Source organism: Melospiza georgiana, chromosome 2 (assembly GCF_028018845.1).
Source record: "Melospiza georgiana isolate bMelGeo1 chromosome 2, bMelGeo1.pri, whole genome shotgun sequence".
Taxonomy (NCBI): Eukaryota; Metazoa; Chordata; class Aves; order Passeriformes; family Passerellidae; genus Melospiza; species Melospiza georgiana.
Genome location: NC_080431.1, coordinates 102,050,346 through 102,338,703, shown reverse-complemented (window position 1 = coordinate 102,338,703; position 288,358 = coordinate 102,050,346). Strand labels below are relative to the sequence as shown.

The following is a 288,358-nucleotide window of genomic DNA, read 5'->3' as shown; positions in this document are numbered from 1 at the left end:
TAATTTTACATATTGAATTTTCCTTCGCTCGCCATTGGTTGTTTTATCTCTTCATTTTTATTTTGTACTGAAATTCTCAAGGATGGTGATTCAGGGCTAATAGCTGAGCAAGGATGCCATCTTTCTGCCAGCATGTCACATAAGCTGTTATGGAGATATTGGGCAGCTATTCACTGCTAACTTTCTCACTCATAAAACCACACATGCAGCATCTCAGGAGCATTACCAAGGCCCTTCCTCTACCAGGGTCACTATGTGCACCATCGCAGACATCACTTCTGGCCATGGGGTGGGACTGTCTTCCAAGCAACTTCTCACACGCATCTCAGACCAGAGCAAGGAGATCCTGAGCATGTCAGCTGCAATAAATACATTTCATTCACAATCTCATGATGGAAGAGTCCACTGAATCTTCAGAAGGGAGAATGTTAGGGAAGAGGCTATGAGCTCCCAGAGCATTCATCCAGCCCAATTTAGGCTCTCCCCATCTCCAGGATAACCCCATAAAAGGAGTCAGTATGAAAACCACAGAATGGTTGAACTGTTCTTGAATTTGTTACAGGTTTTTTCATCCTCTGTTCACATGGACATTTCATAGTCCAAAATGTTCATTAACACATTGGCCAGCTGCTTTCCTAGACCTGAAAATTAAGAGATAAGTAACCAAGCAGGCAATTGTTGAGTGGGGATCCAGATAACCTTGAAAGGCCAATAGAAGTTTTAATTGACACAGAAAATTTTGGTCTAAGTATAAGAGATAGAGATGAATCCAGGAGAGGAGGCATAAAGATAGTTACATGCCAGGACAGAGACCCTGAAGGAAAAGAGTTCTCATAGCTGCAGAAAGAGAATTCTGCGCACTCCAAGCCCAAGGACAGGTCCAAAGGAGAAAACTGGAGTATGCGTATATATGGAGACCTTCTGGTTCTGATTTCTTGTGCAAGGTAACAAAGCATTACTATTTTCTAGACCACTTGCCACTTGCATCACCACACGGCCAGAACTTTGAGAAGAAATGAGTAACAATGTTTGAGGGAAACTAAGGGATCATCATTGTTCCTGACTAGTTCAGGCTTCTACATTTAAGACCTGTTTCTGAGAAAGATGCCAAAGTTTCATAGACAACATTTACAGAGACCAAGGAAACAATACCAGAATTATTCAAGTGGCAGAAAGCTTAAAAGGACAGAGGATCAACAGCAGTGTGACATATATACAGCTTCTTTAAAAGTTCATATTTTCCCATCCTTCAAGGATCCTCAGAATGTCTCAGTGAAGTACAACCAGATAATGAGACTCAGAAGAAGCAATTAATGAATTCTCAAAGGAAAATACATTTGCTTCTAGTGTTATAAAACCACCTTCTGTACAAAGACATTTAATTTAGACATGCCAAAATATTCTAAGAGTTTCCAACACTATTCTGTACCAGCATTTTCCATACCTAACGTTCTCGTGCAACTTTTATTCAGATCTGAAAGAGAAAGATTAAGTGAAGCCTTCAGGATTTATGGGAATTTATGCCTCACAAATCAATAGGATCTACATGTTACATGCAGGCCATTCCTTTGGGCTTGCATGCAGGTAGGATCTCCTGGAAAAGCTCTTTTTTCTGATTTGGGAACTTTTGGTGGAGGAAATCTGCAGGATAGATCCATTGGTCTGGAGTTTCTGTACTGCTGTAAATACAAAGGTTCCTGAGGTGGTGTTGTCTATGCATAGCCCAACTCCAGAGCACTGGCTTAGCCAACTCTAGAACTAGACTGGCTGCTGGAGATCTGCTGTAGTGTAAATCCTGTATTTCCAAGCTGCCTTGGTGTTCCTATACACAAATCAGAATCCCCATAAAGAGTCGATCCAGCCTGAGTAGACCTCAACAGCAGACATTTTCCCACACATTTACCATGCGATGCATAAACAAGTACTTCTGACATTTCCAAGACTCAGATTTCACCCCCCTGCCCAGAAGCAGAAATCAGCTTCCCACAGATCACCAACAGTCAGATCCCATGGCTGAGAATATATTGAAGGCAAGGCTGACATGACTCACTTTCCTCAGCACTCACATAAGTTTTTTGAGAAAAGTTGTTTGCCTTCTTATGCCCTCATTCCTAGGGAAGACGTCACTGTGGTAGTCCCCAGGTACTTCTGCACAAGGACAAACTACATTGAGGGAGCAATAGCCAATGCTTCCATGCAAACAACAACCCAGCAGAGCGTTCTCACTGAAATAACATAATGGAAGTAATTATACAGAGGAGCTAAGTCCAATTCCTGACCAGAAAAATGAAGTAAAACAAACTGATGATGCTCAAAATACTTAACTTTTTTCCCATTAGTCATTCCTACTGCAACAAAAATGCTATTTGTTCCCCTAAATAGTTTTTTTTCTCTATGTTGGCCAAAATATTTGTGGATGGAGCACTGTAATATCCCTGGCTAAGCCAGTAGAATGGCTTGCCAAACAATGTCTGTGGACACACACAAAAGCTGGAATAGTAAACAAAATGTTGATGCTGGCCTGTAATCAGGAGTCAGGTTTTCAAGGTCAGTGAGAGGTAAGTGATTTGTTTGTTCTCATGGGGGTAAGTATTAAGCCTCTGAGGCTTAGAAGGGAATTAAGCCCAGACAATTCATTTTCTAAGGAAGTGATGTACTCAGCAAGCTATTCGATAATCAGAGGGGGCACATTCATTTCATTGCCACCTAAAAGAGAGATGTGTTGTTTTTTGAGAGAACAGCTGCAGATAAAGATCCCTCCACACAGCAGTTTCTTCACTTTTTCTCACCTACCTTTAAATACACAGCACAAGTACCTAAGCTTGTATCTATGTCTGCTCAAAGGTCATTGGAGGCAGCCAGAGAGCTCAGCTCAGAGGCTAGATGTGATTTCTGTCTCCTGGAGATGCAGGACTTCAATGACTATAAAGGAAGTACAGGCACTACAGCTGGGAGGCTAAAGTTGATAGAACAAACACAGGTAGCAGTACAAATGTTTTTCAGGAAACTCCCTGGGACACCCAGCTGCCTTCCTACTTTGAACAGAAAACCACAGACATGGCTTTCAGCTTTGGATCCCACCTTGTGAATTAAGGACTTAAAAGACATGCACCTGTCTTCTATAATATCTGTCTTTTTTCTCCTCTCCTCCCTGTTAGTCAGCTCCTCAGTCAGCTTCAAGTTTCGCAGATCTAATGTTGATCCCTAGAGAGCTACCCTGGAAAACCTCAAGATCCCTGATACTACCGAGCCACATGTAGCTGCTCAGCTACAGGGTACTTAGGAGCAGTTCAGAAGTCACTTTTACATGAAAGCTGTGCCTCCCGGGGCTGCGCTGGCCCCACAGCCAATGGGTTATCTAAAGCCTTGGCTGCCAGAAGAAGCTGCTGAGACTGACTTTGCTGGGTTACAATCCACCTTTGCACGTAATTCAAGAGCCATTGCCATCTCCTGTCATTGTGTCTAGAACATTCTGTAGCTTTTGGAGCAGTGTAACAGGCTTCTTGTTGTTCTCAGACTGAGAGCAATGCAGACACAGGCAGCCTCCACTTATCTGGAGCAGGTGAACATGAGTACACACCCAATCTATATTCTGCACTCCTTCCCAGTGCACTTCTAGTGTCAGTTCCAAGCCTCTGTGACTAAAGCCACTGATAGCCAAGGATATAGATAACACCTTGTGAAAGAGTTCCTGTAGCAGGGAGATTGGCCAGCATGCTGTGGTTTGCCTCTGGATCTCAGTGCAGCTTTCTGTAGAATTGCTATCACCCACTGTACTGAGAACAGCCACTTACAATTGTGGAAATTCAAAGGGTCATGGAAACACCATCAGTGGGCCAGTCTGCAATAACAACTCATGGTGAGAGTAAGCTATGGCTCACAAACAAGAAGCCATTGTTAATAGCTGTCAACACAACAGGTAGCTACAAGAAATAACAGAAGAAAGGAAGAAAAGAGGAAAGATGGAGGGCAATGCTAAGAAATCAAGCCTTTACAAGACCTGACTAAGTATGTAACTGAGAGATTTTAATTGGATTCAAGGTGTTATTCAGCTCTTCTGTGATTAACCTCTCAATGAAAGGTTTATTTTTGAGGTTATGCAGAAGTTAACACTTGCACAATAATGGAAAAAAATGATCCCAAGGCACTGGACTTGTACAAACACTTTGCACGCATAGATGCCTATTCATTTTGGTGAAATCTGCTTTTCCACACCTCTCAGGCAGTTCATGACATTTCAAAAACCAATAAAGACATTCAGTGCACAAATAAAACCAATAAAAATCTATAAATTATTTTTAGAAGCCAGTTGCATCCCTAATATGCCATGTTTATCAGAGAGGAAAACAAACAAACAAGACAAAACAAAACAAACCTTGACCAATACTGTATTAAAATGCTGGAGGTTATGTAATCATTATTGGTCATAAGTAATTTGAAAATTCTTTTAACAATAACAGACAACTGAGTGGACTAAATATTAGTCCAGGGAATTACCCTGTATGAGTTCTGTGGACTAGATTCTAGTAATTAGGGGAGTAGGTATTTCAGTATGTGTGCATCCTATATGCATTTGGGAACCTTTTTAGAGTTCGTAATGTTACAAAAATGGAAGGAGAAGCAGAATAATGAAGACAGGTAGAGTGCAGTTTGATTCAGCACTCTTTCTTGGGGCTACATTGAGGCAGGAGAAGCTGATATCACACACTTTGTATGCAGCAGCACTTAAGGCAGGAGAATTGCTGAAGGGATGGGAGCTAGACAGAGCAAAAGGATTTACTGGGAGATCCAGTCCCATCCCCCACTGCCGTGGTCACAGCATTTGGCTGCACAACTCTTACCTGATCCAAGGCAGAGTCTCTCTGGGGGCAAAGCAATCAAAACCTGGCCACATCTTCTGATGTCTTTACAGTCTTCAGTCTTACCATGACATTTTCACATGTTACCTGCCGACTGCCTGAATTTAAAGCACTTCTGGCAATATTCATGTTTTCCCAGTTAAAAATAATAATGACAAATGTGAAACACTTACTTTTTTTCATATAAAAGAAACAGTACTATGCCATCTGTAGTTCCTAATAAAAATTGCTAAATGCTCTTGCCTAATTATGCCAAAATAACGACACATGAAATAAAACCACTTACTAAGGACCAGAAGAATTAAATTCAAAGAAAGATGAAAATATCAGAGTATAATGTTTTATTGTGTGTACATACTGAATACAATTACCACACAAAATTCTCATATAAATCATCATAAGCTGCTATTCTGCACGTTCCAGTGTTAAGCGTCCAGGAACAGAAATTTAAGAGTTAGCTGAATATTCAGTTTTCTTTTGCTTTTCAGACTCTGAAAACCTGAATGGTTCAAGATTCTTTTGTTAGCTTTCAAGAAAAAGCTAAACTTTGTGCCATCTGGAAGGTGAGAGAAGGTGGCACATTTCAGCAAGCCAGAGGTACGAGTCAGGGCTATTTGGGAGATCTTTTACTCCTCCAGAGCAGCCAGCTCAGGCTGCCTTGTGCCGCTGTTTCAGACAGAAGGCTCTGCTTTACCATTTACAATGCTGCCATCTATTGACCCCGTGGGCTTTTATCTCACGAACCGTGGCAATATTTTCCTTTAGCAACTTTTTGCACTTGTTTTTGCACTTGTATTTTTCTCGATGGGATTTATCTGACTAAACATACACACCTGCAATAACAGCACCATGTAAGAATTGCCTCAGGCTCCCTTGAAAATCACTGGAAGAAAAAAGCACTTCTGGGGTGGGATTCACATCTACCCCAAGTAAATAACCAACATATACCAGATGAACAGCACCCAAAATGCATTACTGTGCTTTGCCCGTGGCAACAATGATATCTGGAGAGTGACTAGCTCAGGTGTAGAGATCACTGTCAGACTGTAAGTGAGCACAGAAAGACAGCAAAAGGAATATTATCCCCTGTCCCAGTGGGGGAAGTTTCTAGAGGTGCCCCTGATATTTAATTTATCCATGTACAGTGAGGCCACAGGAGCTACAGAAGAGAGATATGAGCTACATTTAACTTTAGATAAAAGTATTGGTCTAGAAGTCTACCCTCACTTCATATTTTCTTTGGCTGTAGAATTGTTTTAAAAGATATTTTACCTCTCCCCAGCTCTGCCTCTGGTAGCCTGTCCCTCAGAAAGCCAGAGGCAAGAGAAGTCTCACATGTAGTTTCCTACACACAAATACAGCCACACACCTTCCCCCTCCCCCATATCCACCAAAAGAGGTATCTTTTCCTGTAAATTTTATGAATTGTAGGTTCACATTATACAGGAGCTAGACCCAAGAAGGACTTATTTTAATCCAAGCAAATATTTTATATAATAATTGAAAATCTGCTAGAAACAATGTAAAATATTATTTAGTCTTAGTAAAGCCCAAGTGGAGTCAATAATTGCAATATCTTGGACAATGTGCAGTTCTAAATGTGACTTATTTTGAATTACATTTAACTCACTTCAGTAACACAATCTTTGCAAAATAATGGTCTACCCACAAATTTGCACAAGTTTTGCAGAATCACACACTTGGGTGTGACAGATATATGATTCTTGAACAGTGGAACAAGAAAAATAGGTTACTGCCTACTTTCCAACTTCCAGTCATTGCCACTGTGTCCTGGAAATGACCTCCCCTTCAGATCTGAAGCCCAGAGCGCTCTCTCAGCTTATGTAAGTGTGCTGCAAATTTAAACCTTCTACACTTCTTTTTTTACAAACCTCCAGTCATTGAACTCATAGCTCCTTAAAGAATAAGTTAATGAAATTAATTGGCTAATTAATGAATCTGAGTAGCTGACAAATGTTCTCTAAGACTTGACAACTGCAAATGCTGTTTCTTATGAAGAAATTTCCGCACTCGAATAGGTAGCAACATTTTTCTTGCCAGGAAACATTTCCCAGCAAAGAGTGTCCTTATTTTTAGCCTATTGGAGCAACACTGAAAGCTACAAGGAACACAGTCATGGAAGAAAGTAGTTCAAGAGGGACGTGCTGCATTATGGGACACCATTGACAAAACTGATCAATAAAACCAAGGCTCCCCTGTGATGCTTCTGGCCCTCAGCCTGTGAGAGATGTCACACTGGAATCAATAGGAGCTATGCTTTCATCACCAAATCATTATTTTTGAGAAGGAAATTGCAGGGGTATTCACTTCATTCTAGACTCAGTTTACATTATTTTATGCTTCATGGGTGTAGAAAAAATGTATTTAGGAATCAAACTTAACGTGAGATCTTTTCTACCGTTGGGTTGTGGGAGGGACCATGAAGGGGGCTTCCTTTAAAAGCAAACCTTGCCAGGGTGCTCCTTCTCCTCTGATAAGACAGATTTTAAACTCATTAAATATCTACTTGGTCTTCCAAGGCAAACACAGCTCATACAACAGCAGATATCTTGTGAAGTGAAAGATTCAGAAGTCATCCAGGGAAAGTGAGGTGAAACACAGAGAAAGAAATTGGTTTTCAGCAGACAAGAAGTACTGACTTAACTGTTTAAAAATGTATATAATTAGAGGTTTATTTAATGTGATATTTCTGTAGATCCCATAGCATAACTTTTTCTGTGTTTCCAGACAATAACTGTGCAAGTGCAAATATGCATAAGTAAGGCAGATAGAAGGAAATAAGCCAGAAGCAGTGAACCAGGAGAATGTACATTTTATAAGTAAGGCTACCCAAAGAAGTAGTATTTCGAACTGAAATATTAAAAAACTACAAAACATTACAACGCTGATTGCATTTTTAAAATCGACATAGCACCAACATTACTAGACATTACTCTGAGTCTTTGCCTGAGACTGATAAGTTTAACAAAACCAACACATATGCCATATCTTTCTGCACATTGCCCTGATGCCTTTCTCCCATACAAAGTGCAGAAGTTCAGCAATAAAGCTTGCCTTGATTTTAATATATGTGTAACATAATCACTGTAATCAATATAATTTACTCCAACTAAAGATCTGCAAAGTCCATCACCACTTTTTCTGAGAGTGGCCCATGTCAGTGTCCTCAGGAATGAACAGGGCAAGCATAGAACAGCTCTTTCTTAGTGCACCAGGACTTCTTAAGTCAGAAGTGCGTCCTGATGACTGACTAATAGATTCTCCACTTATGATTTGTCTGATTCCTTTTTTCACCTACTGACTCTCCAAGATAACCTTGGTGTGCTGCTGTCCACATCCTTCTGCCGTCAGTGTAAAAGCAGATACCAATGTGTGAGCACAAAGCAACCCAGATCTGCCTCTAGGAATACACAGATCAGAGCAAGAAAAGCTGGAAGAGCCTCTGAGTGCACTGGGTGCCCATCAGACAAAACAGGCTGGTAATTGTATAAAGCACTTCTTTCTTGGAGAAAGGCTCTCTCTGAGTTTTTTGGCCATACACAGGGAAATCACAAAATACTTGGGATGCAGGGGCTGAATGGGACCACAATTAAAATCCACTGCAGTATCTAGACTTCTCAGTTCTGCACAGATGCCTGACTTCCATAGGAAACTATACAGTGACACAGTAGCTGGAAGAAAAAAAAATACACAGATGATGGAGAAGCCACTAGAATTTCAGAAGCAGTGACTTAGTGCTCTGAATATGCTGAAAATATATTTACATCCTACCATTTTTACTACTTTTAAAGAAGATCTTGTGAAGTACTAAATGTGATACCCTTATCAGGCAGATTAGTAACAATTATTTTTAAAACTAACTTTAGTAGATATATGGGAAATAAATGTAGAAATCTGCTATATGAGTGAAACTCAATATGAAATTTCATTTCACAATGGGCATTTTTAATTAAAACAGGTAACAAAGAGAAGTTGTCTCAATATGATTGTTGAAATTTTCAGCAGGCAAGCAGCTAGAGCAGTAAGCACACCAGGAGAGCTGAAAAACGGGAATAATCTTGTGCTGAAAGTATTAATTTAAAGCAAGGAAATTACAGAAGAGAAGTAGCCTTAGTGGAGAGAAGCCCTAGGGGAGCCCTTCTTGCTGGGATCAGGAGCATGAGCCATACTTGCATGTTACAGCCCATCCATGAGGTGCCCAGTGAAAGGCACAGACAATGGGGCGGCACAGTATGCTGAGGATCCTGGGCTGTTCAGAATGGTACAACTCAGTGGTTTATTGACCATGAAGAAACACACGCTAACATTATGGCACCAGGTAATAGCTGGCAAATTTAATACAGAGAGTGTAAAATGCTCCACAGGGGAAAATGCAGTCCCTGCTCTGCCAGCTGTGACAGGTCCCTAAGGGACTGCTCATTCACAGTCCCATGAAAATACTGGCTCAATGCTGAACAGAAAATTAGATATTAACTATGGAAAATATAATAACCAGAGGATAAAGTATGGCAGGGCCACAGCATCACCACTATAGCGCACACATATTTTGAGTAACGTGTCAGCTTGGTGAGCACTGTGTGTGTGCTCTGGAACTGGAGATGGTGACCAGGGGTCAGGTGGGACAGCAGGAACTCAGAACTTGCTAGAGAAGGGAAATGAAGCTGGTGAAGGGTCTGGAGCACAAGGCCTGTGAGGAGCAGCTGGGGGAGCTGGGGGTGTTTAGTGGGGGTGTTTAGCCTGTTTTCTCCTGTTTAGCCTGGAGAAAAGGAGGCTCAGGGGTGACCTTACCACTCACTACAAGTCCCTGAAACGAGACTATGGTGAGGTCTCTTCTTGGTCTCTCTTCCGGGATTGCAAGTGACAGGACGAGAAGAAATAATGTTAAGCTGTGCCAGCAGAGATTTAGATTGGACATTAAGACAAAGTTTTTCACAAAAGGGGGATTAGACATTGGAATATACTGCCCAGGGAGGTGGCTAAGGAAAGACTGGACGTGGCACTCAGTGCCATGGTTTAGTTTTTCGGTCATAGGTTGAACTGGATGATGTCGCAGATGTTTCCCAAACCAACTGATCGTGTAATTCTGTGGGCCGGCAGCTCCAGGGGCGGCTGTGGGGAGCGGGGCCCCGGCCGCGCCTCCCCACAGCACCACGAGATGGCGCCGCGGGCCCGGGAGCGCCGGCGGAAGCGGCGGGGGAAGCCGCGCTGGGCCCCGCCGGAACGGAGCGAGGGAGCGCTGGAGGAGACCGTGCCCGGCTCTCCGTGCCCGCCGGAGCCCCGCGCTGCCCGGGTGGGTTGCGGGGAAGGCGGTGCCCCCGCGCAGGCTGCGGCCTCCCGCCCGGGAAGGGGACCGGGCTGAGGGCCGTGGCAGCCGGGGCGAAACGGCGGCGGAAGCGGGAAAACGAAGGGCTCAGGAAGGCGATGTGGGAGCCCGGGCGCCTGGAGGGGCCAAGGCCGGGGATTGTGGCCCCAGGCGGTGGTTGTGGTACCGTACGGGCGCGGGGCTTTGGCGTTCGTGTGCAGTTTATCGGCCCGGGGCCTGAGGCGGCGATGAGCGAGCTCGGGCAGAGCGGCGCTCCGTGCGCTGGGGCAGCCGGGGCACAGGGCCGGTGCTCCTGGCAGCCCTTGGTGTAATTGTGTGCCCTGCTAGCACGGGCCGGAGCTGCTCAGCGCTGCTCCAGCCTTTCAGTCACTTACCGGAGTCTGGGCACGAGGTCTGTGAGACCAGGAAATTACTTACTTCAAAAGCCGCACTGGAGAAGTGCCATCCTGTTCCTTGTTTATGACTTAATTGACCAGATGTAGATATAAAACTTAAGCTAACTGGGCTACTGATAATTGTACAGCTTTCACAATTTATTTCTTCCCTCTGATTTTTGGCCAAAATAGCTTTTGGGTTTATGTCCTGAAGCTCAGAGAATAAAGACCCTCTTTTGGGGACCCATAGTGGATTACACTGCCTCAACTTCTGATAGGGGCAAAAGATCTGTAATACATATGCTAAAGTTTGAGGACATTATTTTGCTTTATGCTGATTTGTTTCCCTTCCATTCACAGGAGTTGCTGCTGTTGTTTTAAGGACATTGATGTGAACATCATAGTGATAGGTGGGTGTTCATAGCATTCCTGTTGGGATGAGAAGGGGATGAGAAGGGGCTGTAACTGTATCCTAAGTTCTGGACAAGTCTTGTATTTACAGCCATTGGCAAACCAGAACGCAGGATAAAGTGTTGGGAATTTTTACCCCTTCTCTGGAAGAGAAATAACTTTTGCTGCCAGCTGTCCCAGCAATCACAGGCTTGTGTTTCTTCGTGACTGTAACTAGGGCACTTTGGTATTAAAGTTAACGTCACAGCAATGCGCAGCGTTAATCTGAAGCACAGAATGTCAGACCACTTTTCAGACATTTCCCTCTTCTGGTGGTAATTCTGCATCAGAAATATAAAATGAAATAATGTTCATGGGAGGATGCACGCTATTGATGTTGTTATGTTCACATTTTTTTAGCTAGTATGTACTAAAGTGAGTTCAAAATACACAGCACAAAATTATGTTTGATCCCTTAAATGGTGAAGTTTACTGCCAGGGGATTCATTGGAAACACCTGTTACTCATGGGGGTTTTGGCTTTAAATGCCAAAACCAGTTTTGGGATAAAAAAGTAAAAGTTTCTGAACTACCACTTGCTGAAATCAGGAGAAATGTACCTGGAAAAGTAATTCCTTTATGTTAGCGTCACATTTTACTGAGTAACTCCTACTAACCATTGCCAGAAACAATCCTGAGTTAGGGCAGCTCTGGCCTGACTGAAGACAGTTTTCACAGCAGGGACAAAAGCAGCAGTGGGCAGAGGGGCTGGTCAGCTCTCTGTTGTTAGGGTCATTTCCAATTCAAATGTAGTTGGCTTTTTCATGAAAGTTTTGTAAAAATGTGTTTTGTTGAAACCTGCTGAATTTATTGAAATTCCACCTTCCTTTTATAACATACTGTGTTTTTACCATAGTATCATGCAATAGGTTAGTTAATCTTGTGTCGATGGATATTGTGAATAGTGGAACCCTCACTGGTCTGCACTGGGCTTGGGAGTTGTCCCTGTTTCCTTTATGTGGCCACACTGTATCCAACACACCACTAGTCCCACAGTGGTCCCAGAGTGGGCTTTATAAACCAAGTTATAAACCCCAGTGCATTGAATTTGAGTTTAAGGTATTACAGACATTGTCTCCATTTCTGTTGACTCCAAGGGAGTTAAATGCTGTCACTGCTTTGATGGGATTTATTTATTTTTCTAATGCTCACCTGCCTCAAGCTGGTAAGGGGGACAGATATGTTTTGATGAAAGGGAGTACATCCCTGTTTCATTATCAGTAGAGGAATATTTTAAAACTGAGACAAGAAACCAGAAAAAATGTCCATCATTAATGATCAGTATAAGCAAACAAATCTCTTTCCCATTTTAAATTGTACATTTGGTCATGAGTTTCATATATTCAGTGGCTACATATTTCATTTTTTGAAGTATAAATTATAGAAGTAGAACTATTACATTTATTTTTCTGCTGCTTGTCATGTTTCAAATTTGATGTAGTTTGTTTTGGAAGAGAAATTCAACTGAAAATAAAACAAACTCACTTTTTAATTTCGTTTCCTTGCTTGCAGCATTTTTGTGTTCTGCTTTATATTTGTAGTCTAATGTTTCATAAATAATTTATGAAAATAATTAATGTTTCTATGTTTGGCAAAACAGGTTTTTCATATTTGGTAAACTAATATAGTTGGATGGTTTTGCCAGGGTTTTTCCCCTCCTTCCCTTTCAGAAACATAGGTACATAATTTGTGTTAATAATAAAGTATTAGACTTTACCAATTACTGCTTTAAAAATTATTTACATTGAGATCAATCCTGATTTCTGTTTATTCTGAAACTGTTTAAAAGACATTTTTGTCATGTAGGAATTAGAGTGAACATGAAAATTAAACAAACCTACTTTTCTGTAGTAGAAAATGAAAGAATTGGATATCATGAGCTTAGGTTTTTAAGTATGAGAAAAAGACTTTATGGCAACCTTGACAGTATCCAGATGTATCTGGGAAAGATATATATGGGGAAGAGACAAAAAGTTTATGTGTACATCATGAGAGTGGAGATGAAAGTTCTGAAGAAGGCAGTGGTTATAAATGAGACATTTGAAATGCACAAAGAGGGATGGCACAGCAATCTTCTATCTGTGCATGAGTTTTGGGTGCTAGGTCACTGCAGTGTTTTGCAGTGATCTCAGAGCTGGGTTTCCTTCTTCCTCCAAGCAGGCAGGAGAGAATCCAGCCTGCTTTAGTTGCATTATGCCTGAACCTGCAGCCTTTGCTGGCATGAGTGTTTCCATCAACTGCAGTGGGACTGCTCCTGTGTGTAGAGCTTCTTGCAGACATGGGGTTATGGTGTTACCAGGGGTTTATGGCTTTGAGCTTAGTGTGGCCTTTGGACACATCCAAAAGGACCATCATTTGCTGTTGTAGTTGCTGCATGATTTGCATTTTGTTTGGCCATTCCATTCTCCTTTCATGCAGTACGGCTTGTCTTAAGTGACAAAAAGTTGCACTTTAATGAGTATTGTTAAATATGAGGCAGAACACAACTGTACTGTGTTCATCTGCATTTTGGAAAACCCTGGCTTTATCCTGGTATGAATCTACAGCGGTTTTAAGTGCTGTCTTGGCTATATTCCAGTGTTTCTGGGAACAGCATTTGACCATATCTTAAGAGTAGCAATAGGTAGTTTAGTGTACTCTTATTTCTGTTACCTTTCACTGGCTGTTAAATAAAGTTCAGGCTGAGGGTGAGAATGTCAGGAGAAATATGTGAATGAAGCAGCTAACCTATTAGTGTAATAAAATAATTGTCAGATAAGAGGAGACTGAGAATATTTCTCAGTGATACGTACTGGTAAATAAAGTTCAGGCTGAGGGTGAGAATGTCAGGAGAAATATGTGAATGAAGCAGCTAACCTATTAGTGTAATAAAATAATTGTCAGATAAGAGGAGACTGAGAATATTTCTCAGTGATACGTACTGGTAAACCACCCTGGATATGTTGGTGATTATACATCCTGCCTGGTGGTTATAGAGCTCTTGTTCTCCCTTTCTACCCTCACAACAATTTTTTTCTTTTATTTTTTTTTCCTATCTGGTTGCCCCTCTTCCTTATGCCTTTTCCTCACATTTAAAAATTGTGGTTGCAACTTGAACTGACCTGTGTTTTCTTCATGAGAGGCAGGATCAGATGCTGGATGGAGGGAAAAAAAAAAAGAGAGGCAAAGAGAAAGAAAAGACAGTATGTGGTTTAAAGTCCACCACAGGTTAAACAGAAACCTCACTGCATGAGTGGAATCAGGATGGGTTTAATCATTTTATGGCAATTGCTTTTTTTTATGCAAGTTCCTGTGCAGACACAGCTAAAAAGTGAAAACAATTTGTTTCCTTTAAGTTGATGGTTTTTGTTAGGCATTAATTTGGAGAATAAAGGTTTGAGGAAGCAGGAAAAAAGAGAAGAGCAAGGGGAGAAATGTTCAGTTCCAGCATTTCAGGCTGCATTTTGTAGAAGGCTCTATTTTAACTTTCTCACTGTAGGGGAGAATTTTAAGGAATGGGATTTTTATTGCTGCTAATCAAGATCTATCAGTAAGACTTCAACTTGCCCCAGCAGGGATGGGATACTTAACAGCTATAGGTCATAGTGCTCAAATATAACAAAAATCTATTCAGTGCCTGTGACCACCTTAATACATATATTTTTATGAATTAAAAAGCTACTCTTTTCTTTTCTAGTTCACCTTGATCATCACCTGAACAAACTCCACAAGAGATGGTAAGAGGTCTTCACAGGTTTCTATGGAATAGCTTAGTCACATTTTATATATAACATGCATATAAACACTTTCATTGAACTGTGAGTGCAGACATGTAAAAATTAGATGTAAAAGTCACTAAATTGCTTTGAAAATAGAATTCAGATTACAACAATGAGTGATTTGTCTACTCCTGGGAAGACTCCAGAGAAATAACAGGAGAATAACAGAGGACTCTGATCATTTGCCTTGGATTTATAGCTTTTGTTTCCTTGAGGAAATCTCTTATTTCCATTTATTCCACAGCTGAAAAAGCACAGACACAGAATTAAGTGAGACTAAAAGTGTTCCTTTCCATTTCCACCCAAATGTAAAACATTTCTGTAATTTCTTTTTTAACAGATGTATTTTTAAAATTCAAATGTAAGGAGGTTTTCAAGGGTCGCTTTCAACAAAACAACCCTCACAAAAAGTAGTTGGACAAGCACCAGCATCACAGTTCCATCTGTATGAACTGGCTTTTTGTCTTCCTTTCCCCTAAATTAACAACTGGAGCTAGTCAGCCAGACAAATCAACCAGCTTGATTCCAGAGCTTTCAGTAAAGTCATCAAGTTCCTTTTTAGAAACATTTTATAAGAACTGGAGATAATTTTTGAGCTTTAAAAGAATATATTGTCTTTTTTGCAGATATATAGAATGTAGGAGATACCTGCTTTTGTCAAGCATCATGGTCTTTCAAAACTGGATTTTAAAGTATTTTAATATTTAAGGAAAAAAATAAGCGAAATGTTTTAAAAGTAACTTGTTAATGTATCAAGTTTGATAATAGGACATTCTCATCTGTCTGCTGAAGGATGAGGAGTCAGTATGACATTCTTAAGCAAAGGGAAACAGTAAATAAAGCATTGTTCATCCTAGCTGTTAGGTAGTTGGATGATTAAGGATGAAGAAATTCCATATGGAAGGCAGATGCTTTCCTTCCACCCACTCATCCTGGGAATGCTGCATTTTGGGAGCTCCAAATGCATGGTCTTGGAGCAGTGCAGTGTTAGACCAAGAGGAGAATAGCAGTGAAGTTTCATCTCCATTAATTCTTTCTTTTCAGGAAAGATAAGTTGACTGCACTTTTAAATCACATAGCTGAGGTACACAGCCCTTCACAAACAGGGTGCAGTTTTTGATCAGGAATACCTTAAGGAATGCAAATTTGTGGAGGTTTTCTTCATGTACTCTGTTAGCTGAAGATATTTTGTTTCTGAGAGCACTTAGGAATGACCTAAAAAAGATTGAGCATTGATCTCTTATGGAATAATAGGCTAAATTTTCCAGAAAAAACGGCAGCATGAGAGTTGCAATTTTTATTCCAAACTCACTAGCATTTGCTTTATTGTCTTAGAACCAGAAAGTGAAAACAAGTGTAAGTAAACTAAGTGAACCTCTCTGGATAATGTTAAATGGAAAGTATTTTTTAGGTTTGAGTTTTCTGGTTTTGCCTTGGGATTTCTTTTCACCACAGAATCATTTTTTAAAGGGACCAAATGATGCCAGGGTAGATCAAGAAAACAGACTTAAAGGTTTTTGTCCTGTATGTCTTTAAAAGGAAAAACAAAAGGAGAAGAAACCACCTTAATAAAGGACTGTAAATGTCACATTCATCTCTGAAAACATCAGCTAGTTTTGCCATAGTTTTGAGTGTTTGCCAGAACATGGCTTAATTAAAATTTTCCTATTTAAAGTAGAGGCATTCTGTTTTACTCCAGTAAAGTATTTTCTATGGAAGTTAAGACATGAGGGAAAGGGAGAAAATATTTGCTTTTTAGTTTACTTGATCTAGGCTCTACTGTAGTTTATAGCTTTGTTTTTTTAAGATCCTCTATTCTGCTTTTTGAGGGCAGGATGAGGTGGGAGATGAAGTGACTTGTATGAAGGGAGCTTAAGGCTATAGGGACTGTGGGGCTTTGTAGTTGCTGGTGAAATCTGAACAGCATGAAACTTCTTCAAGAAAAACTAAGATTAGCTGGAAGACAGGAGAAGGTGTGTTACACTATGTTTCTTTGTAGAGAACTGTTTTTCTCTGTACTTTATCAGTGGCACTTTATTGCCTCTTTTCATGTTTTGGTTGGTGATGGATACAAAAGGGAGATTTACTGGCAGCTTGCATTTGGCTAAATACAGTCTCGTTTTTGATTGTGGCCACGGTGGAAATACGAATTATCTGAATTGCTGTTTGACCTTTTCTGAGAAACTTTGGCAGGAAGACGGAGGAAATACATTACTGGAGGAAATATGTTACTGTTAAAATGAATGCATTTGTTTAATGCAGAGGAATCTTAATCTCTTGTGTTTTCTGTCTGTGGAGTTGGAAATTAAGTATAGGATGTAATATCTACACCTTGGAATTACTCAATTCTTAAAACTCATGTGAGTGTCTAAGGAATTGTGGACTATATCCACATGGCATATTTCCTAAAAAAGACTGTTTCTTACTGTAGTAGCATGAGCACTTGGAAAATACCTTCTGGACACTACAACTTCTCTGTTTCCAGTTCTTCAGTGATAGTTGATGCCAAAGGAGTCTCTTGTAGGAGTAATGAGGTGTGGTGCAAGTGCACTGTGCTCACACACGTTGTTTTTCAAACCTCTGTGTTCTATCATAGCTAAAGGATGACTAAAGATTAAAAGGCAGCATTGTGCTTGCATTTAGTTGCTCCCCTCATTTCTCTCTCTCTTATACCTTCTTTTTGGGGGGAAGCATGATTGCTGTGGTGTGTGTTTGATTGTCTGTGTTCTTTCCCTCTCCCTGTGTGCTCTGGCCGCAGGAGGACACGGAGCCGTGGTACTCTCACAAGGTGTACGCCAGGTACTGGAGGCACTATGACTCAGCCATGCGCTGGATGCACAGGCACCAGAAAGCCTACAGGAGAGCCATGGAGTCCTTGTACTGCCTGCCATGGCATCCCTGGCATCCTGCTGCAGCCTCTCCGGGCAGCCACTACTCAGATTGGCACGGGAATGACCTCCCACATATCCAACACTATTCTTCCAGCTACAGACCAGATGTCAGAGCTCCGTGTCATGGGGGAGCTCAGCAGTACACAGGTGCCTACCAGGAGAGGGAGGATGCCGATGAGGACTCCGAAATGGAAGAGGATACTGAAATGGACTCTGAAATGGAGGAAGACTCTGAGTCTGAAGGAGAGATAGAATATGACTTGAGTAACATGGAGATCACAGAGGAGCTTCGTCAGTTTTTTGCAGAGACAGAGAGGCACCGGGAAGAGCTGCGTAAGTCCGTGCTTGTTCTGTGTTTATTGGAATTATTACCCATATAAACAGATGGGACGTGCCTAGGCTTGTCTGGCTTTTGCTGCTTGACCAAGGGGGCAGCTGTGGTGGTTTCACCCCAGAGACACCTTTGGCTGGCTGGATGCTGCAGCTGGGTGCTTGGGACAAGTCCAGGCATGCAGGAGCTCAGGTTTACCTCTGGTGGAGAAGCTTTAAGGTGAGGTGAAGGAAAGGAGTCGGGTTCTGCTGGAGGGTTTCGATCCAGAGCTTTATTCCTGGCCCACAGGCCTCTGAATCCCATAACAGCTGTAACAGAACATCCCGAACCACGTGGTTGTTGTTCCTTTTAACCCCGGGGAGAGGGAAGGGGTAGGGATCCCACCAACCAGGTATGGGGGGAAGTCTCAGAGGACAAATGACGCCTGGATGGTCCAATGTCCCCCAGGGCTGAAAGGCATCTTTTGAACTCTGTCAATCACTCTGGAATGCCAGGACTGACAGACAGCACTCAGCAGGGGGCAGGGGAGGGGGAGGGAGAGGTGTTTGGCAGACCTGGGGCAGGAACCGGGATACGGCAGACAAGCTGTGGCATCTCACTGCAATATGTGTTTTGTGGTGTTTGGTGGCCATAACATTGAGTGCTGGGTGGCTTCAACATTTACAGGTTGTGTAAGAATTCACAGAAACAGGCACTGCAAGTGAGGAAGTCAGCTGACTGAAATAGGCAGAACTGATGGGTACACTTAAGTACCACTCATTAGAAGTAAGTGTCAGAAAATGTTTGGAAGTTTTTGGTGAGAGAGAAAAAAAATTATGACTGCAAAGAGGAAAATAATATTTTTGTCCAGAAGACAGTAATTTATCTTTAGTGCTGAGGAAAAAAGCTCCAGAATGTTTATGTGAATCTAGTTAATGTGCTGTATGTCTGAGGGGGGAACCCACAGGAAGTGCTTGAATACATCACTGAACCCTAGAGTAACCCTCAATGTATTTTATAACATGGAGCAGCCATTTTGTTTGTTATTTTTTGGCTAACCTGGCAGTAAAATTTCATTACCCTTTTCTCCTCCCCCTGCATCCTCTTCATTCTGTACTATACCACAAGTTTCTCTTTGTTGAGCATCTTGATCTGGACCCAAGTCCTTTGGTAGGGAATGTAAGTCTTAAGATTTTTCTCAGGTCTTGATCCTCAGAGGTATTGGTCATCTTTGTTTCTGTGAAATCCTTAAAAGAATAAAGGATTATTCTGTACTTTATTGATACTTTACTCATATGCAGATGTTGCAGAAAAAATTATCTGTTTTAAGAAAGCAGAATAATAAAAATAACTTTTCTCACATGACTCCAGTAGAAAATGTGTAATGAATGTTTATTAGAGCTTTTTCTGCTTCTCTGAAAGAGAAAACTTTCTAAAATGTATAATAAAGGCAATGATTGAAAGGGAAATAAAAAGTATTTTAAGTTCTTTGATCAGCAGGTATCAGAGGGTGAGCTGATAACTCAGCTTAACTTTACACTTCTCATCAATGTGATGCACAGTTGATCTAGTTAGCAAAGTGAGTTAAGGAATTCTGTGGTAGTGCCTGATATGAATCCCTTTCTCATTGTGCTTTTGCAGAATCAGCATGGTGTTCTCTGTTGAAATGTTCCTTTGATGAGATACATGGTGCTTTAAGACACTGGGCTACTTCTGGGAATGCAGAACATTTTCTTTGGATTTTTTTTTACCAGTATGATTAGTGGTATTTAAAGGTATGTGAGTGATTAAAGGTGTTATCCTGAAAACTGGGAAATCAGGGCTTAGAGATGTTCTCCTGTATGACCTTGGTGTAGCTATTTAGTCTCTTCCTGACCCCTCACTGGCTGTGCTTGCTAAAAATATGATTTGTTCTTTATGATGAGCAGGTGAATTGGGAAGAAGTTTGTGACTCAGAATACAGATTTTACTTTTGTTCCTTTCACCACAGCAGTACTCAGAGCCTTTTGGAATGATTTGGTCTCTGCTCTGTGCTGTGTAGTAACCTAGTTCTGGATGAGTGCAGCTCCATGTGCTTCAGTGGCACTGCTGCAGGTCTTCATGCAAGTTCAAGCAGGCTCTGGTCTTTCACTACTGTAGCTTCCCTGATAAAGTGAGGATAGTGCTGAGTAAGCATCATAATTCCTCAGAGCAGAAAAGAGTAAACAAGTACTTGACTTACATTAAATTTAAAAGTGACATAGAAATCTAGGGTGAATGGTGCTTTCTAAATGCTAATTTTGTGAGTAATTGAAAACACAGTATTATCTTGTTTGTGGTGCATCTTTTCTTCTATGGTGAGGGAAAATGAAAATAGAAGAAATGTTTTATTCTGTTAAAGTTTCTCAAAAGAAGAAACATAAGCAGCAGGAGGAGGGGAAAATCATTGTTTCTCTAATGGTTTGGAAATGAGCTGGTATGGAGACCATGTTGAAGGCAGTAGTACTTGACTTTAAGAGGTAGTTTTATTAATTTTCCTGATTGCTGTTTATGAACAAAATTAAATTTAGAGGTTCATTAAGCTGTGATCCATAATGATGCTATATCATGTTATATCTTTCATAACGTTTAACAGTTGACATTCTGTATTGGTGCTTGAGAAGATTGAGATAATGCATCTGCAAAAGAAACCCTCAGTTACTTGAGCATTTTCTCTCTAATGGCTTTTCCTTTTAATCCCAAACTGCATGTCCTTAGGAGCAGATTTATAGAGAAACTTGGGTAGCATTAACCTCAGTAATGCCTGAAATTTACACCTCCACTTCTGAGAGAGACGTTTGTAAGGGTGAGGCAAGAGTTTCACATAGCATTGAAAGCAAATGAGATTGTTTGGGTGTGCCACGGTAGAATACCAATAGGGACCTTGACAATCAGTTAAAGTAAAAGCCGGTCGTTATGGGACATTAAGGGAAGGCTGCGTCTCATGTGTTCTTCCTCTGGCATCAGTAAGGGGCTCCGGGTGGAATTCACAGCCTCTGACCCCTGCACCTTGATATTCATTCGTCTGAGAGAAGACACACACAGCTTGCTCTTCTTCTAAAGGCAGAGTTTGCAAGAGATGGATACGCACTTACGGGCAGCTTAATGAGCTGGGAGTCACAAGGGAGCAGAGCATAAAAGGGGCAAATAGGAACGGGAATTTGGCTCTTAGGGAAGGGGATACCCATCTCTGTGAAGTACGACCTCCATTAGTTTGGTGATTTTCTACCTGTCCAAGTTAGGAAATACTACACAGCATTAATGCATCTATTTTGGACACGTGTAGTGAATCCTGATTTTTCATGTGAGATACAGCTGGTTCTCACACCTGATCCACAGATGTCTCTTAGGCATGTAGAAGGATAATCAAATAGATTAAAAGGAGTCCTACCTGATATCAGTCTCTTCACCTGATCTAGAGCCTACTGGACATAAATGATCACATAAATGACATCAGAGGATAAGATCTTGCAAATTTTAACTGTGAAAGACTTAAATAGGCCTGAGGTAGGTGGGAATGAGGTGATTCAGTCTTGGAGGTCTTTTCCAACCTTAACGATTCTGTGGCTCTGTGAAAGGCATTTGAGCCTAGATGGTGGCATACAAACCTTAATGCTAATTGCAAAGAGAAAAGCTCTACAGATATGAAAGATGTTGTGTCAGAGTAGCCAAAGAAGAAAGCTTAAGTTTTATTTCATTTCTTTGTAGCAGCCACAAACTTGAAGAACAAGCGGATTTCTAACCTCTGTAGGATTTTTGGCTTTGTTGTCTCAGTGGGCATTTGCAGTGATTGGCTGACTTGCAAAGTAAGGGCTTTGAAACTGGCAAACTTGCTGCATTATTTAACACTTCTGCAATCACGCAGTTCACAGCCAGCCTCTTTTAAACCAATCTCTTTTTTTGTCTTTGAAGTCACATCAATTTCTTACTAGTTTTTGTATTTGTATCAGGTATTGTAGTCAATTGCATGTTCCTGGAATGGTGAGAAGTAATTATGAGTAAATTTTGGCTGAGGCTGTATGAACTCAGACATACTAATACACTACCAACTTATCTCATGTTTTAGATAAATGGCATTTGGTTAAGACCTTTATAGATAGTTTTAATTCCTCTACATTTGTTTCTTGATATGCAATCATAATTATATAGTGATTCTCTTTTTTAGAGGGTTTTCTTGTCAGGCTAGTCTGTTGTTCTGGTTCTTCATTGTAGCTGGTGATCCAAACCTACTCTGCCTCTTGGGCATGTTTATGGTTGCATTTAAGTTTTCCCTCTGGCAGTTGAAAAGCATGAAGTTGTTCTGCTGGGTTACCATACCTGTCAGACCTAGGTATGGCAGCAGATTCTTCAGGCATCCTAGATGTAAAGGATAGAATGCAGTAAGTTGCCTTTTTACATTTGCAAGAATTAAAAGGGCAAAAATCAAGAAAGGAATATTCACAGCCCTAACAGTTCTGTAAATTGTCTAATTGCACGTATTTATTAGACTTTTAAATTTAGCCTTTGAAACTTGTAGTTTGTCCTTATACAATTTTTCCCTGTTTCCTTTTGCATATAACAGAAAATCACTGCTAAAATTGAGTGAGTACAGCATTGCAAGTACATTGAGAACCATTCTGTAGTAGTTAACAGGACGCAGACAGAATCCTTTATTTAAAAGCAAAGAAAAGCAAGGGAAAGTACCATCATGTCAGTTCATTACCGAAGGATAATAGTCTATCATTTGTTAATGCTCTAGCTAGTTTTTTCCATCAAAGCCTCTGTTCCTATTGCCCACACATAGCCTCCAGCTTTTCCCAAAAATAATGTCTGAACTTAAATTCTTTTTATGCTAGATGGAAAATATTTTTTTTAGAAATGAACGGAAATGGTGAATGAAGATGTTTGTTTCAAAACTGCAATCTGCAGACTTTTCCTCTCAGGTTTTTTTTTTCTCTGAAAGATGGTAGTTGCCACTGTCTCTTCTGTGAAGAGGAAGTAATGGAATTTTCCATGTTTTGTAACTTGCTTGAATTGTACCAGATCCATGAAGCTTTTGGTTTTGTTTAAAGCTTGCATGCCTCTAGGAAAATAGACTTTGATTCAGGGGTTTTGCCACCATGTTTTCCTTCTTTCCTTCATTTTTGGTAATTGCTTTTCCCTGCTTTTTATCTGCCTTTTTCATCATAAGACTGTAGCTCAAATTCTTGGAACTACAGACTCCCCACTGTTTCTTTTTCTTTCTTCTTCACTACCCTAAACTGTCCAAGCAGTATGGATGGTGAATTTATAAATATCTGCTCAACTTCCCTGCCTTTAACAGCCCTTGTTGACAAACTTTTTGACAAACCAAAAAAGGCTTGTTTGGCATGAACTTCAGCCACAGTCTGTAGAGGCTGAGATGCTGAAGTTTCTGAGAAATGCCTGTGAAATAAAAGTGCTCTCTGCAATATGTGTGGGTGCTTGAGAGATGCTTTTGAAACATGTTGTTTTGTGAACTGAAAAAGAAATGTGAAAGTTACTCTTGTACCACATCTCTGATCCTCATGACTGAACCTTTTGCTGTGTAGCAGCAGAATCTTAAGTGCACACACTGTGTCCAGCAGAGGCTGTTATTCATTACCAGAAGGCAACAATTGAGAAAATGCCCCTTACCAGAGAAACAAGGAAAAGTGCCCCAATTTTCACTGCTTTAATATTGAAAACTAATCTCTACTTGCAAAATTAGAGAGTCTGAAGAGCAAGAGTTGTGCAGAGTTTTAGATATGTTTCATGACAGACAAGGTTCTCTTTATACAAAGCATATTAATTTGTAAAATATTGTCAAGAAAATGTCCTTGGATCCTATGGTAAAGACAGAATTTGAGCTTAAGATAATGTGTATCTTTGTTCTGTGAAACCTATGGCTTGCTGCTGCTGGAAGTAATGGAAGAGAGACATTGGAAAGCTCAAGGTACTGCTGAGGAAACTGAGCTGTGTGTGCTCTGGACAGTTGCAGAGGAGTTGATACATGTACCTAGAAATTATATATAAAGTCTTTCCTATGTGTATGTGCCTCAGGCTGAGTCTGTTTGACAGTGTTGGCAACTCCTGAAAGTACACCAGAGCAAGGCCAGGCTTCTTGTTTTCTGCTAAGGAATGCTGCAGGCTTCAACTCCTAGGTGGCATCTGGGCCTTCTGTGGACCCAGCTCCCATGGGTGCAACCAGGACAGCTGGGTGGAGCTGGCACATGGAATGCCAGTTCCCTGGGACCTGGAATGCCAGTTCCCTGTCTGCCAGTGGCTGTACTGATCTTAGTTTATCTAAGCATGCTGTGGAGTGCTGCTATTTGAGTTACAGCAGGTTTATAGCTGGGAGTGTGGGAAAAGAAGCTCATGTGATTCAGTGTGACTTTAGTGTAGATGTTGCTTTAAGAGGAATGCCAAGATGTTGAACATCTCTACTTCCTCTTAAATTTGATGGATATGAAGAATGCTGTCTTAATATGAGCATACATATTAAACCTCAGAAACCTGTGTTTGAAGTTTTCATCCTTTATTTGTCTGCCTGATGTGTTCTTGTTATTGTAGTGAGACAGTACATACACTAGGGGGCTTGTTGAGAAGTTCAGCTTATTCATCTTTATAAGAGGTTTTGAGGACCTCAGCAGGAAGAAAGCAAAAGCCTCAAATGCTAGAATACTGAACAATCTGATCTAAGTGTTCTTTATAGACTTTTTGCTTAACAGTTAACTTAGATGTCATCCCTGTGACCAAAATGCATCTCATTGACAGCACCTTTGCTGAACAAACACAGAGTTTAAGCAACTCTTTCTCCCAGGAAGCTCTTATCCCTAAGTTATTCTTAACTCAGTAAGAGAAGTCTGGTAATCTTGTACTGTTGCTTCCCTGGTAAATCAGTAATGCAGTAAAATTCCTTCTGACTGGATTTGCCTTGAGCATACATGAATAAAAACAGGAGAGACAGGTCATTGCTCCTCTCAGCAGCTTTGTTCCTCACAATCTGAGATCTATTTGATACCTGGTTTTGGTAGTTAATTGGTTACAGAAGGATCCCTGGTCAGTACCTTTCTCTGATGGATCAGCCACTGGAACTTTCTCTTTACAAAGAAAATAGATGTGGTGATTCAGTTTTAGATCATGCAGAGTGTCAGCGCCTGTTTTGTGTCCATCAGGCTTCCAAGGATTGAAGGTACTGCTGTGACACGCTTGGGCTCTGCAAAGTTTTGGCAAAGAACTCACAGGTGGGCCCCCGGGCTGAGGCCACATGGGCAGCAAGGAATCTTTCCCCAGTCTTGTTCCTTTCAGAATTCTGTTATAGAAGATTGCTTCATATGGGAACAGTTTGGTGTGGGAAGATGCAGACAGTCAGACTGCTTACAGTCAGAACTGGTGCTGGTAATTTTTTGAAGGCAGGTTTGCCTGCTTGGTTATTCCATTAGCATCTGCAGCTGCTCTGAGTGGCTCCTCTAGTCTCCTCTTCATTCTTTGTCCTTGCAGGGAAGGCTGTTAAAGCAGCTGCAGCTGCTGTGGAAAAGAGCAGGTGAGACCATGCTGACAGACACAGCTTTAGGGAAAAATGGCATAAAAGCATCTCTGTGCTAATCACTCAGCTTGGGCAGTCTGTTTTCACAGTTGATGCACTTTTCCCTTTTCCCTAAAATTCCTTGATTACTGGTTCCATCTGGGTGCCACATGCAGCATTTCTGGATCTCTAAATGATCCTAGGGAAGAGCTGTGTCTCTGCTGATAAATCTGAATTCATCTGCCTTTAGTGTGACACTTTCAACCTTGTAAGTGGCCAGTGACATTGTGGATTATGAAGTATTTTCTAACACAAGCTATTTTGGTATCTACTGGGGGAGCTTTTTTTTAGAAAGAATGTTTAAAGTTTCAGGGTATCCAGCACTGGAGTAATAGTGAAAAGCAAATGCCGGAGAGCAAGGTAGAAATGGATGTAATGATGATGTCTTCTTTCTACACTCATGATGTGCAAAATCTGCTCAGAAGCTGCAGCAGAGCATGGCAGCAAAATACCTTGGGTGTGACACATTTTAGGTCTCTCTGTTATAAAGCAGATCCCCTGTACAGACAGATTTGCTTGGAAACAGGTTATTTACCCTGGCTAATTTTAGTGGGGTGTTGTTAGTGCCAAGACTTCAGAGGCACCATTTGCTTTTCAGCATCTCTCACTGTGCCTCACTTTTATCAGAAGCATCCAGATGGAGTTCACATCCTTTGTCATTAGGGAAAGGTGGGTGCTGGCATGGCAGTTCAGAGACTTCCATGTGCCTGGGTCTTTTCAAAACTCATTTCCTTGGATGCTAAAAATTAAGTGAGAGAGGCAGGCAGAGTTTGTTAGGCCACCCATCTCAGACTTGGGTGGCCTGTACAGACTTCTATCACAGCCTTGGGTGTGCCGGTTGTGACTAGATCCACAAAAGCTTTCAATGTAGGTAGAATTCAGAAACAAATATCCCAAGTCTTTGTCTTCCACATGCCTGCCAGGAAGAAAAAAGCTAGTCATTTATACCCAATGGATGATGCATCTTGAACCCTGAGCATACAAGGGAACATTGTCCTTCTTGTCTTTTCCAGTGACAGGGGTGAGCACCTGTGCCACTATGTGATGTCATCTGCTGTGAAGCTCATTCCAAAGAATCTAGAACACCTCATGCTCTAGGAATTTGTGTCCATTTCCTGTGTATTTAGACCTTTAGCACAGGGGTGATAGCACTTCCCTGTTGCTCAGAAAAATAGAGAAGGTTGGTATAGCATCATACTGAGAAACACTTGTGCTGGAACCTATGAAGTACCCAGCAATCCAGCTGTTCATCAGTGATAGAATTATTACAATTGTTGCTGACCTCCAAAGTACCCAAAGCTGTTTATGTGACTATTGAAATTTCCCACAGTATTTCAAGGACACATGTCTGAATTTGTCAGATCACTGCTCTGGTACACTGAAATCATGGAGATAAAGTTAAAAAGTGAAGGCTAAATACTGAATGGATGTTTTTACTGAAATAATTAACATGGGTGTTACACCATTGAGTGTTATCATTCACATTTAGCTGGATAAGAATCTCCTGGGTTTCATTTCATTTGTAGTTGCTGTAGTGATTGTTGCTCTAAAAGTCAGCTCTGTGTTCACAGAAGTTGTAGAAAGGAATGTAGGTCTCCAAAGAGCGTGCTGGGCCTCAGTTTTTCTGTGGTTGTTCAAATGCTGAAACAAATGCTGCTGTTCTCACTTTGTATGAGCCTTGCAGAATACCTTGATTTCTAGAAGGTCTGCAGTTTGTGATGTGGTTGCTGAACAGAGTGTTGGCAGAATCACTCTAAAATTCATCAGTTGTCATTTCCTTGGGATTTTTGGCCACTGGTAAATGTAGAAGTGTCCAGACTGTGAAGATTGCATCACGTACAACATGCTGATGGAGGAGGTGTGGAGGTGGTAGATTGCAGAGCAGCTGGCTGGCTTTGGAGAAGCATCTGCATTTTTCTGATCTCTCCATTTCTCACTAGTTGATGCTGGGGATGTGAAGACATTTGCATTCTCTGCTTTTGCATCCTTCCCTTGGCATTAGGTACTGACCTCAGTCATGAGCAGGCTGTCAGACTGGGGCTTTTAGACTGGTGGCTCTGCTTGTGTAAAGTCTTCATCAAGTCACTGAAATACTTAATGTAGGAATTATCCCCTTGAAGTGACAGAGAGGAGACAGAAAGCTCCCAAGTGCTAAGTACAACTTAACTTTCTGACAAGTGGGATGCCGGCTGTCTCTCTTAAAGAAGAGTGCTCAGGTTTGTGCTCCAGCACCAAATCCTAGAACTGCTTTTGAAGTCAAACATTCCCATTTTGTGGAAGGTACAATGGATGCACATCTGCAGGTTTCTTCTGGCATATGTCCCCAATGTTTTTTGTTGTGTTTTTAATACTGGGCATAGGAGTCACCATCATGGATTCAAGTATATTTCATTAATTTACTAGAGTGCTGAAGTGAGCAATGAGAAATTCAGAAGGTCAGAGGTAAACTTATATTTCCAAAGTTACTCTTCAACCCTTCCAAAAACTGTAATATGTTTCACCAACTCCTGTAGTTTGACCCTTTTTCCAGATATATCTTTCCAAATGCTTGGTCAGGCAGCACACATAGTTTACTAACAGCATGGAGAAAATGTGTATTTACTTCCTGAAATTAATTTTCTCTGGATTAGACCTTGTTATTTAATTCTGCATGTCTGTGGTAATACTGAATTTTGGACCTGCCAGTTCACTGAAAGGTCAATTCATAGCCTTGACTATACTTCCTCCCAGAAAATCAGCCACAAACATGGCTGCAGGTTGTTCTCCAAAATGTTTTTCAAGTGTTTTTGATAAAGATGCTCTCTCATATCGAGCAATAAACCAGACTTGAATTCAGCATTGTGGTGTGTCTGGAGTCAAGAAAGAAATTTCAGTGTGAAGTTCAGATGTGTGAGTTTGATCTAGAAGACTGACACAGGCTATTTCCTTTCTTTTTTTCCTGCAAGTACCAAACTCAGTATTATTTAGCTGTCTAGCAGCTTAGTGCATTGTGAAACATGTTCTTCCAAGAGCATGTGTTTAATTTCCATTCAGGGCACACATTAAAAACTATTGTGAAACTCATGTTTCTTCTGTGTTTTGGTTTGCTTTTAAAGTAGTGCTTTTAAATTTTAACATTTCCTTGTTCAGTCTCCTCAGACTGTGCCATAAATGTATGTGAAGACATAGTTATATATAGATTTAGGTAATCCTTCTGTTTACTCCAGCAGTGTTGTCTTTGTCTGGTGTCAGCATTGTTGCCATCAGTGACAGATTGGAGTTGTTTTGGGGGATGGGAGTGCAGAGTCAGCTGGTCTGTGTTTAATCTTATTGAAGTAGACTTGATCCTTACTAGAGGCAGCTGCCAGTGCCTGATCCTGTTCTAATTTCTTAGCAGTTGTCGTTCAGCAACTTGCTATCAGTTTGATTGTGTCAGATGGCACCAGGGCACAGACACCTTGGTGCCTCTGGTGTGCTGCAGACCCCTGACTGCACAGGGCTCTCCTCTGAGTTTTCTTGTCTTCATCAACAAATCCCTGATTGTGAATCACATTTAGTGCAACCAAATTCTAGAGCAGGCTTTCACTTGAGATTCCATTGACTCGGTGATTGTTTCATATTCATGAGGTTTAATTGTTTCAGTGCGTTTTCTGGTTGGACTAAAAATACTCCTTTTTAGGGGTTTTATTGTGGAAAGTAGTAGAAGAAAATAAAGGTGATTTGATGTTTAGCTGGGCAGTAACCAGTGTAGCCTAGTGCTAATGTAAACATGGGCATGAAGGCTTTTATTGTTTCTGTGTAGGATCCTTGGCAGTTTGTTTTGGAGACCACAGAACAATCCTTGGTTTTTAATCTTATTTCTAAAATAAAAATCGGCTTCTTTATTCTCCAGTTAGCTGTATAACTTTGTGCCAGTTGCTTAACCCAAATAACAAAATAATAAGAGATAATTAATTCTTTAAAGTATTAGATTAATTTTACAGATTATTTACAGTGAGGCATGTGGTTAATTAACTTGAGAGTGACACATACCATTAAGTACCAAACCTGAAAGTGGAGCACCTTAGTTCTAATCTTAGTTCCTTGGTTTCTATTCATTTTTATTTCAAAGGTAATTTTTCTCCATTTTCTGTCTTGGTAAGTAGTTTTGCCCTGTTTCTACAGAGCTGTCCTCTTCAAGCTGTGTAGAAAAATTGGATTACAGTGAAAGAAGGTATTGGAGTGTGTCAGATGTGCAGAATCTGCTTGCTGTCTGTTTAGACAGCCTGTTGCAACTGTGTCTGAGGCAGTGCACTCTCTTACCTGAGACTATTTCCTGCTCTTAGCAATAGGTTTCAGTTGGGCTGTGCTTCAGTAAACACCTCTTGGTGCCAAAGCCAGGCTAAGCAATTCTTCTTCCTAGACATTTGCTCCTGCTCTGGTGTTTCCAGGGCACTGAACTGTTCTAGAACTAAATATAATGTGTTGAAGTTTTGTTTGTTTGGGGGGGTTGTTTGTTTTTTGTAGGATTCTTTGTGTTGCCCCTTAGACAATTGTAGCATGAGGGACCTGGGAGCTGGAGCACGCAGCTAAGGGGGAGGAGCAGAAATTGCATAAGTTGGTTTTGTAGCTGAGGAAGGAAAAATGTCCATGGAACCATGGTTTCAAGCTGCCACAGGCTTGCCAAGGAATCACATCTGCTCTTACTTCAAAGCCTGTTAGGGAACGTTTTCCTTTTTCTTGAGAATATTGTATTGCTTGTAGATATATGTGATGAAATAGTCCATTTCTTTTAACTCATTCTTTCCTCAACTAGCAAATGGAAATTTTGTCAGTGTAGATATTTGGGGTTTTAATATCCTCAGGATTTTTGGTAGTTCTTTTTCATGATTGTCATGACTGGTAACTGAAAGCTTAACATTGCAGGCAATAACTCCCACCAAAAGTAAATTTTATTCTGAATTAGTGTTTTCCAGTCAGCTACAGCATTTGATTTTTCTGTATTGGTGAGAATGCTTGTATAGTGAGATAGGGCCTAGCTGTCCTTGAAGATCAGACTTCTCCTAAAAAAGGGAAGGTGAAAGTTATGTGGTGTCAGAGGGAATTCCTTTGTCACATCTTTTGAAGTATCTTTTAAATTTAAGAAGTTTCAAAAGAAGTCTATTTTCCCCAAGCCAGCTTACAGCTAGAACAAGGCTGTACATTCTGCTATAAAATCATCATTCTCTTTCAGTACGTTTCCACAATTTCAGTAAGTTACTTAGTGTTCCATTGTAACCTGCCAGCAAGCAGGACCATGCTGGTTTTAGCTACCAGGAATATTTTATCTTTACAGATGTGGGGGTAAGTCACAATTGTTTGTATCTTGTAGACTCCCACTGATGGAAACTTGTTCTGCAAAACTGCTCTTGATAAAGAGTAGTACTTGAGATTCCAGCCCTGTGGAAATCCAGAGCTCTGCAGAAATTAAACTCCTTGAATATCCTGTGTACAAATCCTGATTTAAATCCCTGTTTTGGTGGAATTCCTTGAGGCAAAGATTTTGATTTTTCCCATGTTACACCCAGTTCATGCAAGTATGGGTACAATAAAATGATCTGATTCTATCACATCAAAAAACTCTTATGTAGGTTTATGGTGAAGGTATTTATCTTTTCTAGGAAGATGAAGAAGCTGGCATTTTGCATGGAGAAACCTGTGTGGGCAGAACACTTAGCACAGCAGATAGGCTCGTGGGAAGTGGCATTCAAAGAGAGAACTAGGAGTTTCTAATCAGTAGAAATGGGTAGTGGTTTTAACTGTTAGTGTGGGCCGCTCAAGATCAGCTCAGGTAGCATTTAAGATGAAAAGCTCACTAAGAGCACACACAGCAGTAGCAGAAAATAATTAATCATTTCAAATAAGCAGACAACTATGTGAACACACAGTCTGAAATCATGGAAAATTAAAAACACACCAAGACTGGAGAAGGTGCAATATTTCCTTGAAAAATAATGTGCTAGCTAAGCAAGCAACTGAAAGTCAGTGGTGGCATTTAGCACTTGGGAGGAGCAAGCCCTTGGTCTCTTGCACACCTACCATTGTGTGAGGCAGCACATGGCAGCCTGCTGAGTGTGGGCACCTACAGACCTGTGGGGGGAAGAATGTCTGTTAAGAAACGTTGTCAGATGGAACTATTATCACTGGCTGCAGTGAGCTGAGTGTTGGATGTATAAATACCAAGAGCTAAAAATGGTACAAGAAACCACACAATGCTGGGTATGAATCTTTCATTTAAAATCTGACATAGATAATTACCCTGCCTACTTCTGTCTCCTTTTAATGTTGCAAAGTCTCTCCATGGAGACTTCTTCCTAAATAAGGAAATTTATTTGGGTTTTGGTTTTGAAGTTGTTTCTTTTCCTTGGTTTATTTAGCTGGGTTTTTTGTTTTTTGTTTTTCTTTTAATAAGAAGAGGATAAGTTCTGGACAGGAATTTTTTTATTATTACTGCTTAAGCTTCTCAAAGGATATTACAAAGAAAGAAATGTAAAGTGGATCAAACTTACAAAAAGTGTGAGACGTTTTCCCTTTTATAAAATAAGAGAAACAAAGCAGCTGAGTTTCTAAGGACCTAGGGGGGAAATAGTTTGTCTTAGGTCACAGTCTTGCTGAAAGTAAGAGGTCATTTGTGTGCATATGAAGGACCAAATGCAGTGAATGGCTAATACAGTAGTTAGTGTACTCTTCTGGCAGTTCCAGAGCATGGGGGTGGTTGTCTGTATTTGTTCACTTTTCTTTTCAGCTAGAATACACCTGATTAAAAGTCATTCATAACAAGTGGGAGAAGTGGTGAAGGGAGAAACAGTAATCTGAAACTTTGTTTCATAAGTCCTAGAGTTGCTAATGATGGCCCAGAAGTGTGGCATGAGTTAGGTAGATGTGCTGCTTTTGGCTGGGGTAGAATTTATTTCCTTCACATGACTGATTTGGGGCAGTGTTTTGAATCTACACTCGACACAGGGTTGATAATATAGAAATGTTTTTGTTATTGCTGAGTGGTGCTTACACACAGCCAAGGCCTTTTCTGCTTTTCCTGCTGCCATGCTGGTGAGGACCTTGGTGGTGAATGGGAGATTCAGAGGACCCACAGCTGGGACAGGTGACCCCAGCTGACCAAAGGGATGTTCCAGACCATCTGCCATCATGCTCAGTGTATAAAGTGGGGGGAAGAAGAAGGAAAGGGGGGGCATTTGGAGTGATGACGTTTGTCTTCCCAAGTCGCTGCTCTGTGTGATGGAGCCCTGCTCTCATGTACATGGCTGAACACCCTCCTGCCTCATAAAAAACCCCAGAAGAAAACCACAGGGGAGCTGCCACCAGTGCTGCCTCAGCTCTCTGCCTGCAAGAGTGAAAGGAAAGAGCAAGAGCCATGGGCAGGAGAGAGCTCTGCCTGCACAACCCCAACTTCAAAATGGCCAGAACCTGCTGGCCCCAAGGCTCCATTTCCAGATCTAGTGTCTTGAAGACACATTGCCCCTTCTGGGCACAGATAGATATGGACTACAATAACCTTTTGGGTAACCCAGGACACTGGGTGCATGACAGAGCTGGACCTTTTTGCTTTGTGGTTAAAGAGTTCTATTTACTGTGTTTGGGAAAAGATGCCCCCACTGTTTTTGGCCAGTTAATGATGACTTCCCAGCAGAGCTGAACTTGGTAGGAATAAGTTAATTTTGGAGAGAGCTTCAAGAGAGAGAAAGAGCATCTTAGAAAAGAAATGGAACTGGCCAACTGCGAAAACGACAGCAATGCTTTTCCTTTGTGCAGGAACCATCCACCACTGCAGCTGCCTGCCTTGTCAACGTTTGCAAAATACTGTTCCTTGATTGGGGGAAGCTTGCCAGTAGTTGAAGATGAATGCTGTAAAAGAAAGCATGTTTATTTTAGTCAGTGTGAAGTAGAAGGAGGAACTACTTAGAATTGTGTAAAAATTACTTGTTTTACATTTATAACTTGGCAGCCCAATGACTTGAGAATTTGAAATGTGAAACTGATCTGAGAGTGAGCTGGACACTTTGTTGCTGCAGACTGGGAATTAATATTTTGATAACCATGCTATCTGCTTTGTGGATGAGGATGTGTTGCTTGCTTCAGAGGAATTCTGGTTGTCTCCATAGGCTTGTGGTTATAGACAGTTTATAATTTTGTTTGTATTTCCATTGTCAGATTCTAGTTGTCAGCTTTTTGATGAAGAGGTAGTTGCACATTTGGCTCAAGTTGTGCTGCTTTGTATTGTTTTTAAACTAAACTCTGAGGTAATGGATAGAACCCAGACCGCTGGAAATTACAGCACTTCTACTTCCCAGCCCTTGCCCCACCAAAGAAAGTTTATAGTGTGCATCTCAACAGGACAATACTTTCTCTGTTATCTATTCCTTATGTCTATTTTTGGAAATATTGTTTTTGGAAAAGCAGTAGTTTACATGCCCATTTAGTTTCATGACTTCATTCCTTGATAGTCTATGAAAGCAAATAATGCTGCCTACTGTGAGGGTGGTGAAACACTGGAACAGGTTGCCCAGAGAAGCTGTGGTTGTCCCATCCCTGGCAGTGCTCAAGGCCAGACTGGATGGGGCTCTGAGCAACTTCATCTGGGGGACACTGTCCCTTCCTGTGGCAGGGGGGTGGAATCAGATGATCTTTAAGGTCCCTTGTAGCCCAGATAACTGATTTGAAACTGCAGTGTATTCCCTGCAGCTGCAGTGGTATTACCAGCAACAGCTGTCATGTTCTGTGCTCAAATCCAGCCTTTGGTGCAAAAAAATGTGGGTCCTTATAGCACACTTCTGTCCTGAGCCTCTGCCTGGATTCTAGACCTGATTTATGTGTCTAAAACTCTGTAATGCAATCACTGTGGGACTTTTTGAACCAGTAGCTATGGAACAGCAGAAAAAAAGCTAGAAAGTTACAGGCACTATATCTGATTAGTGTAAAGTAAAACACTCCAGACATACATCAGGTAATTCTGAGAATGGAATTTAAATTGGTATTATTATTTTGATTGTTACAATTAGGATCTACTGATTTATGAACTACTCTGTGTTGAGAAATGGAGATTGATGCACACTAAACTGTAATCCACTCATCCATCATGAAGCTTCTGCTAGAGACCCATTTAATTTCCGAACAGAAGAATTCATTATCTATCTCCAGAGAAATTTTTTTCTTAAGGATCAGCGTGTGCAGTGAGCTATCAGACAGCATTCTACAGCAAACAAGAGAGGAAGCAGCTGTCTCTAGCATGCAGTTATGAAACAGAAGAATTAAAAATTTCCCTGGGCAATACAGAAGTACAAGGAATTATCTAGTGTCCCAAGAGAGTTAACAAATATGGGTCCAATTCATTGCCTTGCTAGTTTTCCTGTGTAATCTACATTGGGAGACATTGGTTTGCCAGCACAGTCTTGTTTGGTTTTATCAGTCTAAAACTATTCAGTGTAATGTGCATGAAGTTTGTGCTTAAAAGCATGCTGTGCAGCTGTGGGCAGTGTGGTGTCCCAGGAGCTTGGTTTCAGTGGGGTGCAAGGTGTAGCCTGGGTGCTATACTGTGCTGAGCTCTCTGTAGACAATGGTAGAGTCTTTAATTCAGACCTTCTGGTTAAAATGGCCCAACACCAAATAAATCTGAGTCTTCCAAAAACACATATGGACTCTAATGTATATTTCCTTGTGAATTCTGGCAGTGCAGCCTAATGCAGGGGTGTGCCCTTAAAGCAAAATCACAGAAATGGCTTTCTGGAATAGATGGCTAATAACTCCTCAATCCCTTCTATGACCAATACAAATGGTGTTTCAAATGAAATGACAGGACAAAAGCTTTCTGTGTCTGTAGGACAAAAAGATCCCAAAATTGAAGTTTCTGATTGTGTTGTTTAAAATATCTGTTTTCTGTGAGTGCTGTTCAGGGGATAATTCCTTTAGGAAGGCTGACAGTCACTTGGCTGCTTGGTACAGTACTTTCCAGTATAAAAATAAACTGCAGATGTTTGACACACAAATGTCAGGATATTTAACTTTGAGTTAAAGTTTGCAGATGCCATGTATGTTGTGGAAGCTAAATCTCTGGGTTAGGGTGAAAGAGAGAAGAAGTACATGGCACCAAACGCTGAGAAGTATGTCTTGTGTGTGACCAATGCATCCTGACCTGTGGACACTCTGTCCTTTTTGATGTTCAAAAAATCCCAACTGCTGTCATCACTAGTGAATTGTGCCTGTTACACGTGTTTGAGGATGCTCATTTGTTATTGAGGAGTTCAGCTGTTGGGTGATTTTCTCTCTCTTGTAGAAATGCCCTCATAAGAGGGGAGTTTTGTGTAGCACTCTGATGTTTTAACTGCACAAAGCATTGTTTCTTTCATCAGAGCAGTACCCAGGAAGCAGAAGTAAATTTGGACATGCCGCAACCAAGTTCTTGCTTCCAGTCAGGCTTACCACAGCATTTTTGTTGACAGATTGGTCCGAATGTTTCACCTCTTGAATTGTTTTAAATCCTCTCTAAAAGACGTGATGCATGCTTTATGTTGGTGGTGTTTTGTTTGTTTTCAAAGCAATAGAGTAAGGCTGCCAGCTTTGAACTTTGCAAGTCTTGAGAAATGGCTGAGTTTGGACAGTTTATCTAAACACTATGCTTACAGCTGTGTTTCATTGAATGCACTTAATGGCTGACATGACAGACCCGTTTGTTCATTTTCACAGAGTAGTAACTGATTACATTTCTCTTGGCTATCATTCAGCTAAAGTTGCATTGTCCTGTGCATTGTTTCCTTTCTCAGCTGCTAAGTCATTATTTTGGAAACAACTCTCCTTTTTGTTTGATTTTTTTGGTATGGGGAGTGGTTTGGGATTTTTTGGTTGGGTTGTTTCACTTGGGAGGGAGAGGGGGGTTGTGTTTTGGGTTTTTGTTGTTTTGTTGGTTTTTTTTCAGGGCCATGTGTGTTTGGGGGAGAAATGGAGCAATGTTGATTTTTGCTTAGTAGTACTAATACAGAGGCTTCCTACACGTTTAGGATTCAGTTCCAGGATCTTCTTCATTTCTCCCCATTTATTCCAGCCTGGCTTTATAATGATATTTAATAGGAATTTCTTTAGGGAAAACGAGTGCAGCTGCAGCATAGAACATACGGATTTTTTTCCTTTTAGACCTAGCTAAAATACGAATATATAATATTTTTAAAGTTAAAATAAAGCATGATTATTTGACAGCCCAGTAATTTACATCTCTTATGGTTTATTTGTCCAGGGAGGCAGCAGCAGCTGGAGGCTGAGGACCCCTACGTGGAGGCTGATCAGGACCTGCACTGGCGGGTGGAGCGGTCAGTGGAGCCGCCCACAGAGCGGCCCGGGGAGAGGCGCATGGCAGAAATGAAGAAGCTGTATGGTGCTGAAGCTGCCAAAATCCAGGCAATGGAGGCTGCCATGCAGCTTGTCTTTGATAGGAACTGTGACAAAAAGCAGCCCAAATACTGGCCCATTATTCCCCTTAAGCTGTGAGTACCTGCACTGTGCTCTGACGTGGCAGATTAATCACACCAGAAATAAGTAAGAGATAAATCACACCAGTGCTACAGGGTCAGGTGCCTCAGGCTGGGCTGCTGAAAGAACAAACTGCAAGTTTGGTTTTGGACTTTAAGGGAGAGTCTGGCAAGGACAGTATGTATTTCTTTGGCCTTTTTTCTTTTACAGTGTCTGTCAGTGGTGTTCACATTCAACACACATACAATTGTCAAGTAGTAATAGGAGGGACAGGAATATCAAACCTGTCTAAAATTCAGTCATTTGATACTCACTTGCCTTGACCACACATGCAAGAAGCATAACAATGTCCATACCCAGTGAACTGGGAAAACTTAAAGCAATGCAGAGAAGAGAAAGACTTTACAAATTATCTGCTCTTCCTGTTTAGGAATTTGAGTGATCCCATTTTCTAGTCTTATTTAACATAGTAGTATTAGGATCTTGTTTCACACAGCATAACTTGAAGTGTTATGTCTGCTAATCTTGGATTTTTTTGAGAATCAGGAGCCCACTGGCCAAGATACAACTTATCAAATTACCATAGCCCAGACATTGGAATTCTTTTTAAAAGGTTTATAATAAAGCAGGAAGTTTTTCTTCCAGACTGATACTTGTCTGGCAGGAGTTTGACTCTAAAGCAACATTATATAGAAAAATGTTTAATGAAGGGGTGGGAGGATGGGGCAGAGGCCTGATGTGGTCCTGTCTGTTAGAGATGTGTTTAGCAGAAGAGAAACTTAAGAGGACACAGTGCTATTGGAGCCAGTGCCTACAGTGATTTTTGCCTTTCTAATAAAAAACAGCAATGGGCTTGAAGACTTGAAGCTTTAAAGAAGGCTTATTAGAGTGATAGACTGTATCTGACCGATGTTTACAGAGCTGTGGAAGCCAGGTAGCCCTGTGGGCTATATGTCAGATTTATGTGCAGGTTTCCAATGGCCGAGTGCATAGGACATGCACAAAATTTAAGCATAGGCAAGTAGATCTGTTTTCATCCATCTGCACAGAGATGTGCCTCTGTGTGTGCTCATCCATCTGCACTAGCTGGTTTGGTTCTGCTTCTGTCACTCTTTACTTTGGGCCAGTTGTGTTTGCCCCACAGAGTGAGGCACACTGGTGGTTTGTGTAAATGAGGCTGAACTGGCCCCTCAAAACCTGTGGCTCCTTAGAAAATGGCTCCTTAGAAAATGGTGCTCTGAATGCTTAAAAGGACTCTCTGCTGATAAAATATCATTGTGGATTGAAGGGCAGTAGTTTGTGACATTGCTGCATTTCCATGCCAGGGCAAAGGAATCGTCTGCTGGTTTCATAGTGACACACTCATCTGCCTTCCTGGCAACAGAGGAAGGTTACAAGTAAAATTTTAACTTCAGTTCATGCTGACTGAGTGTCCAGAGTTTCTCTGTGGCATGTGTAGTTTGTAATGCACTCAGCAGTTGCTGTGCCCTCTGCAGCAGCCAGCTGCAGCAAAACAAGTCTGCAGTGCAGTTTGGAATATCTTTGCTTTCAGTAGTAGTTACTGTTTTTTCAAAGCAGAATTTCCATGTCAGTTCCACATCTTTCACAGATGAAGTTAAACTGAACACTGAAATGAAAAAGCCTCCAGTTTCCAAGACTTACTTCTGGTGTGATTAATCTGAAAAACTTCAATGAGACAGGAGAGAGAAAAGGATTATTAACAGTTCTGCATTTGTTGTCGCTCTTGTTTTTGGTGGGTTTTGTCAAAAATTCAGTGTTTTGTTTGGGTTTCCTTCCTTTGACCAAATAAATTTTCTTCTTAACACCTTGTAAATTACTTTTATTTTTTTATATAAACAAACTTCCGTACTTAAAACTCTTCAGTTCTTAGATAGTAAAGCTTTCTTTTAGCTGCTGTATTGTTTAAGGAGGATTGAACTTAGAGCAGGAGTGGTTTCAACATATGGAGAAGCACGAGGAGTGTTGACAGGACTTTCACAGCAATGTCAGGCAATACCACACATGCATGGTGTGGTGCAAAATGAATGGGAGGGTTGCTGTATCCACTGGGGGAAAACCTTGTCACAGATTAACATGCATAAATTTCTCTGTTCCTATTTGAAATGTTTCCAGTGTGGTGATGGTGTTTTCCCTGTGCAGTTCAGTTCAGAAAAAAAAGGAAGAATGGGTGAGGTAGGACTGGGCTGTTCTTACTTTTTAATACAAGTTCCAGTTCTTGCTGTGGTTGATTCTTTATCCAACTGGTTCTGCTAGCAGAAGCAGAAATTCTGGTCTCAAAAAGTATTTGTGGAGACCTCATATAAGACAAACATTGAATTCCTTTCCTACTTCACATAAAATGTAAAATAAATCTATAAAAAGAAATATATAAAGGAAATTACCTTGCCTTTGGTTCTTTTAAGTATTTTTAAGAGAGTTTAATATGCTTTAAAATGCTATGAGGTTAGAAGGAGAGAGAACTGGATGAATTATTCCTTAGGAGCTACCTATTAACTCCTGAAATACCCTTCTGCAGATTTAAAAGTTGCTGCCAAATAATCTCATTTCAGGGTATAGGCCAGCAAAAGGGGACATCTGGCCAACTACCCCTAGATGTACCATTTTGCTGGAAATTCAGCAGAACTTGACAATTCTGTGTTGCAGTTCTTTTACTCTATCTTCCATGTCATTTTACATTTCTGATAAACACCTCACACAAAAGCATGTGATCATGGAGGAAATGCAGCAACAACTCAAAAATGGCACTTCAGTTGTCTGTAACATTCACCTTTCTTGCACACATGTATTCTGCTGCAGTCCTCAGTCATGGGAGCATGTGCACCTTTTTTTGCCCAAAGACACAATGTTCCTTGACTAGAATGCAGCTGTGGTGCTGCAGACTTGATTCCTCCTTCTCCAGAAGGTTGCACCTTTGCTTTCAGTTATGCCAGCTCTTGGTGTAGTCCTGCCCAAAGGGAATTCTTCACTTGCTGGTGGTACTGTTTCTCATGAGCTTTTCCCAGCTCCAGTACAAGGATTATTGTACCCTGAAGTCAAAAATTGTCATCCAGTCAGTCTTCATTTCAAAAGCTGGTTTCCTCATTTGTTACAAACAAATCAGCTTTATTTTCAAGAGAAGAGTTTGTGATTGGTTGTAGGTGCTTTGAAGATAGGAGAAAAATGTAATAGGTCTTTTCTACTAAAAGCCTTCTTAAGAGGAATGAGCAAAAAACCCCTTTCAGAATTGGTGTGATATAAATGTAACATGGAAATGAAGCAATGACCTGTTTCCTACTGAAAGAAAAATTGCTTACTTTTATGGTGACGTTGTCAAGGGCTCTTGTTCTTTTAGAATTTTTTCCCCATACAGCAGCTGACAGCTCAGTGTGCCTGTGTGTACAGAGAAGAGATTCAGCCCTTCTGATGAGCATCATTTTCTCAATCAACATTACAGGTAGGTATTCATCCTTTTTGACAGGGGTCTCATTAATGGCTGGCTGCAAACATCTCACATTTGGAAAAAGTGTTAATAAAAAGCAACTTAAATTTCTCTAACAGCCTTTATGAAGGATAAGCATCACATATGTAACACATAGAGATCTGGTCATTTGTGTCTTTCTCTTAGTAAAAGCTTCTCATTCATTATGTGAAATATGTTGTAAATATTGGTGTGTTCATCTCTTGTTGCACTAATAGCAGTCTAGCTCTTGATGTGGAAATTGAGAAAAGCAAGACACAGATTCAGCTGCTTGAATTTTGAGTTTTAAGTGTGATTTTTGGCATGCTGGGCTGAACATTTTGGCTGAAATTAGAGAGGGGCCAAGATAATTGCCCAAAATGTGAAATATAGTCTGTCAAAATGAAACATCCCAACTCTGTTTTCCTTCTGGTTTCTTTAAAGTGTAAGCTCCTGGAAAATGTATTATTTGATAAACAATACATTCATGCTGTGACAAAAATCTTTTTTCATGTTTGTGTGCTAATCAATCAGCTGTCCACCCTGGCTAACCTGTTGTCTCCTGTGTTCCTGCATGGATAGTCCAAAGGACACTAATTCTTATGGACTCTTTTTTAGGCAGAATAGCAGCCTGTAAGGGAGTCTCAGCTGCTTCTGAAGGGTGGTTCTGGCCTCAGGGTGTTCAAGGCTTCACACCTCTTCCTGGATTCTCACATAACTGGAATTGCTGAGCTGGCACACAGTGACAGTGCAGAGATGCTCACGGTGGGTGGGTGACAGACCCTGACATTGCCATTTGGGTGTTGTGTTGGAGCCCTGGCTGTCATGGCAGAGGAATTGCTTGGACTCAGTCCGTTCTTTGGAATTGGTTGTACAGGCATCAGCCTCAACTACTAATATTGACAGGCCAGGAATGCTCTGTCTGGCTTGGCCAAAAGTGGAGAAAGACTTGCTTCTCTTGAGCTTGCAGGGAGTAATGGAGATTCTCTGAGCATGGATTTCATTACACAGTCACAGAACAAATTTTCTCCCCTTCAGTCATTAATCCCTTTCTTCTAAGAAGGCAAGCAAACAGAATAAATGCAAACATACATAGTTTTTGAAAAGAAAATACTTTTCAGCCTAATGGTGCCAATACCACTGCTGGTTCCCTAAACTACATTGAGATCTTTTGCCTGCAAAGCCTTTTGAAAAACCAAAATACACATAACTGCTATCCCCATGACTGTTGTTTTCAGTCATCCCAAAGACATAATTTGTGGGGAGGAAGGAATGAGAAAAGAGGAAAGAATTGGTGGGGATTTCTTCTAAATAGAGTTACAAGTGGTACTCCTTAACTTTAAGAGTTTGTTTTAAATAAAAGCAACAATTTCTTGACTCAGTAAGAAGTGAGGAAAAGTCTATGAGGAGCTATTAAAAATAAATTACACCACTGTCTTTGGATGTCCGTAATCTGGACCTTACTGATAGCTGGGGAGGGCTAAAAAAATAGTGTTTTATTCATGTCCCCTAGACAGCTGCCATCAGGTGTTGGCACAGGAAGATAACAAGATTTCTGATTTGTTTATAGAGATGTTTAGAATCTTTCCACATGCTTCTACTGGAGATGAAGATTGAAATCCCAGTCCTGAGGTTCAGCTTTCAGCTATCTCATGCATTTTCTAGTTAGAGCAACCCCTCCTGTTTGGTGATTCAGCTCCACCAAAGTTTAGTGTTATTGAGGTCAAAAGGAGTCAAGTTGGAAGACACCTAGTGCTAAGCTGTTTAATGTAATCCCATTTACTTGTTATTTAGCCCGAGATTCAGTAAACTCTTTTGGTCTAGGCTTGTACAAGCAGCCAGCATGAAAAAGTCTCTGCATTGTATTTCAGCAATTTTGATACTCATATAGCTGTGTTACTCCCATCCTTTGCATTGAACAGGAAAAGATGTCAGTCATCATGTCTGGTTTCTGCTACCTCCAGCAATAACATCATCTCATACATTTCAGAAACTAATTAGGAAATTCCATTTCCTATCACCTCCACATCTGCTTGTTAAGGCTGCAAGGCCTGCTTCTCACTTGCAAAGTGTAATAAAATACCAGGAAATTTAAGTTGTCCTTGTCAGAGAGTTGCAAAAAATGTAAATGTGGTTACAGATTATGTATATTAGGCTTTTTTTAGAATTAAGATCCTATAATATCTTCTATGTGGACTGAAGGCAGGGACTTCATAGAAATAAATGTTTGAAGTATGTTTTTACTTAAACAATAACTCATCAAAGGCCATGCTTCTGGTCTGTAGCATATTCCATGAAGTGGCTGAGTAATAGCCGAAGGCTCCCCTTCTGCTGTCCTTTCCTGAAAAGTGGTGAGGTTGAGATAAAACCTCAGCCAGTTCTGCTGCAATGCACTTGAAACACAAGTTGTGTCAGTTTCTCCAAACAGAATAATTCTTACGTGACTGCAGAATATAAATCTGAAATGCATTTTAAACCAATAGCAGTCAAATGAATAATACACTGTGTAATGGGAAGGTAGTAATATTCACTACTTTTTATCAGTTTTTCTCTATATATGTTGATGAATTTAGGATTTCCAGTAATGCCAGACCACACTGCAGTAGAGACAAGAAAATATTTGTTGAGCAAAGCATGACATTTTCATTGAGATTGCTCTGCAACAGAGTTGTGTCAGCAGTGCCACAGCTGTTTTGCTGTCCTGTTTTAATGTCACTGCCCTGGGTGTTAGGGGCACACTGGAAGTCCTTCCTCCTCAGAGAAGCCCCATAACTGAGCATGCTCTTACCAGCTGTTTTTATCATTATATTCTGGCCCTGTGGTCCTTGTCACCTTTTTCTGGTGCCTGCTGGACTCAGATGTGCCAGCTGTACTGTTTTGCTCTGAAAGGATGCTGAGTGTGGGATATGTGTGATGACATGATGGTCCCATAGCAACAGGCTGTGATATCATCAGTGCCAGATGGTGAATTCTTTCAGGGACACATCAGAAAGAACAGCTGTGCTATAGAAATTCCTTATTCCAGAACTGCTCTTCTCTATCACCCCAGAAAATAGAGAAAATGGCAGAGAAAATTTTTCCTCCTTTGCTTTTTGTGTTGAGCAGATCCCTCTTCAGGTCACCTACCACTCCAGTGTGAGAGCATAAACGTATCTCCAGAGTGGAAAGTAATTTATAGAGAACTTGTTAACAAGATTAGTTATTTGCCCTTCATGCGTGTGTTTTCCTATGCAGGCCTGCTTTAGAAAGATGTCCTGTACTTTCTCTGTCAACAGCAGTTAAATCTTGTTTAAAAGCAGAAAAAGAGCTGCCTTACTGTCTCTTCCCTTCAATAGCTCTTTTAGCCTAGCTGTGTTACTTGCATTTTCAGGTCTACCAAAATGAAATCTGTTTCTCTGGTATGGTTAGAACTAAAGCTTTTTGTGGTAAATACATTGATAATAATTAGCAGCACTGGTGATTTGTGTTACTTTTTGAAACTGTCATTCCATGCACAGCCTGCAGTGCAATAGTCCCATCAGCATGACAGAATTGTTCACCTCAATCCAAGATGATAGGATGTCCTACTGGAATAAAACATACCAACTGCTTGTATTGTTGGAAATTTTTAAATACCTCCCTAAAAGCCAGTAATTAAACAATTTTGTTTTGCTAGTTAAACTTCCTTCATGACAGGCTTTTGAAGTCAGAATTTATGTAAAACCCTTAAAATGCTAAAAACATTCAGCAGATTTTCAAATACAATGCAGATTTTTTTCATTCTAGTAGGATGCCCAAAATTATTATAATAATTGTAAAGAAAATATGTCCAAAAACTGTGTTGTGTTTCTTGATTTTCCGAAGTTATTTTGATTTCCTGATTTCCAGTATTAAAATCTGAGGTGTTTTCTAATATAATTCTTAGCCGAGCAACCTCTAAAATGTTGAGTGGCTTAGCAGCTGCACTTCCAAGGCCTGAAATAACATCTGAATATATACTGAATGTGGGAAAAACACCTACACTGCCTCTCCCACCACTGCCACCCCCATGAAGCTACCTGGAATTAAATGAATATGCACTGTGATGCATTTTTCTGGCCACATCCATGACACTTTATATCTCCAAGAATCCAACTGAGCAGTTTCCTGGACTTCTCATTTCTTCAGTTCTTTTCAGCACACAAAGTCCCCTTCCTGACTGTGTCTCTCCACCCCAGCACACGCTGTTCTGCAGGCTGATGATGCTCTCTCAGCCCCTGCACTCCTGTCTGCCTCGCACAAGGAGGGCAAAACCTGTTGCCTGGACACTCAGTTGCTGGCAGAGCACATGAGAAGGACTAATGGAGGTGACCAGATTTTCTGATCAATGCCTCTGGCACCATAAATGCTGAAAGCAGAAAGTACCAAGACCCTTCCTACAGTATTGCCCCTGGCCTGTCAGTGGGTAAGGGAAGAATTTTCTCTCCTCTTTTCCTACCTAAAAGAAAATCTCCTCACTGTTGTGCAAATGGTGGGAATTGTGTCACTGCCAGTTTGTTTCTCTCCACTGCAGCCAATCACCCAAAACCTTTCTGAAGTTGCAGTGCAATGAACCACCACAATCCTGTTGAACACCAGGGAAAGGCTTTTGTAAGACTTTCCCCTAGTGGGAGAAACAATTGCTGGATACAGTGCCTGGCCTGCACAATCCATCTGTTAAATTTATGTGTCTCAACAGTACATCTCAGTCAACTGCACCTCCAAGGGCAAGGAGTAACTGTAACTTGGGAGCTCAGCCATTTGGAAGACTAACCAGGCAACTGTGATCTATTACCACCCAGCAGATGAGGATGTTGCTAAGGCAGTTTCTCAGTGTAAGAATGATTTTATCTCTTTTTTCTCTCTTTTCAGCCCTCTTGGCCAGCTGGCATCCCGTTTTTTCCCTTTCCAGCAGGCATTGGTTCAGTTTGGCGTGATCCTTCAGAGTGGGAGCAGCAGCCTATTTAGAGCTTCAAACACGTAAAGACTGACTGGCTGGAACCCCAGAGAACAACCTAGCAAGAGGCTGATGAGGGCACTTAGCCAGACCATCTCTGAAACAGTATTGTTAAAAGAACCTGATGTGCATGTTAAGTAAACATCAAATATGCAAAACCCAGTACATGTAACTTGCAGATAATAGCATAAGGTAATGGGCCCTATCTCCAAATAAATAATAGCACCCTCATAATCACAGGCAGTTTCAATATTTTCTGTTCACTTTCAATGCCCTCTGGATGGGTCAAATCTCTAACACAATAAAACTCCCCCAGGCTCCAGCAGGAGCTGGATTTAGTATTAAACCCTGGGTAAAATGAGGGAAAGAAATTTCTCTTGCACACAAACAGGCAAAAGCTCTAGAATAAATGTGATCCAGGAAGTTATTATATAAAGGCATTGATAATTTCATTTGCATATAAAATAATAACAAGAACGGAAGCTAAATTATCCCATATATACAGAAACCCTGGGTGTTCAGGATTGGCTATTCATTATTCTCTTGTCATATAAAGCAATTCAGTCTGCAGCTGCATTTCTCTTACAAATCCAATTCAATCAAGAGAACCAAAACATCATGAGCAAACCCACTGATTTATCCACCAGTAAAGTGCTGATACAGGCCTCTGTTCCTGCTGATAATAAATTTTCTGCATAGCAGTGTTGGCTCTCTCTAGGGATCTCCCATTATTCTAATGACTACAGATTTCAAACTTAACCACTGGAATTTTTCAACCTGAAAGTCTATAATGGCAGGGTTCAAAACCTGTGGGAGTCATAGGAAAGAAGGGACATGAGCCAAACCATCCAGTTGCCTCAGAGATGTGTCTAGATGAAACTGCAGATAGAGCAGCACCTGGTGCCTTAGAAAATTGCTGTAGTAGGACCTTTTTTCCCCCTTTCTGAAAGACATTGTCTCCCGTTTTGCTCATCACTTCTATTTCCCTCAGTGGGCTTGCCTGCAGAGCTTTGCCTCCCTCTCTGCACCTTTCCCTGGCTCCTGCTTGGTTTGTTGCCTTAATTGCCAGCCTGCCAGGCTCATTTACCTGTGCCTCAACCTCTGTTCTCCTGCAGAACTGCAGGAAATGCTCTGATAACCCCTGGTGGATGTTGTCTCTGGTTCCTCCTGCACACTGTCTGCCGCCAGGGCTCTGGGCAGTCACCTCCGAGCTCATCACAGCACCACCTTGTTGATACTTCATATTCATGAGCCCTTACACGCTCCTTCAAGGCCTGGGATGCACTTCTGCTTCCTTTCCAAGGTGATTTCAAACAGTGTCACTTCTAACAGCCCAACGGGTGTTTGAAGTAATGTTGTCTTTTGGGAATAATTCCACAAGCAGCAATTTCTGTAGCTTCTGTAACAGCCTTGGGTCATTTTGTCTGCCAGGTTCTTGTGATGCTTGGTTTGCCTGTGGCCCTTTCATCTTTTAACACAAAGAAGCTATTTCCTTGGAATATTGGATGGCAGAATTAATGTTCTAGGCTATTTGGCAGTTACAAAACACTCATGTTCAGCCTGAACTTTATTAAAAGAAGTACAAAAAGTAAGAATCCAAATTCACCTATGACAGTATAATGTGTTTACTATAGCTTTAATAAAAAGTTTTATTACATTCCTCACTTGGAATATTATTTTTCTATTTGCTGAACATAATATCCAGGAGAACAAGAATCAAATAACAAGAGTTTTTAAAAAGTGTTCTTTATTTTAAAAACACAGGCACTCCTATCTATCTTATGTATGCTATAAATAAAGGATAAAATTATTATCAATGTAAGATACTTTACACTTTCATTTACTTTTTTATCTCTCCTAATTGAAGAATGGATACCTATAGGTGACTAGTGTGTTCTGCTTTTATGTTTAATCATATACTTGTGCATCTGCAAAAAATTAGCTGTCTGTACTGAAAGTAGGAGGAAAATGCTCTTGTTTAGAATAGATATTTGGATTTTTTTAGGAAAAAATCACCAGGCTTAGTCTAGGGAATGAGAAGTTACATTAATCTTCCAAACTCAACATTTAATATCAAAATGTCATCTTGTTACTTTTCAAGTTCCTCAGTTTCATTTATCATGTTGGGCTTTCTGGGACGCTCTCGCTCATCTGACCAGAGTGGCTTGAGCTTTTTATTCCTGAGTGTCACATTTCTGGCAGGTCTAATGTGTTTGGCTTCCTGTGAAGTCAGAAGGAGGTCAGAAGCATTTCCATGATGTTAGCAGATCTGAAGCCACACCTTCCTCCCAGAACCACATCTCACAGAGCTGATGGAGGATGTTGTGCTTAGAGCTGCTTCTGTTACCTCCCAGTGAAAAACCTGCAGGGCTGTGCCAGCTCCTGTAGCTCCCCCAGCCCAGGACACCCATCCTCTGCAGCCTGTTGGCACTGTGGGCACAGCAGGGGTGTTACACTATTGCTGGCTAATGGAGTCTTTCCCATCTTTCCTCCAACACATCACAGTTTTGCCACAAACCACAGCTCTGGGTAAAGCCACTTGCCAGAACTGGACTGTGCAAAGCAGGAAGAGCAGTACAGAAGCAATAAAAGATACTGTGTGTGGGGAGGGAAAATCCCAACACAAAACCCAAACCAGCATTTTGGAATGTGTGTTGGTAAAAAAACTAAAGCTGAGTGGCCCTTTAGGAGAGAATTTAACTCAGCTTTGTGATATGGTTTAAGGCACCATTCACTTTTACAGAGCCGCATTAAAACCTTCTGTAATCAGTTACGAGCTTGTACCTATTGGCAGAAGTAAAAAATGAGAACTAAAGTGAAATCAGCTGGCTGTTTCTCAGTCTCTACTGCCCAACCAAAGCAAGAAAGGTGTTAAAATGACTCCTGCAATTTTCCTCTCCAGCTTTTTGAGTTTGATTTTTCAGTTTGCAAAAAAGGCACCTGAGAATGTTCTTAAATGCTCTCTGTGCCTGCCATCAAAGGAGTTTTCTACTTTGGAAAGAGAAAGAGAGAGAGCCTTGTCTCAAAACTTACTTTGCCAGGAATTCTGTCCTGATTAGGCTGCCTTGGAGCGCTTTCTTGGGAAGTTGCCATGCTGAAGTTGTTGGATGGCAGCCATGTGTTCAACACTCTCAAAATAAAGTCTTTTCCCTTAATTTGCAGTGCAATAGAAAACTGAGGTTAAACCTATTGATGCCACTGGAGGGTGGGGCTAACATACATATGTATGCAATTATTTTCAGAATATTGCAATGAGTGCATATATGCTCACACAGAGGTTGCTCTGAAGTTGAATACTAATGTTCCTTGGGTATGTATTTTGCCTCCCTCTCATTTCTTCATTTGCAAATTATTCCACATTCAAATCTCCCCAGTGGTACTCATGAAAATGTTGGATAATCCATACATTTGAGTCAGCTCCCCCTAAAGACCCTAGGCTGGCCTCTCCCAGCCCACATGATCATACCTCACAATAGGAACTCAGCAAAGCACTTCAGTAAGTGTTTATATCCAAGACTTCTAGACTGAACTCATCATCTCTGATCAATCTCAAGTGAATTTTTCAGCCCAAATGTTTTAGAATGAGGTATGTGGAAGAATGCCTTCATAGGATTATTGTATGGTGATTCACATAGCAGGAGGTAAGACTCTCTCTCACTAGGACAAAGGGTTGTCAGCATTTCTACATTTCACAGATCCATTCAGGAGGATGAAATGAGGCGGGCTGCACATTAAAGGAAAGGTTGTATCCACTTGTGGTTTATTCTGTATAACACTCATCTGTTTTCAGATTGTTGGTGCACTCATTCACTCTCAAGCTTTCTGCTCCATATTATGCTTTACTGAAACCACTCGTGCTCTCTCAGACCACATTTCATTTCCTACATGGTTCCCTACCAGGTGTGGGCTATATATGTGGCATGCAGACAGAGAAAGGCACAGACACAATTGTGTGTATCCAGAATAAAAACAGCTTATACCGTGATACATGGTGCCTCCCCAGACCTGGATCTCTCAGGGACACTCACAGAATATCCTTGCACATAATTGAAAAATTCTGTGCTTATGTAGGGCTAAGGAAAAACAGAGATCCTAATCAATATATTAATCCTTTGTTTCCAATGATATCTCCTAATTTTTTTGTGCCTCTAAACTCACAAAGCAACACTGTTAATTCCACAATGAGTTCCACAAGGGATGTATGAAATAGAGATGAGTCTATCTTTCAACACTGAAGATGTATTTAGTACTCCATAATTAACACAAAAATGGTAATCACTAATTTTCAGATAAAATTAACTGTGGTGCATTGGGAAAAAATATGCATTTTGTTGAATATATAATTATATATTTTTCAAAGCAATCACTGCTTATATTTCCATATTGAGAAACAGTTGTTAGAAATGTGACCTACTTGGTAATAAGAAGCAGTTTTCATTTTGAATACTATTTATTTCTTATACCATCATACCTGAATGTTAAATTCTGGGAGGGGTACCTACATGTTGGCTAAACTGCATCAAATTACTTCTCAGTTTTTATCTTTCCCTTTCTCTTTTTTCCCCTGGACTAAACAGTGCCAATGATCTGAACCATTTTGTTCAGCATTTTGCAGTGACAGCTCTCTGCAGTGAGCACCAAAAAGTAGTTTTGGTAGCAGCAGTTGGAGTCTACAGTGGATCAGCTTCACATAACAGGTACAAAAGACAGAGGAGAGCATGAGTCATTCCCCTTGGTCCACCTCGAGCTGCTGAGAGGTGACCACACAGGTCACCTCTCCTTTACACACAGATATAAAGTGCACAAAGTGTACAAAGGGATCCAGCTGTCACCTTATTTCTCTTTTAACATCCACGGCCTCTGTGAACAGAAGATCACATGGGAGAGAAAAATCACAGTGTGCCTCAACTGCACATGGAATCACAGAAGCTCAGTACAGAGAGGATGGCTGAACCCCCCTTGAGAAAGGCCTCAGAGAACACTCACTGCAACTAAAACCAGTTTTTATCACTTCTGATTTCCCTAAAGCTAAAATACATTTGTGTTAACATTCAGAAGGAGGCTGTTTTACGGGTCCCTGATTTTATTAGGTTTTGGAAATTTGCAGGATTTTTGCAAAAGCAAAGTAGCACCCCATACACTCACTCTAATCCTCTGGAAAGTGGCCATGACTGCTGCCCACTGACACTGCCTGTGTAGTAGTCAGAGGAAGGAATATCATGATTAACCATTAGCTTCACTCTTAGCAGAGGGAGCCATGGATAGAGCCTCACATACAGCTGATGTGGGAGCTGAGAACCCACAGAAACACACAACCCATTAGCACACATTTTTATTAAACCACTATCTTTAATGCACCAGAATGTTTAGTCAAAGCTGAAACATTAAGTGGAAACACACTGCCTTTGATTCAGTTTTTAATTGGGAAGGTTTCCTACCTAGGGCAATCTGTCTAGTTAGACAGCCTGAGGAAAGAGTGGGAGTGGGAAACAGAGACAAACAGGTAGGAGCAGCTATCACACCATTCCATCCACAAAAAAGGGATTTGTTTCAGAGTTAGGATGTTGTGCAGTGGAGAAGTGGAGAAACAGATGGAGTCTGGTAAACTAAAACCACAAAAAAAAAATTCTGTGCAATAAGCCTTCCCTTAATCTAGAAATCTGTTTCACCACTAATTGCTGGAAATGGCCACATACAGTAAAATATGATATTTCATACTGATGACATGACTAGTTACAACTAGTGAGACCCCCACATTCCATCTTGGCTCTTCTTGGCTAATCTTGAGACTGAAGTTAAATCTCCTTCTGAACACCAAATGGCCTCCTTAAAACATCTCCAGAGAGGAGCTTACTGCTCCAGAATCAGTTAGGAGGCAATCCAAGCATATTGCTACAGGGGATGAAGGTGTCTCTTGAAACACCTGGTATCGTGATGTTAGTATTAGGGTAACTGTGCACATAGAAGATTGTTTGCAGATTGTCACCTAAACTATGGAAAAGGTTTTAAGCACCCAACATAGACAATGACATTAATCAATACAGAATTCTAACCTTCTCTTTCTCTTTTATGGATCAAATCTGCAACAGTTATTTTATAATCCCTTGATAAGAGATTGTTTGGATCAGTCTGGCTTCCAGCATCATTTACAGCAGGCCTGTATCCCTTCCTTACAGCTGCCAGCTAAGCATCCAAGGGACCATTCAAACAGGGAGACTTGCTGAAATGCTGCAGCCTTGGTCCTCTACATTGTGTGCTAGATACAACAGCAAGAGCATGGACCAGAATCCAGTCCTAAGCCTTTCCCAAACAGGGAAATACCTGTTTCTACATTCATCTTGGTTTTGAAATTAAATCCATTAGTTTCTATTCCTAACAGAAATTTCAAGTATTCCTGTCTCCTGGACCTCAATTGAATACTACAATGTAGTTTTGCTTAAGGAACCAAAACTTCTGTCAACTTCTCTCTCCACTTTTCAGAGACTTGGTACCTCTGTGAGTGGAAATCACCGAAATCACCCCTCACTGTGGAGCCATAACCAATATTTGGACAGCTGTTCTTTGCTTTACCCTTTGGAGAAAAAAATTACCAATATTTCTGAGAATGGCAGAAAGTGAGTCCCTCCTCTCCCTGCAAATGTGTTGATATGGACAACTTCTTCTGCACTCCCTCAGGAATATCTGCCTCATACTTCAGAGTAAGTGTGCTAACCCAGCCTGGACAGCACTGGCCAACTTCCCTTGAAGAACTCATCCTATGGATTTCAGTGATATAGAGTTACCCTTAAGTGCAAGTACAATCAGAACTAAGGGGCATTTTTCAGCTGATTCTATTACAAATCAAGCAGTATGCTGTGCCAACTTCAAAGAATATAAATTTTAACTAATTTTTATTTTTAAAAAAGAAACTAACTTACACCTTCACCAGCACATGGTGCTGCACACAGTGGGATGCTCTTACCATTTGCCTCTTGTTCCCTCCATATTTCAGTACTATTTAGTGCCACTCTAGTTAAGGGTCACGTGCTATTTCCATAATTAATCTAATTTTTCAAAGGTGCATAGCTCATCTACTTTAATTCCCAGTGGGGCCTGGAAGCAGCTCGCTAGTGATCAGCTTAGCTATGATTTTTTTTTTATCTTTATAAAATGGCTTACTCCATCAATCCACTTATTGCCTGTTAGAGGAGAGGCATTTACTCCCTGATCCCATGGTGCTTGCATGGTGTTGAGCTCACAGACCTTACTGGAAAAACATATATGTCCGTTAATCAATGCAAAAGCCTCAGATCATTTTGGCCCAGGAGACTGTGATTTTTTTTTTTTTTTTTTTTTTTTTTTTTTTTTTTTTTTTTTTTTTTGTTAATGGAAAAGAAACCACACATTAACATTGCAACTTTAATAATGAGTGCACACACTATTTTGGGAGCAGGGGTCTGAATTTCCGAAGTATGAACTAATTTCCCTAAAAATTAGTGTTCACACTTCTGTCACTCTTTTGCTTTTGAACATTATTAATATGTTCTTAAGCAATTGATCTCAATTTGAGTTGGAAAATATTGTTACATAATTGAATAGATTGATGTGTTAATGATCATAGGAGGAAATGAAATATTTCCTTACACTGCACATAAATAACAGAAGATTAGTGTATTATTATTGTGGCAAAGACAAAGGAAATGCATGCCAAGTACCCAGTTAATGTAAATCAGCACAATCTGATTGATATTAGTCACTGTATGCTCTTATTCTGTCTAAAGCACGGACCTTTGCAACTGAAGCAATCAAATTGCTCTAATGGTAGAAGTCCAATTCAGGAAAACAACTAAACTGAAAAAGCTGACTTTGCCACTCTTTTCCATACGCGTCTTCAGTGTGTGTGAAGGATCACTCCTGCGTGATCTTCACTGTTATTTTACCTCCAGCATCTCTAGGTATGGGGAAAGGGCTACTGGTAATCTCCTAAGGGAGAAGCCACCTATATGCCCCGGAACTACCTGGTCTGTTTCTTCCAGGGTCCCATTCACCGAATTTTCCCAAAGCCAAGACACATTCCTCGCAGTGCCTAAGGAGTGGCAGAGTCCCTGCGCGCCCCGTCCCGCGCGGCTGTGTGGCTGGAACGCGCTCAGGTGGAGCTCCCGCAGTGCTGCGTGACGCTGGGAGCGGCATGAGGCGCTTCGGAAGGGGCTGTGAAGATAAGGATCACATTGCTGAGCACGGGTACGGACAGTAATGACTGAAATGATGTTGTGTTTGGGCACACTCTGCCCTTGCTATTGTCACAGAGAAACATTAGGGGGCAGGTGCCTCTGAAGGTCAAGGGTGCCCGCAGCTCAGGTTCCCAAGGTTTCCCAGGCGAGAGGGTCAGGGGTCCTGCCCGCGGCGCGGCGGCTCGTCCCTGGCAGCCCCGAGGAGGGAGATGTCACACTGGAGGAGGACAGGGATGTCACGCAGGAGGAGGACGGGGATGTCACACTGGAGGAGGACAGGGATGTCACACTGGAGGAGGACGGGGATGTCACGCAGGAGGAGGACAGGGATGTCACACTGGAGGAGGACGGGGATGTCACACTGGAGGAGGACGGGGATGTCACGCAGGAGGAGGACGGGGACAGGGGCGGAACCGAGCGCGACCCCCGGGCGGGGCGGCGGCGGCGGCCGCGGGGGGGCGCTGTGCCCGCTGCCCCGCTCGGCCGGGCCGGGCCGGGCCCCTGGAGCGGCGCAGGCGGGGCCGCCCCGCCCCTCCCGCCCCTCAGCCCCTCCCGCCCCTCGCTCCCGCCGCAGGCGAACCCCGCCGAGCCCGCCACTGCGAGAGCTGCGGCCGCTGCCCTCCGCCAGCCCGCTCACCCGGCACAGCCCAGCCCAGCCCGGCACGGCACAGCCCGGCACGGCACAGCCCGGCACGGCACAGCGAGCCCCTGCCCTGCGCCCCCCGCACCGCCCGGACCAGGCGAGCCGGCCATGGGTAAGCGAGCGCGGCTGCGGCAGAGCCCGCGCCCCGGAGCGCAAGACAGCCGCGGCTGCGGGAGGGTGGGCGCGGGGCAGGTGCGGGGCAGCCCCGGCGGGGGCAGCGGCAGCGGAGCCGCCTGTTGAGCGCCCCGGCGGCGCGGGGAGGGGGAGCGGCCGCCCCTCCGCCCGCCTCGCTCGGCGCCGCTGCCGCAGGAACTCCGCGCAGGCAGCGGGAGCGGGGACGGGCGCAGGGACACCCTGTCCGGCGGAACAACGGGACCTTGCTCGCCAGCTGCAGAGCGCTCCCTTCCTCTGGAAGTAAATCATTGATGTGGGTGATGATGGTGATAACAATGCAGAATGCGGGATCTGTAGTTTCGGAGGCGGTTGTACGCAGCCGGCCGGAGCTCCTGCATCCCGTGCTCCATCCCTGAGAAGCCGAGGAAGAGGCGCACTCTGCGGGCAGGGGCGGCCGGAGCGTGCCCGGGGCTCTCCGCGGGTCTCGGTGCCGCCGCCCGGCGCTGGGGGCTGGCTCGGTGTCCCCCGGCTGCCCTCGGCATAGGGCGGAGCGGGGGGCGCAGCCCCTCTTCGCCAGACACCGTCCCCAAAGGAGCGGGTCAGCTTTTGCGGGGCTGTGAAGTTTGATCGGGAGGGGGAATGGCCTCGGGACGCAGGCGGGAGAGTGGAGTGGGCAGTGCTGAGCGCTCCCGTGTGCCGGGCGTGATGCAGTTGTTAGGGGTGAGCGCTGGGGAATCCTGCGGGCCATTGGGAAAACATTGGTGCTGCGCTGTTCCCTCGGCTGCGCTGGGTGGAAAGTGGCAACTTTTGTTCCCAAACTTACGGGGAGGGTAGCGCTGCGTGAGTGTGTGAACAGGAGCAGAAATGGGGCCCTAGGGAGGGAGAGATCCGTAGTGCACATGGCTCCCTCGGCAGCCAGCGCTCACCTTCAGCACTCCCATCCTTTCAGCGTGGCACTTTAGTATATGGGCTCCTTCCCGCGAGCTCTCTTTCAACCAACAATACCCCCAAATTAATTAAGCAGTAGTGAAAGCTAGGAGGTTTGGGAAAAGGAAATATAGAAAAATACAGCTCTGTCTTTGGTCTGGTTTGCCACTGGCGTATTATTGCTGAGAGGTTGCAACTGCTAAAGCAGAGCTATCAGTGCGTGCCCGAGTGTTAATATGCACATACTGATGCTGGCACTCTCTCTGGTTTTAATTAAGAAGAAAAAAATTAATTACTCAGCCAAAGCTAAAGGAAGCTGACGGAATTCCTATGGCTGCTACTTTGTTAAATTAATTCGCATCACCTAATTCCCTAATTTCTAAATGCTTATTAACTGGTTTGTTCCCCAGCTTAGTGAAGATCAGACTCCTCTAGTATTAATGTCTTTTTGCTAAGCTTTTTAGAAGTTTTCTACACCCCTTTTAGTACACAGTAAAGTACTGATTCCTGTAGCCTCAGCAGCTCTGATGGTTGAAACAAACCAACCAGCTGTATTAGCAGCATCAAAAACTTTATTTTTTATGTCCATATTCTGATACTCATTTTTTAGACTATTCTTTTCCTGTGTGAACTTTTGATATCAAATGAAACTGCAAAGTGGACAGCCTCTCCTCTTGTCTACATCTTACTATCTTCTTCCTAACTTACACTTTCACTGGCATGGATTGATGTCCAATAAATCTTGGAATAGGGAGGGAAGAAGGATAGAAACAAAGGAATGTTTTTACTGCCTTATTAAGGGAAGAGTATCGATTTCCATGTAAAATTGTTCTTAAATGTCTTTGCTGCTAAGTGTATGAAATTGGTTTTCCTTCAGTGAATTAAGCTATTAGCAGTTTGAAATCAAAACGCTGTTTTAAATCTTCGTGAGTGATTCATCTTAAGAAGAAGCCCATCTTTATTTCAGTCATAATAATCTTAAAAACCCACTAAAGTTAATCTTGCACATTGTGAGACTGCAGCAGTGTGTGAAGTATATAATTTATGTCCATATAGAAGGTGTTGTCCTGAATGTAGCAGTTGGGAAAAGGGGAGTGGAGACAAGAAAACTTTTCTTGAACATTTTGCTCATAATGATGATAGTAACAACACAAAGTCCCAAGGTCTGCCGAGTTCTTTGCTTAGAAGCATTGTTGGATGACCAAGCTGTGCCTGAGTTAATGGTGGTTTGGTCAGTCAGGAGAGGGGACTTGGAGCAGAAATTTCATATGAAGTACTTCAAAAAGAAGTCACAAAAAGAAGCCTTTGTCAGCTGGTGATCCAGTCCCCCATGAATACAACGTTTTGTTTCTGTCATTGCATAACTGTTGCCTTGGCATTAGGTGGACTGAGGCTGATGTGATTGTCTCACCAGGCCTTGTGTGGAGCCCCAGCGCTGTTGCTGAGCGTCCTGGCCTGATGGCAGGGATGTGTTGGACTGCTTCTCATTAAGGCAGTTTGAGTTGTCCTTGCTCACACAAAACTTTTGTGTGGGACTGGCTTACCCAGGCTGGCTTTTTGTTTTCCTTTTTGGAGGCTGAGAGCTCTCTGCAGCCATTATTGTTCTTTGGGCTTTTGGCTCCCTCAGCACTTCTGAAACTTGGGCTCCCTATTGCCAGCACTGGCTGGATGGAGGGTCCTCAGTAATGACCAGTGCATTGCTTTGTGCATCTCCTGTGAGAATTCCCACCCATGGGCATCTTACATTGTGGCACACACTCTCTAAAACATAGTGTTTCACTTAGAAAGTGGAGAAGGGGGCTGTTATTTTACAAAATGAACAAAAAAACTCAAAAAAGTTTTGGCTCCTGAAAGTTTGAAAAGCATGATACAACATCATTTCTTGGGAACTGTGTGTTTTCGTAATTTTACGCTTTTTCTTCTTTGTATTCTCTAAGTTGTTGCTTTTTACTTAAAAGAAAAAAAAAAAAGTGGCTGGAGCAGTGTGAGTATATATATTATATTTGGGTTGGTTGGTTTTTGGAAAAGGAATATTGAGGAGAACACTGTCTGCAAACAGAGGATGAAATTCCGCCTGTCTTTGTGTGGGTTCTAGTCCCATTTCTTTCAATCCCCTTGCAGGAACTGCTGCCTTGTGGAACCTAAAGGCCTGGGAATTCCCAGAGGTGTCACACTGGGGCCATCTCCTGTCCTTCACACCTTCCCCAGCCCGTCCAGCTCCATCAGCAGTACTTGTTTCTGTGTCCCTGCAGTTCCTCCCTGCATCCCAGAGCAGACCATCCCTTTCTTGTAGGCATTATCTTCAGGAGTTCCAGCTTAGGGGCTGTTGCCACCCAGGGAAATGGTCCTTGCTTTTACACTAAATGTGTCTGAAGTAGGTTCAAATATTCCCTGGACCAGGCTTTCTTCTTATAAACAGTTGAGGGCAAATCCTGAAAGAGACTCAGTCTACTTTCTTTCTATTCAGCTACACATTTCATTCAGTTAGGAACTGAAATCTTTAGTGTCTAACATTAATAGTAAAATCTGATTAGCTTTGGTCATTAAGGGTGGCTGGATTTCAATTGCCAAGTGGTGTAGTCCATATTTTCTTAAATCATACACCTCTTAAACATATTTAACCTTATTCTTATTAAAAGAAAAGAAACTAGTGTTCAATTTGTCTTCTCATAAAACCTGTGAAGTACAAAATTTTGTACTGCTGCCCTTCCTCTATCTCCACAGCACCTGTTTGTGCTGTTAAAAGGTACTTAATTTGCCTTCTTACTGTAATCCCTTTTGTCTGAGGAGGGGGTGGAGGAGAAAATGTTGTGTATCCTAAACAATTTGTGTTTTCACTATATTTACAGGTTCTTCCTCATCCTCTCTTTTTAAGTGTGTAGTTCTGTAATACAGGATATCCTCCATCCTGTGTGTTAATTCTGTGTCTGATAGATCTTGAATTGTTACATTTCAGAAAAACATACTGGATGATAAATTGCATCCCTGGGAGCTCTGAACTGTCAGTGCCTGATTGCCTGTCTTTTTCAGACTGTTTATGGAATTTTTAAAACCAGTTGAAGTCTCCAGGTGTCTTCTAATCATAGCATATTTTGGTTTGAGCTTTAAAGATCAAATTAATCCAACCCCTCTGCTAGTGCAGGGACATCTTTTCACTTGCTCAAAGCCCTGCCTAGCCTGATCTTGAACACTTCCAGGGAAGGAGCATCCAGGGATTGGGCATCCACAACTTGTCTGAGCAATATTTAGTAATATCTCAAGTCCTTACTCTAAAAAAAGTAAGTCCACTGTCCATTTCAGGGTAAGGTGAAAAAACCCTTGAAGCCAAACCCAGTGAAGCCCACTTCCTGGTATCTCTTTTTTTCCTCATACTGTGGTATCACGTTATATGAGTGGTGCGCGTTTTCATTAGCGAGGATTTTCTTTTCTCTGAGGTACACAGTTGTTGAAGGCAGATGCAAAATAACTCCTCTTATTGTATTTCCACTGATAGTTTTTGGTTAGAAATGTGTTGTTGTCTTTTCAGAAGTGGGAGAGCATTGTACCCAGTGACATTTCCCTGAAGCAGAGCATTTGCTGAGGGAGCTGCTGTGCGCTGCTGCCTTACCTTGTTCCCCACAATGGCTGCTCTTCCCACTGATGGATTTCTCTTCTGTTTGACCTCCCCCACGGGCACCCCAGCTGTGTGTGCCCTTTGCTTTCCCAGACATGCACACAGCTGGTCTCCATGAGTGGCTGCCCCACAGCACCTTGCCCCTGTGTGCAGCTCCTCGTGCCATTCCCACCGAGTGCTTGCACGGAGCCGTGGGAGCTGCCTTCCTCGAGCCCACCTGTGGAAAATTCCATCTCTTGGTGGCCCCACAGTGTTAATGTTGTGGAAGATGATGGAGCACATGGCATCTCACTGGGCTTCCAGTGAGGTGCGTGGTGAGACATTTGGGAGGTCATTTTCCAGGGTTTGCTTAAGCACGCTTGTGGCTGCATTGGTTTGATAGAAATCAAGATTCTTTCTGTTTCTTCTGGCTGGTTCCTTAAAATCCATTTGCGTACAGATGCCTCTGGGTTTGCATTGGTGTGAGCAAATGTAAGGAAAGGTAGTTTAGTTTCTGTGTGGAGCATCAAAGATGGTTGTATTCAAGTGGTGTGTCCCAGCTGAGCCTGCAGCTTTTCTCTGTAGAGGTGCAGAATCCTGTGCAGGGAGGATTTACTGGACCAATACCCACAGTGGTCAAAAGGCAAAACAGAGCCCATCACATCCATCTCATAAGTTGGCTTCTTCCAGGTCATGTGCAACGTAACCTGTGGCCCAAAGGAAGCAAACTTGGCTTGACAGTACCCAGAGAGGAATCCACATCTCCTGATCCTTTCCTATCATTTATTCTGCAGGCAGGTGTGAACTTGAGATAGCTCTGGTGCAGGGATAGCTGTGCCAGTCCAAATCCTGTCACCCCCCCGCCCCCGTAAGGACAGTGGGCATCAGTGGAGATGTCACCATTCAGTGTAACAAGTAGGTAGCATCCTGTGTACCACTTAATTCTCAGCTGTTTGTTGCTTTCTATTGCTGCTCTGTCTTGGTGCTTTGGCAGTCTTCCTCTCCATAATTATTTGTCTCTTGGGTTTTAGGCTCAAAAGCTTGCATGGGGAGCTGTGGCTTGGGAAACATTTACAAGCAACACAAAGAGCTATGAGAATTCAACATCTTTTGTTCTCCCTGGTTTTGGAGCTCTTTGATGAGCAGCAAATTTCAAAATGTGAATGGAGCTTATGTTTCATTAACAGAAGGATGTGCCAGCCACAGAGCTATCAATAGATACAAACCTCAGTGCCTTTCTCTGCATCACTTTTGGGCATATTTGTTTTATGCTTTGATAGTTGTTTGTATGTCACACTTGGAAATTGTAGCCTAGAATTATATGTACAGAGAAGAACTTTCAGAAATGTACTTTAATATTTGGGATTTTTTAGAATTTTTTTTCCTATGGGGAGATGTTGAAAAGGACTGTGGTTCAAAGCTAGCTGGGACTTGGGTCATGAGCAAGACTGGATTTCATGAATTGATTTGGAGTATCCAATGTAAGATACAACCTTCGTAATTTTGTTTGGTTTTTTTTTTTTTTAATGTCTGTTAAGTAAAATCTGTTAAGATTGCATAGAGCAATCATTGCATATTGCAGCCTAAAGCTCTTGTCTTTGAATACACTCCTTCATTGCCAGTGGAAATACAGGAATTGCCCTGGTGTAAACCATACATAAATCAGAGTTGGATTGCACTGAAGGCAAACAGGACAAAAGTTTTGCAGGAGTAAGGAAGCAGCTGGCTTGCCTTGCAGGTGCTGGTTTGTGGATAAACAGAAAGGACACCTTGTGTTAACAATGCAGCTGCTCAGGAGATCCAAACCCAGAGTAAATGATGGGAGTTCAGCCAGAGGAGGTTTATGTTTTGAGTAGTGTGCTGGTTATCTCAGTATTGGAAACACACCCTTGGGTTTATTGGCTGTTCTGCTGAGCTGGGGCAGTGGAGCCTGCCCTGGTGGCTAACTGGGGAGGAATCTGACTGCCCCATGCTGCCTGCAAGGCACAGCTGACTGGGACTCCCCAATGTCTGGCTTTACCCTTTAGTCTGTATTTTTCCCAGCTTACATGGTAACAGATTCATTGAGGCTTCTCGTCCTAATGCTGAGTGTGTATCAGGGGAGCTGCTGGGTGCAGGTGAGCACTGTTTGCCTGCAGTCACCTGCTGACACCCTTTGGGAGCCCACTTGGCTGCTGTTGGGTCTTAGCTATCACTTCAAGAGAGATTTCACGTGCTTTTTTAATTCTGTGAGTTTATATGTGTTTTGTGACTGGGCACAAATGTTTCATAGCATAAGACAGTGCTTTCATCAACTTAAGACTTCTTTTTAAGATTTCTTAAGTTCAAGGTTCTGCAAAATTCTGTAAGGATTTTCTGGAATGGAGTCCTTGGCACACACCATGCCAAAAAACACCATGCAAGTCTGAACTAGTGCAGAACACTGGCTGGGTCTTCAATGCTTTTTTGTAAATTCTTTACTAAAGTAGTTTTCATTTTCTTGTTCTCTATGTTTTATGTATCCTATATTTGTAGCTTTTTTTTCCTTGATTTTTTTTTTGAAGGAATAGCTTTTGCAAGGTTTTAAGTGATTGCTACTTGTGTCTAAACTTATGCTTTTGTTACCAAAACTGTGTTGACATAAATGTCGTGCACTTTCCCAAACAAAAGCGTAAAATGAGTTTTTGTATTTGTTAAGCACACAGCTGAAAATAAGTCTGCCACATGGAACTTCCCTTGTGGGAAATTAAATGCTTTTCTTGAGCTGTTTAAAAAAAAACAAGTCATGAGGAAATAGAGATGTCTAGTGGGAGTATTTTGGAGTTCTTTTGGTGCAAGCACAGGGATCTGCTCCAGCACATCTGTCAAGAACCCACAACTTGCAAGGTGTGGAAACAAGAACACTTAATGCAACATCTGCTCATGCTCTGTGACGGGCACAGGTACAAAAGCCTTGAAATCTCTGAGATATTTGTCATGCCATGTCAAGGGATGTAACAGAATCCAGTCCATACAATGGTCTGTTTCTCCAGCCAGAGAAGTTATTAGGTACTAAAGCTGATAACAGTTACATTGAGCCAAAGTTTTGCATAAGCCATAAGTGCAGAGGGGGCTTTGCTATGTGTGGCTGATGTAGCCCGTGTTAGTCATTATTTCCCTTATGCAATGTGTACCTTCACTTCATAGACATTTCCCCCATCCTGTGCTGAAATTGGTGATTTCTCATGCTTGGTAGTTGTCTGATGAAAATCCCCCAATTCAGATTATGCCTGGAGACTTTAAGAAAAAATGATGTGGAATAAAAAATATCCAGTAAAGTAATATTTGCTGGATTTAGCCTGCAATTTTTTGTCTCTCCCTTTAAATTATTTTTAAACAGTTTGAAAATACCTGTTTTTCTCCTCACGCTTTACTAGGAGAAGCATACAATAAATGCTTAATCTTTAACCTTCTCCTGAAATTCTTGGACATTTTTCATGTTATCTTGTTATTTGCCACTGATATGCTTGCAACACCAAGATTGAGAAATTACTGTAATCTACCACATACTAAATTCCTCTTATTCCTCAGTGGAAGCCTCAGAAAAGAAAAAAAAAAAAAAAAAACCCAGAATAAGGAAGGAGTAAAAAAACCACTTGAAAACGTTGATTTAAAGTAGCTGTGGCAGACTGAAGGGTAGGTATTTGAGGAGTGGGTGGAACTGAAACAAAACACAAGTGAGGCAGCAGCACGACTCAAGACTCAATTAGTTTTATCCTTAAACAGTCTGCAGATTTCATTAAAATGATTTCATTTTCCTGTAAAACTTTATTTGTGGATTTTTTGATGTTTCCTATGGCTGTCATTATCGAATCTGCTGAATGTTTTCCCATAACCATCAGATTTCCAGCTTGTCCAGTTTAGGCTCTTTCCATTATCCTCACAGAGAGGAAGTGCTGGATATCATGGTCAAACCTTGTTCCTTCCATCCCTCTAGGCTGTTTTAGTTTTGTGGGCAGGGACGTGTGTGGGTAGATAGTTCCCTGCCCCCTTATTCCTGTTGGCATTTGATCCTCCACTGAAGACTTTCCATGAAGTGACATCCAGAAGCGCTTGCTGGTTTTCACACATGGTAGGTGAGTGCAGCTGTGACTGTGACTTGTGCTTCCAGCTAAGTGATGTACCTCTCTGAGAGGCAGAAAACAGGAGAGACTTTAAAAGAAACAGCTTTAAAATAAACAGAAAGTCAAGAGCTTTCTTAAGGCAAAATTAAGTGCCTTACTGGGGGGGAGGTTGGATTTTAGATTTCTATTTCCACAGGAACAAAAAGGCATGGTACATGTGGAATATTAAGTGTTGCTGCCAAGGCTAATGGAAATGTCCCAGCTGCTGTTAAAACCTGACATATAACTGTGTTAATTACTGCACACTGAGTCTTCCGTTCCTATAAGAACATGCAAAAAAAAAGGTTCAGGAAAATGCCAGGGTAGTTACAGTCAGCGCTAGTTACTTGTCCTCCTTACAAAAATGCATTTAGTTGATAAAAACGCTTTGTTTCATGTTTGATTAGTTGATCTTAGATAGCATTGGTATTTTTTTGGCTGTAGAGATACCTGCAAAATTGGTCAGTGTGATGGCTGTAGAACAGCTATCTACTTTCTGAAGATTACCTACCCTCTTAGAAAGAACTATGTTCAAAGTGGTTAGAGAATTGGAAATGTTCCTTATTTGCCAGAGTTGTTAGGGTTTAGCTGAGGGATGAGAATGGAAACAAAACCCGAGTTTCTGTTGAGGAGAACCCGAAGAAACCCCACCAGTTACTTGGAAGTTTGGCATCCTTGTTCATTAGTTGTTCTCTGGCCTGCTAATGGGGCGCTCTGTGCAGGACTCCTGAGAAGAGACTGATGGGGATGTTCTGGTTTTGGCCAGTATTTTCTGGTCTTTCTTTGGTATTTTCTTTGCAGTAGCCGTGAGGGGCAGAGCCTGGAGATGTGTGGGTACATCTGGGTTGCCATTCTGTACCACCCACATCATTGCCAGGGGCGGAAGGAAGGGACTCCAGCTCACGGCTCACGGGAAGAACATGGGCATGGCTTTTGGGTGGTGTGGACATGTGGAGGGTGTCTGCCACTGTTTTTCACTTCGTGAGGATTTTTGCCTGTAAATCACCTCTTTATACACTTCTTTTATTAGTGTTGTTACTGGTACTGTTCCTTTTCTTATCTTGCTGCTCTTTCTAGTAACTTGTTCTTATCTCAACCCATAATCTCTTCCTTTTGTTTCCCACCAGAGTGGGGGAGGAGGGGAGAGGCTTGTTTTCTTTCTAGTGGGAGTGCTGTACTGGGGAGTGCCCTTCCTAAACCAAGACAGTGGACTTCATAAGATGACACAGAAGGGGAAAAGCAGTTCTCCAGCCAAAATGTGAGTTCCCAAAGCACTCCTTCATCTTTCCCATTGTATAAGGCAGGTTTATAAATTCAGAAAATCCCATCATGCTTGTTTAAGTTCTCGTCTAGTGTATTCCTTTTAAAAATACTTGATCCTTAAAACTCTTGTTTTTTTAGGGAAGAGACTGGTGAGATTAGTAGGAGGGAAGCATGCCTTTTTCCTTCCATATGTGTTGGTGAGCGTGACTGCTGTGCCCACTTCCCACACGGTCAGTCGTCTGTCTTCTTCTGCATGTGTGAAACATCCCTTATGTTGGCTGCTGTACCTTGTAAATAAAGTGTTTTCTATTGCCTTACTCAGAAAATATGTCATGCTTTTTGTTACATATGCTTCATTGCTCCGACACTTGAGCTTTGCATTTGCATGTGGTTCTTAGATCTCTATGCAGAGAGATTTATTCTCCCTATCCAAGTTTAAATATAGGAGAAAAATCATGGAATTGTAGGATGGTTTGGATTGGAAGGTGCCTTAACGATTATCCAGTTCTAATTCCCCTGCCGTGGGCAGAGACATCTTCCACTAGACCAGAGCTCCATCCAGCCTGGCATTGAACACTTCCAGGGATGGAGCATCCACAACTTCCTTGGGAGACCTGGTTACAGAGTCTCACCACCCACACAGTAAAGACTTTCATCCTAGTATCTAGTCTGAACCTGCCCTCTTTTCAGTTTAAAGCATTACCCTTGTCCTGTCTCTACACTCCTTGGTAAAGGGTCCCTCCATATCTTTTCTGTAGGCTCCCTACAAGATCTCTCCAGACCTTCTCTTCTCCATGCTGTACAGCCCCAGCTCTCTCAGCCTGTCTCCATAGGATCTCCAGCCCTCTGATCATCTCTGTAACCTCCTCTGGACCTGCTCCAAAGGGTCGATGTCCATCCTGCCTTGAGGACGCTGCAGCCCAGAGCTGGGTGCAGTGCTCCACCTGGGGTATCACACTGCCAGAGCAGAGGGGCAGACTTGCCTCCCTCAACCTGCTGGCTGGGCTGCTTTTGATGCAGCCCACAGTACAGCTGGCTTTCTGTGCTGCAAGTGCACACTGCTGGTTCAAAGTCAGTTTTTCATCAGATCATTCTTGGCAGAGCTGCTTTCAGTCCACTCATCACCTGGCCTGTGTGCATGGTTGAGATTGCCCTGACTCAGGTGCAGGACCTTTCTCTTGGCCTTGTTAAGCTGCCTTTATTTGCCATTTTAACACTATTGTCTTGTGTCAGGCTAAATCACTGACATAACAGCAGTATCCCAGAATTTAATTTATCCTCAGCTGTTGCTTGTGGTCCCAGAGACATTCAGTACAGCCAGAGACATTTTGTGCACTCAGGTGACTTCCACGTCACGAGTGGGCTTCTAGCAGTGACCTGTGCTCTTCTGTGGCAGACACAGATGGAACTGTGACACTTGAAGCCATCAGGCTTGGCAGCTGTTGTGTGCCCTGCTTTGTCCTGAAGGGGACAGCTGGGGAGGGCACCCTGGTGACAAGGCTGCATCTCAGACCTTCCACAGCACTTGGGCCGTACGTGCAGTGCTTCCTGCTAGCAGATACTGGCAATTAATTTAAAATCCTCCCCCTAGGTCATCGTGACTTTAAGGAGCTTTTGCACTTCCTCAGAAACTGCCTTTCTTCTTGAGTGTGACCTGCCAAGGCAGCTGTGTTTCTCTTAAGCACTGAAGTTAATGACACAAAACATGAAGCTTGAGAGGAGGAGATCAGGATTCCAGCACTTCTTAGCTGTGTACTCACTGTCAGCGTCCCTTCTGTGGGAGAGCAGAATGATCAGGAGATTTTGTGGCTGCAGGACAAAGTGTAGGCTGTGGCTTGGACATCTGTGATGCTTTCTGCAGTGGCTTTTGAGGAGGGTCCTCATATGGCCTTTCTGGGCTGCTGTGAAGGAAGACAAGCTTTCTTTTTTCTCCCGACGTCTTTTTGTTCTTTGTTCTTTTACTTGTTTGTTTTATTAATGAAGTACAAAGGAAAATACACTCTTCAGGTGTAGCAGTAACACTGTGTAAGAGGGTCCTCCTTGATTGTGTGGAGGCTGCTGACACACTTTTGGTTACATCAAGCCCTGTGGAGTAGGTGTAATCAGAGGTAATGACAGTGCCCCTGTATGTGCTGTGGCACAAGTTGCAGAGTGTGGAAATCTGGCAGTGTTCTGCCCAGCTGTGTAGCTTCTCTCCTCTCAGGGTTATGTAGTAACCTAAGCTTAACCTCTGTTCACATAATCCTAAACTGGCCATTAACTCAATCGCACATACAGACTTTTTCATTTCCAGTTTTGCTTGGGAGCACCAGCTCTTCGGTCTCTTTTCATGAAGCTGTGTGTGGGCTTACCTGCATTTGCATGGCAGGAGTTTGCTCAAAAATACCTTCCCAAATGTTACCCCCAGCAGCTGTGTCCCCTGCAGACACGTGGAAGGGGCAGGACAGCAATTGCCAGCAAGCATCAGCACCATCTCTTGTTTCCCTCATAGCTATGGTGAGCCTGGATGTGAGAGCAGGAATGTATGCACTGGAGATGATTTAAGGAAATGTGCAGCACTGCATGCTAATTTATTGGGGTCATGGTACTCACAGGATAAGTGCAGCAGCTTCCTGCCTCCCAAGTGGTTCCTGTGCTTCTGATGTGAACCTCTTTGGCTCATGCCAAGAAAAAAAAAACCTGTGTAGTAATTAAAATTAACCTGACCTGCTTTAGAGGAGCCTGGTTTGAATTAGGGCATGATTATTAACTCTAGCAGTATTTGGCTTTGCTAAATCTTTCCCTTTGCTTGCACATCGTTCATTTCCTGCCATTCCATCAGCTCAGTAACTGGGGTGTATCTGTTTATATGAGACCCCTCATCTCATCTAAAGGAGGAGGAGGAGACCAGGGCTTGGCTAAGACAAAGCACAGGCTTTGCTGGGACTCTGTCAGGGCACAGGGCCTGGTGGGTGACAGCATCTCATGCTGTCCCATGTGCAGAAAGCCAGCACTATGGGAATAGAAAATGGGGAGTGAGAAGATAACTTTGTCTGCATAACTGACCTGAAAGCTGTTCTTCTCATGAGTGTCTAAAATAGTTAACATAGTTGGGCTGCCTGGAGTTTACTGCATTAAATCCAAGTCCTCTGAGCTTTAAGGGTATTGTCTTTTATATCTGTGTGTGGGAAATTCAAAGAAAGCAAGAGTGCAACAGAGTTTTGATCTCAAACCATGGAAGCTTCATCCATTTGAAGGCTCAAAGTCCCTTGCTTGTGATTTTTATTCCCATGAGCTAGATGATGTGTCTATTTTTTCTTTATATGAAGATGACACAATTTTAATGTCTCTTCAAGGTCTCTTTGTTGGCTGGGTAATAGGTGAACAGGAATTTTCATTGAAAATGCAGTAAGGCCTTTTTGAAAAGGAGCATTTTGCATCTGGTTGTCTTTCCATCAGGTCATAACTACAGAGTGCCAGTTTCAAGGTCTCTTATTTGGTAGTTGTGCTACTTGTTTTCCAAGGCATTTTTCAGACAAGAGCCATTGGGGGCTGCTGAAATGTTTTCCCAAATTCTTCCCTGGTGTAGTGCTTGGATGCCCTGATGCTCCTGCCTTGCTCTGCTGTGCCATACAGTGGTAAGGTCCTCCATGACTGATCTCTGGTGATATAATGAATATTCTTATTTTTTCACCATTTGTTTGTTTTTACAGTGTTTAAAAAGTTGATGTTGGCAGAAAAACAAAAACCAGTAGGATTATTTTTTGATCCAAAGAAGCAGGATATTTGAATTAGAAAGGTCTTTCTCTCAAAAAACTGAAATATTTTTTTGGAAAAAAATGTTTAACGTGCACATTGCGTTATGGTGCCCTTTTTTTCCCTCTGAAAGAATTGTCTCTGCAGCGAAATGAAATTGATCCTTAGTTTGAAGGCTTGTATTGGGCATTCCTTCATCTTGGGAACAATTGGAAAGGAAAGCAAATGTGTGACTTGTACAGAGAGGCTGTGGTTTTGGCTCTCATTTTCCCTGATTCTTCCTTTGAAGTTCTAATTTGTCTTTAGAAAACATGAGAAATTAGAGGTCACTAAACATAATCTTCTGTGCTCCTACAAAATCATTAACCACTGATAATACCTAAACATGGCAGTCCCTTCTCCCTTTTTGAAGAATCACATTTTTGCAAGATCACATTAACCCCTACTAGCTGTAAGGTGTCCCATGTTCTCTAGAGAGCATCTCTTTGATGTCTCCTTGCTTTCTGTGCAAGGATCAGTGTCCTTCAGAGAGCTACAGATGCCTAGTTCTTTAACACTGCAAAATCTTTGCTCTTGGATCCTGCTCCTATCCAGCCATTGTCTGTTGTAGTCCTTGAATGCTGAAAAAAAAAAAATCACAAGACTCGCTATTATTTTGGAGGCTTTTGTTTGCTGTTTGTTTTCTGAGCATTTAGTGGCTGGTACTTACTTCAAATTTTCCTTCTTCCATGGTGATGAATGGATTTTTTTTTTTTTAATTTGATAGTAGAAAATGAAGGCTTTCATAAATGCTTCAGAACTGGGATTTGAGCTGGGCACCTGATCTTGATAAAGTTGCTGATGGTATTGCAAGAGGCAATTCAAGTGTAGCTAGCATATTTCTTCTTGGGAAACTCTTCTCACCTTTGCTCTTGCTTTGGGAAAAAAAGGCTCAATGTGTTCCACTCTACCTGCCCCTGCTTTTCGTGCTCTTCTCCTTTGTACAGGGATTACTGTTGCAGATCTGTAGGAAAGCACAAAACCTAGGCAAACACTGAGCCTCCAGAGCCTATGAAAAACCTGTGTTTTAAGGAAGCATATCTGAAAGGAAGTTGTGGAAACAAAACAGGGATCTCTTCTTTTGGTAGGTGGTACCTGTTTGCTGTCTGGAGGAGAAGTACTGTGGTATACCACAGGGACAGTACATTTTAAATTCTGAAAATACTCTGAAATGGGTTTCTTCCCCCATCTCTTCCGCCTAGTCAGACAAGACCTTGCTATTTATTTTCTTTGTTTGAGTGATGTTACATGTTTGTCTGATACTTCAGTGCATTCCCTGTTGGGTCATTAAAGAGGCTCCATCAGTTGTTACATCTTTGTTACAAATGTGTAGTTTAATACCAATAAATTTGAGAGTGTGGGAATGGGGATTTTCATAGTATGCCATTAAGGAAGTGTTTCAAGACTGATGTAAGGGTCATATTCTTTTGCTTTGCAAGCTCTGCATTTTTCAGGCAAACTTTGCCATAACAGAGCAGTTAGGAAGCAGTGGTTAGTGGGTCAGACAGGCCCAGGGGGCTGAATTGGGGTTTGCTCAGCCAAATGTTAGTGCTTTCTAATCAACGCTGAATTTTGCGTGCAACATTCTCTTCCTTCCCCAAAGCCATAACAAAAAAAAGGGTTTTCAACTGGGTCATGCACAACATCTGTCCTTTGCTAAAGCAGTCAGGGAGGTACCCCAGTGAGGGAGGAGAAGCTGCCTATAGCTGCTGTTGGAGCATCTTTTCACCACTCTGGCTTTGGAGTCTGGGATTAGCAGCTGTCAATGAAAATCTGTGTGCACTCCTCAAACCCCAATTTAGAAGGAAAAGGAGAATTTCCTTTCAGATTTTGTGCTGCATTATTACAACAATTGCAAAAGTCCAATAAAACTGTGTCATGAAAATTGGAAATGCGATTAATTTGCAGTGCTGTGAAATAATTGCATAGATTTCTTTTCGCCCTGTTCAGCTTCCTAAGGTGTTAGGCTGCTTCACACTAAGGAATTGTTTTGTCAAATCTCTCTGCTGCCACCTGTTCAGTCTCCAGTAAATGTAATTAATGTGATGGTAGGAATGACAGAGGCTTTGGCCTCTCTTGTCTAGAGGGTTTATGTATTCTCCACCACAGACTATGTGTTAATTGGGGTATCCTGATAAGTTTCAATTTGCTTTGGTACAGACCTTTTTTGACAAAAGGCTCCATGGAGGCCAATTTAACTTTTAAAAAGTTCATTGCAGTTAAAAAGCCTCAGTGAACATATAGTGCAGGCATTTTTGATTTGAAGTTTTAAAGTTCAGCTGAACTTCTTCCAATTAATGGAAGTTTATTGAATTCATCACCCAAAGCAGGCTGAGTCCGTGCTGTATTTTAAGTTAAGAATCACAATTTACTGGATACTTACCGGTGGCTGCTGCAAAGGAAAATAAGAGCAAAAACTGATAATTTTCTTTTTTAAAGTTCTGACGTAATTCACTCTTCCATGAAGAGAAATAGGAGGATTTGTTTGAAGGGACTCACAAGGATGATTGAAGTCCAGCTCCTGGCCCTTCACAAGACAGCCCCAAGTGTCACACCATGTGGGTGACAGTGTTGTCCAATCATTTCTTGAACTCTCTCAGGCTTGGAGCTGTGACCACTTCCCTGGGGAGCCTGTTCCACTGCCCAACCACCCTCTGGGTGAAGAACCTTTTTCTAATATCCTGTCTAAACTTTCCCTGACACAACTTCACGTTGTTCCCTTGGGTGCTATCACAGCTTGCCCCGTGCTTTCCTTCATGAGGAAGCTGTAGACTGCTGTTGCTTTACTATTGCAAAGAACAGGAGAGTTAACCTGCTTTTGCCTTGTTTTGGGTGAAGAGCTTAAAAAATAAAAGCAGTAATTATTTATAAGGGGTGGTTTTCTACAAAATGTTGTGGCAATGGATGGCTTGCCTCTGAAAGGTCCAAAGCCAAATAGTTTTAAAGGTAATAAAGATTGAAGTGGATAACTCCTCTCTGGAAAGCCTGGGCTAGTTGTCTTCTCATAATGTTCAGTGTTTGCCTCTCATTTCCCATTATTTGGCAAGCTGCAGAGAGGCAGTGGGTGCAAGTATAAAATACATATTGATAAAACCCAAAAAACCAAAAACCCAAATATGCTAGAACACAGAGCCAAATGCACATTTATTTAAGTAACTGATTCTCAGAGGAGAGCTGTGTTTCAGGGTGCAATCTGTTAGTGTCACATCCTGATGAGTATGAAAATTCATCCCAGTTCAGCAGTGCACTGATAGACAGGCTCCTTGCGAGCCTGAGAGGCAATGCTTGGTGTACTGGCAGCAGAACATACAGGGAGTCTGCTTGCTCAGGGTCTCTGTGTGCATGCTCCTGTTAAAAGACATGTTGGAAAACACCCGTGCACAGCAGGCAGGATTTAGCTGATTTGGGACTTTGCAGTAGTGGTTTATTGCTATTGCAAACGCTTGCTTGCTTTAATGGACAGGAAAAGTCATATTTTATGTTAGACTTAGAAGCAGAAAAAAAATGATTTGGAACAGTGTATAAAGCATGACTTGGAATAATTTTTATTTGGCTGAAACATTGCATTAAAGACCAAATGAAAGACTTCCTTACCTTCATTTTTCAGGTAAGTAATTACAGAAATATGCATTGGTATGTGATAATCCAGGAAACAACTTCTGATTATAATGAAATCTACAAAACATGATTTATGCTATGAGCGCCATCTTGGAGATGTGATTGAAGATCACCACCATGGAAATGAAGTACAGTGCAATTATTAAGCTTATGCAGAGAAATGATTTGTGAAAGCATGATTACTGGCCCCTAACAGATGTTTCAGGCTAGGAATGGGGTAATGTGCATACAAACTTTGACTTGGAATTTTGTTCTTTTTTCCAGAACCACGCAACACTTTGTTTTTCCAGCTCTGTTTTTACCACTGGTTTCTATCTAGTAACCAATTGTAATAAGAAAAAAACTTGGTCTGTGGTGGAAATTGTAGTATAATTTCAAATGTTTTGCTGTTTCATAGTTGCAAAATACATTAATAAAAACCAGGGTTTCTGACAGTCACGTATGTGTTGGGAAGTGTTGTATTGATTACAGATTACAAGGACTGCAGCAGAGCAGGCTTTTCTGAGTCGTGTCTTTCAGTCTTTTGTAAAAATGCAGAAACACCCCCAGATGTGAGTTAATTTTTCAGTAATGAAGTGCTAGGAATTACTTTTACTGCAACCTTCCTGGGTAATAATTCTTCTATAGATAACTCCCCTTGTATGGGCATCTAGTGGTATCAATTAATGCTGTAATACACTATTTCAAAACTGCATTATATTGGGAGTAAACTTTCATCTCCTTGAAATGAAAGAGATGAAAGTTTATTCTTTCTGAAATAAACTGAAATGCTGAAACTCCTTTAGATACAACCATACTTAAACCTACATGTAGCAGCTAGGTGGCAGAAACTGTGCCTTTTAAAATAAAGTGGTACTATAAATGCAGCAGTGTTGCTTTGTAGTGACTGTTCAGTTTCTTTAAAAGAAAAAATTTTGTGATACCTTTGTATTGCCAGAAATGTGTCCTTTGAGAAGACAACAGTAAGCAACTTCCTTCAGTTTTATTGCTGGTATCTTTTCTCTAAGTGTCTGAATGGTCAGAAGTACATTCTTCTGTTGCATACCTGCCATCTACGTGATTATAGAAGAAAAATAGCTGAGAGATGTCACCTTGTGCTTTCATAAGTGTGGCATTCTCAGTGTCTGCTGCATCATTTACCTGTCATACCTTGCACACCTATAAACATACAACAATTAAACGTGTGAGTGTGCCCCTGTAGAACAGGAGCCTTGAGTGTTAACTATTTAAAAGCAGGGACTGTTTCATGGGTTTGTTTATCAACGATGGCCCAATGATCTGCTGGGGTTTTCCTCTGCATAAAACTTTGGCCCAGCAGTGTGTGAAGGTGCAGTCCAGTCTGTGAGCTACCTGTGCTGTGGCAACAGCAAATACTATTTTAGCATGCACCATCTTATCAAAGTTACACAAGTTAGTTTGTTTTAAGAGTCCAGTAGACTTACTGAAGAATGACTAAGTTATTTTGTGTGACAGGTTGGGAAATAAGTGCCTTGTTACAAAATGGAGTATTTAAGAAAATGCTTGAGGATGCAGAACATCTGACCTCTCTAAATGAACACTTCATGTGCAACAGCTCTCTTAACTCTTGGCTTTTCAAAAAGCTTGATTTCTTAACAGCCAGGTTGGTTAGAATTTGCAACACATGAGCTGCAAGGTGTGGTCATGATGCTTAGCCTTCATTAAATGGGACATTAAATAGAATTGTGTAACTTTACTAGACTGAGAAGACAATATGCAAGTTTTCCTCATAGCTGAAATTGTCAAGAGCAGGATGTCCTAAAGGGCAGTGAGAGGGATTTTGGAGTATCTTACATGTATTGAACATTGAGAAACACAAGTCTTACATGGCAGTTGAATAATTTGTAGGGTTATTGTAAAGCCCTTTCAGTCACTCTTGCTTTTTGATGTCAGTTTTATACATTAACATTGTTGAGAGAGGATTATGTTTTTGAGTACAGAAAGTGTTGTCTGATTAAAATGTTCTTGAGAATCTTCCCAAGAGCTTTTCTTTATAAGAACAAGCATATTGACTTAGCAAAATGCTAAGCTGTTCATTAAGGCAATATGCTGTAGCTGCCAGACTCAAGTGATTTACATGAATTTGAAGTCATAGCTGTACCTGTTTCTTGGGTTTATGGCTTTGAGCAAGTGAGTTGAATTCTTTTAGCCCACTTCTCATTCTTTTACATATTCAAGATGCTTTATGGGCAATTATTGTCTTCAAAATGCTTCAGTGGCTAAATGGAGGGTGATGCTGAAGAAGTTTCTCTGTGGAAACACGTGACTCAGAGTTGCAGATTTTATTCATACTTGTTCTTGGCATTATCAGCTAGTATGTGTGTTTGCACTCTCCAAAAGAGTGATGTCTGAAAAGACTCATAAATCACATCCCTTTGGTTTCTTCTGTTGCAACCATGAAGTTGAAGACTGGAAGGCAAAATGGGCGGTAGCTGAAAAAGAGGCATTGCCTTGCCTTTAAGAAACCAATGGCAGATTTTTGCTGCAGTTTCATTTCCTTCCAGCATTCTCATGGCAGTGTCCTCTCTTTCTATGTGTGCTTGTCTAAATATGAAAGACTTATAGTTTTTTATCATTTTAGAGGAGACAGACAAAATGACAAAACAACCCCCAAAAACTAATCAAGAAAAAACCGCGGAGAACTCCACTGCCACCTCAGAATTTTGACTTGAAGCTCTCTTGGAGTTCTTCCACCTCTGGAGATTCATAAATATGAAGCATGTCCCAGCTGCCAACCAGCCTGTAATTGGTTTCTGTGTTCACCTGGGAAGGCTGAGCTCCATGGTCATCCAGACAGCAGAAGGATCTCAGCCTCTGCTACATGACTGAGAAGAGGTGGCAGACAGGGTTTAGGGTTTTGAAAAGAGTAGCTGCATTTCCTGGAGTTCCTATGCTTGGCTACTCTTGAATGGAGAAACTCTTGTTCTCCTTCCTGGTCTTGAGACGTGCAGTCCCTTCCTCTTTGTTAACCCATCTTTAAAGATTGAGTTTTCCCTTGTGCTCTGCTGGTAAAGTTGGTGTGCTCTGTCAGTGGCCATCCAAAGGAAGGGAGAGAGCCCACAGCTGGAGCAGGAGGAGGCACATCTGTGTGGGGCCCTGCTCCCTGCTCCACCAGTGACTGGGTGACCTGGGTTAAAGAGGAGAGGGAGCGGCTGTGAGCAGGGGTATTACACTTAGGGATGGGAAAGGCTGCACGTGGAAAAGTGGAAAGTCATGGGAAAAGAAGCACTCCTTGCACATGGGGTTAATAAAGAAAAAAATTGTCTAAACGGGAAGTGAGTTAAAATTTGTGCTTGGGACCCTGTCAGTTAAATCTTGATTTATCTCTTCACACAAATTCTGTATGTAGTTCAATACATTATTACTGCCATAGATGTCAGTGTATGCATTTTATTTTGGATACGTAATGCTAGTAATGCAATGTGGCATAAATCATCTGGAATTTAAACTCATGTTGTGCCCATTTCACAATTTAGTACTTCTTTCCACTGTTAAATTGAGTTATGGTTTAACATCTGTTGGGACAAATTGGGCTACATGGCAAATTATGAGAGGGAAAGTGTGTTACTATTACTCATTACAATTTTAAGTCTAATTTCTCCTTGTCTTTCTCCCTCCCTCATTTCATAAACTAATCTCAATCTTGGCTTTAGAGCCACTGATTTACATGTATGAGCAGTTTCTCACCTGAGCAGCCTCTTCTCTAGCATTATGGAAGAATTCCTCATGAATTTAATATGGAATTCACAGTCTGGTTTAGAAGAATTTGGGAAGCTGTGTCAATACTTTACATTTCTCAAGGACACAGGTCATCATGGTATTTTCAGGCCAGATTCTGATATCTCTTCTTCTTCAATAGTTTTCACTGCAAAAAGGTCCAAATCCAAAGGTTGAATGTAGAAATCCAATAAAAGCAGCAGAATTTTACTCTTTTTGGCTTTTACCATGTCCACTGTGAACTTGAATAATGTTTTTTCATCATGTTTGTGAGATAATCCCTTTTTTTTTTTTTTCTGCTTGATTTATTTCTAACAACTCTGAAGGCCAATGAATATGGTATTTTCTGGAATGAAGTGTGTGTTTGGAGGCTGGGGGGAGTGTCAAGCTGTTTTTTGTGCTTTTGTTTTGAACTGCTCTTCCACAGAAGACGCGGTGTCCTACAGACAGATAGAACAATGCTATATTCCGCTTTAGCCTCGAATCACAAGCAGGGGCTTTGGAATTAAAGCTGGCGAACTGCCTGGATATGTCCAGTTTTTAACAAGCACTGCTTTGTGCATTAGCACCCTACGCTTCCTCCCTCCCTCCCCCTGGTGCTGCCACTGAAGAGAGGAGGAGAAACAAAAAAAAAAAACAACAAAAAAAAAAAAACTCCAAACAGAATAAAAGCATCTGTTAGAGTGAAAATGGGGAAGAAAGAAGGGATGAAAAGGGCAGGAAAAATGTATGCCAGAACAGCTGTCAAATTTGTCAAAAGAGCTGGAGAGCTGGACATTTTAAGTTAGTCACACTGCTGAGTATCTGATTACCTATGTATAATTCCTTTTTTTTTTTTTTTTAACATTAGGAAGAGTGTAGTTGCAACGCAACTTTTTGTACAGAATACAGCTCAGTTTTCATCAGGATGTTTGAATGCTCATTTACCAGGACTTTGTAACCAGGCATGAGCATGTGAAAATTTGACACTCACATGGTTCTTTCAGGGAAGGGCACAGAGGCTGATAAAGGCTCTAGGGAGTGAGTCATATGAGGAGTGATTGAGGGGGCTGGGGGTGCTCAGCCTGGAGAAAAGGAGGCTCAGGGGAGACCTTGCTGCTCTCCACAACCCCCTGAAAGGAGGCTGTAGCCAGGGGAGGGTTGGCCTCTTCTCCCAGGTAACCAGGATGAGAGGTCATAGCCTCGGGCTGTGCCAGTGGAGGTTCAACTTGGACATCAGGAGGAATTTCTGCATGGAAAGATTTGTTAGGTGTTGGAATGGATTGCCCAGGGAGTGGTGGCGTCACCATCCCTGGAGGTGTTTAAGGAAAGACTGGACATGGCACTCAGTGCTGTGGTCTGCTTCACAAGGTGATGTTCATAGGTTGAACTCTCTGATCTCAGAGGACTTTTTCAACCTAATTCATCCTGTGATTCTGGGATTCTTTTTTTGAGTCTGCAATGGAACATATGTTGTGGTGAGGAGTACAGGTTATTATTGAATATAGTAGCTAAGTCAAGGTTTGACAGACTTTGAGATACATTTTAAAACAGCATTTTATTAAATATTACTGTTTGTGCTGCCTTTCTTCTTAATTTCCTGAAAGATAAATAAATGGAAGTGCCAAGCTCACAGGATTATTCTTCTTGAAAGAGATCTGTGAAAGTATTTATCTGATGACCTGAAAGACAGTTACCCATGAAGAAAAGTACAATCCTATGGTTGGTAAGCTTATTGACAAAATGGTAGGTGAAGAGCCCCTTCTGACCCCCTGGTACCCTGTTTAACTTTGGTCAGGCAGGGTGATTGATTGCAAATCACCATTGAGGTTCTATTTTTACTCACCTAAAAAATGTTGGTCTGGTACATTTAATGCATGTAACATTTCAGCCTACCTACAGAGAAAATTTCATATTTAAATGAGGATATGTTCCTAAAATCAATTGGCTTGCAGTAGCTGCATCCAGTACTGCACTCCAAAGAGGAAGGAATCGTGAACAAGTGTGCAAATAAGCCAACCCTTTAATGAGAGAGGGGATAACGAGGAGGTGGCCCTCTGTGCTCCCCAGCTGGGCTAAGCTCATGAGAGCTGGAGTCAGCAGACAAAGCTGAAAACTGAGAGCTGTGAAGCTGAACAGAATTCTTGCAATTCTTTTGAACTGCAGGCAAAATTGACAGTGAAAATTGTACCAGAGGAATGTATAAGCTCAAATATTTTCAGTGTAGAGAGCAAAGGGAAATCTATAGTCAAGCAAATGACCATAACAGATGGTGGGTGTTTTCTGCATTTGCATTTTATTTTTGACCCAGGAATGAGGCTCTGGAGCAAATCTCATTTATCCTTGTGCACTGTGCTTTGGTTCAAATCTCAGAGCAGTCCTGGAGTCCATGACCTGGTTTCCTTTTGGATGAAAATGGCCTGAAATTTGCCCTCCAGGAGGGCACTTGGGAAGTTGCCACCACTGAGGGTTGCTCAGTTCATGGGATCAGGTTAGAGTTGGTTTGAAGTCACCTCCTCTCCCCTGGAAGTGCATGGGCACTGAGACCTCAGCACAGTGCCTATTCCCCCTGCAGGTCTGCTGCTATTGCTTTGCAAGTTTACTTTTCTGTTGAACCTCCAGTGGCTACTTAAAACATGTTGACTAAGCTATAGATAGCTTTTTTGGTAACTTTGCATGTGGTTTTGTCATGTATACAATATGCAGGTCTATTTTCAGAAGATGCATAATCGAAGTTTTTTAATTTATTGAAAGATGGAGGATAAATAATAAATCAGTTTATAGTTGTTTTTGGTTTGAAGGAAAAGCCCATCATTTTAATGCACTCCAACACCTTCAGTATTTACCAGTTAACTAAAACAACTGTATAGCAAATCTGCCAGCACGTGTGGAGCTAGTAAGCAGAAATAGTTGCATCTGATCACTCTTGACCATCTGCATGCTGTATTTTAAACCTCCATGTGATCTGCCACATGCTGCCAGTGATCCACGCTTGTTTTGTCACAAGTCTTTGTGAGAAGGGGCACATCTGAGGGAAGCTGGAGAGCGGGGAGCCCTTCTGAGGAGCTGGGAGCTCTGGGGAGCTCACCCGTGTCCCTCTCTCTGTGGTGAGGGTGAGCTGTAGGTGCCAGGGCAGCCATGGGCTCACCTGGTGCCTTCAGCACCTCCTGAGCAATCCTGCAGGGTTGGTGAGGGCAGAGCGCTTGCACTTGGGCTGGCTGGTGCAGCCTGGCAGTGTGCTGCTTTGGCAGGCTGTGCAGGACCAGCTCTGGGAAGCACCCCCTGGCCCCTTGGGTTGACATGGGGGCTACAGTTGGGGTTTTTTCCCAAATCTGAATTACTCTCTCTAAGCAACTGGGCTAGCAAATAAATAAAATGAGCAGGAAAATGAGATTTTAAAAACAAAAAGTCATTTCAGTAGTCTCTAATTGTGGGTACTTAGCTAGAGACTGCTACTAATCTGATTTGTCTTTCTTTGAAACCTAACCAAAAGCATAAGCTTCTTGAGTATATGCTGCACATATACTGTAGGTGATAAATGTGTGTAAACCTCAGCTTAGGTTTTCAAAGTTTCAGAGGTAGTTATGTGTAGCAGCGTTTTGCTTATGAGGAAAGCTTAAGAAAGTATTTTATTTAGTTTTTGATTTGCTTTTATGGCACATCTCTTTCCACCCACCATAACTCCCCAGCTGTGCTTGAATAGCTGATCAGGGTTCAGAGTAGTATCTGTGCCAAGGAAATGGTGCATGTGAAAAAATCAGGAGGTAAAAGTTATGTCACAAGGGAGTCAAGTTATCATGACTCATTTCACTCTGGCCTTTAGATCTGATGCTTTTTTTGATTTTAATTAGCTTCTATAGTTCTCCCTTTAAACCGTGTTTTGGTTTGGCAGAGCAGATTTGATGAACAAGTAAAACAATCAAGTGATGCTGAAATGGTAGTGCTGACTAGGCTGTAGCACAGCTTCTGAGATTCTGGAGAGTTTATTCAGGTAGAAGGGCCACCAAGTTGATCAGAGGGATGGAGTTCCTCTGCTGTGAAGAAAGGCTGACAGAACTGGATTAGTTCAGCCTGTAACAAGTAGGCTTTGGGGTGACCCAACTGAGGCCTTCCAGTACCTGAAGTGAGCCTACAAGAAAGATGGAGAGAATCTTGACAAGAGCATGTAGTGGCAGGACAAGGGGGAATGGCTTCAAACTGAGAGTAGGTTTAGATTAGATATTAGAAAAAAATCTTTACCATGTGGGTGGGGAGGCACTGGAACAGGTTGCCCAGAGAAGCTGTGGATGCCCCGTCCCTGGAAGTGTTCAAGGAGCTGGAGCTCTGAGCAGCCTTGTCCAGTGGAAGGTGTCCCTGTCCACAGCAGTGGGACTGGAATTGATTTATCTTTGAGGTCCCTTCCAACCCAAACCATTCTATGATTCTATGATATTTTAGTCAAAATGGAGACACACCATGGCTTGTTGCAGCCCAGCCGTGGAAACCCTCATCTCTTGCTGGGCCTGATGGGAGCTGTGGCTCTTGTGCAGGAGGTGCAGGTCTGCATGGGGCAGGGCTGTGCGCACCAGCAGGCGCAGCCAGAGGTGGCTGTGGCTTCAGTGCTGTGGCTCATTAGGGTTGGTTCCATGGAGTGAAGCCACTGCTCCCAGTGTCCCTGCTGAACATTTTACTGCAGGGTGGAGAGTCATGTCAGGTTAGCTCTGGTTGGGGTGCTTTGTGTGCTCCTGGAGCATGTCTGGGTTTAGTTTCAAGGAAGTCAGTTTGTGTGCTCTGAGGCTACACCACCGTGTGGGACAGGAGGGATGACTGGGAGATGGATCAGAAGTGCATTTATCTCTTCATCTAAATGGTAATTGTTAGGGTTTTTTGCTCCCCAGCTGTTCAGTCTCCGTGTGTTGTTGTAAGAGGTCAGTGCTGATTTTGCCTGTTGAATTTAGCATTAGTGTTCCCTGGTTATTGAAAGGATCACTGCAGTGTCCCTAGCTTTTTGTTTGGTTTGGGCTGAAGAATATCACTTAGTTATAATTCACATGATATTGTCTGTCACTGCTAAATTGCAGTGTTGCCCTTGTCAAAACTTGGCTCCAGCTGTTCACCAGAGTGGTGTGAATGGTGTTTGAGTGTGCACATCTGGTCATTTTGGAACAGGTTTAGTACATTCTTTTCTGGTTTAGAGTTCAATTTGCAGCTGTAAAGCAGACAGACACAGCACTAAATTACTCAGTTTCAGATAAATGCTTTCTTTGTGACTGCTTTGTGAAAAAGATTTATGGCAATACTCTGAATCCTGATATGTTTCTTCCCCTTCTTCTGCCACTTGCCCAAAATCTGACATCCTACAACTTATGTGTTAGTCTTAGCATCTGCTTACCGAGTATATAATTATTACCTAAGCTGAAGATACAGATTGTGTAATTAAAGCAATAAGATGAAGTACAAATTTAAATTGCATACCTTTTGGCAGCTGTAGAAATTGAGAAAAATTTTAAAATTTAACTTTAGCCCATGAGTACCAGCAATTTCTGTGTCCTGCACTTGAGGCACATTTTTGTAATACTCTTAAAATAAAGCTAGGAAAAGGGATTTTCACTGTCTGGGAGAGTCAGAAATTGATTCACAAAAAGCAAAATTAGATTTTTTTTTTTCGTCATAGAGTTTCACTTGGATGTGTTTCAATTAGTAAGGCCATTTTTTCAGAGGGGAGCATGAGCAAAGATAATTACTGATCTGGTGTAGGTCTCAGTGATGCTGAGATTCAGCAGAGTTCTATTTTAAAGACTTAAAATAATAAACTGAAAGTATTTGTTTTCCCTTGTAAGCTTAGATCTTGGTATTTCTTTCTAAGTAACACATGATGGAGGAGAAATGGAGAGTACCTCTTGGCCACAATTGCATCTTTATCTCTGCTCAGCTTTTCACTTTGTCACTGGTAGTGTCTTGGTCTCTTGCCTCTTCTCTGAGTGAAGATGTTAAGGCTGTACCTGTGTTACCTTTTGCAGTTTCTAGGAGGATCAGTCTACTTAATTTTTCGTTAATAAGGATCAATCCATATTAATTTGATTGTAAGTCATTGTAAGAGAGACGTATCATCTATTCATTAAATTTGAGCAAAGAACTGGAACACTTACTGTTACCTGTGCTATAGGGGTGTAAACCTTCTGGGTTTTTAAGGTACAGTGTCTTTTACAGAGAGTTGTTGGACTCTGTTTCCTTCTTCAGTTCCCAGTTGACTGGCTGAGAATGCTTTTTGTCCCACCTCCTCCCAGCAATTTCTGTCTGCATCATTGCTAGAACCAGCTGCTGTGAGCTGTTACCACTTTGCTGCTTTAGCAGTTCTTGGGATAGAATGCTCAAGAAAGTGATGTTTCCAGGACCAGTCAAAACAGGTGCTAAGTGCTAGACAGAGAGACCATGGGAAGTGTGGGTGGTGATAACTTGCTGTTTGCCACCTGACCTGAATTATTGTACATTATTGCTCCTTTTTGCTTGGGATGCAGAGAAGACCTTGCTGCAATTATCTGTAGTCTTATCATAAAACCTTCTCCATTTTATTCTGCTCTGTAAAATGGCTTTGAAAAATGCCTCATCCAGTTCCAGCAAAGGGCAAGCCACTTACCTGTTTGTTGGTTGAACCATTTGGAAGATGGGTGTTGAAGTGGAAACCCGTGAAGTGGAAACAGAGATGTTTGCTTTGTACCCTCGTGAGCCACACTGATCCGGCACTTGATGGTGGAAGCTGCATATTTGAATTCCTCTCTGGACACATATTACACTGCTCTGTATTCTCTTGACAACCTTTCTACCTGTACAGACTGAAAAACAGCATGGGTGCATTGACTATGATGTCTTCAGCATTATGCACTCCTGTGTGTTCTCTTTGCCAGCTTAATTTAGCTAAGTTAGCACACTGCTAACTTTAAATCATTAAAATGCCCTTACTAAGTAAATCACTCAAAAGTGATTTACTCTTAAACTATAAGTGACTACTACATGATTTTCATTTGGTGTAGGTCAGTTTGAAGCCTCATGCTTTTTGCAGACTCCTGATAGGGAGGTGGCTCATGTGAGGTGAAGCACTTCCTGAGAAATGTCTTCTTTTTTTTTCTTCTTCTTTTTTATTTTTTTTTCTTTTTTGTTTCTTTTTTTTCCCTTTTTTCTTTTTTGAGCTGCAAGAATTCTATATCAATGTGGAAGGTCATGTTTTGTTTATTGGGAGGGAGGCAGAATGCTGTTTTTCAGATGGTTTTATGCAGCTGAGTCGGGGCTTGGACGGTTAAATTGTATTTATTTGTAACAGATTACTACTCCTGTAAAATCAGTCAGAACACAGAGGTTTTCCCTCTTCTAAGCCTTTGAAACTGCTTAGGGCACATATGTGCACTGGCACATATATATGTGCATATAAATATAGCAAATCTCTTCTACATGATCCGAGTATTTATCTGGTATTGTAATCCTTCTGTTTTACCATGAAATGCAGATTTGCTGGAATATTTTATGTGAATTGCTGTTGAACTTGCTAGGTGTCTGTTGCAGCTCATAATAAAAAAGAAATCAACTCTTCATGTCCAGTAAGTTTGGTTTTATCCTAATGCTGTCTTGAAGGCTCTTGGTTGTTTTTACAGTGCAATTAAATTTATTTTTTTCTCTGTTGTGGTAGAAGACTTTTGACAAGTGTGGTGGCTCTTAGCAAGAGGTCAGTGAGACTGAAGTCATTGACAAACCTCTCTGTTGTAGAAAAAGAAGAGCACACCCTTTGGGGTGCTTTGTTGTGATCACTGCTTGTTCAGAGATGGATTCACTGGTGCTGCTCTGTTCTGTCAGTGTGAAAACCACTAAAATGTTCAAAGCAGATTAATAATGACTTTTGCTCCTTGATCTGTCACTTCTTTGTAACTGCTTTATTGAGAGATCAGAGAGGGAAATCCAGCAGAAATCCAGTGAAATATTTAGGGGACTGGAGCATATGAGAAAGGAGTCAGAGGGAAGGAGGAAGGCTGGGCTTGAGGGGCTGGTCTGATCCCCAGATCTAAACCCCAATGGATGTGTGTGAGAAAGTGGAGGTAAATACTTTTTATATGTGCACACCACAAGGACAGGGACAATTGTCACTTGTAGCAATAAAAGCAATTTTTTTATTGCACACAAGAAGAAAAAACTGTAGTGAGAGTGGTTAAGTGTTGGAAGTCACTCAACTTATGGAAACTTTGATCTTGGATATTTTCAAAACTCAACTGGTCAAGGCCTGGCAATCAAGTCTAACTGCAAAACTGTCCCTTTTGTAAGCAAGAGATGGGATTTATTCACCTCCTGAGGCCCCTTCAAATGACTCTGGCTTAATTTGCACAGTTTGTAACACACCTTTGTGGGGGAAGAAACACCCCCATTTCTCCTGCATCCCCTCCAAGGAAGTACAGACACAACCAACTGTGGGAGAGAAATCCCTGGCACAAAAAAAGACTTTGTAGGTTTATTATCAAGTAGTTGAGAAGGTCCTTTCAGACAACTGGTTTTTCAAACTGCTGCCAAACTTCACAGAGAAACTTAATTCTGTGATTTGACACCACACTCTAGGTGAAAACGATGCAAGTCAAATTTTAAATAGATACTAAATAGATGCTAAATATCAGTAAATATATGTTCCTATAACTCTTAATAGCTTTATGTGACCTTGTAGTCATATATAACTTATCACACATAACTTCTTACAGTGTCCTGCTGTGAAGACTGCAATGAGGTCAAGTTTCAGCTCTCAGTTAATGCACATTTGGTGTCTCATCCAAACTTATCATACAGACTTAGAGCCTGTTAGTAATTTTGGTAATGACCAACACTTTCAAATACTTCATTACTGGAAGATTTAGTCTGAGTGCTTGTTGTTTAAGCATTATGTAACTAGTCAGGCCATTGTATGAGTATTCCTTCACATGATCACTGCATAATGCTGAAACTAGGCAACCATAGATGGATGATGGAAATGGCATCAGTCAACACAAGATGATTTTCCATTTTCATTTTGAAATAACAAACATCTATTTAAAGGGTTGATGAAATTTTTATCTTTTCTCTATACATTAGCTAGTCAAAGTAATTGCTTTACCTGTGACCACCTCTGCTCAAGGATCAGGTCACTATTTTAAGAAGCCAGAATAAGTAGTATAGCCAGTGTTAGGTATTGAAAAAGTATTTGTTTGAAAAACTATTTTGTTTAAGCTAAGGTTTTTTTCACATTTTCTGCCACTTGGAATAATCAGTGACTCTTGTGTTTCAATGAAACAGAAAAAGAAAACAGAAATAAACAGGATGCCTCCTACAGTGCTGATTGGTAGATGGGAGCTTTTTCTCCCTGCTCAATCACAATAAGGATCTACATCAAAGTTGTCAGTGCCACCGGTCTCTCATTAGGCACATAAGCTCCCTAATAGGGTGAGAAACCAGGGAGCCTGGTGCACCTCAATCCTCTGTGTCACCATGGAATTGCCCAGGTCCTCAGCTGCTTCCATGTGTGAATTGTGTGGTGTGACTGGTTTCATAGACACACAAGGATTTGAAATTATTATTCCTCGTTACTGGAATAAAAGATGTGTGTGTTTTTGAAGTGTTTCCACAGACACTCATTGAAGTGTTTTCTGACATCCAGAATAGCACTACTGAGTGTTTTGAACCATCGAGACTGGGTTTTCACTTCTTGTGAAGGTGTGTCTAAAATATAGCTGTTGGGTTTTAGACAACTGTCACTGAAATTTGCCACGGTTATGTGGTTAAGGTTATTGTATTACAGGTTCAGAACTGGACTTTTCCTGAATGGAAAAATTGCTTTTAAGAAACTGATGACCAAACAGAACAAATATGTATGTTGAATAGTTACATTTATGGAGTGCAGCCAATACCAATGTGTGGAAAGAATTGCATAAGTCTTAGGAGATCCTGGAAAGATCTGCTCACTATTGAACTATAAAAGATCTTCAGAAATTCCTGGTCTTTTTAAAATATTTTTTATTGCTTTCTGTGACAACATTAAGGACAGAGATGCCAAAAAATCTGTGGACAAAAGCTGTTATACATTATCCCAGAGCATTACGGTATCATTTCTTTAACTTCATAGTTAAACAAAGAAAAGTAACTTCTACAAAATTTCATTTTAAAGGATTAGCATATATGAGCATAAAACAGGAAAAAAAGAGCTTAGTTGTACTATTCTTGAGTCAATAAAAACCCTAGCATGATCGACCTTATTTTACTGACCTGATGAGAAAGAATTGTTATGTTTTCAAAATGCAGTTCCTTACAGCTAAACAACAAAATGCCAAAGGAATTACCCTCTTCTGTCATGTACCATCCAGTAAAAGGTATCTGGGTAGCTGAAATTGGTGGAGAAAGCCTTTATTCCCACGGACTCTTTGGATCAAAAAGGAAATTACAATGTTGCTGTTCCTAAAACCCTGTCAAATGCCTTGGAATGGGTCTTTGCTTCACAGTGGTAGTTCAAGTCATGAGATGGGCAGGGGTGAATTGTTGAGGCTATGAGCTTCTCCTCCTCTATTCAGACCTTTGAAAATGTCTTAAATTGCCATTCACCTTTGGTGAATGCATTTCCTTTAAGTGCTAATCTCCTGTCAGCTCTCTAATAGATACATGGCTGTTGCTGAAAGCATTTGTAACAAAACAAGGTGAATTAAATCTGGTCATCATGTCAACCATGAGAAAACACACTGTTACCTATCATCCCCTCGGCTCTCCCCATCTCCTTGCAGCCTCTGTGCAATTCCAGCACGCATTTGTGTCGCTCCTTGTGGAAAACCTCCCGGGGCTGACACTGGGGGCAGCTCTAGGGGACCTGTTCCCGTCCTTACACCTGAGCTGGGCATTTGTCTTTGTTTTTTCTTTTATTCCTCTTCCCTCAATCACCACCTCCTCATAGTTTCCTAATAACCAGTCTAAATTTCTTTTTATCATCACTTCAGGCCATCTGTACTGTTTGTCCTGAGGGAATAGGGAGGATGCTACACTCACATTCTCTCTGCAGAAACCTTTCAGACATCAAAATCTTCTGTCATGCTTCATTCTTTTCTTTATAGACTATCAATCTAGTGAGAGAGGGAGGTCTATCAGAGTTTAAAAAGTGAAGATATCTGTGAGCTCACAGGTGTGTTCAGTAACCAATATGTAGCATAAGCAGTTGGGGCAAAGCACGTGTACACTTTCCTTCTGTTGACCACTCTTACCTTGATTTACATGGCCTTTATCTGTGATGGTCAATTAGCGACCCACAATGCTCAATAACACATTGCTCAACAGAGAAGAATGACTTAGAAACAGCTGGGAGCAGTAATTTCTTGGAGTTATTTGTTTATTCTTGCCTGTCCAGTCCAAGCAGTGTCTGTAGGTGGATTGGGAAGGTGGGCTTGCTTTGCAATGCTGGGGTTTGTGTCTGTGCACCCAGCCCAGACCTGAGCAGCTCCTCATGCCCGGGTCAGTCTCCACAACACCTGCAATTAAATGCTTCTGCTGGAACCAGAGTGGGGGATTTTAATCTGGCCTTGCTTGAAGCTGCTGTTGCATTTTTATGGAGTGCAAAAGGCAAAGAGAGGTAAGCATCCCCATGCAGGATCCAGAAACAGTGCCAGAGAACCTGGCCTGAGCATTTCTGCTTTTATGGTTTCTTTAAAAAGCATATTAATGAGGTGGACAGTGCAGACTGCCTAAGAAGTTCTAGATGTTGTTGCCTGAAAATTTTCCTGCTCAGGAAATAAAAATGGCTTTTTAATGAAAGCTTCTTTTGGATTAAGCAAAAGCTTAATCCAATTCAGAGGGGAGTTTATGTTGGTGTGTATAAGCTCTGAAATAAGTCTTGGCTTGAGCTACATTTGTTAGTCCAGTGAGAAATTATAACTCTTAAATTGAAAGAATCTTGTCTGGAGGTACAGATGTAGCCTCTTGCATGTTTTCTGCATACTTTCATCAGCCAGTAGTTTTCTAAGGAGGCAGTGGGTATAAGGATGGGGACTGTGTATATGTAGGAGTTTGAGGTGATGATTTAACTGGGGAGAAAAGAGGAAAAACAGCTGGCCTCTATTAGTTTCTCCTACCAGAAATGAGATTTCACATCAGTAGATGAGGCTTTATTGTGAACTGCAAGAGGATGTAGGGATGACAGCTTAACTCCAGCCTCTTACTGAAGATTCAGTGGGATTTCTGTTTGCTGAATGCCCCAGCACTTTACATGATGCCCAGGAAATAATGTCATATCATTTACTGGCTTTTCACTTGGGGTCTTCTAAGTATAATAATAAACTTTAGAGTGAAGAGAGGAGTTAAAAGAAAACTGAAGAGATTCTGAATCTCTTAAGAGATTCTGAAAGCTGCCAGTGATGAAGCTTGCTTTGATGCCTTGTTCAAACACTGGTCAAGACATAATTGAAACCCTGATCCTGTCTCCAGTCCCTTTTCCTCTTGGTGTGGGTGAACCCACTCACCTGCCTCTGTGGCTGAAAGCCTGCTCAGTTGGGTTTGTGGTGGCCTCTACTGGTGTTCCTCTGCAAGGGAAAAAAGACACAAGCCCAGCTGTTCTAGTTTGCTCCTTTGAAAACATAATAGCCCAGAAAATCTCTCCTTGTTAAGTGAAGTTATGGAGAGGGAAGATGAGAAAAGCTCTTCTAGTGCATCTGCTGTTGTGCCCCTTTGAATCAAGACCTGCCACCAAGACTGCAGCTCACAAAGCTGAGTGTTCTTCTGCTGGCCATCACGGGTTTGTTGCCTCCAAGAGCAGATGTGGCCTGGGAGAAACTCGACTTGAGCCTCCAAGCAGCTCCTGCCAGCTTTGGTGCTGGGGTGCAGCTGCAAGCCAGCTGGGGTCAGGCAGCTGGGGGAGTCAGGGTGCTGTGCCCTGTGTGCTCCTCAGTGAGCCTTACTTGCTTTTGGATCACTCAGGCTTAACCTGTTCCTGCCACTCCAGAATAATTCCATCCCACAGGTCAAGCTACTTAGAAGCCTCCCAGCTGTTGTGAATGAAATAAAATTAATAAAATCAAGAGAGGCCTTGAGCATGTGTCAGTGAGAGGATCCTTTGAAGTGATGTGAGTACAGGGCTTATCCCTGTTCCTGCTAGGCCAGAGAAAGCATGGCAGTGGGAAGCATGGTGGGAGAACCTGGAGCTGGGACAAGAAACATCACTGAGAAGAGTTGTCCAGGTTGTGTCTCCATCCTTCTCAGCTGAAGAGCAAGGCATTGCTGTGAGCAGCAAAAGGCCTTCTTGCTTCAGGTTTAAATGACTCTTCACATGCTGGTGAACATCACACCAGGACCTGTTTGTAACCTTTTGCCAGTAAATTGTCAGAGAGGGAGAGGGGATCTATGGGTGGTTTGTCCATCAGGTGTGTTTAGTTTTTACTAGGAACTAGAAAAGTTTCCAAGCTCTGGAATGTTCTGGTCCCTCCTGGCAGTTGTAGTCCAGGAAAGGTGTAGGCTCCTTTCTTTCTTTGTTTAGTTTTTTCCCCCTTGGATGCCCAAAAGTTGACTCTCGAGCTGTTAGAGCAGGGGGTCAGAGCTTCTCAAATCTGTCTGTGAGCTGAGCTGCTATGCTTATCTAGCTCATGAGGATGGCAGTCTGGTGCAGAAAGTCAGGCTGTTGGAAAGCTGTGACCCAAAAGCACATGGTTGGTTTTGAATGCTGTGCTTTGAGTTTATCAATTTTGTCTCTTGGTCAATAGTTAAAGGTTACATATTTAGGCTTCTTATCTGAAATAAAATCCAGGCTAGAAAATTTGGGTTTGTATTTTGTTTTAGGCACCTTATAGCTCATGTTTAATGGTTGAAAAGCTGAAGCCCTGTTAAAAGCATTGAATATCATGAAACTTGAAATAAAATCATGAGATGGCAGTGTTGCTTCTAGCAGCTGATCTCTTTGGCAGTGCTTCATTTTCTAGGTCTCTGTGCAAATGCTTTTTGCTTGCTAAAAGCCTTGTATTGACAAATTACAGCCAAGGCTAAATGCATGATTATTTCCACTATCTAACCTGTTTATCACTTTTGTGTTGCTTCTGGATTTGTCAGTTGAATTTCTCACAGGCACAAATAAGTGCACTTGTTTTCCTGGCAACGCAGAGACTTGGAATATGGTTAAATATATTTAAATTAATCTGACATCTGGGGATGTGGGTAGTGAGAACAGGTTTCCATGTTACCAGCTAACTTTAGCCTTGTAGCTGAGGAGACTCTCTCTGTAGCTGTGTGGGGTGGCAGGAGGGAGCTCTGGCAGTGCTGGCTGTCAAGAGTGCCTGAAGGGACTGGCCTCTTGACTGATGTGCTTCAATTTCATCCAACCCATTTCGACCACAAGGGCATTGTTGGCCTAAGAGCAGCCAGGGAGCTTTCCCGGTCAAGTTCAAGTGATCCTTAAACTCCTTCTGGCTGCTTCTGTCCTTAGCTTTTAGCCTGAGTCTATTTAGGCATGCTTTGAAGGAGGCATTGCCAGTGGCTGTGAGGGTACCCTTGATCTGGCAGGCAGTGCCTTATCAGTTTGTGTTTAAGTATTTGAGATTTAAGTGGGTAAGACCCTGCCTCCTTGGGCTCGCCAGGTACGTCAAGACTCAGCTGACATTTGCCACCACAAGAGGTTTCTGTGAAGTCAGTGTCACATGCTGCTTGCTTACCGTGGTCTGCTGGCACTGGAATAACACTGCAGTGCTTCCACATTGAGCTTGGAAAAGGTCTCAGCTTACTTCTGCAGCCCTTTAAACAGGATCCAGTCCTTAGCACGATCCTTCTCTGTGCATCAAAGAGTAGCTATGCCCTTTAGGCACTTGGGAGTTTCTTCCCCGGGTCTTTTCTTCTCGCCCCAAAGCTTTCCTGCAGTTTGTATCCTCAAAGAGTGACGTTTTCTTTCCTTTCAGCTCAAATAATGGCTGCTCTTGCTGCACTTGAATAACATTGATGTCCTTTGAGCAGGTGGAGGCAGAATCATTTCCTGGCTAGACAGCAAACCAAACTGGCACAGGGATAAGCTTTTAAACAGCTTGCATGCTGTGTGGGCAGCCTTCTCCAGGGAATTCAAGGATGGGAATTTCAATATATGGAATCTTTGCATGGAAATCAACACAAATATGCCCTAGAGAAGAAGAATGGGCTGTGGCTGAGCACGGTGGTGGCAGCTGCTTCAGAGCTACAGCAAACTCAGGTGGCTGAGCTTGGCTGTGTGATACCCTGGTGGTGGCCTCTTGGTCTTTGCAGTGCTGCGAGACTGTGGAGGCAGTGAAACGTGGCCTAACAGTGTGAACTCAGGAGGAGCAAGTACAAAAATGGAGGGTTGAAACAGAGCAATGACATGTAAAAATATTCCTTCCTGGAAAGGGCCTTCATGCCATTTAGAAAGGAAAAGAGACGTGCCTGCATTCTTCTGCCAGGATCCCCAGTGCACGTTGGCTTGGCTTCAGTAATTTTTAGTAGAATTCAACCTCAAGCACTTCCAAATGAGTAAACAGGAGTTGAATTAACTTAAAGGACTCTTCTCTCTTTGAAAGACAGAGATAACAAAAGAAAAATTCATTATAGATCTGAATGAATTGCAGATACTTGCCCATGTCTTGTTTTGGGGCTTTTTCATGTCACTGAGACTTGTGTGCAGCTGTTCAAGGTCTGTAAGAGCTGTCCTGGTGAGGGTTAATTTTGGAAGGCTGTAATTTACAGGTAAGAAAAGATTCAGGATTTCATAGAAAATTTCAGCCATGTTCCAAGTACCCACTAACAGCTTTAATAGAGCAGTTCCAAACCCTCGGGGAGTATAAGGGGAGAGAGATGCAAAAAATGGCCAGATTTACTTTCTAACATCTGCTTTTGTCACTGGGTCAGAATACCAGGTTATTGCTCTGACACAGCTGGGCATCATTACTTATGTTTTTAAGCAACATGAAATTCCTCTTCCCGTGTTCCCACAAACATCATGCTATAGATATTTTTTCTGTATATACATATGGACATGTTTATTTCCTAGGGGATGGATGGACTCTTATAGTGCTTATTTTCCCATGCTGTTATTTCAAGACTGGTTGATGGTTGCAAAAGATAATTCCCCAAAGAGGAAGATACCAGATCTAGCTTCTTTCAAAGCTTGTCTTGGGCCCAATGCTCATTAGTTAAAGGGGAGGTTTCTTGCTGTGTATTGTGGGGTTGAGAAACCTGAAGGGGATAGCAGAATATTTTGTTGCTGTACATAAAAGAAAATAATTTTGTCCTCCAAGTTGCTCCACCTAATTTTTTCAGTTAGGTGTTTGCATCAGGCTGTGTGGATACAATCTCTACTGTAGGCTGGAATCTCCATGAAAACTTTGAGTTGTCTTACACAGAGTACCTTCAATGGCGACTTTGTTAAAACTTTGTCACCTTGTTCTCAGAAATATCAAGTGAGGAGTTCCATCTTGATTTTCTTAAGTGGATTAGCCCTGGCATAGCTGCAATGCTACTCAGTCTTCAAGGTGCCTTCAAGGTTGCAATGTCATAATGGCTTTAGCAATATTGCTCTCAAAATGTGCCTGTTAGCAATTTTCAGCATTAATGATAAACAAAATGAAGTGAATTCATGTAGAAAAACTTTACAGGTAGTTTAATCTATCACATTAGATAGCTAGCTGATACGTAACTTTTTGTGCTTTAAGTGTTGTGGAATTCTGGGTTTTTTTTTTTTAGCAAATCTCCTGTTGCAGAAACTGTTGCAGCTGGTTTACAGTCAATGTGTTTGGTTCAGTTAGTTTTGGAAACAAAATTCTAGTTCGAGGTTTAAGGAGCCAAGACACAGCAATATCAAAGTGGGATCCCCCTAATAACTTCAGGTATTTATGAGCAAACTGGGGGAGGGAGGGTGTGAAATTCTGTGCTCAGGACGAATGACTGGGAGGCTGACTTGGGTTCACCTCATGGGTTGGTGTTCTGTTGAACTTAAGTGTCAGTGCCCTCAAAGCTGAGGATGGATAACACTTGTTTCAGTGGTGAAAAGGAGCTTTGGATGGATGTTGTTTTGATGTGCAGTTTCCACAAGCAGATCAGTACAATGTCTGTCAGGCTGTTTCAGGTAACTCTTGACAGTGTCGCAGAGCGTAGATTAAACAAGGCTTACGCTGACTTTGAAAATTGTTAAAATTGTTAAAATTGCTGCTGTTCTCTTGCAGATGTTGCTGTTGCAAGGGTGCTTTGGGATTACAGCATTATGACTCAGAGGTGCCATCCTATCTCCTCCAGTGCTGTTTATCCATCTGTGCTGACAGTTTTCTCCTGACTCTGTGCAGGGAGAAAGGGAAAGAGACAAGTCTAGATTTGATGATTGGCTGTATAATTCTCATACTTCAAAGGCTATTGCGTGTTCTTGTCACCTTCTGCACTATTTATGTTGTATGTAAATCATCTGATCCATGTTGTGCTCCTAATAATTCTCAAGCTGTTTGCCCGAGTTGCTCATCACTGTCTCTGCTGCTATGGAAACAAATTGTTCCCAGTTTCCTAGGAAGAATATTTACTTTTTTCTGTGATTTGGTTACGATGCATCAAAAATTGAGAGTCCAGGCATTGTTGTCTAAAACCAGGTGCTTTTGGAAGAGTTTTTGGATGATGGGTGACACTGCCTAACATTTGGTGTTTGTTCTGTTTGGAAAATCAAGTGAAAGAGGCCGGGGAAGGGTATTCAATCATATTTGCTGCATTCTGTTAAGGGAAGCACTGCCCAAAAGTCTTGCAGCAACACGTCATTTTAGAAAATGAATGACTGCCATTGTCTTTTGCTTGTCCTTTGTACCTCCATGACAGTATGACTAGTGTGTTCCCATTGACTTTCTCTATGCCAGCATTGGGCACCACTACTTATTTCACAGAATAACAGAATATTCTGAGTTGGAAGAGACCCACAAGGATCACTGAGTCCAGCTCTTATGTAAATAGCCCAACAGGTAGCAAATCCACATCCTTGGCATTATTAGCACCGTTTTCTCACCAACGAGTTCTTCGCCTCATTGTGAACAGGAAGTGATGAATGCAAAAAACCAATCTTTTCCTAATTGTGATATCCTTTGCATGCACTAGTGGGATTTATGGTGGCACAAAGCCAACTTTTGCCTGCTCTTAGCTGGATACTGGATTGTTACTTAGTATGTTCCCAAAAGCACTAAAGTCATTAAATTGTTTATCCTTTTTTATGTACATGAACAATGCAATTTTTTATGCATGCAAACCTTTTTTATGCATAATGAAGGGTCTGGAGGAAAAGCTGTATGAAGGATGGCTAAGGTCACTTGGTCTGATCAGCCTGGGTAAGAGGAGCTTCTGAGAAGTCTACATCTTCCTCACAGGGGGATGCAGAGGGCACCAATCCCTCCTTTCTGGTGACCAGTGACAAGACCCAAGGGAATGACAGGAAGCTCTGTCAGGAGAGGTTTAGGTTGGATATTTGAAAAATGTTTTTCCTTCAGAGAGTGCCTGAGCACTGGGATGGATTCCCCCAGGAAGTGGTCACAGCAGCAAGCCTGACAGAGCACACAAATTGCTTGGACAGTGCTCTCAGGCATCAAATCAGTGTCTCAAGGTGTGATTCTTGGGGCTGTCTTGTACGGGGCTAAGAGCTGGACTGTGATGGTCTGCGTAGGTCCCTTCTAACTTAGAATATTCTGTGAAACAAGGTATTCTGATATGAGCTGCATTGCTACTCAGACAATTCTGTTGATTTTGTTTGTGCCTTTTTTTTTTTTTTGCACAGACTTTCTGGTTCTTCATAATAGTGCCATGTGTATATGGAAAGAGCTCCCTGTCTGGAAAGGTGATTTTTACCTAAATATCCCTTTCCTATCAGGCCATGATCTCAAACTACTAAAGTCTCAGATTTTGATAAAGTGTGCCCTGGTTTCACTATTGCTTTGTCCTTTTAGTCAAGGGATATTTCCTCCCATCCATTTGGTTTGGGTTTCTTGGGTTTTTTGTGTTCAGCTCCACTTATCTGAATGGCAGAGGAATCTGTCTATGATGACAGCAGTCTGCTTTCTTCGCCTCGCTCAGCAGGAGCCTTCACCCTAATTGAGCATTGTAGGTGCTAATGCAGTAAAATCTTTGCTGATTGTGACAGCTGACAGCATATGGCTGCTTCTCAGCAGAACAAGAATGCCCTCACACAGCAGAGCTGCAGGGTGGGCAGATCAGTTGCATTTTTGCATTTCACCAGCTGGAGCAAACTTGCATCAAAATGGCTGTGGATTCCCCTTCTTGGTACCTTTAGTTAATTTTCATCCTGCTGTTATTGAGTATCTGTGGCTCTGCTAACAGGGCTCTACCTGTTAGCAAAACTGTAGGAGTGTTTGATTTCCGATTTGGTGGGACTCACTGCTAGCAAACTGGAGAAAAGGGAGAGGGAACAGGGGAATTGAGGATCATTTTGATTTACTGGGCTCACAAATCAGGTCCTTGAGTGACAACTGAAATAGACAGAGGAGAATGAACTGCATCACTCCCAAATGTGTCTTCCCCTTACTTTGGACCTTTGAGAGTACATAGTTTTAAGCATATCTAAATTATTTGCTCAATTTTTCATCCTCAAATTTGGCAGGAAATGCTTCAGAAAGAAGCTCCCTTTTTTTTTTCTCTTTTTGACATTGATGGTTTTAATGTAAAAAAAAAGAGATTTCTAATGAAAAAAGAAAAATTTCAAGCAAATCATTAAATTACATACTAGCTAATGATCTGTGCCTGTCTCATACCATCCTGAAGGTAAACCTTGATATTGGACATGGAAATGAAGATGAACTCTTGCAGTCTTTGTGATTTACAGCCAATGAAACTTGACAATGGAACAGGGGAAGAGAAAGCTATCAGAAATACCCTTTTGTCTCCCAGTATAAGCCAGGGAGAGTGACCAGTGCCCTGCCAGGCAGATTTGGCTGTGTGGCATGTGCTGCCATCCTGTTCTGAGGCGGATCAGGTGCAGGGCTCAGCAGACGCTCCACAGCGCGAAGGGCTGGGGGCGAGCGGGTGAAACACTGACTGACTTGTGTTGGCAGATGGGAATTGAGGGATTCATTAGTCATGCTGTAGTCTCTTGTTTTGCAGTTTGTCACGATGAAATGAGAAAAAAGAGTTGCCTTTCGATAGCTGCAGAGGGCTTTTAAATGCTGCAGGTTGGAGGCTGCTGTGCTTGTACAATGTTTTTCTCTACAGCGTTTGATCATTGAGACAGTTGTCTTGCAGATCAGAGGAGACATACATGATGGGATTAGCATTACCAGCTCCTCTTGATTGCAGAAAGTGCTGGTTCTTATTTGGGAATAAGCAGAGAATGGTCCAAAGAGACACTATTCTAAATGCTTTTTCTGTAAGTAAGACCACCTCTTTCAGCTGCTGTATAATCATGCACTACTGTGGTTCTCATCTGATTGATTTAAGGTCTGTTCCAGTAAAAACCAGTCAACTGGAAGATAAGCAATTTATTTTTTTCCAAAGCATCTTACTAAACAGTACCTATTTGATACCCAAATGTGTATTCTACATCTGTCTTTGCTTGTTCTCTCCCCAGGAGGCTGTAATGTGCTTACTTAGGAGACACTTTGCCTTGCTGTTCTACAGTGATTCACTTTTTTGTGTGGAATTGGGTCTAGACCTGTGCTGTCTGTCAGAAAAGTATAGGATATGAGATATGTTGTCCTGGTCACATTATTTTAATTTTAGATCACAGGAGGGAGGAGGAAGACAAGCAAGTCTTTCCAACCACCTACATCTTCAGGGTTGAAGTCACAAGTGTCTAAAAGGGTGTTAGTAGAAATGATTAGCTATGAAATCATCCATGTAGGTTAATAGACGGGTAAATATACAATGAAGTGAAAAATGCCATAGAATTAATAGCTGAAGAGACATGAGCATTTGTAACCTTGCTAATGTCTGTGGCAAAATGAAGTACTCTGGAATAAATTAGAATAACAATGAGAGGAGTAAGCTTACGAAAAGTTTGAAGGATATTCTATCAGATTTGGGCAGCATTTCTCAACCAGTCACATCTCAGATGCACACTTCTGCCTGAGAAAACACAGTCAAGCCTTGTGAAACAATCCATCCAAGAGGAAACCCAATTTATGGGCCATTTTGCATTGCTTGCTTGGTACAGGAAAATGCAAAATTCCTCCACAAAGTGAGATCAGTTTAAAGGGACTCAATATTGGCAGACCCTGGGTGAGAGACTTCAAAGATCAGTTTCACCCTTTCTTTTACTGAAGTGTAAGTAAATAGAAGGGTTTTAAATAAGTGTTCCTCTGGGTAGTAAATGCCGTTTCACAGAAGTCTTTCACCAAATCTTCCTCTTAAGACATTAAATGTTGTGCTTTCCCCATGCTCTCTTTTGTCCTTGTTGCTCTGCAAGCACTGGAAATTTTTCATGTTAGCTGTTAGCAACTACTCTTTGTGTTGTGGTGCTTGTCACAAATACCCTTTTAGCTCTTACAGGAAGGGACATAACCTGCCCTGTTTTAGACAATTCAGGTAAGTATGATATTTGGAGAGAATCCCAGCCTTGAGCATTTTTCTTGAATTAAGGGAACTGGTAATTTTTTTTCCATTTCCTTGTTAGCTTTGAGTATCCAGTACAAGAAGCTGATGGGTGAGCTTTCCAGGAATGGTGCCTTTGGGGTGCCTAAATACAAACCAAGAGGCCTCATTTGCTTATCTCTTAAGGGGCTGCTTCTGCACAAACATGACCAGGGTCCTTTCAATGCTGAGGAGAATTAACCTGACAAAAACTGAAGCCCCCATCTTTGAATAGCTTCTGGATATACGTGCAGTGCGGGAGCAGCTTTTTTACACGTGTGTGGGGGGGAAGAATTGAAGCATTCGGTATATCCAAAATGTTCTAACCATACTGTCAGTGTTGCTTAGCAGCAGAGGGTTTAAAATAGCGGTATTACTCAACAGTGTGAGCCACATTTGCACATGGTAATGTTCTGTGTCCTGTATTGACTTGCTGCATTATAAAAGTGCTAAGTTAATGTAAGGAAAGTGAAGATAGCTCACCTCCTCCTCTCCTAACTTGAGGAACAAATGGCTGCACAGTGCCATGTCTTCCTTATGGTTTTAACAAGCAGATGTCCAGCACAGGGATGCCAAGGTGTTTTGGTCCCCAGGTGTGTGCATGCAGACCTCATTTGTGTGCAGAGGCCTCTCACACCCCTGCTTGCCTCTGACCCAGCACCTTGTGCTGCTGCCAGCTTGGGCTGTGTGGTTGGTGCAGCATCAGCTGGCTTGGGGGGGCCTGGCAAGGGACAACAGCAGGTGTGAACAACACTCAGTGGTCTCCCAGCATAATTTCTCAGTCCCTGCTAGTGCACATTCCCACCACTCATCTGCTTCCTTGGGTGGTTTGGTCTTCTGAAGTGATGCTGAGAGTACCTGAGGTGGAGGCATCACTCACCCGCTGTCTGTGGGAGTCCCAGCCTCCACTGGAGTAAGTCAGAGGACCTGCAAGACTGCAAGTCCTGTGCTTGCTGTCATGTCCAGAAGAGTGGAATACTCTAGTGATGAAGGCAGTAGATCATGGTGGCATAAGTAAAAAGTCTGACTCAGGTATCAAGGAGTTCAAGAGTTTTGGCCTCTACAGGATTAAACTAAGGGTGAATGGTGGTTAAGATGTATGGTAGCTACTGAAAAATACTATAGATTAATATAATAATTTCATGTAATATTATAGATTACTATAAATAATATTATATAAAGATAAACAGCTCAGTGTGGTACATGTTTTACCTGCTTTGAAGATTTTCAACTATTGCTTTAGAGCCATAGCAATACTCCCTTAGCTTTGCTAATGATTTTCTTAACAAATGTGAACTACATATTATTGTGTCAAAATAGGGCTGTATTTTAAAGCCCCGAAGTGAATTAAAATAGCAACTGGATCTGTCTTTAGTGTTTTGTATGCTGTACTATGGAAATAAAATGTTCACCAGATGCAGATATTTAAATGCTGACCTTAAAATAAGGCAAATATGTTTCTTAAGCGGATCTCTCTGTTTTTTTCAGTATTTAAAACCATGGCCTATTTCTTCAGTGAAGACTCATAAACAACCCATCTTAAATGGCACAGTTAGAACACCATTCAAATTTACAGCTATTTTATTTATGCTTTGCCTGAAGTGTGGACCATGTTATGACAGGCATTCTCTCACACACATGGTATGTACAGTGGAGAAGTATGGCCATTAAGCGTTAATCTAAGACTGGGAGTTGTGCATGTAAAATACTTCACTCAACCACTTGCAGTTTACAGGGCAATGTTTCAGAAAGAAATGTGGTAGCGCTTGTGACAAATAGCACAGTATAAATTACAATGATTCATGTTCATTTAAACTGCTGGTTTAAAGTTTCTGAGGAAGAGAGCTGAGCTCAGTCAACTGTTTTGGGTTGGGGATAGCAATGGATTTAATACTTCCAGGACTTACCTGCCATTGCTTTACCACTGTAGAGACTAAATACAGAAGAGAAAATGACAGTGAAAAATTGGGCTTTTTTTCCAATTGCTTGGAAAGATGATGATTTTCAGTTGTTAAAAGTAAACAAAACAGACATCCCATCTTAATCAGAAAAAGATGTGCCACAGGCTGATGCATTTTTTTCCCCTGGAATGGTTATGAAATACATGAAGGTCATATGAGACACCTCAGATTTCCCTGCACACATGCTTTGTACTTCAGAAAGCAGTGAGTCTCTGGAGATGTCAGTTGCTAAGAAAAATATCCTTGTGTTTCCAATCAGGCAAGCGGGGCTTGTAAAACCATCTCTGCAACCTCCTGTAGCTTTGTTTCAAAGTTCCTCCCAGTAGAGGTGCATTCGCAGGAACACAACTTGCAAATTCTTCAGGTGCACAGGAGATGGTGCAAATATTTCTGCACTACTGGCTTTCCACACTGGGGCCATATGTTACCAGCTGATGTCACATGCAGACTGAGGATGTCGCTGTCCTTTGCTCCTGGTTTGCCTGAGAGCTGGCAAAGCCATTTAGAGAGTGTGATTCAAGGGCAGTGCTTAAGGATGCACTACAAAGAGGAGAGAGCTTTTTCAGCTGGGATCCCTGTCAGTGAATTGCTCTGAACAGATTCTTGGCTGGAGGAGAGGAAAGCTAGGGGATTGGAAAGTGCTCAGTACAACTCAGTGGTGCATAGGTATTATTTACTCCTGGTTAGTCCCTGAACAAATGATTTCTCTATATAGTGTACAGGTACAAACATGTGTGCTATGACCAGCTTTGAAATGTTTATCCTGTATTTCAGAAGTAACTTGTTCTTGTGATTTCTAGTAACAGTGCTCACCTATGACCTTTTTCCTGGATGGCTTCCAAAAACAAAAAATGTATATAGTTGGAGGAAAGCAGCTGAATGAAAATTAGCTGTCCGTATACACAATATTGTGCTTTATATGGCTGACTGCCCTTACTGACACACAGAGATGAGCAGGATTTATTTTGTTTGTTGTAGATGAAAATCTTGCTAGAGCTTGAAGTTTTTCACAGGTTTGTAAAATGAGCTTTTAGTAGCCTTACAGGAGTCACCTGGGCTTCAGCAGGGCTTGGGTTTGGCCCTTTGACAGCATCATTTCTGTGTATGTGCTCAATACAAGTGTTGTCTCAAGGCTTGTGTATTGCCTTAGATTGCCAGTTTGTTTTCTCAGAGACCTAAGAGAGACCATACAGGAGGAGGGATGGGATTCCAGTTCTTTCTACCACTCGGTTGGTTTCCTTGTTCCATTTTTGTGTCTGTGCGTGCTCAGGATCATGAATGTAAACCTCAAGCCTGTTGCTATGTAAAGGAGGAAGAAAGCTCCACGTTCAAGCTGCTGCTGGCACGAGCCCAGGTTTGCCATGAGTGTCTCGCATTAGGCTCTGAGGCCAGGCCAAGCTGAGGGATACATTTCCGGGTTCCCTTTGGCTTTAGAAAGTAGTTTCACATCTGGAGACAATGCTTCCATGAAATGCTTATTCCCTTTGGGCAGAGGCAGATGTGGGCCCTGCACACAGGCCACGTCCCCACACCCGGATGTTTGTTGTGCTCTGCTCAGCTGCTCGTCTGAGCTCTGGGTGCCTGCGGGGGTGGCAGTGGCAGAGCTGGGGGAGCAGCACCCTCCTGCTCACACGGGGGGTGATGGGTGCTTCAGGGCAGCCAGGTGGGGCTCTTCTTAGTGGGGCCCGGGAAGGAACCTTTGCCTGCATCTTCTAGGCCTTCCCAGGTGGATTTTTTCTGGTCAGCCAGATAAGTGTTGTAGTGAATGGGGTGGTATTTCTCTTTGTGTTCAAGTCTTGCAGAAGCTACTGCTGAAGTGTATGCACATGCCTGACCTAAGTTCTATTCGTGTGCTTTTGCACCTTGCCAATTCAGGATCTAAATGAAAAACAGAGCTCAGCTGCATTGGTATGACTTCACTTCCCTGAAGTTTGTTGCTTTCCCATGTTTCCCAGTTGCACTCTCCTTGCCAGATGTGCAGGTAGTCATCAGCTGTGGGGAGTTCTTGCACATCATCTCCTGTTCTGGGATGAGTTAGCCTTTTGCTGTTCCTCACTTTCCTTCTTGCTTTAAAGAGAGTTATTCTTCTTAATTTTTTCCCCACAGCCAAATGAACAATGTGGTTGCATGTTTTTGTTTAAATCTTGGTCTTTGCTTCTAAACACGGACTGGCTTTACTCTGTTTTTCTACCCCGGAGCAGCAGTTGGGAGTAGCTGAAAAGGAGTTGAGCTTTAAGTGTTATAAGTGTTTCCTTAGTGTGTGCTGTTGCAATTAAGGGGCAGGCCAGAACATGGCAAGCTGTAACTTTGTGTTCTGTCTCTGGCTGCCTGGTAGATGCTTATGTTTAAAGCAGCTGTCTTGGTCTTTGTTGTTGAGGGAGAGTTTGAGATGTCCCTCAGGTGCAGCTTCTTCTCCTCCAGGGGGTGAGAGTGCTCCTGACAGTGCCTGTGTATAGACTGGTATGGTTTGGTAGGAAAAGCTCGACCTGAGGCAGAGCTGGGATCAGCACTTCACTGCTGGCTGAGGTGTGCTGTCCAGCGCCTTGTTTCTTAAGCCTGTTTTTGTTTTGATGGGTAGAAGTGTCTAGAAATCAATCCAGGAGCTGGTACTTGCAGAACTAAAGCCAGCACAAAGTCCACTTAATATTGAGTAAATATTTTTGGGGTCTGTCTGCATATTTCCTGTGGTCTTCCCTCTGCAATTTATATGTCTTGGAGCTGCCAACACTCAGTGGTGTGTATGAGCTGCAGGATGGGGGGGTGTGATGCAGTCCTAGATATCTCTGCTGCTTCCTGCCTCCTCCAGCCTAACTCTGTTGCTGTGGCAACTCGGAGCACCTACAGGCATGGAGCTGTTGTTGCCTATCCTTGCCATCATGCTTCATAATCCTCATATTTCTGTGCCTCTCCATTTATCACATGTTTTAGGACTTGGGGTTTCTTTTGACCAAGGCTAGAAACTGCTAAATTTTTTAGCAAGGTGTTTGTCTAAGACAAGATGCCATAGATTACTTTTGGTCATGCTGTATTGTGTGTTGTGATTGTGTTTGATTAAAATTCCTCAGGCTTCTTTTCTGAGTAAAGCAAAGCACGTGGTCATGCAGTGTCCCAGTCACACGGTAACAAAGGACTCCATTGCAACATTTCATTAGAAGTCTGTGTATATCACAGTTGCTCCTATTTCCAATAAGAAACCCACGAACAACCCAAGGGAAAGTCAAATGTGCTGTCCAGCTATCTGCAGCTGTCTGGAAAGTGTTTTTGCAATCCCCATCCTCTGTTTTGTAAAAATTTCTTGTGCTCTTTTCAATTATAAGACCTTTTTAGTTTTATCAACTATTAAAAAAAAATTATACAGAATCTATTTTGCTGTCACTTCCTTTAATGTAATACTTAATCTTCCACTAATTAAGGTCTTTATCATGAGCAATTACTGTCATCTTATACAAACAATTGCCAAAAGGTTATCTTCCTCTAATAAGAGCACAGGAAATTGTGCTAAGGATTACAGGCTCTATGGAGGTTTGCCAATAAATCTTCTACATAAAATATTTGTAGTGGTTGTAATTGCATACTGTACTTCATGCTAGTGCAGAATCACAGTCTTCCCTCGAGTTCATCATGCCTGAGTCTTAGGGCTTTTATGGTGCTTATGTGTTTTACATGCACTTGCTTCTGCAGCCACAAAGTAGATTTAAATTACAGAGGAAAGAAAATGGCAAATATTTTGCTTATCTCCATTATTGTGCTACAAACAGTAGTAACAGAGAAGCAGATACAGGCCAGTGGAGGGGATACTGTCATGCCTGAAGGGCTGTGGCAATCCCTGTTGCTGGGTATGCCTGAAGAGAAAGTGCAGGCCAGAACAAGGGGCATCAAGTCAGACTCATCAAAGCAGATTTGGTTTCATGGGGTCTGCAGTGAAATTGTGGTGTTTCACCCTTCATTTCAGATGAAACAAATTCATGCAGCTGTTCTTGCATTTCTTTCCTTCTGACTTGGCTTGTGGTTAATAAAAACACAAGCTAGAGAGAATGAAATTTGTGCATGTCCTCTTTTTGTGCCACTGCACCTCTGACAATAATGTGTGTCTGCTGGAGAAAAATGTATGGAAACTGTACAGGTCACTGTGGATACTTAGCCATACCCACTCCCATTTGACTCATTCTTTGGCTAATTAGATTGTTCTAGTCAGGAGTCCTGCAAAATTAAACATTGGGTGTTAGAATCCAAACAGAACTTTTTTTTGTTTGTTTAATTGTCTTTTGACTAAGGGAATGACTTCTTGTCTCTGGAATAGGATCGTTCGTTTGGTGTTGACCCCAAAAGGTGTGGTTCAGAGACATCTTTCACTAGCAAACTACTATCTCAGCTTTGCCACTTGTGCGTTCATCTATGGGAAAGGCCATTCTTAACATTTAATTGTGTGATGTGCAGTTGTGGGAGGCACCTCTAATGGCAGGACCATTCTGCAGCTGATCTGTCCAACCCTTCTGCTCCTGTAGTTCATCACCCTAGCTTTTCCTCAGCCTTCCTGCATGTTATGTTTTTCTGGTGCAGATAGGATGTCTTGGCTCTTACATGGATTAGAATCTTAAGAGGCAAACTTCATTCAGGAGTGTTGCCCATACTGTGATCTAGCCCATTTTCTTTAGTACATCCAGGGCTTTCTTCTCATTCATCTAAAACATCTCCTTGCTTATTTAAAACATAGCATTTTAAATTGCCTTAAGTAATCCAGTTCTAGTGCTTACCAAAATGCAAAATTAAAACAAAAGCTAAATTTCACGTTTATAGTCTATTTAATATAAAAATAACATATTCCAGCCTCAGTGCCGACTTCTGAGTCCGGTTCTTCAACGCCTCAGCAGGCCTCCAAATCTGCTATGCAACTTGCAAAAGGAAGCTACAGTTACTCTGAAGCCAAAACTGGCCATTATAAAACCTCTGTAAGCTGGCTGCTAGTCTCTGAGTTCATTATGAGGGAGGTCATTCCTCCTTACAGCAATGAATGTAGCTTTTGAGTACATTTTGAAAGTTTCATTTAATCACAGTGTGGATGAATTGTTTCAGTTGTGATCGCCTGATGGGAAACTAACTTTCTTCTTCCTGGGAGAAAAAATACTGTGTTGATTCTTGCAGCAGCTTTTAGAACTACAGGATGTGATTGCCTTGATTTTTTTTTTCTTTGTTTTTTAAGACTTGAAGATTTTGGTACTAACAAAGAAAATTTTTCCTTTCATTTTTAGATTACTGAGTAGTCAGTTTTCTTTTGAAATTGGTGAATACGCAGAATAAGATCTTCAACAGGCTCTTTCTGTACATCTTAAAGTTTTTTTCCCCCCAAAGTGTTTTCCAGTCCCCCATAAAAAATGTTTGATTGCAAAATGCTTCAAAGAGTGCGTCAGTTTCAAATTTGGCTGAAATGATTTAAATAGGGGAAAGAAAACAAGTTTGTTGTTGGGTTTCTTTTGTTTGTTTGTTTTTTGTGGATAATCTTTTGTGCCCTAATTGGAAGAATTTGAAGAAAACACCAGGTTCATCTTGGAGATGTATTAGGATGAAAAAAACATGTCCTCCAGCCAGAACACAAGAATTGCCAGTGAGATCCAAGGAAATGTTTTCTGTTCCCTGTGAGAGTGGTTAAACATTGGAAGACATTGTCTGGGGAGGCTGAGAACATCCTTAGAGATACTCAGTGCAGAACTGGACAAAACCATAAGGAACTTGCTGTAACTGATCCTGCTTTGGCCTGGGCATCGAACTGGAAACCACCAGAAATCCCTACAACCTAAATTATTCAGTGATATTAATCTTGTTTGTGTGTGCAATATCTATGATATTGGATGAATTTGCTGCTCTATTATACAGTTGTATTTTCTGCATGATTGCTGAGAACTGCAGAGAAATGTTGAGGGGGAGTCTTGGCAGAAGCGAGGAGTCTCCAGCAGCAGAGAGCTGGTGAGCAGCTCGGGTCAGGGGTCCATTGCAGCTGGCTGCTCCTCGTTCAGGATATTGTCCTGCAGCCATGGATGGATGGGGTGGCTGTGCCAGTCCTCCCTGGCCACCTTGTGAGGACTGTCATGTTGTAACTATCTCTGAACAAGTATGCCCTGCCTCAATTTTCATCATGCACATAAAAATGGGTTGCTGAACAGAAATGGTAAGTCTGAAGTACTGTGTAGCTTACCTTTCCCTAATAGTGACCCTTTGCCAGGACCAGTGTAGAAGAATCCTGTCTCATAGCACTAGGCCCAGAATGCTGGGAAAAACAAATAGCAGTGCTTTCTAACATGTCTTCTCCCAGCAAAACTCCAGAACTTTTTCCAAGTAAGTATGTGCTTCAAAGCATGTTGAAATGTTAAACTTTCACATGACTTACACTAAACATTTAAAGTATCAAAGATATTCAGTTTTAATCCTCTGTAATCTTTTTGATTACTCTGTGGTTGTTGGAAAAGCTATTGATTGCCTGTTGCTGGAGAGATTCAAGATGATCAAAAAGGCATGTATTATGTATTACTTCCCAACACAATAGATCAAAAAGGGAAAATTCTTTGGCATTAACTATGTTTAAATATTTCAGCAGAAAATCATTATGGTTTTCAGAAAATCTTGTATTCTCTGTTCTATGTTTCCTTCCTTGCTATTCTGAAGTAGTTCATTAATTCAGGTTATCTTAGTTTTTAACATGGATGTGTCAGTGCAGTCCTATTGCAGGTCCATAGAAATTCTGAGCTATAAACATCAAAGAAATTCTATATCAATGAGGTGTGTGGTCCAGGCTGGAAGGAGATAGGTAAGACAATTTAATTTCTGGTCACATTCTTCGTATTTGTGTCCTTAATGCTTATTTTCTAAGATGTTGGTGACAAGGAGGACTGCAGACCTTAGGAAGCACTGCATAGTGCTCATGAAAGACAAACTGTTTCATTTTCAGATAGATCTGAAGAATTTTTTTTCCTGAAAATTCAGACAAACAATATTGAGATGTATCTTCTCTGCTGTATAAAGTTGCAGAAGCTATTTAAAACTGTCATACTGCAGAGCTGAGATGAAAGTCTTTGTGGCTGTTAGCTGTAACTCAAAAAGAAATCCCTGGATTTTTTTTGTCTCTCCCACCATCCTTAGAAGTGGTAAAGTAATTCCTTTAATATTAGCTGTTCATGAAGTACTCAAGCTGCATAGTCCAACCAGTCTAATTAAGGATGACTGTTACATTCTTATTAACCAATAAGGAAAAAAAATGCATAAGAAAATTTTGGTCACACCATTTAAATAGTAAAGAAATTCTATTGTGTATAAATTATACACGACATAAAATGTCTTCATGAAAATCCAACAGCTTCAAGTAAATGTTGAAGCAGAGGAAGTGGTGCATGGATAGAGGAGAATCTGGTTTTTAATTAATTTAACCAGCTGTAGGTGATGAAGATAGAGAGTATTGATACACTTGGAAAAGGGATTGCATCTAGAATCCAAATGTAGGTCACAATCCACAAGAGGAATAAATTGCAGTTTTAGGCCCACAGAGTGATGGATAATGGAATATAAACTCTTGGTGTAGAGCACTAGAGGAAGAGACACAGCTGATCCCCAGTTACAGGAGTGATGAAGATTCAGTACTGTGTGAAAGGGTTGATTCACATGAGTAGCAAGGAGAACAGTAATTGTAGAAAAGGTGTGAGAGAGTGAGGTTTTGCCATGATCCAAGAGCAGGTCAGTCTCTGTGTAGGGGAATATTTCTACCAGCAGACAGAGTTTGGATTCATAAGGCAGTGGCATAACAAATTCCAGTGTCTGGAAGCTGGAACACAAAATGCATGCTACTGATCTAGTATTACTCTTTATTATGCTGATGATTCATCTATGAAAGAACTAAGCTATAAATGTAGTAGGTCAGTCATCTGGCCAGTTCTTTCAAGATACCAGATTAGCTGTCTTTCTCCAGAAGAAGTGTCATAGCCTTGCAGGAAAGGTAGAAGACAGTGAGATGATGGAGGACTCACTGGATGAAGTCTTGTGGGCTATAATAATCTGGAAGCTTTGTGATCTGGAATAAGTCTGTCAGGAACTGGAGTGAGGCCATCAGGTTTTTTTCAGATGGGCTGCTGAACAGCTGTCAGACACTAGCTGCCAGATAACATAAAGAATGTGTCCTGCGTTGCCAAAATGTCTAAGTGATTTTGGCAGTGGAGGGAAATGTGGGCTTGCTTCATAGTCTTTTCACCACAGGAAGGGATGATGCACATTATAATCTGTTCTAGCAGAGCATTTGTTTGGGCACCAGAGGAAACAAAAGAAAATACAGGACAAAAATCCAGATCAGTGCCCTGTGGAGAGAGTAAGACCAGGTCTTGGAGGCTTTTATGTGCAGTTAAGTTTCACTTTTAGGATGACTTTTAGAAGCAGATTCACTAAATCATTTAGTACTTTCTGCTGACAGTTCTGACTTGTTTGAAGCTGTTATACATCATTGCTTGAGAGTAGCCTCTACTGGACTCACCAAGGTTAGAGATGGGAAATTTATGTGCTTTTATGTGTCTTTAGTCCAGCAAGCCTTTCTTCTCTTCACTTAGACTGTGCCATTTTGGGGCTACTGCCCTTTCACAAGTGTCAGATGTGAATGTTGTGCTTTACATCCAAATGGATGCTAACTTCCTGCTGATTTAGGTGTCCCCTTTTCTCAAACCCAACCTCCTGGAGGCTTCACTCCCGTCATGATGCACATAGCTTGAGCTGCAAAATGTAGACCATGGAAATGTTGAGAGGGAAACTGAAATCTCTTGTGCTCCAAATCTTTTCATTTTCTTTGTGACTCTGCAATACCATTTAAGCATGTGTCCTGTGGGTTTTGGAAGGAGTACCAGACTCAGTTTAGCTTGATGGGTGTTTATGTGCACATACTACCTCCAGTTAAATCCCAATAAGAAAGTCATCTTCTGATGCAAGTTGGTCTTGTCCCCCTACCTGTCTTGTGACACCCTGGCCTGTTAGAGCACTGTATCACTAGCAGGTGATGGCTGGTGCAGTGTTTTGTCTCCTGCCTTTCAAGACAGGCTGAGGTCTCCAGGTCTTTCTCTAGAGCCTTCCATGTGCATATCAAATATGTTCAGTGATTCTTCATTACCAGCTGGCTGTTGTCACTCTTCTGAGCTTTCTAATGAGAAAGGGATAGAGATGGTAAAAACATTAAACAAACCTGGAATTCCTCAGTTTATAGAAACAGTGATGCAGTCAATGGACATAAAATGGGTAACTATAAGGAACCCTAGATTGTACAGACACCATTGAGTGCTGTCTTGCTCCTGCTTGAAGGTGCCTCATCTTGAGAGAGGCATGAGGAAGATACCAGTGCTTGTTAACAGGGATAACTGTCAGCCATTCCCAACTTCACAAGCTGATAGTGAAGATTTACATTAAAATAGTGACTGCTAAGTTAATTTAGCAGTCAACAGGAAATTAGGAACCAAGGAAGGATGATTATACTATATAAGCACAGATTATACTATATAAGCACAGCATTGTTCATATAGTATAGAGGTTTAAAATATAACTTTCCCGCTAGTACTGAGAATCTGCTGGAAGTCGGTCTTAAAACATAATCAATTGCAATGAAGCGCAGCAAAGAAGTTATGATTAATTTTTTATCATAATAATAATATTTAGATATAATTTGTGACTGTTCAGTTCTGTGAGAGTCTTAGATCTCTAGGAAAAAAATTCAGGAAAGCCACCAAGGTTCACCTGGAAGTGGGGATCAATGCACTTTCAAGTACATTTATTTGCTCAGCCAAAAATGAACATGTGCAAACATTACAGGGTTCAAGGGGAAATCAGTGAGCCAGCTGGCATCCAAAGGAAAGATCTTACTGATTATCTGTTTCCACAGAAAAGCACCTTTAGCCATTACTATACTTTGCAGGACCACTGTTATTGGGTATTTTCTTCTGTAACTGGTGTATAATCAAGAACTTCTAATAGAAATTTAAAAACAATTTTATAGTAATTCATAAGTAGTTCAGTATTATCAAAGATGAATCATTCAATTGGATGCTATCCCTCAAATGCTTTTTCTGTTGTTAAATCCTCACTTCTTTCTGTGAAGTACCTGCTTTGCTTTGCTGAAGTTTCCTCACATTTCACACAGAAGATCCTCTCCCCCACTGACTCCAGGCTGTGCCTGTGGGTCAGATCTCTCTCCTCATAAACTGGCAGTTTGCACTTCATATGTTATTGGGAAGTTGTAACAAACTTCTTTAATTTGTTATGCTTTTCTGCAAACAGTGCTGGATTGCAAACTCCTGCATGGTGCTGTGCATGATGAAGGAAGAGAGCACAGCTCAAAGTTCTTCTTTGGGCCATCATGCGCTCAGGTTATTTCTGAACAGCAGCCCCCTATCTGGGGCTGTATATGTGCCTGGTGTGGTTTTGTGCTGCTCTGTGATAAAATGAAGCAATGTGGCAAGATCTGAACAAAAACTTACCAGCTTTTACCAAAAATATATTTTTTCATACCAACTTTTCTCAGTCTTCAGCCTTAATTAATCCTTTTTCTTGATTATTCACTTGAAATGAGTGAAGTGCAGCAATTCACGAAGTCCACTTATCTACATAGAGCCATGAGGTGTATCTACATATAGGATGATGGGTTACATGTGCTTTCCCAGGAGTTTTGTGACTAGTTTTCTAGGCCTGGCAGCAGGATTGAAATACTGGCATTGTAATGCCTTGCTGAGCTGTGATGGGGCTTTTGGAGAGTATCTTGGGTATCACATGCTGGAGGGAGAGAGAGGAGTGCCCATCCTCTACTTGTAATGAGATCTAGGGAGAGTGAGAATAAACCCACTGGCAAGTCCAGGTGTGTTTACACTGCTGTACCTGCATTTGTAATAAACAGATAATTCCCTAGTCACAGGCAAAATTGTTCCTTTTCCTCATCAGATGAGTCAGTTCAGAAAGAGATAAAGTTTCTATACCACAAGGGCATTCCTGCCAGAGGACAGATTTTTGTATCGGATGCATTGAACAGGCTGAAATTGTATCTAATTAATGACTGTGTAAGCTGGCCTTGTGCTAGAAGGCCATATGTTCATTTGTGTAGACATGATGAAGACAGGCAAACAGCATCTGCAGAGATTACAGATCTGCCCCAGAGCTGCTTACTCACTGTGAGGCACTTGATGAGGAAGGCGCTGCTGATGCCAACTGCCTGAAGGAGCACTGATACTCACGGATTGTACATGATAATATGTGAATTTCCATGGCATGTTGCTGCCTGCAGTCTTTTGTCACTATGGGATGGGGTCCTCAGCATGCTGATTGGTTGGGGGTACCTCATCTGTGGAAGGGTTGTGATATAAATGTTCAGATACTCAGGGAAGCCTGTGTGTGGGCAGTAATGTGGCAGGTAGTGTACAACTGTTTGTTTTTAAAGAGAGGAGGGAAGCAGGCATGAGTGGGAATGGCTCACCTGTGTGGACGTACAGCTGAGAGCTTTTCTCCAGCCTGGTGGAGGAGTGTCTTTCATTATCAGGTCTGCTGGTCCTGAAGGTGTGTGCCATAGCCAGCAGGAATGTGTGTGTGCATGTACTTCTGTTAATTATATTTCTAGCCAATGAGGGAAGGGAAAGTGTGTTATAAAGGTGTTCAAATAGTAGTTCTATTTGTGTGTAAAATCTGTCCTGGAAATCTCTCTCAGCCTTTGACAAGACACTGAAAGTGATTTTTAGTTGTTTTCCTTTTCTGGTGGAAGACATTGATATCAATAATGTTTCAAGGAGTGACAAGGAGACTTTGGGAAGGGCCAGAGGAAAGAAAATAATTTTGCTGTGATCCATTTTGTTAAGATGAATGGTGACCATTTACCTTTCACTAGAGTTATGTTGTCTCAGTAGGGACATGATGGCTTGAATTGCATAGGCAGAGTCTGGAAAAATTCTATTGAGCTAGAGGAGAAAGGCATTTCTTTGTCCTTGAGGAGTTTTGTATTTTTCCTCTGGGATGAAGGATAAGTCAAACAGGCTACTTTTGGAAAACTAAGAAGTCACATCATTTTTCCCCTGGTATTTTTGCCATTTCAGACAGCTCTGTCTTTTCTTCTACTCTTATTCTGCCAGAGACCAGCATTCTGGGTGGATGGCTTCCAGTGCTCTTCTGCCTGTGAAGAAGAAACATTAGGCAGAGTCAGAGAAGGGATATTGTTCAGCTTTGTGGCCACATATATCCTCACTGTCTCCATACAGGAGCCCTTAAATCCTCCAAAAGTGTGGGTTTGCATTAGAAGATGGGAAGGTTTACAGCTACTTCGCAGTGATCTGGAACCACTTTTACACTTGTCTGTACACCATCAGTGGGCAAGTGGGCTTTTCTGATCAATTGCAGAAGAAATTGGAGAGATTTAAGTTGTCTCAGTATCTCTGTGGGTTTAGTTCTTAATTATCCTTTTGTGCCATTCTGCTGAAGCATGTTTGTTAATCACTCCAGAGTACTTTAGCTTCTTTCAATATATTGAATTCCACTTGGATGCTTTTAAAAGTGTTTGCACAGCATATGCCTTTCTTAGGAGTATGGGAAATATCCACAGTCTGAAACAAAAGTGCAGTGTTCCAAACTCAACATCCATGTTGTTATCCCGTAAATTAGTACGCACTGTGCTGTTACGTAAGTTTGCCTTGTGTCAGAATAATAAAAGCTGAGTGTACTAAAAGGCTGATAAGGCTGCCATGAAGAATTACATTGTTCAAAATTTTCTGTCTTAAAATAACACCTGTTGCCTTACTGACATGCTGGTAGTATAGTGTGTCTTGAGAGCTAGTAGAAAAAAAAGAAAAGGCAATGTTTCAGGCCGTTCAGGTCGGAGCTTTGGCAGCCTTGAATTTAGTATTGTCTCAGAGCCACTCTTATACAAAAGGACTTCGAGAAAGCACAGCTGTTCTGTATTTTTGGATATTAAAAATGGACAAAGTCACTTTTCAGTAATACTGCCATAGCCTCGAGGACCGAATGCAAAAAACAAGTGCTCCTTCTGTTGGCAGGTGGGAAGTTCAATCCCTTAAAAACCAAAATAAAAAATAATAAAATAGATGGTTGTGCAGATTCTGAGGGTAGCCTGCAATGAGGGTGAAGGGACAAGCACCCACAGCTGCCAGAGAAAATCACTGCTGGCAGTGTGTGCGTATAAAGTGACAGCGCACTTCCAGCGGCCCCTAAATGAGTGGCAGGGGGGAGAGGGGAAGTTCACCCCTGCCACCACAGCCACGCACAATGATCGCCTTTCTGGGTGCCGAGGTCACAGCTGCTGTCTGGAGATTACGTACAGAAGCACTCTTCTTCTCTGGAGAATGAGGTTTCCTGGAGGATTAAGCACAGGCTGAAAGCAGGAGGAGTTATTCAGGAGGGAGACAAAGCCTGCGAGCCCAGGGCTGTGACAGGCGACAGGGGCGGAAGACTGGGCAAGAACAGGACTGCCAGGAGTTGCTGCTTGGATGGGAGAGCCTCCAGTTAGGGATCCTGAGGTGGTCCAGTTGTGGGGTGAAACCCACTGAGGGTCTGGCATGACCTTGCCTGCTGCAGGACTTGGAACTGTTGCTTTCCCACTCATGGGGAGGTGGATGGAGTCTGAAGGGCTCTGCCACCTCCTGCATCTACAGTCATTTCTTGCTCTTAATCTCAAGCCTTGTTTATTATTCAGAAATTGTGACCAATGCAGTAATCTGAAACCCCATGTAAAGGTGCATATGCACTCTCCATCTGCTCAGAAAATGATGCTTTTTGCATTTTCTTCTGTCACTGATGTGTTTCACCATGCCTTCTAAACCCAGTGCCTCGGTGCTTCCTTCCTTCTTCCCTCTTCCTTCTTAGCTTTTTTTTTAATCTCATTTTTTCTCTCTTATCCTACTATTTCACCTCTTGGGTACACACATTCCCAGGCAAGTATCCAGAATATCCTTCACCCACGTATCATGTGCCAGCACCTCTGTTTTGTGTAGGAAGGTCTTCTATATTTGAAGCCAGGGCCATCTGTCTCAATGCTAAAAAAAAAAAAAAAAAACCAAAAAAAAAAAACCAGGTTTCTTGCAGTTTTCTGCAAGGGCAGTGGCCACAGTTCTTCTGCATAACTGTAAAAGGAAAAATGCAACCAATTCTATAGCAATAATGTCTAAAACTTCTATTTATCAGTTCTAAAGTTAAGTCTTATTTCACCTGCTGGATCAAATTTCCCACAGATCCCATATGCTGGCAACTTCTTTTGAGTAGCTTCAGAATCCTAGTGCTTTTTATAATCTGAAACAAATGAGCGCTGCACATAATGTAGGAAAGTAGAGGTGGAGGCAGAGGAGGCTGACAATGCATGCATTCAAACAAAGTGAAAGTGCAAGTGGGAAAAATCTGACTGTTGGTAGAGCTTGTCAGAGGGCGTTTCAGGCATATCATGTATTAGGAAATCATAGTTATTTTAAAAGCAAAAGAATGAAACTTCTCAAAAGGAGCAGATTTCCAGAAGTAGGCTAATGAGAAGTATTGGATGCCAGTGTTTAAATGTAATGTCATAGTTGCTAGTTGTCCCTGCTGTATGGATGTTTCCTAAGTGCAGTGTGAGTCTTAACCAGATCACATTTTAAACTCTATTTCCATTTGCTTCTCACTCTGTAAAATCCTCTCTAAAAAGGAGCATTGTCAAATAAATTGGTAAGAATTAAAATGCTGCTGTTGTAGCTGAAAATAGTTCTTGCTTTTGATGTTGATGCTTAGGCACAAATAAAAATAAACAGGAGATCATACAAAAACTGTTGAGAGGAGAAAGTGTGAGGTAGAAATGTAACCTGTGCTACTCACTTCTGGCCCTGGCCAGAAGTGTTAAGAGCAAAATGTTGAACAGTGCTCACTTGCAACAAGTATTACATAAATTCTTGCAAGGAGGAACTGAAGCAACTTTGATTTTATTTTTTTTTTTGAATCACCAGTCTAGTGAAGAGTACTGATGACTGCCCACATCTGGTTGGTGAATTGGATTAGAATTTAATTAGCATACAGAGTTTAGAAAATTTTTACAAAGTTTCAAAAATAATGTGAAAGGAATAAGGTATAGCTTAGCTAAAAATTCAGAGAAGAATTACTGAAATGTTCCTCTGAGCATAACTTGAAAGTTGCTTTCCTGCTCCTTAAAGATGTAGCTCATGTAGCTCACATGAATGGTAACCTATTTTATGAACATTTTCTGTTCAGCTAATTTGTTAAGTTTAAAGATATCTGTAGTATCTAATTGACCTCTGTAGCTAAGAGTCCATTTGGAAATCTAGGCACACACTGAGGAAGATCAATAAAGTTATTTTACTGTTTGTGGAAACAATTTTTGTGGCCTAGTTTATGCATCAAAAAGAATAATTCACCTGTCCTATGTTTGTGAAGTACCTCAGCAAACACAAAAGGATAGTCTATGCACTTTATGTACTTACTTTTTCAACACTGTGTTTAATGGCATGTTTCCAAGCAAAAACATACTTTCCTCTTCAATCTCATTCACTTACATATACATCAACTATTTGGTAGAGCAAAGTGGTTAAATTCAGGCTGAAATGTGGTCCAAAGGAGAAATGGAGGCAGAAACACCTTCTGTAATGCTTACTGTAGAGGAATTCTTTCCCCATGTCTCTAAATTTAGGGCTTACACTAGCACTGAGAAGCAGTATTTTTAAAATAAAATGTTGATTTGTGAAACAGAAATTACAAATATTTTAAGATGCAAATGGCTGCTTTTTTGTCTTCCTTCTCCATTGCAGTTCTGAGTATCTGCTCAGCCTTAGGAGTGCAATCTCTTTTTCTGTGTGACTGCACAGGGCTTATATACAGAGCATATCCATAACAGTGCTTCAGCTTGCAGGGGTGGGAAGTAGAGCCCACTTTGTATTGGCAGTATTTTTTTTGTGTCCTTAAAGAAAAATCTTAAACAAGATTCATAAGAAAGGATCAGCATAACACTACCAGATGATTCAAAGTGGAAAAATTACATTTCACTTATGTAGGGCATCCCACATACTTAGTTGCTATGTCTTGGCTTAGTTGGGATTCTTTTGCATATATATATATATATATATATACACGTATATATATATATACACACACACACACATACATATTATTTTTTCTCTTTGATCTATTTAGAAGAGAGATAAAATTATGTCAACATCTGCAGTGATGTTACATTGCATGCAGATAGAGCATAGGCAGAAATAAAGGAGGAGTGTGTCTTTTGGGGAGAAAGGGATTTATAGGTATCCAGGTCCTTGAGTATTCCTGGGCTTCTTGGCTTCAGTGGTACAGCTCTGTGAGGAAAGCCCCTCTGGAGCAGAACACAGGCTGTTTCTCCCTGGTTTGGGATCAGTTTGTGCAGCAAGTGTGGGACCATGCAGGATCCCAGTGGAAACTGCAGTGCTGTAGAATCATGGGTTCTGTCCAGCCAGAGCACTCCAGCTAGGATGCAGTAGGATGATATGGGGAAGCATTTACTTCTTCTCTCACTCTGCTCTACCCTGCTTGCATCACTCTCTTGATCTTGGCCATGATGTAGCTGGTGGCCCAGCTCTTCAGTATTTGGCATTTCTGCTTTCCAACCTTGACCTGAAAGGAATTTTATGTTTTATGATCCTGATCCTCTCTCCAAAGACAAACTTGAAAGCCATAGTATTTTTTCTTTAACATCTGTGTGTCTGAATAAGTTTTGGGACTCTTGCAATTGGAGCAGAAAATTCAGGCTAGCAAATTTCTACCATTTCTTGAAAGGACTGAAAATCACCTCTGCCTTGACACCTGCAGCAAGATCCCCCCCAAGTCAGGGCAGTGTTTAGAAAGTAACAAAAATAGTAATGATCCTTGAAATTGGTTTTGTTAGACTGAGTTAAAAGGACAAGAAAGGAAATGTGTGGAGCTTGTCCTGCTTCATAGCACATCAATCTCTTGTGTGAGTGCCAGTAGTTTTGGGGGTTTGGTTTTTTTCATGAGATTAATATAGAAGGCCAGAACTATTTCTGCCTACAGGAGCAGGCATAGTATATCCTGCATTCTCTGTGTCTTCCTCCTCTGACTGAATGCTGAAGCATGAAGCATATTCTGTGATGTTTCTATGCTGTGCACTTGCACAGCAGAAAACAGCAGTAGGTGGGATATTGGAAAAGTTAATAACACTTACTCAATGTGGAGGTGAGAAGGTAGTTTTGTTTCAGCAAGATAGTGACTCATGATGCCAAAATGAATGTGATGAGGCTGGTTTATTTTAGCTTAGATATCACACATACCTGTTGAGGTCTGAGATAAAGCAAGCAAACCCTCAGTAAGCATACTGTCAGAGTTCAATACCCTGTAGTGATCCAAGTTGTAAAAGCCTGCCTCATCACATGAGAGCACAGAGGGCTCTTTCTGGGGCTCTTTGAAAGGAAGAGTGGTGCCTTTGTTGGCAGGGTGCTGCCCTGTGCCAGAACACCACAGCGGATGGCAGCATGTGCTCTGCATTCATCGTTGGTCTGAATCCAGGGATTCTGAAGAATAAAGGAAATTTGAGAATATTTCCTGGACTGGGGAGTGCTATGAACAGGTCCCATTGGGTGTCAGCAACATGAAAGGCACTGCTTTACCCTGGTCTGAGTTCGTTCACTTCCTTTCTTCTTCACACCCCAAGATGCTGAAGAGAAATTCTGCAGGTGAGGCACAGTATTTCTAAATACATGGAGGCTTTTTTTTTCCCTCAGCTTTCTCTTTCCTTGGTTTAAATTCAAAGTAATGACACTGTTTTACCTGAAGTTTCTTTTGACAGACCTTCACTCCTAAGAAGCCTAAAATCTCATTGCTGAGTTTACTGGGGATATCTCTTATCACCTGAGGTGGGTTGACCCTAGCTGAACATTCAGTGCCCACCAAAACCACTGCCCTCCTCAACTGGGTAATGCAGAGAAAATGTAGCACAAGTGTCATGGGTTGAGATAAGGAAAAGTATATGTGAATGGAGCTGAGATCTGTTTTATTTCATTTTCTGTGTCATGCTGTTGTGGCATTTGCTTCAAAGGACTCATCTCAGAAGGAGTGGTTACAAAATGAAGTTCTCATTCTAGTGTGAATGAGAAAACCAGCCCTCGTTTTGGTCTTTAATTCCTCTTTTCTCCTGCCTAGACTGTTTTGTTACTCTCACCCATCTGTTAATAACCTAATGAAGGCCTCTGAAGGGTTTCTTAAGTCCCTTCTCCTTTTTTTTGACATTAGACCTTCCTGTGGTGACATGGCAGCCTTGTATAGTGTTTTGGTACCAAGTTGTGAAATGCCTCAGAGCACGGGAAAACCATGTCCAGCCTTTAAAGGCTGTGGTGCCATATAATGTGATAATGTGTAGTCCTCTCCAGCCAGATTCCATAGTGTCCCTGAACAAACACATTGAAAGTGAACCTGTGGCTACTGGAGACTATGAAAAAGCTTTCCAGGGAGTCAAGTTGGCAGAGCTGGTGCATCAGAGAAGAGTGTGAGTCACTAAGGGTCAGACCCTTGGGCTGTGGATGCTCAGTGTTGCAGAGGATCTTGTGGGGAGAAGGGAGGGTCCCTGCTGGAGGGAGGAGGATGCCCACAGTCAGACCTCAGTCGCTGCTGCGCGGTTGCCATATGGACATGGCTCTGTGCCAGTGCCAGCAGCTCTGTCACTGCCTGGGGACCGGTGAGTGACATGCCTCTCCTGCCAGGTCGTGCAGATCTGCAGGGGCTGGCGCTCTGCGGGAGGCAGCGCGGCGCTGCGTGGGCGCTTGGCACATGGCTGGGGATGGTTGAGAGCAAAGTGCTTGTGCACAGCAGACACTGTTGAGTATCTTGAGCTTTGCTGCAGAAGAAATCAAGGAGGAGAGATGGATGCTCATCCTCAGGAAAGTTTCCTGAAACAGAACAAAAGAGTCTGAACAAAGCAGACATTTCTCCTACAAGACTCCTTCTGCAGGCTGCAACCCAGGCTTTTTTCTGAAGAGCTTTTATATCCACCTCACTTGCAAGCTGCCTGCCTAGGATCTCATTGGCATTCTGCTTTTCTGCTGTAATCTCATGTTGTTAAGGAGTGTGATTTTTCTTCTTAGCTGTGCCACATATAGAAGATTACATAAATACTGTGGAAATTTTGGGAGAGGGAAAATGAAGAAGAAGAAGAAAAAGAAGAAAAACCAAACCCAAACCACAAACCCTTCCTCTAAGAAGCATTTTGACTTTGTAATCTTATGTCTTCCTCACAGAGGAAATTCTGTTTAATGTAGGAGGAAGGCAGACATGCCTCTTTACCAAGAAAACCACAAACTGGCTTCCTAATGGTCCAACTGTGTTAATGAGCAATTACAGACAAACACACTGAGCTGAGGTAGATTTATTCTCCTGGCAGCTGTTGACCAAAGATGGTTTGATGCAGCAGTGCTTTTTCCTTCTCTTCAGTGTTGAACTAATTTCCATCTCCTTCCTCTTGCCCTCTTTTCCTGGATAAATAGAAATTCACTTTCTAGATTGAAGCCATTTCATAAAGGTGATACTTCTGAGATTCAGCTCTCCCATTAAACCAAAGGATAATTCTAGGATGGACAGGATGCTTTTTTTTTGCTCCTCCTTACAGCACAATGCTTCAGTTTCTCATTTTCAAAACAGGTATTTTAAAAAATGTGCCCAGGATACAGGGGTATATTTTAGCTTTGAATACAGGACCCTTTCTGATGGATTGTCATGAATGTGTTTGAGTTCTGAAATCCTCGATGACAGGGTGTGTGTCAGTGTTGAGGGCAGCCAGGCCAGCTCTCTGGGGGGGACCCTGGGCTGCCGTTCAGTGCTAGCAGTGCACAGACACCGTGTTGCTCTTTGCAGTATCGAAAGGCTCTTTTAAAGTCTGAAACCAATCAAATAATAAGATTTTATCGGTTGTGCTCCCTTCTTTATAGAAAGAGTGAAAATTTGTTAAATATGCTTGCAACTGGTGAAGGAGAGGAGGAATAAAACTTCAAACAGTGCTGCTAAAAACAGCCTAGGCTGCTTTTGTTTGGACTTGCAAAACGCGGCAGCTTAATGCCTCCATTGTATGCAGGGGGAAATATGCTAATTCAAAGCACATTTCCCATCAGAAGCCCTTTCAGGCCTGTCATCGCTGAGATATGAAGGATGATAAAAGCGGGGAGCAGGGGAGGCCGCTGCTGTGGGAGCGCGGCTGCGGGCATTGTGCGCTCAATGCGGCTGCCGAGCCCGCTCACCCGTGAAGGCCCGGCCCGGCCGGGTTCCCATGGGCGCCGCCTGCCCCGCCAGGGCCCGGGCCTGGGGCGGCCTCAGGGTCCGCGGTGTGCGAGCACCGGCTCCAGCGCCCATCCCGCAGCCCCCTGACCCGGGGTTACTCTCTGCGTAACACGGACAGCTACTTTCTGTTCACTTTAAGTGCACTTTAAGCTGAAATAACAGGTTTTTCGTGACAAGGCCTCCATCGGTTCTTTTCCAAGTTGCTGATGCGTGCAGGGCAGTGCCGCCGAGCTCCCTCTGTAAAGGGACGCCTTCAGCTCGGGAAATGGGGGATGCTGCAACTGGCAAGAGTTTTTTCTTTTCAGTTATGCAGCAGAAGGGAGTCTGTGAAAAGCTGCTTAGTCTGTTACCATATCTATATGGTTATGTTTGAGGTTGAAATAAATGCATTCATCAGTGTTTGGTATGTCTGTTTGAGGTTGAAATAAATGCATTCATCAGTGTTCGGTATGTATTAAAGATCTTTAAATACTGACTGATATGTATAAAAGCCTAGAGTTTGGGATTTTTTCCCTTCTCTCTTAAAGTTGTGAAAAGGTCTTTAAATGATGGGGTTTGTCCCAGGACCCTGTTGGTCCAGAACTAGGGAGACGCTCAGTTTACTCAGGAATACATTTTCTGTCTTCCTTTAAACACGTGTGTGTTGTTTTATTGTAGAGAATTTGGGCTTTAGTGAAATTGACGACCTGATAATGTTGCTATGATATTTGCTTGGAAACAGTTTGAAGTGGCAGTGAAAAATCAGTTATAGCTTGTTTGGTTCTATAAACCTGCAGTGTACTAATGGCAAATTAAACTAGGAAAATGGGCTTTTGATTGTGTTTGCAATCTGGTGATGTTCTGTCTGCAGTAGAATATGTACTGCACTTGAACACACAATTAGTTTCTAAGACCATGGGTGGAAGTAAGTGCTTACAAATACTCTTAAAGCTGTGGCTGGTCAGTTTCTTCCCGGTGCTAGTAAACTTGTGAACAAGCAGTTTGGACTGGGCGATTTTGGCTAAGCATGAGAAACTATGGTCTTTTTCTGCAACTTGTGGGCAAGTCTGTGAGCTGCAATGTCCCATGTTGAGCAACATGCCTTTGGTCACATCCATCTACACTTGACATAGCAGTTTCTTTCTACATAGTGTCCTTCTTCTGTTCTTCAGCAGAAAAAACCTTAGTCAGAGCCTTAGAGCCTTGGGTGTTGTTTCTTGATAAAAGTCTTGGGCTTTTATCTTGATTTAATTTTAGGGATTTTTTTTTTTTCAATATATAAATCCCTTCTCCCTTTCCCTGGTTCCTTAGCTCCTTTCTTTTCCTCTCCAAATGGTGCAGAAAGGTGGAGCAGATAATTGCACTTCAGGAATCAGGAGTAGTGAGATATATGGAAATATATGGAAGATGTGTCTGTAGTACTACAGAAATCAAAAATGCCAAGGGCATTTTCAATAACTAATGTGAGTGTCTCCAGAGGAAGCACACAAAGCATATGTTTAGTGTTTACACCTGGGAAGCTGAGGGTGCAAGAGAAATGGTTACAAATGTGCTGAAAACCAGAGAGTAGAAATAAAACGGGATGGGGATGATGGAAGGAACAGATAAAGAAAAGGCGATGCTGGATGAATTTCACTTTGAGTCATGACAAAGTGCAGAAATTATGTCTTTCAGCTGTTTAAAACAAGTGAATGTCACGTTTGGAAAGAAGCAGAAATGGGGATGTAACTAGGCATTGCTCAAAAGAGAGTCTGGGCAGTTTTCAGGCAGCAGGAACAGGGGCCATTTCAGAGGCTGGGACCCTGCTCCTTCTGCACTGGCTGCAGTGGGGCCCGGGCCATTGTGCAAGCCCTCCTTTGTGCCAAGCCTCAAAACCTGCTGGGCCACAGAATGGCTCTTCTCATCAAACATTGAAAGGCTCCAAGCTTGAGACACTTAGAAAATTAGACAAGACAAAGTGTTGGAAATATATACTCTAGGGAATAATCCTGCCCTGGCAAGGGATTTTACTTGACAGCCTATCTGGGAACCCAGGCTGAAAGCTGTTACTTTGTCCTTAACTCACCCTATAGCACTTTTGTCTCCGAGCTCACTTTGTATGCAGGATCACCCACTGCTGAGGTTCGGCAGAAATTGAGGCGTGACATGATCCAGACGGAGCTCCAACCACACTCGTTGTTAGCAGGTTAAGTCATTCCTTGTTTACAAAGGTAGAGGGGTGGAGGTTTTTTCTTAATTGTGCCTAGCTCCCTGAGTGCACACTTAGCTTTCTGTGGGCTCAAGAAAGACCTGTAGAACACTTGAGCGGCGTTGTTTGCTGTTCACAGCGGCGCTCTCAAAGGCTTTGCAAAGTGCAAAAGAACCACTGCTTTCGACATGACTGGGATCCCAATCGCTGCAGCTGGAGAGAGGGGACTGGAAAAGCTAGACTGGAGAAGTTGCTTGGCACATATTTAGTCGATGAGTTAATTGGACACTCTCAACGTGGGACTTGTTAATGTCCTGCTGCTTTCCTAATGAGGATATCTGCTGTTGCAAAGAATACAGTGATTAATTGGGGACCGTTTCGTTAGTGTCTTAACTGAGGATTTCATGACTTGTGTCTTATGTGTGAACAGAGACCACATTTGCAATTCAACAGGCAGTCCAGCACTGCATGACAGAACTGAACTGGTCCAGGATCTTTCCAAAGTATAGTTGAATTACACTAGAATGAGAATTTTCTATCTTGGGGAAACAGCTACAGTCGTCGTGACTTACAAGGTGCTGAAACCTCAGTGAATTTCAGTACCTCATACCAATCATTATTGTGATGTTTTCTTTTATCTCAACATTTTGACTTTTGAGTTCAGTGGGCTTTTCAAAAAGTTGTTGCACAACTGCCCAACAATCCATGAGCTGCTCTAGGAGCAATGTATGGCAGAGCCTGGGGCCGGTGGTGCTGGTTTTCCAGCCTGGGATACTGAGATAAAATGGTAACAGTGCTCCCAAGGTGTGCTTAGCTGTGCTGCAAACTCCAGTCTGATCTTGGCTAACTTGGTTCCTGGCCCTGAAACCTTGAGCTGCAGGAATCTGTAGCAGTCTGTACACTGTGCATTCACTATCAAACTGAATACCTATTGCATGACTCTGTAAATTAGTGTGCATTCCCCACAGCTGTTCCAATGGTGCTCATATGGTTTACTGTTCAATAAAAATACATATATAATTGTATGCATTTTCTTCATATACATATGAATATGCAAACATGCGTGTTTTCTGCATGTGTACATAAACACACATATCTACATCTGTGGTTTATGCATGGACTCCTTTGTGACATTCTAGGAGGATTCTTCATCCTTGTCCTTCCCCATGTACCCCCAGCAGTGTGAGGTACCCTTCTATAATGAGTGCCCCTGGTTTCTTTTTGGGGAGCTGTAGGCTTTTGCACTTCTTTTTATTTCCCTGCTTTTTTCCATGCTTTGTGAAAAGACTGGACTGAAGCCAAGACTGAATAACAAAACGAGCACTGAATAGATGAGAGATTGTAGGTGGGATGCTGAAGTCTATGCGAAGAGTGGGAGGGCAATTTTGAAAATCAGAACTGGATGTAAAGTTAACAGAGAATTGTCTGAGTAAATGTGACTTTGTGGAGTAAAAGGCTAAGTTTGTGTCAAGGCTGAACTCAGTGATGTTTATTTATAGACAGAAAAAAAGAAATCAACAGGTAGCCTCCCAATGCCAGGCCTGTGTCAAGCTCTTGTGTTTTGAGATGGAACAGCTGTATTAACAGGAGTATATTGTAATGATACCTTTGCTGCCTTCTAAATTGCTGGCAGAAATAGCTCTTCTACAAGTACAAGAGGCACTTCTACTTGAGTGCTGGCAAGTGTGACATAAATATCTAGGATGCTATTTCAGTATGTCCAAGTATTCAGAAGCTCCAGTTAGTTTCCTGAGATGGCAGTAAGCTTTGACAACAGTATTGGAGGAGAGGGTTCACAGCAAAAGCTAAGTATGTTGGATTGTCTTCAAAGTGCAGAATTCAACAAAGACGAAAGGCTTGAGCATATTTTTTTTCCTGCTGGACTACAAGGCAAAGGCGTGATAGCTGAGAATTTTCCTTCAGTTGTGATGGACAGAGGGAGCAAACAAAGGTGGTTATGTGTGCCAAAGTCAAAATGTAGCCCTTAAAATTCTGGAGGAGCATTTGAAGCACTGTTGAAGGCTGCATGTACTAGTCATATATGTGAGGATCTTGCCACTGATGAACAGAAAAATTTATGGAGATTGGCCAACTCAAAGGCTTGTTTTGCTGCTTCATTGTAAAGTTAAAGCATTTGAAACTCGCCATGCAGTGCACTTATGAAAACTATGCCATAAAATTGTGGAGCTGGAGTAGAAGCTGAGGACAGCCACTGGAGCTGGAGCTCTGAACACTTGCCTAATGAAAGTTCCTCCTGGGGGAGATGCTAGGAAGTCTTTGCTTTCATTTTCTGTATTTCCATGTTCTTTCTACTGTAGTCTAAATGGGCTCTAGTTTGATACCATATTTTTTTCTGGCTTGCCAAAAGGATGGTGCTTCTCCAGGCAGCCTCACAGGAGAGGGATGCAAGAGGTGATATTGGTTCCAGCTTAGTTTCAAATGTACCCTATTTGTTTTCATTTTTTTGCCTTTCCTTGGAAGTCTTTGGGATGGTTGAGAGTCCTGTATTTTGTCTGTCAAGAGTTTTGAATTATTTTCCCCAGATTTTTCTTTTTTAAATACAAGTTTCTAAAATCCAGGAAAATGTTACCAAGGCCCTTAGATTAGATAAATAAAATCCATCACTTTTAAAAATTATTTCCTTCTGTGCTGTTGACTGCCTTTCATAAGTGGAAGTGGAGCTCCCACCTGCTTAAGAAGACATCAACTTTTTCTTTCATTTTGACTTTCATTATAGTTCTTAAGGCTTTTTTCTTTGGTAGACTTAACATCTCTACAGCTATCTTTGAGACTAGAACTTGATGAGACCTAACTATGGAAAAGCCATGCAGAACCATCTGCTCACTTTCTAAGGGACTTGTTTTTTCCTTTTGTGTTCCAACTAAATGTTAGCTGTTGGTGTATGTTCTGGGTCTGGGCTGTTTATTACCTTTGATTCTCAGCCGTGGCTGTAACTGTAGTGGTCCAGCTGGAAACAGGCAGGCTGGACAGAGAGCTGTACGTACCCCAACAAGTGAGTGACATCTCCTTTGCCTGCTGCTTGTCACCAGGCATTTAGCTTGGCAGCAGTCATTGACATCTTCATGAGGCTTTGTTAAGGGAGTCACAGCACTGGCATCTTCACGCTGTTAAGGTTTGCTTACCCTCCTGGACTTAGCTCCATTGGTTAACTCAGTGATTTTCTTTGGCTGCAGAGATAACTACTATCCATGCTTAAGCCTTTATTTTTGCTCTTTCTAACAGAAATTTGAGACTGAGACCCCTAAGTGCAGTGCAGACTCATGTCTGTGTTTTATACTGTAGTATAAGTGCAGAGATTTTCCACTGTTATTTGCTAATTTGTATTCCATTTTCCCAGTAACCTAGTATATCTGAAAGAATGAACCCCAGTTTTTAAGTTTTTGTAAGGTACTTGCAAGATCTATGACTGCTGCACAACTGAAAACTTGTCATGCTTTGATTTTATCCGCATGGAAAGTTTGCCTGCTTTTGCATAAGCATTTGGATTGGGTTTTATAAGCAAGTCTTTGGTAACTGGTTTAAAGCTGAACCTGAGCAATTACATTGCACCAAGTGGCTTCACGTGTATTTGTTCTTTCTCTTAAATATTAAAAAAAAGTATTCTACAAGTCATCTTTAAAATTAGTTGTTTGGACTATGTGTCAGTCTTGTTTGAAGGACAGTCTCTGTATTTTAACTTCTGAGTCTTGGATCTCATAGATAATCTCAAATTGCTCTTCAGCTATGTGAGAACACTCTTTATTACAGCTCTGTGAAGCCTTTGTAGAAATGGCAAGTGTGTATTCATCTCCTGAAAGCTTGTGAAGAATTTGCTGTAGCTTATGGTAGAGCTTCTCAGCCTGCAGGAATGTAAACTAGATTCAGTGACATTAAAGATAGATGTTCAAAAGAAACTGGCACATGAACAGAATAGGGATTCTAATGCATTTTTAAACTTCTGCAATTGTGCTATTTTAATTGACTGAGCAAAAAGATTAAATGTGTGGTTTGGGTTTTTTTTTAATACCTAGATAAAATAGATTTAAGTCTTTTTTTAAAACAGTTTTGCAGTAAATGTGACTTGGTCTGCAGTGCCTTCACATATTTTCCTCCACTGCTATTCATCCTGAGGTTTGGCAGTAGGCTCAGAGCTGTGCTTTAGCAGCAGAAACCCTTGCTGCTCAGCCCCTCTCCTCATTTTCACTTTTATCTTGTTCTGCAAAAACAAAATGCTGGGCTGAACTTCTCAAATGTAACTAGCTGCCTGCCCTGTTGCTGGTTATCTAAATCAGCTTGGTCTGTACAAGCAGGTTTTTACTGAATATCAGTCTTAAAAGTTTTGGGTTTTAAAGATTTTTTTCCCTTTGTGGCTTAATCTTGTGCTGTGTTGTCATAGGCATAAACTTGATGTCTCCCAGTCTCATCACATGTTATGACAAGGATGTATCTGTTTAAGGGAGGGAACATTGAATGAGACAACTTACTGGCTGAGATTAATGCTTGAAGCACAAGATCATCACCCATGTTAGCACTGGAGGAAATAGTATAGTTTGTTTTATTTGCTGTATTTATCAATGATGGTGTAAAAGTTTGAAAATCTAGAAATTACTTAGGATGATAAGTGCTTAAAACCTGTCATACATTGGAGCAATCCAGAAAATAGTAACAAGGGAGGGGAGAGAATTTTACGCTCATATATCACTTGGAGCTTTTAGAGGATTATTTACTTGGTAGTATTAATGCTTTTGAATAGTTGGGCTTGATGATTTTTGAAGTGCTCAGTTCAGGTTCTTGTGAACTTGATTCTGGTATTGTGCACGGATTTTTCATTGCCTGTTTGGGGAAGGGGTTATTCTGGGGAAACAGTTGAGGAAATAGTCTCCCAGCCTGTTAGTTTTGAGTTTCTGAAACATCACAAACTCTGAAGTCCTGAGCCTGCCTAAAATTCTGCTCACCAGTAGGAAAGTGTGCAGCTGTTTGAAGGAGTAGATCTCACTGGTAAAGAGGGGAGGGTTACAGTCATGGGCTTCCTGCAGGGACAGTCTGTAACCATAGGTTATGTCTAATGTGTTTTCTGTTTAAATAAAGGAAATTCCAGATTATGTTTGTATTTTCTGTGTGTTTATACTGATAAGTGCATTGATACTGCACCACTTCAATTAGGTTATGAACAGGCCTTTTGTAACTTAGGATAGTCTGAAGGGGGGTTTCAGCCTTTTAAAGTTTTAGACCTTTCAGTCTAAAAGCAAAGATCATTAAGAAAGAGAGATCTAGACTGTGACAGAAGTACCAACTGCACAATGAGGCGTTCCAAAAAGACAATTTTATGTCAGAAGCAATCAAGTGCTTTGACCAATTACTAAAATTTTTGTGACTTTCAGCAAGGAGACTGTATTTGGTATGGAGTTTCAGTCTTACTGATGTTAAATGGGGAAAAGCCCCACTCTTCGTAGAACCTTTTCTTTGTGTAATCCTTATACCAACAACTTTTAGTAATGGTTAAAAGAATACAGCAAACACGTCAGCCATGCTTTCACCTTTTGGCTGATTGTTTCAGGGAGTGTGTTTGCAGTGCATGGTCTTGCTGGGGAGGGATTTCAGTCTGTGTGTGGACTGCTGTCTTGGCACTGGAGAGGAAGGTGGGGGAAGTATGCCTTGCCACCTGGGTTGAGGTCTCTACTGTGCCTACTGATTTGATTACTTTCAGGAACCCAACCCCTCGTCCCACATTGGCTCCTGAGGATACTGCATGCCATCTACAAATTACTGCCATCATCCTGCTTACACAGAGGTCTGCTGCAGTGGGAGCTTCAACAGCAGACTGTTCCTGGACTCCAAGGAAGCATTTTAGGCAAATGCTGGGCATCAAGATTTATGCTGTGATACAAAACCTTAGGATATGACCAAGACCTCCTGGCAGCTGTGCTGAAGCCTGAACTCTGAGCAGTAATGCCCAAAGCAAAGTAACAGCTGTGTTGGTTGTGGTGAGAGAGGAGGGTTTGTGCACTAATTTCTTGAAAGAGATGAGAACCTTCTCTAATGGTTGGGTCTGAGGGCTTTTGTGCTTTTCACTTGACATCTAGAAATAAAAATGCACAGCAAAATTGTGGGTTGTAGTATCTTCAACTAGAAGAGACTAAATTGCATCTACAAATCTTTGGACTGCTTCCCTCTTCCCACTCTCCTGTTTGAATTTGTTATAGGGAACATGCAGGGTGTAGGTTTTGACATTCTCAGCATTTGCTGAATCTGCTGTGAGTCTTTGCAGGCTGCAGAACTGGCTGCAATGGCTGGACCACAAAGGCCATTACTCCACACTTGCTCCACCATCCTACACACACAAAGGGTGCCTTGGGGCACTTGTGCCCTGTGCCGTGCATTGCACTGTAAGGCATTGAGACAAGCAAAGTGACAGGCAAGGTTAATTAGCCCCAGTGCAGCTTTAAATGTGTCAGTTGTCCTGGGTTTTGGGAGGGGAACAATACCCCTGTGTGGTGTCGCCCTGCTCTGTGGCTCCCCAGCACAAGAGTGGGCTGGGGACACCTAAAGTGACCTCATGCAGTGCAGTGCTGGCATGTTTGAGTTTGTTGCTCCCAAGTGCAGCTTATTTGATCATGTTGCAGTCTGTCTGGATTTGGGGAGTGATCAAACGTGCTGAACAGCAACTCTGTGCTCGCTCCCAAGCATGGCTTTAGGTCTCTAGTGGCAGACCTCCTTTTAAAGCCCAAGTTGTGTTTTCTTAAACATTTTATCCTTTAGAGTGTTGCACGTGCATTTTAGCTCACTTGAACTAGCTTCCTGTCTCCTTGCTTGGATATTTTTTCTTCTTTTTTTCCCCCCCATTGTGCTCACGAGTCAAACAAAGAATTAAAATTTTCCATGTACGTACATATATATGCCCGCTTTTGCTTTTATGCTTCTCTCGCACAGTCTTTTACCGTGGGTGAGCGGATCTCTCAGCAAAGAAAGCAAACAGAGAGAGCAGACCCATCACCCCCCACACCCCTTGAAAGAGCAGAGGGCATGTGGAATAAATCAAAATGCAAAGCATAATAACAAGGTCCCATGGGAAAGGGAGCCGTGTGATTGTGTGCCGGCGTGCACTCCCCTTGGAGACGGCGGCCGGGGGGCTCACCTCACGGCGGCCGGGGGCTCCTTTCTTTCTGCCTCGCATCTCCCCTCCCGGTGTCACCGAGCCATTCACCGCCCGGAGAATTGATTAACGCTGGTTGGGAGACGGGAACGCGGGGCAGAGCGGAGGGCAGGAGGAAGGGGGCGCGATCGGGCGGTGCTGTCCCCGCGGTGTGGCACGGCGAGGCACAGGATGGCTATTTTATAGCTGGGGACCCTGGTGACGTATAGCTGAGCGAGCTGGCACAGCTCCTCGTGGACCAGTCAGCGGAGCGAAATTGAAGCTGACAAGACTTTTCTGGCATTTTGGAAAGGACTGTAATCTACTGTAGGGGAGAACAGAGCCGCTCAATCACCGCCGCTGTAAATAGGAGACGGAAGGGAGCGAGAAAGGAGGCGAAGAGAAAAAGTGCTTGCTGGGGGGGGAGGGGGGGCGGCATTTTTGGTGGATGGTATGAAGCCAGCCATGGAAACTGCAGCGGAGGAAAATGCAGAACAAAGCCAAGAGAAAAAAGGTACCCAGGGGTCTAACAATAGCCTGTTTAAATCTTTTCATTCAGGGGGCTTAAAGAGGTTCAGGCCAGTTTTGTCACTTTTTCAAATAGCTCTTAAACAATCATCACTGCGTCTTCGGGCTTTCAGCCGTCCTTTCCTGCATGGCTTGACAACAAATTAATAGAGCATCAACCTTTCTGTCTGCGTCTGTATTTGCTCTGAATCTGTCCTAACCCTACCCGAAATGATGCTTGCAAAAGAAGTCTCGTTATTGCTGCGTCTTTGACAGATTTTGGTAAATTTGGTTTACAGAGGTAGCGTGTGCCTGTGTGTTTGCATGTTGTTTTCGGAGCCGTGATCTGGTGTTTTCATCGAGACTAGCCATGTAGCGAGGCTTTGCAATGCAGTGTGGGAGACCTAGGTTATAGCAACATATAATAGATTATAATGTCACACAACCTTCGTGTAGTGAGTTCCATGCCAAATGCTACTCTTATTTTTAAAATTCCTTTTCTATGGTGTCATCTGGCAAATTTTACTTTGGTAGCTATCTGCCTGCACTATGATGAGGGAGAACAATGCAGTGAGTTTTGCAACATTAGATTTCAGGATGTGTTGATCACTGGGAATTGCTGCTTAATGGAGAGAACAATTCCATGGTAATGGTTCTGTTGTAGGGAGATGGCAGCGCTGAAAGAGAGGGGCTTCATCCATCCCAGCTTTACAGGTTGATTCTCTTTGGTCTGGAGTGCTGAACTTCAGAGCATAAATTCAACTCGCAAGGGATATTATCTTTCCGTGTTGTATAATTTGTGTCAAATAACCGTTCCTCTTCAGTGTAGCAGACTACTCTACAGATCATAGCAGTTTGTTGATTTTTTTTTACTGAATGGTACAACAGCAACAAAATTATTTAAATTTCCACTGTCTTTTTACTTGAGCCATAGTACATTTTTTAACCTGTTGTGTATCGTTTATGAGCAATCTGAGTATCTCATCTGAGTATCTCATAGGCTTAAGCAGCTGATAAACAACTAGTGCATTTCCCCAAGCAGAATTCTTTCATCGATTGTTAAGCAGTTCAGATATAAACATGATAAATCCCGGTAGTGTCCAGTAACAGATTTTGTTTTCCTGCTTTGAATCTGACTCCTGCTACACACTTCATATAAAACAAGCTTCAGTTTCAAGTAAATGAAATTTGTCAAGTGATTAGACATAGTACTACATAATCCCCTAGGGATTTCACAAAAGGAGGTCCACTGATGAGAGATTAAACTCCGAAAGCCATTAGTATATGTGGACAATAACCCACCTCACTGCAGATTTTGAGTAATTAATGTACAAAATGCCCTGAATAGATTGACTATAAAACCACCTTGAATTGATAGATCATTCTTCAAAAATTACAGCAATTCTTTCTTCTGATTGAGGAGCTTTTTTAAACCAATGGAATTCATGTTACAATGAACACTAAAGAAAGTTATCCGCATGCATTAGCAGCTGCGCAAAACAAAATGTGTTGCTGAGTGTGTTTATGATGAGTTTATGGCTTCCCTTTTGTTTTGGCAAGGATGAAAGAACAACATGTAGAACAGTAAATCTGCTTCCAAGTCAAGGAGGTTGATCTGTTGCTTTCATCAAATGCAAGCAGGGAGCCTCCTATCCCAATGTTACCACAATTTCTTATTTTTTTCTATGATAATTTTATACTTTGGATGTGTTACATAAGTATATGTATGTAACACTTGTAGGCTTTGTTCCTGCTGATTCTCTGATTCCTGAAAGTAGCATACGGTCTCTCACAGTATGCTCTGTATTTCTCTTCACTTAAATTCTCAATACGCTTCACAGCAAATTAAAATGCAGAAAGCTGAAAGTCCTACTCCTAATTTCTATAGCAAAACAAATACACCAGATCCCCTGCAAAGTTACTGCTGTGAAGTGATCATGGAGAAGACGTATTTGGTTTTGAGGGTCAGGTTTTCCAAAGTGCTAAATCTGTCGAGTCCAGTTGGGTTTTCAGATGGGCTCAGCAGGCATCACGTACCTCTCAAATGTCAGAATTTTTCAATAGGGGCTCTTTCACCAGCAGCTTCTGTGAAGGAAAATGGGCTTTTTCTCTGTGTAAAGAAACTCGCAGGAAAATGCTGCTGCTTTATTTTGGGGTACAGAACAGAAGATTTCATTTACTCTCTGGACCACATCTCTTACTTGTTATGGCTCACATGCTTACCAGTCTTGCAACATTTTCTTCCTCTTCCATCCCACCTGGACTTGGTAATGGCCATCCTTTATGAGATGCCCTAGATCAGTTATTTCAAGGCAACTGCCACAGCTTGAAGCAGCTGAAGTCCTATCACAGGGTCTTTTAACTCTTCCTTCTAGAAATTAATTGCAAAGCCTAAGCAGATAAACCACCATCTGAAGGGGTTTGGGAGATGCTGCTCTTGCTAGGACTGAGCAAGGGAAGATCATGAGCATTCTGCTTTGAGTACTCAAGTTCACAGTCAGTATGCTTTTCACTGCCAGGTTCTGGGAAAGTATCTGCATTTATCCAATAGTAAATCGTGATTTTAAGCTAAGAAGTATTTTCCCTTAGCCAGAATTTTAAACTGCCTGTTTCTGGGGTGTGTTTCCAATGCAAGGACCTCCTTGATGATGTGTTGCAATTTTGTGGAATAAATACTTGGAGGAAGTTGGGCTAGGACTATGTGCTGTCTGTGTACAGGTCTCCCAATATTGGGAGAACCCTGGAGAGCACTGCTGCTGGAGCCCTTGGCATGAGCAGTGAGGTCTGTTTTCAGTTTGAGCACCCAAAGCAATTGTATGTGAGCACTGGTGCCACACAGGTATTGGGTTGTGTTTCCCATCTCTGTGGCAAATGTGGACAGCCAGCTCTTTTGGACTGCAGTGTAGCTGAGACAATTTGCACAAGCTAATGTGCTTTATGAATAGTTACAGATTGATAAATGAAAATTGTTGAAGATTATTTAGACTTTTTAAATTTCCTAAACCGTATAGACCTAAACCATGCTATCTTTTAATAATTTTCATGAATCCCCCGCCTGATTCAGGCAGCAATACTACCCAGCTGATGGATTCAGTGTTTATCTGACATTTGTTTCTCTGCACCCAGATGAGTGGCTGCTGTCCCAGTTTTTTTAATTGGAATTGGAACAACCCTCATGTTGATGGAGATAAGAAATAAGTCAGCTTTATGCTGTGTATCAGCAGCCCTTATCAGAGGAAAACACCATGAAAGCTGAAGCAAAATGTTTAACAGATACTTTGCAGGGCTGCAGGACAGATTGGATGCATTTTATAGATGAAGGTTTACAAATTATTACAAATGACAGGGTTTATCTTGCAGGCATTAAATTAAATCAGAATGCGAGGACTGGGCAGGCAGATTTACTGAGGTGGAATAAATAAGAAAAACGAAATGCCGTTTTGCATCAGCAGTGAAGGATATAGATCCTGATACACATTAACAGAGACAAGAAGTTTCCCTTTTCATTTAACTGTGAGAAATACCACCAAGTTGCAAAATAAAATAAAAAAAAAATAAAAAGAAGAAAAAAAAGAATATAAACCCCAACTGTGGATGAGCATGGTGAATTCACCAATTACACATGGGATGGAAGAAAGCCCTGGTACTAGGGTTTAGGTTCCTTATGTGAATACATATGATGTTCAAATTGCCTATGCTCTGCTGAGGAATAATGAAGACCAGTTTGAGCAGCTGTACCAAAGGTCCCTTTTAATTGGCTCTTCCCTGCTTATGTTCTCTTGATAAAAGAAGACCTTGTGGTTAGTAATAGCTGTGAGCTCTATTATTTTTATAGTATATGAAGCCATATTTCAGCTTTTAAGCTCTAAATACACATGTATATACTAGTCCAAGATGGAAAGAAAATACTTTGCTTGTCTTACACTATTGCACACAGTTGTACAGTTGTGTTTAAATGAAGCTGTAAAGTGCAATGTGAGAAAGGAATGGATTGTCATGCAGTTTATTTCACTTTTAGTAAAGTTATTTTTACATAGTAAGCTTATGACATTTTGATGCATCACAGATGTATTTTTCATTCCAACAAATTGGAAAAAAAAAAAGTATTTTTTAAAAATATGTGTTATGACCATGAACCAAAATTTCCAGGGTACCCACCTAATGTAAGGCTCACACAGTGGTATCAGAGCTGTCAAGCCATTCAAAGGTATTTAGTATGCTGCATATTTCCCCCCATTTTAAGCAGTTGATTAGTGTTTCAGATCCACTGACAACAATAACTGCTGTAAGCATAAGTCCCTGAAGAATACGACTGTAGGAAGAGAGGTCCAGCCCTGGGAGAATCTGGGACACGCGATATTCTGGGGATAATAATTTGGCAGGCTTAGTGATTTAGGTTTTAATGAATAGGATTTGGTTTCTAAATAGGAGGGGGTTGAAAAATACTCAGAGCATGTACTCATACTGGTCTGAACAACCTCATGAAAGCAGAAAACCTAGACATATGTGCCATGGGATATGGTAACGGGGGTGGGGGAAACCCAGATGGCACTGGGTTATGTGTGCACAATGGATTTTGCAGCAGGAGCAAAGGGGGCAAAGAGGGGGGGAAGACCTCCTTCAGTTACTCTGACCCTTCCCCATTTTCTGCCCAGCCTTGCTCCTTGTCCATTGTTCATCACCAGACCATCAATGACCAAACAACACCCTTTCTTTGCTCCCGTGGACTGCTTCATCCGCTGAGACAGATGAATATTAAAACTGTGTTTCCTCTAAACCCAAAAGATAAAGGCAGCAAGCATGAGGATGTTGAGCACTGTGAGTTTGATTACAGGCATGCAGGATGATTCATCCCAATGAATATTGAACACCACAGTCTCCATCCGTGTGCCTGCGTGGTGTGACATGGAAGCATTGTCAGTTCTGTAGCTGTGCAGGACTGAGGACAACCTGATTCTGACTGGAGGCCTCGAGCTTGGCTGTGGGTGGGGGATATTGTAACCTAGACCAGGGAATACAATTAGTCCAGTTAGTTACTCAAAAAGCAAAAGGTAAAGACACCATTAAGCCTGTTTCCTTTCCCAGTTACTTAGGGTACAGAGTTAAATTCCAATGAATATGGACTGTGTGTAGTAGTTGTTAAGCCACTGAAGCCTGAGGAGCTTTTGACCTGGTATGGATTTTACATGAGTGGACCTGGGTGGGTCCCAGCAGAGTCACCCAAGATGCTCTTCAGCTTCAAAGGTCGTGTCAGGCATGTACTAAGGGCTACCAAACAGCCATTGCTGAGTGGCTCTTTCCATTGAGCCAGTGCTCAGTGGAAAAACTGAGATTCCTTATGGAGTTTGAACTGCCAGCTAATGAAAGGAGCCCTGTTACTGCAAAACCAGAAATTGCTAATTAAAGAAACCAACTGCATAGAATATTTTCGCTTACAGAAATGATGCTACAAAGTTTACATGATGTCTCTGTGTTTCAGGGTTTGATGTTTGTACAGCAGACAGGTGACTTCACCAACATTCCCCCAGGCTAAGGGAGAAAAGGAGCTGCCTGCTCTGCTGCTCTGAACAAGTGCTTTTTGTGGCCACTGCAGGAGAAATCTCAAACTGTGGGTTCAAGCTAGTAGGATAAAATCTTCTTGATGTGGAAGGTTTGGCTTAGATGCTGCTGCAGTACAAATGAATAATTCTTTTCTTTTTGGAAGTCTTTGCAGCTGGTTATTTTTAATCTTAATTAAAAAAAAATCTGAATCTGTTACCAGTGTCCAGTAAGTAGCCTCAAAAAGGCAGGGGGCAGACATTGGGGAGGCAGAGAAGGAGAAGAGGTATGATGTACTAGCGAAGAATTTTGTTTTCCGTTTTGTGTCCAATTCCATTTTTATGGCTTTCTTTGTGATCTCCCAAGCAGGATTGTTCCTCCCTGAGCAGAAGGAGATGATATCATCCTGAGAGTGTGCAGTCATTTTGGAACAGTACTTTCAACACATTTTGAATTTTGTTATGCTCATAAGATGTGAAACTTGTCTTTCCTAAGAGGAAGAATGAGCCACACAATACAGAATAATGTCTTCTGTGGAAGATTTACTGATACCTGCTTGCTGGTTTGTGTGTTAGATGCAGAGAGGAGAAAATTACCAAGCCATAAAGTATCCTTTAGAGAGCTATTGATGCTAAATTTATGTAGAAAACCTAAAAGACTCTTAGTATTGGAATTTGTTCGCTGATAAAGAAGACCAACAAATTCTTGGTTTTTATCTCTAGATCCAGCATTTGAATTCAAGGCCGAGATTTTTTTCTCTTCTTGACATATGCAAATGTGGCTGTGCCAAACTCCTCATTGCACAAGCAGCCAAACCATATGAGAGGGACTGGGTCCGGGACCTTCTGATCCTCTCATAGGCTTGAAATTTATGGCATTTCTACTTCTCCTGCCCCTTGAAATTTGTCTGTAATCTAATCTACAGTAGATGACAACCTTCAGGTTCTCCACGTGCCCAAACGCTGCTGAATTGGATTTGCTTCAGCCAGAAATAATGGTTGCTTTCTCATTTAGCCCCTGCAGAGGGGGACTCTGGTGCATTTTGAATAAAGGTCTGTCAGTGTCACCCTAAGAGCTTTGACAAGGCCACAGTGGTAGCAATGGGGACATGTAGGCTCAGAAGTGGTTTGGTGCTGTTTCCTGCCTCCTCAGGGGCACAGAAACCCAGTGCCAGTGAGTGTGCCGTGAGTGTGTGAGTGGGTGAGGTGAGTTACTGCATGTGGGTCTTGTTGCTGGGCTTCCTCTGAAAAGACAAGGAGAAGCAGGACTGCTCTTGAACCTGGAACAAATCATTTTCAACACACTTGGTCCACATTTTTGGATGTGAGCAGAGCCTAGGTGAAATAAAACCTAAAAAAAACCTTTTATTTTTTTAATGTAAGATAGTATCAGTGCAAACCTCGGTGTTTGCCCTACCTTGACATGAAGCAATAACCTTTTTCTTTGACAGCATTAGAGTATTTTTAAAAAACAGGTAATGTGATTTTCCATGACTTTACCTTCCTTTTCTGCTGGAGCAGAGCTTTTTGTCATGGACAAAGAGAGGGATAAATGAGAGTGGGTGGGGGTAAGGAATAGAGGGCCCTTCCTTATGTGTTTTAACTCAAATCCTAGGTAGATTTTCAGCTATTCAACCTTTCTTAACACCTGTGTGAGCATTTCCCTCTTGATCATCCCTCCTAATCTCTTCCCTTAGTCTGTAAGGTTATGTTGTTTCAATTCTGAAACTACCGTGTGTTTTTCTGGGCTCTTGTTTTTAAAGTTAAATGACTGAAAGTACTGAACTAAGACTTGCTGGTGACACTGACTTTTTACCACCTAAAATTGGCAGTGATCACCAGACCAGAAATGGAAATTGGCAGGTACCACTGGATGTACAGGAGTTCAAGGCCACACCGGTACCATCATGTGCCAGCATTGAGAGGCAATATTAGTCCTTTGGGGATTCAAGGTAAATAAAGGGCTGGGTGAAAGGGAAATGAAGAGTTCAGAAATGGTAGTAGCATAAACTTAATGCTTTGCAGTAGTCCTAACAATTTATGATAAAAGTTCCTCTGTTTTTCTTGTTTTATTTGTTAAGGCTGTAAGGAGTCTACTTCTTTTTGTATGAATACTTGACATAAATTTGAATTTCCTTGTTAATGCTTGAAAGACAATGTGTGGTGTGAGGGACAGCTTCCTTTTATCTGTGCTCCCAATTGCTTCAAAATTGTTTACGGATGAGATGAAATAGTTTGGGGGTTTATGTGGATGAATCTATCAGACTTATCAGCCACAAATGCAGAAATGACACTAAAGCAGTGAGAGCAAATCTGACTCACTGGTAGCCTGTGCTTCCTAGACAATATCCTGTGGTTTGGTTTGCATTTTTCCCTTGCCAGAAGCACTAAATGCATCTGTGAGAGTCTAGAGGAGGATTTCAGGTGAGGCTGTAAAAATGGTTTGGTGATTGTTCATGCCTGTCCTTTCGATGCCTGGCTTGAGACCTCAAGAAGATCCTATTTACTTTTCATGAAGCCTTATTTTAAGGGTCTGTGGGGGAATTGAGTTTTGAAGCATCTCAGAAAAGCACCTGAAATGAAGCCATGATTGATCACATTAGAAAATTCCAGTCTGACTGATGGATAGCACAGCAAGGGGTGTATATGCTCAGAGACAGCTTTTGCAGCTAGCTCAATCCAGAATTTTCCTCTCTTTATGGAGCTGAGTGACTGAAGCCTGCTTGACAGCTTGTTTGCTGGAGAGGCCTGCCTCCGCATCAGAGACTTTAATAGCAATGCAGGGAAATATTCACCAAAGCTTGCTGCCTCATCCTTCCCCTTCCCATCATATTTTCATACTCATGTGCTTTAGGATTCAAATGTTTATGTATTTCAAATGGCTTTTTTTCCCCAGAAATACTTAGGTCACAAATTTTGATGTGTCTTCAGTATCAATATTTATTTGACTATATTTTATGACAAGTTACCTGGGTGACAGGTTTGGGGCTGCTAGAAGGCATTTCCAAGCCTCACGTTTAGTACACACGGGATATTTTACACACAAAGGAAATGCTTCAGGGAGTAGTGGTAGATTATGAATGCTGCCTCCCTGAGCTGTGAAGGATGTGGAAGGAGCAGGCTAGACCCGGTTATCGGGGTCTTGGGCCCCTTCAGCTGTCCCCAGTGATGAGACACGTCCATATGTGCTGGCACAGATGAGCCAGGACACAGAGATGCACAGCCTTCTGTTACAGCAGCTGGGAGTCTGGCACCTAAAATGGTGCTAGAAACCCTTGTTTAGGCAACTGAACCCTTGTCAGTCTGCCTTGGGAATCTTTCTGAACTATCATGTAGGTAAATATGCCTGTCATGAAGGAGTTGAGGATGAAAGGGTTCTTGGTGATGATGAAAAGCCTCCCACGCCCACCAAAGCCCAGAAATGCCCGCTCAAGGGAAGATGTTTTAAATGCACTTCAAGAAATTAGAAGTCTTTTAGGCAAAAATGAAACCTCTCTGAACAGGTCTTGAGTAAAACCAGCCTGCCAGTGATGGATTAGCCACTGTGAAAATGCTGGTCTTTTCTCTATTCCCTTAGCTTGCAGGGAATATGTCACTTCAGTCCCAACACCAATTCCTGCTATAAAACACCTCCCTTCAGCACTGGCCTTCAGCTCCCCGCTGCTGGGTGGCACTGGCTGCTGTGCTGAGATAACCTCTGCTCCCTTGACAAGCCACAGGATTTCTTGGGTGTCTTTGTCTCCTCTGTCAGTGTCCAAATGGCATCACTATGAGGGCTCCTCTGTGGCAGTCCTCATGGCATTCACCTCTTCTCCCAGGGTCTCCAAGTACAACATGATCTCACTTCCCTAATTTAAGCTTGAATCCAGCTCTTGAGCAACTAGGGAAGAGTCAGTGTGGAAGATTCACTGCAATGCTGGAGCCAAGACATCCCCAGAACACCTGCAAGCCTAATGAGCCTTTCAAAATGCTAAAACATTTTTTTCCCAGAAAGCAAAGTGCCCATCTTTTTCTCTAGAAAGAGAAACTTTGCAGTGGTTGTTTAACATGAGCTTAGCTGTAGGCACAATTCCAGGTTGTGTGGGTGTTGTTTGCTTTATGGAATTTTTTTTTTTTTTGAAACCTGCTTCCCCCAGATGCTAGGAGGTGTTTCAGCTGCTCTGTGAACACATAAGGGCATGTGAAGGTGGAGTATCTCACTGAAACAGCCTTACTGCTCCTTTGCTGAAACAGGCTCAAGTTTTGGAAATGATGTGGGGATTCAGCTGGGGAAATAATAGCATGAAAGCTGTTACAGAACAAAGGACTTCTACAGTTACAGTTCAGTTCTCTCACTGCTCCTCTTGTTCCATAGTTGAGTGAATGTCTGGGAAGATCTTCGCATCTTCAGTTATCTCTTAAATTGAGAATTTACCTTCTGAATCTGAGATCTGCCAGGCTGGAATACATACACACACAAACACACAGGTTTTGGCCCTGTTTTGAGCTCTAGGGAGGGAGAGGTTGTGTTTCTTGTTTGCTTCTTTATAGCTTAGGGAGGAATCAACTGGGGAGGCGGTCAGTAGCGGTGGCTGAAATCCAGTGAGGCTAAAGTCTTGCTCTCCTGCTGGGTGCTGAAGGCTGGTGGAGGGTGAGGTGAGTTACAGCTGGCAAAAAGGTGGAGCTAAGTGTTTCAACTCCATTCTTCCAGGTAAGATATTCACCTCTGAGTAAAGTAAAAGTCGGCTTTCAAAATCATGTCAGCCAAGATACAGGTGGGTGTGGAGGATGGTTGGATCAAGGAAACTCAAGTGTCCTTACAGATTTTCACAGAGCTATGGAAGTCGCTCATGAAACCAAAGTGCTTTTGTATTTCCACACTGAGCTTGTCTAGACCTTCAGGCATTTGGATGTCTTTGGCAGTTTGCCTATTGCTTCATCTCTTTTACCTTTCTGCCTTGAGTTTTTCCAAAATTTTCTCCTAGGCTGGCACCTTTTGAAGCAGCAGTTCCAGCATTTTGACCCTCCTGAGCGTTTCTTCAAGGAGGAAAAAGTAAGGGAAGCAAGAGGAGGAGGGCCAGGGCAAGGGCAGAAAGGAAGGAGGATCTTCAGGCCTGTTGAGCAGTGAACTGAGTGTTACAACCCCAGTTTGGACCAGAAGCTGCCCTTGCTGGTGCAATGTGTTTGAACTTTGAGCTCTGCATGCCAGTGAGCATTTCCACATGCTCAGGCTGCACTGAATCCCAAGGGTTATTTTGGATAGTAAATGCTAGAACAAGTCTCCAGGAGAAATAACACCAAAGCATTTATCAATAATGCCTGATCTGTCCCTTATGTGAGAGTCTATTTTTCAAATCACCAGCTTATTTTTTTTCCTGCAGAAGTAGTTTAGAGTAAGAAATATCCCTCAAGAATTCCTACTGAAACCTGTTTGAAGTAAAGCCTTTTCCAAGGTATAAATTAGGTATTTTTCTTCTGCTATGGACTCCACTGTTTCATAGGCCAAAAGTAAAACAGAGAAGACATGAAATAAAATGTAGTCCTGCCTGACCTGACCTCTGTCCAAAAGCAATAAAGCTGGACAAGAGCAACTCTCATCCCACCATCTCATGGGGCAGCAGTGTTCTTCCTGTGCAGGTCTGACTCCTTTCTCTCACACAGCAAACAGCAAACAGCTGGGATGGGCACTTGCAATGAGGATGGATGTAGTGATTCGTGCTCTGAGGATTTTACTGCCTGAAAAAGATAACTTCAGAACACCTGTGAGCTTAATGAGGCTTGCAGAGGTTGGAATGATATAGATGGGGAGTGTGTGTATTTCACTAAATTTGAAGAAGGTAAACTAGATAAGGCATGTAAAAAACAGGTTCAGATAATTTATCTTTGCATGAAACAGGTTTGGTTCCAGCAACGGGAGTGCAATTTTTTTCTTGTAAGAAATGCTGATTTGGGAAGAAGAGATTTGGAGAAAAAAAAAAGGATTATGATTACTGCTGTCTGTTCTTAGAGTCTTCTCTGCATCATTTAACACCATTCAGAAGAAACAAATCTTGCCATGGTGAAACAGCCTTTTCTCCAATTTGAACATCATTTTTTCCTTAGTGAGAGAAAAAATATATTTTGCTGTAGATGAACGCTGATAACCTCTAAAGGCTGTTTGGTTTGTTTGAGCCCTTTTGTTTCTTTGTTTGTTTGTTTGTTTGTTTGTTTGTGGGGGTTTTTTGTTACTCATGGTAGAAGAAAAAAAAGTGCTTGATTTTAAACCTGTGCTTACTGTATTTTTGCAAACAAATTTAGGAGCCACTTATTATCATTATTCATACAGTACCACAGCAATTCTTGGTGCTTTGTGGATTTGAAGAAGGGTCTGCTAATGGTTCCTCCAGGCTGTGAGATGCTTGTTCTTAGTGTGCACCAATTCTCCTGCATTCTTTGTGTTGGTTTCCAGCACAGGAGGTGTGAGGACTTTAAGTTCTCTTCTGCATAAGAATATGGAAGCATCTAACTGATAACAGAGAATAAATACCTTCTCAGAAGAGGGGAACTAGCTGTATGACAGTGCTGAAACCAAATATCTTGTATCTGTATCAAGAACAACTGGAGAAGTTACAATGAAAGGTGATGACCTTCAGAAAGGAGCTACTTGTTCTTCAGGTAGCTTTTAAATAGTACAGGTTGGGGTGAGGTTTACTGGATGGATCAGGCTACCCCAGATCTCACAGGTTTTTACTTGAAAGAAGCATCTTGTGCTGGCCACTTGGAGGGATAACAGAGGTGCTCCTGCTGCATTTCAGGTCTGATCCTTCATGGCAGCCCTGATGGCAGTGTTCTCCAAAGGTCATGTCCCCTCACCACAGGGACTCTGCTGGCCGGGAAGGAGTTATTGATTAATACCCCTGGAAAAAGGGAATGCAGATACACTGGGGAGATATCAATCTGGCTAGACTAAAGTGCATTTACATTAAGTTTTTGGGCTCTTATGAGTCAATTTTCAGTATAAGTTAATTTCACAACTTTTTATTTGTGTAGGACAAAAAGGCAAAATTAGGAAATAATGAAAGGAAGTTTCTGTGGAAGAGCCTTAAGTGGTTTGTGGGAGGAGAAGAAAGGATTTTCTCTATTTGAGTTCATCGCTTATTTAATCTGTTTAATGTTAATCCACTGATGAGTGAACATTTATTCTAAGTAGTAACAGTAGTTTTTGCTTTGTGTCATGTTTTGTAAATCAGCAAAATTTAAGATGAACAGGAATGAGTAAGGATAGAGCTTGGACAGAGACTTCCATGTGATTTAATGCTGAGCCTTTTCAATTTAGTCCCTTATTAAAGCATGGAGATAAATTTGTCACAGGCTTTAAACTTACGCTTGTAAGGTGAAATATTTTATCTTATTGTGTTGTTACCACTGACCCTTGGCTGCAGGTGTGGGTGACAGATGTGAGGAGTTACCTTATTTCCAGGCACTGGCTTAGTCTCATGCAGAGAAGAAAGAGGTAAATTCCAATTTTGCTTCTGAAGTATTAGCCTATTCCCACATCCCTCACTGCTTCTCCTGTGGCTGCCTATCATGCAGCAGGGAGGAAAATGTACATCCTAGCATGCATAAGCCATTCAGAATGGAAATTTTCAAACATACGGTGGGTGGCAGACAGTAAAATTGACAGTTGCTTTCATTGACATAAAGTTCATTTTCTGACAAAAATCCATGGTGGTTTAGGCCTCCAAGGGTATTATTCATGCTTGCTATTGGGTAGTCTTCAGCACTGGGGAAAGCAGGAGGTAAATGTCAAGTACTGAGTTGTCCTCTTACATTTATTTGTGAATTGGAAGTGATGCTACCAACACTGGGCTCCTGTGGATGTGTAGTAATGAGCCCGATTTAGTTCTATGGCTGCATTTAAGATGTCATCTAGTGCTTTCATTTAAGGTGTTATCTAGGGCTTTTTTCCCTTGGATTTCTTGCAACCTTCCCTTTGTTAGGACAGTTCCTCCCCCCCTGATTGTGGTTCTGTGTTGGAACATGAAGTGCAATTTCTGCTGTGTATTAACTGGGCTGATGTCTGACAGGCCAGCATTTCTAAAAATGTGATACACAATTACAGGAAGTAAGTGACAAGGAGAAAATGATGCCCATTGTTTTATCTTTCATGGGAGGGGAAGAAACCAAACTTCTAAGGAAAAGAAAGTGGGAACTAACAGCTACAGTATCCTGGAGATTTAGCTCCCTGAAATGGGAAACTTTTCAAAGCTCCTTTCAGGTTTTCTTGGTTCTGTGGTTTTTTGTTCCATACTGATCTTGACTATGGGCCGGTGGTTAGAACCTGAGATGCACTGAGGCACTAGTTCAGCCTAGGAGGTGTTTGGAACGTTAGACAATAGGCTGGTTTTCTTTCCAAGAGGTGTGAATATTCTTTCTTTACAGCATGTTTAACATGCTTTGCTTTGAGGGAGGGCTTTGTGAACATCAACCTGTCTCAGCTTTTCAAGTCTGGGCTTCAAGAACTGATGTATGATGTTCCTAGAGCAAGCCCTAGGAATACTCAAGGAAGCTACCTGATCCTATTGCATTGTCTTTTGTAATTTCCAAAACACAGATTTGACCTTAATAGGATAAGGTACTGTGTGAGAACTGCTTATTTTTTCTTTTTATTTAATGACCATTTTCCATTAATTCTCTATTACCTTGCCATTCTGAGTTTAAATCTTAAAGCTGTACTTAAAGTACCAAAGGAGGTTTAGCCACACAATCACCATTTGGCATGGGAAATTGAATGGCTAAGCCCCTGCATGCATGCAGTAGGCTGTACAGTGCTGAGCAGATTGTATAATTGTTCATCATACATTAAGCAACCAATTGCCGATTTATGTACATATGTAGGTTCATCCTTTACCAATTTCCTGTGACTGATAGCTGCCAGGAGATTAAAAGAATAGCCAGTTCCTGTTTCTTTCTCTTCTCTTTATTTTTGTCCTTTAGCAAGAATATTTGTGTGTGTGTGTGTTTAATAGCATTCATTCCCTAGAGAATAATCTCAGTCTTTGTTTTAGCTGGCCTCCTTCTGAGAGTGTGTTAAATCTGTAGCCAAGATCACAGGCAGCTCTGGGCAAATCATTGGGCTGTTATTAACCTGCCTCCATGGCAACTGCTGCTCACCAGCCTGAGGACAAAAAATGTTTTTATTCTGCTGAGTTGCACAAAAGGTTCTAGTGATGCCTTGCACAAAATGGCCATTGAAAGGGAAGATGCAGTGATGTGTGTTTGCGCTGTACAGTTTCATATTTAAATAGTTTTACACTGTTTCATTGGAAGTGGATATACAGCTGAACAGTGCAGCACTTTGGCCATATGGAAAGTAAAAACTTTGAGCTGAAAATTTGAGCTGAACTTATTTTAATGCTACTTATTTTTGTCAGCTTGAGTTCACAGGCCTTCAGCCCTGCAGTTGTCATCAGAGTGTTAGCAAGTTATTTTGTGAACATGAGCTAGGCAAACATCTTCCTGGGGTTTCAGCTCTATTGTGTGAAGATATTTGCTGACTTAGAGTTGCAGAGAGAGAACATAAAGGTTTCCTGGAAAGCTTTTCAATTGTTTTCAGAAATCCTCTGCTTTGCTTCAGTGCTTCTTTGGGAAGCTTGGTAAGCGTATCTCAGTTCTTGATCAGCTTCAAATTGTAGCTAGTTTTGAACGCTTCTCTTAGCAGTACAGTTTTAGGCTTAAATGTGTTAAAATTATAAAATTGGCTGTATTGCTTGGGCTAGGCATGGCTTTAATCTGCTCATAAAGACTTTTCACAGTGGGATCTGGGGGGAGGTCTGGCAGCCCCAGCACTGAGATGAGGTTGCATCCTGCAGTTAGTTACCCTCTGGCAGGAGGCCGTGCAGCTCTGCTGTCAATTTGGGTGCAGAATGACAATGTATGGATGGATGCTGTCTCTTGGAAACATGCTGGTTTGGGATGCCTCATGTGCTTGCAAGCTGGCTGTGTGCTGTTTCCACGTGTGCCAAAGTCTCTCTGATTCCTGCTTTAGTCTTGGGGTCAAGGTGAGTAGTTCCTGCAGTTCCACATTTGGGCAGTTTTCTCTGTTTCTCTGAGGGTGTCTAAAACCAAGATACCCTTGGCTTTGTTCTGCACTGAGAAAACGAAGGCTGTCCAAATTATCTGATGCCTTTTTACTTGGACTGCAGAGGAAGACAAAGAGTATGGCCACAAAGACAATGTGTGTAGCTGCCAGTTGCTGAGAGGTGAGAGGGGGTCTGCCACTGTTACCTTGTGTTTGAGGGTCTGTGGATTAGTGGCAGATACTGTCATGTGTTTGGGTAAGGGATCCAACAAACTCCTCAGGGCAAATGTTCTGCCAATGGCCTGGAAAGCTGGCTTGGCAGTATGGGGTATTAAACATCAATTCTGGGTCTACACCAGTTTTTAGCTTTGTCAGGCTGCTCCCATTTTCTGAAACCAACAGCTTTCCTTTTGGATCCTGTCAATCTCTTGGTTTTGCTTCCAGCTGTTTCATTTTCTGTCTTTGATGGGATCCTTCACTAAAGCAGTCTGTGGGATCAGCACAATTTAAGTGATCAACCTCTCCACACTAAGCAAAGATCAGGTGTTGGGTCTCCTGCTTTAGGAGTGTGGCTCGAAAGGTGGTTTGTTTTGTGCTGTGACCACAAGTGTGTTGTCTGCTGGGTCAGAGCATGGTTACTTTTGGATAATCTTGCATGGCTAATCCTGCACCAGGTGCATGCATTTCTTGGATTAACTCTGGGAGGTTTGGACCAGATGCTACAGAGGAGAGCCAGGCTCACATGTATGGCTGCTCTTGCATGTGAGCTCTCTCAGGCAGATTCCCCAAAGCAGAGGATTGCTCTGCAAGGTTTGTTGTCTGAACTCAGCTCTGGACCTCTGTGATAAAATGAAAGCCAGAGATGATTTCCTCTGATAGCGTGCATTTGGATTTTGTTTGGCCCGTCACTGCCGAGTTGAAGTGTTTGCTCATTTGGCAGTATTTTTGTCATGAAGATAGTTCCTACTGAGTGGACTCCAGCTGTGGACTGACTATAAAACCTTCCCAGGCTTGTTTCTATACAATCAAATCTTGTCTGCAGTTAGTGAAGTAAGTAATTTTGATGGTGATAGCTGCTTAAGCCTGACTAGGGCATTTGCTAGTAACTCTCTAAAAGAAGAGTTTCTCACTTATGAAATGGGAAATCTTTCAATTATCGGATGCATATTATTCCCCAGTGCCTCACAGAAGTGCCTGCTCTGCAACTCGTTCATTAGTGGGAAAAAGAGGGGGATAAAAATAAACTTGCCTCATGTGGTGGCTGGAGACTTGCTGATCTTTGTGAGGAATTTTTTGGGTGGGAAGATGTGATGTCCTCATTTGCCAGCTGTCTCCTTGCCTTCAAATGCTCTGTCAATGCAGCGCCTTGCCATAGCAGCAGTGGCTGTCGTGCGACGCTGGCCGCTCCATTAAGCGTTGTCTTAATGGCTTGTGTTCTTTGCAGTTGCATGAAATGCACATTAATGGGGACAGCTTAATGCCATCACCCTGAAGTAATGAATTGCTATGGATTGCCATTACCATTACAGCGCAGTTAAAAGCTGCGTTTGTTTCCGATTTACATTTCCCAGCTTTGTAAGCAGATGGGTTTTCAGGCCACGCAGTTGGAACAAACCTGGCAATTCAGCTGCAACCTCCTTATTGCAGTGTTCATACAAATAGCAGCTCTGGGGGGGATATTTTGTTAACTCAGACCAGTTAAACAATGCATTTCACTTGATCATGATACTGCAAATTTTATTTAGGGATCACTGTAAATCCAGTGTATCCTATAAAAAGCTGGAAATGTACTGTCTATGTAATACAGCTTCATGCATCTGCCCTTGACAAAAATTGTTACTCTTTGGATTCCATTCAGTTGTTCTGTTGTAAAAGTATCTGTATCCCTATAATATCATAGGGATTTATATAAAAAGGTAATTTTTATATAAATCCACTGGGAGAGTGTCGTGTAGCTAAGTTTTGTGGACCTAAAAGTATTCATCTTCTAATGAAAGTGCAAAGCATCTCCTACTCTTCCAAAAGGCTTCCTTGTCTTGAGTAGTTGCCTGTCTAGCTCCCAGAGTGCTGCCAGCATAGGTGCCATTAGTAAAGCTGAAACATGGTGAGCTCTAGATGAGCAGCTGAATTGCAATGGATCACTTTAGACAGTGATTTTTTTGCTTTTTCCATTTCATAGGCTGTCTCATCGATCTCCTCTTGATCCTGTAAAGACAGGAGCACTCAGCCCACTTTCTGGGCTTTGAGTCCATACCAACAGATCTGTAGGTCACTGCTTTAGAGGGTGATGCTGTCTTGTACCACCTATAGATTTTTTGCTTAGCATGTCAATGCCTGGGCCTTTTATTCCCTCTGGCTTTTACCAAGTGGAGGACGAATATTCTTTTCCTCATAATTTGCTTTTTGCTCATGACATTTCTTTTGCTTTCTCTCTTCTGCTTAGGTTGCTTTGAATGTTGCATTAAGTGCCTAGGAGGAGTGCCATATGCTTCACTCGTGGCAACCATTCTCTGCTTCTCGGGGGTAGCGTTGTTTTGTGGCTGCGGCCACGTGGCGCTCACGGGAACCGTGTCCATCCTCGAGCAGCACTTCTCCACGACTGCCAGTGACCATGCTTTGCTGAGTGAAGTGTAAGTATGCCTCCCAGTCCCATTATTCATCATAACACCCTCATGCTAAACAAGCAGAGATGGCTTCAAACCTCAGTCTCCATCCCTGAGAATTAGGTTGCTTGCTTTTGTAATGGCCCTCAGTCATTTACTGGTGTTCACATGCAAAGAGTCAAAGGGTCCTGGTGTCTGCTTATCCTGGGACCAGCACTATGTAATCTTCAGCAATATCAGACAGTGGAATGGAGTGCACCCCCAGCTGCTTTGCAGATGGCACCCAAGCTGAGTGGTGCAGTTTGCTTACCTGAAGGGAAGGATGCCACCCAGAGGGACCTTGAAAGCCTTGAGGAGTGGGACTGTGTGAGCCTCATGCTGCTCACCAGCAGCAAGTGCAAGGTGCTGCACCTGCTCAGGGCAATGCCCAGTATCAATACATGCTGACACATGAAGGGATTGAGAGCAGCCCTGCCAAGAAGGACTTGGGGGTGGTCTTGGAGGAAAAACTGAACAGGAGTAGGAAATGCGCACTTGCAGCTCAGGAAGCCAATTATATCCTGGGCTGCATCCAAAGCAGCGTGACCAGCAGGCTGAGGGAGGTGTTCCTGCCCCTCTGCTCTGGTGAGACCCCACCTGGAGTGCTGCATCCAGCTCTGGGTGTGCTCAACACAGGAAGGACATGGACCTGTTGGAGTGACTGCAAAGGAGGCCACCAAGATGGGTATGGGGGCTGGAGCACCTCTTCTGTGGAGACAGGCTGGGAGTTGGGGCTGTTTAGCCTGGAGAAGAGAAAGCTCTGGAGAGACTTTAGAGCAACCTTCCAACACCTAAAGGGACTTACAAGAGAGCTGAAGAGTGACTTGTAGCAGGGCCTGTTGTAACAGAACAAGGGGTAACAATTTTATTTTAAAAGTAGATTTAGTTTTTGTTGATGACATACAGTTGTAAGGGATGTCAGGAATAACAAAGAAGCATGGTTCTGACCATCCCTCTCATATACCAGAAGCTGGTCTGGTATATGAGAGAAAAGAAAGAAAAAAGTAAAAAGATCTGCAAATGTAGCCTTTGGATATAACCACGGGCAAAATATTTGGGTCATTTATGTTCCCAAGGCTTCTCTGTGAGGTCAGAGGAAGGCCTGGAGTGCTGCCTCAGGTCCCATGTCCAGCAGCCAGCCCAGCCATGTGTGGCTGTGATGAGGGGCCCTGGGATGAGCAAGGTGGGCATGGTTCACACAGGAGTGCACAGGCAGCAAGCCAGACAGGTGATATTGAAGACTCTGATATCAGGGCCCCGTGCAGCACACTTAATTCTTATTTTCTTTTTAATTTCTGTTCTCACTGACTCCCTGTGTGTGCTTGCAGGCATAGACCTGCCAGTTTGCTGCACACCCTCTGAGCACTGGGGCTGGTCCCACAGCACCATTTCGGGGCTTCCCCTGTCCACAGGACCCTCTGTACCCTGACCAGCTCTGGGACTGCTCCCCATTGGGTCCCCCCTTCCAGCACTGCCCACACTCAGTCCCTGGCTGTGGCTGGCAGTGTGTCCCCAGCTCCAGGGCATGAGCCACCAGGGCCCTGCAGTTATACAAAATTAGTGACAAAATGTAAGCAGCTGTTCTTCAGCAGCTGGGTAACAAAACACCCTGTGCTTGCATCAGCCTCCATTTGAGCAAAATAGAAGAAATTGCAAAAGCAGCAGTCACAGGCAGCAAGTTTTATGTTTTGGAGAGTTGTTGACAATGTTTCTTGTCATGTCAGCACCAGCAGCTGGGGAAATGCATAATTCCTACCAAAGCAGCTCAGGGCTCACCACTGTGGAGCCAAGGGGGTGAGAAGGGAGAAGAGGTTAGAGGTTAGAAAGGGGCAAATCTGAGGCTACGGCAACATTAAAAAAAAAAGGAGTTAGTAACACACCCTTTGGAATAGACTTTTGTAACCACTTTTCCTGTTACTGATTTCTGGTAGAATGCATTGGGTCTTTCCTGGACTATTGATGATGGTGAGATGATTTCTTCTATACTCTCTCAAATCCTGAGTTAATTTTTTTGTTCTTTACAGCATAGATGTAACAGATTTATCCAGTTATTTTTAATCAGTTTGGAAAACAAAGATAACACTTCCCACATAAAATTTTAAATGAGCAATATCCTATTTTGATACAAGGGTAACATTTAACTATATAAATGGTAGTCATCAATTTTCCTTAAGCTAAAACATTCAGATGCTCTTTGGAGATCTATGCCAGCAGCTACTTGGTGGAGAATGGCAAGAATCAGAAAAAATATCTTGAGCAAAGCGTACTTATCCTCAGAAAACTGGTAGTGTGGATGTATAAATTAACCTCTTAGTTCTGTGAATAACTTCATCGAAAATAACCATCCCAACAATCAAATTCATTTTAAGAAGTTCCAGGGAAATCATGCTAATAACAAAATATGACTTTTGAAGACCTGAAATGTTGTATGGAAGATCTGGAATTCTGGTCCTCCAAAATAATTAGCTTTGTATACAGAATCTGGCTGATAATATTTAGAAATTATTATTTTCATCTACCTATTCTAGCTAAAGGAAAAGTACTGTTAGTGTCATTGCAGATGGTAGATTTTTAAGAAATCAAGAACTTTCTCAAATAACATCTGAGGAAGTGCTTATACCATGTGCCCTGAGATGATCTTCCTCTGAGTGGTTCCAGAGTACCTAAAACGGAAGCATTTCCTAAATAACTCTTCCATTAAAAAAAACCAAAACACACATTTTGAGGCACTCAACACTGCTGTGACTTAAAGCACTGAAACTACCAGCTCACTGGGAACTACTCTTTCAGGCTATAGGGCAGCCTCAGGAGAAGTCACTGCATGTTTGCTGAGCTTTATATCAAATATAAAATATTGCTGATCTCAGAAATTTTTGCAAACTTAAGTTAATTGGATTTCACAGGTGGAAATGGTGAATTTTAGGGACTGCTTCCTTTCCCTGAGCCAAAGGAATGACCACAGAGCCTGGTAGTTTAGTCAGGGGTGCAGCTCCAGGCTTTGCCACTTCAAAGCCCTGCATTGTCCCTGTGAGCCATTCCCAAGTTATGAGCAGTAAGAGGAAAAAGGAAAAGCTCCATAGTGAAAGTGTGAAATTGCAGCTTTAACGTGGTGACTAACACCAGTCAGTGCAAGGACTGCAGCACCAACAGGGGATGCTCAGGTGGCTGCAGGACTAATGCACATCAGGATTGCTCACCTGGGAAGGGGCACAGTTGTACCAGTGTTTTCCTGCAGTCTGCTTGCTTCAAATGCTGAGGAGCCTTGAACTTTGTTTCTAGGAGTTGTCTCTCATTTATTCTAATTTGAGAGGACTGACTTTGTTTTTATAGGACTGAAATCTAATTATAGTCTTTCTTTATTTTCTATTTTAGAATACAGCTAATGCAGTATGTAATTTATGGCATTGCATCGTTTTTCTTCCTATATGGCATAATCCTTTTGGCGGAAGGTTTTTATACAACAAGTGCTGTGAAGGAGCTGCATGGAGAGTTCAAAACAACAGCCTGTGGCCGCTGCATCAGTGGAATGGTGAGTGGGATCAGGAATGGGAACATCAGTCTTTGCTGCCTAAAACCTGTTGGGCTCAGTTTGATTCCTGGGTTTTGAATAACAGAATGTTGTTGCCTTCTTTGTTTAATTCCTTGTGTGTGATCAGGGTCAATCCATGTCTTGGTTCTTATCTCAACTTCCAAGGCTGCTTGGTTAAATCAAAATGCTTCAGATGGGCTGGGTGAGGGCTGCCATGGTCTCCCCTGTCATAAAGCTGAACCCACTGGTCTAAAGTAAACTGAGGAGACTGCTAATTTTAAAACACTTAATGTGAGCCAAAATGAAATTCGTGCTTTTCAACATGGAACACTTGAGTGATGCTTAAAGGCAGACTGTAAAATGGCTGTGGTTTGCAGAGCTATTTAAATATCAAACTGTAATGGCTCTGACTTCCATAGTCAATTGTACTTGAGTGTCTGGATCCTTCAACAAACAGTAATGAATGAATGAAGCTTCACAACATCTTTGCACTTGAATCAAGTATTGATTTGCAGATGGCAAAAGGCAGACAGATAGAACAGCGAGGCTTTTTCGCAAAGCCCTGAAGTTACCAGCCATATTCTCTTCAGCATACTTCTGTGTTAGAACAAAATTGTAAGCAAAGTTTAACTAAAAATAAAACTTCAGATTCTCACCCACATTGTCCCCAAGGGCACACTCTGCAAGAACAGCCATAACTATGTTTCTGAGAGAAGATTTCAAAGCTATTACTGAAAATCTGAATTCAAAGCTCGTAGTTATGGAGGAAGCTAAGCAGTATGACAGATCGCCCACGGGAAAGTGTGGGTGAAAAGAGAAGAGGCTTTTGATGTGATTGTTGCATTTTAATATACAGTCTATATCCTGAACTTAAAAAATATGTACTTTCAGCTGGTTAAATACAAAAGAGATGCATGTTTATTTTCATGAGAGCTAGCAATTTTCCACTGTGCTGTTGGGTACTTATTGAATCTTTCAAGAGCTAATAAAAATAAGGCATCTGATAATTTCCCAGTTTAGTGGCTATTTGCTCAGTTTTTTTCCCAGCAAGTATGGTCTTCACCAAGGAGCAAAATTAGATCTAAAGCAGTGTTTTCAAAATATCCAAAATAAAGTAGAAACATACACATCCATGCATCTCATCAGTACAGACAATTGCTTGTGCAGTTGAGTAGTTGCACATGACTGTCAGCTGCTTATACAAATACCAGTGTGACACATGGAAATAGGGCAGAAAAATGTGTTTTCATGTTTGTCCATATTTGTCTATACAATGAAGGAGAGAATTTACCAGCTGAGGAATGGCTTGGAGTGATAAGCTGCATTAATGTTTGGTGGTGACAGGAAAAGTGCCTGTGTGCTGCTGTATAAAACCTTAGGGCTAGAACAAGATTTGTGAGGACACAAAATGTTTAACAGACTAGTGACTGCAGCTGGGTACAGGCAACAGGCTTTTGGACATACAGTGACCTTTTGCCATTTTGATCAAGAGCTCCTCCACTTCTTCTTTCATTACATTACTGAGCAAAGTCCTGAAAGGCAGTCCCATCTTGCATATGATTGCTACAGAAGACAGACTTCCATCTTCCCTGAATTATTTGTGTTGGCTCTGGAAATGCAGAATAGCCATTTCCCACAGTTATCACATTAAATGTGAGAGTGAGTATATTTTTTTCCTGGCTATTTTAGGATTTAAAGGCTTTGTGCACTTCCTCTCATGTACACTTCCACATACACATATGCCAACTCATGTTTTATTTGTAGTGTATCTACAGAAATCCTTTCACCTTTGGTCCTTCCCAAAATCCAAAGGGAGGATTTTCAATTCTCACACAAAACATACAGGTCTGGTGTATGGTGCTATCTAATATGAAATAGGGTATTCCAGTGGAGTTGTCTATAAATTAAAGTTTACCTGGGGTTTTATGGGCCACAGTTTTGCAAGAAATTCCACCTCCCCACACACCACCTCCCTTGGCTGAACCCTAACCAGTTGTTCAGCTTTTGCTCAAATACTTGTAGGGTTATTCTGGAAAAAACCTGTGGGGATGCAAACTTCTTCCACCACTGCAGTATTAGTTCAGTCCCTTGTTCTGGGTCAGGCTGAGAATCCTCCCCCTGAGAGCCTTTCCCATCCTTGCTGTTGTCCTCTGGCACACAAATTTTAAGGTAGTAGGGCACCAGTGCTTTACTGAAAGTGAAGCCCTTCCAGCCCACTGCAGCTGAGAGAGAACAGCCACAGCTAACACTGAAAAGAAAGCCCAGGAGCTGTAACTGCGTTCCCCCACCTTCCAAGTGGGATCCAAATCCTGGTCTCACCAGGAGGAGGGAGCTGGGAACTGATGCCAGAGCTACTGTTTCACCATAACACTTTGAAGAGGAGGGAAAAGGGAAGGGAAAAGCAATCAGTGCCACATCTTTTAATCTAGCTGAAGAAAATGCATGTAATGTAGCAGGTTTTTTTAAAGAGCAAACCCAAACCAGAAAATTTTAGTGGATAAATCCATGATTTTCTAAAGTGAAGTAATTCATTTTCTGCTTGGCAGTGAGTATTAGACCAATTGAATCCTTCTGATCTGCTCTTAACAGTCATGGTATGTTTGCAAAAATAGGTATTTTCAAATGTTACATTCCAAATTGATTTCAATACATCAGGGAGTGTGGGGGAGCTCTGTGAGCATTGATTCACTGCATGGTTTTGATTTGCAAGTTGTATAGAAATGCTAGTATGTTACAGTTAATTTTAAAAAAACCCTTAAATTGATTTTTGTTGGAATTTATTGGTTTTAGCCTACAACCAGCATCCCTGCTTAGCTGAGAATCTTGAGAAATCAATGGGCTGCTCTTTCACATGAGGGCAATCTGTTTACTCAAGCAGGCTGATGAAAAAGGAAATGTCTGAATTACTTTCTCTGTAGCACTTAAACTACCAAAGTATTTGTAAGCAATGAGAATACTGATTTTGTGTGCTTGAAAATCAAATGCTTTCTCACTTGAATTCTGAAAGAATGCTTAAGATTACCTTGAAGCATTTTTAAGGAAAATTTAAATAGTCTTTTCAAAGATAAACACAAAGTGTTTGTGTTTTCTCTGCCCAGTTTGTTTTCCTCACCTATGTGCTTGGAGTGGCCTGGCTCGGGGTCTTCGGCTTCTCCGCTGTGCCTGTCTTTATGTTCTATAACATCTGGTCAACTTGTGAAGTCATCAAATCTTTCCAGAGCAATGTGACAGTTCCAGGGGACCAGATCTGCGTGGACATCAGGCAATACGGTACCACTTCAATCCTGATTGCATCCTTTATCCATCCTCCTCGGTCTGGCTGCAGTAATTTTGTCTCAGCCTTATCAGATGAATCAAATGCAAAAGCATCTTCCATCTCTGAGTGTGCTATTACTTTTCTAATTAATTCACATTACACTGATCTCTTTCCAGATGCAATCAATTTAACTGAACTGACAAGTCACTTATCTGAAATGATTTTGTAGCAGCTTCCAATACTGTAATATTAGATCAGCCCTAAAATAAACTGCTGGGACACAGTGCTGAGAAATAGATAACCAGATTGTAGGTTTTGAACCCATATGCATATATTCTGTTCTTTCAGAAAACTGTTTTACATTTAAAGATGAAGTAAATGTCTGAATGTTGCACTGACAATTACTTTCAGTTAAAAAACCAAAAACCTGCAGTTAAAAGTCTGCCATAACTAATAATGAGTTAATGCTGCTTTCTGATGACACGCAGAAATCTGAAGGAGCTGGGACAATAATTTTAAATAAGGTCAGGCTTTTCATTCCTTAAGGTGAGTTTTTCCTGAAGTTTATGATTTCAGCTTCCCTTGTGCAGAAGATCTTATGTCACCATTACCTTTGGCTTCATTCTAGCTAGCATTTTCTAGGAATGTTTCTTTATTTGGACTAAGTCATTCAAAGCTGAGAAAATGGATTCAAAGTTGAAAAAGTAAGAAAGTTTGGCTTTGCTCTCCTGTCCAGGTAAGTACAGTAGAAGAAATGACACACTAATTTTAAAAGCAAGTCTTCAAGTCAGTTAAACATCTACAGTCTATTTTAGCAGCTCACAGCAAGAGAGGCTGGGAAGACATTTTCTTCAGCAGCAAAGCCCAGGAGTGAAGGCAGATATGCTTCTCCACCTTCCTGCTTCTCCTGGTTGTTTTGCAGCTGCATTAGTGCTGGATGGGGTTGTATTGTTCCCCTGAACAGTAAAACCATTTGGGTTTCAGTGTGTGATGGGAGACAGCAGCTCCCTAACAGACAACGTGTCACTGAACTTCCTTCACATTTTTGGGTGGAAGCAATAGCTAAAAGGATGGAATTGTATGTAGCAGTTGCAGAGAAGAAGCTGACTTGGAAGAAAATCCTATAAAATCTTTTTGAAAGCCATGCCATCCTGAGATCATTTCAATGACCTGCCACATATAGAGTTGCTAATTCCAACCAGCTGAGTTGAAATGCAAAGTTTTATGGGAAAACAAACTGGGTTGCTCTTAATTCAAATAGGTTTTGCTTAAGCTTTACATTTGTTACTGGCCTAAAAGTTTATGTTATTTTAAATCTGCTAGATTCTGTTGACTTTTCAGACTTACAATCATGTAAGAAAAGTCATTGGGAGTATATGAGGTGCAGCAGACTGAACTTTCTTGTGGCAGTGTTCACATCATGTTTTTTACCTATTGGAACTAAACCAGAAAAAAATCCTGTAATTTTTCCCTCTAGCTCTGTATTCACACCCTTCCACAGTAGTTTCTTGTTCAAGTGGAACCTCATCTAGTAAGTGCTACCCTGAAAGGTGCCAAGTACCTCCGAGATGCAGATTCTCTCTTCTGTGCTGAGTGGGGGGAGTAGGCAGAGTGTGCAACTGGACCCAAAGTGCAAAAAGCCAACCCACTGCTAGGCTGCCAGATGGGAAAACCACATCTGAGAACATGCCTTAGCAGCATTCCTCAGTGTGAGGAGAAGGCACAACCTGAGGGAATTGTCTGAATTCCTGCTGCCAGCTCCAAGCTGTTCTGGTCAACGCACGGACACCCAGAATGGGAACACAACTGGCAAGTGGGTGAAAAAGATGAGAGGAATAGAAAGCCTGTGTGGATTGCTAAAATTAGTGGTTTCTTTTCTGTGGTGTTTCAGGTATTATTCCTTGGAATGCTGTACCTGGCAAAGCCTGTGGCCCAATTTTAGAGAACATCTGCAACACGAATGAGGTACAGAAATGTAACCTGTGTGCAGCTTTTGCCTACAAGTCACTTGGGCTCCATGTAATAAATAACTGATTGATGTTTTTGGAGAGAACTCATGCTAGCAGTATAAAGAGATTGCTTTAATTGTAACAATGAAGTAATTGTTACATCATCCCCAAAAAAAAGAAAATTATTTTCACACTTTTATTTTGTAAAGCTTTGCTGCCATGCTAGATGGTTTTATTATCCTTATTCTCTAGAACACTTGAAATGCATTTTATACTACGTTTTATACTATTCCTAATGAATTACTTCAATGTTTTAAATATGTTTTTTACTCTAGTTCTACATGTCTTACCACCTGTTCATTGTGGCTTGTGCTGGAGCTGGTGCCACTGTCATAGCATTGGTGGGTATATTTTTTGTTATTTTATCATTAAAAATGTTCATTTTAGGCTTAAGATACATTAAGATTAAATTTTGTATATATTAAAGGTAGTGATACTAGACATGAAGGGGGGTGAGCTGTAATCACAATTATTTGCTGCTGTGGTTTGGTCATCACAAGTCAGCAGGTCCCCAACTTTTGCTTTAGGAAGTCACCTTAACCCACCTTCCCCATACTTAGGAAAAAATGATTTGCATGTCCTTTCAAAATCCTACTTCTATCCACTATTTCTGCTTTTATTTCCACTATTTATTTTCATTTTTGTAGTTTATTTGATCAGCTGCTTATAACCTCTTGGTTTCCTTTGCCTGGAGCCAGGCAGATTGGTCCAACCCTGCAGTGCCCGTTCAGGTAGCGGTTCCTATGCCTAACGCTTCCTTTAGTGGCCAGCTTCTAACCCTGTGCCAGCCAAGGCTGCTGTAGCACTCACAACTGGCTGACAAAATGGCCTTAGGGCTTGAGCTGGGTTATCCTCCCCAGAGAAATGGCAGGTTTATTTATTTGCATCTTCACCCTGGAAGGAGCTCAGAGTAACATCTGTTGTAAAAGTATCGAGAGTTGCCCAAGTGGGCTTGAGCCGTCACCTTGTTGTATCTTACTCTCCTGTATTTTGTTCTCTTCCACCAGCTGATCTACATGATGGCTACTACATATAACTATGCTGTTTTGAAGTTTAAGAGTCGGGAAGATTGCTGCACTAAATTCTAAATTGTATAAGCCCAGTAAAAAGCTGCATTGCGTAGCTTGAAATACCACTGACACCCTAGACTAAAAGTCTAGCTTTTGGATTTTGTTACAGTAATTGTAAATAGCTTCAGTAAGCATCGTTTAGCTTATCAGATTAATGAAATGACTTCTTGTATATGAACTATGATGTGGATGAGATCTGGCTATTTTTTCATGTTGAGAGGATTCAGTTACTGTAGGGGTGTTTATAAAGCATCCTTCTGAAAAAGGGATGTTTTCATTTCAGGTCTCCACTTGATTTCTAACAGTCATCTCAAACAAATACTGGAACAGTTCAGGGTCAGATGCATTAATTTATTCTTTGCCATGAACACCAAATACAAATGCCCCTAAGCATGCAAAATATATATGGTGTGAAAGAAAGGAATAATAAAGTAGTGCCAGTCTATGCTGGCAGAGGTCAGAAGCCCAGGTATTATGAATTAATTTGCTTGTATTTCCAAGTGATTCCATGGATGATTAAATCAATTATTTTCTCTCACTCTTAAGTGCATGCCAAATGATACTCTTTCTCTAAGAAAATAAATCCTTGTCTTAGCTCTGCGTAAAACAATCACATTCTTTCTTTTGGACCCTGAACTAGTAAGAAACAGCATATAAATAGCTTCTGCTCTTGTATGGCTGCACTTTAGTAACTGATTTCTCAGTAGCCAGATCTCAAAATGTAAGTATGACTGCACAGGAAGCAAAACCATGCATAGATCACAGAGACCTTTTCACAGTGTTGGGGGGAAAAAGAAGGAGAAGTGAATCAATGTTTTCAGATGTAGATGTTTTTGCATGAAGTATGGGTAAAAGAAGTTGGCAAGAGACGAATGCACAAACTAGAAAAACAAACACATAATAATTTAAAAAAGAGAACCGTTTGCTATACACAACTCTTCACCTGAGGTTGGACAATGGAAGTTTAAAATGTAGCTATAAAAATGCAGGATTAAGACTTCTTAACCCAGACATTGCATGCTTTTGCTTAGTTTTGGATTCATGTTTTGATGTTTAATTTTTCGATGTGTTAATGTAGCCTTGTTTGAGTGAATAAAACATTCACAGTTTCAGGTTTTCTTCCAGGGGGAGGGTGGAATTCTCATCTGCTTGTTGGGGGAAAAGACCTGCCGGGCTCTGGGCTTGGATATGCATAAACACCACGACCTTAGAGAGCAGTTCTTCTGAGCACCTCGTAGTTTACAGATTCCGTATACTGCCACGTACAAAACTGTTTGTTCCTGCTTCCCCCATTCTGCATTTTAATTGACCCGTACAACTCTGTAGCTCATTTTAATACTGTTGTACTAACTTTCTCTAAATTGTGAATAACCAACTGAATTATTAGCATGCCAAATTCTAGAGTTCTTTGAAAAATAGCCTCTGTGCTTGTTTTAATAACAGAATGCTTATTAACGTAGAATAACTATTTTTTATGGTTGTTCTTTTAAAGAGCGTCTATTAATCTGACTAGCAGCTTGCTTTGCCTCTTGACATGCTCACTCGCCATCATGCTCACCCTTCTCTTCCAGATCCACTTCCTCATGATACTGTCTTCTAACTGGGCCTACTTAAAGGATGCAAGCAAAATGCAGGCCTACCAAGATATCAAAGCAAAAGAAGAGCAGGAGCTTCAGGATATCCAGTCTCGGTCAAAAGAGCAACTCAATTCTTACACATAAATGTTTGCCACAATAATTCAGCAGAAGAGTTCCGTAGCTCTGACAAATCAGCAAATAGCTGCTCTGCAGTACAGATGTGTGTCTAGCAAACGAAATTAGAGAGAAGTGTAAAAGCTTCACATTCCAGCTCCTGGAAAACTTTTTTAGGGAAATCATCCCATTGGTAATCTTCCATCCTTTCTAAAAGAGAATGGAGGGTTTATTCCAGGCATTTTAAAAGGCAACACTTTACAAAAAGTGACCAAATTATTCTTCTTTGAGACTTGGTGTTTAACATTTGACTTGTTTTGGAGCATGACGCCCTGCACAAGCCGGTGGCGGGTGCCCCGGCCGAGCAGGCAGTGATCTGTGCAGACCTCAGGCAGTGCAGGGTGTGTGAGTGAGCACTCCCAAAGGAACCCGTGCCCAGCTGGCATTCCTGAGAGAGAGGAGCTCCTGTGTTTGTGTGTGTGTGATGGCACAGCTGCAGCAGCTCCCAGGTGGTGCAGGGGGGCTGTTTGGGAGCACCCACACCTGGGCCATGGGAGCAGCTGCACTCCTGTGCCACACACTGCCACCACGAAGCATCCCTGTGCTCACCTGAGGGGCGAGCAGATCTCCCAAGTTCTAATCCTTTTATTAACTACTTAATGGAATGTAGACCCCTGGATCTGGATAATGATCCCCTTCTTTGAAAATAAATGTCAGCTTTGCCTTAATATTTATTTTCTATAAATGTTGTAGCATTTATATAGTGGCAGGAGACCATTATCCTACATTTTAAGTAAGTGAAAGTGTTACCTTATTAAAATGACACTGATCTGACAATTCCAAATGAGCGGATGGGAAAGTTTGCAGAGTTTTACACAAACAATAAAATTTGCAGCCATAAAAATAATACAGGATGTCCACCTTTCTCTATCTTGGTGCTTAGCAAATTTATAGTCAGTGCTTATGTGTTTTCCTTTTTACAAATTAATTAGCACACTAAGAAAACGTGGTGTTCAGAAAAAAAACAACAAACAAACTGGTGCCATTTTAAAGTCATTTCCCATAGAAGTCTGCCTTCTAATTAATGTTTTTTTTCAGAAGCATTCAGTGATATCTTGAGTATTAGTGATGGTATATTTGGTGTTTGTTCTATATGATATATATATATATATATATAAATGTTGGGGGGGAAAAGTAAAAATACATCATTCATTTGAAAAAATTAAATATTCAAGTCATACCCCTGCTAAGCTGACGTGTGGTTTGGTAGTTTTGACTGTTTGCTGAATATACATCAAAGGAAGCACAAATTCCTTCAAATCAGTATTAAGAGAAAAGGCATTTTTTGGGGGGTATTAACTTCAAATATAATTTCTTTTGTTGACTATTGAAGTCTAATTTGACAGTTTCAAAAAAGGGGCAAAGTTGATTGATGTAGAGCAAATATGACAAAATAGCCTAGTGTATGTTCTTACCTGTTGCATGAAGGAGACATTTCTACAGCAATGCAGGTGATGTTCTAGCCCAGTGTTTGCATAAGGGTAATAATGGAGGCAGTGTCTTAAAGCCTAATTCTTTTCTAATTCAGTGTAGCTATTACTGGGAGTTTTTGAAGTTTTGTTTAAGTAGTCTAATATTTTTATGTAAAGAGCATTAAATTTTGCTATGTATAAATTTTTGTAACCTAACAGTGAATCAATATTTTCTATCAGTGCCAAGGGCTTCCTGTAGTTACATCCAAGTGTTAAAATAAATATTTGTAGATAATAGACAACACTTGTGTATGCTTATTTGAACCCAGACCTACAGCTACTCCATGGCAGTGCATCTCTAGGCTTTATGTCTCTATCTGAGGTGAAACACGTTCTGTTCCAGAGCTCCCTGCCCTCTTGCATGGGCAGGGCAGCTCTGCAGTTGCAGCTGCAGCAGCAGCTGTGTGCAGCATGCAGTAGTGGTAGTTGTTCCAGGCCAGCATAATGCAACAAGCACTACCCCACCCCAACATCCAGAAATTCTAAGTCACTCAAACATTCTGTAAAGGCCAGAGTGGCTGCAATAGCAAATTAGCAGTATGCAAAATCAGAGTAACAACCACAGCACATTTTAGCTCCATTTCAAAAAGCAAAGTTTGTATCTGTCACGGTTTTGGTACATTGTGTTTAAACATCCAGCAAATTTAAGACAGAACTTTGGTTTTTTGCCCCTAAATTCTGTCAAACTTGGCTTCATGTTCTTGTAGTTAGGTCAAGATGAGCAGCCTCAAATGCAGTGCAAGTTGTAATATATGCTGCCACCCAAACTTACTTCATTGATAAAAACTACTGTATTTTATACTGTAAATAAAGTTTAATGATCTTGCCTATAATCTACCTACAAAATACAAAGCTTAAATAAAGATGAGTTAAATAGCATTTTTATTTTAATCTCTCCATTCTGGGCTGGTTAATACCAACGAGGTGATACATGAGAGGGGCTGCTTTTGAAAGTGGCTCCTGCCCCTGCTGTGCAGCAGAAGGGACACCTTATTTTGGGTCTGTCACACTCAGTGCTCCGAAGCTGTGTGAGCCAAGTGCCTCCACGGGACACCTCTAAATCTGGTGATGATGAGGGAATTTTTTCTGCCTTTCATCCACACTTTGAACCATTTGCAGAAGGGACTGGGGGACGGGGGTTGGCAAAACTGACCAAGTTTAGAGGAATTCAGTGCCAACACACATCTACCCAAACATACTGATCAGTTTCTGTTCCCTGCTTTGTTCTTTCTCTCACCCCACCCAAGGGCTTCCTCCTGGATTAGTAACACACCAGGACTCCCTGTTTGAAATGAATGACTGAAGTGATGAAACAGATCAAAATCAGCTTTATTAATTTATAATTACACAACCTGCAGTGTTGGTGCCTAACATTTATTAAAGGCACAAAACGACTTTAAAAATATCTTTCTCATAATAGTAATAATAAAAAATTAAAAAATCAGTAGTTATTGTTCACCAGAAGCTTTCATCCACGTCTCCATGAGAAATGTCTGCAAGACTATATTGATTATAGGAGGGAGGAAAATAAAGTGGTATGAGTAAATATAGTTTATCTTAAATCTTAATACTCATTTTAAAACAGAACTTCAGAGACTGCCTTTGCTGTTTCAGTGAACTGCTGGCAATAAAACCAACCCTAAAGCAGGAGGATTTGGGCCTTCATTAACTGAAAGGCATCACCTCAAAAAGCAGAATGAACTTCTGTAGTGCTCACCAAGTGAAAAAAACACAACTGGTGCCAATTCAGGAGCAGCAGGGTAGGGGCTGTTATGTTTAACAGCACAGACAATATTGAATCATTACTATGGTTATAGTGAACCTTTATGGGTTTTTTTTTCCTAATTGCTCCATATTTTTTGCTTATTTTCAATTCTACATCTTGGAATAAACTGAAAGATTTGGAGGAGGATTGTTTGTTTTTTCTCTTGCAAGCAACTAAAACACTCATCTGTATTTATCAATGCCTAGAGAAAACCAGAGGAAATGCCTGGGTTGTTGTGACTCAGTGCAGGCAGACAAAAATCTCTGAATGAAGCATCTTAAAAGTCCACAATGCTACTGAGGAATCAAAGCTAGGAACAGACTATGGTGAGGTGCAGCACAGACAAACCTTTACCCAGGGTGTCGTCACCCAAGAACAATCCCTCAAACTCCAGCTCTCTGTGAAAAAGTTGTGAGTGCCACAACTACTGAAACAGATCATAAAGTGCAGCTCTCAGATGTGTTACATACAGTGCTTAACTTGCATGTACAAGAATTGGAAGGATCTTCAATTTTTCTGACACAATTGCTTTTGATTAATAATTTATTTAGGTTTCTAAGGAGGCAGATGTTTCTTAACATAACTAATACTAAATCTATTAAAACTATATATTAGTTATATTATTATTATTTGTTAATATGGAGTACTTGAAGTGATTAATACATGAACCTTACCTGTCATCATTTTCAGTAGATAGAAGTCCTTCTGAGGGTGACCCTTCTCTTATTTCTTCTTTTTTTGAATCCTGGTAACCAAGAGGAAAATACACTTTCTCTAACCAGTTCTAATGTCAAAGTGATCTAATAATAGTATCTACATTTTTAAGGCTCATAACTGAAAATAAAAATACTCCAAAGGACCAGCCCTATTTCTACAAATGCTACACTGGATCTAGAATAGTAACACTTAGGAAATTTATATTGGGATCATGTCTGAACAAAAGCATCCTGCATTCCTTCACTGAAGTCATGTCCACCCATACCTCTTCCTTAACAGTCTGATTTTCCATTTTGCCAGAATAAATTCTGTTGTGTTACAGGAACACAACCTGACATGTGTAGCTTCAAACTGTATTTAAACACAGTTTAATCTAAAAATTGAGGACTTTAAAATATTGTCCTAGAACATTAAAAACCAAGCGAACAAATCCCCCACCCAGAGGACACCAGTAACCCTTACAGAACAAAGTTTTCTGTGTTTTTTCTTTGGATCATCACACTTTTCCAATACAAATCCAAACACTGTGCTCTGCAGATTGCTACATAAAGTTTGTAAGTGAAGAAAAAATTAAATGTGAAAATTGTTTTCATTCTAAGCATGCCTAGCAAGACTCTAATTTGGCCAATAATATTTTTGGGACCATGTTTTGAGAATAATCACCTTGTTTGCCAGTTCCTGCTCTCTGCTCTGCTGAATTATTCTCATGTATATTTCTAATGGATTGGAAGAAGGATCCTTTACATTATTTTCAGCAGCAGTGCTACCATGCTCAGATTTTACTCCCTCTTTGTCTTCTATTTCTTCATCTGTTTTCAATGAGTCTTGGATATGCTTTAAGACACAAAAATAAAAATAAATACTGATTAGAAAAATACATTTCTGCCTTACTACCTGCAATACTTGCAGAATTTCACGTTAAACTCAGTAAAACACACCAGTCTAAACAGTATTAAACAGGACCTAAAAATCCAGAACACTAAACACTGAGTGTTTAAGCTCAAAGGGATTTAAGCAAACTCAAGGTCTCCTTATACCCTCTGCTTCCCAGAGTACCCTGGAAGTCCTGACAGATGGACATGAACATATTGTGGTGGTGTCCCCACCTGCAGTGGCCACACCACAGAGACAGCAAATGTTCAGCTTGTTCCAACAGCATGGTGACAGTGGCCATTAAATTGTAGCTTCCAGTTACATGAGGCAGGGAAGGAAAGGCATCTGTTTCCAGTGAAAAAGTCACTTGTCATAAGGAGACATTCTAGTGAGACTGGTTAATCACACAAGTGCAAAAAATAACTTAGCCTCTACTACTTTCACTTTATGAAATAAAAATCTACTTCTAACCAAGTAACATAACAACCCTAAAATGCAAGCCACTACGAGGCTGTATCACTGTCAGAAATTCAACTACCACCTCTTCATTAAGCTTCTCCACTTCTTTTTGCTCATTTTCCAAAGCTTCCTGTTGTTCTTTCTCTTTTCTTTCTTCTCCTGCTTTCCTTTCTTCTTCTAAGTTTTGCTCAACTTCTCTGTTCTGTTCTTCAATCTGCCTTTGATCCAGCACTGCTGTGAAAAAATATGCCAACATCTGTAATTTGATTTATGTAGTTCAGTAATCATTACAAGAGCATATAAATCAGTACCAGGTTCCTGTATAATGTTAACAGCAAATGAAAACCAACTGCATATACTGTTTGTACATACACTGAACTTACTCTTGGGTATGGGCTAATGTGTTTTCCCACCTCCAAACATTTCCTAGTCTGATAAATGACTCACCAAGAGTTAAAGAGTAGAGCCAAAGTACAGGCCAGAGATTTGACAGATCTGTGCACTTCTCATTCCTTTCCTGGCTATTCTTATTAAACAAACCTTTATTATCCCAAAGTCCGTGTTACTGTATTCTTTCCCCCTCTGCAATGTGGTTGGATCCAATTCTTTATAAAGCAAAGTATTTAAAATCCCGTGGAAAATTATTGCCGGACATGCTGCTGATATGACCAATGTATTTAAAAAGCTGTGTACAAAGAACAGCATTAGATAGCAATGAGATGGGCAAACTAAGGACTGGGAATCATGAGAAGCTAGAAAGCCCTTCTCTAAAATAAAAAGATTCATAATGTTTGCATCTAGAACAATAAGAAAAGCAGCATATGCTGACTATACATGAGATATTATTCTCATCTAGCCAAAGAATTAAAACTGCTTTGTGATAATAAAGTTCACCAACAGAGTCAAGAATAAATTTTTTAAAATCCAGACAAGCAGTACATAAAATTCTTCAAAACATTAAACGTCTCATTCCTATCAAAAGCAGGAAAAATACCCTAAAGAAAATTATATATATAATTATAATATATAATATATTTATATTATTATATATAATATATAAAAATATAAATATAAAATACCCTATAATATATATAAATATATATAAATATAAAATTACCCTAAAGAAAAAATAATCATCTTACAAAGAGGCTGGATGAGGGGGTGGGATGGGTGGCAAGAATGTTTAAATTAAAAGCAAATTTAACTAAAGCCAGGATGAAAAACGTCATCCTCATACAAAAAAGCAAAGGAAAACACTCCTTTCTCCTTATTACAGAAATGGCACTTTCTGGAAAATTTTTCAACCACACCAGCCTACATACCTACGGACTCTTAAATATTTGTCTTTCTGTGTTACACATTTGACATTTTTAAAGGGTACTTTCTTTTGTGTCTGAACTCACTCAAGTCCTGCAGTGAAGTGGCTGCTGCTGGCGCAGGGGCTGTGACACAGTTTCCATCCACAATGTCCCCAGATGGATGCAAGACATCACTTTCACACTCCTCTGGTATGTCCCCCTGATCTGGAGAAGAAATGTGAACAATGGCTCCTTTATTTTGTAATTGCAAAAGTGGAGCACAGCAATGGACAGAGAGTGTGGGAATGGCTAAATTAGAACACAAAAATATCAGCACTAATTGAGCATTTTCCCTTCAACTTGATCATCTCCCTGAGAATTAAGAATTATCATAGGCTGTACTTGCTTCCTTAATTACAGAATTGTTAGTTTTGAAATTAGCTATTGGAACACATTTGTTTATAAAGCCAAAACTGTAGAAATATACAACAGAAACCCAAGATGTTTTCATTTCTTTACAAAATCAAGATACAAGTAACAGAAAAATTGTCTATCCAAGTTCAGCTCATAGTTTTTATGCATATAAAAATAATCTTTAACTATCTGGTCACACACTCTTTAATGGGGTCTTTGCCTTCTTCAGTGCACAGGATGGATGCTGCTAACTCAGATATTCTACATTATACTATCTTTTCCCTGTGCAAGGTTGGATCTGAATTCACAAAAACACAATAACTGTCTTTCCTCTTTGACCATTGCTGTGATACAGAACTGCTTTTAAATTACTGATTTGCAAATACGCAGACTGCTATTACCTCACTTGATGGGAGACAGAAAAAAAGAGCTAAAACAAGATGTGGGTATTATCTCTAAATAGCCAACCTGAAATACACAGGACTATTCTCCCAAGCACTTGGTCTAACATAGCACAGATACTCTATATATCTCTAAGTTTTGGGTAAAGCTTTAGAAAACATCAATTTTCATCCTTTATATACTAGCAATGTCTCAAGCTTTTTTCTTTTTCACATAATAATAAAACTGAAATATTTTACATGAAAAAACTCAAGTCAACCAAACTGATCAGTGTTGGAAATTTAGCTGCTAGAGACTGGAAAAATATAAAACGGTGGCTAATTCCAAGTTCTGCACTGGCTAGACAGCGTGTCCTTGGGCCTAGCTGTAGTAGGATAACAAATAGTGAAAGAGACATGAGAAAAGAGAGATGTAACCCCTAAGGAATGAGGAAGAGTTCATGGTATAGTTTAACCAATAGATTGCTTGGCTTACAGAATATTCATAAGCTTATTATTTGCTGTATAAGTGTTTGATGCTTTCTTCAATAAACTGGACCTGTGATGAACCACCTGGTGTCCTGGTCCCCTTCCTACGGCAGATCAGCCTCTTTCTCTCTGAACTCTCTGAAAAATTGTCTCTCTAAATTTCTTTAAATTAAAACTCTTTTAAAAGAACTGTAGATGAAAGCATAACAGAAAATTTCTGTCAAGCTGTCCTTCTAAGTTAGGAGAATGTTTTCAGTTTCTTACCAAAGCAAGAGGAATTCCTACCTGCTTCACCTAGGAAAATAAATTCTATATATGGGGTGTTTTGTAAGACCAAAATAATGGGCTATCACACTCAAAAGAAAATCTATTCTGTTTTGCTGCTCTCTCTTAATTATAAAGCTATCAACAACAACATTATTTCCATATGAGGCACCAATAAGCATCAGGTGTGTTTAAATTTTAAAAAATCCTTTCATAAACTTGTCCCAGTTAAATATTACTTCTAACTTCAAAATTACTGCTAACAATATAAACAAACAAAGAAACCCAAACCAGAACCATTAATAGTAAAAAACACGTCAAATTAACTACTCTGCAAAGGAGAAAAAAGGTAATTCTGTACACTTCCACTCCCTTTTTAAGGGTAGACAGCAAGAGATGCATTATTCCCTTAAGCACACCACGCAGTTGCTGCCAAAATAATCTGCTGATCTTTTCTTTCTAGAACTCACTCACAGTAGGACTAAAAGATTTCCATATTTTCTGGTATCTCCTTTAAGTCATTGTTTTTTACTGTTATCAACTTCATCCTTCACTAAATCTTTTTCTGTACTTACTTCTTAGATTTTACTTTCTTACCCACCTCTCCCTGCAATTTCTCCTGAGCCACCTCCTCCCCTTTTCAGCCAATCTGATTTCCTCCTACATGCTGAGATTGTCTCTTGATGCAGGCTCACCCAACTAAAGTACTGTTGATTGAGTAATCATCAGCATTTGTGAACTCTTACAGACTGACCACCACACATCAGCAAATGATTCATTAGCACCTTACCTGGGCACAGCATCCACTCTGCCCTAATTGCCAAGAAAATGCCAGTCTGTTTTCATTTGTAATAAAATAAAAGTGAAATATGTAATGTATTCCCAAAAGTCTCCCATACAAAATTTAACAAATAAATATAAGTCTAATTAAAATGTGAGATGAGTAGAAACCATTAGTGGCTACAGGCTTGGTTCATATTCAAATAATGCATTTAAAGCTTATAAAAGAAATAAATGAGAGAAATCAAACCAGCTGAGTAATGAGTAAAGCTTCACAGAAATGCACAGATGAGGCATTATCTTCTGTCAGTTATCACTAAACACTATCAGCATATCTGCTATTTAAACAAACATCTTTTTTGGTTGCTTGCTTTTAAAATACTGAAAACCATATTCTCAGAGGGTCAGGAGAGTGAGCAAGGGCTCCACTCCATCTTCCATATGATCTAACCACAGCCAAAAGAATAAGCCAGTCTGAAAACATTCACACCAGACAGAATCACTGGTTTCAATGAAAATACCCCAAACTCTCCCAGCAACAACCACAATCTCTTCAGCACCTATGAGTTGAGTGACACCACACAATGCCACATGTCCACCAAGCCTCAGGACTTTACAGACCTCATGAAATCTGCAAATAGGAAGGGTTACCTGGCTGTTCACATCTTCCTCATTGACAACTTCATTTACTTTAAACTCACAGTTTCATGGGAGATAAGGCTGCTAAGGTTCAACATTAGGATGTCACTCAAAACTAAGTAAGGTCTGTAACTGCTTGTATTTCTCACTCCGTATACAAACGGCTATAAAGGACATCAAGTTTGATTACCCTCTTCTTTCTACACTCCCTTACTTACATCAAAGGTTTATGAAAACTGACCCTGCAGCATACAGAGAGAAGAAAACATTTTATAGCCTGCAATCAACAGAGAGAAGAAATGCAAATAAATGGAGTACTGACCTCAGAGAAAAAAAAGGAACAAAATTCAGGTTTCAGTAACTGAACCACATGTTCCAAAACTACTCTTACGCTGATTAACTGCATAAGAGTTCCTTTGATTAACTGCAAGAGTTCCTTCTTCCCACATTTACATGCAACCTAAAGGAACTTCTATTTCACACTACTATTTAAGCCTCAGTTACTGAAGGAAGAATCAAGAGTGCATGCAATAGCTACAGAAACCTATCTTTAGACTTACAACCTGGTTCTAATTTATGCAGCAAATATAATAAAGCCTCAATTTAGTTCACATACTAATATACTTTTCTGTTTAAAAAAATTTATACACAATTTTAAAACATTCCAATCAGAACAAGGTTATGCAAGATTTCTGAACAAATTTATGTTACAAATTTCAGAACCAATTCAATTTAATGTCTGCTTATTACTATATACACTTACCTAAAGATGCAAGAATGAAGAAATTTAATACCCCATCATCTGAGACATTGGTTTTCCCTAATTCCAAAATCAATCAGAAATTTTTCTCTCCAACTAGAGTCTTAAAACTATGAAGACAGTTGTCCTATACTCTTAAGCCCTAAGGTGTTAAACAAACTGTCTGAAATGCACTAAAACTTACCTTCAAGAGTGGAAATGTGTTCTTCAAGATCCTCATACCTTAGTTTCTCTGGTTTGTGAATATCACTGAGATCTTGTTTATCTGTTTGTTGACTCTGAAGTCTGAAAAAAATAAGGAAGAATATAAATAAGCTAATAAATATAAATGCTGAACTTCTAAGCAAATAGCCATCTGAAATTCACTCACATGCTAAGCAACAGACTAAACCAAACCTAAAATCCATGAAACTTTCTGACTCAAATTTATGATATTCAATCCAGTTCTCTAACTTTTACCAAAAGTCCACTGCATTTCCCTTCAGCCTTTCCCTAATGTCTTTACATGACATAATTTTATTACATTAAAACAAAATAAAAAGAGTAAGAAAAAACGTAAAAAAGGAGAAATACAATGAATTGTGACAGTCAACTGAAATTAAGAAATTTGCCTTTTTAAGCTTTGTGTTACAGTTCAATTCCCATTTTGATTTCATCTTAACAGATGTGTTTGAAATGTATTAGGATTAGATGTCTGGCAAAACAAGAGATGCAGGGGTGAAAATCTGGGTTCTGTCAAAATGGGGTTAGTGCCCTCATTCTAAATCCCCGTTTATCTCATCACAAAGACAATGTGAAAGAACAATGTCTCCCGCGTGACCCAGCTACTAAACTCTGACCAGAACCAGAACAGCAAAAGGAGTGCTGGTCACTAATGAAATTCAGCATCAGCACTTCATAAAGGAGCTTACTTCACACCAGCTGGTGCCCTTCATCACAGCCTGTTTGTGCTTACAATTTCTAAGGAATACAGGTCTTCCATGGGGCAAAAGTGGAGAACAAACAATACAAACAATACCAAACATACCCCCAACAATGAGATTTGTTCATCAGCAAAAAGGGAATCTGGGCACAGACAAATAAATCTGCATTGCCAAAAGGATACTTCAGTGACGTCAGTGGGGAAAAACACCCTGTAAATTACACCGGACAGAGTAAATGAAATTTCAAGTTTTGGAAATCTATTTCATGTTTTGAGTCTTTCCTTCACAGAAATGGTTAAGTGCTAAATAATTCTCAGGGGTGTGAAGTTCAAGGACATGCATGACACTTTCTTCAATACTGTGTCCTGCAACACTGCTAGAATGACAGAGAACCCACTGCTTTAGCAACAACCCTCAACTGGTTTCTTCAGGCCTAAACAAACAAACAAACAAAAAATTAGGTAATAATCTGCCTTATCACTTAGTCTTCCTGTCTGTGTTTACTGGTTTCCTTCATACCACTCATATCTTGTAGCATAAATAAACAAGGAGCTCCTGTAGTTACAGAGGCAATTGTTCTTCCCCACTGACCGAGCTCTGACTTCTAACAGCTTGTCACGGATGGTCCAGCATCACATTCGCTTCTCTTGCCTTTTCAAAGAAGTTCCCATTGCCACTTAAAATCTACAGGTCATAAACTAATCCCACAATACACATCAGTGATGTGGCATTTGCCTAATAATAAGAGTAAATAACTGGAAAAGCCCACACATGCATTTCTCAAATATTTCATGTAACAGAAAACAGTCCGAGGCACATGAAATGAGAAAATATGCAACAAAAGAATGTTTTTCCTTTGAGAAAGTCTTGGGAAAGCAGCAAGTTCAAGACAATTACTGGGACCTTATACCCTTGCTTTGTCATAAGAAACCCAAGAAAGCAACAACAAACTATAGCTGCCTTCCCAGACCCAGGTCTGTCCTCTGCAACACAACTTGCTCATACTGTTCACTCTCCAAGCAGGATGGAGTCTGCAAAATCCTTCAAAGTGCAGTCCCTCAAAGGATTAGAGCACTTTCCCCTATCACCTTAACATGCAGGTTAACATTCAACCTCCACTTTTTAAGGTCTGTCAGAGAAGCACAAGAAATCTGAGGTATAACACAGAAAATGTGAATGGGCAGGGAAAGGAGACACAGTCTCAAGGGAATACTTAAAGGAAACTGACCTCACAGGCCCTAAATATCCCAACAGCTCATTTTGCAAACAAAAAACATAAAAGCTCTTCCAAAATAACCAGATAAGAGACCCTCTCTGCATTAAATGTATGTTGAGGCCTTGATAAAAGAAAATAAGAAAAGCCTACAAATGCCTGCTAGAGCTGCCCCAGCACAAGCTGTCTTTCTTCAGCCACCAAATCACGAATGATGGCTAGCAGGCTAAAGATAATTCAGCTGTCTCTTCTGTGGAAAAAAATTTTAAAAGTTAAATCCTAGAACTGCTTCTGAAGGCACATATTCACAATTCTTAGGTTTGGAGAGTGGAGGCAACATTGGCCATTTAGACCAGAAGAACTCCAGACATGGAAATAGGAGATACAGAGACGGAAGAGAAGCCATTCTAATGCAGCCTAATTTTGTCAAGTTATTCATTTACCTTTAAAAGATCTTAAAAAAAACAACAAGAAAAAGAGAAGAGTTGTGTACCCATCCCATTCCCACATGCAAAGAAGACTGGAAAATCCTACTTTGAAAACAGGCACGTGAACAAGCTCTTCCGAGAGAGAAAAGAAGTAATAAATTCAGCATTACAGCTTGTTAATGAATGAAATGAGAATGTAAAATTGCCTTGATTTAAATTCTCAAACAGGAAGCAGAAATTCAAATGCTTGAATTAGCAAAAGCTCATCAGTCAGGTCACAGATGTGAAAAATAGAGACAATGGCTTTGCTCAGAGCAAAGCGTTTCAGTTTTTTTATAACTAGGTTCCACTTGAGGCATGATATTTAAAATGGAAATCCTTATTCATCTTTAGAAAAGTTTTCACTTATAAAATCAATGTCTTGCTTGATTTGTAAAAGCAGCTACCACTGTGAGCAATTAGATAAATGTTTCTTTAAAAAGCAGGTTAAAATGTTGCTTTGTAAACAATGTTACCTGATTTTCTGGCCATGACTGGATGGCGAGGAAGGAACAGACTCAGAAGATGAAAGCAAACATCGCTTTGAAATAGGAGAAAGAACCCGGTCAACACTCTGCTGTGAAGAGGTAAAGGATGAGCTCTTGATGCTCTCTGCAGAATAAAAATTCCACAATTTGTATTAGCTAATTGTGCTACTATTTCTCAGACAAGGTTGTACAACACATGCATTATTGGTTCAATGTGCACGGACCTAGGAGGGAAAACAGTCAAATGCATGAGGTAGTTTAAAGGAAAATAAAAAACTGCATAATCCTTGCACTTGCAGATTATGCACTAGAACAGCTGTTGGATCTGCAACTGTAAGTATTTTAGAGGAGAACATACTTCCTTTCACTCTCCATTCTCCAGAGACAGGTGCTGACAACTGAGCAGCACTTAACCTCACTTAAAGGAAACACCAATCCAGCCTCACATGCATGGGATCTTCTACCTCTTTAAATTTACCCTGAATTGTTCAGACTAGTATTTCCAACAGCACCAAAAAGCTCCACAGAAGCTTCCAGAATGACTTAAGAGTTTTCTAGCAAAACCACACCTGGTGCTTCATCCATCTTTAGCAGAAAAGAATACATATACACCACTATAAAAGCACTCCTCAGAAGACTCATGAGGGAGAAGTGACATCTCAGTGGGGAAGCAATCTAAGTGGGAGCTGACAAATCCCACCAACAGCATTGAAGGTAACCTTAATATCCTCTCACCCAGCTTCAGCCTGGTTTCCTAGACTCCACACCACTCCATTTCTGTAACTCCTGAGTCAGGTAATGCACTCCTTTGTTATTCAATTATTATCCCTCTCCAGAACCAGTCAGTTTTGTGCATTAAGCAAAGAACAGATCCAATGGAAAAGAAAGAGATCTACTGTCCTGTAACTCGCTTCTGAAAAGTACTAAGACAGGACAGATTGTTCATGTTATGCACACAACTATAGTTTTAACATTTCATAATTTTTCAACAAAACTCTAGTGTTATGAAAGATTTTGCCTGTGTGCAGTGCTAAACAAATAGTCTGTGGGTATTTTATATAGAAGCTGACAGAGAGAACTTACAACATGGAAAATTGCTTTGGAAGTTGAAGTCTCAAAGATGTTTTTAGTAACATCTAAGAGTATGATACTCTACATGCAGAAACATGCAGGGACAGCCACCATCAACCAGTGTTTGTAACCTGTTTCTAACAGTGCCCACTACCAAAGAAAACTAAACTAAAATTGAAAAAGGAGAATACTCGTATCTTACTGCTGGCAACACCCATCCCAACCTTTCTCCAATCAATACTTTTTTGGATCATCCTGACAGAGAAGTTGTATTCCTGCATCTGTGCTTGCTCTCACAGAAGCAATGAATTACACAACTTACTCGTGGTATGAAAAAGTGTTTCATTTTATTTCCTTTCAATGTCAGGGGATTCTGAGGTCTTCGAAACAGTAATCAGTTGATCCCTTTTCACCTTCTTCACATCGGTCATTGTTTTCCAGATTTCCCACAGCCACCCTTCTTTCAAACTAAGCTGCCCTTGTATTTAACCTTCCTTCATGGAGCAGTTGATCATTATCTTTTTTTTGTTACTGTCTCTTTTTTTAATTGTATTAAATCCACTTTGAGCCAGGGTGACAATAATTGTGTCACTCAAGAAGCAGATGTACTGCAGATTTGAAACAACAGATTGCTTTTTTACATTTTGTTTCTACTTTGCTTGCTTTTCTAAATACTGTCCTTAAAAAAAAGACTAAGCAATTATTAGAAACTGTGACATTAATAGCAAATGAAAATTTTTCAAAACTAGATCCTTCCTCCTTACAATTGCTAAGAAGTATTTTATTAAGACGTCACAAAAAGAACAAACAAAAGGAAATCTGGACCTTTCAGACTGGAAAGCTCGATTTAAGAGAAGCTAAAGACATCTTCTGCTACACACTTTAACTACAACAGTTAAATGAAAGGTTAGAAATATAGGAGGGTTAAGAAACTACAATATGTTCAAAGTTTTACTTAATAGCAAGTTTTGAATTAAATTCTGTATATCATGAAGTTACACCTGTAGCGATATATATGGTGTAGTCTTCTCTTGAAAGCTCCCTATAGTATGTTGAGGGACTGTAAACATGCTTCTCCAGTCCTTGTTTCCAGGAAGAAGCAATACTCCAAGCAGCTGCTATGTTGTTTTCTGCAAAACCACATCTCCTGCATCTTAGCAAATAACGAGTCCATGACTAACACTGCTAAATCTTTCTGTTCCCAGAGCACAAGAGGAACAGTAAGCAAAACCCATTACTGCACCCCATTAACAATTGAGACTTACCATCTGGAATTTTCTTGTTACTGAGGTTTTTCTTTGGTTTGGAAATGGGAGTGGAGGAAAGGCGCCTGGAAGATGCTCCTCTGCGTGGTGGCGTGAAGGAAGTTTCATAGATATCGACCTGCCCAGTTCTTTTGATGTGCTCCTCGCCTCTGGGACTGCCCAGGGGGGAATGTGGGCAGCTGGGATTATGCTCTAGCAGTTCCTGCTGGGCAGTCAAAGGGTTGCTACCAAGAGGACACTGCAGAATTAAAGGAGGCTGCATCTTGCTTGGTGTTCTGCTGGCAGCTGCACTCAGCATGACTCTGTGCTGGTAACTCCTGTAGGCTTCCTCCAAGAACTCGGCCTCCTTCTCCAGCTCCTTCACCCTGGCGCGGGCCTGCGCGATGCACTCCAGGTCAGAGTCCGGGGAGGCGCCGCGCGGCCCTGGCACGGCGCTGGCCGTCCCCACATCAGGCCTGGGCAGCTGCAGGTGACAGCCAGGCCCTGGCACAGTGCTGGCCATCCCCACATTGGGCAGGAGTGGTTTCCTTGGGAATGCACCATCCACGTAAATGTCGTGGGGCACCAGCTTGTCCCCCGTCCTGTCTCCCAGGAAGTCGAGGACGGAGCGGTCGACGAGCGACGGCTTTGGGTTCCGATACACCTCATTCTCCAGAGCTAAACGGCAGCAAGAGCAATAAGTGACACTAAAGCAGGGAGGGAGACCCACAGCAAAGCAAAAATAGTAAAACATGGCATTTAAATTCCAATTTGATCAAAATTGTTCTACCACGCAATTGGCTTACATTTTGAGAATTTAATGGTTTAATTGAAATTGATTTAATGTATTTTTAATGCAGCTTCAAAGCTGCAAATTACTGCTATTCTTAAAATATATAATTCTTCCACGTAAAACCACCATTAATTTAAAAAATAACATTGTAGAGTACATAGTTATATTTAAGTAAATAAACAAGCATGAAAACATTACCACTTTTGACACGTTAGATCTTATCATGCTGGTAAAGTCTAAGGAACACAGGGCATGCAACAAGTCTTACCAGTTTCCCTTTATTTAAATAAAAAAGTAATTTTGGAGAAAAACAACACAGGACATAGAAAATGTTTTGTTTTTTTTATTAAAAGTACTCTAAAATTGTCAATTAAATTGAGTGTTTTGGGGCAGTCAGCTTCCATACACTTCCATGCTTCAACAAGTCCAAAAAACCAATCTGCTGAATCTTTCAGCAAATTTACAGCCTTGTTTTTATTCTACACAAATGGTTCTTCAATGACTTCATTAACTCTGATGTAAAATGAATGTTCCTACAGTACTTTCAGTCATTTAATTAAACTGCGTATTTGCTATTTTCATAAAACAAATTTCCAATTCCAAATGGTACCAATAAGTGTACCATAAATGTACGTGTAAGTCTAGTGAATATATGAAATGCAAAATATTGCATATACTGAGCTATGAGACATGTATGTAATGCATAATCATTGCAGAATTGAATTACATATTTTTACATTAAATACACATACTAACCCTTTTATTGATAGTACTTGATATTAACAAACTGACAGACAGGCATCTTTAAAAGAACATTTCTTCAGCAGACTGAATTGCTTTATGTAAGTGCCCGTGTTTCTAATGCTCTTAGATAAGTTAAGCATAAGTTAGGCAAAAGTTATTAGACTTGACTAAAACTGTTAAAGAGTTAGACCTAAATTTCTGAGGTACAAAATAAAATTTCTAACTGATTATTTTTATTATGAACATTCAAGAATCAAAACACATTAAAACACAAATTGCCTGCCGGAAAATGTTGTTTATGTTACCAGCAAACATTAATGGCCTTATACTGAGGAAAAACAGACAATAAAAATATGCAAATGCTCAGGGAGGAGTATTTTTCTTCCTCTGCAAGGTTTGTTTTCTGAAAGAAGGTTAAAATGAGCCTTCTTTATTAAACTGGGCTTTAAATAGATTTTGATTTTAAACTTTAAAACTTACTCCCTGGTGATGTGCTGGCTCTACACAACTGCAGTCTTTTTAAGCTTCTGGAACTTCTTTCATTTGTCCTTCATAAAGGACTGCTCTGATCTAAGATACAAACCTGCCTGTGTTTGCTTCACTTGCAGTTTCAGCTCTTCAACCTGCATATTTAACTTCCTGACAGTAGCTTCAGAGTCTAACAGCTGGGCCTTTAACTGGGCACAACGCTCAATCTATAGGAAATCAAGAGAAAAACAAAAACCATCATAATTCAAACAACAAGGATAATCTCAGCTAGCTGAATACTTGGTTTCTAAATGTTTTTCAGGTCCAGTCAGATCATATATACCTAGTATGCTACTGAAAGTCAGCACTGACAATTCGGTGACTTGGTAAGACTTGGTAATGTTGGGTTGGCTTTATTTTTGGTGTGGTGATATTTTGTTTTCTTTAGAGTTAGTTGTATATATAAAAACAAGCACTGTACAAACAACCCTAGTAACTGCATGCCAAATGGCCTGCACAGGCAGATGGGTAATTGTGAAAGAGACGACAGGAAGAAGAAAAGATTCAAATCATTTTAAAAGAATAATTTACCTCACTTTGTAGCTGTTTTTCCAACATATGCTTATGACTTTCATATTCATCCAGCATCAATTTTGTAGAATGCTCTACTCTCCTCAGCTCCACTTGGCAGGCCAGGTACTCTGCTGAGGGCTGGGACAGCTCTACCCCAAAAGGGAAACACCAGACACTGAGACAAAGAATAACAAGTGTGCACTTTGCTACATGATACCCCATGAACATAACAAGGCTTTGTCTGAATAAGTACTTGGAGACATTTTTCTTCTTCCTTTTACAAAGGACCAAAATCTTCGTTGGTGTAGTCCTTTAAGAACTAGACCCAGGCTATCCTACACTGGAAGAAAAATACATATCCTTATCTTATCTTACATAACTGCACACGCATCTCTACTCTCCTGTACTCTGAAATGCACATTAAAAATACTTTATTTACTACTGTAGTCAGGCAAGCACTTCAATAACAATGCCATGTTCTTTTACCATGATTAACCATACTCATGCAATGGTTAGAAATATTGCACTGCTTTTTTCAGAGGGTCAAAGGGATATCCTTCCAAATTACAGCTACCACTTAATTCAGGATTTCCCCCATACAAACACAAAAAAGAAAATAAACTTGTGCCAAGGACTGCTCAACCACTAGCATGGGCTTCATGCTGACTACTAGCAAACATAATACAAAGAAAGCATTTTAATGAAAATTTACTTCTAAACAAATACTTGTAGAGAAAAATAAACAAGAAAATAACTAAATAATTCACACTGACTGTCTCGAAGATGCTGGTTTTCACTCCGAGTCTCATCCAACTGTTGCCTAAGTAGTTTATTCTGCACTTGGAGCTCCACTTTTTCCTCCTTTAGCAAAGGGTAGTCTGATACCTCTTTCAGTTTTTCTGTCAACAAATTATTCTGTTTATTTACCAACAGAACCTGGGCCTTCACTGACTCCAAGTCCAGCTGCAGACAAAGAACAGTTTAGAAGCTTATGAACTGCTGTACTACTCAACAATTATTTTAATTTCACTTTTTTTTTTTTTATTTGTAACATACCTGAACTGCGCCAATTAGAATACAGGATTCTTTAAATTCATATTTACAATTACCTCAAGCTCTTTGGCACGTGATACAGCTTGCTTGAGTTCCTCCTTTTTTGAATTAACAGCAATGGCTTCTTCTTGCAAAAGCATAGCTTTCTCTGCAGGGAGGATTACAAATGCTGAATTAAAATTAGTAGAGTATTACAGTAAAAAACTGTATCAGCAGAAAACAGTTTTAAGCTGCTAAGCCCAAAATTCAATTTAATTTAAGACATAAAAAAGACTGTCATATACACGCCTTCAAAATTAACTAAATCATGCTGTATATACAAATGTATACACATGCATAAACACATTAAGAATTAAGCAAATCAAATTCATATGCCTGTGATACATCATTTCTTACACATCCCTAACTTTAAAGTCTAACCCTGTTATCTGTTCTGCTCTCTTCCACAAGCTCCAATTAAACATTTTGTGCACAATAGATGTAGAAACTGGCAACTGTGCCAGCGTCCAGTTAAAGCCTGAATGAGCCAGTAGGACTTCCAAAGGAAATGGGACACTGAAAAACCAGGAATGCTTTGCAGCCTCGGTGCAAAAGCAGCAGTTTATGATTCCCAGTGCATTCTGAACAGCAACAAGTTGCTGAAATGCCACTGTTGCTGAATGTCACCTGTTCTGATGGCTCTTCTGTCCCTTATACTGATGTTCCTGAACATCAGGACTGCTCAGGAACAGTAGTGGTTTGGTATATGACAGCTCTAGAGATAAACAGGCACTTTATCAATCTCAGACAGGTTACCTTTATTTCTTTTCTCATCTTCAGTAACTTTATTGGTTCTGGCTATGTGTTCTTCTTTTAATTCAAGCTGGTATCTAGAAACAAAAAAGATTATGTACTCCCAAAGGATATGTGTGCACACATGGCATGGGCATTTTGCGTTAACTCCATTCTTCACCAAATTAAACTATAATCCCACAATTACTTATTAACAAAATTAACTATCACAGAGCCACCAAAAGGGTTGTAAAGGGCCCTGCCAATCATCTCATTCCACCACCTCCTCAAAAAGCCAGACTACTGCCACCTGTACAGCAGGGCAGATGTGGCTCTTCCTAGCCAAGTCTTGAAAACCTTAAAGGGTTTTCAAGGGTTTTATCCACCATCTCCCTGGATGATCTGTAGCAGTGCTGCATTACTCTCCTTATAGATTTCCTCCTTATGTCCAAGCTAAGTCTCCCAAGCCACAACTTCCAGCCCCTTCCATATGAACTCAGAGGTCACATTTGGGAGTCCAACTCAAATGGACTACCCTGGCAGACTTTACCAAGTTTTCCAGTTTCTTCACGACCTTTTTGAACTGGGGAGCCCAAACCTGGGCATGGCATTCCCAGCATGGTATCCCCAGTACCTTTCAAGGGACAATAAGTTCCCTCAGTCTGCTGGCCATGCTGCTTCTAATCTTACCCATCATACTGTTTTGCCTTATTTGTCAGAGCATGCTGCTGGCTCATAATCAACCTGGCATTCACTGTAAATCATCCACCTCCTCTTCAGAAATGCAGCTCCTCAGTCAACTATTCTCTCCATTTATACAACCTCACAGGGCTATTCTGCCCCAAGCACTGAGCTTTGCCATTTTCTTTGTTAAAATTCCTAAGATTTGCACTGGCACAATTCCCAACTTTGTCAAAATCTGCCTGAACTGAAACTCTGTCACTCATTGTAGAAATGATTCCTCTTAATTAAGGGTCATGTTCAAAGCTGAGGATGCCCTGTGCCCATATGCAGAGGAAGGTGTTGGACAGTAAGGGCCCCAGAACTGGCCCCAGGGATTCTGTGCACACCACCAGTCAGCAGCCAGACTCTGAGCACTGCCCAGGTACACCACCATTCATAGCCCACTAGTTCTCCAACAGTGCCATTCCACTGAACTGGAATTTAGAGGAGCTAAGAAAGCTCAGCATTCTACATGACCAGGACATAATTATAAATGGTTTCAGATATAGACAAATCCATCCTCCTGCATTTCTGCAAAGTCGTCCAGACCACTCAGATCCTTCTCCCAAATATGGCATTTAATGTTTACTGCAAAAATGAAAAGATTGATTTGCTAGCAAGCATCACTACTTCTGTATAAGAAACAGTAGTCTTTAATACTTTTCATCAATGATTTGGGTCAAAGGGACACGGATTTTGTATTTCTAGGCACCTGCAGCATGCCTTAAAATATTTTGTATGTAGATAAAATAAGCAAAGCAGCAGTTTATCCTTAAAATGCTATGCTTCTCCTCATGTACTGAAAGGACTTTGCAACCACTATTTGTAACTAGCTGTAAGGTGAGTCAATTAGTTGCATTCACCGGTTTCTAACAAAATCATCAAATGCCAAGGGATTATTTTTACCGAAACCTACTATCAACATCTTTGCTCTTTAATTTAAAGACCTTAAAACACAGATAATACTGGCTTGCAATAAAAGTAATGATTCATCAGTTGCTTGCTTTAACAGCCTGAGACAGGTTCACAACATCCAAGAGCTCTTGTCTGCATTGAAATATCGAGGAACCCTTCAAGTGACCAAGGTACCACAAGGAAGTGCTATAGCAAAGTTAGGACATACCCACTGCAACACCCCACAAGAAGCCACCGATGACTGCCAATTCCTTAAGACCAGGTTCAGACACAGGGTAACCAATAAGAGAGAGATCTATATCACAGAATCCCTCTTCAGAACTGGGTAGGGGCAAAGGTAAGAGCCAGTCTGTCTGTACAATGGACTAGTATGCCTCTCACCCCTTTTCTAAGAAACTTGTAACATCTCTTTAATGCTGATTTCCCCTTCATGCCTCTTCTGCAATCATAAAAAGCTCACTTCTTTTAACTGTGGTGAAAGGAAGTAACTGCTTCAGATCCTCTTGTCTAAATATACAAGCTAATGTCAGATCTCTTTTCCAGATACTGACACAGAATTTAAACTACAGCAACAATATAATCAATAACCAAAAGAGAATTCTTTTCTACAGTAAACTTACTAGCAAATAGCTAAGCAGTAATGCAAAAGATTCAATCTCACTAAAACAAAAAACATAAGTGCACATTTTCAAAGTCCTTGCTTTGCTATGCTTTTCTAAATACATCCTATAGAATTTATGACTCTGTTTTCATAGGAAATATTATGTGTCCTATTAGAGACAAAAAAAATTACTTTAAGAGCTCTGTCTTCAGCTTTTGGTCGTATGTCTCCTCTATGTTCTTCACAGCAACCTCACGACGCCGAAGTGCATCTTCTATAGCTTTATTTTTCTCCTCCTGAACTTTCTGGGTGCTGAAATACCCAGAAATATACAGACAATGACCAGTTATAAAGTCAAAGCTTTAGTCTGGGATTCTGTTTCTTTTTCAAACTAACAGTTATAGACATCAAAGGGCAACATGCCTTGTTTGGAATACTGTTGCAATTTGAAATCACCATCAGACTGCCACTGCAGTTCATTAAGAACATGGTGATGTGACAAAACTAAATTGCCCTATTTAAAATTCAGTAGCAATCAATTATGCAGCTATCCCGGGTTAACCCTGGCTCAGTTTCCCACAGCAAACACACTTCAGAGGAAAGAGCTGAATAGCTGAGCATGCTATTCTATCAGCACCCTCTGCTGGGTGGATAAAAAACCCCAAGATTTTGTTAGCAGGATACTCTTTTCACTATGAAAACCAGATGATAAAGTAACAACATTAAGTAGCACTGAAAGTTTGGCCAAAAATTGATTAGTTACTTCTTTTTTATTTAACTAAAGAAAACAGATCTTGCTAAGGACAAATAATTAAAAAAAAATCAATCCCAAAACATAGGACTAATAGGCAAAATATTCATGTGTAGATCTTATGAGTGTTAGGGTTACATACTGTGTTGTTTGGGGGTTTGATTTTTTTAATTTAAGCACTTGAAGTAAACATCTGGTTCCTTGCCTGCAAAGTAATGCTGAACTGTTTTGGTTGGATGAGGCAAAATAGAAAAAACCAGAAACATCTTTTTGTATGGGGCATCCCTGCTAATAGAGACAGTATACAATACTGCTAAAAATGTAAAATTCTGGGATGTATTATCTATATCAACATCACAGAAGCAGAAACATCTTAAGGCAAGTTTTGCAGAAGCATCATTTAGCATTGTACGCATCCACACATTGTAAATATCCTTTAGCAACTTACATTTCAAATGCCTCCATCCTTTGCTTCAGTTCTGCCTCCCTGGTCCTTATGGCTTCAATATCTTTCAATAGACTTTGTCTCTGAGCATACACTTCCTTTGCTTCTATCTGCACCACAAAACATCATCCTTAGTTTTGCTTCACTGTAAAACTTCATTTACTGTCTAACACACTCAAACTTTAAAGGATCTTCTTCGGGGACTGACTGATCTTACTCCCATAAATACTATTTATATAGACATTACATGAAATAACATCTGGAATAAATCTGAAGTATCTTTTTTAAATTCCCTTTCTACTTTCACTCAGAGTAAAAATGTTTTAGATGGAGTCACTTCTGACTACCCATAAACAGTCTTCCTTTAAGAAATAGCACTGATAAAAACTTAGGTAAAAGTAAATTTTTTTTTTTTTAATTGCAGGATAAACATGTTCAAACACTTGACTTTTTTTTTAATAAACAAGTTTTGTATGTTCTTCACAAAGCTGTAGTTGAAAACCCACTGATAAAACATGACTTAAGAGCAAAACTGAGTAAACCAACAGCCTTTCAATTTTTGCAGTTTAATTTACAGGATTCATAAAAAATTGTAAAAGGGATTCTCCAAGTGCTGAACATATTAACACCAAAACCCACATATCTCCCTATTAGTAAAAATGGGGTTTTTTGCCCTTAAGCACAAAAGACATTACTTCTCTCAAAACCCCAAAAAAAAAAGTCTAAGAAGAAAACTGTGGTTTTGCCATATGGACCCTTATATCAACTTTGAAAGCCATGTGCATTTGAACAGTGCTGACAGATTTAGCTGCTGCTCCTGGTACAAAAAGTAAACCAGTTTTTCAAGCCACATTTCCTAGACCTAAAGTCATTATAGTGAAGGGTTAAATGACCTGACATCTTTAATGTAAATATACCTGAACTCTGTTAAAAGAATCCCCAGGGAATTGAAACAAAGCTCTCAGTGAGTGCAGAGGCTGACAAGAGAAATCAAATATTTATACAAAATACTTGACAGATACATTGATCTAATCATTAGTAGGTTTTTTTTTAATTACTGAATTAATTTCATGCTCACAGAAGAAGACTGATAGCATAACATAGATGTTTTCTTGTCAGCTTCAAATACATAACCATGAAATAAATTCATGGCATGGTGATAAAATATTTAATATTATAGTAATGTATATAGAGACCTGCACAACTGCTTTGTTAACCAATACCCCATGTTCTCAGGGGGAAAAAGAGACAAACAAAACCATAATGCCACCACACCAAAGCAAAAATACAGTTAGCATTTGTGGATAAATATTATTTGGATATGAAGGTCTACTGCAGATAGCAGGGAGGTGGTAAGGCAAACAGGCAACAGAAGAGCAAACAAACTATTCTTTCAAAAACTCAGAAGTAACAGCCTGAGACTGGGATAAGCAGTTGAGAACTACATACAAATTATTGTGTGCTGTAGTAACAGTTACTACCCTGGCAAAACACCAAGAGTTAACAGCCCAGAGGAGTAACTCATCAACACAAAAGTGTTCAAAAAAATGAAATGAGATGCTAGCTTACAGTAAAGATGGTGGCTATTCATAACATTCAATATATAAAACCAAACAGAAACATCATATCTGTACCATATGAGCTATTTATTCCATTTAGGTTAGAGGCTTCTGAGCAGCTAGAAGAACTTAAGAGTGTAACTAAAAGCTATGTTCAACTTTCTGTGAAAAAAAACCCCAGTGATCTGAATTCAGAAAAATTATTGAAACAGATTTAAAACTATTTATTACATTTAGATCCCAGCTTGCAGAACTGTTCCTTTTCCAGCCACCTCTACTTAGATGTTTAACCATACTCATTCTTGCAGTTGCTAAATGCATTCCCCTATTTATAAGAACAAATGTGAATTCTAAGTTTTCCCTAATCAGCCAAGTAAGATCTGAAGGTAAATCTCCCAAAGATAAAAGAACAGTCTAACCAACTCACTGAATCAGTTTGCAATAGATTAGGAAAAAAATATTTGGAACTTTACCTCTTGTTGCTTTTGAAGCCTCTCAATAGCATTCTTTTCACGAGAAATCAAGGCTTCAGACTTTGCTTGATGCGTCCTCTCTAACTCATGGCGCAGCTCAGAGATTTCTTTCTGGGTCTGCACTTTCTCCTCCATTTTAATCTTTGCTATTTCAACTTCTTTAAAATGTTGAAGCTTTTACATAAAGGAGGAAGAGAGGGTTAAATAGGGCCATCTTCAAATCAAAAAAGACAATTCCAAATTTCACCCTGAAATTCATGTTAGGAAACGATAAATTGATAATAAATAATTACCATGATAGAAAAATCTTAGCAGCACATACTATCTGCACATCTCACATGGTTTTTATGTGTTTATCCCAAAGCAGATCTTACACAAAACTATCAGCTTTAGACAAGAGCACAACAGAAGCCTATGAAGAAAAAAGCACTGCAGGAGTGATACTCTGCTTGGAACCAAGGAATGGCCACAGTCTTTTACTCCTCTTCTGATGCTGTCTTTATTCTTGTCCCTTTCCTAAAGAACCACTTCTGACTAGTGATTCAAGAAATGGCAGAAACAGACCCACACCCTGAATTGCTCAGAAGCCACAGTAATTCACCTGGACACAAAAGAAGCGCCAGAAATGCAAAAAAATGCAGAACATGCAACTTCATCTAAAGAGGATTACAAAAAGAGAAGTCCCAATTCACTGACTTCTAAGCACAATTGAAAAAAGGTAAACACCCACAAACAGGAGAGTACAAATCTTGCAACTTCACAGAACAATCATTGGGAACACGACTCCATACAGCGTGTGAAGGACAATATATGGGAGAACAAATGGGATTATAAAGAATTACAAGAAAAATTTGGAAAAAAAATCGAAAGCAAGCATACAAGACAAAAAATGTGAGGAAAAACTGAGCAAAAAAATCAAAAGAGAATGACAGAAAAATTGTGAGAAAGGATTAAAGAGTGGAAAAGGCACAGTACAAATGTCTGATCAAGCAACTCGGGTCTGTGGGCATAAATTTTGTGAAAAATTAAAGAAATAGTGAGACAATATAGCATCACTTGTATATATAGCAATTTGATTAGAAATGTCTTACAGTAATTCACATCATGTTGCCAATGAATTAATGTAAAGTTAATTGAATGTAGAAGAGATTCCCATCTCCTTTGTTACAACTGGTTTGCATAAACTGATACAAACTTAACACACCAATTAACACGTTTTACATACTACAAAAGACAGAGGCAGTTGGGGAATAAAGGCTAAATGAAGAATGATGGTAAATGGAGGTTTAACTCTCCATCTTTCTACTTGTCTGGCTAAATAAATGACGACTACACTGAGTGCCTCTAAAACTGTGTGGAAGAATTCTCATTATCAGATTATCATCTTCACATCCCAGTGATTGTGACAGAAATTAATGAAAAATATATTGAAATGAAATACAGTTGACTTACTTTTTTTCTTCCTAAATAAACAGATGATCTTGACCGAAATTTATGGAAACAGAAAAAGATTATTTAAATAAATGTATTTAAATAAATAATAAAATACAGTATATTCCCTCTGCTCCATTTTTCAGACAAGGATTATCAAAGGATTATGTGACAAAACTTTAATCTTATTTCCAAAATGATGGAAAATTCTCTAAAAGAGCTGTCTTCAGTTACAGGAAGAAAATAAGTTAGAAATTATTCATAATACTGTCACGACTTTAGTGTTTCTGTGCAATGTTTTGAAATAGAATGCAAATTCTCATCAGTATTAAAAATTAATTATCTGTCAAGCTACACAACAGCAATTCACACCTCTCAGTTGCTATGCACCATACAGAAACTCAAGCATCAAAATATTAACTGAGAAGGAAAATGAAAATTATGGTATAAACATTTCTCCATAAAACTAAATAATCAATAGCAGATAAAATTTACCAAATTAAGAAAATCAGAGTAAGTAAATGTTATGTTACAAATTAACATCAGAATACAAAGCTTAACATTCGGTGCACATTTAACAAAAAAGAGGGATGAAAAATATATATGTTATATCATCAAATTAACCACAGATATTGTATTAATTTAGCCTTCTGTGCTTGTTGTATTAGATTTTTCCAATTTGCCTTAAGTATGAAAAATTTGCAATGTGTAAAGTAAAAATTAACAAATGTCTCCCTCAAATTCATAAACCAGAGTTATACCTTTTGATGCATTTCTTCTTGAAGCTGCTTCTCTATTTCTTTTCTGTATTCATTAAGTTTTACTTCTAAAGATTCATATTTCTGATGCTGAGGATAGGAGTCTGCAAACTGTTCATCAATCAGCTGAAGCTTCTCAGCTATAAAAAAGCAACACATCCATCATAATTTAAAAGCATTCACTGCAGCTACCTTACCAAGACTGCAGGAACCTCACTCTGCAGGACATTCCTCAGCTTATTCAAGCAGCACTATCCTAGAAACACTCTGCACAAAAGCAGAGGCAGCACAGAAATGCCATTTATCTGCTTTATTTATATAGGCTGTTTAGGCACTATTTGTGGTATTACATAGTCATTCATCTTCTTTACCATGGATGGACAAGAATTTCCTTTTGTATGCATCTTGTAGCTTTTTTGTATTATATATTAATTGGGCAACCTTTAGCTTTTCTGCATTAATATATTAATAAGAGCATGCATATTATACATTCAAGAACTCCCAATCTATGCCTAACTTGCTCACAGAAAGAGGGCACACGTTTACAATTCTGTTCTCCAGAACATATTCCAACACATAACATTTCCAGTCCATTTGTCATAGGTCTTAGCTAAATGCCTAAGGAAACACAAGAGTGATTTTTAAAAAATCCTATTCTGACTTTGCCTTATTTTAAGAAATTTTAGAAATCCTATGTTCTAGTAACAGACATGACCTTTACTCATTGCAACTTTAGGTTGCATTTGAGTAAATAACAAAGTAATACCATTCATGCAATATATATAAAGCCATACCACATACCAGTATGAAAATATCTGGGGAGACCTGTTTGCACTTACCAAGAGACTCTCTGTAAGGAGGCACTGAGGTGGTCTGAGTTTCTGTGCTGTGAGTTCCCCTGTTTAGATGATGTTCAGTAAGTCCAATTAAAATCCGCATAAGGAAACCTAGCAAGATCCAACAGATTAGTAATTAGTAAATCAGATTTGTAATTAACAAAGCAATTTTCAATGTACAAGAAAACCTATTTGATTTACAGAAAGAACAACTATTTCAGTAAAAATCAATACTAGTGAACAATTATGTTTTTATTATAAACATAATCCAGTCCATCTCAGTCAGAAAAAGCTGTCCTTTGCAACTTTTCCTCCCATCCATGTCTCTTGATTTCCAGGTCAGTTGAGAGTGAAGATTATTAGTACTTAATTATGAGGCCTTTAGGCAACAGGGGGTTTTCAAAATCAAGCTCCTTTAGGTTATACAGCATAGCTAGGTTTTGTTATGCCATATAAGAATTAGTTCTTATATAATGCAATGGAAAATCAATTAAATCTGTAACTAGTTTTTGAAGTATATTCTGCAGGCTAATACAGTGTTATAAAGACAACCCAAAACCTGAGTTTTCCAAAGTTAGTATGAAAAGCCTCCAAAGAGCATTATATGTAATACCTGATTACAGATTTTTCTCATATTTCTAATGTACAAATCATGTATTTTATAAGTAAATGTCAACAGTTAATCCACAAATATGAGTTGGATAATCCTGAAATATAACATTAATCATCCTGGTGTACTGCAAGTTTCAAAATCCAACTAAATACAAATTACTGCATACCAACACACATTTAAGAAATCTGTCTTTTTATTGCTTACATCTTAATAAAAATTAAGCTAACACAATTATCTCTGTCTGCACTGCATGCAAATATTTTGTACCTTTATTTTCCTTCCGAGTTCCTGAAGTCTGTAAGAAAGAAAAAAAGTTTTAGCCAGTCTATTTTCATCACCACTGTAATTTAAGCTTATTTTCAAAATCAAAATAACTTTACCAGTGATTTGTAAAGACTGGATTCTGGATTGATCCTCATTAATTGGAGGAGATCTTGCACAGTCCACAGCTTTGGGGAAAATAAACATCAGTTGGAAAAGGTTAACAAATTTAAAATAATTTCAAGTAAGCAAATGGCACTATTTCATAGTTGTAAATGTTTTCCATTTGTTAATTATCTATTTACTTCCCGTAAAATAATTTTCAGAGGCCTGCTGCTCTACATTTACTTATCTTCACTACTTCAGACGTACAGCAGCCAGCATGTAGCTTCATCATCAGCTGAAGCTGTGAAAAGAGAGTTTTGTTCCCTCCCCTCTGTCAACATGTGCTCGCTACTTTCCTTGTCTGTTTTCTTGATTTATCATCCAAATCACATGAGCTCACTAACCCAAATAATAATTAACTACTCTCCAGGTCAAAAAACTAATTTTCAGTTCGAAACAACTTCACTCTATCACACACTTGCAGAGAAGCAAAGGCAAGGCAAGGACTGCACTTTTCAGCCACACTTTGTAGTTAGAACAGCTTGAAATGACCAGGAACCACATTTTCAGGGAATTGAATGGCCAAACACACTTTTATCAGGTTCAGTTCCCCAGTGCTCTGCCACACAGCCAGAACAGCACCACTAGCTTACTGCCAGTTTTAAGTATTCATGAAAATGACTCTGAATGACAGAATGTTTTGTGGAGATGATCAGAAGTTTTAAAAATATTTTTATTTCCTATCACAAAAAATGATCTTTTCAATTGTTAGAATATGACAACCTCCAGAGAACAAAGCTCCTAGATATCATGGAATAGGCAAAATATTGAACTTACCTTGCTCTTCTCTAATCCACTTTCTGGAAAGAAAACAGAAAGTGAATACTCGTAGCCACATCTCTCTAGATGATCTGCCACCAAACTGTTGGAAGCAGTGATCAAAAGTGAACTGTCTTCACTTGGAACCATCTGTGGCTGAAGCTCTCCACTCAGAATTGGGTGCATTAGTTCATGGATTAGCTGGTTTCGGAGGTGTGTCTAATACAGAAAAAAAACATTGTATTATCAGTTTACATGTGATTCAATGAGATTTTTAATTTTTCAAAATCCACAGGGAGCCTCATTTTACTTATCCAACCTACAAACAGAAGAGGGCAGACTAATTTTGGGAAAATCTGGAAGTGCACTATGAACACCCTGCCCTTCTTCAAAACCCTCTAATGGTGGATACAATGAACTCTGATTTTCCCTCAAAATGTACCAAACATAGAACTAAAAAGAAGTTCCCAGTCAAGAGCTCACATATTCCCACTCTTGTATCATCATTTTCAGATCCCTGCTCTCCTGTTTTCCTTCCCTTTGGCTTAAATAAAGCCTTCCTGATGTGGCCTCCATCTCAGGTGTTCTTGGAACCCTCACTGGTCCTCTTTTGAGTCTCATTCCAAGAAGCTGCTCATGCCATCACAAAAGTAGATGGCAAAATAAACAAAAAAGTTCAATGTCTTTAATATAAATTATTTTGTAGGGAAGCAAAAGAGCACTAACTAAAGAGACCTAGAGGCACTAATAATAACTAAATGGCATTTTAAAATTATTTATTTGTATTCTGTAAGTTACAATAGAGGGGGAAAAGTAACCTAAAATCAGATCTCCCTTCCATGAAAGGAAGAAAGAATTATTTTCATTATACAGTTATTCAAATTGTTTATACAAATTGTTTATACAAATTGTTTATAAGAAAAAATCATGGCACAAATAGTGTTTAAACTTTCAAAAGCAGGTATGCAACAGTGACACAGCTGAATAAAGAGGCAGTGTGTTACCAAAAATGTGACAAAATAATTACCACAACTGAACAAAGCTGGATCATCAGACAAGCCTGATATTTTAGCATGGTTTTCAAGAGAAATTAGGCTGACAACAAAATTACAGAACTACAGAATATTCTGAGTTGGAAAGGATCCCTGAATCCAACTTTCAAACTCAACTAAAAAAACTCTTTTCCATATTAATTTCTGGACTTGTTCAGTCTCAAGCAACTTTAACAGACATAATGTTGTCTCAAAAACAACCAGGAACAGCGATCTCTTCTACATCTTGTGGCAAAGTGAAGGTGGAAAGCACAGGGCTAAATCCTTATCCCTAGTACAGAAAAGGAAGGCAGAAATAACCTTCTAGACAAGTTAAAGCAAAAAATTGAACTTAAACATGAAGTAATGTGGTAGAATATTAGTTAAGTTGAGCAAGAAATGGTTCAAGCATTGCAAGCTTGGTATGGAAGTCAGTAATGCAGAAACAAACTGTCCTGAACAGCAAATTCTTAGCTATTGGATTATCAATCATATTTTTGAAATATTGATCTTGATTTTTTCCCTATACATTCTCCTGAACAAGCACACAAGGACAAAACAGCTCAAATAGTTTTAAAACAGGATTGTAGTATTTTAGAAATATTATTCATATAGCATACTTAATTATCATAGGTAATAAGCACGTCCTGTATTATTCATATAACATGCTTAATTATCATAGGTAATAAACACACCCTGTAACCTGAGAGATTCTTTCCTATTTTATATTCTAATTTATTGTTCTCTCCCGTGCCTGATTTCTTTTTTCAAGTATGGGTATTTCCAAAGACTTAAATTATGCTTTTAACCTTCCTCGGAAAAACACTCCGAGGCCAAGGCATAATGAAAGGCCATTCTGTTTAGGGAGAACCTCGCAAATGGGGGGAAAACCCCCAAACACAACACACCCCACCCCTCCCCAAATAATAATTAAGTTGTGGCAAAACAATACTTGGTGGAGAGAGCGAGACGCTTGTACTCGGCACGGCTTTTAGGGCTGTCTTAAAGCAGCACAGAGGACCACAGGCAGCACCTGCTGAAAACAAAGCACACCTTAAGTGTGTCCAGCACGCCTCGGCTCTTAAAAGTCTGATACAGCCTTTTCCGGAGCTCCTCCTGGGACAGTGTTTCCCTTTCAACCGATGCCATCGTGCCCTACAACACCGAAACAAAAAGGGCCACTACTGACTCGCAGCGAGACCCACAGCCAGCGAGACGCCGAGCGCTCTCGCCGCCTCCCCTCGGCCCGCTCGGGCTTTCCCGGGCAGCCGCCCGCTACCCACGGGAGGGCGCCGGGGCCGGGAGCGGGGCCGGGAGCGGGGCCGGGCAGGGCAGGGCCGCTCGGGCGCGGCGCGGCGGCCGCTGAGGCGTCACGGTGGCGCCGGATGGGGCGGGAGCAGCGCGGCGCTTCCGGGGCCGCGGGCGGGCGGACGGGCCGCGGCGCAGGGTAGGCGGCGGGCCCGGGCCGGACCCTGCGGGCTGGGGCTCCCTCTCCCCGTGTGCCGCTGCTCCCCTGGGGACGGCAGCCCCGCGGGGTCCGGGCCTTCCCCCGGGGGGCGGCGGGACGGGTCGGCCTTTCCGGGCACCTCTGGAGGGCCCGGGGATGGAGCCGTGGAATTGTCCCGGGGAGGAGGCGCCGCCCGCCCGCCTGCCGCCCTTCCCCTTCTGCTACCTCTGAGCAGGGCCCGGGAGGGACAGGCGAGGAGCCGGGTGCTGTGGCCTGGGATCGCTGTGACCGGGGGCTCCCGGGGGTGAATCATCGGTGAGCAGGGCAGCAGTCGGTTTAGGTACCTGGGTTCACTTCCAGGTCCCCTTCCCAAGGATATTCTCCGGCTGCCCCAGAATCTGTCAGCTTGGGAGGGAGCACGGGCATCTGGCGCAGCCTGCTCAAACAGGGCCGGTCTGGAGCACAGGGCACAGAATTGTGTCCAGACGGTTTTAGAGTAACTCCAGGCGTTCTGGACAGGCTGTTCCAGTGCTCAGTCACACGGACAGCAATAAGTTGTTCCTCGTGTCCAGGTGGAACTTCCCGGGAATCAGTTCCTGCCCCTTGTTTCTCATCCTGGTGGGTGGCTGCACCAAGAAGAGCTCGGCTCCATCCTCTTGATGTGCATACTTAAATGTTTATCTCTCTTTAGCCTCTGGTAAATATGGATGGGAGCACATTGGCTGACTTTTAGGAGCTCTTCTACATGGATTGAGAGTTTGTATATAGACCCCTCAGCATTTTTGTCTTTTCTTGTAGGGAGCATTGTTTTGAAGAATGTCTGGAAGTTTCTACTTCGTGATAGTTGGTCACCATGATAATCCCATATTTGAAATGGAATTTCTGCCTCCTGGAAAAGTAGAGTCAAAGGTGTGTTTTTTCCCCCTGTGACACTCCTGTGATTCTTTTATAATTTTACAGTGTATTAGAAGCATGACCAGCATTGTTGTTAAAAGAAGTATCTACTGTTTTCTGGGGTTTATATTAAACAGAAATTTTGTCATAGGGAGTAGAACTCAAGTTCTCAAGTCTCTTAAAATATCTTTGCCAGATTATGCTAGTTCTTCACGAAGCACAGCTTTCTTATATATTCCCTGCTGTATGTTACAGAATATATATCTTAGTTTGCTGTATGTTATAGAATATATATCTTAGTTTTGCTTTCGTAATTTCTCTTAGTGTGCAGAGGTTTTATAATAGCTGTTCATTGTTTAATGCCACTTACTTTTAAGACATTTATATTACAGTAATAAGATAAAGGAGTGACTAGAGCTTTCAAATTTTTCTTACTTTATTCTTTATGCTGTAAAATACCTAATTTTTTAATCATCTTCATTAGTCATATTTGCTTTCAATTAAGGAAAGCTAAAAACTTTTATTGATAAATAAAGACTTTGAAAATGTGATAAATGCAATACTACTCAATAAGTATTGTTTCCAGTGGGAAAAGAACAAATCTATCTGTAAGTGGAGTTACATCAAAGAAAAAATAGATTTCAGAATAAAAGTGTGTATATCTGAGGGTGTATCCAAAAATGGAAGCATATGATGTCACTGATTGTATGGCATCATCTGTATTTTGAATTAATGTCCCATAAAAGATCATAAATAAGGCTACTCAGACTAGACTTTGTGTGAGGATGTGTAAAAGCTGATTGCAGGGAAAACCTGAGAGGTGAGAGTGGCAGTAACAGCATCCTGTTACTTTGAGAAACAGTACAAAACTGCTTATTCTTCCAGTCTGATAAAAGCTTCCAGTGTGGTTTTATCCTGTATCTCTTCTCGGCAGATGTCCTCTGGTGTTCTAGATTGCCTACAAAGTACACAGGCCAAACACTGTGATCTCATGTTTATTGTAGGAAGGGATGCAGTTTACATCTGCAGGCACATATTGAATACTAGTTGCAGGAAAAAAAGACCCCAAACCAAATAAAACAATCCTGGTTTTAGGTAAACAAATAAGAAAAACAGAATCTTTAGATTATTTTATCAGCAGACCTGCCCTCTGTATTTCTGCTTTCTGCATCTGTCCCCCAGTTCTTATACATTGTAACCTATGGGTCAATTTCTGCCAAATTTGACTGAAATGTTACAGTCCAGAAAATGCTACATTTTATGTGTGCTATGTAAATATCACAAAAACAGATGTCTGGAAAGAAGAGAAAAAGACATATGAGGGCCTATATTGTGGAATAAGTTAGCAGTGGGAGTTTGCCCATCAGTAAACAAAAGAATTCATGCTTGAGTTTGTTCCTGAGACATAATACAGGCTTTACTGATTTTGTTGCTCTCAGGACTGGGTTTGTGATATCTTTTTATTACAACCTTTTTTCTCCCTTCAAACCAAATATCATGAAAACATATGCTAGTTTCATTTAATTACAGGATGGCACATGTAACAGAAAAGCAGGGTAAATGTAACATTCTGTAACTTGAACGTTGGATCTGTAGCAACTGGAGCAAATGACTGTTTGTATTTCATTCCTTGCACTGAATTCCTGCTCTGCTGTGTTCTGGAAATGCACCAGGATGATCATCGACACCTCAACCAGTTCATTGCCCATGCTGCTCTTGACCTCGTAGATGAGAACATGTGGCTTTCTAACAACATGTACTTGAAGACTGTGGACAAGTTTAATGAATGGTTTGTTTCTGCTTTTGTCACAGCTGGACATATCCTTCCCTATTCTCTTTCCTTATATTTATGTAAGAAAACCCCTTCCCCAGAAAGAGGTAAGTTAGATAAAGTGAGTTTGGAACAGATTTCTCTGGCTATTCACCATTATCGTTAGAGTCATCAGCTTCAGGAAGAACTGTATTGGGAGGCACAGCAGCTGGGAACAATTGGAAAAGTGGATTTTTACCTTTGTAGGAGCCAAAATAGCATAATGAAATGTGGTACATGGAGTAAAGAGGTATGAGAGGCTCTAAGCAAGCTTGTATGTATGATCTCTGTTCCCACCCCTTTGACTGTGCTGGAGAGGAGAAGTGACAGTGCACATGCTTGGTGTCAGTCACTCCAGGGGTGGAAATGCAGTGCTGAGGCTTGATACTGTGTACAGGTAGTCCTGGAACTGTTTATTGAGAAACATTTGTTTCACATAGCAAGTAACATTGAATGACATTTTAACTTCAGGGGTACATGGCTGAAGTGCAGGGAGATGCACTTCAGATCAGAGAGGTGATTATTTTCAAATAGGGGGATGTTAAAATATAAAGGTAATGCTTTCCAAATTTTATTGCTTCAATTACTTTTTTAAATGCTTCTTCCTATGAGTCACTGCTATTTCATGTACAGCTAAACATTTGAGGTATATGTTGAATTAGGTGTAAATGCTTATCTCAGGATAATGTCTCTTATCTTTGTAAAAGTTTCATTCTCCTTAATTACTGTACATATGAGATTTATAATGCTTCATGATGTAAGGCAAGAAGATGGAATCAAGAACTTCTTTACTGATGTATATGAGTTGTATATAAAGGTAAGAAATAATTTTTTGTGGTCTTGCTGCACTACTTGTGTGTTCTGCTGTTTGTGCTCAGGCACAGCTGTATTATCACTTTTTCTCTTGGGGGCCTATATAAGCACCTGTGCAGCCCACATCAGCCAGAGCTGGTAATGTGTGACACAAAAGCTGTATTTTCCATTAAACAGAATAGGTTTTTTGAAATTGTTATAAACTGTGCTCTTTCAGACTTCTTCACTTTAGTCCAGTGATTTTTTTTTTTTTTTTTTTTTTTTTTTTTTTTTTTTTGTAGAATAGGTTAGAATGGTTTGGGTAGGAAGGGACCTCAGAAACCATCTACAACTTCCTTGCCATGGGCAGGGACACCTTCCACTAGACCAGATTGGTTAAAGCCCCATCCAACCTGGCCTGGGCAACAGAGAACTTGTGGGGCAGCTTCTTGTGATGCATTTTGTGGTAGTATGGTGTCACTAATAATGATAATGAAAGCACTCTTCCACAGAGCCCGGTAGCTTTGCTCTCAGAACACATAGCCCTTGTTCCCAAGTCCTGGTGGTACTTCCACTGCACAGGGTCATGGCAAACAGTCATGGGAAGCATCACCATCTCAGCCTCCCACAGGCACTCAAATGATCCTCATTTCCACCAGTGTGATGGGTTTGTTCTGAGGGGCTGGTGCTATGGGATGGATCTGCACATGTATGGAGAGAATGTGAGAGCCTGGAAAGCAAGGACTGTTTAGGAGGTCTGTGCTGTTAGTGACACTAAGTAGGCTGAAAGCTAGTGGTAGATGTCACCTGAAGTGACATTTTTCAGGGCTGGGCATTGTGCTTACTGTGCTTTTCTTCTTTCCCCAGTTTGCAATGAATCCATTTTATGAACTCAATACTCCTATTCGGTCCACTGCCTTTGAAAGGAAAGTCCAGTTCCTTGGGAAGAAACACCTTTTAAGCTGAATAAATAAACCAATCTCCTGCGTGAGTGCTTTTTCCCTACTTTCCTGATTGTTTGAACTGTACTTCGTCTGGTTAGTCCCCTGCATGTTTTATACTCATCTTCTGAAGACTGACTAATTGGATGCTGAAGCAGCTTTTTCTTTTGCTGATCTAGATAAGAACAGCCAAGCTTCTCTGGTTAAAAAAAGGTGTATCTCAAGAAGTTTCCTTTTATGTGATATGAAAATAAAGTTTTAAACTATCAGAGGCTGCAGAGGTACAAAAGAAGAAACTGAGACATTATGTGTTAATGCATATGCAAAGTGTAAGCCTCTGACTCAGGGTGGGAGGAAATGAGACCTAAATGCAAAAGATGTCACTGATCACCTGGTTTAATATGAGCAAAAGGGAACTCTTGACTGTTTGGTTTAAGTGCTTAATTTTATAATAAACTTTCCTAGTTGTATTCTTTCAGTAGAGAGCTCATTCTGCAGGCTAACCAGACTAAGATTACACTCTGGTAGTAAATCAAGCTTTTATTTATTGATCTGTAATTGTATGTATATAAAGTACTCAATAAAAAATAGAAAATCAAAAAGCTGTCTCCAGTACATCAAGAAATTTTGAGGAAAACTCCTAGAGTTTAAAAGTCTCTCATTTCAAACTTTCCATGTATTTAGTGCAATACACATTTAGCTGCAGTGTTGCATTAATGAATGAAATAGACCAGAAGAGCCAGATCTGCCCTGACATTAATTCTAATTCACACATGGAAAAAACCCAAATGAAATGTTTAAACCCACTGGTTTTTTCCCATTATTTCTTCAACTGCTGAAACTTTCTTTTTGTAAATAAATTTAGAGGAGGATCTTTGCACCATGAAACTATATTTGTTGAGGTTTCAAGAAAGGCATGATTTGACCTGTCTGGCTCCTATTCCATTGTAAAATGTTTTAGGAACCATTTTGCAAAACTTGACATCATTCCAAACCAGTAATTTTTAAAAAGATCATTTGGCATATATGTACCGAATACTTTGCTTGGGTTTACAATCTTAAGTATTCTCTCTTTTTGCAGCGAATCTGTATAAGCTATCTTGTACTTTTTTTTTCAAAAAAGTCTGAAAAGTAATTTCCAAAGGAAGTGGCATGCTATTCTAAGAAGTATTTTGCATAGTCTGTATAATTAAGGGGACCACATCTGTATGTGCTGTAAGTGTATAGTCAGTCATCACTTCTGCACTTACTGCTAAGTTGTCACTGTAAAATGTTCCATGAGAAAAAAGAACATATTTACCTTAAATAAAACATGAAATGTTGTAGAATGGATGCCTGTTGAGTATACTTGAAGTGATTTAGAAGAAAACTAGATAACCACAGTAACAGTACCTGGTGAGGTGGCCAGTGAAGATGGGAATACCTGTCTTTGCAATGTTTTTGCATATAAACTGCACTGTACAGCACTTTGATAATGTCACATAATTTTATATAAATCTTTTTTTTTTCTGTATACATGGAAATAACAAACACACTTGAGGTAAAGCATTCTTGATCATGTGATAAGGAGCCACTGAGCTGCAGTTATTTTCTGCCTCCTCCCCTGTAGTATGATATCTGGAAAAATACTAACAGTTAAGATTCACTGAGGAAGTACTTTAGTTAAATAATCATATACTTAGCAGGAAGAAAAGGCTTGGCAAATATGAAGGACTTGTGCTAAAAGGCTTGGCAAATATGAAGAAGTTTCTACCACTTCTAGAAGCTACATTTTTACAATTGCATTTGTTGCTGCAGTAGGACATTAAGAAAAATGAAAGCATTTTCTTTCTTGCCTGATTTCTGAAGGCAATTAGCCAAATGGTGCCTGTTCTTATGCCTCCCCTACATCTTTCCCTCTTTCCTGGGAATATAGGAATTCTAGATGGGAAATGCAGACTCAGGTCCACCGAGGCTTTATGAAAACAGACTGTTACTGGCCACAGGAATGGAAGAATTATGTCCTAACTCATCACCTTTGTCCTAGAGTTTGTGGTTCAGGGACATTGTCTTGTGACAGAACCCTGAAGGCCTTGGTGAGGTAGCTCCAAGTTCTCTGTACATGGACAAACACTTGTTTATCTTTTACTTTGTGACTTCTCATTCAGCTGAAACACCACTAGCTGAAGTGATGGGTGAAAATTATCTTGTCGTCAGCTAAAGTCACAAATCTGCTCTAGGCCTGAAGGCTGCAGTTCCAGCATGCTTCAGTGAACAGTTTCTCAGTGAAAAGACTTTGCAAGGATTATGTTCCTACCCCCTCTCAGGAGCTTAAGAATAAGAATTCAAAATAAAGTCTGTTGCAGTACAAAAAACCAGAGATAATCTGCATTATGCAATAAAGGCAATAAAAGTTTATGAGTTAAAGGGATTAGAATTACCCTAAGTCATTCAAAAATCAAGCATAAGGAGATGAGAACATTATCACAAGCTAACATGAGGCAACCTTAGTAAAGCCAGGCTGGAAATGCAACTCAGACTCCACTTTCTACAAGGTTCTATTACTGTTTAGGTAACCTGTCAGGTGACTTAAATGAAGAAATGAGGTATGGGGCAGCTGTTAAAGCAGCTTATGTAAGCATTGATACAGTTTGTTGTGACACGAGCTGCCAGCTGTCCCAGGTGGCTGCTTCTGCCCCCTGCCATTCTGCTTTCTAACAAGCACAGCTTCCAGCAGTCCCACCAACCCACAGTCGTTCTTTTTCCTCATTTTAAAGGACACCTGGAACTTTGCATACATGTTACACAGTATGCTCTGTCAATCTACAGAGCTCCACATACTGCTAACAGGACACTGTAATATTTGAGGTGTGTTAGCTCTTGAAACAAATCAGTGAATTGAAACATAAGCCACAAATGCCTACCTTACATCCATATGGAATGAAACCTAGCTTTTACAAAGTACAGAAATTAATGTTTATTATTAAGCATTATGATTTTATACCTGTCACCTATATGTGCTTGTCAAAAGATTTTGGATTCTGTAGACACTAAGTAGTTTCCCTCTGAGACCAATTCCTGGCCCAATTCCTATACTGTCTTATTTACTAAGCATGTCCACGCCTGTTTATCTTTACTGGCCACTTTTGTGATGAGTATGCAGTTGTGATACAGCAGCTCCCAGGGCATGAGTAATACACGTCTATGGGATTATGTTTTAACTTTATTAAACCTACTTCTGAGAAGGAGGCTTGGTAACCATGATGTGAAATGGAAAGGGGACAGATGGGGAAACACAGATGCCTGCACAGAAGAAAGATGACAGTGGTTCTCATCCTTCATTTTTCCCTTTTAGCAATCTTACTTGAATGGTACCTATAGTACTCTAGTCACAGTATCTTCAGTTCCTGTTTTATTTCAACCTTAATCTCTGCTAAAATGAATGTTAAAGGAAGCTTTAAGTAGTAAGGTAGTGCTTTTACAACAATTTCACGTCACTAGATTCGTAGCCCCTAACACAAGCAATCTTAATTTCTAAAGCTTTTTGCTCTCTCATCCTAAGATTAAGAGGGATTTAGCTAAGATTTTCTTCACAGATCTTTTCATTCATTGACTAGAAATTAAACATAAGTAGCAGTTCAACCTATATTTAACTGCTCAGGGACTGAACTTTAAAAAGTTCTGTTGGTGTAGATGCAGGACTGCAATGATGAATCAGACTTAGGAATGCACAAAAGATAAAAAGATGGAAGTTTTAAGCAGGAGTAGCAGATCTGCAGACTAAAGTTGTCCTGGACAGGTCAAGCAAGAATAAATACATTCAGAAAAGTGTACTAAGAGCAACAAGGATTTGTTTTTGCAAGCTTTACTTCCAAATAATTACACCTGGTACAGATTGAGCAGATACTTTTAAGATAAAGTGCTTGCTGGTAATGTACTCTTCAAGAAATACTTTTCCATTGAAACAAAAACGTTTCTGTACAGAAAGCAGTTGTTTAATCAATAACATGGCCTGTCCTGCAGCATCAGACTTCCTCTCAGACCACGTGCACATGTGTGCCTGTTAGCAGTCAATTACAAATGGAAGCAATTGCTACTGCACTAGCAATTTTGCTACTGCAAGGACAGTGGTTACTCTGAGAGCCAATAACCATTTCTCATACAAGTATTCTACCACTTAAACTGCAGCTGAAAGCCTCAAAAACACCTGCAAGTTTTGTCTGCCTGACAGCAAAATACTGTCCAACAAATACAGTTCATAATTATGAAATTAATTCAGTAATATAAAAGATATTATCTCTTAAAGGTACAAGTCCATATCCTAAAATAGCAATTTTAATAATGATCAAATTCAGCTCAAACACTATCTATAGTTATATACCTGTATTAGGGCTGAAAGCTGTCAAATCTACTGTAAGTCAAGAGCTTCCTGAGTTCTCTACGTATTGCCATTCCTTAATATCACAGTGCAGATATTACAGGTAAACACATTCATAGCTCAGGGTAACAAACAAGAAGTTTGGAACTTCTAAGGCTGTACACAAGTTTTCCTAAAAAACTGTCACAATGTGGATCCTTTCAAGTGCTATTAAAGCTGACTGAATAAAGCATTTCTTTTTCAAAAAATGGTTATATTTCAGTTACTCAGATTTTTCACCTTATTGATCAGAAACATGCCAGAATGGACTTAAGGCAAGGACACACATTAATTTAAAAAATGATCGGTATTTTGCATTAAACCACTGGAGAAATTAGTGCAGCATCAGATTAATGTATGGGAGAAAATGGACATTAAATACGTAGGAAATTTAATTCCTACTTACAAACTTACACAAATTACAGTAACATTAGGCAATTAGAAGACCTGGATGTAATTTATATTAACTTATAATAACCAGATTAGAGATGAAGTACCACTCACAGCAAAAGGAATGTAGTGAGACTGAAGTTTAATATCTAGCATTGTTAAGAAACTGACATCTAATGAAGCAAAACTGGAATGCCAATTTCATAAAAATATACACATACAAAAGTATCTTTGTGCCTGAATTCCAGAACAGCTTCTCCAAAGTAGTGCTTCTAGAACTTTCAAGTTTTAATTATATTCAAAGTATTTATCATTTGAATAACGTTGGCAAATTATATTCTTATATTATTTTTTCCTTGATGTCTTCCTAAACAGAAAGCATCACTAATTCAATAACGGGTCACTCATGAATGGAGATTTTTCTTTTTCTCCCCCATGAAAGCAGCAAAATATTACAATTTTAATATTAGAGTGAAATCCGTTTGTTATTCTATCTACTACACCTTCCCCATTCCTTTACAGAGCAAGCTAGTCAACAGTAATTTGGCAAAAAGAAATTTAAGTCAACAACAAGATGAGCTGGGCTTCGGTTTCCGATGAAGGTTTACCGTATCTGTTTGAATAAAGTGATCTGATCTATCTTCAGAGGCTAGAACTCTTCTAACAGCTTCTTCAAAGGCTGCTGCAACATTAGTGGCATCTTTTGCACTGGTTTCAAAATAGGGATAGTTGCCATTATTCCTGCACCAGTCTTGGGCTTCCTCTGTAGATACTTGCCTTTCATCGATATCAACTTTGTTACCCAGTATCACAAATGGAAAACTTTCAGGCTCCTTCACATCTGCATAATAAATGAATTCTTTCTTCCAGTTACTTAAGTTTTGGAAGCTTTGAGAGTCATCCACGCTGAAGGTTAGCAGGCAACAGTCAGAACCTCTATAGAAAGGAGTCCGCAAGCTCCTGAAGCGTTCCTGACCTGCCGTGTCCCATATCTGCATGGTAACAAAGTGTCCATCCACCTCCAGCTCTTTATTTAGGAATTCCACACCTATGGTATGAAACAGCTGCGCGTCGAACTTGTTGGTGACGTATCTGTTCATGAGGGAACTCTTCCCAACTCCACCATCTCCCAGCAGTATTACTTTAAGGAGTGATGATTTTGTTGCCATTTTGTTACGGGAAAAGATCCTCCTGTTTTCCTAGACCTGTAAAGATTAAGGAAATCATTAGAAAGGAAAAGAGTTGTGAGCACCAAATTTTGCATACATAAATATCTAGAATGTGTTTTAAATTCCACCAACATCAAGTCTCATGAACAAGACTCCACTAAACAGGTGAACTGCAGTTATACGCCAGTAAGAGTACCCACTCAAGAATATCAAATTAAAGAGGTGTCTTTTCCACACACTGCAGTCTGCATCTAAGCAGTATGCTGCATAAATTACTGGTCTGTCACTTAGAACTATTTTAAACCCCCAAATCCTTCAAACCACTCCTCCTTTGTACTGAAGGGGTATCACATCACATTCAACAAGTGCTACAATTAATTTATGTTCACTGGAAAAGGTTAATGGAAAAAAGCAGAGAATTTTATAGAGCATGTGCCTTTAACTAGTCACATCAGTGCTGTATTTTATCACCGAAGTTACTTTTTAAACCAAAGCACTAGAAACAGTTATCTATGAAACTAATGCAAATGCTGTCATTTTATTTAGATGAGCATTCAATAGTTTATAGTTTACTCCTTGCAGAACAGCACTGATGAATGAAAAACTATTAAAACTTGCACAAAAGAAAGTCAGCTGTCACTACTCAAAATGCCACATACCAAGCCGAAGCCTACAATGACAGTTCAGTAAGGAAGTGTCAACTTCCCATAGTAAAACTGTCAGAAATTCTGGAAGTGCCAGTGAATAGTCGGGCAGCCAGCATGGGGACGGCAAATTAGTGACAAACAAAGAAAGCTTTTTAACGGTTAGACTTAAAAAGAAATTAAAAAAAAATCCTTTAGCACTAAAGTAGTTTGCTTATTAGTGCTTTGTACCCAACCTTTGCCCTCACAACTGTAGAGTCATCTAATACTGTAACATGGTGTTTTAATTGCTTGGGGGTAAAGTTTCATTTTATCAAGCCCAAACTGAAGCTTCTGTATGAGAAATGTGTTCCTAAACCTACCTGATAGTCTGGGCTTCAGCCCTACCAGGCTCCTCTGAAAATAGCATCTATTTAAAATGGAAATGGGTCATAAGTTGCCTAGTCCCTCTCTTTCTTTGAAGGAAGGAATGTGGTCTTGCTAGTTGTAATTAGCATTACTGGCATATACATCACCCACAGTGTGGCTGTAGAATTAGAACCTGATACAAGCTGGTGTGAGAGTCATATGACTCTGTGCTGCCTTACAATCAAGGCCTACAGTAGGAGCAAGAAATTTCAGGAATTTTTTTTATCAGTGACTTTCCATCTTTGAATATTTACTTGCTAGACACAATCTACAGTAAGACAAAAGGGGTAGTTTGAAGCCTCAACACACACAAAAAAGTCAAAATACAAGGAAGTGACTGCTTCCATTAAAATGTTTTTCAGAGCAAGGAATTTAATTTATTCATACTGCATAATTAACAACGTTTATAAAATCTTAATTCTGTACAGGTTTGTATGATAATAAAACTTCTAAGAAGCTACAATAAGATAGTTCACTTACCCTTCAGAGAGCTACAGAATAATGGCTAGGGCTGAGGTTATGAACACATACATTTTAGTGCATGCAAAAAGCCTCATTAGAGTCACTGGACTACTTGTGTAAGAGCTGCAGTTAAGAGACACTTAACTCTTAACTCTGAAAATGATCTAGTGTATTTATTTATATCTCCAGTTTCTACATCAATAGATAGGAGCTGCTTCTTAATAAATAATGCTTTCATGGGCACAGAGGGTACTGAATGTTCTCCTGTTCTTTCCACCAGTGCAGGGAACAAGTTATAATTTATTTTTCCAGTCCTGCAGAAATCTGAATTTCCGGGGATGACACAACGTGCACAAATAACTGGCTTAGGTGGTTCTGACTGGTGCTAAGCACTCTGCATTGTTCTTTAGCATCTGCATTTCTATCAATGGCAGTTATCATCATCAAATTGTCCACAAAGCCACATTTTAAACAAAATACACATAAGCAAGGTGTTAACAGTATCTACTGCTTTGTGCATCTAGAACCTGCAAAGTTAATTTGCACAATTTCAGCTATGTGGGCCATTCCAGTGAGGTCTAAGAGACTGATGACCATAAAATTAGTTTTACTGGGCAGACAATTACAGACCAACCACAAACTATTAAAAGTGGACCAAACTGGTCCTTTCTACAGAAAGAGTCTTCAGTGATGTTGTAAGCAATGTTGCTTTTCAGTACATTCAGTTTCCACAGCTGCCATGCTAGGCTGGAATTAAGTTTCTGTAAAGTTTTTAATCCAAAATAATGGAATATACATTGAATAATTTAAATAGATGCTGACAAGCTGTATCTGAAGCACCAAAGAAGCATGTTTGAAAGTATTAATAAGTATTTTTGTTTGAAAGCATGCAAGACTTGATACATTTACAGTTTTATTATTGTATAAGGGACTCATCTGCAGCCACAACTGATAAAGTGATTTAGAGTATCTGCTGAATCAGCTGTATTTTTCAAAACAGTAAACTGCTGCATTTCTTTTCTAGTTGTGCATTTTAAATAAGTTAAGATTTTTAAAAAACTCAATTTTTTAAATTGTTTTTTCTAAAGTTATGAAGCCTTATCACTCCAATAAATAATACAATGATAAAATACTTAAAACACTACAAGAATTAATATTATTTCTCCTATTATACAATTTATCTGTATAATGTGCATTTTGACAGTGGTTTTGGAAGGGGTGGTTAACATACAATATGATGTTTCTGAAAATTTACTATGTCAATTTTTCAGTTTAAATCATCATTCATCATCTGAAAACAAAACAAAAGCTTAATTCCTAACGTGCATCTGATTGTTTTACCCAGCGTTAGGAATCACAAAACAGTATAGAATTAGATGTAACTGTTTGTTATAGTTATTTCTTAACAATTAGTGAATGTAAAAGTAATCTCAACCTAGTAGACAAAGGGCCTTCAATCATGTCAATATTCAAAAAAAGAGCAAATAAAAAGCAGCCTCACTCTGGTTCATTTTGATAACCATTTCTGAATTGCTTCCCCTAACTAAAAAGGATTACAGTGCTTAATCACTGACTTCAATATTTCTGTTAAAAGCAGGGAACATTTTCTACTAAATGTAATTTATGATATGATCATATACCATAACACAAAACAGTAAATTAATTTTTGCCTTTAAGGATGTCCCTTTTAAACAGTAAAATGAATTGCAAGTCAAATATTTCCACTATCAGTCCAAATATTTGCTGTCACAACAAAAGACAAACAGCTAAGCAACCTCAGAAAAATCAGTTTACATTACAAAATGCAGTCCTGCAAAGGTTAACAAAATACCACTGCCTTGTCCAGTCTATCCATCTAGATTGTGTTACTTCCAGCTTAATATCTGTCTTTGAGTACAAATACCTCTCTTATAGGTACTGAGGCAGCACTCAAAGAAAAGCAAGACTCTTGGTCTGGAAAACTATTGTAGCAACATGTGAACCCAAATCTAAGAATTTGTCCTTTTTTACTATAAAAATAATTTCATAGATTAAGGAGGACCCACTCACACCAGTGTACTGAGGGCTGAAGACAAATGCTGAACCCAAGTTCTATGGAAAAGCAGTGCTGGCCAACACAGCAACTGCACTGCCTCTGTAATGTCAGCAAGCTGCAAACCCCATGTAAACTATTAAGCAAACCAAGGTAATTGGACCTATTTAGTTTATTTTTCCCATGCTGATACCAGCCTCTGCAGCACACCATTAAAAATCCAAACAAAATAACACATAGCAACTGAAATCTCCCCGTTTTTAATAGGGCACCAAACCCTGGATCTATTGTAACACCACCACTGAACTGCCTCAGCATTTTTGAAGAAACAGATGTAAGGGACACTTCTAATTTCCAGACAATTGCTTCTCCACTTGTATTTACTTTCTAACTTGGAAATAGGCAAGAAAATTTGTTTCGGTTATCACTGTCATTCAGTGGTCACTTGATGAATCACCTACTATACAAAACCAAGACTAAACCTAAAGGTTTTCTTGAGGATATGTGGTACACTGTCCTTTAACTAACACTGTTAAATATAAAATAGACTCAAGTTTGTTCCCATCATGTAAGTAATCATTTGTTTACATTGTTTACATTGTTACAACCTAATGTGCCATCAGCCAAAAAGGGCCATCTTTGACTTAAGAAAAAGACACTTAAGTTATGGACAAGCAGAATTAGCAGTCCTATAAGCATAACACTGACCATGTTTCACAACTTCCTATCCTCAAATTTACACATATAAGCACTTCCATTTCAGTTTTGAAGCTTATTCACAATTTTATTTACTAAGCCACCATATTTTGTTAAGCCACTGGTATCAGATTAGAAGTTTAAAGAGGCACACCACTGCAAGCATTTTGACTGAAAAAACACTTGCCTTTCAATGGAAATGTAAACTCCCTCCCTCATTAGTAGTTGGGTTTTTTCACAGAAACAAAGCATTTGACAATAATTGCCAGACTAGCATAGAAAACATAGTTTGTTAGTTAAAGCAGCCCATCAAAGAATGACATTAATTGCTTCTCTGTGAAAGGTCTGAAAAGAAGTCCCAAGAACTACAAGAGTAGCAGCAGAAAGGGCAGAATCCAAAACTACATAGTTTTCAACACTTACTGTTTGTGGAGGATTTACATTTCTCAGCCCTCAATCACTACAGTGGTAAAACTTGTTGCCTATAGCAGATCTGCAAGTTTCCAAAAATCTGAAAAGAAAGGACAGAATCATGTTTTCTCACTTTTCTCCCCTTAGTCAATCCTCGTTCTTTGATTTGGGAGGCAGTGGTTTATACCCTGGTCAATTAAATGGCAGAAGAATACTTTTTTAGTGCATAAGAGGCCACAAACATGTTTGACTTTGAAAGACTTTCTCAATTCAAAGGAAAACAACCAGATATGAAGCCAAGAGGCCACAGGCTTTGTACTTTCGAACGTGCTACAAGCAGAGACATTAGTCAGCCTCCAACCTGACCCTCCCCTCCACGGGCATTGACGTAAGAGCCGTGGATCAGGAACTCCCCTTTGCTGACAGCCACTTGTCAGCTGCCTCAGAGCCAGCCCTACCAAAGTCCTCATCTCCTCACCAGTCTTCCTTCCTGTATCTCTGATTTCACCACTGCACTACGAAGATAACTTGTCAGCAAATTATTAAACATCTATCCAAAAGAAAACACAGACTATCTGAAATTGCCTCTTGTTCTAAGCAGCCTTGATCTAACACCACAAAAAATCACTAGAATTTACTTGTAATTTCTTATATGAACCCAACCCAAAATGAACTGTCATTCAGCTGCTGCCACTCATTCAGATACCAAAAAAAGTTTTATTTGGGGGTTTCTTTGTAAGGTTTTGACTCCTTTGAAGCTCAGGATTCTAGTTCAAACAGTTGCCTGGCATGACCCAGGACTATGAAAGACCCAGTGGCCAAAGGAAGGAATCCTGAAGTTCACAAAACCCTTGGATCATTAAATCATTTCAGCACCTACTGCCAAAATCTCTTCATTTATTCTAACTTCTAGCTAGACACAAAGTCAATTAGCAAAATCTCTCCCAGTTTAATCTTGCATAAGCCTAACCTTCACCTCCAACCTCATTCCCCAAATTCGAGTAAAATGAGCAAACTTATTTATTCCAATTTAGTCAGCTGACATTTCTCAGCAGTTCACAGTTAAATATGTTCCATCTTAAATATTCTATTACTTTCAGCCAACTTCAAAACATCCTTCAGTGCTGCTGCTCCTGGTCCAACACTGCTAACAATGCCTGAGCTATTTGACATTCTCCTTGCAACCTACTTCTCTATTACTGCTTCCACTCTTTCAATAACTTATCCAGCAATTATTTCTGCCCAAATGTGCTCATCCTTCTCCCTTGCATTAGTTTCCCTTTTCCTTCAGGGAATCTTAGTAATAGCAGCCTCTATTGGTTCAAGGCTACCTTGTACATTCATATTCCTCCCAGTGTAGCTCTTGTGACAAAAGCCCATCCCTAAGGCATTAAGTGGGTTACACTGTACCAGGCCAACACACCTGTCTGCTCAGAAGGAAAACAAAAACAAAACACAGGGGAGAACGAACACTATTAAAAAATAAAATAAACAACAAACGCTAAGGACTTCTTACAAGCCTTTTTGCTGGGAAGTTTTTATCCATTGTGAAACATTTATGTAAAATTCCAAAACTAAGGAGCTGGAAGATCTGTTTCCCATAATTTATTACCAAATTGACACAAAATAAAACAAAGCTTGAAATCTAAATATCTTATTTGACCCTCTGCAATTCTTTTCTTACACAGATTTTCAATTTAAGGAAACTGACGGTGTTTGAGCGCTCAAAAGTAAAACAATGAAACAAGAACTGCTAGCGCAGGTGTTTTGGTTTGTTGGGGTTTTTTTTTGTTTGTTTTATTTTGGTTTTTTTTAATACCCACTGTCTCTTTTTAACTTTATGGAAAAGGCTTTACTAAGATTAAGACAGCAAAGACAGCTCCGTACAACCTGAATGGAGACAGAGAAAAGTAACTGTTCATTATAAATTTGATGCTGGTATGAAACACAGATAGAGCTGTATCATCCTTTGATTAGGTTTCCCTGAAAATAAAAGTGCTAAGAAAATTTTGGGAATGTGTGCTCTCCCTCCAGTCTGCCATTACAGCTTGTTACCTTCAAAGCTACTAAAAGTAATGGAAAAACACTTTGAATAAACAAACAAAAAAAAACCCTGAAAAAAACCCAGTCACACATAGCCACCCTTGCTCTAAAAAAAGCTAGCACTGACAACTTCAGTGTTGCACAACATGTTGAAAGTAAAGACAAATAAAACCCACATGCTTATTTAGTGTAGCTGTAAATTATTATGGACAAGAAGGAAAACAACATGTAGGGATGGGAGGCTGCATGAGGGCTATCTGCAGACAAGCATTTCAGTTCCTGAACAAAACTTAGCCAAGACGCTCCCTACTTAACTTCCCACTTAACTTTTATTAGCTTCCCACCCAAGTTAATAAAACTTAAATGCTCTCCATGGATCTAGTTACACGTAACCTTGCTATGAAGGCACTAATGGAGGTTTTTAAAACTATTTCTCTTGCACTATCCTGTTAGCCACTAAATTGCTTTGAACAAGTTACCTGTAACACGGATTTACTTATACCGAGAGCAGCCCAATAACCACGCAGACGTGGGCGATTCCCAGCCCTGGCCCATCCCTATCCCTGCCCACACCTGAGCCCGCAGAGCCACCTGCCCACACGGGGAACTCTCCCGGCCACCCCTACCCACACCTGAGCCCGCAGAGCCACCTGCCGCCACCGGGACTGTCCCGGCCACCCCTGCCCACACCGGAACTGCCCCGGCCATTCCCGCCCACACCGGGAACTGCCCCGGCCACCCGTGCACACACCTGAGCCCGCTGAGACACCTGCCGCCACCGGGAACTCCCTCAGCCGCCCCTGCCCACGCCTGAGCCCGCAGAGACACCTGCCGCCACCGGGAATCCCCCGGCCCCGCAGAGCGGCTGAGCCGAGCCACTGCTTCAAACAAGAAGTGAAACCCAAGGGCGCGCTGGGCAGGCGGCCGATCTCCACACAAGAGTCCATTGGGTCGGAAAAGACCTCTGCCATCACCGAGACCAACCTATGGCCGGACAATCCCTGCGAAGCAGCCCGCGGACTGAGTGCCACGTCCAGCCTTTCCTCAAACACCTCCAGGGACGGTGACTCCATCACCTCCCTGGGCTGCCCGCTCCAAGCCCACAGCAGCGAGGAAAAGAAGATAAAAGGAGCTTCAATACTTCTTCTGTTCCCAGTCTGAACCGCGCTGAGCACACAGGTACGAAGCCGGGTTTCAGCCTGACAGATCAGCGATGTCTCTCAGACGGGAGGAAGCGCTCCGGGGTCGGTGACCGGCCACAGGCCAGCTGGAGCCGCTTCCCAAAGGAGCCGCCGCCTGCCCCGGAGTCACGGGATGCCGGATCACGCCACATTCCCCGCCACCCGCACCGGCTCTGGGGAGCGCCCGGGGCCCCCTCCCACCGCGGGCCCGGCCGGGGCTGCCCTCCCGCTCCCGCCAGGGAACACCGCGGAGCGCCCCTGGGATCCCGGGCAGCGGCGGGGAACGCGCCAACAAGGGAAAGGAAAATAACGCAACCTGACTCGGCTCCAGGCCGCGGGAAGGAAACTGCCGCCGCTCCCGAGCGCGCTGGGGAGGCCGATCCCTGCCCGCGGGAAGGGAATTGCCGCCGCTCCTCCCGCCGGTCCCGGTCCCCGGCTGCGCCACCGCCACCGGGCGCTGCGGAAGGAACGAACATGGCGGCCAGGCCGGGGGCGGGACCGGCACCACGTGAGCAGGGCCCGCCCACCGGGCAGGGCCACGCCCCGACGGGAACGGGGGGAGTCGCTCCGGCCGGAGCTGCGGGATGGTGCGGGAACGGGGACAGCGGGAACAACGGGAACAACGGGACAGCCGGCAGCGGGAAAAACTGTGCCCACAGCCCAACCGGGGCCGGAAAGGCTCATTGAAGCCATCTCCCACCGATCACTACCGTGCGCCGTCTGAGAGCGTTCCTGTGGAAATGATAACTTGTACTTGCTCTAGAATGCCCTGCACTGTTAAGCCCGAAAATGCCTTTATAAAGTATCTGCCGGTCAGAGTTATTTATTAAAGGCAGTAGTCTCACTGTGCTCCACACTAAGGGCCCCAGGTGTGCAAACTCGCAATTGTAAGGCAGCTTCATTTTACAAGTAGAAACATTTAAGGTATCAGTGAAGGAATTCATCAAAATACAAAGCACACTATTTCAAAAAAGTAGCCAGACACTCTTTTTCCTGTAATAATTCAGAATAACACCAACTTGACTGTTGAAACAAGATCACAGTGAGAAAAGCTAAAGGAGACAGTGATAAGTCTTTTCTGTGCTCTTACTATCTCCTCACGAGGGCAAAGTATAATTAATACGAAAAAAACATTAAAGAGGTTCCCACACCATCAGGAGGAATAGGTGATGACAGGCATAAGTGCACCCATTTGCTCAAGCAGTCATCACATGCTTCTGATCATAAGGCAGATGCAACCAGACTGGAATTGCCACTTGTAGAGTTGTCTTGTTTTGGATCAGACAGCAACACGGCCCAAGGAATGGAAAACAAGATCTCAGTAACATCAAAAGGAGATGTCTCCTACTGACAGAACAGGATTATTAAAAGGCAGGCCATGCTAGAGGCAAATCTTATGATACCAGACCCACTTTTATCTAACAAAGCTGGACTTCAAAAATTTTTAAGTGCTTTTTTCCCCTGCAATCTACTTTCATCCAATTCTAGAGTAAAAGACAAGCAAGTGCTAAAGGAGTAGGAAAGCGGACTTTAAATTATGGTAATTCTAAAGTATATAAGCTCTGATCAGTTATAAATCTTATTATTTACACAGAAGAAAAAGCTGCATTTAGAAATTGAGGAAATAATTATTTTATTATGTTTTGGGGAGAAGCTACCATGTTTTTGTTTTGAAACAATACTAGATTTTGTTTTTAAACACTTTGGATACATACAAATTTAGAATTGCAGGATAGTTTGGCTTGGAAGTGACCTTTAAATGTCATCTAGTCCAATCACCCTGCAATGAGCAGGGACATCTTCAACTAGATCAGATTGCTCAGAGTCCTGCCACCATCAATTTGGGTAACCTGTTACAGGATTTCATCATCCTTGCTGTAAAAAAATGAATTCCTAGCCTGAATATAGTCTGTCTGTCCAGTCTGGATCTATGCTCCTTTCTCATCCTACTGGAACAGGCCCTGCTAAAAAGTCTGTCCCCGTCCTGGAAGGTTTCAATGTGGTCTTTACAGTCTTCTCTTCTCCAGGCTGAACCCCCCCTAGCTGTCTCATCCTTTCCCCATAGAAGAGGTGCTCCAGCCCTCTGATCATCTTGGTGGCCTCCTCTGGACCTGCTCCAACAGGTCCATGTCCTTCCCATGCTGGAGACCCCAGAGCTGGATGCAGGACTGCAGGTGGAATCTCATGAACACAAAGTAGAGAAGCAGAATCGCTTCCCTCAACCTGCTGTTCATGCTGCTTTTGATTCTTTTTGGGCTGCAAGTTCACATTGCTCATGTCCAGCCTCTGATCACCAGCACCCAACCCCAAGTCCTTCTCCTCAGGGCTGTTGTCAATCCATTCAACTCCCAGCCTGTATGGACATCAGGGGTTGCCCTGAGCCCTGTACAGCATCTTGTACTTGGCCTCACTGACCCTCATGAGGATCACTTTCAGCTTGTCCAGATAGCTCATTTTTTCAAGTTCTATTTGGAAACAAAATTCTTGAACTTCTCAGATAGGATGTATTTTTATTTCCTTTACATGGGAATGTATAAGAAAATAGAAAAGAACCATGGTGTAACCATGGCTACTATGCTCATGATTTTATAGGCACAAAGGAGCATTGTAGGGTCACTCTCATGGTTAATACACATGCATGAGTGCTTGAGGATCAGGAACTGAAGGCCCTTTCCCTTGTGTCCACTCTGTTACATACCATGTATGTAACAAACACAGCAATTGCTACAAAACAACACAAATTGTAGAACAAATAATGCTTCTGATAGGGCTGGTCACATGAAGCACACCTGCCAGTCCTGAGGTCAGACAGAAGAACATGCCCAGTTAGGATGCAGTTTGAAACAAGTGCACCAAAGTCATTCCTGTTCAAATTCTGACAGCACGTCCCCAGACTTGCCCAGTTCCCACTGGAGTTTTGGCAGATCATTGTCACCAGACCTGCCTTGCTCTTGTTTGCCAGACAGTGACCCTTACAACTGAAGCCATTGTCCCTGCACGCCTTGTCACCCACCATCCTCCCCTGGCTCGCCTCCCCCTGTGCAGCAACCCAGCCTTGCTGCTCCCTCACATGCACCTTCATCTGAAAGCTGACTCTGCACTTTAGGGATTTTGTTCACAGAGGTGCATTCATGTTGTTATGCCATGTCAGAGAGGACAGCACAAAAAACTTCCAATGGCAAATAAAGGGCAACTTTCTGTGAGTGGGAGGAAGTTCTGTATCAGCAAAGCTCTCTTATAATAAGAGCTTGTGAAGAATACTTTTTACTATCTGTAGCTGGCAAGGAGACTATGTCCCATCCTGGCAAGTGATGACATGGCCTCACTAAAACATTACTTTGTCACTTCTTGGCTGAATTACAACAGTACAAAATAAGGGGATATGAAGTCATTTATGGCTCTCTTAATACCAGAATGCAGCAAGCCAGCTCCCAAGCAATCCAAGAAATTATCAAAGTGCTCTTGTTTCTTTCCTTATCTTCCAGGCAGTCAGTGAATTGGACCATTACACCCTGAAGATTCCCTGAAGGACTGTAATATTTGCTCCTTAACCACAGCCTGTTACCAGGCTTGGCACAAAAAAAGAGCTGGTTTTTGTTTAAAGAGCTGCAGTTCTTTGCTTTAGTAGCAAAAGTAGATAGCACAGCATTTGGAATGAAATACACTTTAAATGAAAAATAAACAGCAAAAATTTCCTTTTAGTTTTGAAAAGAAGAAAGAGTTATAAACAACAAATGGCAGCTGAGTACCTCCCTAAAAAGTGAACAGTAAGAGGGATATGACAGAGATAGAAAAGGCACTCAACAGAACAGATGGAAGTGGATCTGGCAGGGGATCTCCAGGAACCAGAAGGAGTTTTGTTACTGGTGTTAAAGGAGTGCCGTTGACTACAATTAATAGAGCATTTCAGATATAGAATAGTGCCTTTGTTTTTACACTGAAAATTGTGTGAAATTCATTGTTAATTCAGCTCTCATCTTCTTAAGATATGTATCACAAGTTCTGCAGCTACAGGCTGCTTGATCTTTGAGAGTAATTTATGTTTAAGACTTTATTGCTTCTGTTAAATCACAGGATTCAAGGAGCTGAATTTACAGCATTTCTGGAAAATCCCCGGGAGACAAATACAGACTTTAGCCTTGTTCAGTATGTATTTGTCCTATGTTTGTGGAGAGCACCTCTACAGACATATTCCTTGTAGGAATAGCAGCACAGACATGCTAAACATTATACCCAAATTAATGGTCCCTGCTTAAAAAAGTCCAGAGAGCTTTTTCTCACCCGGAATGAACTGGAATAAAAAAAGACTTCAACAATATAAAAGCATCTCATTTTTCAAGGCTTTTCTTTTGTTTCTGGACTCTACTTCCTGTACTCTAGTGATCTACACCCTCCTGCTGTTGTACACACTATGTAGTTGCAAGTTGGCTTTTTAAATACATTTTGGGACAAAGCATGTAATATAGCATATAATCTTAGCCAGCCAAATATTTTAAGCCTGCACAGCTACACATTTAGTGATGGGCAGTTCAAAAGAAAATGATGTTACATATTATGTCACAAATGTAGTCAGTGTTACAGATACAAATTTTACCCTTGAAATATATTCAGTCAGAAAGACCCCCCCATGCCTTGTAATATTTCCCTTTGCCAAGATAAAACTTGGATGAGCTGTACATTACTGGAATGGCTTCAAAACCAACTGCAGGCAGAAATTATTTATAAGTTGTTCAGAGCTAAAATAAAGTCTTTTGCTACATGGTGTTCTGACACAGCACAATGCTGGCAAAAAGCTCTCCTCAACAGGACCATGACCTTCAAAATGACTGCACACAATCCTGTGCTTGCTGTGATCCACTAACACGGGAGTGTTTGCTCTCCTGTAGTTTCACTGAAAGCTAACAATAACACTTTACACAAAAGTACTGCCACTAAAGCAGGACTGCTCATCAGCATCAATTCCAGCACACAAGTAAGGGCTGGGAAGGAAGGCCACATAGTAACTCCTTGGTTACACAGCTGAACACTGGGGGTCTGGCCTAAAGCTTTAATGTGCATTTTACATCAGTGCAATTCTCCAAAACCGCATGTTTTTACATGTTAAACATCTAACTAATGCTGCTGAAAGTAATGCTGCTTTCTCTTCACAGAAGAGAAAGATTTTTCATCTTTTTTTTCAGTAGAATACTTTAGGTGTCTCTTTGCAACATCAGGTTACACATAAATTTCCCCATATACAGATAAAGGCCTGTCTTTCAGTCCTGGCTGGCATTCAGTTCACCAATACCTATTTTCTAATGTCATGCCTCCAGCTCCTTTCTCTGAGAGGTCATGCAGCTCAGCCCAGAGGAGCTGGCCAGCCTCAGCTGTGTCACAGTCAGATGGGTACAGAACTGTCCTCAATTCCTCCACCAAATACTCACCAGGTTTCTCTGCTCTGCTGATACATTTTAACCTTGAAGTGCTAAATGCTGTTGTGCATTTGTAAAAGATACAAGTCACTTCTATAGTGAGATTTATTTTTTTTTAATAAATACTTCTAGTGAACAATGAGTGAGAACCCTGTTGACTCTGGAACAAAAATATGTATAAAAACTTCTGCTACTGGATTTCCTTCTATTCATTGTTTGTGGGTAATGTGTGATATACAGAAACATCAATTTTCTTAGTTCAGGACAGATGTCCCAGTTCCAGAGAGGATATCCACTCTTATTAATTTTTTTTTATTAAATAAACATACATCCAATAGTATATTTACATCATTTTCTGAAATAATTGTCTGATCCTGCACTAATTTATTTGCAGTAGCAGGACACACCATCTTACATTGTAAATCCAGCCTGCATACTGATAGACTGTCACAAGTCCTGTTTTCCTTCTAATAGCTAAAAACACTAAAGCAGAATCTCATTCTTGCTTTCATTTGCTAGCTGCTTTTTACCCCCTTTAATGCTCTACTTTTAGTTTCTTTTTTCCCTGTTAGAAATCACCTCTCAAATCAACTAAATGATCTAACACTTGCTTGCAAAAAGTTATTTAATTAAGGAGTGAATCCATGCTGAACATTCTGCAATGCACATAAGTATGTGAACTGCAGCTTTAGAAACAGTAAATTATTGACTGCAAATGAAACTTATGTTCTGTGAAAGAACTCCTCCTGAAGTTAAAAAAAAATTCCAAGTATCCCTTCTCTTCAGGAAAAACTCAGCACTTGGAATAATTTTAATGGATTTACTAGAAAACATTCCACTCACATACAGTGTAATAATTTTTTCCTTTTACCCTTTATTTTTTTACATATTTACATTACTTAAAAACATGTGGGATCCATTCAAGCCATCTTTAAAAATACATTAGCAGATTTTTAAAACTGATCTTGCTGTTTTTAATTTTTAAAATTACAGAGTTTCAACAGAGGTAAGTTGTCATACACATTTCCAAGCCCTTTATTATAGAAGGACAGCATTACAAACAAATCCATCTGCTGTGGTACCATTGTTCTCCACATCCATTACAAATAACATAAGTCAACATTTGTTCATCTGGATTTGTGTTTCTCACCCAAGCTGGAAGGAAGAGAGTTCCTCTGGCAATCATGGTGACAGTGCAATCAAATTTTTCACAGCGTCTGCACTTTATTTTGTTTGTCTGTGTGCCATTAATCACCTGTGGAAGCTGATGTTCCTGAACAGATGATTTTGTGTACAGAGCCCTGAGCTGTTTCAGTTCATCACTGGCCATTTCCATCACTGTCATCTCAGCAAAAGCCTTTGGGCTCAAAGTTCCTGAAAAAAGGTTATGCTTTAAGTGGCAGCTTTTAGGGTTCTTAAGGTTAGAGATTTTACTTCTGATGCAATTTTTATACTTTTTATCATTTTTAGCATGAAGAGCAAAAATATGTTCTTCAATTTCTTTAGCTAACTCTAGCCATTTAACAGTTTCTTCTTCATCCTTGGCAGAACCAATCAAAGCTTTGTAAAGAAGATCCACACATTTACACCTCAGAGCTCTCATCAGGTCCTGCTGCAGACTGGCTTCGCTAACAACAGATTTAGAATTTTCATGAACACTGTACTGTTCCTCAGAAGAAGAATGCTGATTAATACTGCCTTCTGCATTGTTATGTACCATATTTTTAACAGTTTGTGATGGGACCAAAGTGTTGGAACTAGTACCATCTAACGCCTCCTGCTGACATGGTCCTTCAGGTCCTTCAGACAGCAACTTTTCTGTAGGAACTACACTGAGATGCTCAATTTCTTCTTTCACATCCACAGAAACTGACTTTTTAACTTGCAATGACTGGGCACAGTTATTCTTGTAAAGTGTTTTCCACTTTGACAATAACTGCTTTGCTTTCTTCTTCAACTCTCCTGAAGGGCAGCTCTTGAGCACTCTATATACAGCCTTGGTAACTTCTGTCCCCTGGAGATATTCTACAGTCATATCAACATCTGCAAGTTCTTTAAGATGATCCTCAATATCTTGCAAATTGTTCTCAGACAGCAGGGTTTCAATACAAAAGGCTCTGTGTACAATATCTTTCAGATCAGACATTTTTAAACCTAGAAACAAACAAAAAGATCATCACCTTTCCAACAATTACAACATTAATTCACCTCCTGTATATTCACACAAGGTCTTCTTTTAATTTTATGCTATTTTATACTATTTTGTTTGTATCTATCACTGGGTTTCCCATCATTTTCTTAAAAACACCATTCTGGTTCCTACATGTCCCTCAACTGTTCACTTGCTGTGCAAGAGATCATCTCTTTCAGAAGTGTCTCCTTTACAGCTCTCAGAGAAGCAAGTCAGAGACTGAGGTCCCATTGCTGCCCTTCCCTTGCTAGCTCTGGCATCATATTACAGATGGATTATCAAGATGGGGCAGCTCAAAAACAATGACACCTGCAGTGTTTCAAAACACTGACATCTACAAACTTTGAAAATTCTCAAAGGTTAAAGACAGATCCCTCTATATTTTCTTGCAGCTGTAGCATTATTAAAGGATGCTCCCATATATTCTCACACATAAAGGAAAATCAAAGGGGGTCTTCAGAATGCGCAATCTCATGGTTTCAATAGTATTTCCTTTTGATTCCTTTTCATTAAGCCCTTTGATTAAAAAATGTTCAGTGCATTGTTAGTGAAAATTCACATGCAAAAAAAATAATTTTATATTCCTAACAGTATTCTTCTTCTTACTGATAAGGAGAATCAAATGTAGAATGCAGAAATGAATGGTGTGTTCTAAGTGTTGTGTTCTTTTCCACAGTTAGTCTTCTAAGTTTATGCACAAAATCCTTGTTCTGTCTGAAATTGCATCCATCCTGATTCTACTCCAGAAAAACTCCTCTGCCTGCCAGAGACAAGGCCAGCTACACACATCCCTATGGGAAGAAGTCACAAGCTGGTTACTTGCAGCATCAATGTTTCCATGATGAACACTCCTGAGAACAGGGGTAGGGAAGGGACAAGAGATACAGCTGGGTGAGATACACTGTTGTTTCTATGACCACCACCAGCTAACTTGTCCTTTACATGACCAAAACAAGTTCAAACTTTAGGTAGGACCTCAGAGCTCCACAAAAGAGAAGGACAGAGAGGACAAGACTTCATTTTTTTCGATAGGAACAGAACCAACCCATCCTCCAGAGTAAATGTTCTGAGCATTCCCTTAAGCTGTATTTAAACACTTGTCTTACATTCTGAAGTCCTGCAAAACCTCAATAATGGCGATTTCAGAAACCAATTTATCACTCAAGAAGTTTCAAACTCAGAGAAACAGGATCCAGTTTTCACATACTTAAGTTGAGCCCTCTGCATCCTGACACTAAAAAGAATGTCAGTGCATCCACTCCTCTGTTCTGCTACAGGAACACAGAAGGAAGAGCTTTGTCATGTAGGAGAGCCAAGATAAAGCAAGAACAGTTCCCTGTCTCCAGAGTACCCAGAGGAAGAAACTTGTAATTACTGATGCCGTGGTAATACTGCAGTGTATTTTCTAGCCAAAGCTCACTGGGAACCCAAGTATAGCAAGCCTGAGTCCTCCCCTGCTCAGACTCCTGTTCTTTGAACTCTGATGTTTCTGTTATAAATCAGATAGAACAGTAAGTTGGGAGAAGCCCCAAAACCTTTTGAAGCGAATGCAAGTGTGTCACAGAAATCAAGCTGCAATTCCAAATGGAAAATTATTCTACCACTTGAGGGAGCTGTGGCATAGCAAACCCATGAAATCTTGTGAAATGTGCATGAAAAACTCCAGCTTCTGAAGAAAAAAGATAAAATGACTACGCTATGAACTTTAGTAGACTTCACATTTTTAAGGTACATATTTGCCTAATTTTGGCAAACAAACCATGCAGAGTCCATAGATGCTGGGATACAGACAGGAGGGAAAGAGTAATCCCTTATCCAGTTACTGTCTGTACACTGTGCTTTGATTTTTTTTTTAATTTGGAATTTGACTGCTTTTCTACCTGATTTAACGCAATTTGACAAATGCTGCTGAGCAAATATTTATAAAATTAACTGAATCGAACTCAGTCAGCACTGTTCTGCAGTTCAGCAGTGTTCCTGATTCTAAGAGACAAGAAATCTGAGAAAGACTAGTTTTTTTCCTAAGTTACAAAATGAATCATGCATCTCTGTTAAGGTGGAGCTGTAAGAAAAAGAAAGAACAAATGATAGTGTCACAATTTTGTGCAGTAGAAAACAAACACCCTCAACCCTCCCACAACTGCACAGGGCATTTCAGTTTAGCACTGACAGAATCACAGAATGGTTTGGGCTGGAAGGGGCCTTAAAGAACACATAGTTCCAACCCCCCTGCAATGGGCAGGGATGCCATTTACTAGACTTGGCTGCTCAGAGACCCATCTAACCTGGCCCTGAATACTCCCAAGGATGTGGCAGCCACATCTTCTCTGGACAACCAGTTCTGGTGCCTCACCACCCTCTGCATAAAGAATTTCTTCCTAATATCTAATATAAATCTGCCCTCTGTCAATCTAAAACCATCCACATTTGGTCTGGCACTATCTACCCATATAAAAAGTCCCTCTCCCTCCTTTTTATAAAGGCCCTACAGTACTGGAAGGCCACAGTAAAGCCTCCTCTTCTCCAGGCTGACCAAGTCCAGCTCTCTCAGCCTGCCTCCATGGGAGAGGTGTTTCAGCTCTCTGAGCATCTTTGTGGTCCTCCTTTGGTCCTGCTCTAACAAGTCCATGTTTTTCTGGTGCTGGACCCCACAGCTGGATGCAGCACTCCTGGTGGGGTCTCATGAGGGCAAAGTAGAGGGGGAGAATCCCCTCCCTTGACCTGCTGGCTGGGCTGCTTTGGATGCAGCCCAGGGTGCCACGGGCCTTCTGGGCTGCAAGCACACACTGCTGGCTCACGTGCAGCTCTTCATCCACAGGAGCCCCCAAGCCCTTCTCTGCAGGGCTGCTCTCAGTGACTTCCTCTCCCAGTCTGTGCTCGTGTCTGGGACTGCCCTGACTCAGGTGCAGCACCTTGCCCTCAGGCTTGTTGAACCTCAGGAGGTGCTCACAGGCCCAACTCCTCAAGTTTGTCCAGGTTCCCCTGGATGGCATCTTGTCCTGCTGTGGTATCATCTGCAAACTTGCTGAGGGTGCACCAATGACACTGCCCATGTCACTGATGAAAATATTAAAGGGTGCCAGTCCCATGAGAGTCCCATGGACTCACTCACCACCAGCCTCTACCTAGACATAGAGCCACTGACCACAACTCCTTGGCTGCATCCATCCAGCGACTCCACATCCACTGAATATGAATGAGCCCATCCATAAAACCCATGTCTCTCCAATCTGGAGATAAGGATGTCATGAGGGACTATAACAAAGGCCTTACAGAAGTCTAGATAGATGACATTGGTCAGTCTTCCCTTGTCAACCCTTGCTATCACTCTATCATAGAATGCCACCACTGGCTACCTTGAATTGCCCCCCTATCTCTTATGTGCCTTAGCACATCTTCCAGGAGGCTTTTCTAGGCACAGAGGTGAGCCTCACCAGTCTGTAGTTCCCTGGATCTTTCTTTCTCTCCTTCTTAAAAATGGAAGTGACATTTCCCTTTTTCCAGTCACCAGGGACTTCACCTAACTGCTATGACTTTCCAAATATGCATGAGAACATCAGTTTGAATTCCAAGCTACACTGAAGGTTACAAGGCTCATATTTACAATGAGACTCTGTAATGCTGTGCTGATGAGGCACTTTCTTGCCAAATCATTACAAGCTCTCACTCTGACTGCACGGTATAATGAGTCACTTGTGTGTACAAGAATAAATGATGACAATCAATAAAAACCTTGTAAGCCAGTTTTCTTCCAAAAAAAAAAAAAACCCAATAAAACCACATCAGGCTACCTCAGGTTTAAAATATGGCCGTCGTGTAATAATACCAAGTTGAATCAGAACATTTTTAAACAGTAAAATGACTAAGTAAGAGAAAACCAACCAACAAACTAACAAACAAAAAACACAACCCAGGCCAAGACACTTGCTGTTAAGTGTAAATTCAGTCCCTGGGAAAAACACTGCCACCTCCAAAAGCATTTGGGATAAATGCTTTGTGTTTGCTTTACACCTTATCTTGTACAAAGCCATTGTCCATTTTGTCTTAACCCTGAAAAACCAAGACAAACTCAGAATGCATCCAAGCAAGTGTGCATGAATGTCTTCGAAGGGCGAACACCTGTCCTTTTCTCCCTCATCCCAACCTCCACTGCAGGTGAGATTTTCTCCAAGAAATCCTATGCAATTGGAAAAAAAATCCAGACCACAGCCCAGATAAGAATCAGAAGACAAGTACTCCTAACATTGTGTCCTGGTGTCCTTTGGGGTAGAGTTAATTTCCTTCACAGTGGCTTGCATGGGGCTGTGCTCTGGATTTGTGCTGAACACAGGCTGATACTATGGAGATGTTTTTATTATTGCTGAGCAGGGCTTACACAGAGCCAAGGCCTTTTCTGCCTTTCCTACTGCCTTGCTGGCAAGGAAGTTGGGGCTGCATGGGAGACTGGGAGGAGAGACACAGCTGGGACAGGTGACCCCAACTGACCAAAGGATATTCCAGACCATCTGACATCATGCTCAGTATGTAAAGTGGGGGGAAGAAAAAGGAAGAGGGGGACAGTCAGAGTGATGGGGTTTGTCTTCCCAAGTCTCTGTGACACATGGTAGGGCCCTGCTCTTCTGGAGATGTCTGAAGACCTGCCTGCCCATGGGAAGTAGTGAATGAATTCCTGGTTTTGCTTTGTTTATGTGTGCAGCTTTTACTTTTCCTATTAAACTGTGTTTGTCTCAACCCAGGAGTTTTCTGTTTTTTACCTTTCCCATTCTCTCCCCAGTCCCACTGCTGGGGCTGTGAGTGAGAGGCTTTGTGGGACCTGGGGTTAAACCATGACACAGGGGAATAAATGTTCTGCAAACATTGTGTTAAAAATGTTAATGCTACAGCAGAGATGGTGCATAGCATAGTCCTAGAAACAACAGCTTACTTTGGGCAACCTAAATACCAGATAAAAAATGAAAATTACTGAGTGCTATTTTAAATTCAAGAGCCCAAGCAGAAATCAGAGAATTCTCTCAGCCAGCCTCCAACCCCAGAAACATTTCTTTATCCTATCTACAGTGGGAGAGCAGATATCAACAATGTCACCAAGAAACCATTTACTGGAGCTTTTATTTCATCTCAGCAAAAATCAGAGCTCTTCCTGCTTCTCCACAGGATTGCCTCCCATACCTAAAACATTCAGAACTAGATAGAAGTTCATCTTCAAAGAATAGGCACATGAATAAAGCCAAGTGAATACAATGAGAACTGAGGCAATACAACAGTATAATTTCCAGCTGTCCATGGCCACTGACATCTCACTGACCAAGAGTCACCTCTCACTCACGGATTCAGAAGCACTGGAGTACACAGTACTAATATGGAGAAGTAGCTTTGTTCTGCACCTTTTACATCAGTGACTGCTTGAACTACAGCACTCTTAACTAATCTGGAGCTAAACTGTCTCCACCCTGTGTTTCTCTCAGTGAAATCATTCCCCCACAGCTTTCGTCCCAAATTAGCAAGTTTGAAGAGGAGAGATGGTAGAGTGTATTCCATTCTTGTGAAGATGCACAGAGTATCCCCTTTTCAAGGCCAATTTTTAATCCTTATTTGGAGTTGCTTCTTCTAGACCCCTCTATGTTTAATTAAATTCTTATATGCTTTAAAAAATAATTAAACAATCAATAGAGCACATAATGAAATTCTCAAGCCTCAGGGATCAATCCCAATGCAGAGCTGTCAGCACATTTTTTCTAGTAAGATCAAACATGCATGGATTTAATGAGATAGGAAAAGCTGCTGTCCTTCCCAGACTGCTTAGCCACTGGCTTCATTTGACACCAGTATGAAAGACAGAGCTCATGAAAAGGTTCAATATATTACAGCTACACCAGATAAATTAAACCCTGACTTGTTCCATGGCAAAAGCAAAATGAGAAAATACTTTACAAATTGAACAGCTACAGCTACTTTGAGTTCTAGGTTGCTCTGCTGATGTTGGAGAGGATGCACATCCCAGCAGACATTACCTTGCTAAGGGCTCCTTTTAATAACTTCATTTACAGTTAAACTGATTCACTCTGGAAGATATTTCAGCTTTTCCTATATCCTGTCTTCCTAACCATGTGAATTTTTCTACTGAATGAAGCAGCTAACTACTTGGAACACTGAAAATGTTACAAGCAATACATTTTTCCACTGATATGAAATCTTTATTTTTATTGATATTGTTGACATTGTTATTAAAATTTTATGGAGTTAAAAAAAATTACAAAATTTACTTTTAACAAGTTACAGGTTACAAGTGTCAAGTGGAGATATTAGCTAACCTCTTCCACAATTGGACAGATATACAGACTCACAACACATTCTAATAAATTATGATTCAGGGGGCAATAATAAAATGTATATATATAGTTCTGAGAGATTTGTCATCAACAGTTTTATTGGCAATTATGTATAAAGTGGGTGTCTATTTGCTTTAAAATTTGTACCATTTCACATAAAGAAACACTTGCAGGGTTTCTCTAAGGTACAACCAGATTATTTTTCAATATTAAATAACTTTAGTCTAAAATCCATTTCCTAGTTTGCACACAAGGTCCAGAAATGTTCCATGGAGCTCCCTGGTTTTTCAAATTTTCACGACAAAGCCTTGTCAAAGCTGGCAGAGGAATCCCTTTTCTCTCAGCCACTTTCAACTATGTCAGTATGAGGTACTAGCTGGGGCTTCAAGCAAGTCGAAAGTCAGGCCTTTGACACACAGGCACATTTTCTAAACATGAACTCCTATTTTGGCCTCAAGTGACAATAGATAAGAAAAGAAGTGTGTTGAATGGAACTTCAGCAGATGACTCAGACATGACTTAATGCTGCTACAGTAAGGTTTATCATGAGATTCAGCCTTTTGTGCAGCTGCACACAGTTTTCAACAAACCATACAGTAACTTGAGTCATTATATATTAACAGTCTCCTGCAAGAGAGACTATTTTTCATCTGCATAAAAATCCAAGCTTCTGGAAAATCCGGCATTTTCCCAACACATCTCTATCATGAAGAGCAAAACTAAAGCTGAGCCAAGCAGAAAATGCTAATATCAATCCTTTAACATCACCTGCCTCAGTACTGAACCAAAACTTCACTGTGTGAAAGAGTTCTTTGCACTTTATGAAATTACTGCTTCATTTCCTAACATTCACGTTTCTTTAACAGTAACAGATTTTAGAACAAAAAAGAACTGTTGTTACATCTGACAGACAACATGAACAATGTTTCACCATTTTCCCACAGCAAGAGGCTACTATAAACATTCTCCCTCACTCAAGAAACATACCTGGCAATAGAAATATGATCTAAGTTGATTTGTGTAATCATTTATTAAATAAAAACTTTTATGCAATATAGTTTAGACTCCTAACTGTTCACCTGGACGGATGCAAATGTTCATATCCATATTTCCAATCACTTCAGACAGCAAACTAGCCAAAAAACTTCAGGAAGGCCATGATACCTCCAAGTAGAAGCCAGTTTCTTCAACACACTTTAACTGTATTGCCTTATACAGGTAACAGTTGCAGTTCATTGTATATTTTGGTGCTCTTAAAACACCACTGGGATTGTATCACTCAGCGGCTCCGCTCCCTCTACTCAATGTCTGTGCACAAGAAGCATTTGCAACATTGTCTCCCTAAGACTGGGGTATCATAATTCAAAATTCCTAGTACACTGAGAGTGGCTTATACACTATGATGCTCTTAGAAGGAAAAAAAAAAAGGGAACCGGTCAGCATTTCTTATGAATTTGTAAGTCTCTAGTTTTCCCATCTTTCCACTGCAGACAAAATGACTGGGAGTTTACACCCTTTTTAAAAAGGAAAGGTTACAGTCTTATGTACAACATGGCTCCAGCAGCCAGTACTTCAAAAAAAATTCTGACTTTCACATGTTCTATTATACAGTCTTCTACAATGACTGAAAAGTCTTTCCCTGTTTCCCTATACAGACATTACCTTTCATGTTCATTCTTGGCTTTACAGCTTTCCTCCACTATTTTGTAACTTCGTCTTAAATTTTTTGTTCATTTACCCAAGGAGAATTAGCACTTTTTAAACCTACAGAGAAGAAGAACATATTGTGAGCTGCAGGTTTAACATTGGCTTTTAAGTGAGAGATCTCATCAAACTTTCTTCCATCTATTTTTTAGTCTCCATAAGTGTTGTTTATATCCTTTTGCAGACGTACCTATTTGAAATCTGGACAACCTCAATGTAAACAAAGCTTTCCTGAGGTGGATCACACTTCCTTCTTTCACTGAGCTCTGCACTGGGGCACAGAAGTCCAACAAAACAGACTGTCTTGAAAACAGGAGCCTAAATCAGTAAGTAAATTGTACTTAAGACTTATTTGTTAACAAAGCACATTTCTTAACTTAATACTTTAGAATAAAAATATGAATAATTTTGGAGAGAAATAAGCAATGCTTTCTCTTGAAGACATTTCCTTGACAAAATAGCTTTAAAGATTATTCTTTATCACATACAGCTAGCAAGGAATTAAATTCTAGCACACTACAAGCAAAGGTAAATGTTTAGTTTGCAATGTCTTTTTATGGAAAATTGTGCTGATGAATTCATATAAGTAATGTATGAACATGTAAATAATAAAAACATGCTTTATGAACTTCTGCAAGCTTTTCATCATTTGTCAGACGAACACCATTTTTTCATTGCTTTAACATTATTTTTTTTAGTTAAGTCTTGGCTCTACACTATTGCTATTTATCATTCCATTGCTGGGGCCATACTTAGATTAAATATCACTTTGTTGTTGTTTTGCAGGTTTTCCACTGAAAAATTATAAAACTTTTTTCCTTTAAAAATACATCCTTTGTATGCAAGAGAGTACATATGCTCTTGAAAAGGCCATCCATCCTGAATGGATAAAGTGTATGATTTAAACAAGTGGTATTTGTAAAATATTATTAGTGTCTGCTGACATTCCTTATGCTAAAATATGAACACTTAAAAGTGAAAGTACATAATTTCTTAATACTTTAGAGTCTTGATCAAAGACCCATGATGTACTGGTTCAAGCAAAGGGTGAAATACACTTGAAATGAAATAGATTTTTATATATTTAACTATTAAAATAATACTACATTTAAAAGCATGAACTTTAACTCCTTTCTATATTTATGCCAGCATATGTCTTATTTCAAGACATCAATGCTGCATGGAGACCAATATGAGAAATACATAAAGAATTCCCATAATAGCACCATTACAGATATCCATCCTGTAGCTTCCAATCCAAGGTCAGCCTCTTCTGTGAGCAGAATTACAGCCACTTTCGATATAAATCAGAAGGAAGGTTACAGCAGCTGGGAGCAGCAGCCCAGCCGTGTGCATTTGGAATCAGCTCACATTCTCTTGGTGCTAAAGCCAGCCACAAGTGACAGCTTGTCTGGCCGAGGCTGGGAGTCAGGCTCATGCCACCAGCGGCTGAGAATCCCCACTGGAACCTCCATGTCGGTCAGCAGCCCACGAAACCTGGGGAAATCAGCCTGCAAACGTGCCCGGAAACCTGGGGAGATCAGCCTGCAAATGTGCCCGGAAACCTGGGGAGATCAGCCTGCAAATGTGCCCGGAAACCTGCGGGAGATCAGCCTGCAAATGTGCCCGGAAACCTGCGGGAGATCAGCCTGCAAACGTGCCCGGAAACCTGCGAGAGATCAGCCTGCAAATGTGCCCGGAAACCTGCGGGAGATCAGCCTGCAAATGTGCCCGGAGACCTGCGAGAGATCAGCCTGCAAACGTGCCCGGAAACCTGGGGAGATCAGCCTGCATATCTGCCCGTGGTCGCTTCCCAGGAAACGGGCGGGCCCATGCACGCTTTAACTGTGACCCAGAATGCCACGGGCACGCTAACTCTGTGGGGTTTTCTCCAAATTCTTCATTAAAACGTCACAAAATCATAGAGCTAATTAGGTTGGAGAAGATTTGAGATCATCGAGTCCAACCTATGACTGAACATCACCTGTCAATCAGACCACGACACCGAGTGCCAAGTCCTCAAACACCTCCAGGACCGGTGACTCCATCGCCTCCCTGAGCGGTCCATTCCATCTAATCACCCTGGTGAAGAAATTCTTCCTGATGTCCAAGCTAAACCTCACCTGGCTCCTCACACCCGTTCCTGCCACACACCCCCATACTCGTCTAGCTTAATTCTGACAGGGGCGAAATGCTGCCCCGCACAGCCGGGGCAGGAGGAAAAGCAAGCACAGCCCTACCTACCAAACCCCCGCTTCTCAGGGCGCTGTTCCCCGTTCCCCTCGGTCCCGAGTGCCAGCCGGTGCTCGCACCGTGCTGAAGGGCAAACCCGGGCTGCGGAGCACCTGGGCCGTTGGTGCCTCCTGCCACTTTTCCCAGGCCTCACCGCCAAGACAAGAACGGCGGCTCCCCGGGCACTACTGAGGCGGGGAAACCGCCCTCCTGCTGCCCCCGGCGAAACACACAGCGCCGCTCCCGCAGGCCCCGTGCCCCGGCAGCCCGGCTGGCGCCCTCACCTCCGCAGCGGGGCCCGACATGGCGCCGCCCGCTCGCTTCCTGCTGCGCCGCCATCTCCGGGCCCGGGCGGCTGCGCGCTGCTCTCGCCGCTGCCGGGGCGCCGGCGGACACCGGGCTGGGCAGCGCCGCTGCGGGCGCGGGCTGTGTCGGAAAGAGAAACCACTTCCCGGTGTAGCAGGAATACAGGTACCAAGTACCGTTGTACCAGGACTAGGGAAGCGATTCTTCCCCTGTACTCGGCACCGCTGAGGCCGCCTTGACTACCGTGTCCACTTCTGGGCGCCTCACTCCAGAGAGGGCACTGAGGTGCTGGAGTGTAGCTATGATATTTTCTGAAAAATCCTTTCCTTAGGATTTTTTCTCCTGAGAAACTGAGTGGCCTCAGGAACAAAATGTAAACAATGGTTATCTGCTGCTGCGGAATGCAACAGGTGCATCTGTGATTGGTCTCATGTGGTTGTTTCTAATTAATGGCCAATCACAGTCGGCTGGCTTGGACTCCCTGTCCGAGACGCAAGCCTTTGTTTTTCATTCCTTCTTTTTCTATTCTTAGCTAGCCTTTTGATGAAATCCTTTCTTCTATTCTTTTAGTATAGTTTTAATATAATATATATAATAAAATAATAAATCAAGCCTTCTGAAACATGGAGCCAGATCCTCGTCTCTTCCCTCATCCTAAGACCCCTGTGAACACCGTCACACTGGAGCCTGTCTGGAGAAGGGTTGGGAGCACATGTCCGATGGGAAGCGGCCGAGGGAGCCGGGGTTGTTGGGCCGAGAGAAAAGGGGGCTTGGGGGTGACCTTATCACTGTCTGCAACCACATGACAGGAGATTGTAGCCAGCTGTGGATCGGTCTCTTCTCCCACCAACTAGTGGCAGGATGGGAGGATATCACCTCAAGCTGTGCCAGGAGAGGTTTAGTTGGACATTAGGAAGAATTTCTTCACAGAACGAGTGACTAGATGCTGGAATGGAGTGCCCAGGCAGGTGGCAGTCACCGTACCTGGAGGTGTTAAGGAAAGTCTGGATGGGGCACTCAGTGCCATGGTCTGGCTGACAGGGGGGTGCTGGGTCAGGGCTTGGACTTGCTGGTCTCAGAGGTCTTTTCCAAGCTAAATATTCCTGTGAATCTGCTGTGGGATGTGAACTCCCTGAGGGCTCCTGTGCTGTCCCCGGGGCTGCTGCAGGGTGAAAAATCTCCCGAGAAGGCAGCAGCCATGGAAATAACTTGCTGTCCCATGCAGCCTCCTGTGTGAGGGCACAGTTTCCACGGAGGCTGCCGGCTGTTTTGGGCATGGATCTGGCACATGACGTGGGCACCATGATACTGTCCTGTGGCCCCTGTGCAGGGCATGACCTTCCTTTGGTACCTCTCTGCATGGCTGGGGGAGCCCCACCATGCTCCTCTCAGCCCTAAGATGAATGAAAAATAAATTATTTTAAACTTTAACTTCAGTCGTGATATGGTCCTTCCCAAGCAAAATGGCTTGGAAAGGCAGTGTAACACACAAGGTAAATGAGTATCAGACCTAAGGCTAACACAGAACAGCAACAACAAAGAAAAAAGTTGTAAAACTTCCTATTTTCAATAGAGTACTGTGTTACTTTTGGTATAACCAACTAATATTTTGGATACTAAATGGAGCTATTAATATACACAGAGAAAGAAAATAAATATAAAATTTTACAAGGTTACAGCTTTTTGATATGATGAAGTCTGCTGGAAATGTCTGGTTATGCAGTAAACGCCTAAAAGTAAATGTAATTTAGTCAAAGTAAAGGTATTTGTTATTGCCTTTGTTGTAGTGCTTTCCTCTTTTACATGTATTTCCTCTTTCATATATTTCACATAGATGTTCAAAATTATTTTTTAAGAGATTACTACTTCCAGAATTTTGGCTCTACAGCAAATCTATAGATGATGCTAGGATGTATACTCCAATACAGTAAAATGCTGGTATGCTTTTTTGATACATATTTGTGGCTTTATTCAGTAATGAGGTCTGTGTTGCCCTCTGCTGTCAGTAATCTGATTTTACCTACTTGAAGGCACTAAATATGTTTTGGCAAGAATATAATGTACTGCAGACCTCTTTTTCCTTATTTTGACATAATGAACATCACCATTACTAACCACACAGGGAATGCTCTTGCATTGTTGTATAGGATGTAAAAAACTAGATAAACAATTTATTAAATTATTGTAGTGAACTGCTTTATCAGTGCTCATCACTGAGTGATCTCAGATCTTTCCTTGCTAGTGCTGCAGTGGTTGCATTATACACTGATTGCTAATGCTGTTCAATTCTTCACTCACAGTGTGTGCCAGACTCATGAATTCATCAGGGATTGAACATGTGATACAATGAGTAAGCTGAATGCCATAGTTACACTTCCTTTTTGCCTTCTCTTTGTGTCTGACACAGCAAAAAAAAATATGTGGGACAAAACCTGTGCCAAAGAGTTTATGAAACAAGAGATCAAGAATTTGAAGCATGTGTCCAGAAATGGCACAGTAACATACTAGCAGAACAGGATCAGAACCTTCCAGCTTCAAACGTGGCCCGTCATCCAGTGGCCTGTGTTACATATTTTGAAGTATTTCTGCAGCCTACATGTGTCAGCAATTCAGCAGCAGCTCTTATTGCAGTATCCAGGAGTTTGCAGTTTCATTTCAGTTTGGGGCTCCAAGGCTTTAAATGCCAGTTTTGTTTAATCGTTCTGTACCTGTGTGATTATGAGAACAGTACATATTGGATTCCTTATGTCCTCAGCTGAAAGTGCCTTGCCTACTACAGAGGCACAGAGCTCCCTATTACAGGGACCTGAGGAGGTCGCTTGGGGTGAGAGAAGGACGAGAATCTTGTTTCTTGATCAGAAGGCTGGATTTATTGATATACGATATATAATACATTATTACTATACTAAAAAGAATAAGGAGAGAAGTTGCAGAAGCTTGCTAAGCTAAGCTAAGAATAGAAAGAATCTATAACAAAGTTGTGTCCAGGCACTCTGTCCCCAGCTTGCTCCTGTGATTGGCCCTTAATTATAAACACATGGAACATGAACCAATTACAGGTGCATCCTATTGCATTTCACAGCAGCTGATAATCATTGTTTACATTCTTCTTCTGGGGCCCTTGCTTCCCAGAAGATGCACTATCCCAAAGAAAGGATTTCTATGAAAAAATGTCTGCGACAGCTCCCTTGGCAGGTAGGCAAAACAAGCATGGCTTTTCCCTTGTGATTAGCCCTCCTTTGAGATGGGATCAAAACTGGGGATGCCTCTCCTGGAGACTGGTTTCTCACTCAAGGGACTGTTTGGGCATCTCCATTAAATTGTCTTTGATCCAATGAATAAGGGATCATTATTCCAGTTTCCCATTTATAGAACAAATGCAATAATCCTTTCTCAAATATTAAAATTATACACTCAGTAAATTTATACTTGTATGTATATATGTGTAATGATATATGTGTATGTCTTTATATCGTTTTCCAGGATAATATCAGTGCTACTGTAACAGTGATGACTTCCTTGAAACTTCAGTACTGGCTGTGATAAGTATCTGCATTTCTAGAAACATAGGCTTCTATTCAACAGATGGAGATATTCTGCCAGCTGGAAAGTATTGAGTATCCAGAGAACTATTTGGAAAAATGTTGGTCCATCATAAGGTTTCTGTAGAGAAGAGTATATGCCTCAAACAAGCCTCTGTAATTTGTTTTGGTTCTTTTTTAATAAAGCAATTGTTATTTTTAAAGAAAAAAAAAACCAACAAAACCAAATACATGGATATAATTCATTCATAATTTTAAAAAATATTTTTACTTTATTTTTAAAATTGTGTCCTATCTGAATGTCATAGTAGGATCTATGACATTCATTTTGTGGTCCACCACTGTAATTCTTCATTAAGAGCTTTCTTCAGTTTAAGATTTCTTTGTTTAAATATTATCTTGTCAATTAGTCTCAATTTATATTTTAGAGTTTCCAGAAAAAAGCCAAAATTTAGAAATGTGCTTCTGTTCTTGAAAAGGCTCCCTACGGTCTACTAGCAAGTGAGGAAAAAAACCCCAAAACCATAATATGAACCAAGAAGCAAAGTGTTAGATTTAAATTAAATTAAATTAAATACACCAAAGTGTTTTGAACAGTCATCTCCATCTATCCTTAATGATATGCAGAAGTGAATCCTATATAAATGTCATATTCTGAAAATCCAAGAATTGGGCCGTACTTTGGGACTCAGATTTCATTTCATGAGAGCACTTTCAATCACAGCATTTGAAGTTTGTTGGTTCACACACAGAGTGACTTCTTGGGTGGCTGTTCATTTCAAGAGTGACTTTCACATTTTCAGGCTGTGATCCAGTTCTGAGAGGGAGGTGGATGAGGCCCTGGATTTCCTTAGGCTGGTGTTGAACTGATGCAACTTCTGTGTGATGAGATAAAGGCTCCAGCACTGAGTAGTGGATGAGTTTGAGCAGTAATGCTCCTCATGCTGTTTATTTCCATGGCTTGAGATTCCTGTGCATTTTCTGTAACACTGGAATGTGCTGAATTTAGGATTATGAGGATGATGCACATAAAGTTAACTGGGTAGTGTGGTTGAGAGATATTTCCCATGTGTTTCCTGGCTCTTCCTCCTGGCAGGAGTTCCAGTACATGGTGGGGGTGTCATACCCCCTGGAAGACCTGAAATTGAATTGCCAGGAGGATTATGAAGAAATTCTGCCAGAGTCAGTGGAGTGTTATGAAGCCATCTGAGTAACTTGCTTAGTTAAGCACTGAAGAATACTTCATTTGAGGGAAATTGAAATAAGCAGCTCTCTCTGTGCTTCTGTTTCTGCTATGCATAGGCAGTGAACCAGTCTGGTGTTGATGAGCCAAATATGAATTTGTTGTGGCACCCCTGGGGTTGTTTATATACACACAGTGGTCTTGAAATAGTTACATCTGAAGGAACCAGCAAGCAGAGCTACTACAAAGTGATCCTGTGTTCCAGCACTACACAGCTTGGTGGACTGCAATGCCAGTACTGAAATATGAGAAAAATATATTGGATCTTTTTCAGTGCAAGTGAGTTTCCAGAAGAAAATTCAGTCACTCTCAGATAATTTTCCTTAGAGGTATTAGCTAATTTGGAGGCACTGACAATATTGATGTAAAGTAGATTGATTATTTTTTCTAATTCCATTACTTGTGGTGACCCATAGTTAATTTTCACATCCCATTTGCTTGCACAGTCACTCAGTATCACAATACTCTTTGCAGCCACCTTTCAATTTAACTCTCTTGAACCATAAAGGCAAATATTATTGTCTTGCTATTCACACCTTCACATGCATTTTCAATAGTGCACATACTTGAGCCAGTCTACAAGCGCCCCCTTGCCTCTGCAAAGGGTGACTATTCAAAAATCTTGGCAATTTCAAAGAAGACAAAGAAAATTAGGACTCCCATATATTTACATCCTGGACAGGAAGGTGATACTAATCATTAACTCACTGTAAGTGGCTTAACATGTGGCTTTCTTGAGTATTTCTACAGTATCTGTTCTAGCATTGTTAAAATCAGCTGTTAACATTACTTAGTTTAGAATAAAATTAATGCTTGAGGGAAGGATAATTTTTTTCTGGGTGATTTTGAAATGTATTGTTTCTAATTACTTTATGGGATGTATTTCTAGAAGTTTTTATCATTAGTTTGTACCATTTTATCCTGTTTATGACTTTTGGCTTTTTATGGTATTGTACAATTGTAAATTGAGTCACTTTTCAAGTGGGAAGGCAAATCCTTTTGCAGTACACAAAAATACCATGAATTAAGATATCAAATATAGCAAGAAAATATAATACTGCAGTGAGTCAAAGCATGGAGATTACAACAACTGTAATAACCTGCAGTGAATCAAACCCCAGGGATTTAATATTAAACTGCTATCAACATGAAATCAAAACCAGACTCTGGCTGATTGCTTTATCCACCTAAGTCAGATTTACTGACTGCTCCCCAGAGGTGTCCAGTTCAGCAAGCAGATTTTGGGCATCAAAGTTACGCACTGTACGGCAGCAAAAAGCAATGGAGCAGGGTGATCAGCTCTGGACAAAGATTTCAAGTGTCTGAATGAGCTGCTAACTTTGCTACTGTCTTTCTAAAGAGCAAACAGCAGAAAAATAAACATGTCAGCTCCTCTACACAACAAAAAAGTGCCACTTCTGCAATGAACTGGGAGCAGTGCAAGCACTCCAGGGAGTGATTCTTGGAGCATTTTGACTCCCAAGCTCTTCATGGGAATCACTTGAAGGAGAGCTGGAGCTTGGGCCCTGTCAGAACACACCTGAGGAGCTATTTAGTGCTCCTGCAAACCATCCCATGTGTTGGAGATGCACCATCTTTTCATGGAAGTAAAGGGAAGCATATGAAACAAAAGAATTAAATGCTGTTTTAAGGCATGTCTAGAGACATGCTGTTTCCTTTAACTCAGACCTTATTTCTATCAGAATTAAATACACTAATTGTTTATCATATATTGTATTATTTTACATAATGTTTAGCTTTGAAGTATTTTTCTTTCATTTTAGATGAATTAATCAAGCACTCTAAATATGTGATTGAAGTTAACTTTTATCTGAGGACCTCAAAGGATCACTTTTTAAATGATTTCTCAAGTCTGTTAAGAGAAGTTTCTGCTCAGGAGTATATCTGAAATAGAAATTGGTATGAGGCAATACAGAAATATTGAGAAATTGAGAGGTTTTCAGAGTATCAGGCTACAAAAAAAAACCAACAAACCACTAAATCACAGAAGGCTAAATATTCCCCAGCTTAGTATTTCCCATATAAAAAGTTAATAATGAGTTTTCTCAACAGTTGTATAATTTACCCTTCCTGAAGAACTGGGGAGGGTCCGAGAGACTGTATGTCTAATATTGTTGAACCTTAAAGTCAGGTATTCAGGAGGTTAGTAACTATTCAAATTAGAAATTCTTTTCTATTAAAAATCTTTCACTGTAATGAGCTTTAATGTAACATATGATCAAGTAAATCACTCACACTTCATTGCTATTTACCTTTTCATTAATATATTGTCTTGAGTTACAGTACCTCCAATACATGCAGTTGTATGAATCTGTCATTAACAATATACCAATTATGAAGCAAATATGAACAGCAGTTATTGAAAACCTCTCTTAATTATCTTGATCTTTTTGATGCTGAAAAATTGCATTTGGGAGTAATTTTTTAATATATAAAGTAACATCTAATAGCTGGAAAATGTTTTAAGTTCCTTTCATCTGCAGTTTAAAAGATAACCATCTTTTGGGAACATGCCTCAGCATTTCCATGTGTTCACCCTGGTCAAAATGAAATGCCTCTGTAAGTTCTTTTGGCAGCTGAAGAAAAGTGAATCAAACCTTTTGCTACAACATTCAAGATTAAGTGATCACATCTGCTGAGTAGCTTTTGAAGGATGCAGTATAGATTTGGGCTATTAGCCAGAAGCTCTTTTTTTTTCATTAACTTGCAGGCAGGGTAGTCTCTAAAGTGTGTTATCAGACTTGAGAGTTACAAATGATGATATCAAAGTTCAAGCCACTTGATTACAGCATAACTTTAACTTGCTCAAATCCTGCCAGTGCAATTTCCTTGCTGTCTAAAATAATCAAGCAGATAATGGATTTCACAGTTATGGAAAACTGTCAGGAACATTTTGAGGCATTAATGACTATAGGCATAATAACTCCTTTTACTGTTTTCATCTGAAGGAGAAATATGTAGGTTTGCCCTTAGCAGTTCCATCTTCAGGATGAATGTTGCAAACAATACCAGTTAATTTGCTGATGCACTGATGTGGTTTATATGACTGTCTGTACAGAATGGATTTATTTTGCTTCTGCAGAAGCTGTCTTTGAATTTATGCACAACAAAAAAAGGTTTCAGTTTTTCTATTCAGATCTTATTATGCTACAATTATGCTATGATGCAAGCTATCTTGTGAATGATAATCCATTGCAAACAAATGGGAAACCACTTCTGCATCTACTACAGAAAGCCTTATGGCAGTTATTGCAGTTAGTTGGTACTGATCTGTGCAAATAATTTTCTTATTCCATGAAATACAAAATCTTCTTGACTTGGCTTTTGGATGGAATTCTACCACTAAAGTATTGGTCCCAGTGATAATTCATGGTGGGCTACGATTCAACCAACAACAAATAAATATTAGCTCCATATTCATTGTGTTTACTCTCTGTTGTCTGTGTATTGAGTGAATATCCTTTAGATATCATGCCTTCCACAGGCAGTATTTATCTTTCTATGCCCAGTAACTGCCCATGCCCAGGTGCACTTTTTTTAGGTGGACTCACTTTGCTCCACATATATGCATCATTTGCACTTCAAACACTGCAGCACTCAAGACTGTAATGATTCTTAGGCTTTTTAGTATTTAAAGATGCTACATAAGTTATTGCTGTTTGAAGCTAGACGCAGAATTTTACTTCAGTAAAATTGAACTTTCATTTTTTTGATCTTCAGTAAGAATAGTTCAACTTCAGTCAGACAAGGAGAAGTGAATCCAGAAAAATACTTGTTTCACATTTTTGCCTCAGTGTGACCAGGATATTCAGGCATTCTGACATAATCACAGTCAGCATTCAATTTGATATTGAAGGAACTTTGCCCTCATTTTGAAGCTACCAGAGTCTTTGCTCTTAAAATAGAGAGTTTGCTTTACCCAAGTCCTTTTTCTGCAATTACCTCAGCAACTCCAAAGATACCAGGAAACAGATTCCCATGTCAAAGCTGAAATCTGTGTACACTTCCCAGAGCATCTGTTTTGTAACACAAACCAGTTCTCACAAAAAAGCTGCATTTCCTGGTTGCATAGCCATTGTAAACTTTCCAGATATTTCACTTCTCCTACCCTTTCCTCACCTGTGTGCACAGCACAAAAATACTGTATTTCAACAAGAAATCTCTTAAGCATTCCTTGCTTCATGTGTGTAATTCAAGGTATTTCGACTGGTGTTTTTTTGTTAAAAAGCTTAGGTTCATAAAGGCTGAATTCTTCAAAAATCTTCAGTGTTAGAGCACAAAATTCTATTCAGTCATTTTGGATGTGCCCTTCTTCATATGAAAACTAAAATAAAAGGGTCACTAATAATAAATATTGAGCAGCCAGCCTGAAAGGGGATACACAGAAATAAGAGGAAAATGTATTTAACTGAACATTGCCTGAACCAGGGCTTATCCATGGGCTTCTCTGTTCTCTTAGAATCCAGACCGTTAGGTACTGGATTCCACAGAGATCACAAGACAAAAATAATGTTCTCATCTTTCACAGCATTGTCATTTGACTTCTTTTCAGAGAAGATGTAACCTGGACTCTGGTTCCCTCAAATGTGTGTGTGTACATTGACATGCACTTGTGAGCATGGACAAGCATGGCAGTGGGTGGCAGCTCCTGCTCTGTGGGAGAAAGTTCTGCTCACCTTCCTGCTCCTGGGGATGGTGGATAATCCCCACCCTTTTTGTTGATATTTAAAGAGTCATGAAGGAACTCACAACAAAGATTATTTTTTTCAGTTGAGTAAGAGGAGACTTAGTATGTGGCCACTAGGTCATACTGTCTCCTGGACAATGAAAATCATTCTTTCTCACCTCTAATGGGGTAAAGTAGGCCTGCAGTCCAGCAGGAGCCTTTTGTTCAGTACATAATGTGGAGCTTCTTAAACATTAATAATGGGTCATTCTTTTTGCTCTTGTATTTCCATGCCAGTTGGTAACATCATCTGCTAATGGTGAACATTAAATGCTTATAAAACTATAAAGGGATCATTTCTTATCGCTGATTTGTGTGACTCAAAGACATTGATGACAATCAAGGTATTTTACATACTTTATTGGTAATGAAAATATTCCTCAAAGACATGAATCTGCTTACAACTTTCTTAGCTCCATCAGAAAGGAAAAGAAGGTCTTCACTATCTTCCTAGTGGTTCAATAGATTGAATATTTACCTCAGGCCTAATATAAATTATTTGTCAATAGAATTACTTTATTAAAGTTTAGGGCTTGACATGCCTCAAAGATCACTGGGAACTGGAGTAAGCAGCCTGCAGGATCTGTAGGACCCACTGGTCACTACTGCAGCAACTTCTGCAACATTTCTGTGTCACAGGGAAAGAGAGATGCTTTCAAACAAACTTGTCCAGACTCAGAGGGGTAACAGAATTTGGGAGGAAGGGTGTGCTACTGCAGGACACCCAAGATAAGAAGAAAACAAAGCCAGCTCAGCACAGCTCAGCAATAATACAATAGTAAACACTTATAGTAATAACCACAATAGTAAAAACCATCAGGCTGCCCAGGATAAGAAGCCAGCTCAGCACAAGTCAGCAACAGTGGAGTATTAAACACTGAATATATACTAGATAAGGGGAGTATATCAAGATTAACAACATATAAATAGTGGTCATCATTTCTGCTTGTTGTTCTGACATTGTGGATTTACCTAGCACTCATCTTTGCACAAGTATTTAAATAAACAATCACCTTGGCACTGTGTGTGATTGTCTTACTGCACACAGGGTAATGCATACTGATTTTTAGAACAGCATACCCACTAAGAAGTTAATTATGTCACCAGAAGTAGTAACATTCTCTTAAAAACTGCTTTATGTTCTTATGGAGTAGATGAAATGAAACAGAAGAGTAATGAATAGCCTCAAGAAGACTTTGAAGAAAAAAAAAATGTAGAATTGTAAAAACACTTAACAAATAATACTTCAGAAACCCTGACCTTGAATTATAAAATACAGTAGTATTACATTCAATGCATGTATCAAAATTAGAAGAATTCACAAAAAAGTGTATTCTGCATCTTGAACATCAGTTTTTCTGTTTGCATCGTTGCATTAGATTCAAGGCACAATTTTATAGGTTTGCTTTGGTTTTGTTTTTATAATTAAAAAAAGAATACAAAAAATACACTACTAATAAAGTGTGAAAAATAAGATTAAATCTGGTATACTTCAATGTCCATTATCAGGCATCTTCTGGGCATGGACCAGAAATTAGTATAACATTGTCCACTCCAATTTCTCCAGTTTTACCCTTCCCACGTTCTGATTCAAAAGTGACCTGTCATAAGAAGAGATATGTATTAAGGGTGAAAATGTAGTTTATTCAACCATTTAGCAACTCCTAATTAGTTATATTGCTATAAATAAAGAATATTTTATTACAACACAGGACTTAATTACTTGAATCTTTGCCATTTTTAAAGCTTTTGTGCATTATTTGAACTAGATTAAAATCCTCTGCACAGATTAACAATACCAGATGGATTACTTTAATAAGATTATTTACTTTTATTGTAAAAAAATGCAAATTGAGTGAAATCCTCTTATAATAATGCAGTTTTATCACAGCATGTGATGTTCATGCTTTTCATTTATTCAAGACATTACAATTGCTCATTTTTGATCTATTTGGATCCTCAGGTTTTGTGTGCATATTCTATATATATTTACACACTCTTGTATGTATTGAGTATAGTATGTATACTATATATAAAGAAGAGGGTTGTTTTTATGAATAGGATGTCTGGGTTTTTTATTTTATATTCTGATTCTCATTTATTTAAGGGCTTTTCTGCATCATTCCAGCTGTGCAAAGGACCTTGAAAAGGGCTTGCATTTCCTTTACATTCACTATATTCAATTATACAGTAGAAGCCTTTACACAGCACTGAAAATGTTCCATCACACAAATGGAAAACAGGCCCCAGAATTTTGAGGAGGAACTGGCTGAAGTCCTGTTAGAGGCAGTTTCTGGCATACATCAGTGCACAGTGTTCCCTGTTGGTACTCCCTGCTCCTATGGTGATGGGCCCCCTTTGATTATACATGATGTCTCCTTTTGCTGGAATGGTCTGGTTTAGTGTGGTTGGAGAGCAACTTCTTCTATGCAATGAAAAATTTTCATTTTTCTAGGCACATATGTAGGCTTCTGTTGTGTGAGATATTAAGGGCAGATTTTGATTACTTTTGTTAATTTATTATGTTATGCAGTATTTTTACAAAATGACAGAATTACTGGCATCAGTATTCTAACCAATTAGGATGATTCAGTTCTGAAATTACAATCAGGTGATAACTTTAATGCCCCCTAAAATACGGGCTCCTGTTTCCCATTTCAGATAAGCCTTTTGGTTGCTGATGCCTATAAAACATTTAGTGGAACACTTGAGAATTAGGAAATCAAATCAGCATGTTGGTTATGGTAATTGGCTAATAAATCGTGTTATACTTACACTGTTGGTTGTTTCAGCCCCCTGAAATATCTCTATTTTTCCAGTTCTCCACTTTTCATCTTTTCCTTTGTTCTCTTCCCAGACAGGAGGAGATTTTTTGTTTGCCAGGAACACTCGAAGCTTTCCCACTTTCTCACCAGCAAGCCGATAACTGAAAATCAGGCAGTAGCTGCTCTTTGGTTTGAGGTCAGTGAGGAGAAGTTTTAAACGCCCCATATCATTCTTGTGCCCCACAAAGCCTGGAACTGCCATGTAGTAGCCATCACCTTGTAAAAAGAAAATAATTAAAAAAAATATCTTTAATGCACTTGTGTTATTTATTAGCAATTTGAATACATTTGCTAAGAAAATAAGGGGAAGCTGAAAGTAGTTTACTTGAATAATTTAAAATCACATTGGAGAAAAGCAGCAGGAAGTGTACTTAGCAAGGAATAAACTTGTAGGGTTGGAAGTCAGATCAGTTTACAGAGGAGATGAGTTCATATTTCACTGGTAATTACAGTCATTCTTCCTTGCACTATCTTTTGAAGGCAAAACCATCTGTTTTCCAAATGCAAGTCTGAAACAGGCTGCTGTGCCTCTGTGGTCACATTATTTCAGTACTTGAGCTAGCTCAATATTCTCTCCACTGTCCTCTGCGTTAATGACAAATTCACAAGGGAACTGACAGCTTATTTCCCAAGTCCTGGAAGACCAATGAAGTAACAGACACACACAAAATCTTAAAGGAATAAAACATCTGGGGCCATAAATGAAGTCACAATCAGCATATGTAAGTTCAGGGAGACAGGATAAGGCCAGGGTAAGGTTTTCCTGGAAGTGACAGCACAGGGAGGGGATTTAGGGAATTATGTGGAGCAGGAGAGGAAGGATTAGTGAAGACTAACATGGAAAGGCTCTTAAAGAAGAGGAAGAAAATGTGTGTGTGGTAACTGTAAGCAGCCTTCAGGATCTGTAGGATCCACTGGTCACTCCTGCAGCAACTTCTGCAACATTTCTGTGTCACAGGGAAAGAGAGATGCTTTCAAACAAACTCGTCCAGCCCCACCTTTTCATGTGCACCCACTCAGCAGTCCCACATTGCTCTCAGGGAGCTCTTTCTCAGGTTTCAGCATTTGTACCTATTCATGTATTGGTTGTTCTTCAATAGGCCCCTTGCCCTTGGCTTATTCTGAGTTTGTCTTGCAGAGTTTGAGATTTCTGAGCAGCTATCCCAGTGATATTTAAGGCACGTGGCCACATTGCCACATCCATCTAAATGACAGATGTGTGATTAAATGTCCTACCAATCTTGGAGAGACACAACAAGTAGTTAATAAGGTTTCCATTGCCTTGTAGTTTGTAATTCTGAACAGTTATGTTCTAATAATTTTTCTTACATTTTGATTTATTTTTCTTGAAATATATTGCTGATTCATATTTTCTATTGGACATTTCAAAGAAACAATATCCACTCCTATCATCCTCTGCCTCTTTTCTTTTATTATAAAGATAACTCACTGATAGAAAAGAAAAATCCTGGATTCAGTTTCCCCTCCCCCCTTTTTTTGGAGGGGGTAGTCCATCAAATCAAAGCCTATCTAGATGGCAGATATCTGAATACCTCTATCTCGATCAGCAGGATTCCAGTCAAAGTCATCATCAGCATCTTGTTTCCAGTCACAAACTCCTCGACTGAAGCTGCAATCAACTGAAAAGAAAATTGGCAGAGATAATAGGAGCATTTAGGAGCATATCCTAAGTACTGTTAAAAGACTTTGTTCTTTATTCATACAGTTATTAATGAACAGATCATTCTAAAATTATAATCTGAATTCAGAAAGTGTTGACCAAGATGCAACTGCAAAAAATCAAAATATTATGTAGTAATTATTTCTTTACCTCAGTGTCTTTTTACCCACACCTGCACATGAGTTTATATGCTGTGACTTCTGTTTATCAATGGCCTGCAAATCCCCAAGTATAGGTGGAGCTGTTAGTGTGGAACTCGAGCATCAGGAATTGTTTGAGATCTGCCATCTTTAGAGCTCTCCATTCTCCATTTGTTACACTGCTGTAGCTGCAATCAGCTCAAGTTCCAGTTCTATCCTTTGAGAGGAACTGGCCTCCCATGAGAAGAATCCCTTACATCAGCACCTGATAATCCAACTACATGGAGCTGGGAATAGCCCAGATCAGCTGACCTTTAGAGCAGCCTGAAAAGGGCGTCAGCCAGAGCACACCACGGCCTTCATGACTGTGCAGATGAAAAGCATCACACACACAAAGGGACACTGTGCAATGCAAGCATGACAGATCAGATTAAGAGTAATGCATCAGCCTCTGAATTTCCTCAGAAAGAAGTATCCTTCTTGTTATTTTAATGTATTTTATCATGAGACAGAGACATGCAGTACATGGCATTTAGAGAGCTTTGTTGTCTAAATCCATTGTTTCTGAGACTACTGCTTTCTAAATTGGAAAAAAATGTCAACCAGCACATCTGTCTATTTTGTTTGTTTAAGATTATTGTGTGCTATGCAACATGTTTTCATTTTATAGACAATGGAAGCTACTTTATTTTTTCATGACTATGAAATTATTCAAGTGAAATTCAGTTGCAAGTCAAATTCTAATGTGGGGAAACTTTCTATGCATGGGTTATAAACAGTAAAATATGCTTGGAAAAGGACACGTTGGAACTGGTAGCATAGTTTGGCCAGATACTGTCTCTAACATGCTCACAAAATCTTTGGTTTATGTTAAAGGCTTTTAAACTAGTTCTGACTTGGCTAACACAGGTTGTCACAAAAAGATAGAATACACAGGAAAATAAATACTGTATGATAAAAGTAAGCCACCTTCTTGCTCTGGTCTCGACACTGGAATTTTCCTCTGTGCCAGGTGAGGGCCAAAGGCAGCTGCTTCTTTTACCTTGGGAGCTAGGGAAAACAACTTGTCAAGTACTGAGTCTACACAGGAACAGAAAATGGAACTTTATTCCTTTGCACCAGCTGACATAATTTATTTAAATAAGTCAATATATGTATTTTCCACTCTACCACCAAACCCATATTCCTAACAGCAATTAGATACTCTGAATTAAAAAAAAAAAAATTGCTTAAATTGCTGTTTTCCACAGCACTGAGCTTTCTAACCCATAAGCACTGGAGCTACAGCTCCATTAAATTACAGATTCACAAGGTCATAAAATGGTGATCTGTCCTTAGAGGCCTGATCTGCTTTCTTGCTATAATGATCAAATGAAACTGAACTCTGCCAGACAGCAGAGACAGTGACAGTGAATTGGCAGCAGTTTGCCAACAGCAGCCTCAACAAATGGATAATGTCAGAGAGTTTGTAAAAGTTAGGGCATCAAAGGCCCACAGATCTGCAATCAGGGCAGTGATAGCTGGTGCTGACTGGAAGAATTGGTAAAGCAGCACCAAAGAATGTTAGGGGTGTTCTCTAAGACACTGGCCTGAAAGAGGCATTATTTCTCAGCCTCAGAGACCAAGGGAAATCCTCTCCTGTCTGCTGAGATAGAAGATTCCATATTCTTGTTTGTGCTAAATAATTTCTAGATTACTACAAGTCTTTTAAAATTCTATTATTAAGTTTGTTTTAAGTGATTAATAGTTAAGTGTACTCACTAAAAAACAATCATAAATCTCAACTTCTTTATGCATACCCTGTGTAAGTAATAAATCACACATGAGATAAGGGAAGGATCTGCTTGCACTGGTGTTCTATCATTTGCAAACACATAAGCAGGTGGTACCTGTGATATATTCATGACCACCTATGAAAACAGGAGGAGTTTAAAAGTGCCATTTTAGAGGAGTGAGGGAGAAGCCTTTGGATTACTGCTTACAGAATGTATTAGGGGAAAGCCTGAAACAACTGAAGTTAATTTTTCAGCCCCATCCCATGGGCAACTGTGCTAAGAAAAGCTATGAAAATTACTCTTCCCTAATCAGCATTGCATCATATATTCATATGCCAAATATTTTAAAAGTCATTATTTTCACATGGATGCACATTTGTTCAGAGGGGAGGTTTGTTTCCCATGAGTTTGACTGAGCTAGGGCTTTCCATTTAAATACTCCAATATGCTCACACATACTCAGTTTTAAGAATATACTCAGAAGTGACTGCAATCCAGAGCCTCCTAGCACCATAAAGACTATGCCATCCACTTAACCTTTCTTCTCCTTCAAAACTGTCAAAAATTGCTCTGTGTACACCAGTGACAACACACAGTAACAAAGAGGCCCAGAGGCACTTCCAGAAGTGCTGAATTGGAGAAGATTCATGCAATCTTATGAGCTTTCTGATGAATTGCCAGGAGCGTGTCATCTCTTGTTGTCCTTGCAGCTTCCCCCTAACCTAGCCCATTGCTTAGATCACCTGGATAATATTCATACTTAAGGCAAGGACTAATATACATCTTTCTCCAAATTAATTTTTGTTTACATATACACATTTAGAAATAGGCACATCCAGATTGGTGTTAAATTTACTCTCAAGCCATAAACTTGGCCTTGTACTTGGTGAAAGAGGCTCAGGCTGTGAAAACTTTTGCCAAAATGAAGACAGCTATTAAAATATGATCAGTTCTGGAAAGAGTGGAGTGATTTAACAGAGGACAACTGCTGCCAGAATGATTTATTTGTTAAGTTATTGAATTACACTTGAATTCACTTGAGAGAGATACGTGCAGGTGTAGCCATGTGCTATGAAGCGAAGAACTGTTATGGATAGAAGAAGAGTCCAGTTTTGTTTCCAAATCTATTTTTGTTTTCAGTCAGGCATTACAATCAGGCTTTGCACTCGCTGAAAGATATCAGCTGCATATTATGAGAAACTGCAAGCTTCAGCTTACAGAAAGGTTTCAAATAAACCTTACTGCTTGGAAAGTGACGCTATTTATATCAGATCATCCTCATGCACAGCCAGGATGCAAAGTTTACTCCCTCATAAGTAATAGGCAGGAGTCATAATTAATCTTTTTAGCTCTTCTGCTATCAAGTGGTCTTGTGGAAAGGCAGGTCTCCTCTCATGGTCCCTAAGAACAAGATCTCACCAACAAAAGCACACATATGTCCCACTCTAGGCGCAGCAGAGTCCATCCTTCTTTCTGTACTGCAGATGCCCTCACATCAACTTATACGCAGCAACAGCTGATATGTAATCTCTACATACAAACCCCTTCATATCATGGTGACACTTGTTCTTAACCCCTGATGTCATCAAACCCATTAAAAACATCAAAACCCAGAAAAACAGAGTGGGCACTATAAAAAATAATCAAGCAGAATAAAAGATGTAGTAAATTTAAGATGAGCTTCCTATATGTATATGGTGTACCACTAGGCTGGACTCACAAGAATATCCCATTTCTCTGCTACCACATCCTGCTCTGAAAGAATTACATTTGCCAGTAATTTGACATGTATAGCTATGAACTAAGCTGCGGTCTGAGCATTAATAGCTCACAGAGTGGTATAATTACCAGAAAAGAATGAGAGCAAACATCATGATTAACTGAGGGAATTCTCTTGTTCAGCATCAAGACCTGTGAAGCCATAAGGGAAACAGTTCACTTTTAGTATTGCCAAATACTAATCCCTCTTTATCATTCTTGATGCTACCAAAGGAAGTGTCTCTGTATAATAAATGGTGGATACATGACACTACAGGAGCTCTAAGCATGATGTGAATTTCATAAACTGATGAAGTACAGAATATAGAATTTAGTTGCAGTTGGCAATATCATTCTCAATTACCAATGACAGCCAAAAAGCAATAAAATGTTAGAAACTGTCAGAATTAAGGTTGTACTTAATTATTTCAGTGGAGTTTGAGTGTATCATCTCTGCAATCCTTGCTTATATAACCAAGTACTTGGCCCAGCTCTCTGTGTCTTCTCCCATATGCAGAAAGGGCACTTCTCATGTAATAAAGAGCTTTCCAATGTTATGTCTACTCTCATTTTTATGATTAAGTATTTGATAATAATGAATAAATAATGATGAATATTCACATCAATAAATAATTAGTCTATCAATAAATAAATACTCTTATTTATTAAACTGCACCTTTCACAAGAGGACAGGTCCTTTCTTCACCCTGGACAAGGCAAGAATCCCATGGAAAATAGTAATTTGAAGTAATTTCAAACTGTATCATAAGATACAGAAATATAAGAAAAAAAAAATCTAAGTTTTCATTGATCACCTTAATTTTGACTTTTCTTACATGTTGTGGGCTTCATTTTGCTGTCTTTAACTATTGTGTGGGTTTTTAAAAAAAATTGGTAAATACCAATTCTCACGAAGGTCCACTATTTTGGTAGTTGGGCCCATTTTAATAATTTCCATGTTGATATATTTCCCTTTTTTTTACAATATTTTTCTATGGCTCCCTATGTATTTATCATGTAGTATAAATACTATGATAAAATAATAAATCAATTTAAAGAGACTTTTCTATTTTTTCTAATTAACTACTCTTCCTGGAAGACAAACAATACCAATATTAATAATACAAAAGGCAGATGCTATGTGAATACTCGAGGGGATTATATGGAGGAATTTAATGTTGTCGTGAAGGAATCTGCTGAATAGACATCAGCAAAGAAAGGAAAAAAAAGTACAAATTTATGAGCTGTAAATTTGAGCTAATGATCTTCTCTGAAGGATCACACAATATCATTAAAATTGAAAGTGTTTTTAAAGCCAAATGTTAAAGCAATTAAGCGCCTGAATCATGACTGAATTTTTATGATAACAAGGATGAAGTACAGCACATGGAAATTTAAAAGGAAGGAAAACACACTTAAGTAATGTAGCCTTAAATGAAAATGGCACAATGCTTTAAGTTCTTGAATCACAGCTGGTGTTAAACAAGAAAGCCACAGATAATACAGAGTTCACAAACTTAATGAAACTACATCTTGGGCATGCTGCTATCTTCACATGAAGCAGCACACCAACTTTCTGCCAGAATCCCCTAGCAAAATAAAAATCTCTCTAACAAATTCAGCATTTTAATCTCTGAGATCTATAAGGGAAAATTCTGGCCAGGCCAGATGTGAGGAGTTTAAAATTATCCTTCCTTTAAAAAATATATACTTATCTCTCCTTCCAGGTTAAATATCAATAAAGTGAATGTTAATTTTATTTTCTCATTTTTATTATTACAATTTTAATGGCTGTGGGATAGTATTTATTATTTTTCTATATTTTGGAAAGAGCAAATGTAATGAATGAAATATTGACAGTGTGTGTTCTTCATTGTAATTGTTTTTTTCAGTACCTTGAAGAATGTTTGACTGAGACAATTGTATTAAAAACCAGTTATAATAATAGAATTGCTTGGGTTGGATGGGACCTTAAAGATCATCGAATTCTAATATGCTGTGCAACTTCTTGCTGTGTTTTTCAAAGTCTTCAAACATATTTTCAAAAGCATTAACTAGAACCTAACCATCCTATGACTCTATGATTCATTTTCTACAAGTAAATTCTGATAAAGCGTCTGCAATGTTTTGTGATGATTTTTTACTGTTTAGACATATTTACATTGAAGCCAGACATTTTAAAAAACAAACTTACAAAAGACATCCCCTCTAAGGCTTCGCTCATCAATTTGATTTTCAAAATCTTCCTTCTCCTCTTCATCTGACTCTTCAGCCTCCTCTTCTGCAGCAGCTGCAATTTCTTTCTCTTCCTCACTGTAGCTCCCACCACGATCAATAGCACCTTCATAGTCCAGCAACTGCAAGTGGGTCTCAGAAGGTGGGGTCACAGCTGCTTCTGGGATTGCATTCTTGATTGTTTCATGCTTTTTCACATTGCGTTTTTGTGCAAGAAGTTTCTTAATTGTGTCCTTAGCTGTTCCAGGGCTTCTTTCAATTTCCTTCACTGACTTTTCAGGGATAACTAGAACCAAGAAGAAAATAGAAAATATTCATCTAAGGAATCATCCAGCAATGACAATGTTTTTAAATGGGGCTGTGGTGTCCTTTACAAGGTCCAGAGAGTCTCAGAATTAAATTCTCTACTATGAGATGTAAGTTCAGTTCTGCACAGAACTGAACACATGTGCACATGTTCAGCTCTGCACTACTGACAGCTGTGAGTTGCAGTGAAAAGACCAAAGCAACCCTCAGTAATGATCTCTTTGGTCTGTGTAACAAAGGAGTAACACAGGCCATAGAGCCCCTTACTTAAATTACTTTTACACTGGAGCTCGGGCAAAAAAACCCAAAAATCTTTCTTCAATTTTTGGACTAAAATTGTCCATGGAGATGGGATCCCCTCCACAACAACTGCAGCCTAATAATAATGAGCATTTCTCTTGCCTGTCTTTTGTGAACTTCTCTGGTCTAATTTCCCTTCCATGGCAGGCTGAAAGCTACTGAAATGAGGATATTTTGAGACAACATACATCAAGCTCCTCCATCATACTTCTTTTAGCTCTTTTTTAATTATAAGGGATAAACACCAAAATTCAGAGGAGAATCCAAACACGCCAAATTGTTACCATAATGCAATCCTAAGATGGACTAGAATATAAATGCAACATTTGCTGAGAATTTACCATTTTATGACTCCTCTTGGATGTGAAATACTGTATCTTATAGTTTTGAATAAAGTGGTGTTATTTTAATTATTCTGGAATTATCCTTTTGGATACTACTATCAAATGTTGTGCACAATCATGTAATAAACGACTGACAGTTTGAGTCTTTTATGTGAACTACCTAGAAAACAATGAAAGCTGAGCAGTTCCAGTGTGCTATAAAAAAGCTCTTTCAAGAGAAACTATTTTCATCAGTGGATCAGAATAGTGCTTCCCACCTTTGATTCTCAATCAGTATTGATGCTGCAGTGCCTACAGTCTTTTAGGATTAAAAATGATGGTGGAAGACAGCTATTTTTATTTCCCTCTAATGATTATATTATCAGGGCAAGAATACATTCCTATTTTGCTCCTCACTATATATTTATGAAAATTTTATAGTAGTACTTTGAGACAGATAGACTGGACTTGGTATCTTGGGTAGTCTGCCTCCATGAAAAGAGGCACACTATTTTCTCTGTGCCTCTTTTCATGGAGACACAGCAGAAGAAAAACACCAGTAAATAAAATAGAACTGCAGTCTAGTAGGAAAAGAGGAAGGTTCCCTGAATTTATATTCACTTCTGGAAAATACAATCCTATCACTGTGAATTTGTCACATTTTATTTAAGGCAAGTGCAGCTACATGCTATTTAGTATGTCAGGAAAGAATCAGACTCTTGGTGTGCTCACTGTAGCATTTAGGTGTTTTTGAGATTGCTGTTGAAGTAAACAGATGCCAATAAAATCAAAGTCAAACTTGAGGATTTGTTCTTCCTTCTTTTGGATAAAACTTACAGGCTTGCTTGTCAAGTACTTGCAGATAAGCTCTTTACTAATACTCCAGTAAGTATCCTCTGGAGGATGATGCCATGAAGGATTTAAGGTTCCCTAGGTCTAAACTCAGAATTCAGCAATAAAAATTAACAGGAAAGCTTAATTCCAAACAAATTTCCTCTTGACTGTCAGTAACAAGAAACTTTTAACAGAGAGGTTATGGGAATTTTCAAGGCTACAGGACTGACTGCTCAGCAAACCTGAACATCTGCTTTTAGTTTCTGCTTTGAAGTTTCCTCCTGAAATGGAAAATTCTTACAGTTCAACATAATACCCTCTGTGGTGTCAGAAAACCAATCTCCTTGTGTGTGCAAAATTTAGCAGAGTGGAAAATCAACTGACAGGAGTGACAAAAATAGGGGGATGAAAAGGTATAAATTCCCTTGTGCCTGCAGATTCCAATTTGCTGCTGCACTATGAAAATCTCCATGCTTGTGGAGACAGAGACTCTAGACACTAAACATTATTTTAGGACACAGCACTAATCTCCTTTCAACATTATATCTTTAGAGTAGCCAGAGGTGTAGATTTTAGGCTTTTTATATCTAGCCATAAATTGCAGGAGGACTAATGCAATGCAATGATACACCACCTTAAATTCAGTCTGTTCCTTTGAATCCATGGCCTGTGGATTTGCCTGAATGAGCAGCTCACCTTCTCTGGTGCTCTGGGGGCTACACCTAAGGCAGTGATTTTTCAGGACGCTTTGCCTCAAAATATGTAGAAAAATGCTGACATGTTTATATTTATGTTGGTCACAAACATTTGTGCACTTATCTGTCTATGTGACTGCGGAGAATTTTGGAGAAAGTGCAAATAAATTTTTTTTTGTATTTTTGAGCATTCCATCTCAGTTCAGCTCTTCCTCACCTACCTTTGATCAAGAAGCACGCAATTTCTGTTTATTGCCCTAATATGAAAATATCTCAGTTTTCAAAGGTATTTTCTTTTTTTGAATTAGAGAGAATTAAGGCAAAAAGTAGAAAAAACAAAGGCAAACAGTGGCCGGGGGCTAAAAGTAAAACTTTTCTGTCATCAGAAAAACTCACAGAAATTTTACAAAATTAAAAACCTGCAGAAATAGATTGGTGTAGGATGTCTAAGGACCAAGTTGTGAAAGTTGTGTTGAAAAAAAAAGAATATATGCCAACACATTGTGCTGCATTGTGTAAAGGGAAGTACTCAGGGGATGATACAGGAGAGGGACAGACAAGGGTCTGTCTTCCTTCCACAGCCCTGTGACTGCAGCTGCTGCTGGCCCTGACCAGCCAGGGCATGCAGTGGGAGACAGCTTGCTCTGCACTCCAGCAGGCACCCACTGCTTCCACCCCAACACCTCACAGAGCATTTAAAAACCTGGTCAGAGACAAGCCTGGGAGACTGGCTTACAAACCCTTTCTTAGCTCCCTTTATAGCTTCTCTGTATAAGAGTTGAAGAGGTGTTGAGGGAGACAGACAACAATCTACCACGTGTAGGTGGAGTCTGTAGATGTGAGTAAAGATTAGATCAGCGTGACATACTTCCAGAAATCATTCTAAAAGTGATCAACTTCTTTTAGATATTCTTAAGAGAGTTGGAAAGCTTTCACAGATAGGTTAAAAGACAGATTATGGGCTACTATTTTCTTCTAAGCACCATGGAACATCATCTATCAATATGTTATGCTACCCTATATAATTTCTAAAATTTTTACTGTCTTATTTAGGGAAGGATACTTTGAGAAATCAGGGCAAGTTTGTTACACTGGACTGTGCTTAATACATGACTACACCAGCCAGCAAGGCATCTAGTAGGAAATGTGTGGTGACAAAAGCCCAAGTGTTACTCACTGAAGAGTGACAGCAGTATTTGACTCCATACTGAATTAAATTTTAAGAATATCACCAGCAAAATGACAATCATAGAAGCTTTGAACCTTTATTATGTCAAACCAACCTTTCTCAGGACTGGCAAGTTAAGAAGAAAGCAAAATTATATATAGGGTCTAAGGGTTACCCTATCAGCAAAAAATGAATCAGTAATACAAGAGGCAGAGAGAGAGCCAACATAAATTTTTATTGCCACTTAGATACCCAGCAAAGCATAATGAAGAAAAGTAACCTCTGCCTCTAGCTGGGCAATAACAGGAGTGTCATTGTTGAGCTCATTAGAGTGATACCTTTAGACTTAAAGATAGTAATCCTTTTTCCTGTTATTTTATAGGACCAAAAAAGTTAATCAAAAATGGGTTATTTTTCCCCCCCAGGAATCTTAATTGCTTATAGAACCTTGTGAGACTCTATTCTTAAATAAAAGTTGAATACACATAAAAGCACGTGGCAGGGGAAATGTGGGTTTTCAATGCACAATGGGAAATCAGGAAACACATGAACCTGAGAACATCAACAGATTGCAGCAAGATAGGGGCCAGATGTGGAAATGACTAGGACCCTTTTAGGGATTGTTCAAATCTATCCATCTCTATGGATTCTCAAACATGTGCTACAGATAGTTCAGAAATGGTCTCCAATGTTTCATTGATATAGGAGTGTTAAATGGCAAAAGGGTGCCTTAATAATCACAGATCATATCCATACCAGCAGCAGTGTTTGCAGCCTGACATTTCAGCAGCTTTCTCCAAGTCACTGTATTGACACAGAAATTGAATGAAAGAATTTCCACCACCTTCTTTGCAAAGGTGAATTATATATTATATCACTTATTAGGTCATTTGATAGCATGAGATGTAGCCACAGGAATTTCATTATAAGCAATGTGCTTAACTGGTCTCCTTTCATAATCCAAAAATTAAGTTATATATTAAATAGTTTTCATTTTTTGAAAAAAGCAAATATTGCTCCATGGTAGCCAGGTTGAGTTTTTTTATACTAGAGACAATTGCTATTAAGAACTAATGCTTCCCTGTGAAAACAGGATTCCATCTCAGTGGGAATAATTATGTGGAGTACTGGAGGCTTATTTAAGGGGGTTTTTGCTTAGCTGCAGCTCAAGCCCTGCTGGGAACTGGGCCACAGGAACTGCAGCCATTGTCACCAAAAGAAGTGTGAAGCCACAGCCTTCAGCTCCTAAATGCCCAAGATGGTGTCCTCATCCCATTAGACCCCACAGCAAATTTTCTTTTGGCTGCAGTAAAGGCAAAGCTTTTCCACAATTGCCACATAACATGGAGAACACTCAGTATTTACTGTTGGCTGGTACATCCAATTGTTTGCGTCACTATTTTAAAAAAACATTTTCCCCAGTAGCAAGACATGTCCTGCCCCCATGAGTTACACTGGTCAGTTGTTCTTGAGGATTGCAGTAAAAGTCAGCTATTGAAACAGTCAGAGCTAAAAGAATCTCCTCCACTTCCCTCTTAAAGAGAAGGTATATGTGGGAGAATTACCCCCAGAGAAACCAGTCTCTATTTAGCATCTCTCCATTTCAGGGTTCACCTACCACTGATTGTATTTTAATTTTCCTCTATTGTTGTTTACCACTTTCTAGCTGGACCCTCAACTTCTGACCTGCCTGTGGCTCTGATTGCTCTCTATGTTATTCTTCTATCCTGTCTTGTAATAAATCTCTTTTCCATTTAGTGTGTTCTATTCACTTTATGAATCATGGGTCCTTCCCAAGCTAAACAACAAATGGATTTTAATAATTGGAAATATGACAGGAGGAAGTAGGCAGAGGGCAAACTATGTGAGAAAAACACCTGTGAGAAGATAGGAATCATCTGAATTCAGAACTGATTTTTTACAGGGCTAGACCTCAAGAAAACTCTCTTCATAAGTGAAAAAAATTTTGCTATTTATATTTAAGCAATCATTCTTGTTGAATTGTTTTTGCTTGACGATAAAGTATTTTATATGTAGAATATATATTCTACATGTAAAGTCAAAAAGAACATTTCCCTGGAATTTTTGCCATCTCATTTAAAAAATGCAAATAAATGAAAAAAAAAAACCAAAACCAACAGGTTATTTTTCTCAGACATGCATTTGTTTAACATTTCACCTGTGATACATTTTGTTTTAACAAAACCATGCCAAGATGTGTCATGTCAGTTTGCTTTGGTATCTAGTCAAATGCATCCTTCCATTTCAGTGAGCTGCAGTGACATATCACAAGGCATGTGGTCTAGCAAGAAACCTGGCTCATAAATTGAATTTGAGTAGAAGAATGCTCTAAACATCTCTGCTGTGGTAACCTATGTCCGTATCAAACCATTCAGTATCAGTCAGATTTTTGTGTATTTTTGCATATTTTTGCATGTCAAAAATCAACATTTCTATACTGAAAGTTGAAACTTAACAAAATGGTGCTCTCCTGTGCAGGGCCAGGAGTTGGACGCGTGGGTCCCTTGCAATTCAAAATATTCTGTGAAAATATTAATTTATCAATGTGTATTGTAAGTTTCAATTGCTACCACAATGAGAGTAGGAACATGAACAAGAGAGGGACTCAGAGAACATCTGTGACCATGAAGTATAATCATAAGACATAGCTGATCAACCATTACTATATATTATGTAGACTTCATCTGCTACAGACAAAAACTTTTTTAATGTTTGAGCAGAGGTCAAGTGTCCTCTTGAGGAAAACATCTTTAATGATGTTGCAGGAGAAACATCTGAGAGGATTAATAAAGGTATAAATTAAAAGGTTCATTTTAAATATAAAGACAAGGACAGCCTTTCTTTCTTTTTGAAAGGTCATATTCAGTTAAAGTGGGAAATGACATCTTTATATGACGTCTTCCATATTCAATAGACAAACAAAGTGAAAACAATTTAACAGAGATGTCATAGCTTTTCTCTCTTTTCTCATTTGTTAAGTTAGCCTTCTGGGAGAGACTGTGTATCCCTCCAAGGAGCTAACCTTGGGAATTCATTGAGAAATCACTGTATATTTTTTTTAACTATTTTCTCTGTTTCTTCAAGACAAATTAATTTCTCTGTTCTACTTGCAATTCCTAGAGATGAGACTTCAAGACTTACAGGCAAAATTAATTTGAACAAGGGATACTTGTATTGACTATGCTATGAGTCATGCAGTTAATATATTATTTTGAGGAGAGGTCTTGCTTTGTTGGTATTGCAGCACTGTTCAGCATGACTTTTCTCAGAACACGCCTTGTGATGATCAATTATTGGAGAAAAACAGCACAGCAGTATTGGTGCCATCCAGTGGTACTCACCAGCACAGTCAAATCCACTTCCTCGGTAGCCCTGCTTGCATTTGCACTGGAAGGATCCCTGGGTGTTGAGGCACTCTGCATGGAGGTTGCACCTGTGTGTATTTGTCACACATTCATTTACATCTGGGGGAAGATATAAACACCTCAGTGAAAACTGCGTTGAAGCCCAAGGCTCCTGACAGCCTGTTTGTGCCACACATCTCATCCAGGTTCTGTGAGCACTGATGTTAGACCAAGCCAGTGCAGAGACCATCAGAGGCAGAAGGATCCACACTAGGACAGAAAGCTTGGGGTCAGCTCCAAAAACAGATGCTGGCATAGGCATCCATGGAAAATGTTCATCCCAGTAAAGACAAGGTGAATGCAGTGATTTCCTGACTGAGGACAGGATTCAAACTGCAGGTTGCACACACTCTTCTATTACCAAAATGCACAAGAGAATGGGTGACAACAATTAAAAGAGCTCACAAAAACGTTCTCATTCTTTCATTCACTGTAGAGAGAATGAAATGGAAAGTAACCCTGAGCGTGCCAAGATGTCAAGATCTATAAGCTACCTCTCACATTCCAGCATATATATGATGCTGCATGAAAAAAAGTTAAAATAGGAAAATTCAGTAGAAAATACTACATTCAACTCACAGCAAAATGTACAGGCATCAAGAGTATTTGATTTTGCTCCGTTACAAAGATGTTTCTGATTTATCCCACATGAGGGAGTCATGTTGGTGCACAAATGTTTGTACCACTCACATTTAATCCAGATTGCATCATTTTTAGCAGCTGACAGGTCCTCTCATAATGTAAATCAGCAAACAAACAAGTAGCAGGAAGACTGACTGAAAAGTCTGGTGTGTCTGAAAGTGAGATTTAAGTTTCCAAATAAAATCCTCCCTCTGAGACTGTTCCAATTTTTCTCCTGTGCACACATATCGTATGAGAAAAGAAAATATTTTTTCCACTTGAAGTCTCAGGGTTTGCAGACATGAAATACAAGCCTAAGTCTCCAGACTTGCCTTATGATCTTCCTCCCACTCCTCACTTCCAATATCAATTAAACATAAACAAATCTAATTAATTGTCTTTTTTATGCACATGTATTAGTTCCAACACTACCAGGCCCTTGTGTAGTCAGCAGCTTGAAAAATACTCCTGCAGAACCTGCTGCAGTAACTTATATTTTGCTGTTCTTCCAGCATTCAGTCAATGGATTGAAACAGGAGTTAAGCATGTTTTGACATTTGTTTTAACACCTGAGAATGTCAAGATAACTTTTTGCCTGTATTTATTTTTGTTAGAGAGAAACTTGTTCATGCAACAGAAACCTGAAAAATAATTGAAACCTACTATTTTCATTCTTTTTTTTCCCTCAAGTTCTGTTCAAACCATCCAAATAACTGTTTTTACAGTCATGAAGGCACTTCACATTCCTCAATAATGACATGAAAAAAGGGAAAAAAGTATAGTAGGTCTGCTTATTCATCACAGTTTGAAACCAAGACAACAAAAAAATGATTCTTTAACTAAACCTTTAACAGAAGTAGCATTTTTTTAAGTCAACAGTTGCCAACTTAGAGCAAGCTCTAACACCTTGACTTGGCACAATGAGGCAATTTAAATTGCAAGTGCCAGTGATTCGGTTTTTCATAAGGCTACAGAAAAAAAAAAAAAAAAGAAAAATTCAAAGTCCCATCGAGAATATTCTTAGTGTGACATCTTCTACCCATTTCTAAGGCAGCATCCCCAGGACAGGACAGTGTGCGGGGGCAACCACAGGGAAGGTGTGCTCTGTGGGAATGAGAAGAATGAAGAAGGAACAAGCATGGGCTGGCTCCTACCTGCACAGCTGTAGCGGCCACCGGTGTATTTCAGCTCATATCCCTGCTGGCACTTGCAGTAGAAGCTCCCAAATGTGTTGACACATCTGCGGTTGTACGAGCAGACAGCCTTGCCTGTGGAGCATTCATCAATGTCTACAGCAGGAGAAGGGATGCTGGTCAGATCCATGAGAAGGTAAAATAGGAAAAAAACTCACTGGGATTTGCATGAGAATGGTTTGTTCTTGGCTGTCACAAATACACTTAATCAATAAATCTTGTGATTTCATATTTGGTGGTGGCTTTCACACATGTTCTTATGAGTGAAGCAGTAAAATGTGAACTAACTTTATGGAAGAACATAGTACCAAGTATTATAACCAATGCTTTCTTCATCACAGGAAACTCACAGGTAATGTTGAAGCTTCTGGAGAAAAACTGAGAAGTTTGTATTGTGGGTCACCACAATAAAAGAAATCCCCATCCAAACAAAATGCCCAAATCTTATAATATGTGATGTCAGCAGGGCAGCTTCCTGCAGGTAATGCACAGTAATTAATGGCCTCATACCAATAGGGAGAAACCAAATCTGTTGATGACTCTAAATCATGTCAAAACATTGAATTATTTAATGGGGATGAGAGTTATCCAAAGAATTACATGGCCAATAGTTCAAGAAAAAATATTTTTTTTTAAATATTAAAATTTTACATCACACTGAGAATAACAAGAAGCATTATTTAAGCCAGTGAGGAGGGTTAACTACTTCCTAACCTTTCCCCAGAATCTTATGGCTTCGGGGATCCTGCAGAAAAGAAGCTGAGTGAGCTCTCTAACCATACCAATGCATGTCCTTCCATTTGGTCCCAGCTGAAGGCCACCTGATGGACAGAGACACTGCACCTGGCCTTTGACTTCTTCACATCCATATTGGCAATTCACCATGTCACATGTCCTAGAACCTGAAAACAGTATTTAATATAACAAAAAAAGCAAAATTCTAGGCAGGAATCACACAATTTTAATTTAGATATGTATAAACACAGAAATTAATCAGAACAATAAAAATCCATTCATTATAAAGAAAGCTGTTTATAAATTAACATATAAAAAATTGAGGAGTCCATGAGATATTTTCTACAAACAAAACTCTGTCACCAATAAACTAGAAGGTTCTCCAGGTCTGAAAAATCAGGTTGGCTAAAAAAGGCAGAATGCTTTCCATTTCATGCTGGCTTAAAGACAAAAAAGATAGGTAGAAATACCTATTTTCATAAGCCTTAGATCATACAGCAAATGTTTGCAAGAACAGTTTTCACCAACTGTCAAAAGCATATTAACACAGATAAAATAAATCAGTGGTGGAGCACAGAAAGGTAAAGCAAGGAATAATGCATGAAATTCAGCACAGTCAAAAGTTATCTGTATTGGTGCTTTGCTTGAATCCATTCAGTTATCCTTATTCAACAGATGAACTGGCAGGAATGTACACTGAGATTGTACTAGCTGTTCTTCATCTGAAGCAACAGATCAAGAGACTGTTGCTTCAGATGAAGAAGACTTTTACTTCTATCAGGACCAAAACACCTCTGAAGACCAAACTACAAGTACGACCTAGTTTACTTCACCCAGGAGCTGCCAAATAGGAAATCTCCTTCAGCTGTGACAGTACCAGGGAGCAGGGGCAAAGACCCTATCCTGAATAAGCTAAATCAGTTCATCCCAAGAAGAAAATCTGCTGGGGTTAGATGTGATTAGGTGATTTTTGTGTGCCTGTTCCATCAGCTCTGGTACTTACTTGCACATGTGCCATCTGGCATGAGCATGTACCCGTTGAGGCAATAGCACTTGTAGCTGCCGTGTGTGTTCATACATCTGTGCGCGCAGGGACGTGGCTTCAGCCCACATTCATTCACATCTGCAGGAGTCATTGGAACTGAGTGAGTGCTGGCCTTTTATACATACATTCATGCATACAGGTGGATAATATTGCCTAATGTGTGGAGTTCCCCAGAGTGAAATTGTCTGGATGGAAAATAAGCCAGCCCCTTGCGAGATGAGGGTTGAGCAGACCATCTGGCTGAAAGACTGCTAGTAAAACCAACATACACAGACCTCTACACTTGAAAATGTAATTCAAACTCTGGCCACATCTGGCACCTTGTTAGGAAGAAGTGGAGGGGTGGAGAGAACTGTAGCTGATCTTTTTTTTGGGAGTTTTTTAATGGATTTTTTCTGGTCCTAGCCCTCCAGTTGACCTCTGAATTAGAAAAGCAAAAACATGAGACTAAGAATAGCAAAACAGTTTGAGATAATGTGAAACAAAGATTTTTACTTTAATTTTTCTGAGCTACACACTGGCACCAAGTCTATCAGTAGCAGAAATGAAATACAATTTATGATAATAATTATGTGACTTTAAAAGGATCTCAAAAATATCAAAATCCTGAGAATCAAACATCCTAAATCCTTCTCAAAATCCAGGATTTAAAGGCTTTTTGGAAACTAAATCTATTTCAAATTCCCAACGTCTATCCTTCACAGAGAGAAAATGAGAATTCTGAAACGTTTATTTGTGTGGTATAGGGTGAGCAGTGCTGACAATGATATTTTGCCTATGACAAGGGGACAACATCTGTGTTTTTTACTTCCATGACCTGACACCTCTACCTCTTGTAGTGATTAGTATATAGATAGAACTCATTTACAGAATGCACCAGCATATGCAGCCCATTCAATATGTGTTCAACAGCACATATGACCAATAAAACAATTTCAGTAAAGATGTAGCTCTCCAGGCAAGAACTGAGGAACTCCACTTCCAATAGGAGAAGCATTTGTTCTTGTGTCACACCCTGCAGACCACAGGAACAAAGTCTCCAGGCCATTCAAAGCATAAACTTTGTGGAGGTGCACAAGTGCTTGTTACAGCTCAGTCCAGGGAAGAGAGAGGGTTGCATTCTATTATTCCCACAGGGCCTGTTTCAAAAATGACAATCCGTCTGCTTGCAAATCACACTGGATTTTTGTGCTACTGTGACTCCACTAAATAACTAAGACTCTCTTAACAAAGAAACTACAGAGCACACTAGAGAACAAAAGTTATTCCACTTAGACCATACATTTTCAAAAGTGCTTATCTGTACCTATCTCTCACAATGCACAGAGAGCGTACACAGCTCTAAAAAAGAACCTATGGAGATAAGGCTAATTAGCTCAGACTTGGTGGCAGACTAACACAGGCCCCTTATCTCTGTTATTTTAGTTAGCTCTTGTTGAGCTTGCTCAGCAGGACATTCTGCTGTAAGGACAGACCAAGGCTACATCTGCCAGTGAATTAGAAGTGGGTATTAGCACTCCTGGCTGATGGAACATGACCACCTATACAGCTATACTGGTGAAACAAACAGCTCTTGGACACTTCTGGCCTGTGCCAGCCACCACTCCACTGAAAAAATCCTGCTCCTGCTTCAGGAGGTAGAAAAGCCCAGGAGCTAACAGGGAGTCTGTGCAGTGCTTCCTCCAAGCCTCAGCCTCAGAATGTGCTGAAGTGCACAGAACTGATCAGGTTGCCTGTGGAGAGCATGTCAAATGCACATGGAATTACTGCACAGAAAGCACCTAAAGGCTGAGGGCTTCTCTGTTGCCTTTGAGCAACATTTAAGATGCCAAATAATTTTTGAGGTTAAACTTCTGTGTTTAGAGGCTGAAGTTGTAAGTGGTACTTATATATCTGTTACACATAACCACAGCTGCTGTTTCCCTTTCCTCTCTAGTGGTGCTGAGGAGTTAACTTCTTTCCCTGTGAGGAACAACAAAAGATGGATTTTTCCAAAATACTTAATAGCATATCTTTAGGGCATATTGTTTGAAAGATACTGTGTAATAAATGGGCTGGTTTGACTATAAAAAAATGTGTGTTTAGCATGTCAATGGGAATATTTTCAAGCAAAGTCTGCAGGAGCTCAGGAAGGCAGCAAGGACAGACCTAGTCATTTGTGTGGTCTTTATGTCATGCTTCCATCATAGCACCTACAGTTCACTCATTTGCCTCTCCATGCACAGTGACCTGCTCCTTTCATCTGATCCAAGACAGGGCTCTCATATTTTGGAACAGGAAAAAAAAAAGCTGAATTCTTAGCAATGTGCTAACTGAAATATTTCCATGTCAAATTGCAAACTCATGGGGGGAAAATGGTGCATTTCAAGTTTCTGAAAATGCAATTTTAAGGACTCCCAATGATGGTTCTCAGAAATACCATCAGCATATACAAACAGCCCAGGCAGATTGATAAACTAATATCTACCATATAATAATGCAAGTCTTTCTGACTAGAAGATTAATTTACAAAGAAACATGGGCTGCTAGTTAAGAAAATAACATGGGTTCTGGAATTGGCTTCCATTTCTTCTGATATCTTCCTAAATAATCTCTCCATGCCTTAATCCTCTGACTATAAACATGAGTTTGCCATTGTCATCAGCCCATAGGAGATAAACAACATAGGTCCAAACTTTTGTCTGCTGAAGGAGGCTTAGAGTTTGCCTGGGATGCTGGAGATGCAAAAGCCTGAAATTCTCAAGTTCTTCTACATAAACAAGAAAACATCCTGGTTTACTGCTTTGGAAGATTACAAAAACCATAGTACAAGATAAGGAAACAGAAAACCAACAGTCTCTCCTTTCTGGAGCACACGCACAAACCTTGATTACAGGTTTTCCCTGTAAATCCAGGGAAACATTTGCATTTGTTTGGTCCCATGCACTCGCCATACTTGCAACCATGTCCACAGGTAGCTGGAGGAGTCAGGCAGAGAAAAGAGAGAGAAAAATAAAAAGTTAGAAATATTCTATTTGAGAACTTTTGCCCTGCTTAGTTGCCTAAAAGGTGGCACTAACTCAGAATAGCGGCACTAACATTAATTACAAGAATTTGGTTTTCTCCAGGTTTGTAAAGACAAAAGGTCTCTCCCTGGGTTTTTTTTTTTGTTTTGGTTTTTTTTTTTTGTTTTGTTTTTTTGTTTTTTTTTTCTGCAATACTTACAAGGCACATTTAGTTTTGTACTCCTGCCTTTTTCCTTTCTTTAGGAAGCCTCTGTGAGAAGCAGCTGGCCAGCAGCTTGAATTGCTATGCTTGGCATCTGGAGCAGGAAAGAGGCAGCAGCACTCTCCTAGAGCCAAAGGAGACACATAATCCTACAGCAGTTTACAGTCTTGGATCTCCTCAGTTACAGCTGAGGAACGTGTCTGTCCTGTGGGGAACACCCAGAGCACATCCGTCATCAGGCAACTGTCCTTAGCACACATCCCAGGGAGTATATTGGCATCATGTTTACAATAATTTGAGAGGGCTACATTTAACCTGGATGCATTAAAGAGCAACTCTAAGTCATCTGGATCATCAATCAGAAATTAAATGCTGACTTTTATAAGCCTTAAGGCTGCTGAAATCACTTTAATTGTCAGCATGGGGGTTATTCAGGAAGAGTAAACCAAACATGCATTTATGTCAGGACTGCCGCTGAGGAAACAGTGAAAGAGTGTGCACCAGGATGTGAATCTCAATTCCTTATGTAGTTAAGCTGATCTGCAAACTACAGGAAAGTTTAGTTGCTATATAGTAAAATTAATATTAAAATTCATTTTTCTGAATTCAAGTATCTTCCCTCGATTAACAGATATGTTCAGATGTACTGAAGGTACTGACTCTGCAGACTGAGGCATTTTTCTACATTTCTTCCAGCCCTGAATGCAATGTGACACACTGCAAGACCAGCCTGTTCCCCTGGGATCCAAAGCATCCCTGCTTGGGGTGTTCTCCCATGGGATGGAATGGACCCCTTTCTCTTCTGTAACTGAGAGGATGCCAGACTGCAAAAGACCAGCTTGCAGGGTTAGCACTGAAGTAGTGAAAACTGGCACATCTGGATTTACAATGCAGAATTACATTATGAATGGCTTAAAGTGATTTGCTAAAGGACAGTCTTAAAATTTTATGAAAACCTATTGCTTTAAAACAAGACCACCTACTTCACTGGCTGATCAAAAGTTACATTTGCCAGTTATCTCTCCAGGTATTAATTTGCATCAAAACTAAAGTGCAATTAAGCAATGCAAGAAATACTACAATATCCCTTTTTCTTTTGTTAAAATGGCATATCATATATACAGAGCAGAGAGATTTTAGCATCTTTCCCTTTTAGCATATGAATTTTCAGCAATGAATAATCTTAAGCCTCTATACAAATTCACTAGATATAAAAGGCCAAACTCTTTGGGACAACAAGCGCAACATCTGAAAAGACCTAAAACATATATTTTATGATTTTGTTGTGTTTTGCCCAAGCAAAATTGGATAGAGAGATTCTACACTGCACTCTCCTTGGGATATGTAGACCTTTCACAAATTAGAAGTGTCCTAAGAGTTATTGTCTCTTCATTAAGAAAACGATCCACAGACCAGAACACTGGCTGGCTACCCAAGCTCAAGTCAGGGGCACTTATTATTGAGGTTTTTTTAGTATTTTTAGAAAAATGGTTCTCAGAGGCTGTGTAATCTGAAGATAAAGGATACCAACTGATATGAAATAATTTTAGAGATCCTTATATAGCATTAGAAAACACTGCATTTATGGCACGTACTCAACAGCTGTAACAGTGCAGCCACTGACCAGGGCTGTGCAGGAGGTTAGAACAGATGGTGCCTTATGGATCTAAGAATTTTTGAACATGCAAGTTATGGTTTGGTGTTATTTACCCAAAGCTCTGCTTTTTTTGAGGAGATGGTCTCTCAAGCATGTTTTATTTGGTCTCTCACAGATTTGGAGATTTCACTCATCAGGAGTTTTCCTTCTGTAACTTCTGGCAGACATGTAAGAAACCTGCTTATTAGTACCAAGTAGGCAGCAGCAGAGAGGAAACAAGCAGAAAGGTAATGTTACCTTCACAGTGGCCCTTGTTGTTCTTTCTCCAGCCAGGACAGCAATCCCACCTGGAGCCGTAGCGACACAGCCCAGGCTGGCCCACAGCCCTCAGCTGCCCACGAGCTCTCGAGCTGTGTGAGGAAGGACAAACACTAATTCCAGCAGGAAAATGCTCTAGTCCATTCCTCTGCACACCCCTTTGTACAATTCTCTTTTGCTTTATCCACTTGCAGCCATTTTCATTTCCCCAAACCTACAGCAGTGCTCCTTGTCAGGAATGCAAGCTTCCATTTGATCAGAGACACTGTGATGATGGCAATGTTTCACCTGCAATAAATTAACTGTGCAAGGTAAACACTTTCTAATGAGAAACACTGAAGGGCAAAAAATACAGCCAGCTCCTTGCTAGAATGAGCCATCTTAATATCAGTGAAGTCAATAGGGCTGCCTCAGTTTGTGTCACATGAATAACTGGATCAAATACATGATGCCATAACTGACAGCAATATTGCCTTGGATGATGAAAGACTGATTCCACAGAAAAGCATGTTGAGAACATCAGTCAGCCCCACAAAAGTTAGTGAATTACAGGATCATAGCCACTGCATACATGCAAAGTGATTGCACAAGTACTGACAGTCCCAGGTTCTCTGGTTGTATGAGACTACCTGACCGACAAATTAATTTTAATTTCACCTGCCAATAAGCCCAGGGGTTCAAAGTCATTGTGCAGATCAACAGCTGCAAGAGTTGGAAAGCCTGCCATATTAATTGCCAAAATTATAAATCTGATGGAAATTTACAAATGTGTAAATCTTCTAGACCTCCTCTGTGCTTCTATGTGTGCTGTGGCTTTAGTTCTTTTCTCCTTCTGCTTGCTGTAAGTTGTCCACCTTAAGCCTGTCCCCTTTATGAAATTCTGTTCTTTATCCAAAATCCTCTCTCCGCATTGCTTTATCCAAGTCATAATTTAAAATGCATTTTCTTCAGAGAGTCCAAAGTGTTGGTTCTGACCCAGAAAATTCCTGTTTGGTGAGAGCTTTGTAGTAAGTGGTGTGGGGTCCTGAGGGGGGACAATACACTGCAACAGAAATTTCACAGTGGGGAAAAAATGGTGGAAAAAAGCCATCAGGCAAGAACTTTTGCATGTTTTAGTCTGAGGCACAAAAAAGGTAATATTTTTCATCTTACAGGAGTACTTTGAATGTATCCTCCTGTGCTTATCTGTAATGGTTGCACTCACATGGAAACAGTTCCTGCAAACATCACTGAGGCAAACTAGTAGAACAAATATATGCATACACTCATACACTTCAAAGACACGAGGTGTTACTCCAGAGTTTTCTTTAGCAGCTGAACCATTGGAACTAGAAGGGAATTCAGAGGAAATGCATAAGCTCATGTATCTGAGATACTCTATACAAAGAAATGGTCTTCGTGTCACCCAACAAGTAAAAAAGCTTCAGTGCTGGAATAAATTGTTCTGAAGCCACCCAACCTTTGCCATCAATGCAGTTTACAGGAGTACATGTTCTTGTACATGAACATCTTCAGACAAGTGAAAAGGTGTGTTAAACAGCTCTAACTCCTCTGTGTGTGACAAATCAGCAGCCTGCCTCTGCATCCTATAGACAATGAAATAACCTTTTTCCATTTTGTTATCCACATGTTGCTGCCTTACACCACTTGCAAGTATAAAGTTAAAGAACATATGTTCTGCTTGCAGACTAGAAAGTGGCCTTGAATTCACCTGGATAGTAAATGTACATTCTGCTTGCATCTCAGAAGATCCCCCTGAATACATCTAGATAGTGCTATGACTCCCCTGGAAGGTTAAAATGCCTAAAGCCTGGAGGAAGAAGGATCTCATTCCTTTCCAAAATGTGCTCATTTTCACAGGAAAAATTGATTCAGTAATGTTTTATTTAATAATTTATATTAAAAAAGTCATTGTAAAGCTTACAGTATCTCTCAAGATTTCAGAACAAAGTTTCCTTAAAGCTGGGAAATGTTCCATAAAGCTACAAATTAAATTAACATAGCTGACCTCTATAGATATTGCCCTGGACAAGGTCAAAAGACTCGTTGTGACTTCCACAAGAAGCATCAAGATAAAACTTACCTAAGGCAAAGATCAACTAGATCCCAAAATCTGGGAGGAAAACCAGTTTTGGCAGGTTAGTCCCTCTCACCTATGAAGAATCAACACCCATCAGCTTAGCTATTTCTATTAGGAGTTCAGCATTAAAAAAAAAAATTAGAAAGAGGAGATTCTTTCAGGTAGGCAGACCCTTTCTGGGAGAATGGCAATTGAACCTTCCTGGATATTGGAGAAAAAGTAATGTAGACTGGAGGCACAGGGCACTTCTGATCCCTCCTTGTTGGATATTCCTGTAGGATTTCAGAGGAACTATCTAAAGTACCTGAGTGAGATGGCTGGACTTATCACAGTCTGCTCTGCATGCAAAAAATTCCTGGCCCTGAAGAATCTGCAGCCAAAAAATGTGACCAAAAAAGAAAGGCAAGAGAATGCACACTGTGCAGTCAGATCACGGTGCAGCGGAAGAGTGCTGTCTGAAGAACTCTGAGAGGCAGCACTGGTGCTGAAGGTAACAAATAGCTACTGAGCAGTCCAGGGTGCCCAGGGAGGAAAGAAGTAATTGAATTTTTGTGGCTGTGGTATTGCTGACAGCGCTATGAGGCATTTAGCAAAGAGCAGTGAGGATAAATAGTAACCACAACAACCCAGGACTGCCTGAGTTGAGGAGACTGAAATAAAGAGCTGGCTGCATTGGCTGTCACAAGATTGCTGTGTGACAACATTAGCACAATTTTAAACTAAGCGGGACTAAGTTGCACTGCTGCTGTAACCTGTATTGCTGTTATGGTTTAGGAATGGTATTCCCCAAATCAGTCCCCCCACCAACACTCTCCACAACCACACGGCACCCTCTCTTGCTCCCCCAATTTCCCCTCATCCTTCCCCTAGCAGCAGGATGGACATGAGAACTGGAGGCAAAATAGGCAAAGATTGCAGGTTGAGGTAAGAACAATTTACTGGAAATAGCAACCAGATAAGGAAATGAACAGTAATAGCAACAATACTAATGACAGAAGGAAGAAGAAAAGAAACATTTCACACGAAAATACCCCTATGATAGACCGGATGGGCTCCCTCCACCACATTTTGTTGACTGGAAGGAATCCCTTCTTCCTGGAGGTCACTTCTTTTCCCTCACCCTAGACAATGGTGTGAGGTGGTACAGAATAACAAATGTCCTTTCTCTAAGACATAAAAGTGTAAGAGCAGGTCTGGAGTTAATGAACTTCCAGCTCCCGAGGAGCTGACCACTCAACAGCCTCACACATGCTGGAGCAGCACACTGCCACTTCTCAATGACAAATGTTTCCATGCACAGATCTCACATTAAAGAAATAAACCACAAAACATCTTGAAGGCTTCACATGCAGTTGCTGGGAATTGTCCCTTTAGGAGCTCCCTTGTTGCAGCACTTCTGCTTCTGGAGAGTTGGCAGAGGGAACACTGGAATGGCTTGGTCTGGAGTAAGTGGTTTTACTGATCCTCTCTCAAAATCTCGTTAGAACCTCTGCCTCCATAGAACCCAACACCTGTGACGACAGGCTGCGGGTGAAGGGCCGTTTATGCTGGCAGACCAAGAACTGGGGGTGCTCACACCTTCCCACAGGTGCTGCAGCTATTCCCCCATCGGGACCGCAACTCAAGCTGCCGCTTTTCCCAGAGCTCGCGTCCCCAGCTCCGCTGCGACGCCTCGGGAGAGCGGCTCGCACCAACCGGGCGGGCGCCCTTCAGCACCACGGCCCGGCCGCGCACACCCCGCGCCCGGCGGGAGCCCCCGACACCCGCGGGGCCGCCGGGGAGCAGCGGAGCAGCCCCGGGCCCGCCGTGCCCCTCCCGCCCGCGTCCCGCTCACCTGCCCGCGGCGGCCAGCCCGACGGCGAGCAGCGCGGCCAGCAGCGCGCTCCCGGGCGCCGCCACCATCGCCCGGGCACGGCGGCACCCCGGCGCTGGCAGGCTGGCAGGTAGGCAGGTAGGCTGGCAGGCTGTCTGGCTGGCAGGCTTGCAGGTAGGCAAGCTAGCTAGCTAGCTAGCTAGCTAGCTGGCTGGCTGGCTGGCTGGCTGGCTGGCTGGCTGGCTGGCTGGCTGGCTGGCTGGCTGGTTGGCAGGCCGGCTCGCCCTAGGGCCGTGCCTCGGCGGCACGGGGCGTATAAAAGGACGGGGCGGGGCAGGCCCGCCTGCAGCCGGGGCGGGCAGAGCCCGGAGAGGGGCGGGGGGTCCCGGCCCGATCAGCGCAAGCTGCCCCGGAGTTGCAGCGATGCTGCCCCGGAGCCGCCCACGGAGTTACAGCGATGCTGCCCCGGGGAAAGCCGTGTCACGAGCCCGGTGCGAACCCGGCCCGGCCCAGAACCGGCCGCTGGTAAATCGGTCCTTGGGTAAATCACCATTTACCAGTGCCCCACAGCCGGCGTGCTCGCGGGCTCTGCCTCCGCAGGCACCCGCCGTGCCAGCGCTGAGATGGGTTTCCATCCCCGGGAAATGCATTCGCACCGAAAGCTTTCCAGGCTTTGCCCTGCAGGACCGTCCCTGAACGAACTTTTCACAATCTGCAAAGTACTTGGATATTAAGAAAAAATTTCTCTAGAAAAAACTTCTCCCGAGTTGCTGACATCTACTGCTGGTTTCTTCAGACTTCTGAAAGTACAAATGATCTTCCAAAGTACGTTTAAGTCACCGTGTAGAGAGGAGCAGTGTGAAGTCAGAAGTACCAAAAGGTGGCAAATTTAGCCCAAGGATTCAAATGACATCTGATTAAAATTCAATCTATTTAAAAGAAACAAACTTGTGCAATACTGTTTATGTGTTGCACAGGATGGTAAAGACTTTTTTGTCCTGGACACAAAAGCCATTGTTGGTTTGCAGCTGTGCTGCTGTCTTTTTGAAATGCAGCACTCACTACCTTGAGACTCCCCAGCTCCATTCATTAGATTTGTCTTCCTGTCTGGGAGGAGTTGTCTTTTGATTTTAGTTAAATCAGCACCGTGTAGAAAGCATACTAATTACTTGAAACTCAGTTCAAAGACTCATGGTTTTTATTATGCACATTTATTCCAACAAATAGACATGAGTGTATCAGTTGAGTCTGATCTTCTTGCCACTAAAATGTTGATTGGTGTTCAAGATTAAATTTTCTGGTCATAAAACAAATAATTTCTGAACTGTGATGCAGGTAGTCTGTTATGAGCTATAATGATTTCCCCAAAACATATTTATATTTTTTTTTTTCAGAGTGACTTGTGGATAGGTCTGTTTGCCCTGGTGGTCCCTAAGTAGTACTTCGCATTGCCTGCTGGAATGGGACTGGCCCTGGGTCTCCCCCATTCCCTGTGATTTATTAGGGAAATGTTTATTGAGGCTGTAGTCATGGCTGTCTCCCAAGTGAAAGCTGATGGGCAGTTTCTGGACCATCCTCCCAACCTTGCTCTGAGCTCTCACAGGAGCCTTTTCATGCCAAGGTGATATGAGAGGACCCTGTGGCTTCTAGGTCATATATAACGTGTCTTACAGGAATGTCCCTCAGCTTTTAGGAAAACCTTTTTGTCCTTCATACAATCCTGATCCCAAAGCACACATCATGGCTGCTTTTCATATATTTTCTTGATATCTAGAATGTAAAATAAGAAATTAGTGGGATGACAACTATAAATCCTGTTCCTAAACTGAACACAGTTCTTGTTTCATGAAATGCTGTCCCTAGTTTCGGGGTCTTAGTTATGTCTTGTACTCCAGTTTTTCATCTCTGCACCAAAGTGAGCCCCATGATAAAACTGCTTTGCCCCCTGAAGATGCCATTTCCCATTTGGGGTGAATGGACATAAAAGCTGAATTTGTGTGGAGGGATGTCCTGCTCATCCCCCTTCGTTTCCTCCTTTGCCTGAAATGCTGGGTTGTACCAACAAGAGCATCACCAACCAGCAAAGATGAAGAAGTAATTGACCCTCTCTATTTATCACTTGTCAGGGCATACCTGGAACACTCTGCTTAGATTTTTCCTACTTGTGTCACTTGGTACTTTCTGAAAGTTACTGTGGAACAGCTCCACAGACTCATGGGCCCTGGAGACACAATACAGAGTAGGAGATTCAGTCTCCAGAGCTTGCTGAAAGTACATGAAGGACAGGCCCTGACACAACTCTGGCTGTACCATGATTTAATATGATTTTTTCCTCTGAGGCTGTAGCTCTAATACGCAATGGGATGAAAGAGTGGAATGGAAGATGGAATGGAAGAAGTCTATGAGGCTATGGAAGAGAACTGGATTTGCCCTTCACTCCACACTTTGAGTGTCCCTTTGTTACAGGGCTCGCAAGGGTTGCAGGATGAAGAGAGAGGCGAGAATGTTGACCTCATGTTCAGAAGGCTTGATTTATTATTTTATGACATATATAACATTATGACTATACTAAAAAGAAATAGAAGGAAAAGTTCTCAGAAGCTAGCTAAGCTAAGAATAGAAAAGAAAGAATAACAAAGGTCTGTGTTCCGGCAGAAAGTGAGACTCAGCTCTGCTGTGAGTGGTCAGTAAATCCAAACATCCACAAGAGACCAATCACGGATCCACCTGTTACATTCCACAGCAGCAGATAACCATTGTTTACATTTGTTGCTGAGGCCACAGCTTCTCAGAAGGGAGAAAAATCCTAAAGAAAGGATTTTTCACAAAAGATGTCTGTGACATCCCTTCCCATGGAAAGGAAGGAGTTGCATTTTCAAATTAAGCCTTGAACTCTGAAAACTTCTGCAAGTCCCCTGTGAAGAACCCAACATAAGATAATTATGTATTATCTTATACATAATGCCCCATATTATATGGGCCCTTTTTCCCCACCTGGCCTATCCTAATTGATACCTACACAATCCACGTATGCATCAGGGATTGCCATTTCCAGCAGCTTTATGAATGAATGTAATAGGAGACCACTGTGTGGTTTTCAGGGATGAATTTTATACGTGTAGCTTCCTGGCTTTTGATGTGATTTTCTTTACTTTCAGGTCTCCTGCCAAAAAGATTTAGACATTTTTTTCCCCCTCATATAATTTCTCTATATAGTAACACATAAATCTTTCATTGCTTGACTGCATTAACCTGTAGCAAAAATAATTCAGTCACTGGTGATCTCTTTATATAAAATACTTTCCATATGGTAGCCCAATAACATGGTGTCTCTTAGTAACTTTTGGGGTTTTTTTTTTCTGACAGAAAAAAACACAGTGATTTTATAGTTTGTTCAGCTACACTATGTTTAAAAAAATGTGAAGTTTGTGTAATCCATACCTTTATTTTCTCATATTAATAAATGTTAAATGTTAATTGACTGTCCTGTTAATGCACTGTAATTCAGCATTTTGGAGCTTTAACTTTGATGGTTTGTCATTTTATTTGAATTATCAAAACGTAACAGTTGGTGGGTGGTAAAAGAATCAAAAAATTAAGGATTAAACCAGGTAGGATCTGGATCTATCATGCACTTGTTATGGGTCCATAGTTGCTACTTCTCAGCTTTTGCTAATTTGCTGCTGCTGCCTTTAGAGATTACTGTATGGAAAATGGCAGCAGATTTCTGTTTTACTTGGATCCCAGGTTTGTTCCCCCTGAGCAGCTCAGTGCTGGCATGCTCAGGAACAAAGCAGAAACCTCAGCCCAGTGGGGAACACACACTTGGTGGAGCTTTATGGAATCAATAGGAGGATCTTTGTGGTTTCACACCACAAAGACATTTGGTCCTGAATTCTCAGATGACACTTCTGCTACCATGAGTTCAGGTTCTCTCTGTGTCTTGATATTTGGAGTAGGTGTTGGTGTAAGACTCTAACTCTTCTTATGCTGTAAATACGAATTACTCAATCTCTATTTAGGAATCACAAAGGACTGATGAAATTGAAATATAAATACTTCAGCTAAAACATTTATATTAAGCATAGATAGAATAAAAAATAACTCAGAGCATTAAGGACTGCAATATTGCTATAATAGCAATCATAGCTATATCCCTTTTCTTTTTCAGTGAAGTTCCATTTATACTGCCAAGTAGTTTCAGATCAAGTTATTTTATAGATTTTTCATGGAGTGGAATAAATAGAGAAATAAATTCATTTTTTTCTCATGAATAATTTTATAAGCTTTAATAGACTATTTTGAAAGAGTAAGATGTCATGAATGGGATTTCTGAATTGGAATTCCTGAATAGAATCATGATTATGAAATCAATTGAGCTTATTTTTTGTTTTGGTTTGCTGAGTATTGCTTCAGGATATCTTGAGAAAAAAAGTCATGTTCAAAGTTGAAATGCTTGAAATTATTTAACTACGATCTGAGGGTTTAGTAAAACTATCAAATATCCAGAGATTTATGAGACCTAGTAATATTGCTTCACTGAGATTATGCATGTGAGGAAAAAGTGGTAGACTAGATTGTTAAAGGCAGAGCACCAGGATTAACAAACCTTTGCTACTATGAAAATTTAGCTGTAACCTCAACCTACTTTTTAGCTGACACTATAAAATACTCTCAGATGTGGTGTGTTTACATTCCTTTGATATTTGATAACATTTTTCAGATTTCTACCATGGTTAAACCCAGCCCTGTGGTTCATGGGGCAAAGCTTGATGTCCTTTGTGTAGCAGAGAGTAGGAATGCATTGACAGGATCAGCCTGGGTCCCAGATATCCCTAATAAGGGCTCAGTAGGTATCTAACCAAGTTATGGTTTCTGTGAGGGAATCCTTATTTCTGCTCGAAAGTAACTGCAAGCATAAAAGCTCAGTGTTTAGGAAATGCTTTGTATTGTATTATGTTTAAATAATTAAAAATCCCACACTCAAGATGGTGGGTGGCCTAACACAGCATGAACAAGAGCCTGTAAAAATTATACAATTGGGCTGGAGATCACTTTTCTAAACATATAAGTAAGAGGTTTCACATGTTGGTTTTATACTCCACAGCCTGGAGTTCCAAGCAAGGTTATAAATTTATTTGGCAGAAGCAACTGAGCCAAAGGATATTTGTGCCTGTTTGATGACTGGTTCAGGAGAATGTGAAGAACTCAGCAAAAGCTGATGAAGTTTATTTTGGCAGCTAAATTGACAAAAGTCATTAAATGAAAGGAAGGCAACATGGAACTAATGAAAAATCTGAGGGCATCATAGATGAATATATGCATGGAAATGTCTGCTCAAGGTTTTCTTTGCTGTCATTTGGTTCTCTGGCATGGATATTCATCACTGGTTCAGTTGTGTCAGGTCTGCTTTTGAAGGACATGTTAAAGTTTCAGCTAAAATCGACAAGTCCATTTCACATGGTCCATGAACCTAAGCATGTTGAGCAGTCAGTCACTTCCAAAGTGCAATTCTGATTTGAACTAGAAGGTGGATGTAGAAATACCACCTGTGTCTGCATTGTGGACAGTACCAGTATTATAATAAATAAATACTGGCTTTTTAAAGAAAAATCTTTCCAAAAGGACTCAAGGTTTTTATCTGCCTGCACTTATTTTTATTTGAACCTTTTCATAAGCTCTTTGCCATAGACCTTAATCTTCAGTGCTTAAAAATGTGACTGTATAATTTTTCTGAAATACTCCCCTCCTATCTCTGCTCCTAAGAGAACCACCTTGCCTCATACATGTGTAGAAAGTGTTTTTCGCATTTAGTTATCCTCTAGATGAACATTTTAGTCTATTTTCATTTTTGTCAAAAAAAGAGCGCCTTTTACGCTCTTTTATATGAGATAATAATAAAAAAAATAAAATAATATGAGAAATTATTTTGTTCTTTGGTTGCTTCTCTTGTTGGCCAAAATAATCTAGATATGGCTTTTATTGTAATGATCATCTGCTCTTTCCACTACCCAGCAGCCATACAGGAATCATCTGGGAGTCTGGAGTTCAGTCAAATATGATACTGCAATGCCAAATGAAAGCTTTGGAGGACATGTTCTTACTCTTCAGCTGTCTAAATTTCATCAACTTCCATGAATTCATTTGGTTAGTGTCCTTTACCTCTTTGTCTTATAAAATTTATGAATACTCTTGCCCTCATACAAATATTAAGAGAATCCAGAGAAGCTTTGACCAAAAAATAGAAGTAATGCAGAATTAAGTCAAACAAAAAATTATGAAATATGCAATATTTTATAAAACTTAGTTTCTTTTTCAGTATTGACTGTTCACATAAACATTTGGTGGATACAGTTTCATATTTACAAGTGCACGCATTTCATTTTTTTGTGTTGGTGCCTTTAAAACTGTTAGCATTGGCTTTGGTCCCAGTCTGAGATCCAGGTAGATTTTTGAACTGTGTTTTTTGCATAATCAGAACTGTCCTCTTGACACTGATCTGCTATTTTGTTTCAAGAGCTAGAAATCTTTGCAGGCCTTTGGATTGAGCACTGTTACTTTCCTTGGGTGATGCAGGTGTCTTTCACCACCAGCACTTCTGTTCCATCTCTTTTCCAGGTGGGACTTAAATCTCATTTCTGCATTTGAGAGGAGGCTCCCAAGGAACCTCACTGGGGTTTTCCAGTACTCAAAGGGGGATCCTAAAAAAAGAGGGAGAGTGATGCTCTGCATGGACAGATAGTGAAAGGGGGAAGAGTTGAAAACTAGGAGAGGTGGGATTTAACTTGGATGTTAGGAGGAAGCTCTTTGCTGTGAGGGGGGTGAGGCCCTGGAAAAGATTGCCCAGAGAGGTTATGGATGCCCCGTTCCTGGAACTGTTCAAGGCCAGGTTGGATGGAGCTCTGAGCAGCCTGATCTAGTGGAAAGTGCTCCTGCCTAGGGCAGAGGGGTTTCAGCTAGAAGGTCTTTAAGGTCCTTTCCAACCCAAACCATTCCGTGATTCAGTGATTTGCCTTTCTGAGTAGACATCTGTCTTTTTGGTTTTAACCACTCTGTCTTGGAACTTTTTCCTTCAACGTGTATTCCTCTCCTTTAAATTTTGCACATGACCATATATTTTCTATGTGGAGATGTATTATTAGAGATATTTTTTAAAATAAACATCTGTTTAACATATATCTGCTGCTAATATGCAGTGTAAAGTTAAGTGTATGACTTAAGTCCCTCCTGGAAAATAATTTGGCTGCTTTTCTTCCCCCTTCCCAGCTGTGTACATATTGTAAATAAATTAGTACTCTGAAGCCATAGTGTTTATGTCCAACTGCCCTTTCCTTTTTCCTTTCCTTTTTCCTTTCCTTTTTCCTTTCCTCTTTCCTTTCCTCTTTCCTTTCCTTTTTCCTTTCCTTTTTCCTTTCCTTTCCTTTCCTTTCCTTTCCTTTCCTTTCCTTTCCTTTCCTTTCCTTTCCTTTCCTTTCCTTTCCTTTCCTTTCCTTTCCTTTCCTTTCCTTTCCTTTCCTTTCCTTTCCTTTCCTTTCCTTTCCTTTCCTTTCCTTTCCTTTCCTTTCCTTTCCTTTCCTTTCCTTTCCTTTCCTTTCCTTTCCTTTCCTTTCCTTCTGCTTTCTGTTATCCTCTGTGTCAAGAAGAAAACAATAACAGTGCTCATTAGGAAGTTTCCATGTTTAGCTTTTGCAAGGCAACATTCAGAGAAAGAAGACCTCCCAGTTTTTTTGTTTAAGAGCTTTGTTATTTTCTCACCATAAACTCTCCAGAAGGCTTTTGGCAGCTCTGTCATGGTGCTCAGTTTCTTGTCTGGAAGCCTGACCTCTGAAATATCCCATTCTTACACTCCTCAGTCTTCAATCACATGGGGTGGTGTGCTCACCACAGTAACTGCTGGAAAATGACTGCTCTTAAAATAATAGCTGTTGTTTCAAAACATATAAAATATTTCAGAACCTCCTTGTTGACACCCTTAACAAACAGTTTGTTCCCATGAATGCACGGTATGGTTCTCAACCCATCCAGACAGACAATGTAAGCTCAAAAGCAATCAGTGTTTCAGCCTGCTTGGTGTTCATTCATTTCATCTGCAGTTACCTGTGGGCTAAGTTCAGGAGAATGGAAAAGTTCTGCTTTTCCCTGTTGCCCAAGAAATGTGAAATATGCATTATAAGAAAAAAATCCTGCATGGGAAAGGAAGTTAATAACGTTATATTGATATATATTAATTTTTAGATTATTTTATTATCTGGTTAAAAGTCTTTTGAGACCTCATAAGAGAGGTCACCCTTATGGAGGTGGCTGTATGGTGTTTGTTTGTATGTTGTACAGCTAAATTTGTTGGTAAGTGATATAGCAAAACAGATCAGGTCTAAAAGGAAGGCAAAGGTGAAAGTTGCTTGCAAAAGCTCTGAGTAAGTTGATTTTACTCACACTCATTCTTACTTCCACTTACCACAAGCACCAAGCGTGCCTGAGTGGTCTGACACTGTGTGGGATGCAAAGGACCAGAGAAACTACAGAGCCCTTGTCACAGCTCTGGGGTCCTTCACTGGGGCTGGCAGTGAGGAATTACTTTTTAAAGAAATATTTCATGTCCATTTAGGAATAGCGTTTATTGTCCTGTTGTGATAAGAGGAGAGAATGGTGTGTATGATGTTCTGCAGCCTTGTTGCCATCCCTTCCTGTGTTCTCACAATGTCCTACATTATGAGTAATTTCCACTGAGTTTGTATCACAGTTGTCTGGGGTGACACATTCCTCGCTGTGACTGACTGGGAGCTGCCTTCTTCATTACAAGATTTTTTAACCCTTGTTCTGCTGTTTTCTTCTAGTGCTGTCTCTTTTTCTCACACACATTTCCATTCATAAGTAATTCTTAGCAACCTCAAAACCTTGGTTACAAGTCATTCCATCCTGGTTACAGTTCTAGGAAAACCCTGGAATTACAGCTGTGCAGGACTTATGCAGTGGGAACAACTGGTGCATTCCCCAAGAAAAGACAAAAGTTGTGTGTGGTTCATTATAAGAACATAATCTGGCAAACAACACAACTCTGGAAGATGTATAACTCTAACACTTATAGGAAAGCAGAATGTAACAAAATCACACACCTTCTCCTATGTATAGTTGTGTAAAATTCATTAAGGAGAGGCCATGTCTGTGTCCCATTCAAATACTGCCAGGCTATGTGTCATAATGCCAAGACTGAGAAAGCTTTTCAAGTTCAGCTTGAGGATTATCTTTCCTTTGAAGAGAAAAATAATTAAATCATTATCGATGGAGTATAATTATTTTTAATTTTTTTTTCTCTTTTTACATATTTATTGCTGCTCCATGTCAGAATTCTTATTCTGGAAAAAGAAATTTATTTTTTCAACTGAGTATGTGTTTCCTATGCATCTTCATTTATATCACCTGTCAATAAACTCTGGGAACTTGATGCCATTGTGTTTGAGGAAGCAAGGACCCCATAACATAGATTTAAAGATAATAGATATTGCAGGATAACAGTGCAAGACAACACTGACTGATGGTAGGATTGAGTAGACAGCTGTATACCTGCTGGTTTTGTTTAGAAATGTTGCATCCTGCTGTTATCTGCTGTACTTGAACATGTAAGAGTGTTCAGTTTTCCTTTTTCAACTGTGGACTGAATTCCCTGCTTCTCTGAATGGGAGTGTTTCCATTTTGAAATCTAAAGTACTTCTCCATGGCACAGCATTTAATATTAACTTTCTGTATTTAGTGCAGATGGATTTATATGCTGCTTGGCTTTTTTTTTTCCCTCCCATTACTGGTTTGGCTAAGCAGACAGGTGGAGGTGGATAAGTATATGTGCAGGTTGAATGGATGCCAGGTGTAGAAACCATCTGCAGGATGTAATCTGCAGAGCTCCACAGTGCTGGTAACAAAACCAGACCCACACCAGCAGTTTCAAGCATTGTCTTGGGGTGCTTTTACTGGGCACCATGTGTTTTGTGTATCATCATTCTGACCATGTGTAGTAACTTCAGATGTTTTATAAGAATGAGTGATGGCTAATCCTGCCTTGCTAAACAAAAGTCCAGTTTGGGCTGGGTGGAATTGCAGACTCTTTGTCACTGCTCTGTAATTCTGTTTGTGCAGTGTAAATGACCACCATGAGAGACTGGACACTGGGATATTCCTTAGCAAACAGATGCCTACAAACATTTTAGATCCATGTGGGCTTGTGTAGTGTGGGGTCAGTCTCATCGTAACAAGTGTTTTCTAAATGCCACCTCCTGCAGGCAGAAGGTGAGAAGTTGTTGCAAAAGCAGTGCATGGATTCCAGAAGCTTTCAAGATGAAACTGAGGACTGGAAAAGTTTATTTAGTCTTCAGCTTCCACTGTATTTCTTGCAGTATCAATTCTGCTTTCATACGATGGTTCTGTGAGTATGTGAAGGGCAAATCTGAAGTATATTTATACATTTCCAAGTAATTCTGTCCTTTATGACTATGGTTCCCAACATTCCTGCTCCTCAACCACTACCTGAGTTAAATAATCACCATTTTCTGGGAAAAAAATCCCAAAAGTAGGAGTTCTTTGTCCATTAATCAAATCTTGACAGAAGTGTTCTGATCTGAGATGAAACAGGTGAACTGCTCCTTTCAGAAAGTTGAATCAATCATCTAACTTGCTCAATAATTTGGATTTGAATATCTTTATCCTTAATTTCAATCAGCACAATGAAAAAAATTGTGTCCTCTCACTAGAAATAGCAGAAATTGGTATGCCATGGTTTGAAATTGCACTTGTAGCTAATGAATCCTTCTTTATGATTCTGAGTCTGTCCGAAAGCTGTCCTCCCTTTCCAATACCATCACAGTAAAAGATACAGGTTTATTAAGCTTAGATCTAAGTCACATAATATGCAGTTTGTTAAAAAGGAGAGTCTGGCCTATGGGAGGCATCCAGTGCATTGGTGGGGCCCTGGTGACAGTGGAAGCTGTGTAGACACTGTGGGCTATGCAAGCTGCAGAATCTGTGATAAGGAGGATTAAAAGTAAAAAGATGAGTTGTGAACCAGAAATTCTGACTGCCCAGTGCATCTTGCTGAGAAAAAGGAAGGAACAAGAGCTTTAGAGTTTTAAAAACATTTTGTTTCATTGTTTAAAGAGTGCTGTCTTTCTCATTGACCTTTATGTAGGATATGTACTTTCCAGTTCTTAAAATTAATGCTGTTTATGTTTAAGTCTGAGCAGTTAATAATGTACAGAGAGGCAACTTTTGTTTGCATCTCTTGGAATTGGAAACCAATGGGCAGTGCTCTGTCTCTCCACAGCAATCTGTTAAAGAGAGCAAAGTTACATCTCCTGCCTTGAACAATAGTGGTCTCTGGAGAAAATCTCTTCTTTAGAAACAATTGCATGGCTTTCTGTCACAGAGTGTTCATTGCTTTCTGGAGGCTGATTATAATACTGAATAAATGCCAGTATCTTTCTGTGTTTTAATGAGCATAATTGTGCTGGTTGTCTCCATTTAATTGAACCTTTATTTCACACATGTGCTGCTAATTGATAAAACAGCCCCATGTGAAGAAAAATGGCAGGAAATACAAAGTAGAGAAATCCCAGACATCTCTCAGCAAAAACTGTGCTCTTTTGTCATGCACACAATGCATTCTTTTTTCTCTTTCATAACTCCCTGTGTTTTATTTGCCTAGAATGGACCTCTTGATGTAGAAGTGAGTAGGTCAGTTCCTTTGTGTTGGGTCATTCCTCAGAAACTTCAGCCTTTAAGCCCTGGTCTGTGACAGGAACCAAGTGGCTGAGCATGGATTTAATGACTCAGGTCCATACAGGAATGTTATGATGGAATTTTTGAACAACTAATTTACTGAAGTGTCTCATCACAAGAAATAATTTTTCGTCTTTTCTCACATATTTTTATTTTTGTTGTTTTCCCTTTGAGGATTAAATTGACCTCTACTTCTGGCTGAGAAGGATTTCTGCAGGGACTGAGAATATGAAATTCTCTTTGTCTCTTCTAAAAAGCCTCATGTTCAACAAAACACAAAATTAAATCACTGATGACCTCTAGCACATGCTCAGTTTGGAAGTGATATTTAGGGAGTGTGCCATCAACTGCCAGCAGTCATCAACTGTTCTGAGTTTAAACATGGTGTGGGCAACCAAGATGGGAGCAAGTTGTTAGAGGTATGAAGACGCCCTGAAGTTAGCATTTACTGCAGCAATTACAGCATCTGAAGTTTTTTCAGACAGGCCAGCAGCAGAAATCTCACCATGACCATTCCTCAAGTTTGCTGCTCGTGCTAGTCTGGAAAGTGACATGTGAAAAGGTGGCAGCACCAAAGGGCCAAGATGAAGTAATTGATGACAAACACATCCACAAGCTGGGAATGATGATACACAGGTTATGCAGAGGCTGGACTCCTCTCTTGGGCTGGTACTGCCTGATCATGGTGTTTGGATACTCAGGGTTGGGATGGCAGCACAAACCAGCAGATACAGTCTGTACCACCTTCTAATTGTTTCTGGAAAAGGTATTTATTTGACTTACAGGTTGTGTTCACAGACATATCAAAGATAAGAAGTGATGCATTGCCTTCAGTAGGCAACTTAACCCAACATTTACAGTCATGATGACACCAAACAGTCTCTCTGCATCACTGTTAAATTACATTCCTTGCTGAAAGATGAAGAAATTGCCTTGCTTTGTACATCTTAATCTTAATGTTTTTTTTCTCTTCCTTCTCTGATTTAACATAACTTGGTGATTTTTTTGGTATGATTCTGAAAAACATGCATTCTTTTCCTGCTGGGACAGTGGCTTTGTTAGTAATGACTTGAGAAGAAGTGGAAATAAGTTTTGGTAACTTGGAAAAATTCTCATCTGGACAATAAAACATTTGTTTATATTTTTGAATTTATTTCCCTCAAAAGATGGCACAGCATATAGAACAGTGAGGAGTAAATGCCTTAAATAAAACTGGTATAAATCCCAATGCATGTAAATAACTTTAATAGAGAAATTGCATTATGTCTGGCACTCCACAGCTCAGAAGGGCACTCTCCTCTAGTACATGTTTCAGAATCCCCAGATAGGTCACCCTGAAGATTATCTCCTTCTCCATTGCTGAGAAAACTCTGGGTTATTATTTCTCTTGTCTCATTCTTTCATAAGAAACACAGCAATAAAACTCACTAATCTGTCCTCCTATAACACCCTGCTGATAAGATGTGTAAATCATAAATGATTCCTTTCAATTACAGTAGATTTGTTTCAGAGAAAGAAGGAAAAATTAAAATGGGAACCTAGGGAACAACTGAATACCACTTTTGCATATCTTTGAGAAAATTTTTATTACTAGTACTAACAATAATCCCCAAATTTTATTCTGGAAGGAACCTACCTCTTCTCATGCCATCCTTTCTCAGACCTTGGATATAAGGTGTGTGTTTCTAGAGATAGAGAGAGAGAGGGATGGATGGATGGATGGATGGATGGAGGGATGGATGGATGGATGGATGGATGGATGGATGGATGGATGGGAGGGATGCCACTGGTTACCGCCTGCCAGTGGGACTGTGCACTACTCATCACAACTCCTTGAGACACCTCTCTGTCCAACCTCCTACCTGCCTTGCTGGCCACTGGTTTGTTGATCAGGGGGTTGAGGCACAGGCTGTGCTTTCACCAGCCCCCAGGGTCACTTGCCTTTTCACAGGAGACAATCAGCTTGCTTCAGTGTGGTATCTCCCTACTGTTCCGTCACCTGTTCCAAGAGAAGCCTCCATGCCCTCCAGCTACTCCTTTACGTATATTTACATATACCTATGGATGTAAAGAGATACCTCAATGCACACAAACACAACACATTTGAGGTGCCCTGTCACTCGTCTTTGGCAAAAGACAGCACCTTGGTATGGTCTATTCTAGACCACAAGAAATCCAAGGTGTTCAAACCTAGCAAAAATTTTTCTTGTTCAAATTTTGTCAGTGAAATGCTCTTCTTAAAGGATACAGAAATCCAAAAGTTGGCAGGATTTTGGAATTGGGCTTTAGTTCACTAAATGAGGTAAACACTGGAGGCAGGTCATATTCTCTTTTCAACCTGCTTACATTCATACTGTAGGAATTAAGAATGCCCCAAATCCTGACTAGAACCCCTTCAGGCTTATAGGAGGTTTCTAACTTTTGGAGATCTTTTGGACTGTAATTTGATGTGCATTTTTCTGTTTGCAGCTTTGGACTGAGCACTTCCATCTCCATCTGCTCATTTTTCATCTCACAACAGCTCTATTGTGCTGTTGTTTTACAAGAATCTTGAATGCTTTTTTCCTGTGAGGTATTGATACAGAGAGCCAGGTCTAAAAGGGAAAGTTTTGTTTGCAAAGTTTTGTTTTGTTTATTTTGAAATGGACTCCCTCTGCTCCATTAGTAAATGATGCAAAGAAGACTGCCAGAAGCATAATGAAAACTGTGTAATTTTACACTTTCTTTGTTTCCACAGTACCAAAATTGGACAAAAAAATTTCATGGTATAGAAAAATAGAAATTCTTAATTAACCACGACTACAGTTTTAAATGTACTCATTTATTAATCTGGGTTTTTTTTTCCTGTGGCTCCCTTAGTGAGCAAAAAGATAGATGTGCATATATTCTTGTCAATATACTAGCTTCATTTTGTGGGTTTACAGACTTTAAATTGCTACAACTTTGTTACTAGTTTCATTTTGGGGAGGCGCTAGGGGGTAGCTTAGATGTAACAGAGACTGAGAAAAAGTGGAAAAACATTTTTCCTTTATTGCTAAAGGGGAAATTATTATTATTAGATGATTTCTTCTACATCACTCTCAAAAAATGCATATTTAGGGTTTTCCTAAAGGTGCCAGCTGTAATAAAATACCCTTGAAACTGAGAGATGCTAATCTAAATACTTTTTTTTTCCTTTTAAAAATCTTTTGTTCAAATTAACAGTAAAAAGAATAAAGAGTGTTGTTTCTTCAGCTTTGAAAATTACCATTAAATCTGTCAAGAGGATTATTACAACTACAAATCTATTCCTTGCAAAATGAGTTTGTATAGTAACTGTTGCCATTGTAAACTTGTTTTTATAACATCAAAGTAATAACATTACAATTGTTGAATTGAGGAAATCTTTCTACTAAATTTGGATTACGTATGTTGAATATATGCTCCACATTATGAAACTGTGTTTGTAAATATGCTCCTACATTATTGCCTATCTTTGAGTGGATTGTTTCTCGACAGACCTGAAGGGCTGGAAAAAGACATGTTGAGCTGCAAAATATTTTTCCACAAAGAGTGGAAAAATATTTTGCAGCTCAACAGGCTAGCTTCCAGATTTGTAGACAGATCTTAAAAATAACTTTTTATTCATATTGGAATTGCCTCTCACAGCAGAACTGAGTCTATGCTATCATATTATAAACAGAAATCAAAATTTGAAATTGTGACCAGGCAACTTATGAAAATGGACGTTGAATCTGGTCTGAATTCAGAGCAAAGGGATGTTCAGGCCCCTATCTAGTCTAGCAAAAGGAGGTGCACCATTTTTCTCAAGGTCTTGGACTGAAGCTTTGAAATTTTGTGTGTTTAGAACCTGGTTGTAGGATTTGTTTCTTCTGTGGTGGCAGAAACACTACATGAGAAAATTACCCATGTTATGTGGTTACCAAAGTCCATACTTTGGTCCAAGAGTCGATAATGGCATGGTTGCTTAAATGCTGTTCCATTGTGTCTAAATTCTGTACACACTGATTTTAACATGATTTTATTCCTCTCATGGTGCTATCAAAATGTTATGTCTGCTTTTTTAAAATTGAAATCGACTTGTCTTTTTTAGATTATAATTCTTATCATCTAAATTATTTTTATAGTAAGAAAATACTATAGCTAGCAAATGGTGATTCATGCCAAAAGTGTCAAAAACTGAGATTGTAACAGAGTTTTAGATTCATTTTCCTTTCTGAACAATGACAGGAGAGTAGAGTATTTTGCTTTCAAACATGTGCCAATAAAATGATGTGTTTTAGTATGATTGTTCTAAAGCCTACAACGCTGCCAGTCTCCTTGTTCCCCAGTAAAAGCAAACACATACCTTACCTTTCCTTCAGGATACATGGGCACAGTGTGTCCAGAGCACAGGGGGAATGTCCTGCAGGTGATGAACTAAGCCAGGACACAGTGTCCATGCTCTGCCAGGCTGGATGGTGGATGTTTGCCCACAGTGCCTGCTTGCTACCAGCTCGGTGACACATTCAGGCTGAACCTGACCCAAGCCCCATTAGCTGTAGACAGAATTGCTTTGCACACACTGAGCTTTCTGAGGAGGATGCTACATCAGATGTGAAACTGTGAGCAGTGAAATACATAAAACTGGATGTATGGCTGTGTTAATCCTGGCTTCCCCCTGCTCTGTTGGGCCACACTCAGCCTGTCACAGTCACAGCTCTGAATGGGCTTTGTGATTGCAGCAGAGGGGGACACTGCTCCCCTCAGCCACGGATAACTGTGTTCCATGCTAATTCTGAGCACTTGAGCACATGTTTCATATCACAAATGTCTCTGTTTCTGTGCCTCTGCAGTAAAATACAGGTCTCAAGGCAGCATTTACCCTCTCTCAAGCACCAGAACAGGAAGGAGTGTGTTCATAGCATTACTGAGCTGGGGATATAAAAATTAATGGAAACCAGTTCAAATACATTAAAGCTTTTGTGCAATGCTCATTTCTTGAGATATTGTGTTATGATGTTCGTTAAGGATGCCTGTGTATTTGTATCCTTTGTGCAGTTGCTTCACCAAATTAGGAATTAATTTGTAGCAAATTTTTAAAGATAAATGTAAGTATTATCATCGAATTGTATTAATTCCACATAAGTTTGGCATGTAAGTAGGGAACTTTGACAAGTAGTAAATGGTGTTCTGGTTGTAGTCCACCCATTAATAGCAACCAGGAAACCAGAGAACAGAAAAGGATCAGATTCTACTCTGGGATGTATTATGGCTTGTCTTCTCAATGGGAATTTAGTATGTTCATCTCAGGGAGAAGCTTGGCCTTACTGCACGGTTTTTCAGACCTGGCTGTATGGCCAGCCTCCTGAGACAAAAACATAAACTATACTGTGTCTACTGTGAGACTACATTTCTTGGAAAAAAACAAACCAAAAAATGCCTCTCACTCTTTTTCTCATCTGTGCAGTCATCTGTTCTCCAACTTAGTAAAAAGGGACTAGAGATACTTCTTTTCTGTTTCTATTGCTTTTTCATCTCCGCAGTGGTTAGATTCTGCTGTATTATTCTGAAACATAAAACTGTATTTCTTTTAGCTCTTGCAGGCTCCTGAATATGTTCCTGAATATTTGTCTTATATGTATTGCCAGGCCTTGGTTTGGTATCCCAGAAATGTTAGCGGGACTTGCATACTCAAAAGGCTGTTAAAAGGAACCTAACAGACCATTCTTCCTACCTTAAAAATATTTGGTTTAGATATTTTTTATCATTTTTTATATCATGCACAACAGTTATCCTGATTGAAGGAACTTGTAGGCATATTGTACAACATTGCACAAGAACTTGTACATTCCAAAGCCATTCTATGAGGAGACCATTCTTTAACATGTAGAAGTTTTTCTGAAAAGAGGTGAGTGAAAGTTGCTACCTGGTAGCTGGTTCTGTCTGGTGATGGCTCCACATGCTTTGGGCTGTGGGTTTGACTCTCTTAGATTTCTGTTGACTAGCAGCATTTAGCTGTGGCTGGAAAAGAAGCAGGAGTAAGTGAATCACAGTCAAGGTGGTTGATACAGGGTGGCCTCTGATACAATCATAGCTCTAAATTCATCAAGCCTTTTCTTGACAATAAATAGAAGTGACTATTTGCAGCACTGAAGCACTTTCTTGATCTCAAATCCTGCAATACTTTGTCAGAATATGTCTTAGTACTGTGGGTAAAGAGAAAAGGCAATTCGTAGCAAGTGTAATAAGCCTGTGAGGTATTATAAAAAATCTACTGCCAAGGAAAGAGAGCTAAAGCTTGTTAGTCACCATGGGCAATGTAGGTCCTACCCTTGGTTTTGGTGATAAAAGCCTGTTGAAATTCTGTTGTTGAAAAGTTCCACTTATGTAAAACCCTGGAGCAGTATAGGAATCACTTTCTTCTGTTGAAATGCAAATTAAGAACACATATTGAGCTTTTCAGTCACATCATTTTAGCTCTGAAGTTAAATTAAGCAAATTAGTTATGCAGAGTCAAGCACTTAAGCAACATATTTAAAGACAAGGTTATTCAGTCAGCAATGCACAGCTGAAGGAAATCCCTGCATAAATCCATTGGACAATAAAAGCTGAAAGTAGAGATGTACACTCTGAAGAACTTTGAATTTGCTTGTACTGCAGCAAGAAGGAGCCTTCTGAAAGGGGCCTCCTGAGGATTTATTTCCCAAGTATTTGGAAGTTGCTGACTGAGGTAAGAGCTAAATGATCAGATAATCACTCAGATAATCATCTGGCATTAGTTATTGAGCTCCCACACATGTTCTGTTAAATAAGCCCCTACTTCTGCATGATGGGTGGTGCTTTGGTTGTTATGAAGTTACATGGAAACACACAATTGCTGGGAAAAGTGAGATTTACCTTATCTAACTCTATCTGACCAGTCCCAGGCTGGAACATGTGGTTCTCTGAGGGTGACTAGGTCCTTGCTGGAAAGTGAAGGAAGGAAGGATGACTTCCCTGTGCACAGGCTTTCAGACACCCCATCTTGGGCAGACGACTCTCAGCTGCCACTCTCCCTCACTGCTCTACAGAAAATGTTCAAAGCACCTCCTTACACACACAGTTACCTCTAACTTTCTGGTAGAATCGAATCATCACAATCCAGATCAAATGAACTAGTCTCATCTGGCCATTTGTGCAATGTCTGTCCAAAATCCACAGAAGAAAGCAGGCTTCTAACATATTTCCAAATATACCTTAACTGGTAAAATACAACAGACTTGTACTGATGAAGAACCTCTGTCTCCCCAAAGAACAGCAGTTTTCCAGACACTTTCACCTAATTTGTGATAGAGATATTTAGGATTTTCAGTAGCTCAAAATACAGCTTTTAACTTATGCAATCTTAAAACAAGTGGCAAATGAAGTGACTATACTCAAAATAGTCCTTGGTGACCATGTCAGAAGTGGAATATTCTTATTTCACTGAAAGAAATGTCTTCACTAGTGTCACTATTTTCATTGATATGTAAAGTGTTGGTGTGCTTTGATTTGATTACAATAAAATATGCAAAAATTCTATATTTTCCATGTACCTGATATTTAATTTAGTTTTCATGTCACACACATGAACTGCTGTGGAGGCCATGGTTTTTTTTCACACTGTTGTGGACCTATAGGAGATCCCTTAGGATCGGGTGACATACATGAGATAAATCTGCTTGAACATTGATTGGGGAACCAGAAAATAGGTGGAGCAGCCTTGGCAGTGAAAGGAGATGGTGATGGAAAACTCGGAGGGAACTGCTGGAGCTGGGCTGTGGAAGTGTAAACCCAGTTATTTGAACTGCAGTGTTATGTGGTAACATATCTCAAGAAATTATTGTCTTGTCAGTGCAATGCTCTTTGGTGGCTGCAAGAACAAGTCTTGGTTTTAACACTTCCTCACTTCCCACCGATTAGCTCAGGAATGTTAATATTTCTACCAAAGCTTTCACATGTAATTTATTTTACTGCTGAAAAGTACTTCGACACTGTAACTTTATGAGCAAGAATATATGATCATGCAACATAATATCTGAGGATATTTGTGAGGTGTGTTCCAGATAAGAAGCCCTCCTGTCTGTACAGAGCAAATTATTCTTTACTGCTGGCTGTTCGACAGGCGAAGTATCATGAAATTTAAGAACAAATTGACTTTTTAGGAACCAAGAAGAACCCAGAACCTCAGGATGACCTGCAATTGTATGAATTCAGCTCATTATTTCAGCAATAATATTTTGTTAAAGATTGGATGTGAACATATCCCATCACTTAATGTAAATGCAAGAAAATTTATAAAATATCTGAAAAAATATGATTCTCAAGAGCAAACACAGGCATGAGTATATAACACACTAATGGACAGTGAGTGAGTCCAGGTTAACTTGCAAGTAAAAGCTTGTGAAAGGGTAAATAAAAAAAGTAAAAGAAGGAGTTCAAAAAGCCCAAAAGACTGTGCAAAAAGCATTTAATCTAGGAGCAAGATAAAGAAAAGAAAGGACATTTGAACTGAGTACTGTCAGGAAATGGTGCTTGAAACAATCAACAAAGCTTGAGTTTTCCTGAGCTTGAGAAACAAAAATTTTTGAAATTATTTGAAAACACTTTTACACAGCTGCATGGCAGCAACATCTGTACATGTATATTCTATCTACCTGACACTGAATACTTTTTTTGGCTAGTTATTCTTGCCCGAAAAACAGCTTGGGCAGTGGGAAATTTTCAGCTGAATTTACCAGAGAAAAATAGTTCAAACTACAACATTTAAAAGACAAACTTATACTTAGTGTGCAGAATTACATCTAAAGGA

General features: G+C 40.6%; 6 protein-coding genes across 17 annotated transcripts; 3 read left to right on the top strand and 3 right to left on the bottom strand.

Moving 5' to 3' along the window:
• The first annotated feature begins 10,081 nt into the window (after window positions 1-10,081).
• Window positions 10,082-45,614, top strand: GEMIN8 (gem nuclear organelle associated protein 8). Its single transcript, XM_058045397.1, has 6 exons — window positions 10,082-10,170; window positions 10,938-10,987; window positions 14,703-14,742; window positions 17,543-18,008; window positions 36,807-37,053; window positions 45,366-45,614. Exons 3-6 carry the CDS (start codon window positions 14,740-14,742, stop codon window positions 45,475-45,477), a joined length of 828 nt encoding a protein of 275 aa, XP_057901380.1. The 5' UTR covers window positions 10,082-10,170; window positions 10,938-10,987; window positions 14,703-14,739; the 3' UTR covers window positions 45,478-45,614.
• An 8,605-nt stretch (window positions 45,615-54,219) lies between these two features.
• GPM6B (glycoprotein M6B) lies at window positions 54,220-161,200 on the top strand. Of its 6 annotated transcripts, none has more exons than XM_058044899.1 (8): window positions 54,648-54,717; window positions 136,386-136,505; window positions 147,036-147,222; window positions 150,607-150,763; window positions 153,862-154,033; window positions 155,911-155,984; window positions 156,304-156,369; window positions 158,670-161,200. In XM_058044899.1, coding segments are annotated over exons 1-8 (927 nt in total). In that variant the 5' UTR covers window positions 54,648-54,716; the 3' UTR covers window positions 158,820-161,200. The 6 variants fall into 6 exon arrangements, with proteins under 6 accessions (XP_057900885.1, XP_057900882.1, XP_057900883.1 ...); XM_058044900.1 differs by lacking the exons at window positions 54,648-54,717; window positions 158,670-161,200 and adding exons at window positions 128,722-129,023; window positions 157,036-158,210; XM_058044898.1 differs by lacking the exon at window positions 54,648-54,717 and adding an exon at window positions 128,731-129,023.
• On the bottom strand, window positions 159,700-191,597 carry OFD1 (OFD1 centriole and centriolar satellite protein). 2 transcript variants are annotated; one of them, XM_058044896.1, is made up of 22 exons: window positions 191,342-191,597; window positions 189,276-189,476; window positions 188,453-188,521; window positions 188,340-188,367; window positions 187,463-187,570; window positions 186,627-186,763; window positions 184,435-184,608; window positions 182,406-182,512; window positions 181,399-181,518; window positions 178,992-179,065; window positions 178,253-178,344; window positions 177,917-178,106; window positions 177,162-177,292; window positions 176,686-176,797; window positions 174,587-175,243; window positions 172,239-172,374; window positions 169,344-169,444; window positions 165,539-165,658; window positions 164,218-164,369; window positions 163,467-163,637; window positions 162,761-162,831; window positions 159,700-161,822 (listed from the first exon to the last, which is right to left on the bottom strand). In XM_058044896.1, the coding sequence occupies exons 1-22, from the start codon at window positions 191,435-191,437 to the stop codon at window positions 161,777-161,779; spliced, it is 3,093 nt and encodes a 1,030-aa protein (XP_057900879.1). In that variant the 5' UTR covers window positions 191,438-191,597; the 3' UTR covers window positions 159,700-161,776. The 2 variants fall into 2 exon arrangements, with proteins under 2 accessions (XP_057900879.1, XP_057900880.1); XM_058044897.1 differs by having other exon boundaries at window positions 164,218-164,366.
• A 77-nt stretch (window positions 191,598-191,674) lies between these two features.
• On the top strand, window positions 191,675-197,500 carry TRAPPC2 (trafficking protein particle complex subunit 2). The gene is made up of 5 exons (XM_058044905.1): window positions 191,675-191,735; window positions 192,534-192,644; window positions 194,303-194,451; window positions 195,175-195,256; window positions 196,099-197,500. Exons 2-5 carry the CDS (start codon window positions 192,552-192,554, stop codon window positions 196,195-196,197), a joined length of 423 nt encoding a protein of 140 aa, XP_057900888.1. The 5' UTR covers window positions 191,675-191,735; window positions 192,534-192,551; the 3' UTR covers window positions 196,198-197,500.
• Window positions 197,501-200,000: 2,500 nt separating this feature from the next.
• Window positions 200,001-228,210, bottom strand: LOC131097038 (ras-related protein Rab-9A). Of its 6 annotated transcripts, XM_058045715.1 has the most exons (4): window positions 225,830-225,900; window positions 225,598-225,699; window positions 216,566-217,569; window positions 202,101-202,163 (listed from the first exon to the last, which is right to left on the bottom strand). In XM_058045715.1, the coding sequence occupies exons 2-4, from the start codon at window positions 225,608-225,610 to the stop codon at window positions 202,158-202,160; spliced, it is 1,023 nt and encodes a 340-aa protein (XP_057901698.1). In that variant the 5' UTR covers window positions 225,611-225,699; window positions 225,830-225,900; the 3' UTR covers window positions 202,101-202,157. The 6 variants fall into 6 exon arrangements, with proteins under 6 accessions (XP_057901699.1, XP_057901702.1, XP_057901700.1 ...); XM_058045716.1 differs by lacking the exons at window positions 216,566-217,569; window positions 225,598-225,699; window positions 225,830-225,900 and adding exons at window positions 206,793-206,880; window positions 210,321-210,486 and having other exon boundaries at window positions 200,001-202,163; XM_058045714.1 differs by lacking the exon at window positions 202,101-202,163 and having other exon boundaries at window positions 216,222-217,569; window positions 225,830-225,898.
• Window positions 228,211-239,214: 11,004 nt separating this feature from the next.
• EGFL6 (EGF like domain multiple 6) lies at window positions 239,215-267,872 on the bottom strand. The gene is made up of 12 exons (XM_058045579.1): window positions 267,805-267,872; window positions 263,870-263,982; window positions 261,633-261,725; window positions 258,727-258,846; window positions 257,771-257,890; window positions 256,950-257,084; window positions 255,112-255,234; window positions 248,083-248,409; window positions 243,325-243,405; window positions 242,088-242,174; window positions 240,485-240,750; window positions 239,215-239,310 (listed from the first exon to the last, which is right to left on the bottom strand). Exons 1-12 carry the CDS (start codon window positions 267,870-267,872, stop codon window positions 239,215-239,217), a joined length of 1,629 nt encoding a protein of 542 aa, XP_057901562.1.
• Window positions 267,873-288,358: the final 20,486 nt, after the last annotated feature.

Bases quoted from the DNA above. Each gene is read 5' to 3' on its own strand.
- TRAPPC2 (XM_058044905.1), top strand. From the start codon at position 192,552: ATGTCTGGAAGTTTCTACTTCGTGATAGTTGGTCACCATGATAATCCC. The intron at 192,645-194,302 runs GTGTGTTTTTTC...GAAATGCACCAG, and splicing joins CTGGAAAAGTAGAGTCAAAG to GATGATCATCGACACCTCAA. The intron at 195,257-196,098 runs GTAAGAAATAAT...TTCTTTCCCCAG, and splicing joins TATATGAGTTGTATATAAAG to TTTGCAATGAATCCATTTTA.
- GEMIN8 (XM_058045397.1), top strand. The intron at 18,009-36,806 runs GTAAGTCCGTGC...TTATTTGTCCAG, and splicing joins GAGGCACCGGGAAGAGCTGC to GGAGGCAGCAGCAGCTGGAG. The intron at 37,054-45,365 runs GTGAGTACCTGC...CTCTCTTTTCAG, and splicing joins CCCATTATTCCCCTTAAGCT to CCCTCTTGGCCAGCTGGCAT.
- GPM6B (XM_058044898.1), top strand. From the start codon at position 128,963: ATGAAGCCAGCCATGGAAACTGCAGCGGAGGAAAATGCAGAACAAAGC. The intron at 136,506-147,035 runs GTAAATAAAGGG...TCTTCTGCTTAG, and splicing joins TAGTCCTTTGGGGATTCAAG to GTTGCTTTGAATGTTGCATT. The intron at 155,985-156,303 runs GTACAGAAATGT...TTTTTACTCTAG, and splicing joins ACATCTGCAACACGAATGAG to TTCTACATGTCTTACCACCT.
- LOC131097038 (XM_058045713.1), bottom strand. From the start codon at position 228,210: ATGGCGGCGCAGCAGGAAGCGAGCGGGCGGCGCCATGTCGGGCCCCGC. The intron at 217,570-228,155 runs GTGAGGGCGCCA...GTTTGTTTCTAG, and splicing joins TGTCGGGCCCCGCTGCGGAG to GTTTAAAAATGTCTGATCTG.
- OFD1 (XM_058044896.1), bottom strand. From the start codon at position 191,437: ATGGCATCGGTTGAAAGGGAAACACTGTCCCAGGAGGAGCTCCGGAAA. The intron at 188,522-189,275 runs GTAAGTTCAATA...TTTTCCCCAAAG, and splicing joins GTGGATTAGAGAAGAGCAAG to CTGTGGACTGTGCAAGATCT. The intron at 184,609-186,626 runs GTATAACTCTGG...TTTATGTAAAAG, and splicing joins AAGAAGAAATGCATCAAAAG to CTTCAACATTTTAAAGAAGT.
- EGFL6 (XM_058045579.1), bottom strand. From the start codon at position 267,872: ATGGTGGCGGCGCCCGGGAGCGCGCTGCTGGCCGCGCTGCTCGCCGTC. The intron at 257,891-258,726 runs GTAAGTACCAGA...TACTGTTTTCAG, and splicing joins GCCAGATGGCACATGTGCAA to GTTCTAGGACATGTGACATG. The intron at 248,410-255,111 runs GTGAGTACCACT...TCTTGGTTCTAG, and splicing joins AAGTGGATTTGACTGTGCTG to TTATCCCTGAAAAGTCAGTG.